Genomic DNA, 262469 nt, shown 5'->3' with positions numbered 1-262469 from the left:
TTATATTGTTACTTAAATGTTGTAATTTTCGTGTAGCTTCTTCAGCAAACGTAAACACAATGATATTTTCCATTTTTTAGTACATCACTCGTAAATCATCAATCAAGTTAATCCTTCCCGATCTGTTTTATTGTTTGTTAAATGTTGGATTTTGTTCCTTTCTTGTTATATATTTGTGACAACTGTGCCGCGTTTTTAATCTATATAGATTGCACCAATAGGGTTACACCAATTAAATTCTAATTAACAATCCGAAGAAAAATTATTAGATAGTTGTAACACATAACAGTTTGTAATTTCACAACATTTTCCACTGAGTTGACCTTCATTCTTCAAAATTTAAGTTTTGTTGAGTTGGAGCTGCAGCTAGTTTTAGACGCGTAACCGTTAACGGCTATTAATGTAAAGAGTTTACTCTTTGACATACCACTGTGTTGTGACTGTACTTTTGAGTTTGTAATAGTTCAAAGGACAAGAATTCAAAATTGGTCAGAGACCGTTAGACAGAGGACCGTAGTTTGAGGCCGACGTTATGCAGTAGATCTAATTCAGATTAACCCTAGTTGCTTAAAAAATAGAAACAAGAATTTCAAAACATCATAACCGGCGTATTCAGCCGGCTTCATGTCGCGGTGCTCAAAGCGATAGGACGGTCCTCCTACTGTTGCGATTGTCGTGGGCTTGATCCTGCTGGGGCATGAATGTTTACGATTGTAATCGTAAATATTTTTATAGGCAACACTGAAAAACCCGACAAGGAAAAAGCATGCCTGTCACGCCCGTAACCAGGCTGGGTAAGACCGGATGTTTTCTGGGATGGTCTGTAAGTTGGTCACTAGCCAGTTGGTAGGCTTAATGCCTAGCACCGTAGCTCAGTAGTTAAATAGTAGGTTCAGTCCAGATAAACCCTCGTTGGTAAATAGGACACTTTAAAATATAAAAAACGGCGTATTCTGAAATTAAACTGAAAAATAAAGTCGTTTTTCCAAAGATAAATCAGATTTTTTGCATATCCGGTTTCAGTAAATTACGTCTCACTTCTGTGAACTTATTACAAACAATTAATAAACGAAACAGCAGTACTGATGAGCAATACAAAACAAAGTATCAATAATATGTAATTTATTATTAATTATTTGTTTATTACAATCAATATTCAAAGAAGTATATGCTTACATTCTTAGTAACGATTGCCGTAAATAATAGTTCCAACAATTGGTGAATAAGTTCTTCTTAAATCTATTTCCATTCAATACAGATTGTTAGAATCTTATTATGTCATGTAATTAGAATATGAGACAATGTTTTATCAATAATACCACCGCTTTTATATAATTCCAATGAATTTTTTTAAATATAGTTTTAATTATTTTAGCACTGATAAGAGTGCGAAATTACTCATAATTACGTAAATATCCGTCCAAAATAAGTTTAAATTTAAATTGTATACAAAATTAGTATCAATAAAAGGAAATCGTGCGTGAATTACACAGGTCTACGAAAAAATACCTAAGAGTTGTTTAGGTTTTGTACCGCACTTTTTGTGTTTCGGGTGTGCTGAGTCCGAAAATAACTTCCTTTTTATTATAGAACGACACGTTTCTTTAAATATTTGTATAACTATGTTAAATGAGTTATTACATTAAAATAAAAGAGAATAAACTTGAAAAATAGTATACTATTTACAATATACTTTCACCAGTACATACTGGAGACTTCTTCTTCCTACATTTTTCTTTATTGGAAAAATCTGGAAGGTCTCTTTGATTCGTCCAACAGTCAATTTTCGTTAGTATCTTTCCTATATCTCTTTATTTTCCTAGTGAAATATTTCATCTCGCCCTTCATTCACATCTTTCCCAATTTTCTACAAAATAGTCAAAATAGAAATCAAGAAAATGTACTTTTAGATTAATTAAGCAACCCAAAGACTTAAGGTTGGCTGAAAATGTATCTATAGCCTCCTAAAACTACTAAACACTTCTTTCCTGATGCTGGTCTTTGCTGGTCAGGCATAAGCCATCAAATGTGTGGTCCGATGAAAACACCTACCAACACCTTTATTTCAGAGAGTCCTGGAAACTTTGAAACTATGTACTTAAGGCAATATCTAGCTTTATGAGCAATAGTGGTATCTAATCTAGATATTAATCACTTACATTTATCATAATACTACTTCATATATCTAAAAGCTATATTAGGAGGGCATTTTAGTGTAGAGGCTTGAATTGTATGTACTTTTTCAAGTAAAAACTCAAATTCATATAAAAAAAGAATATTTTTACCATCCATATTTTACTAGGTGTTTACTAATGTTTAAAGAATACATAAAGGGAAAAAATGTTACTAGTCGTTGCCGACTATGTGTATGTATTAATGCTGCTTTTTTCAATTAAATGCACCTCGCCACACTACACTACACAAGATCAAATGATTTGGTTTTGAGTATGTATACTATTTAGGTGATATTACTCTTTTTCTTTTTTTACATATTCCTTCCAAGTTTTGCATCAAGATTCATTCCAAGGTACTTATTGCGTTATTATGGAATGTTGGTATTATTGTTAACCCTTCTTTCCTGATGAATTGCTGGTCAGACATAAGCCGTCTAATGTGTGGTCCGATGAAAATACCTTCCACCACCTTTATTTTGGGGAGGCCTGGAAACTTTGAAACTATGTACTTAAAACAATATCTAGCTTTGCCGTCATTTGCTCAGTCTCTGCTATTTCTGTAATGTTTTTATATTAGTTTCATTTTTAGCATACCAAAATACATATAAATCAGTTGATATTAGTGTACAGATCTTTTATTGCAGACCTGTATAATTGGGTTGTACTACCTTCATGTTCATGTCTTCAGGAATTAAAAATATAACATTTCCATGCAGTTCCCGCACCGTTAACTGCGCATAGCTTAGTTCTTTCAGTCCCTTTACTGATGCCTGACCTATACTTAAAAGTCTTAAGTTAAGAATAACACTTCTATTTATATCCCAAGCGGATGTGCTTCCGGATTTCCAGGAGCATATCCTTCCGCAGATTCCACGCGTTATAACAAGTTATAATTCAAGGCCGCGTTTATCATTTTTATAAACTAGTACTTGTCACAGAAATATCGAAAAAGGCGGATTTTAGTATCGATTTTAATATTTCTTCCACTTACTCTAATCGGACCTCGAAATCGTATCGAGATTTATATGAGCAGATGATCCATCAGTTGTCAATACTTTGGCTTTGATATATAAAAACATAATGAAATAATGAAACAAAAATGTTATAAAATATAATTTATTTTAACATTATTGTATGTCTAATTCATATAAAATCGAAGGACTTATATTACAATCACTTATAAAGCCACAAACTATTGTAAAATACGGTTATTCGATTATGTTTACATTAAATTACTCTCCAAACTAACTATGGTACCTCCCGGAGGCCCAATCCATCTAATTAAAATTTTTATTTCCAAGTAATTTATGTTACTTTTATTAGAGAGCATTTTTGCCTTTTTATGTTTAGTTCTTGTTTCCTTTGTTGCCGTGTTTTCTTGTCAAGACATTTTGATACCACTCTATTTCTCTTTAGTTTCTACTTCTACTACCTGTGTACATTTTTCTCAATAAAATTAGATTTAATCAGTATATTCTCCCTAATGCATTAGCCATATCTGCAAAACAGTTCACGCCCGGTCTTGGTAATTGTTAGCATTGAATAATAATCCCACTTTTTTACTGAAATTTGATTTATGTTATGCAAGCAATATTTAATTATAGCCTTCGCCGATCTACTTGTTGGGATCTTTTCCACCAACGTGATCTGGTAACAACAATTATAACAATTTGTCCATAATAATAACAGATGGTTCCCCCTTGTTTTTTAACAGCTAATTTTCAAGCCAGAGTAAATATTCCATGGTAGTGGCTCTTGGACTTGGAAAAAAACAGTAAATCTACTCAAAGAATAAAACCATTCCTGCTTCTAGCACAACGAACAACATATCTGCAATGAATAATTAAAGTTTACCTAACTTTTACCAATTATCCATCAAATTTTGTTGTCTTTACACTCTTTTAATTAGCGCCTTACCAGGAGTGGCCTCATTTTCTTTTGTGAAATATCTATGTGTATACACGAACATTTTTTTTCAGCTTTGTATATCAAAATGTGTTTTTACGAGGATGACACTGACTCTGCTTCTTTATTGGTCAAGAGTAAGTCAATCCAATTTATAGCAAAATTCCAATATTTAGTTACAACCGCTAAACTACACATTTGATGGACTTTGATTTCAGATTAGCGGCTGAAGGTGACTAAAACAGAGGAGATTCCAACAAATCCAGGCTATCGTGACTATTAACATTCCGATAACCGCTATATCCTTTTGCGTCCATCAAATAGGTCGATAAAAAGCAGCTGTTTAAAAAACAAATTATGAATATTAATGATTTCACACTAACACATAATGCTCGAATTTCATACAAAACACATCGTCATAGTGATGACATATTTATAGAAAATGATGCGTTCTTACAATGCTCAAAATAATGGTAGTATGTGTCCTGTTGGAGTGTTATTCAAGAGTTGCGATACTTCGGTATTAACATGAGAGTGGATTCACGATTCTCCTGATTTTCTGGATGGGTATCTGAAGGTCACGGTATAAGTATAATCTTTTAGTACTTATACCTAGAGGACCTTGATGCATTTATGATACTTCTTCGGATATTATTCTCACAAATTGTAATTTATTTATGTAAATGGATTCCATAGTTTTATATGATTTACTTATTACTTATACAACAGCAGCATAACATATTATGTACAGGTAACTGAGATTTTGTTACAATTAACCAATGCATTTATAAAATATTTCAAGTCTACTTCTTTCCTTTTATTTTTAATGTGCATCTTTCAAGTTTTACATCCAGGTCCATGCCAAGGTACCCCAAGGTAAGCCATTGTTGCTTTATGACAGTGTTTTACATTGTTATTGTTGTACGTACAGTTTACATATAAGTAAATTCAATAAACACCGAATTGCTTTGATAAACTTTTATTCTCCAAATCGTGGAATCGTTATAGTTATTGATATTATTACGCGCGTAGTTAATGTTTGGGATGCTTCATTATTTCTGTAAAATTATTTCTTTAATAATATATCCAAATACTTAGAAGACATTTAAAGTAACAGTGAACTTACGTCATCACAGTGTTTAATGTAGTACCTATCGCAATTTATAAATTCTTTTTTGAATTAGACTATATTTTTCTTTTCATTTTATTCGAACAGGTAACACTATTCTTCAAAACATTAGATATAATATAACCTCATCAGATATACTGAAGAAGAAAACAACAAATATTACATATATTGAACAAATGTTAGATAGATTGAAAATTAATAGTTTAGTTATTGATTTGAATAACAATTCAAAAAGTGACAGTGATGGAATAAAATTAAAACATTGATGCGGCAACATTACGACGTTTCGATGTCACAAATTTTAATTGTTGATTGTATTACTGAACGAACTATATGTTGTCTTTATAAGGCTATTTAACCGAGACAAACTGTAGAATGTTTTTTTCATGTAGTATCAGAAAAACCGTTTTTTGCGTTGTAAGTTAGCTTTTATTCCAGAGTATTTGGCATCACTTAAAATAATCAAACAAAGTGCAAGTTTACATTCTACACTAATTAACTCCGAATAACAACAAATTGAGACGGATTTTATAGAGATAAGGCATGTTAGGCATATATCAGTTCACGTACCAATCAATATTGTTTTATTATACTGTTAATGCATCTTTAAGATATCTCGTTTATTTAATTCCTCGATTTTGCAATAAAAATAATTGCAATTTTAACAGATATATTTTTTAGGTTTTACTAATGATTTTTAAAATGCTACAGCGAGAGTGGGAGGTTTCTGGAGGAGTAGGTAGTTGCCTTAACCACTGTCGGCAGAAGTGGTAGAACTTCCGCGCAAAATTTCACAACAAATAATAATGAAACTATTTTTTCGTTGACTAGAATGAATGAATGATATCAGCAGATGCAGAATTTGGCGGATAGGTTTGCCTATACTAGCAAGAATTCAAGTTGGAGAGACCTGAAGTTTCGCCTGAATTATTAAAATTTACTGTGAAATTCAAATTGGAATATGCAATTCTCAATATTATAATAATACTCCGAATACTCTTGACAATTGAACAGAGGTAGCAAAGTTTTAAGGACTTCTGATTATAACCAATAGTATAGACATCGATAGAGCAATAAAATACTTTTTAAATTCTCTTTAAAAAAGTAGACGAATATAGTTTTAATAAAAGACAGCAGATAGGTATGTGTACCACTATTAAATGTTTGACAGGACTCAAATAGTCTCCAGGTAACAATTTTAATATATTTACATTTATATATTCTCATATATTTAGTCTTAAACAAGTGTCATTGTGCTTGATTGAAATCTTTCAAGTCTTCGAAAAGCAATCCCATCGATTCCATTTTTTTTTTCTAAAAATCAATCAGTTTTTATACACACTTATTGATACCGATAACGCGGAAGTATTTTCACTGATCTAATTACATAACATTTTAAAAATAAAATAATATAAATAATAATAAATCATTTGTTTGAACGAACTTCAACCGGTCAAATAAAATGCATTACACAATTTTTTAATTGTCCATCCACAATTCAATTAATCATCCGTGTGTTTACAAAATACGTCATTGATGTCACGAGTCATTTGATCATAATAATATCTACGTAAGCTCAAGAGAGCAATGCTTAATTTACGATTGTAAATTTTGGTTGGTTAAATTATGATACGGGGATATAACATATATCAGTATATCAAACCAGATATATTTTTATGCACGACAATCTGCATATATCAAAACGTTAGTGTGATTTTTTCATAACCCTACAGGTAGTAAAAAAAATAATATAAACATCCTGTAATATACACAACTTATTGCATATTGGCAACACTGCTTCCATGTATATAATGCGACGGTTTACATCCAATTTACATGCCAGGTGTTATTGGTTATATTTACATTATCCACGGTAATGACAGTTTACATAAAACATTGTAAAATATCATCAGCCAAGAGGCATAGGCTAAATCGAGGCTAAACTGTAACTAATGGATATCGATGTATATTAAAAGGTATTGTTACTAGACAACATAAACCGCGGCCAAGGCGGCAGCTGAATTCATCACTCACTTGAGTAATACTGTTTTGACATAAAAAAGTACGGCTGCCGCTCCATAAATCTAAAATTCTTCGGAGGGTTGCGATTACGAAACACTTTATAACGGCAGCCAACCCTAAGCTGCGAAAGAAGTAGTGAAACGATCGTTCCTGGACACTTGATGACTAGAAAAATGTTGTATTGTCCCATGAATCACCGTTTGCATTGTTTTCTACAAACGGCCGACTTTATTCATGGAACCCCAAGAGTCTACGGTCCGAACAGCTTGTTTCATACAGTCAATCATGGGGAACGTTCCGTTATAATTTGACCAGCGATACCGTAATATTCAGCTGGTTCTCTCATTCCCATCACTTGCAGATTTACTGTGAATGAATACATTGACATCCTAATGATGAATTTATTATTATGATTGCCAGACATTATTGCATTACAAATATTATTAATTTATTATTGCTGCCAAACACAGCAATATTTCAAGATGATAATGCACCCATACATACTGCCAAATCCTAGTTTAATATATGTAGCGACCTTGAGGCATGTCGAATTTTACATCGTGGAATAACTACAAAATACCCAAAAATATAATCCTAGATGTAGAACACGGGCGGGGTGCTCTATAGCATTCTCGCCAACTATGAAATGACAACGATTATCTGCCAACCCCGAGACGTTTATCTGGGATGATATTGAAGAGTATTTTCATTCATTCAGTAACCGACCAGTGTTCAGTTCAGACGTGTCACCATCGATTGCCCAAGACTCGTCACCAAGTAACACGGCTGCCAGCCTTTTTTTACCCCTTGTATTTTTACATTTTTATGTTACTTCGATAAATAACGGTCACATAATGTAAACACCACATATCATTTCGTTTTACCTCCATTCACCGAGCCATTTAACATACCCTAAAATATAATTGAATTTTTATGGGGCCTTTATAGCACAGAGTGGGGAGTAGATTTCCATATCGAACATCATCGAAGCAATTAGCGAATTTTATGGTACAAGAATTGGCCAAAATTCGGCAACACTATTTAGACATTCTACAGCTCAATTTCACGCAGAACTGCAGCTACTTTAAACGCAAACATCCATTATTATATAGTTTATTTTTGGTTTGCCAAGTCATCTATTTTTCGTCATGTACAAGAAAAAAGTTGCGTACGTTTCTGGCCCGATGGAAATGATAATTAACAAAATAGTTTGGAAGGATGGGTTGGAAAAATAAAAAGATCCCCTCAAATCGGTCGCTACAACTCTTTAGCTTAAGTACAAAAAATGTACTGGCTGTTGAGTAGATATTCAGCCTTGTCAGCATATAACAAGCCATTGCTTTACCAAAAAGTCTAGAAGCCAGTGTTTCTGGCATTTACTGTTGGCAATGTAACAGTAACAGCAATATAAATATTAAACGAAGATTCCTAAAGAACTACTGCGAAGTATTATTGATGCTCCAACAATAATCTGCATATGAACCTGAAGGTAGAAACTGTCGATTAAGTTATCAACCTAAACAATTGTAGCGACCTTGAGGCATGTCGAATTTTACAACGTGGAATAACGGTCTACAAAATACCCAGAAATAAAATCCCAGATGTTGAACACGGGCGGGATGCCAGCAGCGTCAACTAGAACCCGATAACGAATAGCTGGCGGCAACCCCGAAACTTTTTTCTGGGATGTTATTGAAGGGTATTTCGATTCATTCAGTACTCGACCATCATTTGGTTTAGACGTGCCACCATCGACTGCCCAAGCCTCGTCCCCAGGTAACACCGCTGCCATCCCTTCTATCTAATTGTATTTTTCACATTTTTTTTATATAGCCAATAAATAACGGTCACATAATGTAAACACCACTGTTTCATTTCGTTTTACCTCCATTCACCGAGCCACATCATTTACCCTAAACAATCATAGCTTAATCAGAAAATTAAATAACATAAAACCATTTAATTCTACTACTTCAGTGAAGTTATAAGCTAAACTCAGGGAACATTAAAAAGAGTAACATAGACGTTAAAGCCAAGGTGTATAGTTTAATCGTAGCAAATTAAGATAAAACAAATAGCTCAAACAACACTGGTAGATAATATCTAATAATAAGTTGATTTTTTCACTTTTTTATCACCAACTTCTGCTTTTAATAGTAATTTTAATAATTTTATAATTTTTTATCCCGCTCGATAACATCAATTATTATCACTTAGTCAGGCCAAACAATGTCTGATTGTGGCTTATATTTGAGCACACCATGTTTTTCATACGAACAATTATACGTTGCTTACTCTCGAGTGGGTAAACCGTCAAGTTTGTTTGTATTGGCTAAAGACGGGCTAACAAAAATATTGTTCACGCTGCAGCATTAAGAGATTAATATTATGTAATGATTTATATATATATATGGTTTTATTCTAAATTTTATTGGCCGTTAAAATGTGACGTCGTACCAAAGGAAACATCTGAACTAATTAGAAACGTATTAACAATAAAAATATGATTTAAGAAATAGTTTATTGACCATATATCACAAGTATAGTTATTCAGTCTTGTAATTAAGTATCTCCTTAAATTATTTTGATGCTATTTAATGAACACAGGGTCATGACAACCACACCTAGTATGATTGTTCGCTTGCATCAACGTTGTCTGGATAATATCGTTCTGTACGTAGTTAACTTTGAAATATACAGTTTCACTTTCTTCGGGTTGGCAACTCTTTTTGCCATCATTACAACAACCTGCACGTCCACATTGATGTAGAATAATATAAGCCGGGTGAAACTAAACATAAAATTTTACGTTAATATTAAGATCAAATCAATAAATTTAAAAAGAACTTCTTGTAAACTCACCAGATAATCTTGTTTGGAAATTTCGCGTACTGTAAACGCACGCGGTTGTGGCACCTGACAAGGAAAACCGTTAAATGTCGCCATTAGATAGTCATAAGTGACGGTACTCCCCAAAGGAGCTATTAAAAAAATAAACGAAAAAATAACACAGAAAACTTTGGATTCAGTGTACATTTTGATTGCTAAATAGAAATGATGAATATTGTTAAGACGACTATTCTTATATGGGTCTGTCGAAGGAATTAAGCGTAATTCTACTGATATCAAACACAGTGCGGTCTGGAATTTACCAATTTATGAGTGAAAGAATACGCGGTTTAATTATTTACGATATTTCTAATTAAATTCGGTTTTTTACAACCGAGATATTGGCTTCATGTGAAAAAGTTAAATGAATGAAATATAATATGGAGCGTATAAATAATTTTCAACCAAATATTGTCCAATGTTATCCAATATTGAATATAGCAGAGTCTGTTTAATAGAATCTTAATTATTCGTTAATTTATTACTACTTGCTGTGGCGCAAAAGTGTATTTGATATATATTAATTATTATCTTAATGATGAATGTGTTTATTTATACTAGTGATCACCGGGTGGTCGAAATTGGCAATACTTGTTTTACAAAACATAGAAATATATAATGGGAACTTAAACGGGCACACTCGTAATCATATTTCCCGTTACCTGAATATTATGTCACTATTTCAAAAGTTACAGTAGCAATAAACTTTACAACAAATACACAGCAGGCAGCACGGTACGAAATTCCTAACAGTGAAACATCTACTAGAAACAAACATACATATTTCATGTAAAATCCATGAAAAAATTATAAAAAGGGGGTTGCAAAAGAATTGGCAATAAGTAAAAACTGTCGAAAATAAAAGAAAATTCAATAAGGCAATAAAAAAGCTGAAAATGTTACATACAAAATGAACAAAATCAAAGAATTCAGCAATACTTGGAAAACAATTATTAACATAAAAATTTAAGTTTACCAAGGGCTGTTGGAATATTATTTTTCAATATGTTATTGTTCGAAACATATTTAAAAGTTGGACAAATACTAGAAATAGTAATTGAAGAAAGGTTAAAAATACAATAACGTCATATGTCACTAGATATGTCTCAAATGTGCTTGGTGGCAAGTTTTTTTTTAATATATATTTTAAAGTCTCCCTTTTACCAATGATGGTTTATCTGGACTGGACCTGTTTAATACTTAAGACTTCCTCGGTATTAAAGCTACCAACACGCCAGTGGCTAACTTAAAGACCACCCCAGAAGACATCCGGTGCATCTATGCCGCAGCAGTATTCGAACCCGCAACTATAGCAACAATAGGAGGACCGTCCTGTCCCCCTGGCCACTGCACCCACCAAACCGGCAATTTATTTTGGACTGTGGTTGTTTCATCCAAATCATCTTGTACTGGCCAGATTTTATTTTTTCATACCAGTTGGCCATTGTGGCTGAAATAAATTTATATATATATATATATATATATATATATATATATATATATATATATATATATATTGTATATTGTATTTTCTTCGAACGTTTACCTTAACCTATCAAAAAGGAAAATATTGCTACAAGATAATATTGGCATCAGCAGAAGTTTATAAAAGGTCCATATTACATACAACATAAAACACCGAAAAAGAATATAATCCCCTGTATATTTAAAGCAACCGTCAAACGAATAACAAAAATACCGTAAAAGCATTAATTGCACAATCCCATCAAAGACAATCAGGTACTAAATAACATAAAACAGATCCATTATTAATTATTTGTAACGTACAAGAAATATCATATCAGTAATGAAGTAAATAGTTACTCATCGGATATGAATGTCAATTTTTTTGGAGCCCATTTCGGAATCTGTACATGACTAACAAGAAATTCGTCAGCTACCTGTTATGTGTAAACATCAAATATCTTATCACATGGAAGTTGATGTGAACATTTTCTTCAGTATATTCATCATTCGTCATGTTCTTATATGTTTTATATATTTTTTTTGTAATTTAAGTCACTATTATGTTATTTACAGCGTGTTTTATAGTAAAAATATTACATACATTATCATTATATAGTATATATAGATAGTGTAAATGAGAGTATGTTATTGGCTATTTGATTAAAAAATGAGAGAAAATGGCAAGAAAAGAGAAAGCCGAATAATAAAAATAAAAAAAATATATTGAAACTGCTTTTTACTTTGTCTTCTGTCCCACATGTGAACTCACAACTCACTAAGTAACAGCATATGTGGAATTAATATTCAATATCAAAATTATAATTGTATTTTGAATAGCATTGTTGTCATTATCATTATGCATGATTATATGAAATATATAACATGTTTTTATTCACCGAACGTTTACTTTAACCTATCAAAAAAAGAAAATATTGCTATACGTTAATATTGCCATCAGCGGAAGTTTAGTTCATATTAGAATCTCCAAAAAGAATTAAAAGTAAGAAAAAGAATAGGAACGAAACTGTATAACACCAAAAAAAAAACAAGAACTAAATGTTTTTTGGGGTAATATTGCAAACGATAATTGTTTATATCTATTTATTATTCTGCTATTATTATGATGTTATCTCAATGTTATTCAACGAGCAATCTTTTGAGATCTGAGAACAGGAAATAGTCGCTGGGAGCCAGATCTGGAGAATACGGTGGATGAGGAAGCAATTTGAAGCCCAATTCATATATCTGCCATTGCCATCATTTTCACTGACTTGTGACACGGTTCATATTCTTGGTGAAGCAGCACTTTCTTTTTCTTTAAATGCGGCCGTCTTTCGGCGATTTCGTCCTACAAACGGTCCAATAACGCAATGTAATAGTCGCCGTTATTATTTTCTAGCCTAAATATTTGATTCCAGATCCGCAGCGAACGAGTTAATAAATATTTTAGTAGTATCAATTTTAATATATATTGTTTGTCTTATATATACGCATTTCTAATATATATACCATATAATAATACTCCCAAACAGCGTTTTAAACAATCTGAATCACTTTAAGGTGTAATTATCTGGTACTTCACTGAACATTCCTGTGGACCACAATTTTATTTGTTTATACTGAAGCAGTTTGTCATATATTGTTAATTTTAAATAGTAGTTTTTCAGATCTATGAGGTTTCATTTTCTGGTACTTCCCTGAAATTGCCTTGTACATTTATTGTGTTTATAAGGAAGCAGTTTGACGTGTATTGATAGTTATAAAATATAACAAAATGGTATTTTTCTGATTTTTTGAGGTTTCATTACTCATTTACCTTCGGATTTATGTTTACAGTTCATGGATTACTGTTGAATTACTTAAAATAACAAATTAATTAATTAATCATTTCGGCAGATTCATTGCTATATATAATACACTCAATTTAAATACAATAAGAAATAATTTAATACTATAAATAAAATAGTTTATCTTAAGTATATGCGAGCATTACTCCTTTATCGACTTTTTACAAAAATCATATGAAATATTCTATAGAGGTTTATGAAACGTTTCTTATACCTCAAGGAAAAATTCCCTTTATGTTAAATTCAAAGGAGAGGACAACACCAGGATATATTTGAAATTTTAGCAAATCATTTTAAATAAAAAAACGGAAATAACCAAAAAGACGAAAGTTATCAATTGCAAACTAAATCAATATATAGTCTACTCAAAACAGCAGTGAACCCACGTCATCAATATATGTCTGTAGAAAGTTGTAAATTCGTTTTACAGCCACACAATAGTTTCCTTCTCATTTTATTCTATTTTAAAAAAACATGTAACCGAATAACCTGCAAACGTCGCCCGTTTGTCAAACGTCCGCAAAATTCTATTTTGAGGAATTACTGGTAATAAACGTCGCAAAATGTCGTTAATGTCCTAAAAGTAATAATCCCTTTTTTGGAGGTATTTCAAGCATCTTTAAAAATGTCAAATATTTATAAAAATTAGCATAATAAAGCTGACAAGAATAAGTTGAAGCCCTGATCTCTATCTCCGACAAAGTCAGTATCCTATTATTCAGAGAGTTTTCGATGATCTTCATCCATGTCTTTTTTGTGAGCTATCCGCCGTGATTTCCATTCAAAAGGTCGAGTCAGAGAACTCTGAAGAATTCGTACACTTTGTGACGGAAAAAATACAGTTGCAGCAAAAACTAGAGTTGATGCCGAGTTTCTAGACACTGCCCCAGAAAAACAACCATCAAGGATTGATATACTAAGCTTAGACGTGGTGAAACGAGTACGCAAAACGGGGAACAAGTGGACGCCCAAAAGAGGTTATTGCCGACGAAAGCTTTTAAAAAATCCACAAAATGATTTTGAATGGCCGTAAATTGAAATTGAATGAAATAGCAGACACTCTAAAGATATATAACGAATAAATGAACTGAATGAACGAATGAAAAAAATAAATGAACGTATACATTATATCATTCACGAATATTTGTATATGAGAAAGCTCTGTGCAAAGTGAGTGGCGCGCGAGTTCACTTTTGACCAAATACAACGACGAGTTAATGATTCGGAGATTCGGAGATTCGAAGATGATCAATTGTAATAAACCCGAGTTTTCGCATCAATAGGTGACAATGGATGAGACATGACTCCATCACTTCACTCCGAAGTCCAATCGACAGTTATCCGAGTGGACTGCACAGAATGAACCCGCTCCAAACAGTCCGCTGGCAAGTTTATGGCATCTGTATTTTGGGATGCGCATGGAATAATTTTCATTGACTACCTCGAAAAAGGAATGACCATCAACATGATTATTACATAGCGTTATTGGACCGTTTGCAGGACGAAATCGCTGAAAAACGGCCGCATTTGAAGAAAAAAAAGTGCTGCTTCACCAAGACAATGCACCGTGCCACAAGTCAGTGTAAACGATGGCAAAAATCCATGAATTGGGCTTCGAATTTCTTTCTCAGCCACCGTATTCTCCAGATCTGTCCGCCAGCGACTATTTTCTGTTCTCGGATCTCAAAAGAATGCTCGCTGGGAAGATATTTTCGTCGAATGAAGAGGTGATCGCCGAAACTGAGGCCTATTTTGAAGCAAAGGACAAATCGTACTACAAAAATGGTATCGAAAAGTTGGAGGGTCGCTATAATCAGTGTATCACCCTCGAAGGAAATTATGTTGAATAAAAAAAATTGCCAAAAAAAAATTGTTTTACTATGGTAGGCCGGGGACTTTTCAATTAACCTATTACATATGTCAGACTGGGACACATTTCAATCAGAAGGTCAGCCTTGAGTGTAATACTTTTTATCCTCCATATGCACCATCTCAGGGAATCAAAAGCTACTACATCTTAGTCAATTCCACTTATTATTTAGGCGGTAGTAGCCACTTTTTTTACTGCCTTTACTGATCCCAAGTACTTGAAGACTTACCCTTGCTCATTGAGATTAACGAAAGTAGGTGATCTGCATTGAATTAAATATTACTAACTATATGCGACTATAAAGCAATAAATTGCTCTATTTTCGAAACTTTCACCCTGTATATTAGTTCCAACAGATTTATTTTATTCAAATTATTGTACATCCTTCATTTATGTATCTTCAGAAGTGATGAAACACCACCCAGGTCACGACCCATGTTTTATAACTCAGAAACTTTAGAAATCAGACAGAGCAAGGTATAGAGAATACAGCGGATGGAGTAGCACTTGATATTTAAATGTTTCTAGGTATGTTTTCGCCACTTTTGCAATATGTAGTCGAGCATGTTGTCATGCTGAAGAGTAACATTGTTGCGTTTTTGCTCATATTCTGACTTCTTGATCGGCTCAAACGCGTCGGTTGTAGTCGATAGCGATCCACATTGATAGTGTTATCAAGTAAAGGATTAAAATTATCTTCTTAACAGTGTTTGTGCAATTTTAACAATGCTTATCCTGAACGCTGTCTTTGTCTTCGATGGCGAAATCTGAGCTTTTAAAACGTCAAAACCTTTTCAATGCACTGAAAAAAAAATGTTTCCTCTTCGACGAAATGACACATACTGAAAAGTGAAGCTTCAACATGAACCAAAATATAAAAATAAATATACCCGATGTGATATAATAAACAGTAACATCATCTGTTGTAAAACCTTTAATATTAATTTAAAAAATATCATGCGCAAAAACATTTAAAATCCGTAAATATGTTAACTATCAACAATAGTTTTATAAGCTTCAGTTATTTATCGAGTATAAATAATGATTTATAAGATTTTGAAAGGGAAACTGATTCAGTTTATGAACCAATGCACTCTGATAAGTTCGATAAATAACAACAAAATATACGGCAATCTTTTAAAGCAAGACTTTATTTGGAGTGTAAACACAAATATTGTAATGTACAGATAAATAAATAAAATCGTTAAACTAATACAATGGCGCGGTGTTCAAAAACGTCATGTTTCAGTCTTATTAATTGTTTGGCCGTATTTTAGCTAGAAAATTAAAACACAATATTATCTTATTTAATATCTGTTTTTGTGTTACAATATGCTCATGTAGTATAATTTGATGCCTTAACGTCTGGTAACTATTCTGGTTTTATTCATATTATCTAGATCGACAACATTTATCAAACATCTTCTATATCATCAGGCTGACAAGACTCGTGGTCGTTCATACAGCATCCAGCTCGATCGCAACGATGAAGTAGAACAGAGGGTTGATCATACTGGAAAATAATTTATAAATATATTTAATTTATTTCGAGACATATTAAGTTATATTTGTTTGCTTCTTTTAGTATAATTTTAAGGACATTTATTGTTATGATGTTATTTTCATAGCATTTAGGATAAACGTTTTATGATCTACATGAAGTTTTCAAACAAGAAGCTGTATTATTTGCATTTCAGATTGGATAAGTCTTTCATTAAAATCTATACCGATAATTAGACTAAAACATATAATGTATGCATACTTACAGATCCAACAGAAATACCAAATAAATATACGGTAATATTAAAAAAAAACTTTATTTATACAGTAATTTGTAAAATAATTGTAAATACAAGTTTTGTAATGCATAATTAAATTAAATAAATTAAATCGTTAAATAAATACAGTGGCACATTATTAATCTGTAATAGCAACAGATTATCACAATCGTAACATTTCAGTCTTCATTAAATATTTGACCTAATATTAATACTATAGTTAAAATAAAATATTGTCTTATTTAATGGCAGATTTCGTGTCATAACATGCGCATTTAGTGTGATTTGATGCCTTAACTCGTCTGGTTCCTATATTATCTAGGTCAACAACATTTATCAAGAAATAAACGTCTTCTATATCATCAGGCTGACAAGATTCGTGGTCGTTCAGACAGCATCCAGCTCGATCGCAACGATGTAGTACAACAGAGGGTGGATCATACTGGGAAATACTTTATAAATATACTTATTTTATTTCGAGATAATTTAAAACTTACAGTGAATTCTTCTCCGGTAATTTCACGAAGGGTATAAACTTGAGGCTGTGGCTTTCCGCAGGGGAAGGTCTCTGCATAATTTAGTGAAATTGCGTCAATGACGTGGTCTATAACACCGGCAACTGCCATCGAAGCAGCAGCAAAGAAAAACATCACAAGAGTTGACTTCATATTAGACACTATAATATGTTTCTGTCTGTTCAGTCGCTATACAACCGCTCGACAAACGATAGGATAAACTGGATGAGCTTTGCTTGTACTTGCTGGCATTTTATACTGTGTGCAGATCATTTCCCAGAATATTATCTGGGTTAACCTGGGCGTAACCGCAGCGTATCGTTATGAATGATTTTTTCCGTTTTGGTATGGTTAAGTCGCATCAGTAAGTCAATTTGTGTTTTTTACACTCATTACTCAACAATAATTGGCCAATTACCACATTCTATCATAGGTATTATTCTTTAATAAGTAGTTATGCTTTTTTGTATAAGAGCCCATAGTCTTTTTTTGTATTAGGTAATTATTTTGCCATACTATTTTAAATAAATCTCTATGTAAAACGAATATACAAAAAAATATGGTTCCAGGAAATTTAGAATCCCTAGAATCGGTTATTAGAAAATTTACAGTACCTGCAAAATATCTAAAATGTCTTAAGGGCATTTTGATAGGATACTGTAAACTGAAGGTAATTTTAGTTTAACACATGCGCATTTTCATTTGTTGGAATTAATATTCTGAGTGAATATGCGCTATTCTGGCGAGCTCTACGCAAGCGCTTATACTTTTTTTTGTAACAGGTATTGAAAAAATTTAGTCTTATATATTTTTCTTTGTATATCGCTCTACGACGGGATAATTTGGCCCCACGAAATTAAAAAGCAATAATCAAACATATGTTATAATAGTAAAGGAAGTGCTGGAAGCTAATTGAAAGCCTAGCAAAGATAGTAATATGACAATTGTCATTATTTTTTATGAAATATTTTAAATTAAATTCTAATTAAAACATACATTTTAGTAATTAAAAGTGTTGTAATGTTGCTTACCAAGTAAATAAAAATTGCGAAACATTTGAAGATAAAAATTCATATTCTATTATAAAATTTTGTTCCATCTTTAAAAAAAACGCCGTGAAAAACACCATATTTATATAGAGTTTACATTAAAATATGATTACATCAATCGCATGCACCATATTTACATACATATATCATAATCAAACATTTTTAGAGGAAGTCTTGATATTGTCTAATTTTATTTACAAAAAGTCCAGAAATCTATATGAATCTGTCTTTCATCGATCTCAAAACAAAATCTTTATCTTGCTATCCGTCCTACTATTTTTACAAAACAATAATTTATTTACCTATGCTCTTTTATAAAAATATATTCTTTTTTCCTTGTTTGTTTCATTCATGGAGTAGTAGTCATTACATCATTAGGGGGTCATTGATGATTAATGTTATATGTTTTGTTTATTCGATTCAGGTCTACTCTTACTGGTAAATTTAATCTTTTCAAAGTATTGTTGTCCACAATACTTGCATCCTACAAAATCCTATCTATTTTAATCTATTTTTCTAATTCAACTTTCATCAGCTTTGCCTCAACAACTATTAGTAACACTTCACTTATAAAAATTAAATTAAATCGTTAGTAAAATAGATCATGGTTAAAATAAATGCGTAATTTTTATCAGTTACTGCAATTTTTGCTATTTTTAATTGAAAACCCCCAGTAATGAATCGACTACTGAACTGATTAGCTTTAATATTACCGCTAATACAATTCTATATTATTTCTCTAATGCCCTTTGCAACGTTTTTATTTGAACAAGAAGAATGATTTTTGATGTCCTTGAAAATGTTTTGTTACAAATTCGACGGTTAATATTCCCACTATAAATAAAAATTGATGCTTATTAGATAATTTTACTTCATAAAACTTAACGTTACTTTGCGTAGTTACCTTTGTTCTTCCATATTTTAAAATCAATGTTTGTTACAATACTAAGAATAACAGAACAATTAAACTATTTTTGTTATAAATTTTTTAATGCGTTACAAAATCTAAATGTTCTAGATTATTCGTTTTCATTCAAAGTTAATTTGGCCGATTATAAACTGTAGGTAGAGAAAGAGAGGGCGCAATATTCCATCAATCATCTTAACATATTCTCGTTTTGCTACTTTTTAATCTAGCTTTTTATTATGATCGATGAAAAACTAGCGGCGTTGCCACCTCTACACTTTTGTGGGATCTGCCACCCTAGCGGGCACCCAGCGACAGGAACAATTGCCTTGACTGACAACATGTTTGGTCATTTTTCCTCCGGCTGTATTTGGTAGATGTAATATCTTATCATGACCAATGGGCGTTAGAACTTAATAAGAGTTTATTTGTGAAGACGCGACTCCTGAAGTGACTACTTAAAATAATAAATACAATTTATTTTAACGTTATAATACATATAGATTAGAGTTATAACCTCTTATCACTATTGCTTTCAAGGGTTTTGCATACGTCTGACAACCGAACAACTTTGACAGGCTCAATCGTTTACGTGTTTGAACTTATCAGATATTCTCTCTCTTTTTAAGTAGAATAAATTGAGAAGGAAAATATTGTATGACTCTGAAATGAATTTACAAATTACGACAGGCAATACCTGAAACATCTTGATGACGTATATACAAAAAACTTTGAATATACTATAGTTATTCGTACGTTCATGTTATAAACGTAATTATGGAATATTAATTTCGTATTAATTACTCATTCCGTAAATCGGTCCGACCTGACGGACATTGTCCTGTTCAAACGTCATTTTTCCTACTGAACGATGTGTAATCAAGTGTATTAACGATTTTAATTCTTGTCTGAACACAAGTGCAATGATATCACGGCGGTGCAATGACGTCTAACCCGGCAACAACCAAATTTTAATTTCATGCCAAATTCATGGCGTCTTGAATATATTCCTGCATATGACAGGAGCTACCAGTATATGACGATGGAAGAATGTAGCGGTCACGATGTGGTCGATATCAGTCGTTCCACCTACGTTACTCGTGATAGTATCAGACAAATGTATGTAGTCCTCAGAACAAAGCTTCGATTGATTAAACTTAATGATTCTTAATCGCTCACCTTAAATTGTCACAGACATATCAATAATGAATTGATGAAATAAGTGGCGGCATCGGAGAATATTATTATCTTGAATGGAGTGCGCTTGAACTACAAAAAGATAAATAAGTTATGCAAAAAAAATACCTGTACAAATAAAAATAAAATAATATATATGTTGCACATGTCACTGGATGTCTTTGTTTGATATTAAAATGATATAGTCTATCCAAAGAAGTTCTGTACTCGTTTTACAATCAGACAATATTTTCCTTCTCATCTTATTTCAGTTAAAAAAAGTTACAAAGATATCTGATAGGTAAATTCGTCCGGTTGTCAGACGTTTGCACAATCCTTCAAAATATTAATTATAATAACTAGCATTGGGAACTATCGACTGAAAACAGTCGAAACAGTCGATAGTCGCAAAACAGTCGAAACAGTCGATGGTCAAAAAAATAGCGACTGAAAATAGTAATTACTATTTTCAGTCATATGCGCGGTTCGACTGTTTTTTTTTCTTGATGTCAGACAAAGATGTACGAATACTTGTCTGTATAAATTGTGACATATGAAAGGACGGAGATAATTGACTGGAGTAGTTAATTTTAAATGTGTTTATATTTTCCAAGGGTAATATAAGCGAGACAGAGATGTATATATATTCTTTCACGTGCTAATTTTAAAAAAGAAAAGGAAAAAAAATATTACTAATTTCTATTAACTTGTAATAAATAATATAATTTTAAAGGAAGTAGGATTACTTTTATACTGAATGTTCTGTGGATTTGTAAAAAGGAATGGAATAATAACACCACACATATTTTATCGTGTTTTAATATATTAATTACTACTTTTCAATAACATAATATAATAAACGTAAATAATACAATACAACTTAAACAAAACCTAAAAATTAAAGATGTTCAATAACCATAAATACTAAATAAAATGTAAACATATACCTAATTGAAAAATCTAATCCATGGCGAACCAAAAATAATCGTACAATAACTACCAGAATCTTTTTAAATAAAAGTTTTATTTATTTTTGAATGGAAATATGTTTAAGTTACTCAGGAATATTATCACGTTCAACTTCTTTCCTGTGAACCAATTTCTTCGATCGTTAACTATTTGCCCAGATTTTGAAAAAACTCTTTCCGAGAGGACAGATGTTGCAGGTATATAAGAATATTTTACATGTAACTGATATAATTCACGTAGTGTCATTTTATGGGCTTGCCAAAAATTCAATGGGTTTTCTAAACGCTCAATAAATGGCATTTCCAAATACTGATTAATCTGTAATGTTGCTGCAGTACATGGAGTAATTACTTCTTTCATTCTAGCCATTTTTTTATCAAAATATCTTCTTGGTCAGTAGTTGTGTCTTGAATTTCGAGTTGTGGAACTATATCTGTATTTTTTCAAGTTAGAATGGAAGACACCTCTATGTGATAACTTTTTGTATCGCCTCAGCATTATTTGCAATACCAAATCCTGCTTTTTTAAATGTAGGATCAAAAAATGTGGATTTCCCGTATATCGTGTTCATTTCTAAAATTGCCCCTCTTTTATGGATGACATCTAATAGACAATTTTGAAAAAATTTCCCCATTCACTTATTAAAATCCTGGATTTGATGGAATCCTGCAGTCCTCTTATTAACGGTATAATTAAAGACATCGTGGGGTATCTTTCACCAGATAACTCGGTGGTCATTATTTCAAGAGGCTTTAAAAGTTGAAAACATTCTGTTAAGATAGTCGATTCGTCAACAAATAAAAACTGTGGTGCTCTTCTTAATAGCCATCAAAATAAACAGTTGTTGAATATTATAGTAGAGTTTTCCTATCTGAATGTAATTATTACAAATATTTAATATACTTTATTCACCGTTAATATTTGTAAAAGAAATTTAACAACTGTTACTGTAAAAACTTCTTCAAATATTTTGGAATCGATGCAAGACCTTCACATGTGACCTAAACACTCTATTACACCATTGAAACCTGCAATTTTTCTACGATTATTCATATATTATTAGTAGTGCTTAAAAAGTAAACTGAATGGCTTTTACACTGAACTATTTCTGATTTTCTGTCACATCAGCTCAGCAATAACATTATACCCAAATGTCTGATTATTTCAGATGAAAAAATATGTGAAAACTTTGCACAAACCTTTGAAATTTGAGGTTTTCCTTCGATTTCCACCCCCTCCCCCATCTGATCATAACTTTGTTCCAATGGGCCCACTTCGGAAGTACACTCTTTCGAATAAAAAAAATTGAAAATCGGTCTATAATTGACGGAGAAATTGGCGAACATTAAGAAAATACTTACAGCCGAACATAGAACCTCCACTTTTTTGAAGTGGATTACGAATAAATCTAAAAATAGCACTTCACAGGAAATGTGTTATGCTGACAATAATTCAAATCAATGCATATTGGGGAACAATGATTATATTGTTATCTAATCTTTTTTGAGTAATTTAACATTTTGAGTTCATTGTTAGGTTTTGAAATAGATTATTTTTAGTTAATATAAAAATACTTCTATAAATCAATAAATAAATATGCCGGTATTGATTTCTTACAGCTTTTGATTACTATTTTTAGGACCTTAGTTATAACAATACTCAATAAACTTTATCACAACATGTAAAGCGACACAAAGGTTGCAAACTACAATTTGCTATACCAACAATTGCTTTGCTTTGCTTATATCGAATATAGTCTAATCTTTTAAATGTGGACTTACAATTCGAAAGACCTAAAAATATTAGTAATTCACTAGAAGAAAGTTTCATTGAACAAACAAAATATCGTGACAATAAAATATCGTAACCTAACTTAAAAATAATATATAATTCATTCAAAGTTATTTTGTACATACGTCATATAAATTTGTGACGTCAAAACGTCGCAATGTTGGCGCATCAACTTCTAATCTAAATAAAATAATTGAATTAAAATATTATTAAATATAATTTATTTTAACATTATATTACATTTCAAAACATCGTTAATTATTCAGCCACAATAGTTTATAGGTTAGAGTTTTAACCTCTTATCACTATTGCTTTCAAGAATTTTGCAAACATCTGACAACTGGACGACTTTGACAGGCTTAGTCTCTTACGCGTTCAAACTAATCAGACAGAACATTGTGTCTTTTTTAACTAGAATAAAATCAGAAGGAATATAATGTCTGATTCTAACACTAACTTACAAATTGAGGTAGGCAATACACCAAACATCTTAATGACGTATGTTCAAAAAAACTTTGAATATACTATATCTTAGAATTTTCAAGACGGTGTCAACAAAATACGGACGGTCACTTTAAACCAATGGCAATCCATATAGGTCGAATTTTCTTGTGATTTGTATTAGTCACATTATATAAAATATATATTTTGTTTATTAATATATAATTTTTTAATATATATATTTTAAAGTCTCCTTTTACCAACTATGGGTTTATCTGGAATGGGCCTAAAGTTTAACGTGGGCTCCGAACCACGGTCCTCAGCATTAAGCCTACCGACTGGCGACCAACTTTAGAAATCAACTCAGAAGACATCCGGTCTTACCCAGCCTGGTTACTGGCGTGACTGGGATTATTTTTCTTGTCGGATTTTACACTCTTGCCTAGGACAATCACAAATTTTAAACAATCACAGACATAAATTTACGACCATGCCCCAGCAGGATACGAACCCACGGCTATTGCAACAGTAGAAGAGCCTTCCCATCGCCTTTACCACTGCGCCACCAAGCCAGCTAATATATAATTTATTATTTAAGTAACTACGTTTATTGTAAGTGTGTTAATTAAACTTTAAGCACTATTAATGTATTGTCACTTATAAGCCTACCTTTTTTCAATGATAACAAGAGGTTACTCATTTGGTTAAACTGCCCCTAACTTTTTATAAAAAGCCCCATTTATAATCAAATTTGAATTCCATTATCCTAAGTTTTGTGGTTAGATAAATATGAAATAGGGAATGAACTGGGATTTATCAAAACAAATAAACTAAATTTGCCCAGAAGCAGTTCGCCAATGATGACTGTACTGTGTGACTGAAATAATGAATTTAAAAGAAGTATTCCATACACACTAACATGAAATGAGCTAGAATATTGAAGAACAAAGTACTCAAAAGAGAACCCAATAATTGTACCAGTTGGGAACTGTGAGAATAGTATTATTGAAATCAAACCCACAGGAACATTTTATGATGATAATTTTAAGATACAGATGCAAATACATTTGGCAATACTACAGAAATATTAATTTTAACATAGTTGATAGTAATTACAGTACAAAAAATCTGTATATTTTTATATATTTATATTAAGTATAACTCATCGAACTATTTGATATACAAGAAACCAAATATTTAATATTATCTTTTCGTAATATAACCTTTATTATTTGCAACGGTGGGATTTGACAATTATTGAAAGTTTCTACTTAATTAATACTTTTCTTTGTATTCTGAGAATATACGGTCTTTCAGTAGGATTGGAAGACCATTTTCTTCCATCTGGTTGACATACGAATATTGTAGGAAATATGTTGACTCCATATACATTCAACAGCTAAATCCGAATGTACTACTAAACCCATCACATCATATTAGATATAGTTTTCCATATTATTCGGTCACTAAAAAAAATAAGGCCTAACCTCACATTTTATCAACAGTGTTATTACCTCGATATTATATTTATGAGGCATTTGGACATAATTAAAGGTAGTTAAAATACTAAATACTTAGAATTAGAATGATATTCTCAGCGATACATTAAGCGTTTTCAAGCTAAACCTACTTTGCTCCTTGAGAAATTTAACTACACTTCTCCAAGTTATTTCTGCCTTGATTTTCCTTCGAATTCATTTTTTTTGCAAAAACGTTTTTTTGAAGAAAGTAAATACGTAGAGTTGCAATAAAATAGTTTTCAAAACTAGTCATCATTGTGCCTCACTAGGAATTTATAATATAAACCTCGTACTAGAGCGTGATTAATGAAAATTTGGGGATCAAATACATTTAGTTTTTATTCAATCTGGGTATCACCTCTCACGGCTGGTAAGGAATTACCTCTTCGGTTTATAACCCGTATGACTCATTCATTATTTCCACACGATTAAATCACCAAACAGAACTAAAAACTACAATTAGACTAATTATTACGATTACGCTTAATCATTTTATTTTACTAGACGCGCTCTGCTGAAATATACTACTAGAATTTAAACTTATTTTTTATCTACGTATATAAAAATGAATCGTTGTTCGTTAGTCTCGCTAAAACTCGATAACAGCTGGATCGATTTGGATACTTTTGGTCTTGAATTATTTGTGGAAGTCCAGGGAAGGTTTAAAAGGTGAATAAATATGAAAATACTAAAAATGAAATGAAAACAACGATTTTGTTTGTTCCTTGATGTCGAGGATGGAATTCGACAACCTACGTGCGCGAGAACTTTCTTAACTTCGGTGATCTGTTGTGATAGTGACACTTTACTGCTAAGTGCGCGAGAACTTTTCTCACTTTGATTAACTACTATTTACGATGCCGAGGAGAAGACGACCTGACTTAGGTCGTCGCAATCAATCAAATATGCGAAGAGCTACCTCACGTGCTAACCGCACTGATGATGAAGAAGGCGACAATTAAGTAGATAGGCTCATAATGCAACGAGTTCGTGCACATCAAACACAACAACAGCGAGAAAGACATAACGAAATTGAGCGATTCCGTAAACACAGTAATCCTGTGATCCTGGAACGAGCTGCATTCCACTATCGACAAATCGGTAACAATTGGGGAAATGACAATAATTTGTAAATATTGCAAGGCGTTAAAATAGAGTGGGTGAATCTACTGGATTATGTTGTGATGGAGGCAAAGTAAAATTGCCACAATTGGTCCCACCACCAGATCCTTTACGCTCTTTAGTTTCTGGGATTGGAAATGATTCTGAGCACTTCTTGGCCAACATTCAGAAATATAGCAGCTGTTTCCAGATGACATCATTTGGCGCTACATATATTATACAGGACAATTTCATGCCCACATTCCCACAGTCACAATAAATTTTGTACAGATATTCAGTTATTATAAAATAAAACATATATGTCACTATACACACATATGTATGTTTCAGACCGATTTTTTTTAGGAAATCAAACAATTTGGGTAGGTTCTGAGGTAGTTAATAAATGTCTACATTTCACCAAAACGTGGTGGACTGACATCGGTTCCTTATAATTGAGACACAGAGGTCTCTCAGTTCGATTCATTAGGATATTGGGCCTTCCTAGATCAATATCTAGCTTTAAGTTACTGTAGCTTAAGAAGCTTATTTTCCTTCCAGCAGGTCCCACTTAAGTTGCGCTAGGCTATCTACCTTACCGTCGATAAATAGTAATAAATGCTGGATTTCATTATTTAGACCGAGTAGGATAATTTATTTGATAAAATATAACAAATCACTTTGTAGAAGATGGATCTCTCCTGATCCTTTTCCAAAAGAAAGTTAACTTATTTTTCACTTTGTTACTAAGAAATAGATGATGGTTTTAAATATATTAGACATATAGTATAAAACCAAAGTGTGTTCAATAGGAACCGTTTCAAAATTATGGAAGTAAATATGACTACACTACAAAAAGATATTTATCGCAAAACTATTGAACAAGAAATGATAGAGAATATAATAGAATAAAACAAAAATATAGAACTCTAATAGATCCTATTAAATTAAAGGCGCCAAAGAAATGTAAAATGCAATCCTTAAACTACTAATGTAAGATTAACGAAGAAGACAAGACCTTGTAAAGAAAGATTGAGAAGTATGGTAGAAGAACGCTGCTAAAACAAATTTCTTCGGTTATTTACCGATTATTATAGCTACACGAGCTAAAGACCAGCACAAACACGCTTAAAATCAAATGCATTTACGAAGTTATTCGAATTTTTACCTTAAAACATAATATATAAACACCCTAGAACATCATGTAATGTTACTAAATCACAGCAACGTGATATACGAAGATTGATGTGAGCAAAACCACACAATCCTGTATAATCTATAAGTGTTATTTTAGCTCTAATTTAAATAATCTAATTAACATAAGTTAACAAATTGCAGAGAAACTGTCCCCTACGTTAAGAAATATAATAAAACTATTGTTCAAAATAAAAAGAACTAATTAGATTAATTCTCAACTAACAAATCAAAGCAATGAAATTCAAAAGATGAAACAGGTAATATGGAGACAAGAAAAAAGAACAGACAGCACCCATAAACTTTAGCAAACATGATAATATGAATGATAATATTTATGATATATTGTTGGATTAAAGAGATACTAGATAGGCAGTTTTACTTTATTCATGTCTCGGTAGTCCAAACCGGAAAATTTCTAATTACGATTTTTAAGTGATTAGGGAAAATATCACCGCACTGCGCCAATTGAGCCTGGTGCCTATTAAGCCTGTAAATTTAAAGAGATGATTCTGTCTAGCTTTTCTTGAAATATCGGCCAACTAACATAGTTTCATTAGTATACAGAGAGGGAGCTTAATATGCGATTTCAGAGAAAGATGAATCAACAATCAATAAATAATCGACGACTTTATTACATAAATATGTTTCCATAAATAAATAATTTATATAAGTATAATGGCAATTAGTCTTTGGTTAGTAACAACTTATTACAACAGAGAGATGCAATATACTTATAAACTATAATATAATTAAATAAACATTTTTATGTTTTATGCTATTAAATCTAAAGCATGATACCCAAGATTTTTTTTTCAGTCTCCTTTTGATAGTTTCCTTACAGATACATCCTGTATGGTTTGTCACACTTACGTTGACTACATCAAACTTGCTCTCGTTATCAAACTTGATCGACAATGTAACTTTTTCCCTGCTATTAGGTCGGCAACTTTGATTTTGGTCTTTACAACAGCCCGAACCTCTACATCTATACAAAACAATGAACGGTGGCGAATACTGGAAGTGAATAGCACAAACATTAGTTGGATAATAATAAAATTATTAAAATAGCCAGTGCTAAAAATATTTTAAAAATCAATATATTCATTATAATTAATAAATTCCCTATAATAAATAAATACGTACAGTAAAAATCTCCCCAGTTCGTAGCGCAAGCTACTATACATTTTAAACTGTACGTGTTGAAGATTCTGAATAAAATCTCTAATCAACAGTGGAACCGCCAATTTGTATAATATCAGGTAGTACTTAAACTCCCCATATAAAGGATTCATTAGAAAAATGTAGATGTTCATAACAGATCCAACAGCAACAATGATAGCGAATTAGGTCATTGATCAGTGACGGAAACAAAAAAAAGGGTACTTGATCTGGAAAATATATCTGTTTGTTGCAAACAACATTATTTTTGATACTTTTATATGAAATATTTGAAAGAACAACGAAGTTAGCATAAAAACAACATTATGACATAATTTGCCAATATATTTTGGTATTTAATACTTCCTCCTCTACCTCAAGATGTCTTTTCTCTTTATTATTACCCTTTGTGGTTCAGTAGTCTGGGTAATCAGTATTTTTTAATGACCCCTATTATATACATGGCATGTAGAAAACCATCTCAATAAATGATTTTCCATGTAAAGTACCTTTTAGTTTCATCAAAGTTTGGATTGCACGTAAATATGATAAACAGATCTGGTCAAACATATATATGCACAAAAATCAGCATAAGAAGATAGAGAATTGCCTATGACGCGGACTACTAATGATATCAGGAAAATGTACATAATGTTCAGAACGAAACTTGATTGATTATACCTATTCAGCAATAAGAATGGTATTTCCTATGGTATTCCTATGGTAGTTCCTGAAGAGTTTTTCCGGTTATTAGATCATATCCGGGATCTTTATTGCAAACAATCTATTTCATTGTTATTTAATCAACTTATCTGATAATAATTTTCTCCTGCTGTAGGTTCATTGGAAATGGAGAATTTTGGATGCAGATAATTTGTTTTCTTTATCTTTACATAACCCAAATGGAACAAATTTAAATACAATTTTTAAATGATTAGAGAAAATGTCACCTTTGTCTTTACAGTCATTATTTTTAACAGGTGTTGCTTTTTGAGTTTGTTGCCTGTAAATTTATAAAAAATATTCTGTCCCAAGTTTTTCTCCAAAGAGCAGTTAAATAGTTTTATTCTTATAAAAGAAAGAATGCTTGGGATATTATTTAATATTTTGTTCATTTAATAATACAAGTTATTGAATAAATATTGGTAAATTAAAACATTGGGAACAACCAATCAATAGCATATGTATTAGACGCCAGTATTATGGTTGAATATTTTTGCATTGGATTTTTCTCTCTTTTCTAAGATAAGAAATATACTCAAAAAAGGTTAAAAACAAGCGAGATTTTAATTTAGCCGCAAATATAATACAAAAATATAGTCGGCCTTATAACCAAAGTTGTCAAAACGACAGAGAGATCCTCCTAGTGCTCCGATAGTCGTGAGTTCCAGTCACTTCGAGACTGTAAATTTATGTTTGCGGTTGTCCTTAGCCAACCTTATAAAGTCCAACAATGAAAACCATCCCAGTAATGCCAGTAACCAGCCTGGGTACGACCGCATATCCTCTAGAATGATCTGTAAACTTAATGCTATTTTTTTAAATTAATTAATACATTGTTACTAGTCGTTTCCGTCCAACCTACAATTTGTCTTTATGCTAACTTAAATCTAGGTATATAACTAGGAGGACCCATCGGCCCTAATTCAGTCTCTGGTGAAATAATGTTTTTACATGTCACTGCTGATTTTTTTTAATATATGCACCTCACTACACAACACTACACAAGATCAGATGGTTTGATTCTTTTGAGTTTGTATCCTGTTGTGGTGTTATCCAAAAGTCGCAATATTTCAATATTAGTATGAGAATGGAGTCTTTCCTCATACCTCCTTGCAATTCTCTTGATTACTTGACTGACTGTGGGTATCTGAAGGTCTCGATGTAGATAATCAGTCCTATAGTATTTGGGTGCACCCACAATACGTCTCAGGACTTTGTTCTGAAAAATTTGTATTTTATTTATGTTACTCTTTGCAGAACATCCCCATAATTGAACTCCGTATGTCCATATAGGTTATTATGTACTGGTAATTGTGATTTTCTTCCAATTAGCCAGTACATTTTCCTATATTTCAATTCCAGTTCTTTTCTTTTCTTCTTTATATGTTCCTTCCAGCGAAGTTTAGCATCGAGATTCATTCCGATATATTTAGCGTTGTTGCTATATGGAATGATAGTGTTATTTAATGCTATTGGTGCTTGTACGGTCTGTTTATAGGTGAACTGTACATTTACAGATTTACTTTCATTAATTCTTATTTTCCAAGCTTGTGTCCAATTATTTATATTGTCACTTGAGTGTTGTAATTTTCGTGAGGCTTCTTCAATATTGTCTCCGACAGCTATAATCGCAGTATCATCAGCAAATGTAGCCATCGTAATATTTTCCGTTTGTGGTATATCCCAAGGGTAGAGTAAATAAAGCATTGATCCCAGTACACTTCCTTGTGGTACTTCTGCTTTAGATTATTTTATTGTAGAGTAAGCTTCTTCTTGTTTGACTCTAAACATTCTGGTTGTAATCTATGATTTTAATAGTTCAGTGTGTTGTTTTGGTAGCATTTTCTGTAGTTTATGAATAAGGTCTTCATGCCAAACCTTATCGAAAGTTTGTGCTACATCTAAAAATATAGCTGAGCATAATTTTTTACTTTCGTAGGCTTTTTTAATAACATCTGTTATTCTGTAGACCTGGTCAATTGTTGAGTGCTTGTTAATAAACCCAAACTGGTGTGTTGGTATTAGGTTTTTTCTCTCTATGACTTAATGCTAATGATAGAGGTAAAAAATAAATTATGAAATAAACAAACAAGACCGAAATAAATAAATAAAGTAATATTTATTAAAATTATTTAAGACAAAAAATAATACATTTATACTTAATTAATAAATAATTGGGACAAATATAAATATATTAAAATCGCACAAATAAATAAGTAATTTATTTACTCATGATGTTAAAAGACCTTTGGAACTAATACAAAATCTTTTTAAACAAATGAGCAAACAAAAAATATCTAAACTAATAATCATATCAGATTTTCATACCTCCACTCAAGGTCAATTTTCATTTGTTTTGTTTTGGGACGTACATACTGATGTATTTATGTTATCTAGCACTCGCCTTGCTTGTATATTAATGCAACAACAGAACAATGATAATAAATTAATTTTTAAATTCAGATCTTACTGATCAGATCTAGGCTAAGATGTAATAAAAAGTGTTTTTATTATATTGAAGCGACTACTATAAGTTGGCGTTATACTCTAGAATTAAACCTGAATCTATATTAGAGCAATGAATTGTGAGTATGTATAAAAGGAAGTAACGGTAACACTACTATAAGTTAGTATTTTTTAAATTATTTAATGAACAAATAATAATTTTTAATTTTCTGCTTGCACAATTTCAATTTCTACAAATTTTTGAAGGGGCAGTCAATGAAAAATATTATAAGTTTCCTATAATCTAACCTGAGTGTATGATTCTGTACATTAGTATTATTATGTTATTATTCTACATGAGGACGAATGAAAAATCAACACTGATTTCTTATGACTTTATTTTAACAACAAACATATATCAACAATTAGAATCACTATAAAAACTTAGCTTACCAATAAATAAATAACTTATATAAATATTATGATAATCAGCCTTTGGCTTAGCAACAATTCATTACAACAGAGAGAAACAGAGTCCCAAAAAGCACTAACAATGATAAAATTGTTGCATATAACAATAACAATAACAATATAAGTATAAATAAGTTAAAATATGAAGTCTTGCGATATTAAATCTAAAGCATGATAATCAAGGCCAATTTTTTCAGGTTACTTTATCGTATAAAACATTTGAAAGAACAACAAAGATAGTACAAAAATAGGTTTATAAAATATATTTAGCGCTATTGAGGATATAGCATGAGTAAAAAGTATCCAAGATACATTTTTCTTTATTATGATTGCCTTTAATGATTCAGCAGTATAGGCAATAAGTATTTCTTATGATAACTGTTCTTATGACTTTATTTTAACAACAAATATTTCAACAATAGCAATCACTAGTAAAATCTTACCAATAAATAAATAACTGATATAAATATTATGATAATCAGCCTTTGGCTTAGCAACAAATCATTACAACAGAGAGAAACAGAGTCCCAAAAAGCACTAACAATGATAAAATTGTTGGATATAACAATAACAATAACAATATAAGTATAAATAAGTTAAAATATGAAGTCTTGCGATTTTAAATCTAAAGCATGATAATCAAGGTCAATTTTTTCAGGTTACTTTATCGTATAAAACATTTGAAAGAACAACAAAGATAGTACAAAAATAAGTTTATAAAATATATTTAGCGCTATTGAGGATATAGCATGGGTAAAAAGTATCCAAGATACATTTTTCTTTATTATGATTGCCTTTAATGATATAACAGTATGGGCAATAACTATTTCTTATGATAACTGTTATGTACATGACATATGGATAATCATTTTATTAAGTGATTGTTCATGCAAGTTATCTTTTAATATCATCTCAGTTTAGTTTGTTGTTTGATTAATGAAATATCACCACTTATTTCTTATGACTTTATTTTAACAACAAATATTTTAACAATAGCAATCACTAGTGAAATTTTAATAATAAATAACCAATAAATAAATAACTTATATAAATATTATGATAATCAGCCTTTGGTCTAGCAACAACAGAGAGAGTCCCAATAAGCACTAACAATAATAAAATTGCCGCGTGTAACAATAACAATATAAATATAAATAAGTTAAAATGTTTCAAGTCTTGTGATATTAAATCTAAAGCATGATATTCAAGGTCAATTTTTTGAGCTCACTTTATCGTATTGATAGTTTCCAGGCAGATACATCTTGTGTGATTGGTGGCCTTTACGACGGTCCTATCTAACTCGCCATTATTATCAAACTTGATCGACAACGTCACATCTTCCGTCTCATCAGGTTGGCAGCTTTGATTCTGGTCTTCACAACATCCAGAACTCTCACATCTATGCAAAACAATGAACGGTGGAGAATACTGAAAGTGAATAAAACAGAAATTACAGTCAGATAAGTAAATAGTCAGTTATATTTAAAATATTTAAAAAATGAATACATTTATAATTAATCCCCATAATAAAACTTACGTACGGTAAAAATCTCTCCAGTTAATTCATGAACTGCAAACGCTCGAGGTTGTGGTAAATCACAAGGCAAACTATACACTTGATCGAACACCGCATTATTACTCAAATGCCTTCCCCACGCACTATTCGCCATTGAAGCACAGAGAACGAGGACCAAGCTACTATACATTTTAACCAGTACGCGTCGAAGGTTCCGAATAAAATCACACATTTATAGTAAAACCGCTAATTTTATAATATCGGGTACGACTTAGATTCCCGATATAGGTGATTCATTAGAAAAATGTAGATGTTCTCAAAAGAGCCAACAACATTTAGAGCAAATTAAGTCATTGTTCACTGACGGGATGCTCTAGAGTTGTCGGAAGTGATAAACAAAAAATAAAAAGATAATTATCTTGATAGTTGATACTTTTGTTTAAAACATTTGAAAGAACAACAAAGATACAAAATAAGTATACAAAATATATTTAGAGCTATTGAGGATATAGCATGAGTACAAAGTCTCCAAGATACATTTTTCTTTATTATTAGTACCCTTAATGGTTCAACACTCTGGGCAATAAATATGTCTTATAATAACTGTTATATACATGACATATGAAAAATCATTTCATTAAGTGATTGTTCCTGCAAGGTATCTTTTAATTTCATCTCACTTTGGTTTGCACTTAAATATGATGATCTGGTCGAACATATGCATGCACAAAAGGGATAGCGTCTTGCAAATTACGCGAACTACCAGTATATCATAAAAGAAGATTATACGCGGTATCGATATTCTTCATAGCAAATATAACATCTACGTTACTAATGATAACATCAGGAAAATGTATATAATCTTCATAACGAAACTTCGCTTGATTATACTTTCTTGGAAAAACTAAGAAAATAAGTCATTCGTAATATAGCGCTAAATATGAATGATACCTTTATATGATAGTTCCTGTAGAGCTTTTCCCGGTTATTAGATAATATCCGGAAGCGTTGTTACAAATAATCTCTCCCATTGCTGTCTGGTCAATTTATATGATAATAATTTTCTTGTGGGGTAAGTTCATTTGAAATTTGGAATTTTGGAAGCTGTCTTTTTTCTTTACCCTTAGATAGCCCAAACAGCGAAAGCTTAAATACAATTTTTAGTTGATTAAAGAAAATCTTAGCTTTTTCTTTATTATTATTATTATTTTAAATAGCTGGTACTTTTTAGGCCTGTAACTTGTATATAATTGATAGTAAAGAGTTTGAAGTTCAATAAGGAAATCCAACACAGTCATGCCAGAAATCAGACTAGCCAAGACCGGATGTCATCGGGAATGATCCCTAAGTTGATGACGCTAAATAATTTATTTACCTATGATGTTAAACAATTTATGATTCAATGCAAAAATTTTATAAAAACGTGAGTAAACAAAAAATATCAAAACTTACAATCGTATAATTACAATATAACTGCTATACTACAATAAAATGTAATACATATTCAAGGTCAGTCTTCATTTGTTTTATTTTGGTACATACTAATTGATGTAAGTAGGAGTATAACAGAACTATAGTAATAAATTACTTTTTAAATTCAGAATTTACTAACCATATCTAAGCAAAGATGTAATAAAAAGTGTTTTTATTATATCGAAGCCACATCTATAAGCGTTATTTAAATTATTTGATGTTAAAATGATGTTTTAAAGATCTTCGACAAGCACAATTTCAACATCTTACTATTTTTTTTACTAGAATCTTCAACTCTACATTCCCACCTGAATGTATTTTTTTATAATATACATGATTAATGAAAAATCAACACAGATTTCTTATGACTTTATTTTAACAACAAATATTTCAACAATCAGAATAACTATAAAAAGCTTACCAATAAATAAATAAGTTATATAAATATTACGATAATCAGCCTTGGGTTTAGCAACAATTCATTACAACAGAGAGAGTCCCAATAAGCACTAACAATAATAAAATTGCTGCATATAACAATAACAATATAAATATAATAAGTTAATATAAGTCTTGTGATATTAAAACTAAAGCATGATAATCAAGGTCGATTCTTTCAGCTTATTTTATCGTATTGATAGTTTCCAGACAAATACATCTTGTGTGATTTGTAGCCTCTACGATGGTCCTATCTAACTCGCCATTATTATCAAACTTGATGGACAACGTCACATCTTCCGTCTTATCAGGTTGGCAACTTTGATTTTGATCCTCACAACACCCCGAACTTTCACATCTATGCAAAACAATGAACGGCGGCGAATACTGCAAGTGAATAAAACAAAAATTACATTTAAATAATAACACATTTGTTGAAATAAATAGTCAGTGATATTAAAATATTTTAAAAATCAATACATTTATAATTATTCCTCATAATAAACTCATACGTACAGTAAATATCTGCCCAGTTAATTCATGAACTGCAAACGCTCGAGGCTGTGGTAAATCACAAGGAAAACTATACACTTGATCGAACACCGCATCATTACTAATAAAATTCGTATACCTTCCCCAGGTACCGCACGCCAGTAAAGCGCAGAGGACGAGGCACAAGCTACTATACATTTTAACCTGTACGTACCGACGGTTCCGATTAAAATCCTATATCAATACAACAACCGCGGATTTTTATAATATCGGGTACTACTTAAACTTCCCATATATGATTCATTAGAAAAATTTTAGATGTTGTTAAAAGTTGAGAAATTGTCTATTGACGTCAGACGTTCTTTGGTAGGCGACTCTAACCAACAACCTGCCAGTGATACAATATTTAGTAATATTAAAAAGAATTAATTATTTTAGTTTTTATATTTTGAAAGAGGTGCTTAATATATATTTTTTTATTATTTAATTGTTATATTGTTAATAGTCGTTTCCAGCTAACTTACAATTTGTCTTTATGATAACTTAAATCTAGGTATATAACTAGGAGGACCCATCGGCCCTATCTTAGTCTCTGGTGAAATAATGTTTATACATGTCACTGCTGTATTTTTTATTATATGCACCTCACTACACAACACTACACAAAATCAGATGGTTTGATTTTTTTGAGTTTGTCTCCTGCTCTGGTGGTATCCACAAGTTAGAATACTTCAATATGTTCGTGAGGATGGAGTCTTTCCTCATTTCTCCTTGCTATTATCGTGATTTCCTGACTGACTGTAGGTATCTGAAGGTGTCGATGTAGGCAGTTAGTCCTGTAGTATTTGGGTGCGCCCACAATAATTCTCGTGACTTTTTTTTTAATGTGTATTTTGTTTATATGACTATTTGCAGAACATCCCCATAATTGAACTCCGGATGTCCATTTAGGTTTCAGTATTTACTTATATTACAGCAATTAATTATGTACTGATAATTGTGATTTTCTCCCAATTAGCCAATACATTTTCCTATATTTCAATTTCAGTTCTATTCTTTTCTTTTTATATGTTCCTTCCAGTGAAGTTTTGCATCAAGATTCATTCCGAGATATTTAGCATTGTTGCTATATGTAATGATAGTATTATTTAATGTTATTGGTGCTTATAATTGTAGGTGAACTGCACATGCACAGACTTACTTTCGTTAATTTTTATTTTCAAACTTGTGCACAATTATTTATATTGTCACTTGCCTGTTGTAATTTTCGTGTGGCTTCTTCACTATTGTCTCCGACAGCTATAATCGCAGTATCATCAGAAAATATAGCCATCGTAATGTGGTATATCACAAGTGTAGAGTAGATAAAGCATTGACACCAGTACACTTCCTAGTGGTACACCTGTTTTAGCTTCTTTTATTGTAGAGTAAGCTTCTTCTTGTTTGATACTAATTATTGCGGTTGTAATGTACGATTTTAATAGTTCGGTGTGTTGTTTTGGTAATATTTTCCGTAGTTTATGAACAAGGCGTTAATGCCAAACCTTATCGAAAGCTTGTGCTACATCTAAGAATATGGCTGAGCATACATTTTTACTTTCGTAAGTAGGTGCTTAATATAAAACAGTAACAATTATGTAATATAGAGAATATTTGTTAAAATAACAAAAACATTTCCGTGCTTTTCTATATATTATCTCTTAGCATTTCTAAACCGTTTGTCACCCAAGCCATGCTGTATCGATCTGAACATGTGGTGAGCTGAAGATATGTCGAATACGCTGGATCTACGTCACGATAACTTCGGTAACTCTTGCAATATGTAGTGGTGAGTTGTCATGCAAGAGGATGACTTGGCGTTTGTTACTTGCTATTGTTGTTCTTTTGTACAACCGTACATCGTTGAGTTTGTTCAACTGACGTCGATAGATATCTGCAGTAAGAATTTCATTCGACTTTAGTAGCTCGTAACACACGTTGCTAATCGTACCATATGTACAGGATAGCCATAAATGTTCCGCTTTTGTGTCGACTACTATATTAAACTAGGAAATTCTTCTTTTTTACTTGTCAAGCAATGACACTGTAATGTTGTGCAATTAATTCATATACTAGCCAATTTTCCCATTCCGTACCTTTCCTATCGCATATAAACATCTGGACATAATTTATTCACAAACTGCTAGGTCATCTTAAATCTCCTGGAGAGTTTGAGCGAGGTTTTAGTCCAATAAGTATTGCAATTCATTAACATAAACTTTCTTGATTCTTCAGATCGTTCTTTGGCATTGACATCAAAATCACCACGTTTAAATACACGGTTGATATTAGAATCTGCAATTGGGATGACAGTCCCTACGATAAGAGTCATCTGTCTGTAAATTAACAGCCAGGGGTGTTTTCAACTCCTGTTAAAGTTTAACCTCAACCAAATAAAATCCCGTATTAATACAGCAACCGCGGATTTTTATGATATCGGGTAGTACACAAACTTCCCATATATGATTCATTAGAAGAATTTTAGATATTGTTAAAAGTTGAGAAATGATCTGTTGACGTCAAAAGATCTTTGTTATGTCACTATAACCAACAACCTGCCAGTGATATAATATTTACTAATAATAAAAGGAATTAATTATTTTATTTTTTTCATATTTTGATTGAGGTGTTTGATAATTCAAAAGGAATTAGATATTCTGTACATGTCAATTGAAAAGTCGCCAGCCTAACATAGTAAAACACATTTTTTGCTAAAATTAACTTTCTTTATTCAACATAATTCCCTTCAAGGGTGATACACTGATTATAGCGACCCTCCAAATTTTCGATGCCACGATTTGTCCTTTGGTTCTAAATAATTCTAAATTTCGGTGATCACGTCTTCATTCGACGAAAATTTCTTACCAGCGATCATTATTTTGAGACCTGAGAACAGGAAATAGTCGCTGGGGCCCAGATCTGGAGAACACGGTGGATAAGCCCAATTCATGGATTTTTGTCATCTTTTTCACTAACTTATGACACAGTGTATTGTCTTGGTGAAGCAGCACTTTTTTCAAATGCGGCCGTTTTTCGGCCATTTCATCCTTCAAACAGCCCAATAACGCTATGTAATCGTCGCTGTAAATCGTGTAAAAGTCGCTGTTGATGATCCTTCCTTCTTCGAGGTAGTCAATGAAAATTATTCCATGCACATTCCAAAATACAGACGTCATAGCATTGCCAGCCGACTGTTGCGTTACCGCACGCTTTGGAGCGAGTTCATCGTGTGCAGTCCACTCAGATGTCTGTCGATTGGAAATTCGGAGCGAAATTATGGAGCCATGTTTCATCCATTGTCACATATCGACCCAAAAACTCAGGTTTATTACGCTTGATCATCTTCAAACACTGCTCCGAATCATCAACTCGCCGTTGTCTTTGGTCAAAAGTGAGCTTGCGCGGCACCCACTTTGCACAGAGCTTTCTCATACCCAAATATTCGTGAATGATATGATGTACACCTTTAGTTGATATCTTTAGAGTGTCGGCTATTTCATTCAATTTCAATTTACGGTCACTCAAAATCAATTTGTGGATTTTTTAAATATTTTCGTCGGTAACAACCTTTTTTGGGCGTCCACTGCGTTCACCGCCTCGTTGCTCATTTCACTAGGTCTAAACTTAGCATACCAATCCTTGATAGTTGATTTTCTCGGAGCAGTGCCAGTCAGAAACTAGGCATCAATCCAATTTTTTGCTTCAACTGTATTTTTTCCCTTCAAATAGCAATATTTTATCAACAGGCGAAATTCCTTTTTATCCATTTTTTTCACATTAACAAAAGTTGATTCACTCAAAATGCTATAATTCATAAAGTAATGATCCGACAGCTGTCAAATTTATACACGGGTCTCTTGAGGATTAGGGCTAACTAAAAAACATATGGATTTAATTCTAGTAGTGCCATCTATGTGTCAGGCCGGGGACTTTTCAATTGACATTCAATGACTTCAACGTTTCTAAAACGACTGCCAACCAAGTCACGCTGTATTGAATACGCTGGATCTTCCTATTCGAGCTGCAAGCCGTATCCTTCGCAATAACTTCGGTTGCTCTTCGGTTCTCGAGTTCGTTCTTTGTCATTGACATCAAAATTATCACATTCAAATACTCGGTCGAAAATGAAATCTGCAATAGGGATGACAAACACTAAGATAAGAATCACACACTCAATATGTTAAGGAATGTTTTGAATAACTAAGAAAAACTGGGTCCTTGGTAGAAATGGAGATGCTTCTGGCTCCTTGATGGTGATTTTTATCAGAAACGATGACTGCTGGAATCTGTGAATTGAATTTGAAGAAAATTCTTGAAAAACCTAAGAACACAGGTGAAAAGTTAAATTCGATCAAAATATTTTTCGTCATTTTCTACAACGTTTTTCCCATCTTCCATATATCATTACGAAATCTCATTAAAAATATGCCGGTTTTTCTATTTACCCGGCGTTTTCACGCTTTATTTTCATTGCGAAAATATATTAGTCAATCTAGAACGCTTTATTTGTCATCAGTTCTGATTATTAGCGATATATTGTTACGAATTCGTTTGTTTTGTTGCAAATATATTAGTTTGGTTGCAATATAAATAATACAATGACTTTGAGTTTAAAATCCACTTTAAACGTAGGAAAATGATATATAGGGTATATTTATATTAAATGATATTAAAACAGAACTTCTTTGAAGATTATATCAAAGGTAAAAATAACAAATGGTCATATTTGTATATTTTATAATTTTCTGATTTTACAGATATTGGAAAGGATTAACAAAAAGTAGATGTTTAAATAAAATGTCATGCATTTTTAAGTAAATGAATAGTGTAAATATAAGATGATATTTTATAAGCTGTGGAATAAATTAATAAAATTTTTTAAAAGTTTTGTGATCTATTATTTGATTCAGTCTATATAACTCAGCAGATAAATGGTGCCGAAAAATTAAATAATATATTCTATATAATAATATTTATTACAATAAATGGAACAAAATTAACAAAAAAGTAATCTAAGTAACATGCATACACAAATAATATAAATAAAATATTAGAACAGAAACTAAAATAAACGTAATTTAATTTAATAGTATATTCTTACACATTATTTATATTTTATGCTAGTATTTTACTATAAATTTGCCTGAAAGATGAAAAACTGTATGCATTATATACTTATCTTTTGTGAATTCTATTTTGTTATGGGCCCCGATAATTATTGTCTTGATAGTTTGCATTTGGTATTTCTATAACCAAAATCATTTTCCACAATTTTCCATAATAAATTCAGTTTCGTATGTCTCACTAATAATTGTTCTCATTTCTTCTATCATTTGCACTCATAAAATCATTAGATTTCGTTAGATTTTTTATTTTCCTCTTGTCTGGAATTTTCTTTATAACACGCTATGAACATAGCAACATGTGTGGCCTGATTCACATAACCTTTATCTAGCTTAGACTATAATTTAACTAAAACATAACATTTTACATTTATTTTCGCTTTGTTTACTGTTAATTTCTCTATTATACAATAAAGAATTATAACATCTTAAACTATTGCAGAAATAAAATAAACCTAAACATTTCTTCCTAACCTCAAATCTCGTAAACAACAACGCGTAGTTAGGAAATCTGTCAAGTTGGTTTAAAGTAAATTCACATGAGCATACCATCCACATAGTAGACGCAGTGTATCACCTCTAGTGTTAAAATTCTTGAGATAACTTTTATAAAAGGCACCGCAGATAAAATTAACTGAATTTTTAAAACCCACAACATCCGAACAAACCCAGACAAAAAAGATTAGCGCGTTCCTACCGACCACAAAAGCTAATATAGAGATGGGAGACCAATTGACTCTGAAAAGGTCTAAACAGGCAAAACAGGGAACTAAACAAAAAAAAACAAACAGAAGGATAGGCGTACAAAAAGCAGAAACATGGCAATGTAGGAAATTAAAATACAAAAAAAAACGTTTCTTTCGTATCATCATTTTTCTTTCACACATGTGAGAATGACTTTACACATAATTGGTGTTGAAAAAGATCATAAGAGAAGCTATTAAGATCGAAAAACTTCCCAAGAATCTCAGCACTAGGGACGATACATTAATGTTACAAACAGGGTTGGGCTTAAACTTCTGTCTTGTTCTTGTCTCACTTGCTTTTGAATATTTTTTATTTCATGTTGTTTGCAATTATGGTATTGATATTTCCTGTACCTTTATTATATTGAATTATTTATATTATTATTGAATGTGGAATTATTATTATTATTGAATTATTTTTACCATTTTATTACTTACACCTATTTATTTTAATATAACCAATAATTTTTGTACGTAGATGTTGATGTACATGATGATGTTCGAACACGTAAAAGAATGAGCCTGTCAAAGTCGTCATGTTGTCAGACGTATGCAAAATTCTTTTAAAGCAATAATGATAAGAGTTTATAACTCTAACCTAAAAATTATTGTGGCTGTATAATTAACTATAGTTTCTACATATACTATAATGTTAAAATAAATTATTTTTATTAAATTATTCTACATTTTTGTTAAATTATTTTATTTATATTAAAATTTTATTGTATATCAAAACCCACGTGAACTAAAACTCAGAATTGATGCGGCAACATTGCGACGTTTCGACGTCGCAAATGTAGGTGGCGTATGTACAAAATAACTTTGAATAGACTATATATAGTTTTTTTTGGGTTGTACTTTTTCTACTATTTGTCTTATACGAGATATATTTAGCCAATCATCTATTCAGTCCTTGGACCTTTTTTTAAAAAAAAGGCATTATATAGTGATTGTTCAAGAAAAAAATACGCATAAAATATATTATTTATTACATTGTTACTAGTGGTTGCCGACTAACCTATAATTTGTCTTTAAAATAACTTAGCTTAGGTATATTTCTAGGAGATCCAATTGGCTCTATCTTTATCTCTAGTGCAATAATGCTTATGTATTAACACTGATGTATTTCTATTAAATGCACTTCATAAAACTACACCTCAAAATATCAAATGGTTTGATTATTGCAATTCTTTCGATTTATTTTGGTATCTGAAGGTCTCGGTGTAATCAGTTCTATAGTACCTCGGTGCACCTATTATACTTCTCAATAATACAGACTCTTACCGACATTTCTATTTTTGCCATATTTTTATACCCTATATATAATATATAATATTATAAACTTATAAACAGGGTTGAGCTTAAGCTCTCGCCTTGTAATTATCCTGCTTGGCTTTTGATTTCATGTTTCCTGCAATGACGACACTGGTATTTATCCTCTATAAACCTTGAGTAGCTTTTGCACCTCCTCGTTTTGATATAACCAAATAATCAATAACGACTAAACGTTTTTTTAAGCTTTTTTCAACAATTGTCTTATACTAAATATAGGTTCTTGTATTACTTCTTTCTTTTCATAATCTGCTCTGTGATTCTTTTAATGGCTTAGCTATTACTGATTTCAAATGATCTGGAAGTTACTCGTATATCTTCATGACTGCGCATAATAAAATAATCCATCTATAATTATTAGAGCCTCTCTTTTTTCATGTCTAAGAACAATAAGCACTATTTGCTAATCCTGTGAGATCGGTTCCTCTTTCCATACTCGATACCAAATTTCCAGTAATAGTTCAGTAATTCTTTTAGGAAAGAGGATTATAAGATGCGACTGATACGACTGGCGATCCTGGTTATTCAGGTAAAACCAATGGATTTGTGATAGAGTGAAAGATGTCGTAATTCAAGACCCAATTCTTTCTTTAAAATAGAGGACTATTAAAATAATTAATCTAAAATAATATAACCATTTTTATTTATGATAAATTAAATAAGTTAATTAATAAAGTAAGTTCAATCAAATCTGTTAACTATCAATAATATTGACAGGTTAATTGAAAAGTCCTCGATCTGACACATAGATGGCGCCACTAGAATTAAATGCAAATGTTTTTTAATTAGCCCTAACCCTCAAAAGATGCATGCATAAATTTGACAGCTGTCGGATCATTATTTTGTGAATTATAGCATTCTGAATGAAGCAACTTTTGTTCAAAAATTTCACGTGTTGATAAAATATTGCACAGTTAAAGTTAAAAGCAAAAATTTGGCTTGATGCCGAGTTTCCAGATACTGCTCCAGGAAAATCAACCATTAAGGGTTGGTATGCAAAGTTTAGACGTGACGAAATGAGCACCGAAGATGGTGAAAGCATTGGACGCGCAAAAGAGATTGTTACCGACGAAAACATTTAAAAAATAAACAAAATGATTTTAAATGACCGTAAATTAAAATTGAATGAAATATCAGACACTCTAAAGATATCAATTGAACGTGTACATCATATCATTCACGAATGTTTGGGTATGAGAAAGCTCTGTGCAAAGTGGGTGGCGCGCTCACTTTTGACCAAAATCAACGACGAGTTGACGATTCGGAGCAGTGTTTGAAGATGATCAAGCGTAATAAACCCGAGTTTTTGCGTCGATATGTGGCAATGGATCAAACATGACTCCACCATTTCACTCCGAAGTCCAACTGACAGTCATCCGAGTGGACTCCACACGATGAACCCGCTGCATGCTCCAAAGCGTGAGAAAACGCAACAACGCTTCCTCATCCACCATAGTCTCCAGATCTGACCCCAGCGACTATTTCCTGTTCTCAGATCTCAAAAGAATGTTCGCTGGGAAGAAAATTTCGTCGAATGAAGAGGTGATCGCCGAAACTGAGGCCTATTTTGAAGCAAAGGACAAATCGTACTACAAAAATGGCATCGAAGAGTTGGAGGATCGCTATAATCAGTGTATCACCCTTGAAGGGAATTATGTTGAATAAAAAAAAATTTGCCAGAAAAATGTGTTTTACTATGGTAGGCTGGGGATTTTTCATTTGACCTGTTGGATTTAAAATGGGAATTCTATTTGCATCATGAAATTGAAATAAAAAATAAAGATTTATATATGTTAATTATTTGTGATAAAGTTCAGAAACTCGTTTATATTATTATATTTTTCATTTAACAATATTATATTGTTTAACACTACAGTAACAATAAAAGTTGCGCTTTTCACGCCTGTATTTATTCCAATGTACGTACACTGTATAAACTGGGAATCCAATATGCATCTTAATTAATTCACAACACGAATGATTCCAAGAATTTAGGAAACGTCGGATATAAAACGATGACAAGTACTCTATTCCGTGTTATTTCAGTTCAGGCTCTGGCGAACAACATATGAAAATGGATTTCCTGAGTGTCGCTCTTAGCTTATCAGTCATCAGCGTTGTGGCCGGCAGATGTATCGATTACCGGGAAGTAAATGAAATATCCGAAGCGTTTCCATGTCGTATACCTCAACCACGAGCTATCTCCGTTCCAGAAATCACTGGCAAAGAATTAATCATGGTAAGAGTTAAACATATTGGTGTTGTGTGAATATTCACAGTGTTTTTGCAGTATAATCCCGCATATGTCGTTTTGCATCGCTGTGGAGGTTCAGGATGTTGTCCAAACAGCAACGAAACTTGTGAGCCAGAAGATACGGAGGTCGTGAATTTAACGGTGTCTTACGTGAATGATGACCTCATGGAGAATGTCACTATAGAAACAACCAACCATACCAGTTGCGCATGTGTGCAGAGCAACGGAACTATAAAATAGATGTAAAACAGCTTTAGTTTTGTCTATTATATAGACATTAGTCCGGTTGGTTATTAGGTTTGAGCGGTTGTCAAGGTAACAGGATGACCCTCTTATCGTTGTGCTAGCCGCGGAATCCTGCTGGGCATGGTGATTGTAACTATGTATTTACGATTGTTATATAACGAAATCGTCCCAGTCACGCCAATAACCAGGCTGAGTAAGACCGGATATCGTCTGGAATGATCTCCAAGTTGGTCATTATTATTGTTTATTATTTATTACATATTTATTTATTTATTTTTTGTAAGACTGAATGTTAAAAATTGTTTATTTATATTTTTTATTTATTTGTATTGTTGTATTAAAGTTAAATAGAAATATTTTTACCGAAATTGATTTTATCATTTTTTAACCTGTACCATCTGTGACTTAATAGGTCAATTGAAAAGTCCCCGGCCTACCATAGTAAAACACATTTTTTTGGCAAAATTTGTTTTTTTATTCAACATAATTCCCTTCAAGAGTGATACACTGATTATAGCGACCCTCCAACTTTTCGATACCATTTTTTGTGGTACAATTTGTCCTTTGCTTCAAAATAATTCTGAATTTCGGCGATCACCTCTTCATTCGACGAAAATTTCCTATCAGCGAGCATTCTTTTGAGATATGAGAACAGGAAATAGTCGCTGGGTGGCAGATCTGGATAATACAGTGGATGAGGAAGCAATTCGAAATCCAGTTCATGGATTTTTGCCATCGTTTTCACTAATTTGTGAGACGGTGCATTGTCTTGGTGAAGCAGCACTTTCTTTTTCTTCAAATGCGGCCGTTTTTCCGCCATTTTGTCCTTCAAACGGTCCAATAACGATTTGTAATAGTTGCTGTTGATGGTCCTTTCTTTTTCAAGGTAGTCAATGAAAATTATTGCATGCTTTGGAGCGGGTTCATCGTGTGCAGTCCACTTGAATGACTGTCGATTGGACTTCGGAGTGAAATGATGGAACCATGTTTCATCCATTGTCACATATCAACGCAAAAACTCGGGTTTATTACGCTTAATCATCTTCAAACACTGCTCCGAATCATCAACTCGTCGTTGTTTTTGGTTAAAACTGAGCGCGAGCGGCACCCACTTTGCACAGAGCTTTCTCATACCCGAATATTCATGAATAATATGATGTACACATTCAGTTGATATCTTTAGAATGTTTGCTATTTCATTCAATTTCAATTTACGGTCATTCAAAATCATTTTGTGGATTTTTTAAATATTTTCGCCGGTAACAACATCTTTTGGGCGTCCACTGCGTTCACCGTCTTCGGTGCTCATTTCATCACGTCTGAACTTAGCATACCAATCCTTGATGGTTGATTTTCCTCGGGCAGTGTCCGGAAACTCGGCATCAAGCCAAGTTTTTTCAACTGTATTTTTTCTCTTCAAAAAGCAATATTTTATCAACGGGCGAATTTCCTTTTTATCCATTTTTTTCACAATAACATTGTTGCTTCACTCAAAATGCTATAATTCACAAACTGATGATCCGACACCTGTCAATTTTATACAGGCATCTTTTGAGGGTAAGGACTAGCTAAAAAAAATATGGATTTAATTCTAGTAGAGCCATCTATGTGTCAGACCGAGGACTTTTCAATTGACCTGTTACTATAACTACGGTTAGATTACATTTAAGCAAAATGAAAAAGCAAAATACTTTTCCAATGTGTGTCATTTTGAATTAGCTGGAAATAGAATAATATACACTATATAGTATACTAATTAACTGGAAGAAAGTGCCTTTATAGTAAAATGTACACTATCTACGTACAATGTTGCACAGTTGGCGATATAAATATGGCGATATATATGGAAACGGCAACAATATTTACTTAAAATATGTCAGCGACAAAACTTTAGCACATTACATTTTTTATTACTCTTATTAAAAATAAATATGTAGCCGTTAGATTCTACGATTAAAGATAATAAGTCATGTAAACATTACAAAGAAAAAGTGCCATTCAAACAAGAATATAGCACAGCTAGTTAAAAAAAGAACTGATTAATTTTTATTTCAGTAATAAGTACTTCCTCCATTTTCTATAAGTTCAATCAGTTTCTTCGATAGTATCATCCACTCATCTTGGATAGCCTTTTTTGGTTTTTCAACGTTGCTAAATTGCTTACGACTAAGTACGCAGCGCGTGCTAGCTAACGTCAACAATTTTCAATAACGTTCAAATCATGTACTCGCTTCGGCTGTACATATACTAAAATTCGAACGATACAGAGAATATTAGAATGATCCCTGTGCAAGGATGACATCCAAAATTGGAAGAGTTCCACATTTTTTTTAACGATGCATCTTTTACAGCTAAAAAAATTACTCTAAGTGGCAGAGATATTAATAGTCTCCCATATTATATGGATCTGCATCCCATTATTATATTTCATTAAGCAATATTTTTCTGCTTCTTTAACATTGGCTACAAAAAGGTATAAACAGGCCCTATTAATTAATTTTTCCTCAATATTTTTTTTTCTATTTAGTGTTAGGTATTTACTCAATAAATTACACAGTTATTTTAGTTAATATTATAATGGGTAAAGGTGTAGCCAGTGTGAGAAAAAATTGGGATAAAAAAACAATGATTTTCTTGATAACATATTTATTAATATAGATACGCTTAGTACAATCTTAATCATAAATTAATTTATTACTACATTTCATTTGTACTTGGATTAATTCACAGACAAGACAAATGCGAAAAAATACATCAATATGTATTCGTCGATTATAAAATTATAATAACTTAGGCTATAGTTTACACTAATGGTATAGATGTATATAAGTTCTTATGGTTTGGTTCGCTTCATTCTTCTGATATCCTGCGCGTTGTCCAGTAGTTGTATTGCTTCCACGTTAGTATGACTTAATAACCTTCTTTCCTGTTTTACGACGAAATCTTGGATAATTTCGCAAAATCCATTTGATTTCCAGGTCTTCATGCAGTTCTTCATTGGTTATGTAATTGGTTACGGCATTGATAATTAATGAAATAATTTTGTTTTAGCAGCGTTGGATAACTAGTTGACTTGAATTTTTAAATTGGCTTCAATCAAATCAATCTCATTGATTTTAGAAGAAGTTGAGAATATCTTCCGACTAACCACTATAGTTGTTTTATTTTGGTTCTAATGTGTTTTGATTTTTGGCTAACATGATATTTCCAATTTAATCTACCGTCAAGATAGATGCCGAGATATATAGCTGATTCTGCTTGGGGAATTGGACGTCCATTGAGTGATATAATTAGGTTTTCATTATTTCGCCGCAATACAAAATTAATATGAACAGATTTGGAGCTATTAAGTTAAATTTTCCAATATTTCGTCCTTTTGTAGATTTTGTTGACTGCCGCTTGTGATTTTTCTACTGCTCTAGGCAGAGATATGTCATTTACCATAATAATTGTGTCGTTATCAAAGGTTATGCTATATATATATATAGATATATATATATATATATATATATATATATATATATATATATATATATATATATATATATATATATATATATATATATATATATATATATATATATATTATATATATATATATATATATAAATGCTTCATTTGTTGTTGAGATGTCATCAGTGTAGAGCAGATACAAGAGAAGTCCTAAGACGCCACCTTGTGGAAATCCAGCAGAAATAGTTTCAAATGTAGAGAACGCCATTTCAATAATACAGGTGAAATGTCATTTACTCCAAGTGCCTTTTTAAGATTGAGGTTATCAATTTCAATGGCAACTTCCAATGGAGAAATTAGGTTTAGATCTATATCGAGTTGATAAACAGGAGATGTATTCATTGTTTTTTATTTATTACTTCCTTATTTATTTTTTGAAGTCAGTTCATTTTTTTCTGTTAAAAAGATTTCATTTTTCTATTTTTAATGTTAGATATTTACTCAGTGTATTACGCAGTTATTTTATTAAATATTACAATGGATAGCCCAAGTAAAAGTACAGCCGCTATGAGGAAAAATAGGAATAAAGAAACAATGATTGAAAATAAGGAACGTTTCAGGACCTGAGATTCTCTACCTAGTCTAGGTGATTTGACAAATACTGCAATCAAACTAGAACCAAAAATGCTGCTGCCCTGTTGGGAATCGAACCATTACACCATAAAAATAGTTCGGTGCAATGTTTCTAAGACTTCTCATATGACATGATTTGTACTTAAAAAATCTCACTAAATGAAAAGATAAGAAAAACTTTAATCTATTTTTTAAATGAAAAGATAAGAAAAACTTTGATCTATTTCTTAAATGAAAAGATAAGAAAAACTTTGATCTATTTTATATCTCAAAAAATAGAGCTAATAAAACATTTTCTTTATCATATTAATTTTTCTTGATCCAAAATTAGTAAGGATTCTCTCATTTTTTTGTTGAGTAACATCATCGTTATCGCAGGTGGGCGACAAACTGATTGTATATGTCAACCACATTTACATGTGCATATTTAACAATCTGTGAAAACCTGACTGTAAATTAATGAACGGAAAGTCCTATTCTATGGGAAATCCAAGCTTTATTAACATTTGTATTATACATTTCAATTTCTTGCTATATTATTTTCAATTTCTAACAATGCTTTTTATTTATTTTTTTCTTTGGGTCTTCTTGTTACGAACTTGAGTTTATCTAGACTTGAGTACCGCTTAGCGTGGGCTTCGAACCAAAGTCCTCTCTATTAAGCCTACCGACTTGTAAGTGACCTAGTTAGAGGTTATTCCCAGAAAACATCCGGTCCTACCCGGCCTGGTTACTAGGATCACTTATGACGTTGCCTTGACCACTACGCTAATGAAGTGGACACACAGTGTGACGTTAAGGACAAAATTCGATGTCTTAAAAATAAAAGCGCCAATTTTAGTTCTGTAAACGGTTTTTAATGATTTAATGCATGACCTAACAATAGACTGAAAGATCTAATCATCGGTCAAACGAAAAACCTGGGAATTATTGGCAATTTGTCTAACGTTCGCTAGAGGGCGCAGAGGTCAAAAACATCTGTATTTACAAAGAATTTGCAAGAAAAAATTTTCTTAAATGTGTAATAAGTAAGGTTTGATATCAAGATATTAACTGAATATTGATACTGTAATATTGAATAAGATATTGCAGATTGAACGCGACTACTTCCTGCTACCATGTATGTAGTTTGCTGCAGCTCCTCTAGAGTTCTGTCCGCTAAGTCAGCTGCGACTCCTCTTTTGTTTTAATTGAAGCCTCTTCAAAAATAACCCGATGTCTTTCTCTTCAATTTAAACTGGAATTAGTTTGGCCCATATCCAAATATGGTGTAAATTACTAAAAGTCGCCTGCGAGAATGAGATACTTATTCATCTTTAGTGGCCAACAACTTTACTACAATCATTATTTTATCTCTCAAAGTTTTGATGGTTCATAAACAATAAGAAGAGGCAATATTTTTTCATAAACTGACTGTTTTCGTTTACACCAATTCGGCTAGATATTTCTAAACTATAAAAAACTTTTATCTTTAACAATATGAAGTACTTACCAACTTGTAAAGTCATTTCTATATTATTTTAAGATTACTTAAGTAAGAGTTACTTGATTTTTTGATCCTGATTCTTGGCTGATGCGGACACGTCAAAATTTAGAAGCGTTACTAAACAAAAGCTCGGCCAACCAAGATAAAGTGATGCTTTTATGTTATTTAGTCACAAATAACACAGTCTGCCCAACAGGAATTCGGGTTTAAATTAATTTTTTCCATGGTACATCATACTAAATTATGAATAAAAACTTATATTTATAATTATCAACTAGATAATTAAAAAAGTAATTTTTAAACAATTTTCTTCAATGTAAAATAAAATTAATTAAGCCATACAAACTTGATAAAAAAATGTGTATTATTACAAGCACTTGGAAACTTCTTAAAATATATGTTAACAACTTTATTCTGGTCAATAACTAAATAATTATTAAACAACATTAGAATATTAAATATAGATTATAATAATAAATAAAAATTAGAAATAGATTTGATTATTGTAATGTCAATACTTTTTTAACGCATTTTAATTTGTTCAGAAGTTGATCAAAGAATGATTCATTCGGGGATCCTCAGAGATGGATATATAAAGTGTGCTATAACTACCCAGGCTATTATTTTAGTTTGAAGTGTGACAGAGAGCACACGAAAATGCATTTCGTAGCTTGTCTCGTTATTACCGTTTCGGTTGTAAGCTTGGTCGCCAGCAGATATCTCAATTACGAAGAAGTTAATGAAATTTCCGATGCGTTTCCGTGTCATATACCTCAACCGCGAGCGATAGAAGTCGAAGAAATCGTTGGTAATAAAGCATTCGTGGTAAGATCTTAAAACATTCGTACAATGCGAAAACTTTAGTGTGTGTCTTTATAGTATTATCCCGCATATGTCGTCCTGCATCGTTGTGGAAATTCGGGATGTTGTCCGGATGGTACTGAAACTTGTGGGCCAGAACATGTCGATAGCGTAAAATTAACGGTGTCTTATGTAGATGGTTATTCTATGGACAAGATGGTTATAGAAGCAACGAACCATACCAGTTGCATATGCGTACCAAAAAACGCAAATATAAAATAGATATAAAAAAAATTTAGTTTTGTCTATCATATAGACATGAATTTTCATTGACATGTATTTATTCATTTATTTATTTATTTATTTACCACGTGTATTTCTTATAAGACTGAATAAGGAAATTAAGTATTATTTAACAAATGTACTTTTATTATTAGTCAAATAAATAATATATTCTAATGAAATGTATTTTATCGTTTTTAATTTAAACCAATTGTAACTTAAAATATAGGAAAATCAGGCATTATTTAACAAATGTACCTTTGTTACTAATTAAATAAATAATATATTCTACCGAAATGTATTTTATCTTTTTTAATTTAAATCAACGGTAAATTTTAAAAATTAAAGGAAATCTTTTCTAATATGTTAAATTTGACAATGCTTGTTCAATTACATAGGTTTTAAATTCAACATAAAAACCATAACAACGTAGCTGGGAACCCTTTAGTGAAAAATCCAGTTGGATGCCAAGTTCTTAATCCTTGCTAGGTAGTTTAGCTGAACAGCATTTGGCATTTCCTCAGGAGACATATTGCTTCTCTAATGCCAATTTCAAATATTTTATTAACACGCGAAATTCCTTTTTATCCATTTTTTTTTCACAATAACAAAAATTGTTTCACTCAAAATGTTATAATTCACAAACTAATGATCCGACAGCTGTCAAATGTATACACGCTTTTTTTGAGGGTTAGGGCTAACTAAAAAATATATGGATAGAATTAAATCCAGCGTAGCGCCATCTATGTTTCAGGCCGAGGACTTTTCAGTTGACATGTTAGAAGCTTGTAGAAAAAAACACCTAAAATCACACCACAAAATTAGACACAATGATCTGATTTCCTATATAAAATGAACATTTATTCCAAAATCCACAGCTCTAGAGTATGCCAATTTAAGAAAGGTTCAGATATGATGTACTAAAATCTCTAAAATTTAAGTATTCACTGTAGTGTTTTATATTTTCCCAAGAAACGTGTTAGTAATTCTGTAAACCACAATTATTTTAATTATTATTGTTTATACGGACGAATCAGCCTAAACTAAACTCACTATTGTTTCCAAATTAACGCATCACTTTTTAATTGACCATTATTTATCAAAACAATAGCACAAAGAATAAGCAAGACATAACAGTCCATCCAATGCAAACCCTTGAAGAACGATTCAGGTACAGCACAGACACTGTACATGAAAGGTGAAATCATCGTTAGTAATAAATAAGTAATTACTATAGGAACTATTTATATTATAACATAAAAATCTATAAAATAAAAAATAATTGGTCCAGGATAGTAGTTACATGTTAAAGTTTTGATTACGAAACCTCCTTTTCTTTTTATGTATTTTTATAGGTGCTTAATTGGACTCTATCCATAAGATATGTAGCCATTCAAAATTTTTTTATTTTTTCCTTTTACACAACAAGCAACAGCTAATGATTACTTTTCTTATTATATTTCCCTCTTCTGGAATTGTTGAACACAAGTAATGGTTTTAAAAAAGAATTTGCTGGCATAACATTTTATCAAGAATTTCCTTTAAACTTACTTTGGACAATACATAAAAAATTCTAAAGATGGCTGAAATTGAAGTTGAAAATAATGAAACATAGTTGAAATTTTACTAATACTACTAAATACAATGGGAATAAAACTGTAGGACTCGTAGGAAATTATGATTGTAGGAGGGTAATTTTATTGTTTTTATGGGTAGGGACAACAATTGTGATCAACCACAGAGATCAACAATGGAGAATTTATCGGCGTCATAAACGAAAAAAAAAACAAAATGTTTACAATCTTTGAATGCTATCCAAATATAAAAAATTTATTTATATTATAGAAAGATTGTTTTCTTTAGCTGATTTTCATGTTCCAACAAGACGCCTTTTGTCTGTTTTTTTATTAATCTACTGGCTGGATTGTACTGTAACACTTGATTGTATTTTTTATGTTATATTTTAAATAATTATTATAATAAATTAAATAATAAGTCTCCTTTTACCAACTATGGGTTTATCTGGACTGAACCTAAAGTTTAACGTGGACTCCGAACCACGGTCCTCAGCATTAAGCTTATTAACTGACTTTAGAAATCATCCCAGAAGACATCCGGTCTTACCCAGCCTGGTTACTGGCGTGACTGGGATCATTTTCCTTGTCGAATTTTACACTCTTGAACAATCACAAACATAAATTTACGACCATGCCCCAGCAGGATTCGAACCCGCGGCAATTGCAACAGTACAGAAGACCGTCTTATCGCCTTTATCACTGCGCCACCAAGCCGGCTTAATAGTAATTTTGTATTTTAAATATACTCTATTCGAAATAAAAGTGTTTAATTTATTATCCGCCGCAATTCTTACATAGATTTTAAAAACAGATAATATTTTCCTTCTCATTTTATTCTAGTTAAAAAGAGACACGATGCTGTCTGATAAGTTTGAACATGTAACCGAACCAGCCTGCAAAAATCAATTACAGTTTATAAACCATGAAACGATTTAACGCTTTGCTTGTTTTGCAAAAAAAAATGCCGATGCCAAACAGAACCGATTGTATCTCTAATCAATTACTTCGAATGGGAACGAAGAAAGATAATGGCAACAGGGGCAAGAGGGGCCAGTAAAATTCGTTAATAGCATTTTTGTTTAAAATTTATTTATTATAGTTATATTTGTTTTTTTCATTTAGATTAGAGTTCTGTTGTATATCAAAACCAAAATGAACAACACTCAAAGTTGATGCGGCAACATAGCGACGTTTTGACGTCATCAATTCAAATGACGTGAGTTCACTATTTTATTGAACGGACTCTGTCTATTATAGTTTAATTGAGTCAAAGCATTTATTCTGCCCAGCTTTGTACCTAGCCCACGAAACACAACCACAATAAATTAGGAAAAATTTGTTGAAAATGAAAAACGTTTTGAAAACATCAATTTATTTCACATATAAAAATACAACCAATGGAAGCAGGTAACTTTTCATTAATCAATATATAAATACAATATAAAACTTATAATTTACCTTATAATTAAAGATAATTATTACTAATATAAATAAAATGTTAAATTAGGTTGACTTAGAATTCAAATAAAATCACTATATCACTGATAGTAACTGGTCTTTAAATACTGGTAAATTTAACAAAATTAAGTAGCAACATCAAGGTAGGTTCCAAAATAAACGGAAGTTTTTAAAGTAATTACTTGAGACCATGTATTTGCTTTGATTTCCGTAAAAAGTATTTTGTAAGAGCAGTAAGACGGATCTTTTGAAGAAGTCTACGAAGTACCACCGTCAAAAATATTTTTGAGTTTAAAAAATTCCTGTTTCTTTGGAACATTGTGTTTGTTACCTTAAGGAGTTATTCTAGTCTAGGAGTTTGAAAAATTCGATATTTTTCATATTTCCAAAGCTTAACCTCTTAAGAATAAATATAAATCAAAGCATATTGATTTCACCGACAAAAGAATCGAGCGCAGGACAGTACATCTAAATCAACAAGTAGTTCCGTATGGAAAAAGAGCGAAATATCTAAGCATTAACCTTGATCTCAAAACACAGGTGGAAGCCATATTCAGTTCGGATAAAATGGGAGGGAATGGGTTTTACTTTACCAACAGGTCTTGAAACCAGTATAGTCTTGTGGTGTTTAACTTTGTAGTTGTACCAACCAAAGGTATAGAATTACACACTGATTCCAAAACAAAGTATTACACGACTCTACGAAAAGATTTTCGTTCTTTGTCCTAAAGTTGATTTTCCGCTTAGTTATGAACAAAAACGAAAAAAAATTACCGTTTTTTTTAATATAAAGTTTGCTTTTATAATATTTATAGTAATAATACTCATATTTGAATTTTTTATAAATGTTAATTATTTTTAATACATTTAAAAATACCGCGCGATCAGAGTAGTGTTCACACAGCGCTGATAGATGGCACTAGAGTGATAAACAACGATCAGGTGTTTTGTGCAAATCTAGAATACCTTAAAATATCGTCGCGAAAGTGTAAATATGATCCTGATGCATTTTGTTATATATGTGAGCAATTTATTAAAGTTACGAGATGTAAAATACGAATTAAATACATCTCAGGTTCTCTGTGAAGTATGTCGGAACATGTCCTGTTCGGAATCAAGTCAAGACATGGGCTCCGCATGTTGCTTGTAAAAGATGTTTGGAAGATAATCAGCAAATTTTAATTAAATGGTGAATTAAATATAATAGACATATTAAATTATATTTCTATATTTTAGGTTGGTATCGAGATGAGAAAAGGACAATGAAATGTGCAGCACCAAGAATCAGGCGAGAACCAAAAGATCACGTTAACGACTGCTACTTTTGCATTGTGAATCCGAATAAAAGACGTAGAGGTAAAAATGCAAAACCTATCGAATATCCTGATCTGGAATCCTCTTCTGCTCCAGTCGCACATGATGGTGTGACACGACCAGTACCTGAGCCACATCTCTTAGTTCTCATAAAAGTAATTCCGATAAGGAGATTTTACCTACACCAGAACAACCAAAACACCATCTTATTATTACAGAAGATTTTAATGACTTAGTTCGGGATTTAAATTTGCCAGAAAGTAAAACAAAGCTTTTAGGCTCTCGCTTGAAACAGTGGAATTTGCTTGATGATGTTATACATATATGAATAGAATGAAAACATTAAGGGGTATTATATTTTTTGGGGTTTATTAGGAGATAGTACCTATGAATATAAAAGAAAAAGTAAAAGCATACACTTTTAAAATATTTTCTACTTTTTTATAAGTTATTTTGATAGTAAAACTTAATAAAAATAATTAAAATTAACATCACATATTTTGAAAAATATCGTTCAAGGGGTTTCCTAAATAAAAAAGCAAACTTTTTCATGCCTTTTTTTTCGTCTAATTACGGTCTAAATAATTGGAATTTAATGCTTTAACGTCAAAGTCAAATTTTGTGTTGACCCGTGTTATCTTTAAATATTAATAAATCTAGTTAAAAAAAATATAGTAAACATATTGCTTAATTTTTCTCTTCCAATTCTAAACTAGAATATCATCTTAAGACCCGTCGAACGACGACGGGACTTGATTAAATAAAATCAGATCAACATAAGACCAATAATTTGTATCTTATGAGTATAAGCTAAAATTAAATTAAAAATTAATTCATTTTATTGGCGTATTCTCAGACAAACACGAACACTCCGTGTGGTTCGTGACTTTGACCTGTATAATTTTCACCTCGTCACCTTGGACCATTTTGATTTCTAAACGTAGTGGTTTCTTCTTGGACGCGCTACATTTTTCGGTATCTAATTTACAGCTTCCCGAGTGACCACATCGATGCAAAATGATGAACGGCGGTTCATACTGAAACAAAACAAAAGTTAAGTAATTGAGAAGGGAACTAAATTAAATCCACGTTATGTTTTGGTACATATGTTTGCATTTTTAAGAAGTTTTTAATCTCATTTCGTATTATAGGACAATGTTGGCCAGTATTTGAATTGGCTTGTAATAAAATATCAGGTGCAACATTTTCAGTATGAATTTGTAGCAATTTAATCGCATTTGTGGAAAGTTTTACTTATAACACCAACTTGAAGAGAAAATCTTAAAAAACAAATGCTGTGTGAACCTTATAACAATCATGCTCCATCGATTTCAACATGTTAATGGTCAAGTATAGCATTTCTTCTTTAGTTAAAATAAGGCTTCTGTGTTAAATACAATAATGAAATGTTACTAGGTTCTAGGGACTTGAAATTATGTAGTTGTTAGATATACTAACTAATAGATGGCGCTACTAGAATTAAATCCATATGTTTTTTAGTTTTTAGTTAGTCCTTACCCTCAAAAGATGCCTGTATAAAATTGATAGGTGTCGGATCATTAGTTTGTGAATTATAGAATTATAGCATTTTGAGTGAAGCAACTTTTGTTATTGTGAAAAAAATTTATAAAAAGGAATTTCGCGTGTTGATAAAATATTGCTTTTTAGAGGGAAAAAATACAGTTGAAGCAAAAACTTGGCTTGATGGCGAGTTTTCAGACACTGCCCCAGTAAAATCAACCATCAAGGATTGGTATGCTAAGTTTAGACGTGGTGAAATGAGCACCGAAAACGGTGAACGCAGTGGACACCCAAAAGAGGTTGTTACCGACGAAAACATTTAAAAATCCACAAAATGATTTTGAATGACCGTAAATTGAAATTGAATGAAATAGCAGACAATATAAAGATATCAAGTGAACGTGTATATCATATTGTACATCATATCGATATTTGTGTGATTGTTCAAAATTATACATGAGCATTAGATTAGAATGTATGAGGTGAGAATGAATATTGATTCTTTTGTAGAAATGGAGAGTGCATTAAGGAGAATGCAGTGAGGGAAATACAGAGGTATTAAAATAACTTCACAAGGAGACACTGCAACGAAGAAAATAAATAAATATATCCTCTAATGAAAGTAAAATAATTTTAATGGATTTAGAATTGTTAATTAAGCCTCCAGGATACAACTACATAAAACCTTCAGCTCTAACTCATGGGTGGTATGGAAAAGAATTCAATCAATATAATCAAACACAGCCCCAACCTATAAATATTATAACTGTGTACTTAACTGTAGTTTTAGATAGATATACTATAATGTTAAAATAAATTACATTTAATAACAGTATTTTTGTTTAATTATTTTATTTAGATTAGAATTTTGTTGTGAGTCAAAGCCAAACTGAACTAAAACTCAGAGTTGATACTGCAACATTGCGACGTTTTGACGTCACAAATTTAAATGACGTATGCACAAAATAACTTTGGATAGACTATACATTTTATAATATTTTTGTTTCATCATTTTTATTTAATTTAGAATATTTTTATATAACCATGTTAAAATCAACTAAAAGTCAAAGTTAAACGTAGCAACATTGCAACATTGCAACATTGAAGCCATAAATTGAGTTGACGTGAGTTCACTGCTGCTTAGGATGACTATGAAACTATTTATGATAAGCGATGAAAAATAATAAATTATAAAATATTTCAAAATAAAGAAAGTAAGAATAGAAAGATCCCCTAGAATTATACATATTAATTTAAAAAATACATATATTACACGTATTTTTCTATACTATTAAAAATTATTTATATGTTAACTCGAACAAGCGAAACAATAGGTTTCAATTGTTATTCACAAACTAGGCTATTATTAGATCATGATTATTTTAATGCATCAAACGGTCGTACCAAACTCATCATTTGATCGCATCGATTCAAGTGTTCGTATTTTTATGACACCATGATATGATATTATTGATTTTATGATAATTATTGCAATTTTTTGGTGTTACAATACAACAATATCATTATTTATACCAATTATTCAGTTATTTCTGAATATTTAAGACATATCTGAATATCCAAAAATAAAAAAGGTGACATCACTGTTGATAATACTTCAGTTTTACTCGTAACCTGCTAATGAGCCAATAATAATTGTTGCGAATATTGGGGATATTTTATATTTTTATGTCTTACATTCTTTTAGAACGTGGCATATGAAATACCTCAAAAAAATGTATGTTGATGAATTGTGTTTAAATAAAAGCAATGCATTTATTAATCATTATTAATTAACAATTATTATTGAAAATTAAAGTACAGTTTCATAGTATTATCAGATGAAAAAATAAAGGTATGTCAATAATATTTGATGTTACAGTACAATAACATCATTGTTTATACTAACTGTTCAGTTATTTTGAAATATTTAATACAACTGAATATCTAAAAATATTTGACACATAATTCCATAATAATTCGATCTATAACAAGGGTGGCACTACTGTTCATAATATTTCTGTTTTGCTCGTAACCTTCTAATGGGCCGATAATAACAGGCCAATTGAAAAGTCCCCGACCTACCATAGTAAAACACATTTTTTTGGCAAAATTAGTTCTTTTTATTCAACATAATTCCCTTCAAGGGTGATACACTGATTATAGCGACTTTTCGATACCATTTTTGTAGTACGATTTGTGCTTTGCTTCAAAATAGGCCTCAATTTCGGCGATCACCTTTTCATTCGACGAAAATTCTTCCCAGCGAGAGTTCTTTTGATGTCTGAGAACAGAAAATAGCCGCTGTGGGTCGGATGTGGAAAACACGGTGGATGAGGAAGCAATTCGAAGCCCAAAGTATGGATTTTTGCCATCGTTTTCACTGACTTGTGAAACGGTGCGTTGTTTTGGTGAAGCAGCACTTTCTTTTTCTTAAAATGCGGCCGTTTTCGGCGATATCGTACTTCAAACTGTCCAATAACGCTATGTAATATGCTATGTATGTATTTTCGTTGGAAGTAAAAAATATATTTTTTAACTATGAAATATAAGATAAATAGTCCATACAAAATCGAACGGCGCTAAAATGCTAAAACGTTGAAATTCGAAAATAATAGTTAAGAAACGAAAAATAACATCAATATATCGTTTCTGAATGGAGTTTGACGTACATGGCGAATTTTAAATTTTTATATCATTAATTCAGGTAAAATCTCAGTAACCTCAGTTTTAATTTTAAAATAACAATATTTTTTATATATACATATATTTTAAAGTCTCCGTTTACCAACTATGGGTTTATCTGGACTGAACCTAAAGTTTAACGTAGGCTCCGAACCACGGTCATCAGCATTAAGCTTGCATTTTTAAAATAAATGTTGGGTAAAACGGTGTCATTCAAAGGATACGATCAAACAATAACACAGTTAGGTAAACACTTATCAATATTCTTAATTTTTTCAATAATGAATACCTGTAATAAATAATCGTAAGCATTGTTCCTAATGTTTTTCGCTTAAAGGTGATTCTTGTAAAACTTTATTTCTTCTTGAATACCCAGCATCATATAGAAGAAGTTAAACATTTCTTGCAATTGCTTTTGCATGAGCTGCAGAAGCCATTTCGTTCGCCGTTAACGTAGAATTAAAAACAATTTGATAAATCTTGTTTATCTTTATCATTAATGACCCTTGAATGGATCGATTATTGTATATACAATAATTTTCCGGATCTTTTAAAAAATTCATTCAGTTCTCTAGATCCGTTTATTATATTTGCCCTTGTGGTCGAAATTCGACCACAATTTATTAGGTTAATAATGTTTATCTCATAAAATAGTAAATATAATTAATAACTTCATCAAAAATATGATAAAATGAGAAACATTGATGTATAACATTAATTACACTAACAAATATCTGTATATTAAATACATGTAAATTATCTGAAGAACTAACACGCACTAATCTTATTTACTATGAAATTTAATTAAGTATAATTGTTGAGTTGTTGTTAATAAAATATTATAACAAGATATCTTCTCTCTTCTTTACGTACATTAATACGCAAAGACGAGTTGTTTATTTCAATAAAAAATAAAAAATATATACATTTAAAGATGTTAAATCGGTACATTATGGTGGAAAGAATTATGAATTAGATGGAAGTGACTTACTAAATCGTATGCCTGGTTTTGGATGATACTGAATCATCGGACCCAACTGATTATTATACACGCGTTACAATTTCTACTATTTTTGCTTCATTCGGATCCTGAGTATACGTTTGTCTCTTGGCATTTCAAGAGTCTTTTTTCAAGCAATTTTCAAGTTTCATTTGTCTCTCAACGTTCAATTCTTACCACTTCTTTGCTGTTAACTTTTTCTTGTATTTTTTGCTTTCTCTTATCAATTATTTCTTGTCAACTTTAAATAATAAGTAATACAAATTTGTATATTGATGAAAACAATAACGAATACAATTACGCACTTGTATTAAAGTAATGTATTTATAATAATTTAATGAAATATTGACTCCTCAAAACTCAGGTCTATAAAGTAAATAACTAAAGTAATTAATAAAAGTTCAGAGAATAAATTGTCATATAGTTATATAATCTATTCCATTAATTGTAAAACATCTTAATATTCATCGACGGTTTAAAATATTTACCAAATTACTGTTAATAATTTATAATTTCTTCTAACTGTCCCATTTTTTTTACATATTTTCATTACATGTGTTATCATTTACGTGTTATTGTAATAATGATCATTTATACATTTAAGACATAGCGCATTAAAGCCAATGAATCAAAATCCACGCATATAACGTTTACCCTGCGTAGAAGAACATGTCCACCAGTAAATATCAATCATCGTCAACTCCCCCAAGCAGAGCATGTTAAAGATCTTGGTATGCATTTAGATCGACGCCTAACCTGGAAGAAGCACATACTCTCTAAACGGAAACAACTAGGACTAAAATTATATCAAATGTATTGGCTCATTGGGCGCAAATCCAAGTTATCATTAGATAACAAGGTATTGCTGTATGAGTCTATACTCAAGCCCATTTGGACATATGGAATTCAACTATGGGGTACCGCTAGCAAATCTAATATATCCATCATTCAACGGTTCCAAAATAAGGTGTTGCGTGCCATTGTTGATGCTCCGTACTATATTTCAAATAAAGTGATACAACGCGATATTCCTCTAGAACCTATAACGAGTGTAATCCAACGTGTTTGTGTGAAGTACTTCGAAAGAGTGTCAGTGCATCCCAATGTACTCGCTAATCAGCTAAATATGCGACGTGATAGTGAAGTGCGTAGACTAAAACGTTTAACACCACCTGATCTGAATACTGGACATGTGTAGAGTTTAGAATAAGCATTAGAATAAGACTAATTAATTAAGATAATATTTTATACAGAAGATTGCTTAATGAAGTGATTTTCTACATGCCATGTATATATAATATAAACAGAAGAAATACTTATTGCCAATAGGGCAGATTGTGGACTCACGAAGAGTAATAAAAAAAATTTATACATTTGTCGAAAATAAATAGTGAAAAACAATAAATCGATTAAAAAACCAGGCTAATTTGATAAAAGAATAGTTTCTTTATCTACATTTTTAAATAAAATTGTATCGTTCATTCCGTATTTATTCCACTATTCAATCTTTAAACTAGTAACTGTCATATTTTTTCCTATAAACAGTACATTAATTTATTTTAAACTATCATTTTATGTCATATTCTGGAATCCCACCATTGCAGACAGATCATATTTAATTTGTCTTCTATAGCTTTCGTTAATCTAGTGCTTTCTACTTTGTCTAGTGTTTCACACGAGGCCTTAAAACTCACTAACATGGTATTTTATAATAGCTAATAATTAGATTTGGGAACTATGAACTGAAATCGACTGTCGACTGTTTAGTAATTGACTACATTTTACTATCGACTGTTTCAGTCGCTATTTTTGGTTCGACTGATTTTACAACTTCTTACCAGTCACTGTTTCAGTCGACTATTTTCGATCCGACTGATTTTGTTACTATTTACTATGGACTGTTTGAGTCGTGTACTTTTAGTTACTATCTTTGGATCTACTAGTTTCATTCGACTGATTTTTAACGTTCTGACTCTGTCGTCCTAGTCGCGACCTTGACAAAAATGTACCCAATTTATGCTGACATAGATTTATATGTAATATATATAGTTTTATGATTTTTTTGGTAGTTGTTTGTAAATAATACATTGGATATTAATAGAGTAGCATTTTGGAACGATATTTTTCAAGATTGTTAATGTAAATGGGTAAAAAGATTAAAATTTTGAATGATGAACAGTAAAATACTTTTAACTCTTTTTATGGCAATAATAGGTAATATTTCGATTACTCCCTCGATTTTTGTTATTATTATTTATTATTTAAAAAAGCTCTAGTATTTATTGTGCGATCATTTTTAATAATGTCATGAATTAGTTTTTTTATGATTAGGTGTATGTTTAATTTTTATTTAGTATTTATGGTTAATCTACTTCTTTGGTTTTTAAGTTTTGTTTAAGTTCTATTGTATTATCTATATTTATTATAGTATATTATTTAAAAATTGTAATTAACATATTAAAATACAGCAGCAGCTTTTTTGCAGATCCACAGAACATACAGGAAGGGGTTCGTACATCTTCGTCTGACATCATGAATTGATAAAAACACTCGAACCGTGCATTTGATTGAAAATAGTAATTACTATTTTCAGTCTCTAGTTTTTTAACTATCGACTGTTTCGACTCTTCTGCGACTATCGATTGTTTCGACTCTTCTGTAATTATCGACTGTTTCGAATGTTTTCAGTCGATTGTTCCAAACGCTACTAATATTCTTTACAATATGCATTTTAACTCTTGATGCAAATATTAACATATTTATTACCTGCAATATTTGGTTATTGCATTGTTACGAAATGAATTTACTAATAAACTCTGAAATGTATTAAAACTTAATACCAATAAAATGTATAGAAAACTGTTAATAAATCTTAAAATTACCTCCAATACAATGATAACTTTATCTCCAGATCAAAAAGGTCTTTGACTTGATAGTGTTTGTTGATAGTTGATCATATTAATTGAAATTCTTTTTTTATTATTAATTTCTTGGAACGTCAACAATCTGCCCGTGGGATTGATTAATTGCTTATACGGATCTGAAAAAGCTGCTCTGTCGGCATTTTACGGTACAACTCAGCCCCATTTATCCCAAAATATTCCTATTTCTTACGTTTAAACATGACCAAACACTGCTTAGAATCATCAACACGTTCTTGTTTTTGGTAAACAGTGAGCATCGGAATCCACTTTGAACAGAGCATTCTCATACTCAAATGCTCATGCAATATAAAACCAACACGTTCTTTTAATATCCTTACAATGTTAGCCAACTCACGCAACTTCACTTTTTAATAATTCGAAACAATTTTGCGGATTTTTTTATGTTTTCTGGTGTTACCACCTCATTTGGACGTCCACTACATTCTACATCATCGATATCTCTACAACCACGTTTGAAGACGGCAAAACAACACTTTATTGTTGTTTCTGATGGAGCAGAGTCCTTATAACACTTTTCAAATCATTGTTTCGCTTGAACTGTATTTTTTCCCGCCAAGAAACAGTGTAAAATTAAAACACGAATTTTCTTTGATCCATTGTTTAGAAAATAATAAAAGTCAACTTATAAGTAGAATATGATGAAATTTTAACAAATTTCTTTTGAAGGCTACTACTAACTGAAAAAGCGGTGAATGCAATAAAACTAGCGCCATCTATGTGTTTTTTTTTCGGAACGGAACTTTTGAGCCCAAGTATTGCATAGATATTAATTTCAGCTGTACTGTGTGTAAGTTTTTTCGCGCGAATGTAAATATTAACTGATACTTTAAACGCGCAATTAAATTATAAATTACATCTCATTGAAATCGATTTTCTTTCATCTAAATATTACCGTCACTGCTGGTTTCATTGCACTTCAACATCGATCCGCCGTTATTGAAAAAAATTGCAATATGATATCCCAAATATCCGACGCAACCTATTTTTAGGACAACACCAGACCGCAACCACGACTTTCTAGATTTCTCTAGCATAGAAACATTCAATGTTATAGAATCATGACTTTGTCTTGACCTTAAATGCTAATTAATCAGATAACTGATGGCACAATTCGCGTTCTGTCTCGATCTATGCCAGGATTCCGAAAAATTACGACGGGACACGATCAACAAACATTAAATCCATTTGAAAAAAAAATCCGCATCAACAAGACAATTATACTTTATATAATTGTTACTGGCGCAAGCAATTAAGATAACGGGAATAAAGATTGCCGCTACGAGAGCCGAGACACTGAAATTGTTTTTTATAAATATTCTTTTAAGATATGACTATCGATTTAGTACTTGGATTATAAAAATATCAGGTGCAAAGACCGATATTTTCTCGTCATTCTTTTCAATTTGGTTTATACTAGACGTACCGGAAAATCGGTAATGTTTTTCTAACGGAAGTTACTAGGCTTAAGTATACACTGTTATGATTTGACACATTCGTCATTTTATTCTACTGACATCAAGCTTCAAAGCTGTACTACAAAGTTATTGGACAAAAACTCTACCCAAACATTAAACATAATTGGCAGAAGCGTTCAATGGGCCCGAGAAACAACTAGAATGCACCCGACGACGCGGTAAAATAATTGTAGAGCAATAACGCGTCGTCTCATAAAGCCAAACCGGTCAAGGAAGCATTGAAAGTACTTGTATGGGACATATTATCGCACCCGCCATAATCTCCACATCTTGCCCCGTCCGACTATCAACTTTTTGCATCAATGGGATAGGCGCTTGCAGAGTTTCAGCCAATGACTGATCGCATGACCAAGCAGAATTTACCAAAAAGTTATGGCCTGAAGATCTGTCGAAAATGTGTCTTAAATAACAGCTCCGCAAAAGACATGAACCGAAATCATAGAAAGCAATCAGGTGCGGCCGGCCGATCGCCAATTGTGGTAAGTAACATTTAGTGAAGAATGTTCGAAGAGCTACGGCAACAACGGCGGCCTATCGGTGAAGAAGTGGACACTTCTCTAAGCCTCTTGTTATGAATTAATGAGGACGACCAAAAAAAAATTGAACCGATTCTGATACCTGAAATATAGGGGAAATCATAGCTGACAATCATCAATATTTTCAATAATATGCATTGTATAAATTTATAGTAGATAAAGCTTCTAAGTTGCCAGAAAAACCTAAAAATTAGAAGATTTGGAACCAGGAGGCAAGTTTTACACTGTTAGACTATTGAACACATCTAAAATATCCATAACATCTTCATCCGAGATTGAACAACAGAATTAATAATTTTAAAATAATGGTTAAATAATAAAAAGACAAATAATTGACCTTGAAACTATCTAAAGAGAAGAAAAATTGTTACTACACAAAAAGGAATTTCACTACAACTGTATTATGACAATATAAAACGAAAAAATGCAATTACATCACAGTTAAAAATATAACAATCGCATGCCTTGTATAAAATATACAAGAAATGGTACACTACATGCAACAAAACCCAATGCCATACCACACCAATACCAAGATACCATAACTGATCAACCAATGTCGTGAAAAGAAATTTATAGGAAAACTGTTGAAAAATTCAATTCAAACCACCCTCTTACACAACAATACTTGACTACTGATTTGAAAAAGCAAATCCAATACTCACCAGACATGGTCTCTTCTGATTATCACTTGATCATACGCGCGACTGCGATGCCAAAATACCGAGAAAGTACAATGTTACAATATTATCTTAATTATTACATAAAATATGGGATAAACGACATAAGTGACATAAATTTATATATAACGTTATCGATATTCTATCAGATAAGCCAACTTACAGCTACTATAATAACTTACTAAATACTAAAATTTTTAAAAAATAAAATTCTAAAAACAACGTTAGATATATTCATAATTCATCAGTTTATTGAAAGATTCCTAAGCCTTATTATCAAAATGACAAATTATCTGCATTAATATTGTCTGGCAAACCCCCATCTTTGAACACTATACAAGAGACGATTTATTTTCAAATATAAAAAATGAATCATAAAAAATTCTGGCCATGAAACATAAATTCATCAAAAAAAGGTGACAAGACAAATATTCTGTCAACCTTTTTTCTATAGTAAGGTTGTAAAGTAGGTTAAACAACATGTTAATACATGTTCTATAATATACAATCAACAAAATATATACATATTTTAAAATAATTTCAATATTTTCATCTTCCTTATAGAATGTATCATATTGATTAACTATATAAACACTCCATGAAACACAAATTATTTTTATTAACACAGAACAAGTGATTATAATGTCTATTTTTAAGTCACTATTTTATATAACTAAAATATGTTTGATATGAACATGTAACAGAATAACAATAATATCATAATGGTGAAAGTTCTTATAACATTTATGATACATTACATATAAATATTATTAAATACAATACATAACAAAGTTAAACTTGTAAAACATATCAACCTAACATAAATAAAAAAAATATTTTCATTTACACTCCCAGAATTATCAATTTATACTTTTTATCATAAAAATCAACACTAAAAAAGTCTTTTAAATCTTTCTTTTCTTTTAAGTCTTCTGAAATAAGTCTGTTTTTTTTTGTATAAATTTTATTTTATAAAACAGATCATAAAATTGGGGATGATTTAAAGGCAAAAAATAAATAAGTATTGTTAATGGGTAACATTGAAAAAAAAGCGAAAGTACCAAATGAAATGGTAAAATATGCACCACACTGCAACACAACCTGTTTATATTTAATAAAATCTACTCACCGTATTGGCGTCTCCTTTAATCAATGTCTTCACTTTAACAGATCGAGGTTGCGGCTTTTCGCATGGACAGTTAATAAAGTCTGCATTCACTTTGCTTAAATCAACAACTGGACGTTTAGCACTAAAGCAGCTCTGCAACTGCAATAACAGAAGCGTAATAACAAAAATTAAAAGTCGTTCACACGCCATGCTGTTTGAAACTGACTATTGTTTAGGAACGGCAATAACCACTATGAGCCGCAGTAGCTTAATATGAAATGAATCTTTTGGCACAGACACTGCATAAGGTAGTGTGATTCCCAAAAGATATATTTACACATATGTCATTTAGATAAGATTATTAAAGTATATTTAGCCTAATATGAATCGATTTTTACATTGTTTTTACCGAATAGATTATTAAGTAACAATAACCTATAATTTTCACATAGAACAAAAAATTTACAATCTACAAACCTTATATGCGCGGTCATAACAAAACCTTGACAAACGATGTCTAAATTTTGAAGTTTTTCATCTACATAGTACGGCCCATCCTGTATCTTTGCCTGTATTATTTGCATTATTATTACCGGCTGACTTATTGAAGATTTATTGTCAACCGGCCTGATAATATTGTACAATTTCTATTCATAGAAAAATAATTGTAATCTTTAGAATTAATTATAATTAAGCTAAAACTACAATATCCCATAAACGCACATCCAAAAAAATATTTATCTTTATATATTTAACAATTTATTTTAGCACTATAATAACAAATTTAAACAAAAACTTAAATCAATATTTTAAAGATATAAACGATGATAAACTATAAATCTACACCCCTTATTTTAAAATAATATAACATCAGCCCTCTTTACACTTGTAGTATACCGATCACATCGCCATCTATTGGAAACTGGTGTAATATGCAGATCAAGGCAACTAGAATTCTAACCCTCATATAATAATTTAATTTTAAATATAAATAATAAAAAATATTAAATAAGGTAAGTTAAGATAAAGTATTATCGCATTAAAGAAAATATCTTTAAAAATGTTAACATAACTATAATTAAAAATATTATGTATTATTAAATATAACCATTATATTTTTGTATTAATATCAGTAACAACAACATGTTAATTGAATGTTGAAAATATAAAAAATTAAGGTTTTAAAAGTCAAATGTGGGATTTATCATATAATCATATTTATCAACGAAACCAACTACGTGTATTTATTCAGTGACTACTATCATAATATCAACAAGATTAAAAATTATTTTAAAAATATATTGCTAGTAGTTATAATAGTTACGAAAAAAATGTGTAATAGAAATATTCTGAAGTTGAAACTATTGCTTGAAAAAAATGTTTAATTAAAATAAGTATATGATGTCATATAAATAATTGATTTTTTAAAATAAAAATATATATTTTAACACTCTGCTCCATTCTTTGTTTAATTTGATCATTATTTTATGTATTTTAAGTTTGATATATAGGAATATTTATTTTACTAATTCAAATATGACAGTTATTATTTATCATGTAACCATTGGCCAATTTGACTAACGTACTAGTTTCCGTCTCCATTTTTGCCGCTACTTTGACGGCCATACTCAGACTTGTTAGCGGCTTAGTATTGTGTTTGTTTGAGCAAGTTGGTTTTTGTGGTGTGTTATTAACCACTCCTTGTTGGTTTATTATATTTAATACAAGTTTAAGCAAATTCATACAAAATGGGTGATGAAAAGAAGGTACGATTTTAAAAGTTTCTTGTAACCAAAAATATTAGGTTGTGCAAATTTTTATAAAGTAAACCTTGTTTTTTTACGTTTCAGGGAAATGAAGCTGAACACATTAATTTGAAAGTATTAGGTCAGGATAATGCTGTTGTTCAATTTAAAATTAAGAGGCACACACCTTTGAGAAAACTAATGACTGCCTATTGTGAACGAGCTGTAAGTACAAATTTTTCCTTTTATGATTGTTAACTTTAAGTATCAATTCCTATATGATATTTTTTTTGTAATTGCCATATTTCCTATATCCTTGTAGGGTATAAGTACACAAGTTGTACGATTTCGATTTGATGGCAACCCAATAAACGAAACTGATACCCCAACCACATTAGATATGGAAGAAGGTGATACAATTGAAGTTTACCAGCAACAAACAGGAGGATACTGTTAAGTTGTTTTTTAAATAATATTACTGTATGTATTCTTACAAATTTCATAACAACAAAACTATGTATTCAGTACATTTTCGTGAGTTTAGTTTAAGTACGTTTTTATTTTCTTACATTCACTATAAATACCTTGAAAGCCTGAGAAGTGATTTCTTAAGGATTATTTTGTAATAAGTTAGTACCCATAGAATAAATAATTTTTTCCTAAATTTTTACTTTTAATTTTTGTATCTTACTTTTTTTACTGTCCTTGAAAGTTAAATTTTACAGTTTTGATAGGATCTTCAAGATATATTCAAAAAAGTAATCACTGTTACAGTAGTATAATGACATACATTACATATACATGATAAACTTATTTTATTATTTATTTAAGAGTGTTAGGAGTGACAGTTCATAATTCTATAAAAACATGTGCTTTTTCTTTCAAAACAACTTCAATTTTTCTATAATAGTATTTAGGTGTCTAAATAATGTCAGTCTAATCCTTAATGTTTATTTTTGCTCACTTTGATTTCACCAAAATTTAGAAAACATACTATAAAGTTTGAATGTGAACCTTTGTAATAAAATAGATATTAATGTCATGCAAAATTATTATTACAATTGATGTAAGAAAACAATAAAATTATCTCTAAGTACTAAGATTATATGCTCTTAATCACAATTTTTTACCTTTATATAATTGGCATAAATGCTATTGGAAACCCACAAGTCACTTTATTATGCTGATAAAGCTTGATTTAGTTCGTACTTTCAATACAATCGTTAAACAGAGAATCATGATTCAATAGCCATTACGTTCACTTGATTATTTTCATTTAGTTAAACTCCAGTAATTCACTAGAGATTGTGACGGAATGTAGATATAATCAAAAAAGGAAATTGTATATTAACAAATAAGCTAACAGACTGGGAAATGTTTTCAAAAAACTTCACAGATCACAATGACATTCATCTATATGCACTCCTTTAAATAATCAATTCATTGTAGATGACAAGCTGAGATAAAGAAAACAACTAAAAATTGGCAACGAAATTAATCCATGTATATAACGTGGAGAATCTAAAGCTAGTATGTTTGCATATCCACCTGTAGAGACTTAGATGGAGAAAATTATGCTACAAATAGCTGTGCATTCCCCAACTATAATACATAGAACAAACAGTTAAATCGAAAGAAGGTGAACCTAATTTACTGATCAAACAGTACACCGAACTTTGATATACACAGGATAATGAACTATATTCACATTAATTATTTGTTGAGAAAATGAGTTATTGGATGGAAGAAAACGCATGTATCAGGTTTCTTAGCAATATTATCGCATTTATCACGTACCTAACTAAGGGTTCGAACCTGTAATATATCAGTTTAGTGAGGCGGAAACTCCTAATTGTGACGATAAGCAAGGAATAGTGTCCCAACCTTTGATAACTAAAATCGGGTAGAAAGTCGAGGATATAACACATAGAAGATAGGGGTTCATAGAAGGCGTTTGATCCAACTTTGTAGACCACCTCCAACGGTTACGTGATCGTCTAACTAGTATGAGTCTTTAGTAAAACCGCGTATCAGTCGAAACGCATAAGATCAAAAAACAAATACAAGTAGTTTACTATACATATGAATTTAAAAACCTACGTGGGCATATGGAATCCAATTATAAGAATATCCCACAAGAAGTCTACTTACGTATAGGTACACCCAAATATTTTTGAATTGCAGGCTTCACTCTCAATACCAAACTCTTAGCTAACTGCGAAAAGTTAATTTGTACATGAACGTTATTACTGTAACTGTGTTAAGTGAGCAAGTACCAATGAGAATATCCAAGAAATTTTACACAGGCTGTGTTGTCCCATGATGTTTTCATTGATCATTTCAGTGCTTCACGAACCAACTAATCTGTGCAAGATGAAACAAGCTGTATATAGAATAGTACTACAAATAAATTATAGAATCTATTAAAAAAATCAGGTTACATATTTTTATGAATTATCTAGACAGCTACTAAATGTCTAGATGTGCAGGCAATATAGGGAAAAAAATCCTTGTTATGATCTTCTACCAAACGGTTGACTTGGATATAACGCATGGATACCATAAGGTTTTTATTTCAATTATTAAATCAAGAGATATTACCAGGTTTCTATTTGGATATAACTATAATCGTCATGATAGAAACTTTTCAGGTTTCAGAGGAGGAGACAATCCACTTGTTTACCCACTAAGGCAGTGAAAGGACAAGTAGTAAAGAAATAAGTTTAAGTCTGATGAATATACCTTACATGGGTCCCCCTATTGGTGCACGAATGGCAATAAGCCATTCCAAAACACGCGAGCAACATAGTCCAATGTATAGATAGATGTATTATTATATTGATTCGTTTCACTACAAACAGTATTTTCTGACCAACTTTCTAGCTCAGCTCTGTTCATTTATTGCCTATCATGGTCATACATAATCAAGGATGTAAGATATTCAATTTTAAAATACGATAATTTTGCTACCTGTTGCCTACTAAAGCCACTGCAAGCAACTTTTCGTAACAGCCAATTGTTATCACCTCTAATAGCTGAAAATGCCAACAACCTCATAGTGGGAAATGTGCTTTTCTTTTAAGCTCCAAATATCAATGTTCTGTTAGTTAGGCCAAAAAGTAAGTTATTCATGTAATCTAGGATTACTAATTAATTTTTTTCCTGTAAATCATTTTATTGTTTTGAAAAAAAAATTAACTTATTTAATTTTGGATGCTCCTAATTTTTTAGTATAAACATATTTAATATTTTATCATAAAATTACCAATAAGTATATTTTAATAACACCAAAGATTTGACAATAAGTAAATATAATTATTTATCATTTTATATGCATAAAAATAGAAACATTGTTTAAACATTATGGCTCCTGCAGAATGGCCGTAATTATTTTTACGAAACGTCACGTTAACAATGTTACGTTGTCATTGTTTTCTATGGTCTTTGTCAATCGTTCAAGATTATGGTTGGGTATTATTGAATACGTGCTGCAAATCGGTGTTTTTATGGTTGTTGATGATTTATTAGAAACAGCGTATGTTGATCGATATTTATTTAGTAATTTACAATAATAAAGCTAGATCATGTTATAGGTATCGATATATTTTTTCTTTATTCAAAAATGCTGATATCGATATTTTAATGACTATCGATTTCTTTTAACATCTCTAAAATAAACCGGTTCGATTCCTTTAGTAAGTTTGCTTATATAATTGTTTTTAATAATGAGCAGTATAAACTTAATTACATAACACTATAACTTAATATCTATACTAAATAAATAAAATTTGACACTTAAAAACAATAAAAGATGCAGTTTATATAAGTTAAATTAAGACGGCATTCAAATTAGGGATGGCGATAAACCGACGCAAGGTTTTCGATATGTTCTTTGTAAAGGGCGATATTATTAATTATATTTTGTCGTAAGAGAAAAAGGAAAGTCTTTGATGCGATAAAAAATATCGATATATTTTTTAAAATATGGGTATTTTTGGCTCCCCTACTTTAAAAAACTATTTTTATTCAATGTGTTAAGTATAGTCATAGAGAATTAACTGTATACGCAATTTTGGAGAAATGTTTTGCAACGTCCAATATCTAGATGTCAATAGTTTGAATTTGTTACCTGTTTTAATCGCTATGCTAAAAAACCGCGAAGGCATTTCATTGGTTCATTTCGTTGCCATGGTATATTTATTAATTTTGGACGTCATTTTACAGTGTCCTTTATGAAAATTAATTAATTATGAAAATATTACCCTGAATAAGAGCTCAGAATATGTTCAAATGGAAGTGGATCAAAATCAAAATTTCGTAGAAGGTAAATTGAAGGAGTAAGTCACATTTCTGTTCATAATTGACCCCATTAATGTCTACACTATCTTATATATTTGTAGTGCCTATTCCCAACATTCTAGACTAACAACCAAGATGTTGGAAACAATTTCCATTTACATTTGAACGAATTCGAGAAGATAATGGTTAATTTATATTATATTTATAGTTATATTATATTTTTATTGAATCTTTTTAATTTTTTTTTCTGGAAATTAAATTGTTTTTAACTTAAATTTAATTGGTCGATGAAACGTGACATTAGGTATCAGTGTCAATCAAATCTTACAGGTACTTATAAGGGAAATTGAAACTGACCAATCAAATTACTTGAATGAGCGATTATAACCCCCATCTAGATATTGGATGTAGCGAAACTTTTCCAGAGAGACCCCTATAAAATGTTCTCTGTATTGCTCTATGAGTATAGTAGTTATGCTTTGAGATTGACAATAATTTACATTTAATGAAATGTATAACTCAATAACTTTATAACATACTTAATGTTCAAGTAATATAATCACAATATTATCTTAAAACTAGTAGAAAGTAAAATTAAATATTTTAATAATAGTTTTTTTATATGGGGATTATCAAGGGAAGGAAAAATAAAGATAAATATTTAACAAAAAAATAATTTATTCAATAAATTAAAACAATATAATTGTTACAGCTATTGCATGGATAATAACATATACACAGTATAAAAATAATAAACAATGTTTAAACATTTTTTGCAACACATTCACAGGCTGTGTGATTCGTCGCAACCAAATAGGTTTTCTTCATGTAATCTGGATCGGGCAAATAAGCGATTTCCAGATACAGTTTTTCATGCTTTGAATGTATGCACCTTTCATTTTTGTTGAGACAACATCCAGAACCACCACAACGGTGCAAAATGACACTTGGTGGATCATACTAAAAATAAATATTCGGTTACCAATAATATAATGACAAATAAATATGTACACTATACACCTTTCTAAAAATCAGATTCAAATATTGTAAAATGTTTTTAAACTCTTCAATTAATTGTGAAAACATGGCATTTGATAACCTTGAACGGAATCATATTAGTCAAAAATGAGACTAAAGGTATTTTTAAAACATTGCACACAATACTCTATTACTATTCACGTAAAATTTGTACATTTTTATTTTATAGAGCACTTTTCCTAAAATAGTATAAATATATATATATAGTGATATAAGATAATTTATTCATATGCATGGGATTTACTCAGACATCATGAATATTTACCTCCAACGCAAAACGTAGATCATCATTATTAGTTTTTGCCAAAAGATCAGTTATTGGGACAACCGTTGGCTTAGGCTTATCGCATAAGTGTTCATAAACTGTTTCGACAATTACTTCGTATGGTACGACTTTTCTAACACTTCTACCATCAACGAGTTTTATCATAAAAAACAGTATAATCATATTCATATATTGCATTTTCCCACTGATGTACATCACTCAAGCGTCGGTTAAATACAAAACCCGAAGCTTGTTTTACGCGGTATTTATAGGCTGCCGACTAAACCAGTCCGAACTTGTTAACGGGAATTCACTGGAAATTAAATAATCACAGAAAGATAAGAAACAATTACATAAAAATATGATTTCATTTATTACTTTAATAATCACCAATACATTGTAAAAAATTAAAAGACAAACAATTTCAGATGTGACAGCTACCACATTTTCTTTGTTATTTTTAGCAACGGTCATGTTATTTTACTAGTAAACAATACTTAAACTTTTCTTCCTTTATTGAGTGACATAGAGGAAGGAAAATACAAATATTCAATATAACCATAATTTAATACATGACCAAAAACAGTACAATTCTTGCACGTATTATATTTGTGTTCTATCAAGATTTATGCAAACATTTTTATATGTACTGATCTAGTGAAATAGGATTAAGGCATTTATAAACATGAATTTATTTTTATATCTAATCCGATATTGATAACATACTTGATAAAATATAATCAGAAAATGCATCATCAGAGCTAAATACGTCAATGTTCAGTGGCGGATGCAATAGGAAACGAAAAATATGGATATATGTTTATTTTCAATAAAATATATGTTTACTACTGCCATGCCAAAAATGGTATTTGTTTTGTTGAGGCTTTATTGAAAAAATATCATTATTTTTGATACTTTTTAAATTTTTTATTTGATAAACTTAGGATGCAATACTTTGGAATTCATAATAGAACACAATCTAAAGGATTTTTCCACTTTCCCACCCAACTCTCAATTTTTACTAACTGCTTAATGACGTCCTATGATACCGGGAATACTTTTGGCTCTAATTTGAATCTAGAATAGCAATACCATTTTTTACTCTATTTTAAAGAAATAGTAAGTTAGAATATTAAAGTATTAGTCATCAATTAAAATATGAATCAATTATTGAACACGTGATAAATCAACTGGAATATATTTAAGATCAACGTAATTATATAACTGTAAAATGTAGTATAACATCTATTATTGATACTTATTTTATCTAAGAGACTCGAAGTAGGGAGCAGTGAACACGCATATTTAATTACAATGGCGTGTAATTTATATCCATAATAAAATATTGAAGAATAACTCGTACTCGTATATTACATAATCCTAATAGCACCATCTACCGGAAGTTGCCTAATAAAACCATAACCTAAGACAATACGACCTTTACCTAAACCTTTAAATCAAAAACAATCGCGAAATAATATGTGGAATTTTTCATTATTTCGAGGCAGTGTGAAACAAGTCAGTCAGACGTTGTCCTTGATCCTTCTCCTTCGCAAGTCACAGTTGCCGTGGCTGTTTATCGTAAATCAGGCAAATTGTCATCAGTTTTCTAGTGAAAGTGATTCCGGACAGGCCGGCAAACAAGCTGTAAACATGGTAGATGATGGTACAAAACAAAATAATGGAAATGATTTGCTATTGTATTATAACCAATATTCCTTCTATTCGCAAAAGGTAGATTTCTAAGCCTGTTTCGTAATTATGACCTTAAACTTGAAAGTTTAGGTCACCAAATTTCAATTAATAAACATTAATGTGATTTAAAAAGCTTCTTATCTGTTGAGGTAGGTTAATGGGGAATGCATTTTAGGTTGTTATGGCTTTACATGAAAAAAACCTTCCTTTTGAATCTCACTTGATCGATCTAACTAGTAATGAACAATATAAACCTTGGTTTTTGCAAATAAATCCAAAAGGTGAAGTGCCAGTTCTGCAAGACAGTGGGAAAATTATACCAGATTCATCTAGAATAATAGATTATCTAGATGACAACTTTAGTAATGGTGAGTATTGGTATTTGATTAATTTGTTAAGCTTAACTTATAGAAAATTAATTTAATTCAGGTAATACTCCAAGACTAATTCCTATGGATCAGGGTGTACAAATAAAACAAAAGGTCGTACATTTTAGAAATCTTATTGAAACATTGAATGGAAATGTTTTAACGGTTGGTACATTATTGCACCCAGAAGTGGTAACAGGGAGTAGGAAAATACCTTTTATAGGTCCTGTTTGTAAGCAACTTGTAAGTAAGTACAAGTAAATGGAACTTTAGTATACAAATCTTTATAAATCTGTTCTAAGAGATTAAAACAACGCTGTTCTGTTACATTTTTTAGATGCTGAAAATAATAGTGCTGAAAATCTTAGAAAATACGCCGAATTAAATCCTGAATCAAAAACTATTTTGTTAGAAAAAGCAATGAATCAAGAGAAGAAGCATGAAAGGTTATTAGATAAGGAGGAATTCTTAAAAATACTGCAGGAAACTGATAATGTCCTCGATGAAGTGGAAAAAGAACTAACTCAACATACAGAAGGTAATTAAAACATGAAGTACGATACCGTAAATATAAAAATAACTTTTAGAGAAAAAGAATTGGTGGCTTTGTACAGATAAATTTACTGTTGCTGATATATCTTTAACAATTTTGCTAGTCCGATTAAATCAAATAGGAATGGATGAAAGATTTTGGGCTAATGGGAAAAGGCCTCATCTTGAAGAATACTTTACAAGAGTTCAAGAACGAGAATCTTACCAACAAACTATACCAACCACGTATATGTTTATTAAAACTGTTTTTATATCACAGGCACCTCTAATATTGGGTGTCGGTATTGCGGCTCTTGTAGCCGTCATAGTCGGGGGATATTTTGTTGTAAAAAAAATTATACACAAATAATTCCTATTTATAGATTGATATTATATGTTGTAAAGTGTAAAATCTTAAAAATTAAACTTATATAAACAATAAATATATGGCATTCTGTGTATGTTTATTTAATGTGTTTTTTTTTTGTTTGCCGAATTGAGTATTGGAAATGTATTCAGAACGTACTGTGATTTTGACAGCCGTGTGTGGCGGCGTGACCATCGGTTGACAGTCTATAAACAAAAATTTTTGAAGGATATGAGTGTTTAATATTGTGATTGTTGTTTACTATGTCTAGTTGTTATAGGCGGGTAAACTTTTACGATTTGTGTAGGTTATGCGCCCAAAGCTTTCAAGAGAACAAAGTGAAAATATTTGATCAAAAGGGGCAGGAAATTCAACTACAATCTAAAATTAAAAAATGCCTTTCAATGACGGTAATATGATTAAATAAATAAGGATCAAAACAATTTATACAAGCACTTTATAGATCACTGAAGACGATTTTCTACCCAAAGTTGTGTGTCCTAAATGTATAGATCAACTAGAAATTTGTAATGCTTTTAGAGAGGAATGTAGGAAATCTGAAAAAATGTTGTCAAGTTATTTTAAAAATTATCGGCATACAGAAGATTTCAAAAAATCGGGAGAAGTGAGTAATAAATTGTTTCTCTATAAGCTCTAATATTTCTATATTAAAGGTTTATATTAAAGATACAGTAAAAAATGAAACATCACATGACGTGGTCCATAATAATACTAAATTAAACACTCCAAATAAGGATTTATATAAGAGAAACGATACAGAGCTGTGTGGGAAACTATCAGGACCAATCATACATAACAGTAGCAAAAAAACCAAACTGGGAGATTTAAATCCAAATACGATTATATCATCTACTCAAAATATACAGATACCATATTCCTTAGATTTATTAAATGAAAGTTTAAAAAAGGCTGTTCAACAGTTGCCTAAAGACATTATAAGTAAAGTTGTAGTGAATTTTAATGGAGAAATTATTAATGTACCACAGTCAGAGGTAATAACAATTGATCCATTAAATGTATCCAATGTAATAATGGGATTAAGTAATGTCTCCAAAAATAAATGTATAAAGAATAGTTCAGAGAAGATTATTAAAGAATCTGTTACATTAGAACCTAACATTGTCAAGATGGGTTTCACTGAATCGGATAAATCTGAAGCAACGAACAAGATTAACATGGAGCCATTTAATAAGAGTCCTGAAACTAATATCCCCACTATACAGAACACTCCTGTAATATTCCCTGTTTCACAATATCAGGTAATCTTAATTTTCTTAATTGAGCTAATTGAAAGATGTATTAATTTTAGAACAATTTCTTATCAACTCAACCAAGTAGACCCTTTTCTCAACAACCTGCTATAAATATTACACCATCCATGATTAATACTAGCAGCGATAATAATGGGGATATAACTTCAACTGAAAACTTACCTACAAACCAAAGCCCACCATCTAGTATCAATTTGGATGATTTGCGTCCAACAACATATTTGTCAAATACCTCATCTAAGATTGTGGATGAATTTCCATCCAAAAAAGGGTTAGCAAAGGAGGAATCTTTGCAAAAGACTCATATATGTGAGGTATGTTCGAAAAGCTTCAAAAGAAGAGAACACTTGTATCAGCATTATAAGCTTCACAGCAGTTTAAGGCCCTATAGATGTGTGGAATGTAATAAATCATTTGTAAGGAAAGAACACCTCATCAGACATATGGTCTTACATTCAGGTGAGAGAAATTTTTCTTGCGAAATTTGTAAAAAAAGTTTCTCGAGGCACGACAACTTACTCAAGCATATTCGGACGCATAATAAAGAATCAAACTACACATGTGATGTTTGCCAAAGAATATTTGTGTTTAAACACTATCTAGACGTACACAGAAGTGTAGAAGGTAAATGCTATTTGCCGCCTCAGGTCAGAGCATGCTAATTTAATTTTCATGACTGGCTTGTGTTTGTTTTTGTTATAATTAATATATTTATTTAGTTGTGCATATTTATTTTATGTTTTATAATTTAGAAGTAATTTTAATTACCACAGGGGTCTTATTTTATTCATAGTAATCATATTTATCTCGAAAGATGTGTTGAAACTTTCAAATTGGAAGCGACTTTATCAAACTTAACCATAAACTGATTTTAATCCATCTAATTCCACGCTCAGTAAAATTAGCCCTAATAACAATTACTATCAACAGGATAAGTATAAATGCTTCAACATTTTATAAATTAAGTTCCTTATGTTTTTTAACTTCAAAATCTAGTCACCTCTGTTTTGATTAGTTTTGTTTTAACTGTCGTTAAAAGTATCTCCTAGAGTTATAAAAACTGGTAAGTGTCATATCAATGGGTCGATGTGTTCCAAATCAAAAATGTGCTCATGTTTTTAATCGTTAATGTATGTAAATTTGTTTACAATACCTTTTCACCCTATTAAACATTTTCACTATTTTCCCCATATTTATTTAATCTGTGTCTGTATAATAATTTTCAAAATATGACAAAATCGATAATACCTGATCTCTACTATATATGTAACTAACTTTTACATTCCATTTTAAGATTTGTTAAATTACCCATCTGCTATAAATAGATCTTTTTCCCTTACATCATTAAGGCTTTAATTTAAAATAAGATATATCTAAACTTTCAAATATACTTTTCTAGTCTTTATTAATATTTAGGATTAAGTATTTCGTGGTTATATGTAAAAATGACCATGCATATACTTAGGCGAACGTAATGTTAGCATTATGAGTGGAAATGTTCGGCTCTCTTTTCTAATCGCACATAAATATGTAAAAATAAAAGTTTAGTACTGTTAATGCAGTTTTATTTCATCGCATGTTTCGTTCATGTTTTTTCGCACTTTTATCTTTAACCTTAACGGTTAACTTAAAGTGTCAAATATTTTTGGACAAAGGAAAATTCTAAGCGTTTTAGTTTGCCTCATAATTCGTTACATTGCTATAATAACCGTTGCCAAGGAAGAACTTATAATTCTACATTAATTTTAGATTTTCTGTTCTCAGCACCTATCAAAATAAGTCTGTAAAAGGATTTGAAAGATTAAAAGTAATTCAATCAGATTAAAAACTAAATTATATCTAATACAAATGACTACATATTATGACATATTTCTCTTGCTATTTTTTCAAAGAATGTATTAATTGCAACATATTGTTGGTTAGGTCATAAAATCTTATGTATTTGTATGAATATTATTTGCATTGACTTCTGTTCATGTAACGCCCAAAGTATCATAAACAGAATTTTCTCTATTTGGTTTAATAAACCGTTTTTCCTGGCATCTATAGGAAATATATTGAGACATATATTCCAGGTTTCTGTAAAAATTATTTTTCAGCTCTATGCATTAAAAAAAGAATAAGTTTTCTTTATTCTATGTCTATATTACAGATAATTATATTGCATGCCCTCTAGGTACTGGTTATCATATTATTTCGTCATCTTTCTATTTCAATTTTAGTACTTTTACAGATTTCTGTAATAAATTTCCGTAAGTTTCTCAATATTTCCTGAGAGGGCACAACGTTTAATAAAGAAAAATTTATCAGTATGGTATAGATTTCTGTAATGTTGGTAGGAGGTAATCTGTTAGTTTAAGATTTTTATCAGAGATGGTACCCCACAGATATAAAATTGTTTTTTTTATATATATTAAACGGAATATTTGCATTAGTGTTGAATGATAAAGCAGTTAGTTTTAAACCATTTCTTTTGGTTCATTATGTTACGGGTCCATATACTGAAATTTATATATGTTGATGTCATTGGCCCTAACCCCAAAATCTAAAATTTGAATTTTCAAAACAAAAGCTTACTACAAAAATGTTTGTTGGGAGCGGTGTTAAATGCAATAGCCGGGGATATTTGTTGTTATGCTTGATATTTTTGATTGTCATTTATTATCATTTCATTAGCGATTTTAAAACAAATTCAAACAATACGATTGCATTATCATTGTTATTGCAAACGGCAATTTCAGCCGCAGAAACAGGTGGAAGACGCGTGATATTAGTTAGAGATAACCCGGAGATATTTTCAAAAGGGAAAACCAAAGAGGGTCTGGAAGATAGTGTTACGAATGCTGATTTTTTATCTCACTGTGCTATGAAACATGTGTTGACTAGCCAATTTCCCACAGTTAAATTTATATCTGAAGAAAAAGACTTGGGCTGTATGCATGATATACCAAAACAACAAATTACCACCCCTCACATTTTAGATGGATCAGTCAATACTAAAGATGTTACAATTTGGATTGATCCATTGGATGCAACTCATGAATATACAGGTACATAGTATTGCTTTGCAGTGAAATGCAGTAAACATTGTATAAAAAAATTTGTAGAAAAGCTCTTTCAATATGTGACAACAATGGTTTGTGTGGCAGTTGAAGGAAAACCAATTATAGGGGTGATACACAGTCCATTTGAAAATAAAACTTCATGGGCTGTTGTTGGAAAAGGTGTATCTAAAGATTTAAAACAGAAGGTATACCAAACTCAGTTGTATTTAAGATGAGAAGAATAAAATATGGTTTTGATGTTATAGAATGTTGACAGATCAGGTAATGATATTGAAATTATAGTATCAAGATCGCACAGGGGCACTGTAGAAGAAGCTCTGGCAAAAAGCTTCACTAACTACAAGGTGGTTATAGCAGCAGGGGCAGGATATAAGGCCCTTAAAGTTGCTCATAATCAAGTTGATGCCTATATTCACACAACAGCCATTAAAAAATGGGACATTTGTGCTGGTAATGCAATTTTAAATGCTTTAGGTGGTAAAATGACCACGAAGCATGGTCAAGTATTAAATTACCTCAGTGACAATGAATTTGTTAACACAGATGGTTTAATTGCTACACTGAGGAACCACGACTTTTTTGTAAATAAACTGTAAATATTTATTAATAATATATATATTATCCCCACGAGAAGTGTTAAATTAATTCCTAGAATATGTTTCACACAGTAGTATATATAAGTACAGTAGCAACTAAAGAATTTGATATAGGTTGGACAGCAGGAAAAATAATAACATAAGCCTTGTTTTAATTATTGTCAATATCAATTAATTGAATCAAAATATTAATTAGGATAAATTATTTAATTAGCGTTATGAATAGCACACCAAAGCCTACTTAGTGGATTAGTAAACTGAATAACTGAATTTCAAATATTTTATTATGTATTTACTTTTTAATTTGGGAAATAAAGTTATTTAAAAGCCCCTGAACAAAAATGTAAATTTTTGTGTGGATTTGACTAATATTCAATTCATTTCGCAACTCTAAAATTGTATCGTGTTGATATTGACAAAGTAGAGACCCCGTCCGCGCCGAAGTGGTAATAGTGATTTGGTCAGCGACACTTAACTCATTCATTATGCATTTTTACTATATTTTAATGTTTCCGTCTATTATCAGACACGGGAAAATCAGAGCAACCTCGTGTTCTACGCTCGTGACTCCCTAAGTGCGTTTATGTGGCTGACGAGTCTGGATCCTCCTAAGCTTGGTGCACATTATCATTCCCTTGGTAACAGGTCATTAGAGACTTTGATACGTTGAATGATATCGTCCGTTGCTTCGGAAATTTCTTGTTGATCACCTTGCGGCTCTCGACTGATAGATTATGAACGGACTAATATAGGCTGTCATTGGTGATAGTTCGATTTCACGCCCACAATTCGTTGAGGATTTCTGGTTAATATGTGGGTAGGCTCGTGGAGATCACCCGAATTGTATATTAACATGCCCAGCGTCACGACCTTCGACGCGGTAAAATCGTTCTTCTTGTTTATTCTCGATTTTTGGGCGATCATTTTTTTCACACAAGTTCAAATTAAAGTTTTAACGCCAGTTCCATTTTGACAGCGGTATGTGGCTGGTTTTTCGATGGAAATCAGTTTCCATTGTCAATTTGGCTTAAGACAGTTCGTTGTTTTGGTCTGCGCTAGCGTTGAAGCTTCTTAATGGGAGACAACATATACCAGCATATTTTTCAAAAAAGTGAGGCGAGTTTTTATCTCATATTTCTAATATATCAATTTTTAATGTTGTTTTATTTTTATTTTAGGACATCTCGCGTACGCAGCGTGAATGTTTACATTGACATTGAAATGTGATCCATCCATCGAGAGAACAAGGGCCCCGTCGAGCCCGATATGTTGTCAAGGGCATCTTAAATTTATATTGGGTAAGAACTGAAGCAAATAAGGCGAAATTATATGGGAAATCAGGTAAATCATTTGTTCGTGTTATTCATTCGTTTCTTGTATACATTTGTATTCAATTTTAATATATAACTTTGATTTGATACATATGGTACAAATAAAATCGTGTCGCGGTTCCACACCGATACCAAAACAACTTTCGATGAATAAACAGCCATGATTACCATCTACTCACTGTGCAACGTAAATTGTCTCATTGCTGACATCTTCGGAGGTCTTCCGTGGGATATTTGTTTCTTGGAATCGCGTTCAAGGATGTCTGCAAATGGTACTGGGTTTTACGTTATAAGTAAAATATTATCCACAAAATGTATTTTACAAAATTGAATGGAAAGGGTTTCTAGACCTCTTGAATTTAAAATTCTTCGACAATGTTTGTTAGTGTTAACTTTATGATGTTAATTTATCCACAATAAATTTCAGTGCTTAAATGATATCTTGGAAAGCGATTGTATAGAACGCTATGTATAATTTCATAATTAGCGTAACTAAATGTGAATCAAGTGGGTTACTGTTGAAGAACATAGAAAAAAGAATAAAATCACAGAAAGGTAAATACTATTTCAATAATTGCAATATTTGGTGTTACAGATGCCTTTAGATGATATTAAATACAGATTCCTATAACATTCCAGTATAGGTTCGGTCTCTTATGTTACAGATTTCTCTATTACTGTTTATTAAATTATAGATGTCTGTAGTGTATTTTAGTGTATCTAGAAGTTCCCTGAGAGGGCGCCAGGCAGAATTTTTAAAGATATTCAGTGTAATATAGATTTGTAGGGCGTTCGAATTTTATGTCCACAAAATACGAAAATACTACTTAATGTGTTTTTATCTCTTTGATCATAAAATAAGTGGTACATATATTTCCGTATTTAGCGTCAGTAATCATAACCCCAAAGTTTAAAAAATAGAAATTCTATATATTATTTTACATATATTTAGAAATGTTAAGATTTTTTTAGTTTTTTGTTATGCATTTTAATGAGGTTTTCTGCATCCCCAGAAAGATTAAGCTTTTGTCAAGTTTGCTCTTTATAATGTTTTATATGTAACTATATGTAACATTACTTAACAGGATTTTTTTGTTTTTCAGTCGTGATTAAAATCAAATAAGTAATAATGAGAGATAATAGTATGACTATTAGTAATTGAATATGTTTGTACAATATTTTTTTTCTTAAACTGGATCAGTTGGTAGTTGTTGCTGTGTTAGTTCCGCAAAGAAAAACTGATAAGCATGTGCTAATCTCATGTTTATTCAGGAATTATTTTTGCTATTTTGCTAGTAGTTTAACTACTGGGGCTGTTTTCAAAGTTCTGTGTTCAAGAACTTGTTTCAAAAAATGTTATTCATTACAGAATTCATATACATACAGATCAATAACTTAAATGATATATACAGCCTATTTACTGATAAGAAATGATATATGCTTTGTATGTACAATAATGCTTCCGACATTTTATATGTAACTCATGTAACATTTTTTTTAATTCGGATAATAAATTATGTTGTTATTAAATACTTTTGTTTATTTAGTCACTTAAAAGTAAGTAATACCAATTAATTTTAAATTAACCACACTGAAAATTGCCAACTGAAATTAAATTAAATATATAATATTAATAAAACACTAACATAGTATTAATAATTTTATTTGAATTTATTTAAATTACAATTTTGGATTTCCATTGTTAATTTTATTCTGAAACTTAAACCTATACATCTGCAGGGTAGTATACAATAAGACAACATAAGAAAATTTATCTTATATTAGAATCTATTTTTTGTATTAGTTTATTTACAAATTAGTAGGACCATTATAGTGTCAAACTATATGATGTATTCGAATAAAATTATAATACCTACTAAATGCCAATATATGTTTTTGGATCTATTCTAACAATTAAATGCGTTTTGTATTATCTAGACATTTTAAGCCATGGTATAAAAGGCTTTTTTTTCTATATAGAGCCAAAATATCTGTGTTTTTTTTAAACAGAGTCTATAGTAAATAATGTAGACACGACATCAACCTGTTCAAAATGGTCACATGATTTTTGAGGAATCTTTTCAATCGGAACTTTATTAAATATGCTTTGAAGATGAAGAAGTCGATCAGAATGCACGGACAATGTTAAACGGTATTTTAAACAGGTTTCGTCGCCAGTAGAAGAAACAATCCTAGATTTTAATACCCTGAAAAATAATATAATCCGAATATATCCAGTGTGCATGCAATTAAAAAGTATTTTTCTCTGTTTTCGAATAGAAAGTGAGATAGCAACTTTTACGAAGTTCCAAGGTTACGACGAATTACTCTGGTTGACTTGTTGTGATTATTGATTTAAACAGTTCCAAAAGAAAATGGTTGTTTGGATGCCCAACAAGTAAATCTTTAGGGGTTGTGTGTGAAATACTTTTTAATAGCAGGTTCCATGCGTCTTTTAATATTACCGCGACATTTTGGGTCTTGTTTTAGAAAATGAATGGTTCAATTTAACAATATTTTCTTATATTACTGATTGAGTTTTTAACAAAAATATGGTACGTTATAATTCTAATTCAAGACCAAAAATGACTAAATTGACATAAACATACCATACAGCCTCATCGCTGATTACACTGACAGAGGATTTCGTTTCGTTCACAGAGATGAAACTGCATGTAAACAGGAATTAGGTCTTAGGAATATAAATTGTACATTTTGAGACAATTTTCGCAATTTCCAAAATATAGTCATTATATCCGGACAGATTATTTTGAGAAATACCACCTCTTCACTCTCATATTTCTGCAAAACCAGGATATCGGTTGAAAGCCAGATCGTAGCGGTTTATTCCATTTAATTTGTTTTGTTAATGGAAGACATGTTTTGGTTTTTATAATGACAGTTAAATCCCTCGTCTCGAATCGGTGGTTGATTTTATCGTTTAGTCCCGTAAATTAGTCCCGTTTAGAAGATAAAACTTGTGTTCAAATTTCACTAGCCTTTTAAATGATTTACTCACAGCCAAAAACATAACATAGAATCCGTAGGCATATTTCTTTTGCGATTGTTAAAAATGCTGATGCGAGAAACAATACTTCGTACCATTTTATTGTTATATGTTTTGCTCGATCTAGTTTTGCAGTAATATTCCTCAAATACTTTCAACTCCCATGCGATATTTTCCAACTTGTTAGGTGAAGCTGAGATAATTCCGAATTTGACGAGAAGTTTATATAAGTTGTCGATAAACTTATATAAACAACGTAATAAGGTGCTATTGACGAAAAAGGGCATGTAACGTTGAAATTATCTTCAAATCGTTAAAATTTACCGTATATGACAGGATAATTATAGTTAGCCTTGATAATGAAATTCAATGTCAATCGACAGACGTCAATCTATTAATGGTTATCATGTTTTAGTGTTTTGTAGCGTAATATTTTTGTTACAAAAATAAATATAGACATGTTACTCTATAACTAGATGCTCGTTTGCTCTAAATCCTAATATTATCGTGAAATGGATTAATAGCTAAGCCCTTTTACAAATCTGGTTACCGCAACATTTTTGACATTTTATATGCACTCCACACTATAAGGATAATTTACACTCAGTACAACTAGAGGAACGTAAATATATTTATTTTTGTCAGGATCAAAATTATACTGACTTTTTATTAGCTATTGATCCTAATTTACTTATCTATTCGTTTATTCAAGGCACTAGATGTGCGTTCTTATTTTGTTTTCAACGCCAAGTACGAATGAAGTATGCGTCAAAAATGTATTATTTTTTTAAACCGTTCAATATACTAATTTTTTTTTAAAGATTCGTTGTCTTATGTTCTTATTAAATACAATTTTAACGGAATGTCCACCAATGCGGATTGTTTCTTTTTTGTAGTTATTAAACAAATTTGTTTCTTTTCGGATTATTATGATAAGAATGTTAGATGTGAGGTGGTGTCAAACATATTTCATTTGTACTAGAGTTGGTTTTGTCTATATTGTGCGTTTAGAACAATTCTTTTTCTTATTGATGTGTAGTATTAATGAAGAAACTTAAAGTGTCTTTCTCATCATACTACATTTTCTTATCAACTGCAAGTCTTGAAACTGATTTAAACTTTGAGCGAAAAAACTTCCGGCTTGCAGTACGTTTGTGCGCCTGATAAAGTAACCACTCAACTAATTGTGCGTTTATAAAAGCCAATCGGTAGTCTATTTCTCAATTAAGCCAATTAAATCAAGAACAATACAACATTATATATAAAACTACATGTAATTTAGGTTAATTTCCCATCTCTTTCCCCGTACTCCTCATTCGAATGCTCCAAAAATACACCAACTTGATTTTGTCCAAGAAATTTGGGGATTTTCGCTGAAATTAGAGTTGGTGATATTGAATATTGTTTGTTCCTTCGATTTTTTTCACCCTCAAATACATGCTGCATTATTGCTAATTGTCAGTCTTTTGTTTTTTTTTTCGTCTTCGACTTTCAACGCCTTTCAAACTCTCGTATATTCGAACTGAAACTGTTTTTAGACTAACTGATAAATCCTCAACTCTTATTCAAAGGTGAGGTAGCTTATAGGTACTAAGCCAAAAGATATATTTGCGTTTAAAAAGCTGGCCAAGCATATTTACAGAAAATCACGCAAGTATATCTTTTAGTTTACGGGTTCCTTATTCTAGCTTACTAACTAATATGGATCCATCCCGTCTTTTTTTTTATAAAAATCATTTTGAAAAAATAATCACAGATAATTGTTATCACAGCATTTCAAAAAGGGGGGGCGTTAAGAGGGCGAAAACGATAATTACATTTTGTTTTTTTTTGGTGTAGTTACTCTCTATGTAAGATAAAGACGAAAATGTTGAAAGCCGCTGAGAGTCATCGTTACGTTAGTAAGGTCGAATTTGAGTGCTCCATTTTTACTCGTAGCGTTTGTATTTGAGTGGGTTCCAGTTTATGAGGTAGACGTTGGTTTTGGATGCGTGTGAAGTCCGTTATGAATTTACAAGGACTGGTGTATTTTCTAGCATGTCCGCAACGAATAACGCTTGTCTATATACTAAAAATGATGGATGTTACCGTTTTTCCAAAATGGTGGCTTTGTTTTGTGCTTAATATTTTGACAGTAGATTCTGGCCGTAAAAAAAATTCCGTCAAAACGTCACTTTGGATGATTAAGTAGTAGTAAGTAGAAAATACTTTCCTTGTATTAGAATAAACTTAAATTTAAATGATAAAATCACAACGATTCGATTTTAAGCATTTAAAAAAAGTTTTCAGTACAAATTCAAACAGTACAATAATTTCAGTACAAATGTTAAAATTATAACTTGAAACAAAGACATACTTAGACAGTCTTACATTTTCAATTGTTTTCATAGCAGTCTCGATAATATTGACGAATATTGAAATTTTATTTTATAAATTTTTGTGTCAAATAAATAGTAATTGTTATTTTTCTGTATAATCTTGGACATGTGCCTACTAAAGTTTTCATTATTAATTTTAGTTCATATAAATAAGTGTTGTCTTTTGTATTCACTTCGTTTGCGAAATTGAATGAGATAAGTGTTACTGCTGTAAAACAGAATATTGTATTTCCACTATCTAGTTCAGTAAAAATATTCATTCCGTAAATGTAGGAAATAAATTAACTCATAAAACCAACTGTCACGATGTTGAGAATTCTGTTCCATCATTTTAATTTTGAATGAATTTTGTGACAAGTCGTATTTTTTGACATATGACAAAACATCTTCCGTTAGGTTCTCATTGTCAAGTCAGAATCCACTATAATTTTGCTGAATTGTTGTAAAACTATTAATTATAGTTAAACTAATTTAGTAAATAATTACATGTTTTTTTTTTGGCACAATTAATTGTGCGTTATAATTATTATTTTGTTAGCTTTAAAGAGACATTGTTCTAAAAGGAAAGGTTCTCTTTTAATTGCCGAACTGTATTTGACAAGAGAAAGGTTAAAAATCACTCTATGTTTTCGAATATCGACTATCACTAATTTTATACATATTTTCGTAAAACGTTTTATATATTGAGAAAGTGTGTTTCGTCGTTATCAGAATCTCAAGATACGAAACTCATCTTAGTGACATGTCATAAACTGATTTTGCATAATTTTGTTCAGTTTCTTTTCTTGGCTTGTCCAAACGGTATCAGTTTCGGACATCACTTTTAGGGTAGTTCGGCAAGTGTTTGGCGTAGATTTAGAATTCTGAACTCGAAATATACATATTATTAACCGGGTGCACCATTTTGGATCGTTATAACTTTTTCCAGGATGGTTCCCATTAATGAGGATGGCCATTAATGAAAACATAGCATGCATACAAATATTTTCGAAAAATTAGCGGTTGTAATATTAACTGGACGAATAATATTTTGAATTAAATATCGCCTCAATTTATTACCTTCTTTTGTTTATGAATTTTCTGTTATTTTTTAGGCAATATGATTAATACAAAAATGTCTGTATTGTTGGTTGCTCAAATACCGGCAATATTAATAATTCCCCCAACTAAGTAATAACTTCAAAATATTATTCTTTGTTATATTTCGATAATTGTTTTAAGTCTTTCATTTGGAAACGGCGTAGAATATTATCAGGACATTTTTAACAACTACTTTGCGTACATTTAAATGCAATTATTACGTCTGTCAGTGGAAATATATATGCAAAATAGATTTTTAGATTGTTTTTGTTCACTGTCATTACTTCTTGTCAACGTCATTATGTGTGCCATTTAAAAATATTTTCCATTAATTTGATGCCTTAGCCCAAGCGAGAGACTTGTTGGAAAAATGTCCTGAAAATTTCCGAGTTTATACAAATTCTCCCGAAACAATACTAATGAGGTATTGGGCATATACTTGTGCGTATTGGTAATTAGCTTTTGTGCTTTAGAATATCTTTACATACATTGTCTTTGTTTACTAGATATTCTATAAAAATTTTAATACATTATTTGCAAATATAATCTGAATATTAAATATAGTTTAGAATTAGTTATTTCAATGTTAGTAAATATACTGGTGACACTGTCAAAATGGACTACATTATTATATATATAATCTACACACAAAGTGGCATGCTTGAGTGTCTTCAGTAATGATTAACATATATTAGAATTAGTGGCTACCGGTCGTTTAATTTTCGGAAATTTAATCACATTTACACTACAGCATCAGATACATATAATTTCAGTCAACTTCTTTTTGTCGCTTGTATAAGTACTTTATACTAAGATTGCACATATAATACAAGAATGTGTCTGTACAACTACAATAACATAAATTACAATAGACACCGGATCTTCGATTTTTCTTTGCAAATATCTTTATATTAAAACTTTTAAGTATCATCCTTGGTAACTTATAACTTGGTATCTCAAGAAAATTTCATCGATTCAACATGCTATAAAGGTCAAATAATCTTTTTTTTTTTGTACAAGCTATCAAATTTAAATTGTATATTACAAGAACACGAATATTAGTTTCTATAATATTTACAGTAACTGCACAAAATATGATTCACTTTTCCATTAACTTATAGTCTAACTTATCTTATTTCTCAATATCAGCACACGTTCCCATTCACACATGAGAAATTAGAACTATGCAGAATATTTCCATAACTTATTTTTTGTTCTTGGTTTTTTCAATTTTTTTTTAATTTATTATAAAATTTCAACACTATTTTACACAAGTGAGTTTTAGCTTAAGATGAACCTAGTGAAAATGTTTTGTCCAGTTGTTCCATTAGTAGTACCATATAGATCTAAAAAACTGCTACTCTGAGTCTATTGCACTGACCTTAAATCTAATTTTGATTTTTATTTAAGGAAAAGTAGATCACATCAAATATCGGAAAAACACTTTTTTTTTGGTTTTCATCGTCTTTTTTTAAGTAATAGCCAACCAAGCTAAAGAGCTTGAGAAAGCACATAGAACACTAATTAAAAAATCGGTTTATGACCTTTTATAGCATTTGGTTCTGAACCCTGTTTATTTTAGTGTTAAGTGAAAGAGCCATGCCCCTGAGCAGTTCCTAATAACCCAGAGTTCTTTCTTCACATAGGTCTCTTGGGTATGCATCAAGCATTTTTATCTCTGGTCAGGCCCTGTGCAAATACCTGATTATTTCTAGATGAATAAAGGGGATGTTATTCTTATACTTATTTTCCTATTAACACACTTTAAGGAACATGTTTAAATGCCATTTAAACGTTTGGAACTCCGTTGATTCATTCACCGGATGAATGAGTTTTTTTTTGATGTTATGATTTTTTCACGAAAAACAAGTATTACTACATAAACAAAATAGTGGTTCATATGATCTATTAGAAAGTAGACAGTAGTAAAATATATATGACAAATTATTGTATATATATATGACCCAATAAACACATAGGATGTTTAATTTTCAAACATTTTTTAATTACCATATTTTTCAGCGGTGTCGTTCTTTGGTTTGTTCCGCACTAACAATTTTTAAAACTTTTATTTGGATCTCCCAAACTGTCATTCTTGTACCTGCTTTAAGGGTCTTACATTTTTTTTCCTGAAAATAATTATAATTAATGTGTTTAACATGGCGAATTTTTAGTCTAATGATATGTTTTCTGGTGCATATAAAAACTACCCTTTATTCACCTATGTTTGTACAATAATTAGTGAAAATTTATATATAAAGATCTCCCTTTTTATGTGGATTATTGTTTTTATAGTAAAAATCGACTGCACATACATATTATTTTTACACATCTAATTACTTGTACTTTTTTATTATTGATGCCTGATAGTGTTACATTTTATGTTAAAAGTTTTTGTTTCATTAAAAAATCTGTTAGTGTCAAGGAATACATTATTTATTCTCAATATTATTTTTGTAATTCTCATATTTTTTCGCTAACTATTTATATTTTCGATATTCCGTACTTTTAATTCTTTTTTGCATTCTAGAGGCTGTTATTGTCCAGAAATAAATTTTCCCTCGTTTCCTGAACTTATTTTCTCCTTAAATATTATTTCCTATAAAGAATTTATCATTTACAATATTCTTTTAAATCTTCTTTGGCAAATATGACAGTGAAGTCCGTATTGATGGTTGTCTATATTATGATTAAATAATAATTATTTAATTTAAAATAAGTTATAATTTAAATGTAATATATAAAAATATAATTATCAAAAGGGCATGTTTAGGGTTATGAGTTTCGCGCTCCCTCATATCCCTAATTAAAAATAATTATAATATGTATTTGAAATAGTTATACTTATATATGCAGTCGATTGATGATGATACACCAAAACATGACGATTCTGCATTTTTGTTTTCCACACACTACCGAAAATAGTTATTGTACATAGTTTATACAAGGCATACGACATTTTTACAGTTTGGATAAGATTTTAATAACATTTCAATGAATAATACTTCTCAAAATATTATCAAAATGTTCTCAGATCTTTTAATAATTTTTAACCTTTCTTAAAATTATAACATATATATTATGTAAATTGTTTTGTGCGTTAAAACAATTATAACTCGTTTCCGATGGTTTCGTTTAAGTTTTTTTCTTAAAAACGTCTCTTCTACATGTCTTTTTTCGTCAGATGCCCTAATTGTTACCATTTGTAGCTCGCATTCATTTTGATTCAAGTAATAATGAAAATAATTAACAAAAACTAAACTAAAACACCATAAAATTATTGTCGTAAAAATTATTGTCTAGCATGTAATTTAATGCGAGAATACATGAACAAAAAAAAACAAAATAAAAATAATTCAAGTCTCTTTTTATTTCTTTTGGTAATTACTGAAATATTTCAAGGTATTATTAAGAAACTAATTAAAAATAAATATATAAAACTATTTGTAACATAGGTCATAATAAAAGTGTGAATATATATATACAGATTCTTTAAAATATTATCATTTTTAAGTACATTTTCGCCAATATATCTCGATACGTTTCATTCATTATCAAGATGGAAAATTGCACATGCTCGTTCAATAGCTTCTATATCTATACACATAAAGATTTTAATAAAAATGACAACAAAAATATTTCGTTTGTGGTAATATATATCAGATCCGAATTTAGGAAAAACTTTATTTTGGCTTCAGTTATCTATCCTAAAGTATAATTTCTATACAGTAAAAAATAATTAGGATGCGATATATATTACCTGGTTTAAAATTTAAAAAAATCTAACATAAATTAAAAAACAAGCGATTTTTAAAGGATACGACTTAAGATCATAATATATACCACAAAATTTATTGTGATATCACACATTTTATTAGATATTGTGATGATGGTTCTATTTAGATTTTTAAAATTGAGATCATGTTTTCAGTGGCATGTCTAAATTATTATTTAGTGGCTAAATTGTAGAAAACACTTTTAGTCTTTCGTCTAAAAATTAGAAATATTTATATCTACATTTTCTTTTACAATTTGGATAGAACTAAAATAATATATCACAGAAAAGAAGACCAAAAATGATTTGTTTCGTATTACTATGGTGTTAGTTTTGGGAGTTGAAATTAGATTGTATAACGTTCGTTGTTCTTTTTTGGGGATAATTTGAAATTCGGTACGGTCATATCCTTTATAATCGACTTTAAATGGAACATCAAACAAGTTTACAATGGTTGAGCGGCTTGCACGAGACAAACCTTGAGGGCCTTCGCCGTAAACGAAATATTGGACACTGAATGAACCATTTCCTGAACGGCGTTCACTGAAGGGAATTGCAGAGCTGCCTGTTTGGTTTTATTGACGCTGCTGGCCAACGAATCGGACAAGGCGTTCGCGCATTGTAGGGCCCGTTCCTTGATGTCCTTCCTCGATATATTCCTGGCCACGGTGTCGCCGATCAGTACCAGTTTATGCGCGCTGAGTACCACAAACTTCCCGTACGCAAGAAATATTTTCGGCGGCTGATTGTGTTCGACCATTTTGAAGAACGAATCTATAGCGTCGGTCAAACTTTTGTGGTGCGTTACGATCTGTGTCGCGAAGAACGTCAATAACTTCTTGTCGTCCTGTCCCAGTTCCTTGTACTCGCCGTCGAAAGCCGCCGCGTCCGCGTTCTTCCGACACGTGTCGTAACCGTCTTGGAGTTCTTTCGGTAGTTCGTTCATAATCTGCGCGTGGTTTTTGTTAATGTTATCTTTGGAATCGAAACTGACATAGTCGTATTCTTCCGGATTATCTGACGTGGATACACGGGGTGATTCTTTCTTGAAGAGTAGGAGTCCGTTACCTTGAATGAACGACGCAATCTGTCGTACGTCTTCCGTTAACGCCCTGGCGCAAGCAATCAACTGTTCCAGCTCGTCCGGTTTGTAGGACTTATCCTCGATGCCGGGACGAGCTAGAACGTCGATCGACCAACGGCGTTCGTCCAGGTTATCCGAGGCGTTCCGTATCAAATTGTCCGACTTCCGTATCGCCGATACCAGCGGACTCAGTTTGATCACGAGGTTCTTGTCCGAAGCCTTGGACGCGTTCGCTAACGAACCCTCGCCGAACTCGGCAAGGTCGTGCAGCGAAGTCTTCAGTCTGGTCACCGTGAGCCTGATCTCCATCACGGTACTCTCCAGCTTCTCTCTGGTCCGCCAATTCGGACTGACGAAGCCGAGCAGTTTCGATACGGCGCTCGTCGTCTCGGTCTGCAGTCGGTCCAACGTCTCCAACGCGGAATTGAGCTGGAGCGGCAGCTCCCGGGGCGACGGCGGCACGTCGTAGGTCGCCTGATAGGCGGAGATGGGTGGCATCAGTTGCGGACTACGGTTCAGCGGTTTGGGGACGTCGTAGTCGGGCATGTTGATCAAACTGCTGCGGTTCGAGGAACTGAGCGAGTGCGAGTCGGCGGTCAGGGAGCTGGCGGAACTCGACGGCGTCAACTGGTTGGGGTTGTTTAGGAGAGATCGGGGTATGTCGTAGGCCTCGCCCGATTCTCGACTTATCGGCGAGGCGCAGGACGGCGCCGGGGAACATCGCAGGCAGTTCCTGAAGGGTTCGTTTCCGACGGGTATGGCTCGGGGGGGTACGTCGTAACAGTCGGCCGGGTCAACTGTGGGGGAGCATCGCGAAGGAGGCATGTCGTATAGGCAGACGTCATTGAATTTTTTTGGTGTGGTAATCTGGAATAAAAGTAAATATATTTAGTCATGACAACGCGTAGGCGCTTGTTAGGTTTACAGAAATCATAATAACTTAAGCTATAGTTTATACTAAAGGTATACACTTTATATAAGTTGGTATGGTTTGGTTCGTTTCAATTTTCCGATACCCTGCGCGTTGTCCAGTAGTTGTATTGCTTCCACGTTAGTATAATTTAGTAATCTTTTTTCGTGTTTTAAGGCGAAATCTTGAATAATTTCGCATTTGGTGTCCAGGTCATCGTGCAGTTCTTCATTGGTTACGTAGCGATAGGCCTTGGTAATTAATCGAAAAATTTTGTTTTGATAGCGTTGGATGACTAGTTGATTTGAATTTTTAATGCAACCCCATATTTGCAGCCCGTAGGTCCAAATTGGCTTTATGATTGTCTGATAAAGCAATCTCTTTGATTTCAGATCAAGTTGAGATTATCTTCCGACTAGCCAGTATAGTTGTAACGTGTTTGGCTTTTTGTTTAACATGATGTTTCCAACTTAATCTACCGTCAAGATGGATGCCGAGGTATTTAGCTGATTCTGCTTGAGGAATCGGCCATCCATTGAGTGATATAATTAAGTTTTTATTATTTAGCCGCAATCCGAAATTAACATGAACAGATTTGGAGCTATTAAGTTGAATTTTCCAATCTTTAATTTTTCTACTGCCCTAGGCAGATATATGTCGTATGCAATTTGCTCATCTCACAGATCCCAAATGCCAAACCCGATCAAAAGCTTGTGAGACATCCAGGAATATTGTAGGGCAGTATTTCTATTCCTCAAACCAATCAATAGATGTAATTGAAAAAGTCTATGAACGTAAAAAGGTATGTTCAGATCAATTCTTGGATGTAGCACAAGCCTTCGATAAAGTAAGGAAACATCACACTGAACTATATTAAAATCTTAGATTATAGCTAGAATGTTTAGAGTCAAACAAAAGGAAGCCTACTCTGCAATACAAGAAACTAAAGCAAGTGTACCACAAGAAAGTGTATTGGGGTCAATTCTTTACCTATTCTACACACGGAAAATATCACGATGGCTAATAATACTTCACTTTTTGCTGTCAGAGACAATAGCGACGAAGCCATACGAAAATTACAACAGGCAAGTGACAATATAAATAATTCGGCTCAAACCTGATAAATAAAATTAACATATAATCAGAGTTGAAATATTGGTTAATTGGAAGAAAATCGCAATTATCAATACATAATAAATTTTATAATAGTAATATAAGCAAGTATTAAAACCTATATGGACATACGGAATTCAATCATGGAGATGTACCGCGAAAAGAAATTTAAATACAAGTTTTCCAGGACTAAGTCCTGAGAAGTATCGATACAGGACAAATGACTTACACCGAGGCCTTCAGATAGTGACTGTTACTCAGGAAAGGAAAAGAATGGTAAGGAGATATGAGACATTCTATTCTCATGTCAATATTGAATTTATTACAACTCCTAGATAACACCAGAAAAAGACACAGACTAAAAAGAATCAAACTATTTAATGTTGTATATTGTAGTTTAAGTTATTACAAAGATAAACTGTAAATTAATCGGCAACGATTAGTAACAATGTAACAAATAAATAAAATTAAAATATAATAAAAATGGTTTTTAAAATGGCGAAGGTGCTACGTTCACTTCATATTGAATTAAAAATATAATATTAGCAAACATGTGTGAATTGATTCATCAAGTTCGGATAAAAGTATCACAACTAAAACTGTAAAGTCACACAAGTTGAATTGAAAGACCACTAATTATAAACTATTCTAATTAGAAAACATTCAAGCTTTGAAAAACATTCCTATTTTGTGGGTTTCCAGCATACACATCGAATTCGAAGTGTAAGCTCGGCAAAGGCGGATTGAAGTTACTGCGAACTAACATAGTGTACTGGAAGTTGGACAGAAGCTTGCACTTCTGGGTGAACGGCCACCAAAGACAGATTGTAGTAGATTAGTTTCTTAGACGCAGAAAATTGGAATCTATAGGAATATAATGGAAATTTGTATAGAAACAGTACCTTTTAAAAGTCCAACAATGGTAAACTGGCGGACGAAGGTACAGGCGATACTCAATGGGTTCTAAACCTTTTTAAATCATAACTTAATAATATAATTAATTTAATTTTTAATTTAATTTAATTAAAATAAAAACGCCTTAAATGGTTATATTCACTCATATTAATAGAATATCTTAAGGTGTATAAATCACCTTTCACATAATCAACGATCATTATTATTTTTAGATGTGGCTTTACAGTTTCACATTCCACATTTTTTAAAAATTATCTCTATAGGTTTGTTCATTGTTATCTGAATAGAAAAGGAATTAAAGAGGTTGATACATTTTGCAAGGTTGGGTAAAAAGCGTGACTAAGTTATGCAACGCTCTTTATTATATTATAATGTCTGCTTTAAAGTTCCAATTATAAATATTTGTGACATAATAACACCTTAAAAAACTCGCTGTGTTAATACCTTTACGTTAGTTTGTATTGGTAGAAATACGAAAGAAAATCAAACCGAAACAGTAACAGTAATTGTGATCGAGAAATGTTTTAACTCCAGGGCTCTCGGTTGCAGTAACGTGAGAATTATTTACGTAAACATAAAACAAGGACAATGTATGTTGTGCGTGTAATTTGGCCATATTTGTAAACTGATCGTCAAGTTATAAGCGGGCCTATCCTTATCCGTTGGTATAATAAGAACATGCGCCAACCGTATATAGAAATACCGATAAAGATGGACATGCATTTATGAGCAAGAATACGTAGACAATAATTATTGGGTTTTGTTTATTTTAATTTGCTCAGAGACTACCGCTAAAAAAACAAAGAACATGGAATATCTTTTTGAAAAACAGTTATTTTCTAAAAAAATTATTAGTTGAATAAAATTATATATATTTTGCTGGTTGCCTAACACTAAAAGATTTAAAAAACAAAATTGGTTTAATAAAATAAGAAAAAGTTTCTAATGCCTATTGTTAATAAATAGATAATTGAAAAAATAAAAGTGTTTATAATTATATATATAACCCTAACGGTTTAAAAGTTCATGGACGTTGTTCCAATATATTCAAACAACATTAATTAGTTGTGGGTTAATATAGTGCAATACTCTCAGTATTTTAATAATATATGGGCAATGACATAACACGGTGTTATTATTTTGTGATTATGTCAAAAACATAACTCTAATCTAGATTAAAGTTTAATATTGTTGACACTAATTGTGTTAATGTGCAATACCAAAACTCGTTTCAAAAGTCGAAAAAAATGGGGAATTATTCATTATGCAGTCGAGCAGTAAAAACGATCGGACAACTAATAATCCACCGATTAAAAAGGATAGTCGAACGAGGTTCAAGGCCGCATAGTAAGTAAATGCACGATCCTGGTGCAGTTTATGCTTATGTTCAAGCCAGGAAAAAATAATACGAGCTTAAATAACACTATTAAAACGATGCCGATGGTGGTTTAATGATACGGCCTGGCGCCACATACGCTTCTGGTCTTGACGCAGCCCGTGATAAGGCCACCGTTCTTTGATAGTCAAATCGGATGCAGCAACCGAACCAGGCGCTCTCTCGCCTTTCACATAAAAAAATCAACATACAGGGGTGACTCAAAAAGTATACATCGATACAGTTTAATTATTTAAAAAAATAATTGTAAATTATTTTGTAAAAGTGACATCGTCAAATAATTTTACCAGATAGGCAACCAGTAAAATATCAATCGACGAAATAATTGACGACTTATTGAAGACCGTTTACTTAAAAAAAAACTATAGCGAAATGTCTAATAAGGAACGATTGATATAAATTAATGTATATTTGTTTATATCTGTATTTAACAATTTCTATATATCTGTTATTTTGTAAAAATGACAACGTCAAAGAATCTAACCAATAAAACCATCGCGAAATTTCTAATAAAGAATTATTGATATAAATTAAAATATTTATTTATATATAGTATTTAATAAAAACATTCCATTTCACCCCCGTAGCCCGGAACTCCTCGCGCGACAACAAATCCGTCAGTGCATCGAAACTTATTTACGGCGATGTCCACTCTATACATTTTTACGTTTCTCGGTTGCTGGTGATGATTGTTTGATTGAACACTCTTTTAACGATCGGCAAGACTCGACTTTGAGGCCATCTGTCTTCTCTCGTACTTATCAGTTGACAGTTAATTGCTTGTCGAGAACCGTTTGCTTTAAAGGATGCGAAGGGGAGACCTCATGTGAATTTCTAATCAGTTAATGTGTTTGTAAAACGTATGTATATATAAATGCTTGCCATAAAATATCGCTGAAGTAGGGGAAACGAAAGAAATATTAAAAGTTGGCCTTGATATGACATATCAGTATTAAAAAACTGGAATTATTTAAGATCCGAATAATAGCTAACTAGTAAAATGTTCAAAAATATAGCGTGAAATTTGTTTGTTTTACTACGCCACCAGTGGTGCCACGAATGAATTTAAGTCCGTCTTATTTTGTTTAAATAGCGATGACAACTATTTATAGTCTATTCAAAGTTATCTTGTATATACGTCATCTAAATTTGTGACGTCAAAACGTCTCAATGTTGCCGCATCAACTCTCAGTTTTATTTGAGTTGGGTTTTGAAAAGCAACAAAAATGTGATCAAATATAATTTATTTTAACATTACAGTACATCTAAAAATTACAATTAATTATACAGCCACAATAGTTTCTAGGTTAGAACAGTAATACTAGGTAAAGAAGATGATGAGAAAAGGCACATCAGCCACGGACATCAAAAAATGGAGTTAGAGTTAGTCAGCGTTCTGAAGAATAAAAGCTTACCATCTTAGAACGTTATCTAAATATAAAAAAAGTTTTTGTTCATTACGACCTGTAGAATATTGTTTTCTTTAATAGGTTTTATTCATTCCCCAACAAAAGACTGTCTGTCTGATAGTATATTTAAAAATCTGGTGTAAATGAATGGACATTCTTCTTTTACCGATTAATACGCCGGGCCGGATTAGTTCTATCCCATTTAAATAACCTGATACCTAACGGTACTTTGTGTTTTGAATAAAAATAGTATCATACTGTATGTTGTATATTATATTTCAAATACAAAACTTAAAAAAATATTTTGTATTCGTATTTTAATTAAAGCAAAGTCTATATTTTGCCTAGCTCTGATTACTCTAATTACGGATAACCCTCTCGTTTAAGAGGTGATGACAAGTGATAATATTATAACCCTTCATTGATATCAGAATATGAATGGATTGTTGTGTTGATACATAACAGATCAATTGAAAAGTCCACAGCCTACCATAGTAAAACACATTTTTTTGGTAAAATTAATTTTTTTTACTCAACATAATTCCCTTCAAGGGTGATACACTGATTATACCGACCCTTCAACTTTTCGATATCATTTTTGTAGTACGATTTGTCCTTTGCTTCAAACTAGGCCTCAGGTTCACCTCTTCATTCGACGAAAATTTCTTCCCCGCGAGCATTCTTTTGAGATTTGAGAACAAGAAATAGTCGCTGGAGGCCAGATTTGGAGAATACGGTGAATGAAGAAGCAATTCGAAGCACAATTCATGGATTTTTGCCATAGCTTTCACTGATTTGTGACACGGTGTATAGTTTTGGTTGGCAGCACTTCAAATGTGGCCGTTTTTCGGCGATTTCGTGCTTCAAACGGTCCAATAACGCTATGTAATAGTCGTTGTTGATGGTCCTTCCTTTTTCAAGGTCGTCAATGAAAATTATTCCATGAGCATCCCAAAATACAGACGCCATAACTTTGCCAACCGACTATTGCGTTTTCTCACACTTTGGAGATGGTTCATCGTGTGTAGTCCACTTGGGTGACTGTCGATTGGACTTATGATGGAGCCATGTTATTACGCTTGATCATCTTCAAACACTGCTTCGAATCATCAACTAGTTGTTGTTTTTGGTTAAAAGTGCGCTCGCGCGGCACCCACTTTGCACCGAGCTTTCTCATACCCAAATATTCGTGACTGATAGGATGTACACGTTCAGTTGATATCTTTATAGTGTCTGCTGTTTCATTAAAATTCAATTTACGGTCGTTCAAAATCATTTTGTGGATTTTTTTAATGTTTTCGTCGGTAACAACCTCTTTTGACCATCCACTGTGTTCACCGTCTTCGGTGCTCATTTCACCACGTTTAAACTTAGCATACCAATCCTTGATGGTTGATTTTCCTAGGGCAGTGTCCGGCATCAAGCCAAGTTTTTGCTTCAACTGTATTTTTCCCTTCAAATAGCAATATTTTATCAAAACGTGAAATTCCTTTATATCCATTTTTTTCACAGTAACAAAAGTTGCCTCACTCAAAATGCTATAATTCACAAACTAATGATCCGACAGCTGTCAAATTTATATACGTATCTTTTGAGGGTTAGGTCTAACTAAAAAACATATGGATTTAATTCTAGTAGCGCCATCTATGTGTCAGGCCGGGGACTTTTCAATTGACCTGTTATTTAGTTAATATTAGGGCGAAAAAATAACCAAGAAGAAAGACTCATGCATTAGATTCGAACATTATCGGACATCTTCGATAATTACGATTTCTTTAACTAGTAAAAAAAGAAAAAACATAGTCTTCAAGTTTATATAATTAAACACGATCCGGATATATTTAAATGAACGATTATTGTGTCTTTGAAATGTCTATATGTGAGTGATAAATAGCTTGATTAAAAACGCATTGGTTCATTCGATCTCAGAGACGAATTTATGTTAATGGTTTATGAGTTTCTACCAGTTTTCTTCGGCGCTGAACAGTCGCGACCGCACATTACCGTCGAGGATATTCTCGGCTAGGAATTATTAGTTTCCGACTATTTTTAGCGTCATGTAAAAAGACACGTTAAATGGCTGGATGACGATAGCTCACCGATGTTTGTTCTTCGAACGCCGTCCTCGCAGGTTCGTGACTTATGCTCGTCGATAATGAAGAGGGAGGAGGTCTATCAGTTTAATTCTATTCTATTTTCAGTTGCGAACAGATCATCTTTGAATTTATGACTCGATCCTTGCGTTCACGACGACACAATAAGAATCGATCGCGTTTTTGGATCGGTTTACTTCGGACATGATATTTAGCTGCTACTAAAATTACTTAATTTATATTATAAGATTAATTTAAGAAGGAGTATTATTCTCCTCCTCAATGGATAAAGACAATAATTCTATACCCGGCCTACCGCAGTAAAACACATTTTTATTTGGCAAAATTTGTTTTTTTTTATTCAATATAATTCCCTTCAAGGGTGATACACTGATTATAGCGACCCTCCAACTTTTCGATACCATTCTTGTAGTACGATTTGTCCTTTGCTTCAAAATGGCCTCCGTTTCGGCGATCACCTCTTCATTCGACGAAAATTTCTTTCCAGTGAGCATTCTTTTGAGATCTGAGAACAGGAAATAGTCGCTGGGGGCCAGATCTGGAGAATACGGTGGATGAGGAAGCAATTCGAAGCCCAATTCATGGATTTTTGCCATGCTTTTCACTGACTTGTGACACAGTGCATTGTCTTGGTGAAGCAGCACTTTCTTTTTTCAAATGCGACCGTTTTTAGGCGATTTCGTCCTTCAAATGGTCCTATAACACTACGTACTAGTCGCAGTTGATGGTCTTTCCTTTTTCAAGGTAATTCATGAAAATTAATCCGTGCGCATCTCAAAATACAGACGCCATAACTTTGCCAACCGACGGTTGCGTTTTCCCACGCTTTAGAGCAGGTTCATTGTGAGTAGTCCACTTGGATGACTGTCCATTGGACTTCGGAGTGAAATGATGGAGCCATTTCATCCATTGTCACATATCGACGCAAAAACTCAGGTTTATTGCGCTTGATCATCTTCAAACACTGCTCCGAATCATCAACTCGTCGTTGATTTTGGCCAAAAGTCAGCTCGCGCGGCACCCACTTTGCAAGAGCTTTCTCATACCCAAATATTCGTGAATGATATGATGTACACGTTCAGTTGATATCTTTATAGTGTTTGCTGTTTCATTCAATTTCAATTTACGGTCCTTCAAAATCATTTTGTAGATTTTTAAAATGATTTCGTCGGTAACAATCTCTTTTGAGCGTCCATTGCGTTCACCGTATTCGGTCCTCATTTCACCACGTTTAAACTTAGCATACCAATCCTTGATGGTGGATTTTCCTGGGGTAGTGTCCGGAAACTCGGCATCAAGCCAAGTTTTTGCTTGAATTATATTTTTTCCCTTCAAAAAGCAATATTTTATCAACACGCGAAATTCCTTTTTATCCATTTTTTTCACAATAACAAAAGTTGCTTCACTAAAAATGCTATAATTCACAAACTAATGATCCGACCGCTGTCAAATTTATACACGCATCTTTTGAGGGTTAGGACTAAACATAAAAAACCTAAAAACATATGGATTTAATTCTAGTAGCGCCATCTACGTGTCAGGCTGGGGACTTTCTAATTGACCTGTTAAATTCACAAAGCGCTAATGTATCAAATATTAAGTTGAAATTAAGAAGTGAAGAAAGAATATTAGAGTTAATCTAGTTTCAATGCTCAATGTCCCTAGCATATTATATATTACGTGTATGTACCTGCGATTGATGATGACAAGAAATTATAGTTGTATATAGTTGGGTACTCTTGATGTTATGATCGCAGTTTTATAAGTCAGCGGCACTACTTTGAACGCATCATTGCCGCATTCAATTTTCATATCTCGGTTTTAACATAAAATATTTTTAACAAGGAATTCAAAAAAATAAATAAGGAACTCACTAAAAATTTAAAAATAATCAAATTTAGATATTTAACACAAAAAAACATTTTAAAATAAACATGTGCATGATAATCGTTGCAATAACTAAATAAAAATAATCAAAAACCTTGTTTACCCTATCTACTATACGTATTTTTTATTCTACTATATACACACAATTTAGCTTAATAGAGCTAAAAAGCTTTTAGCTACCTAAACCTATTTATCTATTTACAATATTATTTTAACTATTACCAACTGACTACTTTAAACTCGGTGCCCAACCCAAACAGTTATATTAAGTTAGATTTGTTTAGTTGGTAATTTAATTTTTGTATATGTCACAAAATTATTTTATTATTTTTGTATTGTTATTTTATAATTTTTAGTGAGTTCTATATTTATTTTTTGAAGTCTGTTCAATTTTTCTGTTAAAAATCTTTTATGTTTCTCTTTTTAGTGTTAGATATTTAATCATTAACTTACGCAGTTATTTTATTTCTTCTTATATTAGCTCTTCCCTACCGGGAAGAACCGAACCTGCGACCTCTGTTTGGGAGCTGAACGCTCTAACCATTACAGCATAGAAGCAGTTGTCAACAATATTTCTACGAGGTCTTATATGCTGGTTAGTGCTTAAAAAGCAAACTGAACGGCTTTTGCACTGAATGACTTCCGATTTTCCGTCACATCAACTCAGTAATAACATTATACACAAATCTCTAATTATTTTAGATAAAAAAATATACGAAACCTTTGTGCGAGCCTTTGAAATTTGAGAGTTTCCCTCGAACGTGCCAAAGAAGGCCTGATCACTGGCAAACATTGGACATAATAAGTAGCTTTTGGACATGTTTGATATTGATTCGAAGCAAATACGACTGCATTTGGCGAAGAAAAATAATGTTGTTCGATCAAGATAACGCATGGGTGCACAGGTGTGTAGTCACCATGGCAAAAATCCATAACTTGGGCTACGAACAGGTTGATTCGTCCGACATATTCTCCAGATTTAAGTACCTGCGATTATTTCCTGTTGCAACAATGGAAAAAGGCTGTACTAATTGCATAAGTTAAATGGAATTTGTCTTGAGAAATAAAACTCTTTTTTGTCGAAAAATATATTGTTCATTCGAAAAGCCACAGACTTATCAAAGTGGATCAACACATTTCCAAAATGAATAGCCTTAATGTAAGTAGAAGATGCTCTGGTTAATTTTAAAATCAATCAAATTCTGTTGATTTATAGGAATAAAATTTAACTTCCGTATGTTTCGATCTACAAAATTCCGAAGGCAGTTGATGGATTGACTAATGAACATTGTATTTTAACAGAACAGAGTTTTTATATAACATTTATTCCAAAGTTTAACAAAAACGGCAAATCTATGTTTGTTAGAATAATTTTATTTGTTCTTTTTACTAATTAATATCAGATGGGGCCAGGTTTGGATAATATTGAATATAAAACATATTATTTATCTCCAAAAAGTAAAAAAACTTTGAGGAAAAAAAATTTCATAAAAATCAGCACTAATGTAAAAAATTCAGATCTATTTGTTGTAATATTTACCGTAGTTTTCTAATAATTTGTCTTCTAAAAATTAATTTTTTTAGTTTATTCGCAATAGTATATTAATTTAAGTTTGATTCGCTTGCTGATCTATCGTATTCCCAGATTTGGTCCACAGCTATTATTATTTATTTGTAAACATTAAAAGCAGGAAAAAATGTTTAATCTGTGTACAAAGATTTGTTGAAGTTTAAGAAGCGTTACATCAATTGAATTTCTCTCTTATTGTTCTATCTCGCATATTATAGCCCGTATTTCTTGCTAAATGAATATTTAGTGTAAGGTATTTGACAATATCCCTCAAAAATAATATTTACCTTGTTGAAAAATTACTAGGTATACATCAGATGTGCACAATAAGTTTCTTGCATTTAACAAAAGGTGAAGATTCGAAGAATTGTGAACATTCATCATACTAGTTGAAAACTCATTGATTGTTTCCACAATTTTAACTTAAGAAAACAAGTTAACGAGAGCCCGTTTAACAACTAAAGGATCATCAATTTAGCGCCGTTGTGGAAGGTTGATATGAAGACGAAGTTCAAACCTAATACGCTATAACTTCAAATTGATACTTTTATATCAAGCACTGAATAAAAGTGATCAATGGAACTGCTTTGATATTGCTCCTTCGAACTCCCGTTGGCTTTTTGGTTGACGGTTGAATATATGATCTCTCTCTCTCTCTCTCTCTCTCTATATATATATATATATATATATATATATATATATATATATATATATATACTTATGTATATACGATGAACGAGATACGTTTCTAAACGTATCTCCATTATGAGACTACTGTTACATCAAACACCTGGTATAATAAATCTGAAACGAAAGAAGTGCGGTTTTACTACATCCTTAAATCATCTTGAATTACGGTCTGGCTGATGCTCAAGTTCCAATCTACACGGTATCTATATTCGTTTAGGAAAAATACGTTTAACAAACATTTACAGCGTTCTAAACCATCGAGACATTGCCATTCTGTTCGTTTGTTCTGTTATTACCGGGCTTTATTAATATTAGTGGTTTAATAAATATATTTTAAAATTCAAACTGTTGCGTTATATTGTACGACGTTTTACAACGTAACTGTACTTCCATATATATATATATATATATATATATATATATATATATATATATATATATATATATATATATATATATATATATATATATATATATTATATACATTAGATAGTGACCTATATATATATATATATATATATATATATATATATATATATATATATATATAGGTCACTATCTAATCAATAAATCCCAACTCCAAGGCGCCTGCGTGGATGCACTCAAAGCGCATTCTGGAACTTTCCATAATTAACGCTCCTCTATCGATTTAATTAATTTTATTGCGCAATTCTACGCAATAACTGACTGACGTTCAGTAAACGAATTGAAACATGCATAGTAACAACTAAAAAAATGTTAATAAAGGAGACTTACGGATCGAAATCTGGAACAATTTGGATCATCGGCTGTAACTTAAGGCACCACAAGTTTATCGGTTATTTTATCGCGAAAAAAAAAACCGCGACACGACATGGTTACTTCAGCGACATGATTTTGCTGTTTCGTAGCATTGTTCGACTATTTGTTTTTGGAACGTTACTGTTCGAAAAGGAATTTTGATAGTGCCATGGAGAGAGACGGGCCTGACGCGTACCAGCCGCTGAAGATGCTGGGATGAAAATGGAAAGCCCGACCGGGGGAGCACAAGGTCAGCACCGATGCAACTCCCGCTTCCTCCCGCCCGCCGCGCCGACGGAACTGGCGCGGAGGGGCAGGATCGAGCCCGGGCTGCATTTTCGAGGGGATGCTCCCGCCAGCCAGCCAATGGTGTTATGCATCGGATACAGGTCGCTCCCGCTGAGGCCGGGGAGCGGCTCAAAATAGAAATTATTCCCGGGGAATCGATGGGGAAGCGACCGGGAGATGATGTTGCCATGTGTGGGGTTGAGCGTGCGGAAAACGTAATAATGGATCGAGGTTATGCTTTTAATGGATATTCTGGAAAAAGAGCGTTGAAAATTTATTCTGTAAAATATTTATAGGAAAAAATTTTGAAAATTGGCAAAAGAATTGCACAAAAAACATATTCACTGACTTGCTCCTGAAATAACACGTAATTTCTTGGACTGACAAATGAGAAAAGTCAAAATTAAAGCGAATATTTCTATGATAAAAGATTAATTACGTAATAAAATTTAGTTTTGCAACCTTGTTTAGAACAATCAAAGAACAAAGTGACATTAACACATATAATGGATGTGCGCAACATTTCCTGATGTTTGGCAACAGATGGTATTTAATAGGAAAAAATGTTGAAACTTGGCAAAAAATTGTACCAAAAAACATATTGGTTGACTTGCTTTTATAATAAAACATAATTATTTGGACTGACAAATGACAAAAGTGGAATTTAAAAGGAATATTTGTACGACACAAGCCTAATGACCTAATAAGTATATTTTGCAACGTTTTTCAGGAAAACCAAAGAACAATATGTAATCAACAGATATAATGGATGTGCGCAAAATTTCCTGATGTTTGGCAACAGAGAGTTTAACAGGAAAAATGTTGAAATTTGGCAAACAATTGTACAAATAAACATATTGACTGACGTGTTTTTATAATAGAACGTAATTTTTTGAACTGAGAAATGATAAAAATGGAATTAAAAAGAATATTTGTACGACACAAGACTAATTACGTAATAAATATATTTTGCAACCTTGTTCAGAAAAATCACAGAACAACGCGATATCAACAGAAATAAAGGATGTATGCAAAATTTCCTGATGTTTAGCAACAGATGGTTCTATTTGTAATAGTTAATTTACAGTTATACAAAATGACTCCATACAAAATTTTTGATATAAAAACCAGAAATTTGAACTGCACTCTTTGAATGTTATTGTAGAAATGTATTTTGGAAATTTCAACGTCCTCAGCGAGCCATATTTAGATAGTATTGAATATAAAACATATTATTATTTATCTCGAAAAAGTTTAAAATACTATTAAAAATTACAATTGGAAATAATCGGAGCAAATGCAAAACCATCGTATTTCCCAGATTTAGTCCACAGCTATTATTATTTATTTGCGGGCATTAAAAGTGAGACTCCGAGCGGAAAACATTCTTATTTTGAAGACAAATATCTATTGTACGTTTAAGAATCGCTACATTAATTGTATTTCCCTCTTATTGTTCAATTTCGATATTGACCGAATAAGATTAATAAGATTGTTAATTTTCCATCGTGATAATCGTCTAACATCATGTTAGACAAAAATCAAAACACATTAGAACCAAAATAAAACAACTATACTGGTTAGTCGGAAGATACTTTCAACTTGACCTAAAATCAAAGAGGTTGATCTATAATACAATTATAAAGCCAATTTGGACCTGTGGGATGCAAATATGGGGTTGCACTAAAAATTCAAATCAACTAGTCATCCAACGCTGTCAAAAAAAGGTTCTTTGATTGATTACCAATGCTTATCGCTACATAACCAACGAAGAACTGCACGATGACCTAGACATCAAATGGATTTGCGAAGTGATCCAAGATTTCGCCTTGAAACACGAAAGAAGATTACTAAAAATCATACTAACGTGGAAGCAATACAACTGCTGGACAGCGCGTAGGATGTCAAGAGATTGAAGCGAACCAAACCATACGAACTTATATAAAGTGTGTACCTTTAGTGTAAACTATAGCTATAAGTTATTATAATTTTGTAATTGAGCAATACATATTGATGTATTCGCAATTGTCTTGGCAAAAATGGATTGGAAACATTTTTTGTTCACTCGATAGTCATATTTTCGACTATGTATTACTGCAGTTTTACAACGTATATGAATCTACGACTAACCTGGTCTTAATAATCTTTAAAATAGTTGTAAGAGATACTGAAAATGTTATTTCATCACAATTTTTGGTTTTGAGCATTTTCAGAGTGCATGGAACCTTTGTTTTGGATTTCTCCTTATCGGTATTCAAATGAATTTTGCGTGAATAGGTGGGACTAGAGCGGTAAAAACTTGATATATGTTGTATCAATATTTCACAGGACACTTTTCTTTAACAACGTGAAAGAAAGATAACGTCTTCTCTCACAGCAACAGGGAATGCTTTGCGATTTAGATATCTCTCACATGTAAAGCAGGAACAAATAGCGAATCGTATTCCTGCATCTAATAAATCGAGTCATCAATTACGCGGGGGACACCCACCGCGACTCCAAAGGTGAGAAAGCATTAGCCCCGACAATTGACGTTAAAATAGCGCTTTGCCCGTCGGACCATTTCTCAGATTAGAGGAAGTGGCGGCGGCTCTTGGCATTTCCATTCGCGAACCGACCGGACCCCGATGCCCCCCGGGACCGATATTAATTTCAATGATTTTGTCTCTAATTGTGCAACATTACGAGCTCTGATATACCGGCCTCGCCAACGGCCTACTACGAATTAAGTTATTACCTTCTTACTAATAATTAATTCAATCCGTTTCATTCATTTGTTCTGTCGTTTCGTTGTAAATAACAAATGAATGAACCAGCCGGTATGGCGATTGATAATTTTAATATCCGATTTTGCCAAGTTGATATTGTGTGTTGAGCACACCGTGTATATTTAGTCCGACATCACATAATGGCAGCTTGGACAGTAGTTTCCATGGATACGTGCCACACGAGCATCCTGCTGCGCCTGATTCATTGTTCCCTATTGATTTTGTGTGTTTGCAACAGGCTGGGGCCAGATACGAGCAGAGCTGGGGCAAATACATGCTTTGTTTTAGTTAAGATAATAATTACAAAATACTATCTCGCGTGAATTTAAAATATGAAATACAAAATATTTTTTAAGTCGCTTATTTGAAATATAAAATATAGATTACAGTATTTTAACAATGTGTATTTAAAATACAAAATACATAGAAAACACATGAAAACTATATTTTTGTATGTACTATCAGGCAAACAGCCTCTTGTGGGGGGAATGAACAACAAACCTGTTACAGAGAACAATCTTTTTACAGGTCTTGATGATCACAAACTTGTTCAGGATAGTAAACTTTTTGTTTAGGAAGCTCACTAAGTCCATTTCTGATGTCTGTGGCTGATCAATCTCCCTGGTCACAAAAATAATAGAATCGTCAGCTTCTTTACTAGTAGTGCTACTCCTAATACTCCCAGGGATTATACTCCCCCTTATATTATTTTATGTTTTTTGTAGTTTACCTTTCAGGCATTAATTACGAGATTATATAACTTTGGGCTCGCATCTGTTGTGATGCTTTCTGGCAAAAAACGCACTTTGTAACCGCCAGATAGCGCCACTATCGTAAGAGAGTTTACTATCGTGTAGTACATTCTCGTAGACGGCTACTGTTTAAATTTCAGCCGAATTGGACGGTAGTTTTGTTAACTCGTTTCGGACTCGTATCAAAGATCGCTTGGATGCTGAGACAGTAGACGTCTCGAGAGCCATATCCTGCATGAGACGTTAGACATGACGCTGGTTATGAGCAATCCGAAGGAGTTTCTGCGTCGTTTCGTGCCCGTCGACGAAACACGGATCCACTGATACCCACCAGAGAGCAAGAAACAGTAGAGACTGAGGACTCACGCAGCGAACGTGCTCAGAAGAAGGCGAAGACTGTCCTATCGGCTGGAAAGGCGATGGCCGCCGTTTTTGGGGATTCACAAGGTATGATCTACATCGAATATATGGACCTGGCAAAACGGTCACAGCGGCTGTACCCTGCTGAATTATCGTCGCGAAAAAGTCACGCGTTGTGCAGAAATTTTAATCGACTGAGGTTCGAGGACGTATTTTTCAGATGGGTTAAAGAAGTTGTAGCATCGCTGGGTCAAGTGTATCGAGCTAAAAGGAGACTATGTTGAGAAATAGGTCGCCACTTTTTCAACATTTTCGTTTCTATTTTGTAGGCTAAATACTTATTGGACTACCCACGTATATGGTGTAATATAGCTCCATTTCTTTCAGGTGGCAGTTTAAAAAATACGTTTAAAGGGACAAGATATAATTGATCAATGTTCAATACGTCTTTCAGATAAAATTAGTGCATATATCACAGCATCCATTTGATTTACTTAATCGTAGACGAAGACAAACGTAAGTAGACGCACATGTGGGATGAATTTTATCATCTATAGTTACATTCGTACTAATAAACTTAATTTATACACAGAAAATTCGTAAACATAATCGTTTAAGAATGAAATTGACAATTGACAAGATACATGGCAATTTTACGTATAATCAATATGTGCAGTGTTGCCAACCTTTAAGATAGACATATTTAGCGGTCACCATTTTGTTTACGAAAGCCAGAGAGCGCTATTTTCTGCAGAACGCATCCATTAATATGATCGCTACATGAATTTATGTCTAAATGTTTAAATTTTAAAAAACTACTGCTACTTAAAATAGCAATTACAATTTGCATTTTAACTGCAAGTACTTCAAATACTGGCCAATATTGCCGAAATATAAATATATAAAATAATATGGATAGAGATTTTGTTTGAAAATGTTAAAACAATGATAACTTCATAAACGGTCATATATTTTTTGATTATGATGTAGATTTAAAAAGAAAATACACCATACCTGATTTGTTTGCCAACTTCTTCGTTTTCCATCGCGTTGGACGTGACAGTTGTTATCGGAGGGGGTTTCATGGAATTGTGGAATTCCTAGCCTGGACGGACTGATATCTTCATAAACGCCCGGGATCAAGCGTAGCCTGTTTGCTGGACAGATACCCTGAAACAAGAACAAATATTAATAATGATTAATAGTATTTATAATGATTAAATTTTTATTAATAATGAATTACAATAAGTTGTTGGAATATTTTGACCCACAAATCCAAATTAGTCACTCTTAACAGACTTTCAATTGGATATTACAAGTTCACGTATTTTAATTCAACGTCAAGAAACCCTCTAATATACAAATATTCAGATTGTTTCCTTATATTAACAAAATAAAAGCTTAAATTATATGGGCTTTACGTGCAAAAGGAATTAAAAAAATTACGAGAATTTTGAAATTTCTTGGGCTTCAATGATCCTATTGGTTGTTTTTGGTCAGCTACTTTTAATATCTTACTGAATAATTAATTAAAAAATAATTATTGGAAATGTGAAATATTGTTTTTGATGCTTTGATATGTGTAAAACAAGTGTAGTATAAGCCTTTTCAAAATGGCTGTGAGGACATTGAAGACGTGAGCACGGGTTGGCTTAGTACATTAAAAACCTATGAAGACACAAAGAGGGGAAGAATTGATTATGAATGATGGCCGAATCAAGATAATGTTAATAATAGTTAAATTAATACCAATTAAACCATTTTAATAGTACGCCTTTTCAAAATGCAACGATTTTGTCCAGACCTAATAAAACTATCGTGATGTAAGTCCATGTAGAGAGCCAAAAGGTTCAGTCTTGGTTTGAGGAGAATCAGAATATCATGAAATATCTTCCCTGGTCAGCAAAATCTCCGGATCCGAACAATTATGGGGAGGTTTAGAGCAGAGAGTGAGTAGTAGATTTCCATGTCCAACATCATTGAAGCAAGTGGCGGATGTCTTAGTACAAGAATAAGACACTCTAGGAATATATTTCGCGACTAGCTAATTAATAAATATCGTGTATATATATTGGTCCATCTCCTGTATATATAATTCGACTAATTCGAATTCGTGTTTGAGTGGATACTGAGATGATTTACATTCACTATTGGGCCCTGTACATGGTGTGATAGGGATTCAGTTTTGTTTTAATTTTTAAAAATATGTTCATTATAAGAATATATAACAAAATTTCGCACCTTCACTTTCTCCCATTACTGTTCAAATTTGTTAAATGAAAAGAAGAACTACAGCATTGGTTTTTGTTACGCTTTGCCAGGAGAACAGGAAGAAAGAGATTTATTGGTTGGCCACCGAAAAAAATATCGAAATATTAGCTAAAAAAGATATAGATAAAGATATATTTTTTTAAAATTAAATATTGAAATTCACCAAACCTTTAAAATTAAATACTTTAGAATTAAGTAAAAAAGGTTTATTAGAAATTATATTTAATTTATTTTGAAAAAATATCGATTTTTTTTTAATAACATCTTTATTAAATACGCTTAGTACAATTTTAATTATAAATTAATTTATTACTACATTTCCTTTGTACTTATAGCTATAGTTTACACTAAAGGTATACACTTTATATAAGTTCGTATGGTTTTGTTCGTTTCAATATCCTGACATCCTGCGCGCTGTCCAGCAGTTGTATTGCTTCCACGTTAGTATGATTTAGTAATCGTCTTTTGTGTTTCAAGGCGAAATCTTGGAGAACTTCGCAAATCCATTTGATTTCCAGGTCATCGTGCGGTTCTTCGTTGGTTACGTAGCGATAGGCATTGGTAATCAATCGAAGAACCTTGTTTTGACAGCGTTGGATGACTAGTTGGTTTGAATTTTTAGTGCAACCTCATATTTGCACCCCATAGGTCCAAATTAGCTTTATAACTGTCTTATAAATCAACCTCTTTGATTTTAGATCAAGTCGAGAGTATCTTCCGACTAACCACTATAGTTGTTTTATTTTGGTTCTAATGTATTTTGCTTTTTGTCTAACATGATGTTATCGAAAAATGTCGACTACAAAAATATGTTGGACCAGTAAAATTATTAAGTTTATTAAAAATTATATTTAATTTATGTTGAAAAAATATCGATTTTTTTATAACTTCTTTATTAAATACGCTTAGTACAATTTTAATTATAAATTAATTTATTACCACATTTCCTTTGTACTTATAGCTATAGTTTACACTAAAGGTATACACTTTATATAAGTTCGTATGGTTTGGTTCGCTTCAATATCCTGACATCCTGCGCGCTGTCCAGCAGTTGTATTGCTTCCACGTTAGTATGATTTAGTAATCGTCTTTCGTGTTTCAAGGCGAAATCTTGTATAACTTCGCAAATCCATTTGATTTCCAGGTCATCGTGCAGTTCTTCGTTGGTTACGTAGCGATAAGCATTGGTAGTCAATCGAAGAACCTTGTTTTGACAGCGTTGGATGACTAGTTGATTTGAATCTTTAGTGCAATCCCATATTTGCACCCCATAGGTCCAAATTGGCTTTATAACTGTCTTATAAATCAACCTCTTTGATTTTAGATCAAGTCGAGAGTATCTTCCGACTAACCACTATAGTTGTTTTATTTTGGTTCTAATGTATTTTGCTTTTTGTCTAACATGATGTTATCGAAAAATGTCGGCTAAAAAATATGTTGGACCAGTAAAATTATTAAGTTTATTAAAAATTATATTTAATTTATTTTGAAAAAATATAGATATTTTTTTAATAACATCTTTATTAAATACGCTTAGTACAATTTTAATTATAAATTAATTTATTACTACATTTCCTTTGTACTTATAGCTATAGTTTACACTAAAGGTATACACTTTATATAAGTTCGTATGGTTTGGTTCGCTTCATTCTCCTGACATCCTGCGCGCTGTCGAGCAGTTGTATTGCTTCCACGTTAGTATGATTTAGTAATCGTCTTTCGTATTTCAAGGCGAAATCTTGTATAACTTCGCAAATCCATTTGATTTCCAGGTCATCGTGCAGTTCTTCGTTGGTTACGTAGCGATAAGCATTGGTAATCAATCGAAGAACCTTGTTTTGACAGCGTTGGATGACTAGTTGATTTGAATCTTTAGTGCAATCCCATATTTGCACCCCATAGGTCCAAATTGGCTTTATAACTGTCTTATAAATCAACCTCTTTGATTTTAGATCAAGTCGAGAGTATCTTCCGACTAACCACTATAGTTGTTTTATTTTGGTTCTAATGTATTTTGCTTTTTGTCTAACATGATGTTATCGAAAAATGTCGGCTAAAAAAATATGTTGGACCAGTAAAATTATTAAGTTTATTAAAAATTATATTTAATTGATTTTGAGAAAATATCGATATATCGGCCAAAAATATCGATATTTTTTCTGCATCCCTACCCGTTTATAAACACAATTAATACCTGGACATAACTCTTCTCAATGACAGCGTATATAGTTTCGCGCGGCCCAATCTCGCCGAGAGAGACCACATATAAATCGGAGCGTAAAAAAAAAGAAATAATCTACTTAAATTGCCTTATTACGGGGCCCAACAACAAACAACCATCCCGTGTGATCGATAGACTGATTCGGCTTAATAATATTGGGCGAAGCCAGGTAAGCAATAAATAATTTTTATCGGGACATTATACCATTTTCGGCTGTCAATTAATTTCGGCGAAAGCGTAAAAAATTGCCGCTGATTGCGCCGAATTTAAAAATGGGTTCGCGTTCCGATTTATACTTCAGCGGCACGAATAAAAATTAAAACGTTCTGGTTTGGTTAATTACTCGATTGGTACTTTAGACAAGACTCATCAGTGAGTTTGTATCACAATTAAAAATGAATTATGTTTCGAAAAACAAGATCATATAGCATTTGATGAGACTTTTAATCAGTTTCATTCTCAGCTACACAATTCGCTTTAAGAACTTAGAAAAGCAGTGAGTACTAATCAATAAGATTGTATCATAGAGCCTCCTAACATAGAACCTCCTCTTTTTCCGAAATCGGTTGAAAATTAATTATATTCCGAAAAAGAACTTTATGTAGTGTTTAATGACATGTCATTAATTTGAATATTTAACCAATCTCATAGCTACAGCACTCGCTTTATAAACTTACGAGAACAATGGCTACTCTGCAGTAAGTTTGTATCACAATAAAAATTAATATTTCGAAAAATATATTTATATATTATGTTTGAAGTCCTATAAAACTGACATTTTAATACTGAATCTCATATCTATAGAACTTGCTTATAAACTTATAAAAACGATGTATATTTAGAAAAAAGATGTTCATATAATGTTTGAAGTTCTATGAGGTTCTAAGGCTCAATATCACAGCTACAGCATTCGTTTTATACACTTATAGTCATCATATAAGATTGTATCATACAGCCTCCTAACATTGAACCTCCTTTTTCGAAATCGGTTGAAAATGAATTATATTCCGAAAAAGAACTTTATGTAGTGTTTAATGACATGTCATTAATTTGAATATTTAACCAATCTCATAGCTACAGCACTCGCTTTATAAACTTACGAGAACAATGGCTACTCTGCAGTAAGTTTGTATCACAATAAAAATTAATATTTCGAAAAATATATTTATATATTATGTTTGAAGTCCTATAAAACTGACATTTTAATACTGAATCTCATATCTATAGAACTTGCTTATAAACTTATAAAAACGATGTATATTTAGAAAAAAGATGTTCATATAGTGTTTGAAGTTCTATGAGGTTCTAAGGCTCAATATCACAGCTACAGCATTCGTTTTATACACTTATAGTCATCATATAAGATTGTATCATACAGCCTCCTAACATTGAACCTCCTTTTTCGAAATCGGTTGAAAATGAATTATATTCTGAAAAAGAACTTTATGTACTGTTTAATGTCATGTCATTAAACTGAACATTTAACCAATCTCATAGCTACAGCTCTCGCTTTATAAACTTACAAAAACAATGGCTACTCAGCAGTAAGTTTGTATCACAATAAAAAATGAATATTTCGAAAAAATGTTTATATATTATGTTTGAAGTCCTATAAAACTGACATTTTAATACTGAATCTCATATCCACAGAACTTGCTTATAAACTTATAAAAACGATGTATATTTAGAAAAAAGATGTTCATATAGTGTTTGAAGTTCTATGAGGTTCTAAGGCTCAATATCACACTACAGCATTCGTTTTATACACTTATAGTCATCATATAAGATTGTATCATACAGCCTCCTAACATAGAACCTCCTCCTTTTTCGAAATCGGTTGAAAATGAATTATATTCCGAAAAAGAACTTTATGTACTGTTTAATGACATGTCATAAAACTGAACATTTAACCAATCTCATAGCCACAGCACTCGCTTTATAAACTTACAAAACAATGGTTACTCAGCAGTAAGTTGGTATCACAATAAAAAATGAATGATACTTCGAAAAAATGTTTATATATTATGTTTGAAGTCCTATAAAACTGACATTTTAATACTGAATCTCATATCTACAGAACTTGCTTATAAACTTATAAAAACGATGTATATTTCGAAAAAGATGTTCATATAGTGTTTGAAGTTCTATGAGGTTCTAAGGCTCAATATCACAGTTACAGCATTCGTTTTATACACTTATACTCATCATATAAGATTGTATCATACAGCCTCCTAACATAGAACCTCCTCCTTTTTCGAAATCGGTTGAAAATGAATTATATTCCGAAAAAGAACTTTATGTACTGTTTAATGACATGTCATAAAACTGAACATTTAACCAATCTCATAGTTACAGCTCTCGCTTTATAAACTTATAAAAACAATGGCTACTCAGCAGTAAGTTGGTATCACAATAAAAAATGAATGATATTTCGGAAAAAATGTTTATATATTATGTTTGAAGTCCTATAAAACTGACATTTTAATACTGAATCTCATATCTATAGAACTCACTTATAAACTTACAAAAACAATGTATATTTAGAAAAACGATGTTCATATAGTGTTTGAAGTTCTATGAGGTTCTAAGGCTCAATATCACAGTTACAGCATTCGTTTTATACACTTATAGTCATCATATAAGATTGTATCATACAGCCTCCTAACATAGAACCTTCTCCTTTTTCGAAATCGGTTGAAAATGAATTATATTCCGAAAAAGAACTTTATGTACTGTTTAATGACATGTCATTAAACTGAACATTTAACCAATCTCATAGCTACAGCACTCGCTTTATAAACTTACGAAAACAATGGCTACTCTGCAGTAAGTTTGTATTACAATAAAAAATGAATATTTCGAAAAATATGTTTATATATTATGTTTAGAGTCCTATAAAACTGACATTTTAATACTGAATCTCATATCTATAGAACTCGCTTATAAACTTACAAAAACAATGTATATTTCGAAAAAGATGTTCATATAGTGTTTGAAGTTCTATGAAGTTCTAAGGCTCAATATCACAGCTACAGCATTCGTTTTATACACTTATAGTCATCAGTTATAAACATTCATCATGAAGTTTTTATCACAAATAAAACAAATATCAACAAATAAGATAAAATTATATCCCGACAAGAAGTTTATATGTATATCTTTACGCACTAAATGAATTCAAAAGATTTTTTAATTATTTAATTATCACATTATTACTAGTCGTTTGCGACTAACCTACAATTTGTGTTTATGATAATTAAATCTAGGTATATAACTAAGAGGACCCATCGGCCCTATCTCACTCTCTGGTGAAATAATGTTTATACATGTCACTGCTGTATTTTTTATTATATGCATCTCACTACACAACACTACACAAGATCAGATGACTTGATTCTTTTGGGTCTGTGTCCTGCTCTGGTGGTATCCAAAAGTTGCTTTGTATTTTGTTTATGTTACTCTTTGCAGAACATCCCCATAATTGAATTTCGTATGTCCATATAGGTTTCAGTATTTTCTTATATACTAGCAATTTATTATGTACCGATAATTGTGATTTTCTTCCAATTAGCCAATACAATCCTATATTTCAATTCCAATTCTTATCTTCTTTATATGTCCCTACCAGCGAAGTTTTATATCAAGATTTATTTCGAGATATTTAGCGTTGATGCTATATGGAATAATAGGATTATTTAATGTTATTGGTGCTTGTACGGTCTGATTGCGGACTTGCGGTTAATTTTTATTATCCAAGCTTGTATCCAATTATTTATATTAGCACTTGCTGGTTGTAATTTTTGTGTGCCTTCTTCACTATTGTCTCCGACACCTAAAATCGCAGTATCATCAGCAAATGTAGCCATCGTAATATTCTTCATATGTGGTATATCACAAGTGTAGAGTAGAGCTAAAGCATTGGCCCTAGTACACTTCTTTGTGGTACACCTGCTTTAGCTTCTTTTATTGTAGAGTAAGCTTCTTCTTGTTTAAGTCTAAACATTGTGGTAATAAGCATAATGTAAATTCAAAAGGTAACGAGAAGTTTGAAATTTCTCGAGCTCGACTCATCCTATTGGCACAATATATTGTTATTGTATTGGCAAGCGTGCCCAAAAAGTATCTATATATTTTCAACCATGTTGATTGTTTTTGGTCAGCGATTTTAAATATCTTATTAAACAATGAATAAAAAATCATTATTAGAAATGTTAAAATATTGTTTCAGTGCTTTGATATGTGTAAAACAAGTGTAGTGTATCCTAGTACATTAAAAACTGATTACACATCAGTAAGTTTGAATCATAATTAAAAATGAATTAATGAATTAAAACGAATTATCCATTAACATAATCAATCTATGGATTAGTTATCTTAAAATGCAGATCAATAACTTATATTGAGAAGTTATAAGACATAGTATGTATGACACATTTTACAGTATTCTGAATTTTACCAAGATTTTATCATGGTTGCCGATTTGAGCTCATTGAATATTTCTACATTACGTAACACGAGGTTTTCTTACGATTTTAATTTCAAATTATGTGTATAATATTTCAATGACTTGATTATCCATGAATACATTTATCTTATTTATACGGGAATGTAGCCGGCTCGTAGCATGGGTCCCATTACATTATATGTTGATGAAAACAAACAAACAACGAATCCTTTTCACTGTTAAACACTGTCTTAGGCTCGAAAAATCACTATTTCTCTATAGGAATCCGAATAAATTAGGAAATATTTACATAATCTGCCAGCGTCTGCAACATATATAAAGAGGTTTTGAAACAATGGACAAAAGCCTGTAAAATAACGTTAAAAATAGAAGATCAGCTTCTAAACTCTCCATATGGCTCGTTATAAAAATAATAGGCCTTTATGGTACCCAATACTCAATAGTCATTCAGTATTTTTTTTTGTTTAAGGGTCTTAATACGCAACAACAGAACATTATTTTTCATTTCCTATTAGGTACGCCAGTGATTGTCTGCATCCCTTCGATTGATCATAAAAAGAGACAGATGTGGTCCTATTCCACCCTATTAATGTAAAATTCAAAGCCACACGTGTCCCTGGTACGACAACAGATCGGCGGAGCTAATTTTGTTCTGTCAGCTGTCAAATGAAAGCAATAAACAAGACCCGTTGAAAATCACACTTCCACGGCATGATCACATAGTGACACATTATTGGCCATAATATTTTAATATATCTTTAAGAAACTAAATGTTCCAAGAGTTGTCAACTTCATACAAACGTAACTTTGTTTATTTTATATTTTTCATTATATCTAGTTGATCACTTTTAATATTAATGCTAATTAAATTATTTTGACTTTTGCATTCATGTTTTAAACATTCTAAACAAGTTTTAATGTAAACAAAACTATTCTATTTTTTATTACTCTTAGTAGCTTAGTAATCTGCCTATAATATCGCTCCCTTAACCGGATCAGTCGGTAATAAACGTTTTAGTCTACGCAGTTAACTGTTGTCAGTTACATTTAACTGATTAGAAAGTACATTGGGGTAAACTGATACTCTCTCGAACTACTTCGTAGTCTTTCGTACAAATTTTGAAAACGACATTTTTACTTTAACTTTCACTTCCCTGTCTTTATCAGAATAAAATGATATTTTTTATTTTTTTGGTTCTTTATTTAGGCGATCTGAATCATCTTCATAAGAATGTAGGGTGCCAGCATAGGAAATGGTTTCTTCTGTGATAGAGGACTGACTAGAGGATTTTTAAACACATTTATGTTTTTTTTTTAATTAAGTGGGTGTGATGAACAGCAAAGTATGTAGACTAAAACAAACATTACTATCATATAGATTACCAATAGATTTATTGGCTACAGCAGCAGTGTTTTTTAGTTTTGTATTTTTAGATTTGAATAAAATTTAATATTTAAAGATGTCAAGGTGAGTTCTTAGGAGTGAGTAATTAATCCAGATGAGTCTGTTCATTATGACTATTTCATTAAAAAAAAAACATTATTTACAATAAATTCGGTAGCACTGTGTCTTAAAAAAGTTCCTCGCTACCCATAATAAGGAAAAACATTGATCTAATGAATGGTTTTCTTAATAAATCAATTCAATAGGGTGTCAGTATTTAACCATGTGTATTAAATAAAATCGTGAAACCGTATCAAGGTTAATTCAAAACATGATATATATGTTTTTTTAGTTATTGATTTATAGTTCATGGTTACGTAAGTTGGAGGTATTTTTTGTCCTACCTATAAGTATTATTAATACATAAAACACGTAAAATTGCTGTTATATCTTATTATAACAATCTATTATGGTTTCTTTTTCCTGTGATGTTGATTTTGGGTCAGCGTCAGTTTCAGTCAGCGTTACAAAGTAATTTTTGATAGTTTTTTTCCAGTTTAAACTAAATTTTAACTAGTATCATTTTTATCGTTTTACTTTAATATGAGCTTTATATATGACGAATTGGTATTTGGGATGTTACTAATCTCATTTCCTATTTTTATATTTTAGGCTTATTTGGCTATCATTTAAAAATGGATAAATATTTGTACGAAAAAACAATGATTCATTACAACATTATAAAATATGACGATAATAATGTCTGTGGATGCTAAAGATTGAAAACCTACGTTGTGGAGTAGGTTTAGGTTAGACTAATCTTAATTTGTGATAGCTACTCACTGTATATCTCTAGATCTGGAAACTGTATACTTATGCACTACAATTGAAGAGGAACTTGTAATTCTTTAACAGTTATATATTAACGCAGTTATTGTCCATGATTTTTGCAATCTTTGTAATGATTTGATCATAATGATTACATTGATCGTTGTTAACGCCATCTTGTATAAAACATCCGATTCGTCATTTATCCGAGAAAAAATTACGTAAATATTTTATATAGTCCAAATAATAAATTCGTCCGTACACCTAATTTCAATTACCTCAATTTCTTGGTATTATCGTTTTTGTTTAAAAAAACGTGTATCGTATAAAGATTATTAACTTAATCGACTTAACTTTTTCTTCGACCTTGCATGATTGTTTTCTCTGTACATACTGTTGTTAGTGTTAACTTTCTTTTTTTGTATTCTGAGAAATATAATTATTTATTAGCGTGCGTTCATGAATTAGCGGTCATGGTCAGATTTGACTAGTTTTTAATTTTGCGGTTACCCATATCGTTCAGCTTCTGATATATGGATTTATTTCTGTAGAAAAACTGAATGCTATTTTTGTTATTATTAGGAAAAAAGGACAATTCCTGTGAAACATAAACAAAATGTTCCTCTATGTTTACGTTTAAAAATATGAAATGATATCATTATATAGATAAGAGAACAATTGTAAAGTTTAAAACTAAAAATTAATGTATTTGGTATGACTGTTGTCCTAATTACCTTTTTACTTTTCAGATTTTTGATAGTTACGTTAAAACACAATTATATTGAAATTGAAGTGCGGAAAAGTGTAATATTCAAAAATATAGTTACTATTTATACCCATAATTTATTCAAAGATTGTCTATTATATATCTCTGAAAATAACTATTGATCAACTGCATTATCACTCTTAAATAATTTTCTGCTTACAGTACTTGGATATTATTTAGCATTTGGACATTAATTATTATGATAGAAATGTGTTGATTATTCTTACGTACAATTAACGTGGACGGATTTAGCTTCATTTAAACAGATTCTTAATTCTCCAATCACTCGAATGATTAACCCTGAAGACTCTATCCGACAAACTGTCTGGGTATTTGCCTATTTTAAAATTAAGCTCTTTTATGCCATACCTTACTATATCAAAAGCCCGCGCCACATCTATGAAAATGGCATGACAATTCTTCTTTCATCACATAAAGTATGCATTTTATTTTGTCATAAAAAGACAAAAAATAGAACTTATCATAGGAAAAGATGTGAGACTTTCAGTTACAAATACTACAGGCCAACCCTCGTATATAATGGTTGATATATTTACGATTTACATTATATTATTGAAATAATATTTCAACCTGCCTCTATATATTGCTGACAGTCAACCTAAGTGGCCGTAATCGTTATGGCGATCCGCAGTGGGAACCTTGGCCTGAAATCACTCCAATTGTATCAGCGATATCGCGACAATTTATCCCGTCTTGACACATTGTCCCTTTTTTATATTACAGCGAACAGAGGCGGTTGAAAAACGACTATGTTTACGAGCTTTATATAGAATTTCATCGACACATCGTTTACAATAAACATATCAATCTTGTGGTCTCTCGAGTGCTGGTTTATTTTATAAATAAAAAACATGATAAAATATAATTTATTAATATAAAGCGTTAATAATGTTGTAAAGAACTTGTTGATATTGGATATATTTGCGCAACTCCATAGTTCAACACCATAGGTTCACACTGACTTCAAAATTTATTTATCTAATAATAATTTGTTATTTTACTAGGTTCACATAGGAGGTTACTCTAGAACCAATGACTGGCATATAGTTCATTTTTTTGTAGGCGAAATCCACATGTGTACTGCAGTATCATCAGCAAATTTGAGCATCTGGCTAGGTAACCATCTCAATTATCTCTACATAATAGCTTCCATTTTCATAAATAATTCAAAAAGGCCAAACAATTTGAGATAATGTAACGACGTGTAGCTAAAAAGAGCAGAGTAGAGTAGCAAGTAATAATTCAACAGTTCCTTCCATAAATTATTTAGATTTTTGGGGATTAAGCATAGCCAAGGATGATTTTTTATAATTTAATTAAGATCTTCTAATTTTGACCAATACACTACGAATACTTATTACTTTTAATATAAGTTAAATAATCGTATCTCAATTTAATCAATCACCAGTATATATACATTTTTATTAAACAACAAAATAGTTATTATATTACAGCGATATAGATGTATATCGATACCTGACGCATATCTGCTGTAATAAAATTTGTATTTACCCACGTACGATAAAAACTGATATCGCAATTTGTTTAGTCTAAATCGAACAAGTGATCACGAGCACATGGCTGTCGAAATCACGAACTTCATATCATTAAGTAGTAGAGAGACAAATCAATAGGGGTCTCTGGAGAAAAGGAGTTTTTTTAAATGTTAGTTCTAGTAAATTTCTAGTTAATACAGACATCTGAAAATAAAATACTTTGTTCATAAGGCATTTGATTAAGTTGTTCAGTCCTATTTATAATCTCCAAAAAAAAATGTTTCTCCAAAGATTCACAGATTTGAAATTAGGTAGCCCAAGAACCAGGCAATATGACACCAAATAAATCATGAACTCTATATGTGGTAATATTGCAAGCAAGAATTCTTGCTTCAAAGTATTCCATTGAATAGTTCTTGATACACTTTATTACTTACATATTCCTTCAATATTCTGCTACTGTTATTATGTTGTGTTATCTAAACGTGAACGGCGTCAGAAATGTGTTTTAAGTGTGTTGATTCGATATCTCGATTCTTTATTAAAATTGACAATGTTTCAGTTATGTGCATTTATTCTGAGTCATATTATAGGTCAACAAATTTCAGTATTTTATGATACAATTAATTGTCTTGAACATTTCCAGCTGGACGTTGCGATAAGGAAAGTAATAAGCGTTGTTTGACGTGGCTGATGAGAAAAGTTTTCAAAAGTTAATTTTACATATATTTTTGTGTTAAATTTTATTGTAGAAATTGATTTTTTTAATTAATAGTGAATTAAGGGTATATGATTTACATACATTATATTTAGCGACTTGCCTACATATATAAAACGTTCTTCTCAGAACAAAGTCCTGAGAAGTATTGTAGGAACAGCGAGATATAACAAGACGAATTACTTACACTGATACTTTCAAATACCGACTGTCACTCAGGAAATCAAGATAATTGCAAGGAGAAATGAGAACAGACTTCATTTTCATGTCAATATCGATGTAATACAACTCTTGGATAACACCAGAATAATCAAACCTTTTGATCTGGTGTAGTGTCGTATAGTTAGGTGCATTTAATAGAGAAGTAGCAGTATTAATACATAAACATTGCTACACCAGATACCAAGATATATACCTAGATTAGTAAGTTAGTCGCCAACGACTGATAACAATGTAGGAAATAAATTGAAAAAATATCTATTTAGTGACTTAAAGGTCTTATAAACATTTCAGTATATTGCTATTTAAAATGAATAATTTTGCATATTTGTTAAACAAAAACAGATTAACTGATTTTTAAATATATTTTTTTTAATTTTCGCGCAAAACCTGCTTTTATCATATGTGTCTTTATAGAGATTTATATTTTTATTTCGATATTTATTTGTCGAAATTTTTTAATATTTCTTCAAAATTAAATATAATTTTAAATACACCTTTAAAATGAGTACTTAATTTTAAATGTTCATTAAAAATATTACTACTTTTTAAAATATTTCGAAAATATCAATATTTTGTTGGGCCAATATTCCAATATTTTTATTTTTTCTTAAAAATATCTATATACGTTAAAAACTGAAAACGAAAATTAACTAAGTAACAGTCAATAATAAGGTTTTAGCATAACAATTCAAACAAATGGCGATCGCTGTGCCATCTAACGGGACTTACTGGAAGCCGCGAAACATTTCTCCGAAATCACTCATACGGTTAAATCTCTATTCGCTCTATGGTCGAAATCCGACGAACGTTTTGACACGGCCAACGGGCGATCAATCAATGTCAATCGCGATTGCGTTCTTGCGCGCACATCGAAATGGAAACGGCAGAAAAATCCGAGAGTGACCAGGCAATATTTTACGACGCCCTGTGCCACGGCTTCGATCGAACCGAAACGGCCGACACCGATGACAAGATAAAGATTCCCAATCTGGAAATTGCTCAAGTGAAATTTCACTTAACGCTGCCCGAGTTCGCGGGAGACGATGAAAAAATGACGCGACTGATGGCCAGCATAAAGGCCGACAATATGGCACCGTACTACGAGCTGGTCTGCGATGAGCTACGGATAACGACTGACAAATCCCTGTTGAAGGTTAGAATGTAATAACAATAAATATTTATTTATTATGTTTTTACACATATCTCGAGATTATAAATGATTTTAATTATTAGGTTTATTGCACAACAATCGGGTATACTATTTACTGTTATTCTACAAAAAATACTTTTCCACATATCTTATTTGTATCGACTGAAAATAATAGAAACAGTATAGTCGCAAAAGAGTCGAACTAGTCGATAGTAACAGATTCGAATTCAGGATAGAGAGGTTTTGCGGGCGGCAGAGGCCCTGGGTTACGACTGGGAATGTCGTAACAGGTCAGTTGAGAAGCCCCCGGCCTACCATAGTAAAACACATTTTTTTGGCAGACGCCATAATCTTGCCAGCCGAGTGTTGCGTTTTCCCACGCTTTGATGTGGGTTCATCGTGTGCAGTCCACTCGGATGACTCTCGATTGGATTTTGGAAATGATGGAGCCATGTTTCATCCATTCGACACATATCGACGCAAAAACTCGGGTTTATTATGCTTGATCATCTTCAAACACTGCTTCGAATCATCAACTTGTTATTGTTTTTGGTCAAATGTGAGCTCGCGCGGCACAGAGTCTTCTCATACCCAAATATTCGTGAATGACATGATGTACACGTTCAGTTGATATCTTTAGATTGTCTGCTATTTCATTCAATTTCAATTTATGGTCCTTCAAAATCATTTTGTGGATTTTTTAATGTTTTCGTCGGTAACAACCTCTTTTGGGCGTCCTCTGCGTTCACAGTCTTCGGTGCTCATTTCACCACGTCTAAACTTAGCATACCAATCCTTAATGGTTGATTTTCCTGGGGCAGTGTCCAGAAACTCGGCATCAAGCCAAGTTTTTACTTCAACTGTATTTTTTCTTTCCAAAAAGTAATATTTTATCAACACGTAAAGTTCCTTTTTATCCATTTTTTCACAATAACAAAAGTTGGTTCACTCAAAATGTTATAATTCACCAAGTAATGATCCGACAGCTGTCAAATTTATACACGCATCTTTGAGGGTTAGGGCTAACTAAAAAACATATGGATTTAATTCTAGTAGCGCCATCTGCTTGTCAGGCCGGAGAACTTTTCAATTGACCTGTTAAAACAACTAGCGACTAAAAATAAACTACTTCATTCGTGATAACAGACGGAGATGTACGAATTCCTTCCCGTGCCAATTTTGAGAGAGGAAAGGACGGAGATAATTGTTTGGTTCTCTATGCTGTATCGATCAAGTAATTCTGAATAATTTTAAATTGGTGTGAAAGTGTGAAAAAAGGAATGCAACAGTGATCCCAATTATGTTTAATCCAATTTTAATATTCAGAACAATGACATAATATAATAAAAGTAATTGGTCTATTTCAATTCCAATGTGCTTACTATTATTTTTTCAGCCGTGGCATAAGTCTGACGGAGATGTACATATTCCTTTTCGAACTGTCTTTGGGAATAGAAAGGAAAGAGAAAATTGGTGTGATTTATTACCTTCAAAATAAGTTTCGTTTTGAATGATGTTATTTTTATATTTGCATATATTTGACATTATTGTAAAGAGGAATAGAGTAGTGACCATCAGATATCTGTATCGTATTTTCTCAATCAATATTTATTAACTATTTAACCATCCACCCTTTTTTAAATACAATAATATTTTTATTTATCGTTAATAAATAATATTAATATTATTGTTCGTTGAAACTTGAATGAATGAAGTTTTTACGTTCAAAGGGCTTGAACAAACATCTCGAGACTTATTTTTTTTAATATCCAATAATTTCCAAGACAACATAAATACACTCAAATTTATTTTTCTATTTATTAATCAAAATTTATAAATAACCTTGAAAAATAGAGTCCAAAATGCTGGTATATTAATGTACATATTATTTAAATATTGCACATATGTATATATTCTTAACCAAACAGAACATAAAACTATATAGATTACATCTATATATGTAAGCATAAATTCGGTACATTATGTTTAAGGTCGTAGGTAGGACGGCAAAGCCATCCATAAAATCAGTCTAAAGAAACTTGTAGGTCCGAAAATAGTAACTAAAAGTACATGACTGAAACAGACGATAGTAAAAAGTAGTCAAATCAGGCGGACCGAAAATAGCGATAGTAAAAAGTAGTCAATTTTTAAATAGTCGATAGTCATTTTCAGTCAATAGTTCCCAAAGCTACTTACTACTTAAGATACTCTCACCTTATATATTATCTTATTTGCGTCATAGTTGTAAAGAAACAGGACAAAAACGGATTAAAAATTAATGAAAAAATAAACAATGTAAATCCAAAAATTAGAAAAGTGAATAGATTTAAACATGTAAGATTGTTCGTATATAATAAACAAAGCATTCAACACAAACAACGGATTATACTAGGTGATTGCATGTATATCTATATGATAAACGATATCTACTGATGAAAATGCGACGTAACAATGTAAACAACAGTTAGACAAGTTAACTTAACTGTTAAATTCCATAGTTCTGTCATTTCTCTATATAAAAGAACAACTTTCCATTTAGTATGATTTAAATTATTCAGTATACAGAGGCTAGTCTCCTTTTGGAGTACCCAAAAAATTCGAAGGCAACACTCGAATCGTCAAAGAACGTTCACATATCTTAGCAATCGATACATTCAATTATATTCATAAGGAAAATCGCTACTACATGGATTGAGTGTAAATATCATTTCTAACTTCTTATAAATTTTATCAGTTATCGATACAAGTGAATATACAATGACAATTCCAGGTCTTAAAAGTCTTGGGTTAGTTCAAAAGAAAATCCAAACTGACGCTGAAGCGGTATATTCATGGCTATAAAATTTTACTTTAATAAACTTTAAAAAATAAAATAAAATTACGCTAATAATGTACAATGCAAAGTGGAAGAAAGGGTAATATTAGGAACAATAATAATATCAAAATCAAATATAAATTAGAGAAAGAGGCGAGATATAGAAATAAAAGTCAAATGGATAGCTGTGTAGGAGATATTTTGATAATCGATCAAAAAGAAATTGTAAATATAACAGATTAGGTGCTAGAGGAGGAGCAAGATCAAGATTGTTGGACTTTTGACGGACTTAAAGATTAATAATAATTAGTGATGAGTTGTAGGATGCTGGCAAAGATGAAATAACGTAGAATGAAAATCTACAAAAAAGCACAGCATTTTACAAAAAATATACAGGGGAAGTTAATATCGATATAAGTATGTAACAACTTTGAATGAATCACATAAAAGTGTCTTAGAATCAGAGATATTTCCTTTCTAAACGCGAGAACAAGTATGGAGAAGAAGTGCTTTCATCATTACAAGCTATATCTGTATTTGGTTGAAAGTTTTCTCTCAAAACTGATTTAAAACTAGTAGTCAAACCAGTCGAAAAACAGCAGAGAAGTGCAGTAGTCAAGCCACTTTAAATTTAAATAAGAAAATAAAAGTCTTCTTTTTATTAAAATATTATGGATTAGTAAAAAATGAATGATTGCAATTCATATAGAGTTTAACACCGATTGCATCATCAAAACAGTACTATGTAAGAGCCACCATGGTTCTATAATGGCCATTAGAAACAAATTATAATTTAGAGAAACATTAGATAGTTCTTCGTTATTCGTTACAGCTTTACATATTTAGTCTTTGATCAAATAATTAATAAGTATTAATAATATTTAAACAAAAGCTTTAGTACGCTGTTACTGAAGAATAATTGAAGCAATGTTTTGTGATTTTATAATTAACTTCCCAGCTATTGTCCTATTGAACCATAACCAAGTGCATCCACTTATTGTCATTTAGGTTACCATCACCTATTCTCAACACGTCCCTATTTTCAAAAAAATCCCAAGGCAATAGAAACAACAAAGATTACGTCGTCGTCTGCGTTCTAAACTTACAGTGACCTTTAATCAATCTATACAATTAGTGAATCATTAAATCATGGAACATAACGAATATTTAATGACGAAAAATCTCAATCAACACCATAATTAACTGACAAAATAAACGTTAAACAAAACACAATCACCACGTATTCTTTTTGTTTTTTACGTTAAAATTGATTATTCTGGTTAAATTGTTAATACAGCGCCTATGTCTTTTTCGAATAACGAGCTGAATAACTTTACGAACTGCATTCGAGACCAAGATACATAATGCATTAAGTCATCACAGTGGTTACGATTTATTTTACTGTTGTAGAGTATGCAGGAAGCCAACAGGAAATCTATCGAATATCTCGACTCGGAAATTGATTACGCGCTGAAGAACCTGGGGACCGCTGACGTGAAGGAAACGTATTTAAACAAGGCGAATTATTTATCGAAAATAGGAAACAAAACGGAAGCAATAGCCGCCCTGGATCTGGCTTACAAGAACACGATCGCTCTGGGTTATAAGCTGGAAAATATTTTCCACTGTATACGATTGGGATTGTTCTTTCACGACTTGGAGCTGATGAAGCAAAACCTGTCGAGATGCGAGGAACTGATACAAGAGGGAGCAGACTGGCATTATAGGAACTGTTTTAAAATATATAAAGGTAAATTATACTAGAGTAACACCTACACCATTTAGTGGTATAAAACGAGTTTTGATTAATAGTTAAGATAAGTAAGAGTTAAATCGAACAGTCCTAGTTTGAGAAAAAACGGTTTGTTTGTCAGAGTGACTGAAAGATGTGTTGCATGTGATGCCTAGACCCAGGAATTTCGTTCATAATAGAACAGGATTGGTTCATTCCTTGGTATAGTTAAGTAGAGCTCGTGTAAGTTACAAAAGGTGTATTGAAGGTGCTCAAAGACGTCTACCAATAAACTAATCAAATTAGGAAACATCCAAGCTTTAAAAAACAACCCTAGTTCGTAGATTTCCGATATAAGCATCACAGTTCTGGGATGTAAGGTTACTAAAAGCAGACTGAAGTTGCTGTGAATTAACAAGTCTACTGGAAACGACCACCATAGGCGAATTTCACCAGTTCAGACAAACTGGTATACGAAGTACATGCGATATTCAAAAATAATATTATTAGCACTATAAAGTGTTCTTCAGATGTTTTTCTGTTTCAGACCGTTTCCTTAGGAGAGATGTTTTAGATCGCGCGACTATTACGGCACTGGCTAAGTGCTGTCGGACGTCGAGTGGGATTAAGTCTGTTTTCTAATAGCTAAAATCCTCAGTGTCGTTTTTGTATAGACGTTCAACAAGTCGCTTCCCCTTTGCTTAAAATAAAATAATATTTTCAAGTAAATTAATACCTTAATTGCGTTCGAGTAGAGTTAGTATCTTCAACCTCAGCTTTCTATTCATTGATTCATATGTAAATGTCATAACGGGAAGAATGATTCACGTAAATATAATATATCCCAGACTAAATCTGATTATTGTATCTTAGAGCATCAGATTATAGATACCGAAAGGAGAGTTCATTCAGTTTCCTTTGAACATATCATGGTTCATTTTTAGCGGTTGTTAACCATCAAAGGACCTTCAGAATGAATCCATTGACACAAAATTATGTTTTCTTATATTTTATAATTGGAGATTTCACCTATCTATGTAACCCGATAAAACTTATAGCGGTAAAGCCGTGTTCTATTACAATATCAAATAAAGCACACACAATAACGGAGGTTGGTGGTAATAAAGAAGAAAATCACGACACTGGCGCGACGTAAATAGAATATAGGCGAGCAGGCGCCTGTCGATCTCAAAGTGAAAACCAGGAAGGATGAAATTAGACGAATGGTGGTGAAAAAATGCAGAAATGATGTTTCGTGTTCAACAGTGACATTTGGCACTAATCCCGTTCAAATCTGGGTGAGTTAACACTCGATAATTCGATATATGTTCGATATTTGTTTCTAAATTGCCGGATTTAACTATTTTGAATTGATTTTTTTTTAATATGGAAAACTAGAGATGGTCGTAATAATAGACATATGTTTATAAGTTATGGAATGTAAAAGGGTTTAAAATTCAAAAATTGTTAATTTACTTTGAAGTATTAGTCCTACAAATTGGTTTTAAAGACTTTTTTTTATTTGAAACTTGTGAAAAATTCGTACATTGTATTTTACTCGAAATAAAGTTCATCTATAGCCGCTACTTGTCCCATCTTTCAGGAAATGTACGAATTCCACATCGAAATAACAACATAGCTTTAGAAGCTAACCACCAATCGACCCATTTTTCGTTATCTTGATAAGAAGCTCAGACAGGTCACGAATTATATGTCGGAATAAGTAGCAATCAGAAGGAGTAAGGTCTGGAGAATACGACGAGTGTTGTAGCACTGTCCATTTCAATGTTTCCAAGTATGTTTTCACTGGTTTTGCAACGTTCGACCAAATGAAAGTTGTCATGCTGAAGAATAACACGCTCTTTCTTTTTAGTGTCAAAATCACCACTTCTAGAACGTCGAAATCAGTATTCACGTATTGAAATCGATGGAGCATGGCTACCGTAAGCTTTACCAGTATTCGATGACGTTCTGCGGCTTTTTTTTCAAATTGATGTCGCATCGTATCCCTGTACGGAATGATTCCCTACGAGAAAGTGAACTACTATGTCAGTTCTATGTTAGATCAGCCTTTGGTGGCATCACTCCCTGAACTGTGACGAACTAGGGGTGTTTTTCAAATCATGGATGTTTCTTACTTGTAATTGCTAAGCCTAAGGTTTGTTAAGTACTTTGAATCCAGCTTCAGTTGCGATAGTTTTGCCCGAACTGCACTTAACTACACCAAGGAATGCTTCGAGTAAGAGCGGAACGATTGTCTTCGTTTCTTGAAAATGGTCTTGGTTCTGGTTAAATAAATTAATTCAAAAGAGAACGGCCTTCCCCGGAATCCTACCGACTGCGTCAATTATGGAATATGGATTTAGGACAGCTTAAGGAAAGAAGAAGGGAAAAAAGACTTGTAGAACGTTGATACAAAATGATATGGTTCTTATGTATTAAAGAATTTACCAAACTTCTATCTTGATGGCGCCTATACATATTTTCAAAGTTTAACCTATTCAGAATATATTTTAATAGGATTCTTCGAAATTTAAATTATATTTGGAGATATAGCTATTTATATAGCGTGTTTCTTGAAACTAAGAAACAGTTGATATTACTGAATTTCTTCTGAACCAATTTACTTGAAATTTAGCCTTTTCTATACATTTTTCTATCGTATCAAAGAATAGTTACTATAGTTTTGTAGCAAAAATTCGGATGTTTACCGTACTAAAATCATGTATAAGTGAGTCATCATATAATTTCTTCTTGTTAAAAATATTTGAGAACCAAAATTACGGGTTAAATAGGTTAGATTGGAAACTTTTCATCCGACTTGTTATAAATAAACGTTCGCGTCCTGCTGGGCACTTTGAAAATAGCACTTTAAGAGATCGTAAAATGCAATCTTCCATGCAGTTTCGGTTGCATGCCGAGGTAACACAAAAAGATTGTTAGAAGGATAATTGAAAAGCTGTCGTCGTAAACCATACTCGGACGAGGTATTCCGCAGATGTCGGAAGGACGGTTCGATGGTTCTTTGTCTGGTTTTAAAATTCGATTAGGCGATGATGTTATTCCGATCCGCGAATTTTCTTTCGAATTTCTTAGCAGAAATAATGTATATGTCCGTCTAAAGCCGGAGTTGTGCCATATATCTCTGTGGTTTCATCATTTCGAAATGATGCATATATAATTTTTTTTTATTACTCTTCGTGAGTCCACAATCTGCCCTATTGGCAATAAGTATTTCTTCTGTCTATATTATATATACATGTCATGTAGAAAATCACTTCATTAAGCAATCTTCTGTATAAAATATTATCTTAATTAATTAGTCTTATTCTAAAGTATCTAATGTCCAGTAATCAGATCAGGTGGTGTTAAACGTTTTAGTCTACGCACTTCACTATCACGTCGCATATTTAGCTGATTAGCGAGTACATTGGGATGCACTGACACTCTTTCGAAGTACTTCACACAAACACGTTGAATTACACTCGTTATAGGTTCTAGAGGAATATCGCGTTGTGTCACTTTATTTGAAATATAGTACGGAGCGTCAACAATGGCACGCAACACCTTATTTTGGAACCGTTGAATGATGGATATATTAGATTTGCTAGCGGTACCCCATAGTTGGATTCCATATGTCCAAATGGGCTTGAGTATAGACTCATACAGCAATACCTTGTTATCTAATGATAACTTGGATTTGCTTTGATATATAATATGACGATACGTGTAGAGATGTCTACTACGTCTGTCAAAATATATAAATATTGATATATTTTCAAAAAAACATCGGTACTAAAAAAAATTAAAGATATATTTTAAACATCTTAAAAATATCAATATTTTAATGAAGTTTTAAATTAAATTTTTAGTGTTTGATTTTAAAGATTTATTTATATTCAGGTACTTCATCTTAAAGGCTTTTATAGCTATTTTTTAAAATATATATTTGAAAAGAAATATCGATATTTTTAATTATCCGATAAATTGATATTTATAAAATTTTTCTCTATAATACGAAGTGCGATATGACACTTTTTACTTGATTTTTACGTACGACTTTACTAGACTATCTGCTATGAAAATATATCTAGTACACAACAGTTTTAAACCGTTAAAAATGTTAGCGTAACATTTCACTCCGGCTGTACACATTCTTGTAGAAATAAATAATACATATTTTACCGGTACTATTTTAATTGCTATGCTTAGTACTAACATTTTTCTGACTACAAGTTTTCGAGTTATTCATTATTAAAATGTTTCTTTAGTTGTATGGAACTTTACATCGGCAATACTGTTTTCAATGGAAATCTATTTTTACAGCCCTTAAGAAATAAAAGTCAATATTCTTCTATACATCACATTAGACAAAAAGCAGAACAGATTAGATTCAAAATCAAAGAACTGTATTGGTTTGTCGGAAGATATTTTCATTTATTTGGCCTAAGATCAGAGAGATTGCTTTGTCAGTCAATTATAAAGCTTATTTGGAAACATCCAACCGAGTAGTAATCCGACGTTACCAAAAACAAAATTCTTCAATTAATTACCAATGCTTATCACTACGAAATCAACGAAGAGCTGCACGATTACCTCGAAATCAAATGGGTCCAAAATTCTGTCTTAGTAAATCACAGCATATATCGTGCAGGAAATCAGAATATTGAAGCGAACCAAACCACAGGAACATGTAGAGTGCCTGAGTGCTACTCTAAACTTAAATAGCATAATTTAATTTAAATTTTGAATTCGTCTTGCTAGTGCATTGATGCAAGGACAACAGAACAATGATAGCTCTAACAAATTCAATGATTGGAAATTATTGACAAAATTAATATTTACTAAAAAAACACACTCTTCATTAGTCAGACCGAGGACTTAGAACCGATCAATTGTCGAAAGCTGCATCAATATTAATGAAATCTCCATTTGAAAGATCGATGCAATTTTACTTCGTCAAGTGCGACACAATGGGTGAGGTCAAGCAACAACAAGAAATTAATTATTCATTGGCATCAAGGTGATAAAGCTATAATAGAATAGCGGCCTCTTTGATCAGAATTAATTAAATTATGATACATATTCAATTTTCTTTATTGAGTCGTACCATTATTATAATAATAGATGGAATGAAGTGATATATTATACGTTGCATTATAAGGGTGTCTTATCAAGAAAATGTTTTAGAGGTTAAGGATGAGACATGCGGATTCCTGAACTTCCTCTCAAAAAGTGTCGGTTATATTGGACCACAGGACTTATTTTAGCTAAACAGTTTATTCAGTGTTAATCATTATCCTTAGGCATTCTTGTTAATGTTAATGAATAAATTATATATTTTCATAAACGTTATCATCATCTAATATACTTTTAAAAACTTCATTCTCAATCATAACTCTAATTTGATTAATACATTCTTTATCATTTAAATTAAAAGTAGATTTGTCTGAGCATTGCATTGCATCTCATGGAGTGAGTTTATGGTAAGCTTGTGAAACAAAATACAATTCACCAAATATTACCAAATATTGCAAAAATATTGATGAAAGTTCAAATTACAAATATTTAAAACCTCATATTTTATCTAGTATTCCAATCAATAATTTATATTGCTCAAACAAATATACAATATAGTTGAATACATTTTTTTTTAATTTAATTTCTGATATTAAGCACGGTCTGAGTTGATAGTAAGCTTGGTAAACAAAATACAATTTACATATTACCAAATATAGCAAAAATATTGATGAAACTTCAAATTACAAATAATAAATTACAAAAACCAAATATTTTATCTAATATTCTAATACATAAACACTTTATATTGTTCAAATAAATATACAATATAGTTGATAACATTTTAATTTATCTGATATTAAGCAATAAATATGAACCAATAAATAAATATGTAGAAAAGTAATATTCCTAGCACCAGCACAAAAAAAATGAAAAACAATTATAACTGTGAATAGTATTAACAGTAACTGTATTTATTTCAATTAGTGTTACAAGTTTCTGTTGCACACTTGTTGACTATTTTCTTTATTTAAATTCCAAAATTCTAATAATTATGACTAAATATATATGTGTGATATAAGAAAAGGTTGGCGAAACATTGAAACATATTAGAGAAAAGATATATTAAATTATTTTAATATTATTGATAATAAAACACATAACAGGGAATATTAAAAAACATTTACTGAACACTTAAATAATATTCCCAGCACCTTCTCGTTCTTTGAATCTAGAAAAAATAACACTTGTGTTCTGGTTAAATAATTAAGATAAGTTATATATTTTATGGCTATTGAAGTTTAGTGCTTTTACCGAGATAATCTTACCTAATAAGCCTGTAATATATATAAACAGAGATATGGTTTACTTGTTGTTCTAAAAAGTTTTTTTTCTTTAAAGACATTTAATAGCAATGAACAAGTAAGAGAAACAAAAATATCGCAATATATGTAGAACGTTTACAAAACGTTGAAAAAAGGATTAGATAAAATATTTATTGGGCAATTGTTATATTTAATCATACGTATATTTAATAAATAAATGACCACATAAGCCACACTTATTTTAAATTGATATATACATTGTTTTTATTTTAACTAGTGTTAGGAACTATCGAATGTTTAGTAATTGACTACTTTTTACTATCGACTATTTCAGTCGATATTTTTGGTTTGACTGATTTCACTACTTTTTATCAGTGACTGTTTCAGTCGCTATTTTCGTTCAGACTGATTTTGTTACTGTTTACTATCGATTGTTTCAGTCGTGTACTTTCAGTTACTATTTTTGGTTCTACTAGTTTCATTCGACTGATTTTTAACATTCTGGCATTCCGTCCTAGCCGCGACCTTGAAAGTAATACGCCGAATTTATGCTTAAATAGGTTTATATGTAATATATGTGGTTTTATGTATTTTTTTTGTAGTTTGCTTGTGAATAACTATATATTGTAAATTAATATAGCAGCATTTTGGAACGCTAGTTTTCGAGGGCAAAAAAATTAAATTGTAAATGATGAATAGCAAGATACTTTGGACTGGTATAATAGGTAATACTTCGGACTGGTATAATAGGTAATACTTTTTTGATAAACTTTCACGATTTTTGTTCAAGCGTCTTGTTTGTCGAAACTTTTTTTTTAAATCTTGAAAACTAAAATTAGGTTCCAAAGGTTTCAGAAATTGCATCGATCCAAAAGATTTGAAGAATTTCTTGCAGTAACAGTTGAAAAGAAAAGGTGTATTTATCATGGCTCCAAGATGGTACCGTAACCCCTTAACCGAAATTTGATACATTTTTAGACAAATTTTTAATAAAAATAGAAACATTCAACACTGAAATTTTGAACACAAGTTCACGGAATCTCGATTATTTTAATTAGTTTACAAGGTAATAAATATATGTCAATTTCCTCGCACTATTTTATAAGTGCTTGCGGTGTGCCATTCCACATTCGAAACCGTAAAATCACTCCGAAAGTATGTTAACGAGGACGCGGATTTCCGTTATTATTTTTGTCATTTTACTAAGCCTTTTTTTTTCCTCATTCATTCCGTCTGTCATATCACCACTCTAACAATGTTTCTTTCGTGTTAATAAATAAGATAATCTAGGCGCCTCGGATACCAAAACTATCGGCTAATGAAAAGAACATCGTGCTAGAGAGATTTTGGTTGTAAATTGACTTTTAACGCTGCAGATAACTGAAATTATTACTTCTTGGCTATCTGCGACCTAGTAGCAATTGATAAAAATGAATAGTTGTTTTTAAAACTACGGTTGAGCCTAAGAATTAGTAACAAGAAGTATAAAATAAGAATAGCAGATATATTTATCATTTGTTAAGATGAAAATAGCGTTAATAACGTAATAAGTTAAATTGTGTTAATTATTATTTCTCCAATTATCTCCTTCTTTGAAACTGTTTAACAAGATGTTTTTATCAACTGTTAATAAATACGTTTACAGTCAACAAAAGAGTATACTGGTAGCTTATAAGTATTACAAAATGGATATGTTTAAAGGATGAGGATACATATACAATACTTCCAATAAAATCCATGTATATTTGAATAACGAAAAGAAAGTCGAAATTATATTATTTAATGAAAATTTCTAGTAGAGTATTTTTAATTATTATTATTTAAGTATTATTAATTGTTGCACAATCTGTTTTAAGAGAAAAATAAGGCAACTATAACACAAATGACGCCATTCATATTCATATACAAAGATGAGCACATTTAAATTTAATTTTTAGATAACAATAATGCAAATAAGTACTTGCACGTACATTTGCCATGAAAACGCACTCTAAATTGACAAAGTAGTAAATATTTAAAGATTTTATTACTCTTAGTAGTTCCACAATATGCCCAATAGGCAATAAGTATTTGTTATGTTTATATTATATATATATATATATATATATATATATATATATATATATATATATATATATATATATATATGTATATATACATATATGTATATATATATATATATATATATATATATATGTATATATACATATATGTATATATATATATATATATATATATATATATATATATATGTATATATACATATATGTATATATATATATATATATATATATATATATATATATATATATATATATATATATACATGGCATGTAAAAAATCACTTCATTAAGTAATTTCCTGTATAAAATACTATTTTAATTAATTAGTCTTATTCTAAAGTCTATATCTAATAATCAGATTAAATGGTGTTAAACGTTTTAGTCTACGCACTTCACTATCAAGTCGCATATTTAGCTGATTGGCGAGTACATTGGGATGCATTGACACTCTCTCGAAGTACTTCACACAAAAACGTTGAATTACACTCGTTATAGCTTCTAGAGGAATATCGTGTTGTATCATTTCATTTGAAACATAGTATGGAGCATCAACAATGGCACGCAACACTTTATTTTAGAACCGTTGAATGATGGACATATTAGATTTACTAGCGGTACCCCATAGTTGGATTCCATATGACCAAATAGGCTTGAGTTTAGACTCATACAGGATTTGCGCGCGATGAGACAATAGATTTGATAAAATTTAAGTCCAAGTTTTTTCCGTTTAGAGCGTATGTGCTTCTTCCAGGTTAGGCGTCGATCTAAATGCATACCAAGATATTTAAGATCCTCTGCTTGGGGGGTTGATTGATATTCGCCTATGGACATGGAGTTCGGTATTCGGTATGTCCATCGCCTTGTTTACGGTAAAATGTCTATCAGTGAGATACGATTTTAGTAACTGATAGATGAGGGAGAAGATTTTTTAATATTTAAAGATAACGTTCCAAAATATTCATTTACTATAGCCAACAAACTATAAATTTCGATTGCATTAATTCAATTAAACATTGTTTTGTTTACAGTATTTCTGGAATAAAGTGGTTTAAACACTTTAAACTAAAATAATTGTTTAGTCTTTTAAAAATTAATATAATAAAATAACTCATATTACATAAAAGCGACCAAAGGGTTTCCCCTTTTGGTTTCTACTTAATAACCAATCCTAGATAATTTTTCGAGTATATCGATAAGATTATATAACAAAATAAATACCAAGAAGTGCCAATAATGATAATAACAACAAATATCGAACCTAAATGCTAAAACATATGAAGTGTTAAGTTTTTTTTGTTTTCAGGCTTGTACTCCTTGGCAATCCGAGACTTCAACACCAGCACTCAGGTATTCACCAGCGTCATCTCAACCTTCGTGTGTACCGAGTTAATTTCTTTAAACACCTTCATTAAATACACCGTGTTGTCCGCCATGCTGGTTTTGAAACGGGCCGACTTAAAAACGCAACTAATTACGAACCCAGATGTTCTGCAGGCGTTCAATCAGGACCACGCACTCGAAGAATTCGTCTTCTCTCTGTACCGCGGCGATTTCAGGGAATTTTTCAAGAGTCTGGCGCGGATGGAGACCGAAATGCGACGGGACATGCTGCTCCATGCCCATTACGGCTACTACGTCAAGGAAATGAAGATAAAGGCCTACGATCAGTTACTGTCGACGTACATCTCCCTGAACCTGTCGTATATGGCCGAACAGTTTGGCGTGACCGAGGAATACTTAGAAAATGACGTTTACAACATCATCTCTAGCAGACGGTTGAGTTATAAGATCGATAAAATAAGCGGGAAGATAGTGAACGTGCAGCCGAATCGAAGAAGTCACATGCTCGATGATATTTTCAAGCATGGCGACGTCCTGCTTAACAGGATCCAAAAACTCAGTCGTGTCATTAATATTTAAATAAATAATATTAACATATTAAAAAACTACATTTGGAGTCTCCTTTTACCTGTTAAGGTTTATCTGAGCTGCACCTACTGCTTTACATGGGTTTGGAACCATGCTCCTTTGTATCAAGCCTACCGACATAGGGGTACCATAGCGGGATTCGAACTCGCGACTGTCGCATCAGCAATAACAATCCCCAGTTTGACCAATATGCTATGATAATGAACATAATCCACCATCGAACATTTACCAGATCTGTTCATAATTCCTTTCTACTTTTCTTCGCTAAAGAAAAGACATTAATTACAAGGGATAGTAATTACAAGTATTGGTAATTTAATTCTATAGATTTTGTCCATCTCCCAACCAACTTATGACAACAGTATTTTCTTTGAGCTAAACCATTCATCTAGTCATTTTTAACTTCTTCGAAATAAGCGCTGCTCTGAGTCCTGGAAAAGTCTGGAAAGTACGGCGGTTGTACGAAACGGTGCGTTATGATGCTGCATGGTCAGTGCATAGTTTAGGTTGATCAATTGTTGTCGGTGGCGATCAGTATTAACTGTTTCTTCAGGCTTCCGTAGTTCATAAGATAAGAAGTGGTTCAGACAAAGAATATGGCCCTACGACCAAAGCGATTTGGTCTTGCAGTCTATGGATCGGCTTCCCCAGGTAATAATCTCTCATACCTTTGAAGCAGCATCTTACTGACGATTTTTTGATTTGCTAATTCCTTTTCATACAATTCATGTGACATCCATCTGCCCATGTTTTGGATCTTTCTATTCACATTTAACATTTTTGCTAATTGATTATGAGTCTGTGTGGGGCCTTAATCGAATAACTCCTGCAATTGCGCACTTTCAAACGTTTTCGACCTACCAGGAGTTCTTTGTATTGACCGTTGAAATCAAAAGCAGTAATGTATGTCGCAAATACACGTTTTCAGGTACAAAAGTCGACATTTTCAAACAAATGTAATTGAAAAAATATAATAATAAATCTATTTTGGCGAAACGACTTAAAATCAAATCGTAAGATTACTTATGGTTACAGAAACCGGAAAGTAGTGACCGAAACAACTAATACTTTCATGAATTCCACATTCGGGACTGCACACATAAGACTGTACTGGGTCCAAAACTGTATTTATTATATACTGGTGATCTATCGAATACAAAAATTACAGTGGTAGCAACCTGAGCATCTCACAAGGACTAAATGGAAACTCCAATCAAGGAAAATCGATTTTGATAAAATACTATGCAACAAAATCCACTCATGTCATTATAAATGAGAAAGAAGAGGATGCTAAATATCGTAACCGATAACTTACTGAAGTGATCTTTTACATGACATGTAAATAATTATTATCATAAGAGATACTTATTGACCACTGGACAGATTGCCAGACCACTAACGATAATAAAAAACGAACGTAATCAAAGTGAATAGTGACTAATGGATGATCAATGTATCCAATTATCGAAATTAAATCAAAAACTGAAGTATTTGTATAAACATTTGGAAGGACGAATACTGACAAGATATCAGGAATCCACTTAAATGTATCACCTAATTTTCATCAGCCAAGGTAAAGATAACAAGTTTATACGCACTAATAAGAGGTCAATGTTATACATATGCATCTTAAAATTGATTTAAAACATAATTAATATAAAAGCGTTATTAAGTGATGCAATTATAATCATTTGTCCTTATATATGTTTACTATTTGACAACATATTACACAACAGTGATATTTGTACTGATACTATGAAATTATACTACAAAGTTTGCTAAACTCATGGTAACTGATAAGTGATAGATAATGTAGATATCAGATCTTTTTAGTACATGAAAAATGAACGTTTTAAAAATGAGTCTTAATGGATGTTGACTTGATGATGTTGGTAGAATTACATCTATCATCTTCTTTCTTCAGGCTTTCTTGCTTTTATTATTAGAATTATTAATTGAAATCAAAATTGAGATATGACGGAGCCATATTACCATGTGTTTTAAAATGTTCCAAACGGGCATATTTGGCATGGCCAGCAGTAGATTTCTTAAAATCAAATAACACAACCAATAAATGTCGAAAATGTAATTGCAGGGGAGCAAATTTCTGTATTGATATTACCATCAATTCAAATTCTATTAGAAAACAATGAAGACAAATTATTTCCTGCTAATTAATTTAAGCATAATAACAAAAATTAGTAGCTTCACAAATTTTTTAATAATTTTTTATTTATTTAAAACCACATAAAAAATTTTGGTAGTTTTTGAAGAAACATTACAGTTTAGTTAATGATCAAGAATGTGGTTTTTCTTAGGGCCAGTTATTATAAACAAAGAACCGACGTTGCAAAAATTCGAGTTCACTTTGTTCTCGGTAAACTACTGAAACATTACTAATTTTAGCGAAGTTTTCCACGAAATGCCATCAGTTCTGAAGACAAACATCGACAGAAACACGATCTCGTTTAGGCAATACTTTTTTTAAGCATTAACATATCTCCAACGAACGTTACAGGAATATATAATTCATAATCTTATAAAACTACGGAGCTTTACTAAAAGCCGCACTAAAATTATTTATTCCCATATTAAGTAAAAGCAATCTAACTAGAACTATGAGATAATTACGTAATAAATTGAACTGAGGACCGTACGGCAACTTGATATAAATACATGTGACCGTAACAGTTGAAAAAAACTGGTTTTGTATTATATTACTGTTCTAGGGACTGTATGCTGATTTGCATACATTGTAAAGAATGTGATGTTAACAAGAAATATTAGATATTTAAATTACGAACATGAAAATAACAATAATATAAGTCAAAATATCCTTAGTAATAAGAATGAATTTTAAATGTAATGTAAAAACTGATCTCTTGGCATGGTGTTAACCCAAGCGAAATTGACATAACCCTTATTATGTTTAAGGGGGAGACGTTCTCTTTCACAAATTAGATGTTTCCCGTCAGTTCGGAAAAACAGGTGGTTTAATCATAGTTAACAGTCCTTCAGAATCTTCAACATTCCATGGATTTATACATTATACAGTATCTCTTTTTATATTTCTCATTTTATAGTATTTTTTATAGAAAATATATAGAATAAAAATTTTATAGAAAAAAATCTCGAAAATAAAGCAAAAATGGACATAAAAAAGCATAAATAATCAGAAATCAGAAGAAATGAAAGAATTTTTTGAACGTATTGACTTTATAGAAAACAAAACAGACACCAGGAAAGTGAAATAAATAACGCAAAAACTGTTGAATAACAAGACAAACGAGGGAAGCGAAACATAACTTGAATAATTTTATGAAGAAACATTGAAATTCTGTGGTTCTAGTGGTGTAAGTTCTCATATTCTCAAATCAGTTAAAAAATAATTTCGATGACAAATTGCATAAACTGATGCAATTGGTTTGCTTGTTCACTGTATTTGCTCATATATGATAATAATTATGTTGCATTAAATATTAAATAATATGTATTTCGTAATACGAAAAATAATTTAAAATAGAACAACGCATATCATTTGAAAGGGCTCTAATCTATGCTAAAAATATATGAGATATTTTGAAAATATAATATCAGCTCTTAAAAAATGAATCATTGCTAAAATTTCTTGAATGAACATTGATTTATAGTAGTTCTAGTAGTTCCATTTTTTAATTATTCAAATTAGTTGTATATAAGTTGTTATAAGAAAATAATTTTAATGCAATATATCTGATAACAATTATGTTATATATGACTTATAGTGATTCTAAAAGTGGCAAATTGAAGAAATGGTTTGTTTTTCCCTTTTATTGGCATCATGCTAAGCGTTACATTGGAAATTAACAGCTGAATTATTGAATTCAACAGTGACAGTCAGTGTATGAAATTTACTGGATGTGAGATTATGATTTGATGCTGATAATAGCAAGACAGGGCGATGCGAATTGAAACAACTAAAGGTGAATATATAATTAATATAGGATGACTCTATTGAAAATTGTATTGTAGAGTGTTAAAGATATATGTTCATAGATATCAATGTAATTATTCAGAATATATATGAGCATTTGGTTCAAATATACGATAAGAGAATGAATACTAACTGTTTTGCAGATATGACAAATGCATTAGAGAGAATGCAGTGATTACATCTAATTTTATCAAGAAAATACACAGGTGGTAACAGAAGAAACTAAGAAGAAATAAGATAAGAATAGAAAAGATTAAGGAAGGCTCCAGGGGATACCATAGTTGGTTTAAAAGAGTTAAATGTAAATATAATAAAATAACTCTAACCTACATACTATTGCGGCTGTTTCATAAACTGTTATAAAAGTTCTTCGATATTGTATTTATGTTAGAATGTTGTTATATATCGAAAGTAAAATAAACTAAAATGCGTAAAACGTCAACGTTAAATGCAACATTATATCGTTTTGAGATAATAAATTGAAATGACGTGAGTTCACCGCTACTTTGGATAAACTATATAAATACCTCTCAATATCGATATCCTCAGATCGATTTAATTAAACGACAATATATCAGTAAAATTAGCACCGAACCCGAAATATTCCAGCATTCCTGCGACGTGTCTTCGCCTATAACGAGGAAACCCGGCCGAATTAGTTCGGGAGTTGGACAGTGGCCAAACTATTCCACCGTAAACTGACGGCGAGAACAAGAGTATCGCTCCCAAATCTCGTTTTCGAAAATAAAAAGCGATCCTCTCGGTTTTATTGGGGGCACTTTTCAGGAATCCCGCGGCTGATTTACCGATCTTCCGTCGTTATCTTGGAGGCCGCGATAGCCGCGCACCGCCTTTGATCCGACGCCGACAAAAGTATATGGCTGCTTCAAATCAATGCGGAATCCGTTAACCGGACAAAATGAGAGGTATTTCGTGAAGAAGGGGCGGTATGTTCGCCGCGAATGGACTACGTTGTCGGTAGGGAGATTATTTCTGAAGCCGAAGAATTCGTGACAAATGATTACAAACAACGCGGTCTAGAAAGTGACTTATATTTTTAATGGCTACCATTTTTCATCGCGGCGAAAAGAAATCGGAACTGAAGACCCGTTGAGAGGCCGGTGAGGTACGAGGTAAGGCCGCATCATATATTAACTTTTGCATCAATATTTTCATGAAGCGAGAACATCGAATACATTTTTAAGACGAGGGCCTATCTAAACATTTCGGCTTGTTTTGATACACTTCATATCATTGCTTAATATTTGTGATTACTGTGAAAATGCCGAGGCCCATAAATAGTCGATCAAAAAAAGATTATGTCTCTAATGAATAACTTTGAACAGGAACGAGGTAATGTGGGCCCCATCTTACCAGTAAAATGCTTTAGAGAAGTAAGTATTCATATATTAAATTTTAATTTGGTGGGATTTACATTACATTTAATTTACATTTAATATACTTAGATACATAGATATTCAGTGCTTTGACATCCCGTAAGTCATCCCCTCATACACTGTTAGGAAACATAATATTTAAATGCTGTAAAGATATACATAAGAGGTCTAACTGGTATTCATTTGAAAATAATACAATTTTTAAACAAATTCAATAAAATCAAGGAAGATTTGTTATTTCAATATGTGTATTGAACATTAGGCCACCCTTGAAAAGAAGTTGATGATAAAAAACAGTTGATGGAAAAAGGTAAAAGTTAGAATAACATTTGATTAAGTTTTGTTAGTCATAATATTTTTTAATAATTTATTGCAGATATATTGTTCTTCATGCTAGAAACAGGCATGGTTTTATTCATCAAGCAGAGTTAGTGCTTTATTCCAAGTCCAAGGACGATTACCAGGGAGACCATAGATTTTTGCTCTAGTTTGACCAGCTGTTGACCATGCACCGTACCATAGTGAAGAAATCCCAACAGGTGTAAGCCATGCTAAAGAGTGAATTATTTCAAATTGTTACACGGCAAATATAAATGAAATATTTAATTGCAATTTATGTAATTTACTTTTTTAGAAATAGGCCTGAGAATAGATGCACAGTAGATCAAATGGCTGAACAATATAGTCACAGAGTATTACGTCTTTCTCCCTATCACTGCATATTCAATCTACTCGAATTGTTATAGGGTTTGGCAAATAATTACTATAATAGACATGTAGGTCGAGAAGGATATACAAACAAGAACTGTTTGGGTATGTGGAAAGGAGGATTGTCCACAATAACAGTCTCAGGTCTGATTGAGATTGACAAATGGTGGAATTGCGAACAAGTGTCTGATTGGAAATAAACAGCTTAGTTACTAGAGACTTATCTAGTGATTCAGAAAGTGAACACTCAACACTAAGTTTGACCATCTTCAGAACGTTTTGTGATTTGAACACAACATGTACCGTTTACAGTGACTTGAAAATGTTGTCTCACTGAAAAATGGAGTTACTTTGCATGACTTTCGACATGGATTAACAGACAAGATTGAATCGATCAACTTACTTCGATTTGTGACAATAAAATCTCGTTCTTCAACACTGTAAAACTTTGTTATAACGAATTTAATCGTTGCCGCAGTTCACTCAGGAACAAAAGTCGTGGAAAACAGTTGTTATACCAGAAAACATTGACGCTGGGTACGAAATTATGTTGCAAGATCGCCATGTGACTTACCGTGAGATAAAGTCATCCTTGGGCATTAGTATGATAAGCATGTGTAAGTTATAGCACGAACACTTTCACAGCTGTGAAAAATATTGTTACATAATAAAGGATGTGGCAATTCCAATGTTAAATCATCTTCATTAGTTTTAGTTACCTCTATGTTCCGTTTTTATTATATATTATTAGTAATATTTGTTAGTGTTGTTGGTGTGTGTCTGGCGCTGTATATATCATTAGATGTTCCTATATATAATATTTATTATATATAACAAATTCATAAAGAAATGCTGCACAATACACACGACGGGTTGGGTTTTTTAAATAGTTATATTTGATAATTGGTTGAGTCACCCAATTTATGCTATGTGTATTCGAATAGCTCAGACCCTATTCAAAACAAAAACGAATACTTAGAACAAAAGAAACAAGAAAAAAATCTGCCAATTCTCCTGTCATCTCGGTTCATTTTGATATAAAAGAATTCCTCATCGGTTATCTTCAAATAAATGTATTTGGTTTTATCCTCCATCGGATTTACATATGGTGAATTCAATTACGTCCAAGAACAACTGTGAAATAAATTAAACGCTTATCTCGTAATTCCCATCGAGAATTCTCCATTTTTTTCTCTCTCTCTAGTTCAACACCTTCGAGATTAAACAGCTGAGTCGGCAATAGAAAAGAATTTCTATGGGCAATGACGCCAAATAATAAAACAGATTAAGTAACGGATCAGAGAGAACCTGTTCACTTTTTTATGTGTTAACATTTTACAACTACGTGCTCGAAACGGGGAACAACGACAATTATTACGTCGCCTAGCAACATTTAAGTACGTATATAATCTCGTATACCGTAAAACGTTGAGAGAATTAGAAGTATATTTACCTGCTTCCCTCGTAGAGTACACAACCACCATCCTGTAATATTGGATGTGTTTTGTTCGAGGACAACCAGTGTATCACCTTTATGGAACTCTAACTCGTCTGGAGTGTCTGGAACGTTATCGTAAAGAGCTTTGGCCAAACAATAGGAAGTCTGAAAAAAAAACAATATTAATACATATATCACTAGTAAGGCCCCACCCATTTAACATAAAGTAGATAAGAGATTGAAATTTATTTGAGATCCGAGATCCAAGTCCAATCACCTTTATAAGTCGTTCTGTAAATATGTTTATTTATGCATACGTATTCCGGCCTTCCATCCGTGTTATGTTCTATTCCAAATAGAAGTAAGAAGAAGTAGAGCCAAAGTTTAACACGACCTGAAGATAGCAGAAGATATCTACTGAAACGTCGTCAAAATATTAAACGACTGAAACTCAAAATGTGTTTAAATGAAACAGTGTAAAAATTACATTGAAGGTAAATGCTACTACAATACATAAAGATTTTTAACACATAGCTAACAGGTCAATTAAAAAGTCCCCGGCCTGACACATAGATGGCGCTACTAGAACAAATCCATGTTTTTAGTTAGCCCTAACCCTCAAAAGATGCGTATATAAATTTGACAGCTGTCGGATGTGTTGTGTGAACAGCGACTATTACATAACCGTTTGAAGGACGAAATCGTGGAAAAACAGCCGCATTTGAAGAAAAAGAAAGTGCTGCTTTACCAAGACAATACACCGTATCACACATCGTCAAACGATGGCAAAAGTCAATGAATTGGGCTTCGAATTGCTTCCTCATCCACCGTATTCTCGAGATCTGGCCCTCAGCCACTATTTCCTCTTCTCAGATCTCAAAGGAATGCGCGCTGGAAGAAATTTTCGTCGAATGAAGAGGTGATCGCCGAAACTGCATGTCCTGGCCTATTCTGAAGCAAAGGACAAATCATACTACAAAAATGGTATCGAAAAATTGGAGGGTTGCTATAGTCGGTGTATCCCCTTTGAAGGGAAATATGTTGAAAAATAAAACTAATTTTACCAAAAAAATTTGTTTTACTATGGTAGGCCGGGGACTTTTCAATTGAGCTGTTATTCAATACTTAAGTACCATCTTAAAGGTTAACCAAGATAGTTTTTACACTTTTTATCAATATATTATACCTCATGAAATGAGATTCTTTCATATTTCTAGACTAGAACTCCTTAAAAGAAAAAATAACCATTGTGTATCAATTGAAATAACCTAAAAGGCTTCCCAAAAAGCTAATTAAAAATTTTATGTGAACAATCTGCCAAACGGCAACAATATTTCCTGTTAAACCAAATATGTCGTAAAACATATTCCGTATCCTGAACATAAATGTTTTAAGAAGAAAACGACCAAAATCGTGGTACCCATTTATCTCTTTAACTAAAGTAGCTTCCTAAAAAAATAAATATTCATTCACATGCCTCTGGAAGGAAAAAATAACAACGTAATCTGTACCCCAGAAACGTCACCCCTATCGAACCGGCCATAAAAACAACCGACAAAAAGCCTGGACGGGAAAAAGGTCCGTGTCTCTGAAACGTAATATCGCCGACATCTGGATCAGGGGCGGACCGGAGCAGATAACGGTCTTGTTTTTCAGAATACAGTCGCATCGATTAACGCCAATCGACCAGTATGGTTAGTTACAAAACGAAGGATGATATGACGTCAATACGATATGATTATGGTATCAGTTTTCATAGTATGCATAACGAGACTTATAGATCGTCTATTATCTAACTAGCGAGGCTTTTATGGAATGTGACAATTTATTATTATAGCGTGTAATTGGCGCGAAGGCAATCTTGTACTGCTTTATTATGTTTACTTAGTTGGTCAAAATTATTTTCGATATATAAACATGGATGGACAGCATTATTGTTATTATTGTATATTATATTCATTATTATTGTTATTTCATTATTGTTATTTTTATTTAGTATATTATTTTTAACACACGGTATACATTAAGTTCAAGTGGGGTACTGTAGATAACCCACACGGTCAGAAACGTAATTTTAGTAGCATGGTTTCAGAAAGGATAAAATCGCGCACTCAATGATATGACGTCAATATACAGTTGTATACTGATCGAGATAATTTATTTTGCGTCTTAATTCAATTTTAAAGTGTGTGTAGTATGTAGTCCTGTACAAAAGCAGATAAAACGTTCAAATGATAAAGCAATCCAAAAATTGTTGAAGTTTATTTATACCGAACAAAATAACGTTTGCATTCTAGCCTTGTTGAAAATCGATCGGTATATCTAGAGCTGCCATGTGCAAAAGTAATGTCTCGTTAGTGTCTATTCTATTTGTATAACTACAACTTCTCTTTTATTTTTTTTTACTTTCGTTAGTGATTAATTATCAAGAAAAAACTAACAAATAGCTAGTAATTCAATACCTTCGAATTTTACAAAAAGTATAAGCAAAATAGGATATAATAAAAAATAAATCCTATATAAAAACATAATATAATGCATGTGTGATTGAATAATGATATTATCTATCATATGATTAACATTATTTTAATTAATGAACCCTGATCTGTTGCCATTCGATTACCGCATATTTTTAAGTAAGATTAAAGTTCTTAAGTAATAGTACAAAATAACAAATTCCAAAAAGTTATCTCAAAGCTCATCTGATATAAAACACATCTGATAACTCTCATTTATACGTTTCTATTATCAATAATATCAATATATACATAACGATAAAGACAGAGTGTCTAGAAAATATGGTGATAAAAATTAATACAAACACATATATTTACATAGTTACACAGTAATGTATAATTTTCTTAAAATTGTGTCTCGTAATTTTTACCTTTTTGAGACGTTTCCATACCGCCTCCTTGATTCTTTCATTTTTGAAAGTTTGTGTGGGTATTGACTTAGTTCCGATCAACATATTATCCTGAAATATGAGGAGTCGATAGAAGGAAGATGACATGATCTACAGATCGCAAATTTTCAAAAATCACTTCCACCGATGTGTTCACTATCACGTATATACTATATTCTAAACGTTCCTAAGTATTACTGCTGATAAAATAATGATAACATGTCTACAATACTGATAGGGACGGTTATCATTTAATAATAATAATCTAAATTAATGCCAAAACAATAAAAAAACGTTGTATAGTACTTTGAACCATAGGCCATTTCATGCATTGGATAGAAAACGAACTGTTATATTGGTATACATTAAAAGGAGACAATGATGAATAGTCTATATGAATAGCGAGCAGTAAATCAAAACAAATGAAGTCTTAATCATGTATATACGGTTATATTAATAGGCGACACTTTATGCGTTCCAAGAGGACTGCATATTTTAATTGGATATTCGCTACGGACATAGAAAATATTTAATAAACATTTACGTATCACAAACAAGTCACTTAGTGGTACTTCAGCGTGTAATAGGTTATTAAAAACGTTCGAGAAGTACCATCTAATTTTCAATGGTGGTACCGAGCGCTCAAGACCATTTTCTATATTTCATTCTTTTGAATAAAATAACCAATATTTCATGATTAAATTAGTTATGTGGCACAACGAACGAAGACCAAGGTTCCTCCAAAATGAAACACCTGTTTTCACTGCTCATACCGCCATTACTAAAGTCATTGAACTAAAATACGAATTTTTTAATCGCCAGATTTAGAATCCTGTTCAATTTTTAAAAAAATTTAAAAACATATAATAAAATCAAAAATCCATTTGTGTATTTAGATGAGACATGGATATCTCAGAATGGGACTAAAAGCCAAACTGAACTAAAACTCAGAGTTGATACGACAACATTGCGACGTTTTGACGGATAGACTGTACTTTCTTATTTGAGAAACTTCTTTAAGTAAAAGGCAATTAGGCAACTACAAAACATTTCACCATTTAGAAACATAGTAATAATATAATGGTAAGTATAAACTACATATCTCCAAAAAATTATTTGTAACTGTATTACTATTATACTTGATATTATGATTATATTGATAATTTGACATGACATGTTTTTGTTAATTTATTGATTTATAACACTATGTTTATTAAATATCCATTTAGGTGATCATATCTAAAAATAGATTACATCTTGGTTGAATTGCAATAATCGGTAGATTTATGCTGGCTTATCAGATTAAGAGATAATTTTCTCCACATTACCATATATCACGGATACTGATTTGTTTTGTTAACTGAATCTGTCTTGATTATAAACTTATCCAATTAAAGGCAACTCGGGTCATGATAAGATCTTTCAGTAAATAATTCAGTAAATTCTTTCAAAATCTGCTATAATCAGAGGTCCATATCGAGATTAATTACTATATATGGCCTAACAACAATATAGGAGGTCAATTGAAAAGTCCCCGACCTGACACATAGGTGGCGCTACTAGAATTAAATCCATATATTTTTAGTTAACCATAACCCTCAGAAGATGCGTGTATACATTTAACAGCTGTTGCATCATTAGTTTGTGAATTATAGTATTTTGAGTGAAGCAACTTTAGTTAGTGTGAAAAAAAATGGAATAAAAAAAATATTTGCGTGTTGATAAAATATTGCTTTTTGAAGGGAAAAATACAGTTGAAGCAAGAAGTTTTCGGATGCTGCCCCAGGAAAATCAACCATCAAAGATTAGTATGCTAAGTTTAGACGTGGTGAAATGAGCACCGAAGACGGTGGACGCCCAAAAGAGGTTGTTACCGACGAAAACATGAACATGACAGATGATTTTGAATTACCGTAAAATGAAATTGCATGAAATAGCAGACACTCTAAAGATATCAACTGAACGTGTACATCATATCATTCACGAATATTTAGGTATGAGAAAGCTCTGGGCAAAGTGGGTGCCGCGCGAGCTCACTTTTGACCAAAAACAATGACGAGTTGATGATTCGGAGCAGTGTTGGAAGAAGATCAATCGTAATAAACCCGAGTTTTTGCGTAGATATGTGACAATGGATCAAACATGGTGATCAACTCTATTACTTCACTCCGACAGTCATCCGAGTGGACTGCACACGGTGAACCCGCTCCAAAGCGTGGGAAAAACGCAACAGTCGGCTGGCAAGGTTATGGCGTCTGTATTTTGGGATGCGCATGGAATAATTTTCATTAACTACCTTGAAAAAGGAAGGAGCATCAACAGCGACTATTGCATAGCGTTATTGGACCGTTTGAAGGACGAAATCGCCGAAAAATGGCCGCATTTGAAGAAGAAGTGCTGCTTCACCAAGACAATGCATCGTGTCACAAGTCAGTGAAAACGATGGCAAAAATCCATGAATTGGGCTTCGAATTGCTTCCTCATCCACCGTATTCTCCAGATCTGGCCCCCAGAGACTATTTCCTGTTCTCAGAGGTCAAAAGAATGCTCGCTGGGAAGAAATTTTCGTCGAATGAAGAAGGTGATCGCCGAAACTGAGGCCTATTTTGAGGCAAAGGACAAATCGTACTACAAAAATGGTATCGAAAAGTTGAAGGGTCGCTATAATCAGTGTATCACCCTTGAAGGGAATTATGTTGAATAAAAAAAAATGCCAAAAAAAATGTTTTACTATGGTAGGCCGGGGACTTTTCAATTGATCTGTTGGGGTTACAAAATATTCATATAATCAGCATAATCAATGTTGAACGTCTTTTAGTTAGAGTACCTCTGAGTCTGTACACAAAAGCAAATTACCTTCTTATCAACGTAGTATAAGAGTTCACATTCCCATCACGTATTGGTGGTTATTTCAAACTTCTAAGAACCCCTTACCTATTTAATATAAGGAATTTATTGACGTTTCTTTTACAGCACGACAGATATTATATAGCACTGATGCTTCATATGATAAAACGCGTCTTGATATGATCTGTTCCTGTAAATAACCTAAGATGCTTCCTTCTGAACGTTGGATATAATCTAGGTGTAACTATCAAAAAGAATATAAATGATCTAACCCTGATAAACTGGCGTGTATGATAGCCCGACCACCATGAAATATATAATTCTCTCATTTAAGAGGAATATCTTAATTTGTGTATGTTTAATAAATGTAATTTATATAAAAATGACAACTTTTTTAACGAGCCTTACATGTGTCACTGACTATAGCCAAAATGTGAATGAGATACTACTGAATTATATTTATAACAGACCCAAAAATATAAGATTACACAAATCCTAAACAGCTCTTATATTTTATTTCAGACATGTGTTATTCACCGATAAAACTATGGACCGATTACCATGAGACACTGCCCGTCAGCCTATTACAGAACTGAATTAGTTGATAGTACAAAAATCTACAGTTATCTTCGTTTGACCACAACGATGTCGGTACGCATCCAGCTTTCCACCGTTCGTTTTTTGCACCTATTAGTCTCGGATTAGAAACTCGACTAGGCAATTTAAATAACAAATTACGGGTGACGCCCAGGCCGTCGAAGATCAATGCAAATAAAAACACGCCAAATAGAAAATCGTCTCGCGTCTGCTTCTATCGCCTGGGATTAATATTTATGCTGATATATCGAAGAGGTTCGATTGTTCTCGCGTTTCGGGAACGAGGACTCTTATATCAATTACCATCACTAAGTGACGATAGATGGATAGTTAAGTCGTGATTATAATGATAATTAAGCGGTTGTTTAGATTTTTAAACCCGAACGGAATCCCGGAGAATATTAAGTTCTAATATGAACGTTTTTCATAATTAATTTATTGTGAATTATAATTTATTGAATGTACGATGTGTGTATATAAAAAGTAGCCGGGATAAGAAAAGACGTTTTTTCTATATAATTTCCCCAAGCCGACAATGTTAAATATCTTGGTATGCATCTGGACCGACACCTAACCTAGAAGAAGCACATATTCGCTAAGCGAAAACAATTTGGGCTTAAACTATATCAAAAACTTAACGACTATATATCAAATGTATTGGCTTAACGGATGCAAATACATATTATTATATATAGTTATATAGCAATCATACAACGGTTCCAAAACAAGGTATTGTCGATGCTCCATACTATGTCTCTAATGAAGTGATACAACCCGAGGTCCCTCTAGAAACAGTAGCGAGTGTAATTCAAAATATTTGTGTTAGGTACCTTAAAAGAGTATTAGTGCACATTATTGTTCTCGTTAATCAGCTAAATGTGCAACGTGATAGTGAAGACTTTAGAATAAGATTTACATATATTACAGATATATATATATATATATATATATATATATATATATATAATTATAAGAAATGCTTATTGGCCACTGGGTACCACAAGGATAATAAAAAAAAAACTTAATAATTATTTTAGTTCGACAAACAATCCATTAAGGTGCTTGTAGGTATTCTGATTTTTTCATCTTTACAGAAAACCTCTAAGAAAAATTGGTAATATATTTCCCACCTTGAGGAAATAATTATGTTGGCTTAGCAGCGATCCAATTATCGATCCATTTGCGCACTTCTTCAGCACTTCGAATCTTTAGCCTATCAATCCATGCTTTATCGATCTGAACAAGTGGTAATTTCTACGTCTCAAAGACTCTACATCTGAACTGATGATTCCAGACCAGGTATCCGTAACAGGATTCCCCTACCCGGTTCCAGGACAAAAAAAAACTCTACATCTGGTATATACGCTAGGTGTGACAGACCTTCCCTTACAAGTTGCAACAATGTACAATGAGTCCGGCCTAACGTTATATGACAAGAAGATGATTTTTTGTATTATTTCAATAATACCATCTAATTTCATTTTGCATTAAGTTGGGTTATTTAACAGTTATTCATATTGAATACTTTTCATTTTCATCAATAGATTTTGCTGATCACAATGAGACCATGAAAACTCCCAATATAAATACAATTCTTCCAATTTTGACCTCTTTGTTATATCTAACTTTTGTCTCACACAGTAAAATCCACACTACATAGTAAAATTTATCCTAATGAATTCAACAGTTGTGTGCAATAAAATAAAGTAATATTAGTTTGAAATTACATGCTGCACAATGCAATCAAGTCTTTTATTTTTGGTTTTTGGAAAAATCTCCATACGTTCATCTTTTAGTTCAGTTGAATACTTTACATTTGACACTTTTGTATCGAATACTGCATTGATGTTAAGAAAAATGGTCTCATCTCCCGTAACTAATGTAAAATCATAGAAGTTGTGTTTGTTTATATGGCAGTCATTCACATATTAAGCTAAGAAACGATTTGATATTTATTGCATTTAAAAATAACATTACGGTTTATTACGCAAGACTAAATACATTTTTAATATCCTATTTTGGAATATCTCAAGCTTTTAATACAAAGTATATAGTTATTATAGAAAATATTTTCTTAAAATTAACTGCTGAATATGTATTATACAATGATTTTACAATACAATGATAGAAAACCTTTAAATAAGAAAACTGTATTTGAATTCAGATTTATATCTACATGTACTATATTTCAATTGCCATTTAAAAAAAGAAAATGGGAAGTTATAAATTAAAAAAATCTACTTATATCGCCCGTATACCTTTAGAACATTCTAATTATAACAAAAATATCAATCACCAAAATCCACAAATAAATAAGTTGTTAATTTATACTGTAAAATAAAGATGTCGTCATTATACATTTTAATACGAACTGTTTAGCGTAACAACAGTAAAATAAAACAACTTTTGTATTAAACTGGTTTGTACGGAAGAAACTACTCTTTGATCGCTGTTACGCTAAGCAGATAAGATTTACCGATTAGCTAGAAGCAGGGGATAGAAAAAAATGGTCGGACTTGACTGAGAAACAAGGCGTTCTTGATCGATAAAGTTCACATCATTTATGGTCTTCAATATGGAATCAACAAGTGGGTTGCCTTTTGTATATCTACTTACAATTGGTACCATGTTTAATACGTATACTTTTGACAGGAACATTACGGATGCAGGGACAATCTGTAACTCGGATTGTTTTAGATTTTCCAATATTCAGAGAATCTGAAACATCATTATGGATGTTTGGAATCCTCCTTCAGTCACTCATTTCTCTTTCTCTTCCAAAATGGAAATTTCAATCGTCAATTGGGCAAAATCTTCTGATCTTGATAAATAGTCACCTAGTTTTTTTTTTATAACCACTTGAGTTATGAGGAATCTCAGAGGACATAATGGTATGAGTGCTGCTTAGTACCCACCTGACATTCGCAAAAACTTTGCAGTACTTCTATTGCATTTATTTTTAATATATGGTAACAAAATGTCCCCAAATACCACATCAGAATTATACAATAGTTGATCAAACTTGCTTGTTTTTCTTGCCAGTTTTCTTGAGTTTTGAGAACGATTGGTATCATTGTTACACTAAATGTTCAAATAATAACGAATACATTCGGACATTATTAAGACCTGTCAACTTTAATCTTACCATAGATTATATAATAATAACCGACCAAGATTTAGTTGAATAAGGACCAATTTTCGATAACCTCCCCAAAAAATCATCAAAAATGATCATCATTAAAGCAACAACAAGTCATCCTTAATAATGCTTCATAGCAAAAACTTAAATAAAACTCAACAACAATGTTGTAACAAATTCTAAATTCTATTTCATCTTTACTCGACATTAATCTATATTTTCCATGAACAACTGAAATCTTTAATACTTCACCAGAAAGGTTAAACTTTACAACAGAAACGTCAGTATTACCAGGTAATACTAGTTTAGAACAATCCTGAAACATAAAAGACAACCCTCTTATCCGTGTTAATCAATCAATAAAGTTGTTAAACGACATTATAATTTCATTACATTATTTAAATAAATAAGCTGCATCGCATTTTACTACTAATTAATTAGACAGTCTTCAGTATGATTATTACACCAATTATATATCTCGACAATGTAATTTTTCGTGCTATATAAACTGTGGTGTTTCTAACCAGATAATAACTGTTTTTAAGATTAAAATGTGCCTTATACCACATCAAATCGACTTTACCACATGTTTGAGCAATGAGAGACATAACTTCATCCTTTACATTATATAAATAAACGTTGATAAATGATGAATCATTGTATTCTAAGTTAATTTCCAGATTATTGTAGTTTTTTTAATGAAAAATCGGTGAAGTTACTTGAAAACATCGAGATATCAGTAATCCATGAACCCAATCAAGGTTCAGAGTTTCTAGAGGCTATAAAAATAATTGATAACATAAATTTCGATTATATATAGGTTCCGTAAATTGTAAGTCTCTAATTAATGAAATCAACTCGATTAAATTTCCTGAATAAATTTGTATTTATAATTAGAACAACGATAAAATATATATAGTGACTATCTCGATCTACCGACAGAAAAAACATAATGGATTCATTAACGTTTTCCTGTAAACGAAAGATACAACCTAAAGCAGTGACCTTTAACGGTAATCCGTCTCGGCAAGCTATCGTTCCGATGTCAGACATAAATTACACCCTCCCATACGTCGATAACCTACCACCGCATGAAACTTAACACCGCAGGCTTCAGACAATGTCACTGACTATTAGAAATATATATTGCTTTTGTCGGTGCCAAGATAAATCCCTTTGCTTTCGAACGAGACCTTTTTAACATCCGAAAACGGCGTGCGTGAGAGAGGGACGGAGTTCTTCAAGAACCAGACGTGTGACTAATGGCTTTTACTTTAAAAAGTTTTAACCGAAATAAATTGGCACCCAACTGAAGGAATCACATTTTTCTCTCGAGCTACTCCAAATTTTAAGTTGTTATCACTATCTAGTTCCTTAACACTGTATCAATTTCTTAAGAACGGACAGGCTGTTATCTTGATTGAAATGATACGTTATATCAAGTTAAATCAACTTTTTAATACTCTTTTTGATTAATGGCTATTCTCCATCTCCACGAGAGATATGATAATACTTGATTATACATACAACGAATGATGTTATCTAAACCTATGAATAATAGCTCCAATATTATTTTCCCCCAGTTTTAATTTAACACTCTTTTACTGTTTAGTATTTACATCATGACAGATAAAAAGCTTATCACCCGAATATAAAGCTTATTGGGACTTATAGGATTCAACTATGATATTGTACTAAAACATCAAACCAACTAGTAAACCAACGCTATCAAAACAAAGTTCCTCGATCAATTGCTAATGCTTGTCGGTACGTAACCAACAAAGAACTGTACGATGACCTCGAAATCAAATAGATTTATAAAATTATCCCAGCTTTCTCCCTATCATAGCAACGTAGAAACATTACAGTAAGGATAAAACGCAGGAAATCAAAAGATTGAAGCGAACCAAACCACATGACAGTTCATACACTATACCAGTGTATAGTGTATAATCGTTTACTTTTAACTTTATCTTAAGTATCCTAATTTCAATTTGTAAATCAAGATTCTAACCATATTTACCCAAACACTATAAAACACCCCAAGCACTAAAAACTCAAGATATAATTTTCAAAAAATTAATTACAGATCTTTTCATTTTACAAAATAATAAAAACTAAAATTGTTAGCCTACCCTGTTAGGCTATTAGGAAGTAAAGTAACTTCTGGTTTAAATAGAAATATATAACTTAATTGGTATAAAGTATAAATACTTAAACCAACATTGTAAATAAATATTAGACCTAATTGTTAAGTATAAGGGTTGTTTTAAATTGTTTCCTGCGTGGTTATGCAAACCTATTTTTTTTAATCTTATTGTTTGCATAGACTAGTCATACAGTATTATAAAATTATTTTGAAGGAAAAACACTCGATGAAAGCTATTGCGGCTTATTTTTAATATTTTTGAGTATTGTAATTCTTTTACAAATTTTTTAGATATAAATTAGTTATACTTTCTCAAAAACATATAGATCGCCATCTCAGTAAACGTACAGCAAGCAGTACCATAAGCTACGAAGGGCTTAGATAGCTCTCACGGCGATAGATCTGAGATATGCTGGTGGATGTCTTGGTGGTCTTGTTAAGAAGAAAAATAAACGCATGATATGAGATTTTGAAAGATAAGCCAGATTTATATATACAGCTATTCCATGCTCTTCAAAATATCTTCGAAAATCTAACAAAAAACTTCTGCTGGCAATGTTCTCTTGTTAAAAAATACATTTCAATTATGCAGCACCACTACAATATTTTTATATTAATTGTTAAAAAACATTTGTATTTACGTGAAGACAACATTTTTTAAATCCAATAAGTAAGTTTGGAGAAAAAAATTCCTAAATATGTTCATTCAATGTGGCGTTGTAATGCTTTAAAATGTATACAGTTCTTATGGTATTTTCCCATTTTCTATTGCCGATAACAACATTTACTGATATTAAGAAGTATCTTAGTTAAGATAACGAGTTGACGAGTTGATCAAGTTATTGATAAAACAAGTTATAGTGTTTGTTATAATTCTTTTTTAAGGATTTATCATTATTGAAGCTTGATGAATTTAACAAATCCTATTAGAATAATACTGAATATATATCCGTATAACTTTATTTACTGATCTAAATATTACGAAAAATCTATGAGATTGATTAATTTTTTTTCGGAAATTCCGATGTTAAACAGTGACCGGCCAATGACTACAGAAGCTATATATTTGGGTTCCACATGAATTAATAATGAATGAATCGAGTTTCCATTTATGAGTCGCTGCAAATCTCCCTTAATAGTGTAAAACTGGTTTCAAATGAAGTTTGGAAAATCACTTGGTTGAGTTCCACAGTGGCGGAATTATTATGAATAGATTAGCTTAAAAAAACAAGAATGCAAAAGAAAAACGAAATTACTTTGTCCCCAACCCATTATATTAATCATTTCAACAAAAACATCGATGACCATACCTCGTATAGAGGCGACGGATTCAGTTATCCCCAAACGTTTTTGATCAAAACGAAAAAGGAAAACAAAAACGGCCAGTAAAAAGAGTAGACGGCTCTATAACCGTTCCTCGTCAGCCACGAACCTAACGTAATAATAAAGCATCATTCTTATCTAGAAGTTGCTCAAATTAGGTAGAACTAGTCGAAAGAACCGGATAATAATTTTTTTGTGAGATGCGATGTCACCATAGCTGGCCATAGACAAAAAGGCCTTCATTCTAAGCCCATAAAACCTTAAACAGCGATAGGAATAATAAAAAATATATATACCTGGTGCACGGAAAGCATTCCACGTCGAGGCACACGGAATATCGGAACGATAATAATATGTGAGACTATTTTTAACCTCCATTAATTAATGACAAGGGCTCGATATCGGAATCTGTAATAGAATTCCAGCTCCGAAAGTGTCGAGACATATTTTAATTAACTGATTTCGGTAATTGGCTGCCACGTCACCAACGCCTTATTGGAATTTTTGTTTTTTTTTTGGGTTCGACAGTTCTCGATTCACTAAAAATAAATAATTGGTCCTAAAATGTATATCGATAAGAAATATTCATTCCATTTAACTTTTATTCAGCTAAAAACAGACGAAAAATATTTTTCCATGATGAAATTAAAGGTTATATACACCCATGATGTAACAAGTACTCTTTATAGTTTAGTAATCCCAGCTACGCAGACCAAAAGAAAAAACAATTTATAATGATCATATATCTCAAAAATTAAGAAATGTTGATATATGGAAATTAAATAATACATGTATACACGGCTTTCGACCTGAGCAACCAATAACTGTTTATAAGGTAAATTGAATCCAAATCTAACAGAAACAGAAAAAGGAATATAGTTTTTAAAATATTCAAAGTTCATTATTTTCTATTTTTGACGATAAACGACTTATTGAATTAAAAAATATAAAACAAAAAGAGTCTTTTATATTTTTTGTGGTATGGCGCAAACATGATTTCGTCTCAAAATCCTTGGTATGGCCTGTTGATTTTCACTATATCTTAGTGTAGCCACTCTCTTTACTAATTGCTCGAGTCGCTCAAGTTTTGTGAAAAATTCAAGATCTGAATGCAGGTAACATATTTTGAGACATTTGAACTTGTGGTAATTTTACAATAAATTGTCCATTACGTGCTTGTAATTCAGTAATTTGTGGTTAACGAGAAAGTTCTGAACAATACTTTGAAATGTTGCTGATATTTCTGCTTCATTAGGCCTTAAACATTTTGCGTCAGCCATTAGTTTTCGAATATCAGGTCCAACAAATATTTCTTAATAAATTAAATGTTTATCTTCCATAACGAAACCACTTTCATTGTTCGTTGGTGATGAAGAAGATATTCTTAAGGCATATTTTGCACTTGTACCTCAACAAATTGACATGAACAGGTTTCAACACTGATGGTACGTCAGGATATTTTTTGGATTTATGCCGACGACATTCATCGAGCAAAAGTAGCAATTATCTAAATTATTTTTCTAATGATTGCTTGTACAGCTTTGTTCTTCACGCGTTACCAAACAATTTTAGTACCCATATCTTGTCACTGTTTACTACAGCAAAACCAAAGTGTACCGAAAACATAACATCACAAACGTATAAAAAACATCTAAATCGACTTTGAAACGTTGTCTCTGCTTTTCACACTCCCGAAGCAAAATTGCAGCACAAAAACAAGTTCCAGTAGATGTCAATGCTTGGCAGATCGATTGAAGATCTGAGTTCAAAGTATCAAATAACGTTTCGCATCGTTCTCATCTGCTGGGGTCCAAAAGTTGACCCTTATGTAATCATAGTTCGTTTTATTAACTTTCAATTATTGTTACAATAATATTAAATTATTTAAATGTAATACGTTTTCTGTTTATTAAGTGCTAAGTTATTAAGTCATTGTCTTTTCTCTGTGGAGTTTTTTTACAAAGCTTTTTCTCTGGTAGGATAGATTTAGTTGTTGCCTAGGTAGTGATCGAAGTAATTATTCCTGCTATTATGTGTCCATATTTTTTATGTCCTGCTAAAACCGTTCCACTTGCTCTTCATTGATTTCACCAAATTTTCAGCAAAACGTCAAAATGGTGATACCAGAAATACATATTATAGTTCATCAGAATCCAAAACAAAGTGTTGCCTGGTATAGTCGATGCTCCATACTACGTTTCCAATGAAGTGATACAGAATGATATCCTTCTAGAATCCATAACGAGTATAAGTTGAATTATTAGTGTTAAGTATTTCGAAAAGGACACCCCAATGATGTTACGAAGTGTATAGTATCATTTTAGCTACGATAAATTTATAGCTAGTGTCTTCGACGAAGGAACAAGAAACAACTTCTCAACACAGTATCCAGTAAAATTATATTCAAATTTTCGCAAGTTTCATGTCCTAAATAAATAACAAGCAATGAAGCCCACTTAGAAAACCCGCCTTAAAATTGAATTTGATATTGAAATATTACATTTTTCTTAAAATGTTCGTATAATTTTTTTTTATTATTTAATTACTACATTGTTACTAGTCGTTTCTGTCTAACCTACAATTTGTCTTTATAACTTAAATCTAGGTATATAACTAGGAGCACCCATCGTCCCTATCTCAGTCTCTGGTGAAATAATGTTTATACATCTCACTGCTGTATTTTTTATTATATGCGCCTTACTACACAACACTACACAAGATCAGATGGTTTGATTCTTTTGAGCCCGTGTCCTGTTCTGGCTGTATCCAAAAGCTACAACATTTCAATATTCTCATGAGAAGTCTTTCATACAAAAATCAGGAAAATACATTTTTCTATATTTAAATTCCAGTTCTTTTCTTTTCTTTTTAATATGTTCCTTCCAGCGAAGTTTTGCATCTCGATTAATTCCGAGATATTTAGCATTGTTGCTATATGGAATGATAGTAGTATTTAATGTTATTGGTGCTTGTATGGTCTGTTTATAGGTGAACTGCACATGTGCAGATTTACTTTCATTAATTCTTATTTTCCAAGGTTTTGTCCAATTGTTTATATTGTCACTTGCCTGTTGTAATTTTCGTGAAGCTTCTTCACTATTGTCTCCGACAGCTATAATCGCAATATCGTCAGTAAAGGTAGCCATCGTAATACTCTCCATTTGTGGTACATCAGTATAGAGTAGATAAAGCATTGGTCCCAGTACACCTGCTTTAGCTTGTTTTATTGTAGAGTAAGCTTCTTCTTGTTTGACTCTAAACATTCTGGTTATAATGTATGATTTTAATAGTTCGGTGAGTTGTTTTGGTTGGATTTTCTGTAGTTTATGAACAAGGCCTTCATGCTAAACCTTATCGAAGGCTGGTGCTACATCTAAGAATGTAGCTGAGCATACTTTTTTACTTTCGTAGGCTTTTTCAATAACATCTGTTATTCTGTAGACCTGGTCAATTGTTGTGTGCTTGTTAATAAACCCAAACTGGTGTGTTGGTATTAGGTTTTTTCTCTCTATGATCGGTTTTATTCTTTTCAACAGAAGTTTTTCAAAAAACTTAGATATTACTGGCAGCAGTGATATAGATCTATAGGCTTTTATTTCGTCTGGTGACTTCCCAGGTTTTGGGATCATTATAATTTCCGCCATTTTCCAAATGCCTGGGTTCGCATAATTAAATGAGAACACCATGTACTAGTTAAAATTATAATGTTAAAAAATATTTAATTCATCATTGGTCTGTGCTATTAGATGTTGCAAAAATGACCATCTAAACTGTATATTAAAATATTGTTGACTAGCAGTTCTGAGGTTTGTTTTCACACTATAGCTACTGTTGCAGTACCACATTTTTTGAGGACAATAAAATTTTGTATTATCTAGCTATCTTCTGGAAAGCTTCAATGTATGGTTTGATAGGTAAAAGGACTTGTGACTTGATAATTTCTCTTTGTATTATTTTGAAGGATCGAAAAATATTGATTATTATCAAGATATCAACGAAATCAGCCATTAACAACGAAGCTGAATAACAAACAATGAAACACCTGGAGTTATTACTAATCAATAACAAGATAAAATACCCCAAATTATTCGTGATATCCGTAAGATATCTCATAAATTAGAAACGATATTCTATACAGCGACCTAAATAAGTACCGGCCCGCAATCTTGGAGTTACATAAGGAGCGATTTCCATTGAAATGGTATAATATAGCGTGATTTAACATTTTTATCACGAAAAAGTAAACGAGACCGCGCTACTTAGACTGCGAACCAATCGGAATAACGAAAACGTATCAGAAAAACCGGTTAGGTCATTGGCGGTTTGTCAAAGACGTCGCTTAAACCGTGAAAAAGTCACGATATGTCAGGAATTCCTTAAGCTCATACAGAAAAACTACCTTGAATAGACAGACGGCCAACTAACAGCAATTTCGCCAAATAGGAATCGATGAGTCAGAAACCTGTAACGATTTGTTGATTTTCAAACGTGTATTTCTTCATGCTCTTCATCGCTCGTCAACGTTATATGGCATTAACATGCAGATTACGCCATGATTATTACTGTATTCAATTTAGTTATATAAATATCATTTCCCTAATGTATAAGTTTTTTTAGAAAAGCTTGACATCCGTCTTGTTTTTGAACTATGATTTCACCGCTTATTAAAGGTCTTTCCTTCTATAACATCATCATCATTAATATTTTTCTCTCTAATAACCTTTATTGCTCTTAAACCTACAGTTTCTATCTTTATTGTTCAATATTAAAATGTAACGAAAATAAGTTTTATTCAAATTTAGAAAAATTAGTTTTAGAACAAACATTGGATTTGTTAAAAAACACAAAGTGATGATTTATCAATCCAATTTGCTATCCAATACGTAATCTATATCACTTTGTATGAAATTCCTCAACACTTAATCTAATCCCTCAAAAAATTATTCAATTTTTTTAAACAATGTTTTTGAAATCAGCAAGCAGCAACATTTTAGTTTTCTCACTTGGTCATTAAATTTTTTATTGCATTAGATACGTTTACTATAATCTTAATTTACAAATTAATTAAGATCATGCAATTCTTGTTGGTAACGTAGCGATAAGTAATGATAATCAATCGAAGAATAGTCATTATGATGGGTGACTCCATAAGTCCAAATATGTTTTGAAATCTTTTTGAACTTTATCTGATTATTTCATTAACAATTGCCATAACAATCGATATACAATATCAATTGACACATTGTTTTTGTATATCTTTTGGAAAATATTTTTCATAGTAAATTCCAAGAACCAATATAAGGCGTCAGAACATATTTGAAGCAAAATTTCTTATTTTCCCTTTTATTTAAAATAGCTAATCACAAATATTACACGTTATATTCGCCAAGACGCCAGTCAATCACCGTTAGTTCACCATTTTAGCAGTACGATATTCCTTTTTCTTGATAAAGACTTTTTAGACATATCAATCCGGTCAAACTGACCTGACTGCATCGAAAACGGCGGTGACCACGGTCTCGACCTTGTCAATAATTAACTTATGCTGAAAATGATACGTGGATATACACCGTTACCAGCCTGTGCCAAAACAGGATCCGGTGAGAGCACGAAACAGAACGAGAGAAAGAAGAGAATTAAAAAACCATCGATCAGACAAGGTCATTAGACGCAGAGTCGATCTAAATTTAGATAAGGAACAGTGTAGACCGAGTCCCGACTATTATGCGACGAAAGTACCACTTGAACGGGTTCCACGTAACGTCAGAGCGGTGATTACAAGGCCGTGGTTGTGTGAAAATTTGTGTTTACTTTTTAATTATACGTGGCGGGGCTCGAATCAATATTGGAGAAGGTCAAAGAGATCGAACAAGAACAGGTAGATTTAACCAGACTCACACAAAAAAATTCATATAATCAACGTCAATTGAAAACATCCAGTCTGATCTATATATGAGGCAATAGTGTTGATTTTGTGGGAAAATATACTGAATATGTACGGCACAGGAAAATATAAAGCAGAAAAAAAACCATGTACAAAACACTCAAATAACCAAAACTTTATCTTTACAAGTTTTTAAGAAAAAAATGGAACCAAATACGGATATGCATTATAAAATTTCGTATGGTTTGGTTTGCTTCAATCTTCTGCTTTCCAGCCTTCTACCACGTTACTGTAGTTTAGTAACCCTATTGTATGTTTTAAAACGAAATCTTGGATAATTTTGTTAATTACGTAATTATAAGGATTAGTAATTAATCTAAGAATTTTTTTTAGCAGCGTTAGTATCTTTGATGTTTCAGTCGCTTATTGTTTTAGTATAACCCCAAATTTGCACTCGATAATTCCAAATAGGTTTTATAAAAGACATATAAATCAATCTCTTAGATCTTAGGTAGGTAAAGGTAACTAAGAAAAAATATAATAATTAATCCAGATATGAATACATGCCCAATGATAGTAAATCAATGCATATTGAGTTCAAGTACACTTATTATGCAAAACCTCTTTGGAATTAGTATTTTAACAACTCTATTTGCTATATTATTATGCCACAGAAACGACTTTTAGATTCTGACCGTCATTTAAAAAAATCCAGAAATTTGAAACTACGTATTAAGGAATCAACTCTCATGTTAAAAGAATTAAAGTATTTGATCTTGTATCGTTGTGAAACGCATTTAATAGAAAAATCACAGCAAAATGTTGATTGATAAGTGAATATTATCACTGAAAACACTAAGTAATAACCTTTATTGCTCTTAAACCTACAGTATTTTGTCTTCAATATTAAGTTGTAACAAAAATAAGTTTTATTCAAATTTAGTAAAATTAGTTTTAGAACAAATATTGGATTTATTGAAAAACACAAAATGATGATTTTTCAATCCAATTTGCTATCCAGTACGTAATCTATATCACTTTCAATCAACGCATATTGAGTTCAAGTACACTTATTATGCAAAACCTCTTTAGAATTAGTATTTTAACAACTCTATTTGCTCAAATATATTTAAAAAAAAACAAATTGTAGACTGGTCGAGAACGACTAGAAAAACATTATTTCATAAATATTTTTAAAAAGTTTTATAGATATAAATATCTAAAAGTGACATACAAACTTGATGGAATAACTACTGATGTTTGTCCATAGATCGCTCTAATATTTGGCATATTATTATTATTATTGCGATCTTTTAAAATCATATCTAGCATTAGTTTTTAAATTACCATCACACTTTTATTCATTAATAACTAATCGAAATAATGAAAAATAATCATTATACCGTTATTTCTGAAATATCCGCACATATAATAAAATCGCGTCCGGTTTATATTTTCTGTAAACGTATGGAAATAGTAGCAAAAAATATTTGATGACTTGCAGCGATTTCAATCGATCAAGAAAATTTAAAAGCCCGCTGTGGCCGGCCTAGTTTACCGCAAGTGAATTATATTTGTTGATGGCGTGTCGTGAATAAGAATGCGATGGTAAAGCGGGGAAATAAGTAATGATTTTTACGTAAAATCGATAAAAAGGTGCGGATGTCGTCGAACGCCCTGTGTTAAATTGTATAAGCATTTATAAGAAATATTTTCGGTGAAAGTCCTCACATCGTCGTGTCTCAAAATACACTCTTGAAATACCTAACATAAGCGATATAAGATGTCTTATAAATATAAGCTATGAAATGTGAAGGATTTATTTATATCACGGAAAGAACTTGTGGCGATTTGTTGAAAGGAGATACAAAATGATTCTGAGGGTTTACATTTATTCTAACATTACCTTGAGGTCTTATTCGTCACACCATTTGGTCATAATATAAAAACATGGCCTAGTTCCTTCGAATACACCATCTTCGTAGCCTGAAACGTATTAGTCGCACAATATAACACCCCCATCCTAAAAAAAATTACCAAAGAAATGTACATAGTTATTGTCACGTCTCGACAGATTATAGTTGCTTCCAAATAGCACTGTTTTTAGCCACATTTTCATGGATACGGTTTACATGGTGACTCCAAATTCAATATTTTACGCAGTAAATACAGTAATAAACTATTTTATCGATATGAACATAATTTAATACAATTATTTTAGAGAAAATTGTCTGTCTGGAAAGTATACATAAAAGAATTAAGGACATGCAGCTTTTTGATGGATGTAAGATGTAATTCATATACTCTTACAGGGCACAGGGTTTAAATGGTGTAAAGATAACTCTCGGAGAGGTTTAATAGAACTTCCAAACATTACCTTAAAAAGAATTAAGCTTTTAAAGGCATAAAATAAGACCAAAAAAAAACTATTTGAATTTGTGTATCTTGATGAAACTTATTTGGCAAGACAGTAACAAAAAACACTCTTGGCAAGACAGTAACAAAAAAGTGTAAAGACAACAAAAATTGATGAAAAAAGGTAAAAATTACAATAGCATTCGATTAGGTTTTGTTGGTCATTATATTTACTGATAACTAATTGCAGATATATTGCTGGTTGAGAAGGGTTTTCCATCAAAAACTGTTTGGATATGTGGAAGGAAGCATTGTCAACCTTCGGTTTGGACGAACTGGATAAGACATACAGAGGAAGTAATTGATAAATGGTGGAATCGTGAACATGTTTTAGACAGATTAGAAATTAACAGTTTAGTGATTGAATTGGACAATTAGTGGGAAAGTGAAAGTGACTGAAGGAAACTTTCAGGATACGTGATAATGCTGTGCAATGCTGGAAATTCCTGAGACAGAGTGATGAGAGTGGAAACAATGGTATGCACATAATTAATTGAATATAAGTGTAGAAAATGGTATTGTAGTGCGTGAAAGATTTGTGTGCACAGATATGATTGTAATTATTCAAAATTAAACATGAGCATTAGGTTAGAATGCATGAGGAGAGAATGAATACTAACTGGTTTGTATATATGGTAAATGCATTAGCGAGATTTCAGTGATTAATTTTATGAAGAATGGAGTACACAGATAGTAGCAGAAGAAATAAAATATACAGTTATACCAAGATGATTTGACAAGTAAACACACCATTGAAGGAAACAAGAACTAAACGGAAAAAGTAACTATGCTCTCGAATGAAAGTAAAATACGTTTCGCAGATATACAATTGTTAATTAGGTGGATTAGGCCTCCAGGGGGATACCACTATATAAAAGAACGCGCCTAGAAACTTTACCTCATGGATGGTGTGGAAAAGAGATAAATGTAAACAAAACAAATCTAACCTACAAACTATTATGGCTGTGTCTTAATTGTAGTTTTAAGTCCTTCAATAATATATGTATTAGATGCACTATAATGTTAAAATAAATTATATTTCATAACATTGTTTTCTTAGATTAGAATTTTCTTATATGTCAAAGCCAAACTGAACTGAAACTCAGAGTTGATTATTGAACATTGTAATATTTCAACGTTACAAATATCCATTACGCATTAATAAAAATTATTGAATAGAGTATAGTAACACTTGTTTATAATCTTCATAAAATCCAAATCCAGACATCATATCCATTTATACCATCAAAGTTTATTGTTAACGTTTTGTTATAATATAATTTCGATATAGATTACGGAAACTTCAAAGTATAATTAATATCCATTCAACTTATGTCAAATATAAACATTAATTTTTCAGCAACCGCAGCTATCTATCTATAAACATTTCCTGTAGGTCCACTAAAAACATTGGTTCACCACTAGATTACAAGTTCAATTTAGATTATTTTGAACAAATTGTATAAACAAATGTATGAATTAAATCAATTTCACTCTTAACAATGAATGAAGTGGAGAACTACTGAACTTTGCAGTATTCAATCACAATACATCGATTAAACATGATTTAGATCTAAGTTGTTCAAAATTGGTTACAATCACAAAACAAAAAAAAATCTCAAAAAAAGAGAGGCACTTGCGAAAATCAACTAGTTCCTTCTTTTTCTGAAAATGTTTTCAACTATAAAACCAAACTGGAAAGCCAATTTTTTCGATCAAAAATCCGGAAATATAAAATGCCACCGCCCGTATAGAGATAATACAAAACCCAAGGAGATTTCGATTTTTTTCCTATTTTCAAGTCTATTTTGAAGATCGAAAACTTCCCACAGTTCACCAAAAACTGACAAACAGGAGATCCAAGAACAGATATCGGAGATTATTAATATCGTCGAGAGAAAAACTTAAGTTTAATACTAACTAAAATATAGGCCCGATATCAAAAAGATTAAAGCCATATCGTATCAAGAAGAATCTAAATCCATCGACCAGATAATAAATATCCAGCAAGTTCGATCCGAAAAAGAAAAATATTGACAGTTACTGGTCAAACATCCTCCAGCTATCTAAAAATAAATAATAATTATCATTTTCTCTTTATCCGTGTGTATGTGACTTCGTATTAGAAAATTTAAATTTAAGATGTTAAATATTTAATATAAGTGTTATTTTTACAAAGCAGGATTTGTATAGACCTACTGTTTAATGTAGACTTAATTAGCACCGTTTCCAAGGCTAAAAGAACAAATAAAGACACCTAGCAAATAATCTTATTATCAGTTGTCTCACAGTAGTCAAGAAGGTACTGTGTCAATTTCTAGAAATTCCGAAAAAAATCTGCGAATAAAAAACTTTAAACCGTATCAAAAATTACCAGAAGAATACCAACATCTCACTACCATACTATGCCCAAACACGATTTTATATTCGTAAAGCCATTTTCCCATACCGTTTTAACAGTGATATATGGAAAGTATCTTAATAACCAATCCTGCTGTGATGCTAACTGCTTTATATAATTTATACAGTATAGATATTGTCTTACAACACCAATTATAAAAGCAAAAAATAAATCAAAACGAACGAGTATCAATAGAATATAAGAAACATTGAAACCAATATAAAAATGTTGGTTTTTTAAATTTAAAAAGCACATGGCACGTTTTACAACTAGTATTTTTCTCTTGCTGTTTTTCCTTCGTTGACGATTGGTACTCTCAGATCCACTCTTCTTTGTGGATATCCCCTTTTTTAACATACCATGGGGCCTAAACAATGTTGCGAAGAAGTTTATTTTGATAAGTTTAAATTGATACTGATATTGGATGTCTGTGTGAAACCCCATCGGGTCGACACTGACTTCAATATTTGTTTGTTTAATAACAAATTATTGTTGAGTGTTGATTCTGATTGTCGTACAAGCAACCACGACATGATCCTAACAATGCTATTTATTTTAAAATTGAAACAACAATAACAATAAGAAATAATTGATTTTTCTAAACAAGTAAACAAACAAGAACTAGAAAAAATGTTTAAAACTGAATGAAATCAATTTCTTAATGATTTCTCTTCCCAGAATAATCATTACTTAATAAAATAAACAATTGTTTCACGTTCAAATTTTCGTGTAAAACAATTCCCTTGATTCATGATTATTTTTATTTTGGTAGTGACTCGTAAATTTCCACTCATTGATATAATGTAACCTATAAAATTAGTATAGTGTAAAATAAAATGCAACACGTAATAATTCGAGAAGTAGCAATCCCGATTCTACTAGTTAGTACTAAAATTTGAACCGAAAATCCGCATGATCTAGCAGATATGGTAGTTTTTAAAAAAATAAAAACTACATAAATCTTTAAATAAACATATTAGTATTGGAGTTTATTTTTTTTAAATTTATATTGAACATAGTCTAATATTTTAAATATGGGTTTACAATCTCAAAAACTACTAGTTTAGAGTTCAGTGTAATTTGTAGCGTTCATGTAATAGTTACAAAAAATTATAAGGGCATAAAATGAGAAATAGGAAACATAATCCTATTGAGAAGCCAAGTTCTATCTGCAGTTTGAACCGGAAAAGATATTTTAAGTCCTAAATTGCAGAAAAGGAATTACATAACAAGTCCCCGGCCTGGCAAGTAAAACACATTTCTTGGCAAAATTAGTTTTTTTTATTCAACATAATTCCTTTCAAGGGTGATTTGTAGTACTATTTCACCTTTGCTTCAAAATATGCCTCAGTTTCGGCGATCACCTCTTCATTCGACGAAAATTTCTTCCCAGGAAGCATTCTTTTGCGATCTAAGAACAGGAGATAGTCGCTGAGGGACAGATCTGGAGAATACGGTGGATGAGGAAGCAATTCGAAGCACAACTCGTGTATTTTTGCCATCGTGTTCACTGACTTGTGACACGGTCTTAGAAAGTCATTCAAAATCATTTTGTGGATTTTTTAAATGTTTTCGTCGGTAACAACCTCTTTTGGCCGTCCACTGCGTTCACCGTCTTCGGTGCTCATTTCACCACGTCTAAACTTAACATACCAATCCTTGATTTTCCTGGGGCAGTCTCCATAAATTCGGACTCAAGCCAAGTTTTTGCTTCAACTGTATTTTTTCCTTTCAAAAAGCAATATTCTATCAACACGCGAAATTCCTTTTTATCCATTTTTTTCACAATAAGAAAAGTTGCTTCACTTAAAATGATATAATTCACAAACAAATGATCCGACAGTTAACAGCTGTTACACGCATTGATCTGTTATAAAGGTGTACATTATAATAGTTTCACGTAAACGAGCTAGTGGAGAAAATAAAGACCGGAAGAAATCTAAAGAAGAAAAAAGAAAAGTATAATAACATAGAAATAAAAAATGTATAGTATTGCATCCTTGGATGTCCTATTCCCTAGATTTAGTTCTATTTTTTATTAAAACGAGAAAATCAGAATTAAACTAATGATATATCTTTTATTCAAATTTGTAGAAAAACAAAAATTAGTCAATTACAACATAACTTAACTAAACATTCGTATAATCCAATATCATATCTAATTGAAATGATTATTACAACAGCTACAGTCTAACCAGCATTCTCTATACTAAATTGCACCAAGACACTCCAAGAATGTAAAAAAGTGTACAGGATAATGACGCAAACATGTACGAATGTATAAAAATTAATCTCGATGAGCAATTTCTTCATTCTCCGACCTGAAAGTAAAAAAATAGTGTGCCTGGGGATAACAAGGACAGACAAGTGACGAACGCAGATCCTCGATGGGATAAAAGCATGACGACCGAATATAAATAAAAAGATTTTGTCGTTTTCAACAGCGGCAATTGCATCTACTATATATGCGCTGTATATTGTGCACTATGCAACGCCATATTCGGATGGCGTAATCTGATTTTTTCTGCTGTTGTCGTTTGACGAGGTTTTTGCTTGGGTGTGTAAGTAGCATTATGTCGGCTGTTTCGCCGCTGAAAAGCTCCAGTAAAACGTTTATGATATGATAATATTTATGGAGCGAGAATGTTAGATAACGCTATTAGTCAGAAGAGGTAGAAATGTTAAGGAGGTGGTCAGAAACCGAAATAAATATATTGTTTTGCGTCAAAACACAGAAAATACAGGTGTTTTAAAATCATGTTACGATTGATTTTTGAATCTTTACACAAAACTTATACATGTTTTGAATTAGAATCATTAGATTTCTAGAATGTGGGGTTTATCAATCAGTTGTTCCAAGAATTAGAGTCCGAATGTTAAGGTTAAATTCATGGTTATAAAGTTTTGTTAGCAAACCGAAGAATGTTATCTACCGACAACATTTACACAAAGTTAAGGGCATGTTGTTGTAAAAAAGACCAGCAATAACACACCCAAAGTCATCGTCTTACATGACAACGACTATATGTTGCAAGAGTTGTGAAACATAAACTGTTTCATCCCAAATGTAAAGTTCTGCCATATCCAGCGTTCTGGCCAACAGCCGTCTGATTACCACTTTGGGCATCAACAATATTAGCTAAAATCACGCTCTTAACCATCAATTATACGATTTGTCAATGATTTTTCTTTTTCAGTAACTGAACAACAATTATCGGCTTCTATAAAAAGGAAGTTGTTCTTTTAACACATTGACCAACCACGACAATAATGATTTTTCTATGATATGCCAAATAATTTCACCAAATGTACAATTCCATCACTAATAGTCTAACACAAAAAAGGAAGCTAGATATATGATGGCAAATATCAGGAGCAGAAATAAAAAAGGGCTAATAAATAGTTAAAGTGAAAAGTATAAAACACTTTAAAGAAAATTTAAAGATTAAGATTACGAAAGTAGTTTATAATGATGAACCGTCAACCTCTGAAGAAACACTCTCTAACCCTAGTTTACTGGTACTGGTTCTGAATTGGCTGTTCATAGTTTAAGGCTACTAAACGAGGACTACAGTTGTTTGAAATTTCCCTAGCTCTGAACCACTGAGGTTTCCAAACATCGAATTTACGAATTCTTAAATTGAGGCAACAACTCTTACCCTGGTATTATAAATTGGACAAAAGCTTGTCCTTCAATGTGCACAGCCACAAAAGACACGGACTTGAGTACTTTAGTTGCTCAACAATCTAGTAACTATTACAATTCCAGAATACTAAAGCTTAGAAAAGCACATCATAGTTTAAATACGATGGAAGTTTAAGAATCACAATTGCAGTTTGGGGGACCACGATCAGAGGGAACCTGGCGGACGAAGGTACTATCAATACTGACAAAGAATTTTGACACAGTTATATGCCACTATCATGAAAGACCCCTCAATCGTGTTCTTCAGGATGAAGGTGTTAGGTCGTGCAACTGATACTCTGTTACTATTAACAACATACAATCACAATACAGACAAATCGATTTGATCGGTATTAACACTTCAGTGAAATCAATATGTTACGACTTTATAATCTAATCAAAACATTGTTTAAGCAAACGAAAAGTATGTTTTCATCTCAACACAAAGTTATATTTTACCATAGAATTGCTATCACACATTGTTTTGTTTTTAATGGGATCTACAGTTGGTAACACTCTTTCCTTGTAAATAATGTGCATTGTATTGTTCAATTAACCTGCCAAGACTTGTAGGTTATATTTCAGTGCTTTGTTTTGTGACGGTTAAAACAACCCATTCGTGAAATGTGTGATCTCCCAAACTCAGATACGAACAATATTCACAGCAATGACAGCATATACAAAACTTGGTAAAACATCACCACCGAAGAAGACTAGCGGGCTAAACCCACAGATAACTGACAGCTGACATAACTGATGAACATTGAAACGGATTTTGGCCAGACAACATTAAAATTCTGCGACAAAAGTGACAGTAAAACTCAACACTCATTTGAGCAACACTGTTTCGATAAAAAAATATGGAGGGAGCTCCACAAAGCAAACATTCATAAAAGTGCTGCAAGTGCGAAACCCGTTATAACAGAAGTCAACGCTAAGCTACGAAGAAAATGGTGAAAGGATCATCAAATCTTGCACTTTGATAGTAGCGCAGAATGTACAGAATGGTCCGATGAATAATCGTTTATTTTGATTCCTACAAAAACATGCGTAAGGTTCCGTTATGCTTTGGGCGGCAATATCATGGTATTCAGCTGGTCCTACACTGGCCGGATTACTGGGAATAATCGCCATTCATAATGATGAAGTTCTTACTATGTTATTATCACATTGCTGCCAAACATTATCATATTATAAGATAATAAAACTCCCGCAGACACAGCCAAAAACTTTGCGTCTTGGTTTGTGGAGGGTTGGTGGAGGTTTGGGTAGGTCCAGTCTAGATAAACCGTCGTTGGTAAAAAGGAGACTATATATATTTAAAAAAAATTAAATCAATTGGCGGATCTTTTGATACAATGGGGCAACATTTCATTGGAAACTATTAAAACACCATTCCTGGAAGAATTTCAGCCATTTTAAAAGCCAAAACCGGCTCAATAATTTATTAATAAATAAATATTGTGTGTATATATAAGATATTATTTTGTCAATTCCTTGTATATCCTAGTCATAGGTTTAATTATTCGCAAAATCAATACCAATTAATTATAATAGGTTTAACAGCACCGTGAGTGTTACGAAATTCGACTTGGAATGACTCACGCGCACAGTATCAAATACATAAATAGTCATGTTATTGTTGATTGCGACTGAACGGAACCATCAAATATTTATTAGAATTTGTCATTACAATGACCGACGACCTCGGGCCCACCACACATCAATTGGAAACCGAACGGAATAAAAATTGCGCGGCGAATTTAAACAGAAAAAAAACCATCGCCGGGAAAGTTAAAATTTACGAGCGCTGGGTTGGCCGTAGAATGCTGATACCCGACTTCCATTAAATCTCTTATTTCTTAATCGACCTATCAACATTTGCGCTACGTACGATTCCGCTGCTCACCGGGTAAATATATTTTCAGAATGCGAAGAAATTAAATGGATGGAAATAGAAAGGGCTCTCTCGAGGTGGAACAAGCGCCTTTTTTATCGAGACGAAAGTGCAATCTCGTATATTCGCAGCTGAGATGGTAATATGTATGTTATGTCTCGCGGGTAACTGTATCTGAAAGAACGACTACCAGTAACTGCAGTTGAGTTCATTTACTTGGACGACGGATGGACGATTCCTCAATAGCTGCCTCAATCAATCGAAAACTGACGTTTCCTCTCTTCGATTCGTTCGTCTGATGCCGTATCTTCGTCACTGTAACTTAAATTAATGAATATGAATGAATATATTTAACACACCACTCCATACGTTTCTAGTCAGACATATAGAACTCATACCTGTTGACAAACATAGAATTATTGGACAGCTATAAAAAATTATGGGATCTCTTGATTTCAGATCAATAGAAAAAGGGGCCACACACTGTTAAAAAAAATGTAAACAATTTTTAAAGTTCATTTATTATCGCCTTCAAAATGTTAACTGAATATAATTCATTTCAAGTAGTCCAAGGAATTTTCCACTTTTAAAGATGTTAAAGAAGACAGCAGACTTCAAAATTATACTTTAGAGAAAAGGAGATGACTTGAACAACAAAAAGTCTATTAGGGGAGAAGGTGAAGGATAATAACCGGATTGTTAGTAAAGATTGATGATATTTTTCAATTAGGAATGTGAAATGGTGTGAATATAGCTGATGAACTAACAGTAGCAGCTGGTTATTCAGATAAAGAATAATCGAGAAGGATTTTTAAAAATAAATTTTAAAATATCCTCTAAATGAAAGATATTGGGTTGACATCATCCAAAGTATAAGTAAATAAAGATCGAAGAAGGTAGATAACAAAATAGTGAAGCTGAACACGTGAAAGTGTAGATAATAACTATAAATTATAATAAATTTATAACTGTTATCTCCCAGCTGACGCGGAAACTAGATCACTAGGTCGTTCAAAATTTCGATAAGAATTTCTTTGGTGGTGACTCTTGTTTTGAAACTTTTGAAACTCTGGGTTTTGAAACCCCCTTTATAACATATCCTCAAATATAATAAAATAATTATTAATAAATATAATTCAAAGAAATAATATTAATAAATATAAATCTTCGAAAAAGAATAACAAATACTACATAAAACTATTTATATAAGGATTTTCTTGATAACTGAGTTGACATATCCAGAAAAAGCTCTCAATGAAGAATTACATGCAATCGTAACTGAATCATTGTCACCGCAACTATTCGAAAAACGTCGATGACCAAGCGTTAACCGCATTAATGTTCTTCATTAATTGAAATGCTCGATTGTGTCGACTTCTAAGCGTGACACATCAAAAGCCTTAGGATTTTTTATCATTCCACGATTTTTTTTTATTATTTAATTAATACATTGTTACTAGTCGTTTCCGTCTAACCTACAATTTGTCTTTATAATAACTTAAATCTAGGTATATAACTAGGAGCACCCATCGACCCTAACTCAGTCTCTGAATTTTTTAATATATGCACCTCACTACACAACACTACACAAGATCAGATGGTTTGATTCTTTGGAGTCTGTGTCCTGTTCTGTGGTATCCAAAAGTGGCAATATTTCAATATTCGTGTATTTCCTCATGCCCCCTTGCAATTCTCTTGATTTCTTGACTGACTGTGGGTATCTGAAGGTCTCGATGTAGGTAATCAGTTCTATAGTATTTGGGTGCACCCACAATACCTCTCAGGACTTTGTTCTGAACAATTTGTATTTTATTTATGTTACTCTTTGCAGAACATCCCTATAATTGAACTCCGTGTGTCCATATAGGTTTCAATATTTGCTTATATAATAGCAATTTATTATGTACTGATAATTGTGATATTCTTCCAATTAGCCAGTACATTTTCCTATATTTCAATTCCAGTTCTTTTCTTTTCTTCTTTATATGTTCCTTCCAGCGAAGTTTTTGCATCGAGATTCATTCCGAGATATTTAGCGTTGTTGCTATATGGAATGATAGTGTTATTTAATGTTATTGGTGCTTGTACGGTCTGTTTATGGGTGAACTGCACATGTGCAGATTTACTTTCATTAATTCTTATTTTCCAAGCTTGTGTCCAATTATTTATATTGTCACTTGCCTGTTGCAAATTTCGTGAGGCTTCTTCACTATTGTCTCCGACAGCTATAATCGCAGTATCATCAGCAAATGTAGCCATCGTGATATTTTCCATTTGTGGTATATCACAAGTGTAAAGTAGATAAAGCATTGGTCCCAGTACACTTCCTTGTGGTACACCTGCTTTAGCTTCTTTTATTGTAGAGTAAGCTTCTTCTTGTTTGTCTAAACAATCTGGTTGTAATGTATGATTTTAATAGTTCGGTGTGTTGTTTTGGTAGCATTTTCTGTAGTTTATGAACAAGGCCTTCATGCTAAACCTTATCGAAGGCTTGTGCTACATCTAAGAATATACCTGAGCATACTTTTTGACTTTCGTAGGTTTTTTCAATAACATCTGTTATTCTGTGGACCTGGTCAATTGTCACATTTCGGTAAAAAATTAAGACTTTCGGTATTCTATCGAGTTATTCGGTATAAATTAAGGCATTTTCAACGCACTGAAAACAATGTTTGTTCACACTTCGACGAAATGTCCGTAAGACATTCAACATGAAGTTGGTTATAAATGTACCCGACGCGATTGATATACAGTAACACCATCTGCTGTAAATCCTTTAAAATTAATTTATAAGCCTAAGATCTATACCTCATACCATCATTATTAAAGCACTTAAGATTGAAGAGAAGATTAATTTAAACAATTAACATTGACAACTCATAAATCACATAAAAATAAAGTAATTTGCACACTAAAAACCGCGAATAATTCAGTCATATATTAGTAATAAATGTATTATTAAATACACTTTTATTATAATTCACCACCAACCTAATAACCTTCTGGTAATCAGCTTTGTTCTTCCATTGTATAAACCCAACTAATAAATGCGTGCCATCAACTATATTAAAATTAAAACACATGGGTCATCTAATAAGGTGCATAAATTGCAACCATGATTTGCAATATATTTTCCCAAACCAAAATTAAATATTAATTACTATCGATAACTAATTAAACCTAAATCGAAATAATATTGCCGATTTTATTTAGAATAACCTGAATACGAAAAAATTATGAAAAATTCATTGGCTGAATGAAAAACTTAGTAGCTGGTACTTTTCAATCAAGCCCTTTCAACGTATTAAGAATAGAAACATTTTTAATTTTAATAATCAGATAAAATTGTAGTAAACTGGTTGTTAGTTAATTTATTAGGTTTTAATAACCAACATTCGACGCCACTGGTCTTTTCCCCTCGACCCCAAAATATGACGCCATTGCGAGGGGAAATATCCTAGCAACAGGCTGGGGGATATGTATCATAAGTTATAATATGTGCTGTATGATATTACACAATATGTGCTGTGTTGTATGCGGTTGTATTAAATTTACACAAGAAATAAAAATATCCGCATCCCTAGTCGTATAAACACTGTATAGAGAAACAATATTTTGAATAAATTCGTTTTTAAGTATTTCTAGTCAATAAATGGGTATCTACAGAAAAGTGAATCAGGAACTTGTCCACCCTATAGTGTTTAACTTATATATGCATAATTGGTCTGAAACAAAAAGATCTAAGCGGAAGAAGATATTGCAATTGCATATCAGATCATCAACTTAGAAGGCGATGGAAAATAACTGTCATTGCCATAGTTTCCCCTATCGCGTTTTACTAACACAGCACCTCCAGACTTGAGGAAGAAGTAGACTTATTAAGCCATTAAAATTGTCAAAACCAGAAGAACAGTTCACTATTATCAGAAATATTAAAAAAGTTACAAGGTGTCAGAGTAAAAGTAATGAATGCGCCTTGGAAGAGTGCTAAAAAATTAAAAAAGTTTAATGGGCGATTAAGGAATTATAAGAATGGCACTGCCTAGATATATAGGTTCGAACTAGTACCATTACAAATATCGATTTTAAAATTAAGGTTCCAACAAAATAAAAAAGTACATATGTGTTAAGGGGTGCGCAATAATTTAAACCTTTTCTTTTGTGATTTTATAATTTTTAAGTTAAAATTGAATATAATACAAAGACTACATTAAAATAAAACATCAAGGTCTTGCAAAAAATATATTACAAACTAGTATTTTTATCACGAAGTTTGGAAAATGCGGCGACTAGAGATGGACAGTAATTTCAATAAAATATATTTACGGTTTTACGAAATAAAGCATTCATAATGTAGTGAGAACGCATTCATTCTTATAACTAACTTTTAACAAGCCTTTCAATGCTGTAGGAATGTGTATGAATGTTTTGCTAATAAAACGTAAACAAGTTGAGCCAAAGCCCATCAAACGCTTAGAATTCCATCATAGCCAAATTATCTGTTTCAACGATTTACAACTAACGATTTTGATCATAATGACAAACAACGCCCTGGATGACGAAAAAAGTTCGAAGACAACAAATTACAATACTTATTTGACGAAAACCCAACTCAAACTCTCAAGTTTACATACGACAGGACAGATCCAAAAGGAGAGAAAATGTTTTTATCTTGCCAGAAGATTCAGCAACGCGATTTTATGGTTTCACAGGCAAAAAGCACAGAGTTTTCTGTGTCGTGTTCTGACTGGAGATGAAAATTGGATCTAATATGCCAATCTAAACCATCAATAGCCAATCAATGCTCTCCACATCGATCCCAAAACGGAATATTCGTGTCCATTATAAGGAAGTCAAATATTAAGGAAGAAAAGTTTATTTATGTTAAATAATATGAAAACATGTATCAATATGACGTAGTCTCGGAAAGTGCACAAATGAAGAACATGTTTAAATTGATATAATTACCAGTGCTCTGAAAACAGCATCAAAGGTAAATTGTGCAAACACATTCATATTGTATTGTGTCATATTGCCTTTGATAAGAGAAGCAGCTGACTCGGCTGGTACACGGTTTCTAAATGCTGAAGAAGTTCGAAAATGAATCGATGATTGGAACTCAGCCAAATCAACATCGTTCTTTCGACATGGTGTCGCCATGATGCCAAAAAGTTGAAGAAAATATTTTAATTAAACTATATTGTACCAATTTTTCTCCAAAAATGTCTTTTAAAAGCGCAAATATACGGTCAAAAACAAACACTTAATAACCCGTTTTAATTTATAGAAACTTAATTACTTCCTAACAAAACCCAACAATAACGTACTTGTTAAACGATCTGAATTAATCAATCTATTTTTAGCAAATTTATTGTCGATAATTGTTATAAACAACGCCGAGCACGGTAGATAAAATTGTTCTGCAAATTGTCGTCATCCGTTTCCCCATAACCGTATCATCGATGCATTTTTGTTTCAATAAACGCCGCCAGAGAAAGTCATAACAACAGATAAATCATAATCGATATCGCGGTCGCACCATAAAGAACCGACACAGGCGTCGCCAGTCTGAAAAAAGAACCACTTTGATTGACAGATTAATTGCTCTATGAGTGGAGGTCACCCGTACACATAATAAAAGGTTATTCGTGAACGTCAAAATACTATAACTGACTATTATTAAACAATTCTATAAATAAATTTCTCGATAAACGTTCGGCATCCTCGTAACTCGAAGACGCGTACTGTTATTAACCAATAAATTGATAAATACACGTCAGTGTGTGTGTACGCGTGTAATCTTCGAGATGTAGGCGCAGCTATCGTCGCGGTATGACCCAATATTATGGCTGTGCGAAATTTACGTCCGTTTCTGTCGCGACAACGTTGGAATTTTACAAATATAAACAACCGAAACAAGGTTTTTTGTATTGGGTAATGGTATTAAAAATGGTCTTTATTATTTCACGCTTGTCCATCCTGTACTACTTTATTTACTCCTATATATAGAACTGAAAACAATTATTATGTATCCGCTTTCATAGCGTTTCAAAAAAAACATTACCTATTTCCGATTATTTTTTTAACACAAAAATACCCGACATATTTCATTTCATCACAGTATTCGGCATTAACCCTACCGACTGGCGAATGACCAAATTAAAGATCATCTGATTTTACCATCCTGAAACTGACATGACTATGATGATTTTTCTTGTCGGATTTAACGCACTTGCCTTATGAATAAACACAAACATAAATATACAACCATCACCCCGCAAGATCAGCAAGAAATCTGTATCGTTAACTCTAATCGTTCTAATCGTTAAGATGGCTCCTGGAACATTTTTATTTCTAGGAACCTATATGAATAAGTAACAACCAACTGTTAGCACAAATATTCATAATAAAATCAGAAAGATTGAAAGTAAATATTCAAAAAATAATAGGAATATATGGAAACACCCGAAATGTAAATAATTATTGAAAATGTCACGAGATACAATCAAATTTTAACAAAAGAGTCCCAACCTCAAAACCCGGATACAAAAAGGCAAAATACCCACCTACATTAATATTTAATTATAACTTATATAAGAATTGTGCATAGCATACTATTATAAACAATTGTATCATCCAAGGAACATCCGCCATTGCAAACAGTTGAAATATATCAGATATCTGCATAGCAACTTTCTCCTGATGTTGTTCGAAGAAGTGCACTGTTTAATAATAAACTTAATAATTTAATATATCAGAACGACCCAAAAAGTTATTCAACATGCCCGTCAGTTATCTTGTTCTATTAAATAATAAAATGGGATGAAAGTGGACATAGAAATCAAAAAACAATTCATCTATTGATGAATGTTCAAAGTGTTGACAATGAAGAACACGAAACAAGGCTAGTTATATCAAAATATCAAGTATTATAACAAAACAGTTTGTACACTATTATATCAAGTGGGGTTAGATAAGGCGTATATATAAAACCTATATATAATATATTCAGTAAAAAATATATTACAGAGCTCTGACTATAACAATTTACTTAATTTGAGACAATTTTAAGATTTTGCAACTACTTTAAAGAGTCATCATCTCATCTCCCGTTAACGGTTATTATTAATAAGGATTTGTCTTGCATTCGTCTTGTTTGTGTATTGATGCAAGTACAAAAGAACAATAGTAGTAAGCTAGTTTACAAATTAATTATATAGAAGGTAATAAAAAACTGTTCTATGCTTCGTTTCTTCAAATTGCTATCATGGATTGATTGAATCATTCAATCTCCAAAACAAATACGTTTATATAATCATTTTTTCTAGCAAATCGTGAAAACCTACATTTTTCATTGTTTCCGCTATAACAGTTTTTCTATATTCAGTATTTCAAAAAAACTTTGAAAACGTAAACGTTCACACATGATATTTAAATAAATGGTATTTGGTGTTCATTTTTTTAAACATGATATATTAATGAAATAAAACCATTGATAAAAAGGATCTCCACAAAAATAACACATATAATGTTAATTCATTTTTTATAGATTAATAAATAATAATACAGAAGCATGCCTATTCTTTTGAGGTTTACAATCACAAGGGGGCTTATATGAATTATATAGTGGGTAGCAAAGCAATTCAAAACGAAACTCGTTCAATTCTAGCATCGTTCAACTAAAGAAAATTGTTTAACTTGAATAAATAATAACATCATTACAAAATTTATTATTTGTAAAATTCATTTTAAAAATAATCATATCCATATTTGTGTAATCAACTGTACCTGGTACTACAATGGTTCATTAAAAGTTTCCCTAGCTGATAACATTCTCGGTACAACGAATATATTCACAAACAGAATAATAACCACTCATATTTTTAGCGGAAATCTTAGGTCACTGGTGCCAAGCCTGGCGTTATCTCGGATTTGTATAGTCAACAAATCAATAAAGGAGGTGTGAAAGGCGAAATTTAACAGTTCTCTTTCGAATTCTCCGAAACTGAGTGAAAATACCATTTTTTTCTTATGAAAAATTTGGTGTATCATATAATTACACAGTACGCGACAATAAATAACTATAACATACACTGCTCCATAAGAATTTTATACAAATACGTACTTGAATTAAACGTACAATATTCAAGGAATTCCCAGAACCAAAATCAATAACTATCGAACGTGTATTTACATCAACGTCAGAATAATTTTAAATAAATGTTTCTAGATAGTTAAAACAATTTCAATACCATTAGCTGATAGATCGGGTAAACAAGTGATGAAACTTCGAAAAAATTCGATTAGTTTTCATCGGAAAATTGTTATTCGGTCTTGTGTAATATATACTATACAATAACAAAAAATATATTGAACGTATTGAGAAAAAAAGTTGGAATGTTGGATAACAACAGAAAGGAAACCAATTTCGTTGGTATAAAAGCCCTTTACAGGGAGAAAGAATATCATACAAAACAACCACAACGCTATTCAACACCTACACCAGTATATTATTATATCCCACCCCTTGGGATACCTGAATTTTAATGGGTATATAAATGGTTTCGATTTTATCTACTAAAATATAGGTAGATGTATTAAGATTAAACTACCACCAATAATTTACTATCTATATCTAGTTAGGTTATAAACAATAATGAACTATTATCACATTATTCGTCTTTAATTTAATTTAACTAACAAATGGGAACTCAATATAGTCTTCTTTTTCGACAGGTTTAGGTTTTTACTGTTTAATAATGTTACAATGACCAATTTGAGAAGTATCTTTGTCTATTCTCTTACAATTCCTTTTATTAAGGCTTATAGCATTCAATTAACAAGGGCTCTGTTAGTGTAATTTTCACATGCATTTATTATTAATAAGCATTTTATTTTGTGAATTCAACTTCTTCGACTTCCTTCTCATTAACAGCATTGTTTTGATCTTCCTATTCGTCCCGATAATTTTTAAAGGACGATTTTGCCTGGATTGCATCTTCCATTGCAAAAAATAAAAAAATAAAAAATAGAATGTTGAATAAGATAGAAATAGAAAAGAAACTAATTCAGTTTGTATAAGAACCCTTTCCAGGGAGAGAGAATATCATACAAAACAACCACAACACTATTCAACACCTACATCAACGTATTATTATATTCCACCCTTTGGGATACATTGAAATTCAATGGGTACATAAATCGTCTCGATTTTATCTACAAAAATATAGATAGGTATAATAATATTAAACTAACATAGATAATTTAACATCTTATTTAATATACCTTGGGTTATAAACAATAATAAACTATTATGACACTGTCACATAAAAATTGTCTTTCATATAACGCAAAAAAAACAATACCACCCCTACTATCGATCAATTTTGCCTTACCTGGGAGGGGGGGACGTCGAAGGGCTGTACCATGGCCGGAGCAATCGATGTCCGCTCTATCTGACAGAAGATTTATAACAACTCAAACGAAACCGTACGAAAAACACATTATAGACTTGTAAAAATGAAAACAATCAAGTCAAACTCAAACGATAAACGAACACATCGATACCCTTCACAAAATACGACTTGAAACGAACTAAGCGTGTTTCGGAGTGTGATTCATTTCGCCTACTCCATGCAAGACCAGAAAGTCGACCAGCTTAGTCATCGAGGAGACCGGCCCGGCTCGGGTGTCTAGCATTCGCTCTGGTCGGATTCAGATCAGAATTCCCCCACCCAAAGCAATGGTCCAGTAGGAATTCTGGCGCAGAATCCGGGGTGAGGTGGTCTTTAACTTGACTGAGGATCGTATAAGGGCCCGACAAATGTGTAACCGTACCGGAAGTGGAAACAATTAGGATTTAAAGGTCATTTAGAAGGGTAGAAAATATGAATATTATCGTATTACATTTTCAGGGAATGAATGGGGGTTTTAAAATGATTATTGTAGAAGAAAAGAAAGTTTCTAAACATTAGATGTGTTTTAATAATGCTAATCCTTCTTAGGATGATAAATTTAAAATATTTGAGTACAGAACAAACATAAACAATATAAAAAGATGCCTTCTATTGGAAAATGAATTTTATGGTAGAATGCGTTATTCGTTATGATTTTTCTTATTATTATTAGTACTATTGGAGAAACTAACCCAGTGCCTTTGCTTAAATCTATTTAATAGTTACTTTTCTTATTGTTGTTGATTGTTCTCCTAATTTGTAGCGGCAAAGTAATACATTGTTTTTAGAATAATTAATTGTGTTTTATTATTTCGAATATTTCAATTTAAATATATATGTGACAGATCAAATTAAAAGTCTCCGGTCTGATAGATAGATGGCGCTTGCGTGTATAAATTTGACAGCTGTCGGGTCATTAGTTTGTGAATTATAGCATTTTGAGTGAAGCAACTTTTGTTATTATAAAAAAATGGAAAAAAGGAATTTCGCGTGTTGATAAAATATTGCTTTTTGAAGGAAAAAAATACAGTTGAAGCAAAAACTTGGCTTGATGCCGAGTTTCCGGACACTGTCCTAGGAAAATCAACCATTAAGGATTGGTATGCTAAGTTTAGACGTAGTGAAATGAGCACCGAAGACGGTGAACGTAATGGATTTTGAATGACCGTAAATTGAAATTGAATGACATAGCAGACACTCTAAAGATATCGGGTGAACGTGTACATCATATCATTCACGAATATTTGGGTATGAGAAAACTCTGTGCCAAGTGGGTGCCGCGCGAGTTCACTTTTGATCAAAAACAACAACCCGTTGATGATTTGGAGCAGTGTTTGAAGATGATCAAGCGTAATAAACCCGAGTTTTTGCGTCGATATGTGACCATGGATGAAATATGGCTCCATCATTTCACTCCGAAGACCAATCGACAGGCATCCGAGTGGACTGCACACGATAAACCCGCTCCAAAGCATGGGAAAATACAATAGTCGGCTGGCAAAGTTATGGCGTGTGTATTTTGGGATGCGCATGGAATAATTTTATTTGACTACCTTGAAAAAGCAAGCACCATCAACAGCGACTATTACATAGCGTTATTAGAACCTTTGAAGGACGAAATCGCCGAACAACGGCCGCATTTAAAGAAAAATAAAGTGCTGCTTCACCAAGACAATGCACAGTGTCACAAGTCAGTGAAATCGATGCAAAAATCCATGAACTGGGCTTCGAATTGCTTCCTCATCCACCGTATTCTCCAGATCTAGCCCCCAGCGACTATTTCCTGTTCTCAGATCTCAAAAAATGCTCGCTGGGAAGAAATTTTCGTCGAATGAAGAAGTGATCGCCGAAACTGAGGCCATTTTGAAGCAAAGAACAAATCGTACTACAAAAATGGTATTGAAAAGTTGGACTTTTCAATTGACCTGTTATGTTATGTTATTTCATTATGCATTTCGAAATAAATATTGTACTAATTATTTCTACTATGGTAAATTAAAAATATAGAAGTACAAAACAAATATAAATAATGTAAAAACATGCAATTTATTGAAAACAGAATTTTATGGTAGAAAGCGTTATTATTCGTTGTCAAATATTTGTTATTATTATTTTTAGTTATTATTGGAGAAAGTAACAGACTGCCTTTGTTCTATGCTTAATTTTATTTAATAGTTACGAGAAGTTTTGTATAAGCGCACGCACTAATATTACTATTAAATATCTTATCGTTATTGATTTTTTTCTAGTCTATAGTGGGAAGATAAATTTTGTCTTCCAAATATTTAATTATGATTTATATTATTTAAAATCATTTAATTTAATAATATAATAATAATGGTATAATACTATGGTAGAATGGGATGACTTAATTTACAAATTAATTTCTTAAAGTATGAGAGCCAGAAGGATTTTTTTTAAATTATTTAGTTATTACATTGTTACTAGTCATTTCCGACTAACCTACAATTTGTCTTTATGCTAACTTATATCTAAGTATATAACTAGGAGAACCCATAGGTGAGTCTTCTCAGTCTCTAGTGAAATAATGTTTATACATGTCACTGCTGTATTTTTTATTAAATCCACCTCACTAAACAAGATCAGATGGTTTGGTTCTTTTGAGTCTGTGTCCTGCTCTGGTGGTATCCAAAAGTTGCGATACTTCAATATTCTCATGAGAATGGAATCTTTCCTCATAATTTCTTGATTGACTCTGGGTATCTGAAGGTCTCGCTGTAGGCAATCAGTCCTATAGTATTTGGGTACGCCTACAATACTTCTCATACATTTTGCAGAACATTTTGCATAATTGAATTCCGTATGTCCATATAGGTTTCAGTGTTTGCTTGTATAATAGCAATTTATTATGTACTGATAATTCTGATTTTCTTCCAGTTAGCCTATACATTTACCTATATATCAATTCCAGTCCTTTTCTTGTCTTCTTTATATGTTCCTTCCAGCGAAGTTTTGCATCAACATTCATTTCGAGATATTTAACGTTGTGGCTATATAGAATGATAGTATTATTTAATGTTATGGGTGATTGTACGGTCTGTTTATAGATTAATTACACATGTACAGATTTACTATCATTAATTTTTATATTCCAAGTTTGTGTCCAATTATTTATGTTGTCACTTGCCTTTTGTAACTTTCGTTTGGCTTCTTCACTATTGTCTCCGACATAGTAGATAAAGCATTGGTCCCAGTACACTTTCTTGTGGTACACTTGCTTTAGCTTCTTTTATTGTAGAGTAAGCTTCTTCTTGTTTAACTCTAAACATTCTGGCTGTAATATACGATTTTAGTAGCTAGGTGTATTGTTTTGGTAACATTTTCTGTAGTTTATGAACAAGACCTTCATGCTAAACCTTATCGAAGGCCTGTACTACATCTAAGAATATAGCTGCGCATACTTTTTTACTTTCGTAGGCTTTTTCAATAACATCTGTTATTCTGTGAACCTAGTCAATTGTTGAATGCTTGTTAATAAACTTAAACTGGTATGTTGGTATTAGGTAAAAAAAGGTGACTGTTAGGACTGTTAGGAGATGATTTAAGTCCGATATTTTGGTCGGTTAAAAATTAATTCATAGTTTGTGCCGATGTGTGAGTGCTTGAATTGTCATGATGGGGAATTATTTGCTTCTTCTTCAACTTTTTCCGAAGACTTTTGGCAAACAAATAATCAAACAGAACCATACATAATTGACCGTCTTAAGTTGCTCTAACACCAATATCACTACGTGACGGAAAAAAAGGCAACAGTTTACTCCGATGGTGTTTTTTCGACGAATAACTTTTGTTGGGTTAGGCCCATCTTTCTGTGATCTATGATACAGAGGTTATGCGCACTTTCAATGTATATTTTCAATATTCTCTTATACCAATTGTCACGAACCATTTCTGAGCGCTTGTCAGATTATAAGGGATCCAACACTAATACATTTTTTATAGCTAAATGATCACGTAACATCTTATTGAAACGTGTCATAAAATATCTGTTCTAGTAATGTCCAAAAATGTGTCAATCACAGGTATGTGATATATCAATCCTGTTGTATAACATCGTGGGCAGCATGTCTTAATACCATAACCGATTTTAGAGAACATTCAAGTCATGGCAGTTTGTTCCAGTACTGCAAGATATAATATGCAATAAACAATCCCCTCAGCTATACCACTAAATAACTAAATAACTAATTATTTATTTCTTTCCTATATTTTTATTTTATATTCTTATATTCATCTATCTTTTCTAAAATCTATTTATTTAATAAATGATTAATATCGATCCTCATCGTTCTAAATGCACTTAATAAAATATACAAATAATTGTTTTTGTTTATTTGTTTCTGAAAAAATTGTTTCAAAAAAATGTTGTGTTAATTTCGAGTTTCTGGGCATTCTGTGGTAAATTAATTCGTTCTATTTTGGAAATAGCTCAATTGTACGTTTTCTAAAAGCAAAGTATAAATCAGAAAACGTATGCTTTGCGCATGAGAAATTATATTCGGCTTGCTCCAGAGTTATTTAATCACGTTAAAGATATTTAAAAATAAATAATAATAATAATAATATTTATTTTAGTTAAATTATTTTATAATTACTGTGAATTCATTTCACAGATCCTTTTATACATTAAAAAATTAATTGTAAAATTATTGTTTTCTGCTATATTACAACAATTAAACAACGCTAACTGTTCTTTTAACCCTTATTTCTCTGCAGATTGTTCCACATCGGAAACACAAGATTGTAGATTGTGATAAAAGTTGAAAATTCGTATATTTAGTGTTTGTTTCCATCAAATAAACATAAAAATGTGAAGACAACAAACACAAAACGAGGATCCGTTTCTCGAAAACATTAAATGAAAAGCACAGTCACACATTATGTGATTATGGTACGTATTTAGTTAAATTTATTTGCCATATTTAGATAACTCAAATTATTTCCGTGTATAGTCATAGGCCATATACATTAATACTGAGGTATTATAAAAATTACAACGATTCTTTACTTTTAAATTTAGGGATAGCACAGCTTACGATGATAACTGATAAGCGCTAATACTATAATATACTACGAATTCTAACAAGGAAACTATGTGTCAAATACGGGAATGAATTTGTAGTATTTTCGGTTCCGACGTTTTGTCTTATAATCCCGATTTATACAGTCATGAAATTTTGAAGAAAGACAATCTGCTGGGCAAAAACTCAACAAGAATGCAACAAAAGGTTACAGCTCAGCTAAGAGTTACACAAGCAGCTATTTCTCAGACCCAGGTGTTTGTATTTAATGTAAAAGTTCTAAGAACATGCCCTTCACTGACTACCCAACACAAAAAATTTCTTTTGGCGATAGTCAATAAGCGAACAATTCAAAAAAATTTTTGTTAAATACCAGTTAAAAATTCAATAGTTCCAGCCATTGTCTTCTAGTACATCTACGCATTTTTCCGAAATATTCTGGCAACAAATTTGCTTCAATGTGGTTCTTGGAAATAGTGACTATTTCTGGAGAATCCTAACCGTTATTCGGTAAACTCCTTCCTGATTTTTGAGATATAGAATCAAACTACAAAAGCCATTTTGGGTTTGACCTTGGTATTGACAGGAACTCTGTTTTGTAAGGTTGAGAATTTTGTTGTTTATAGGTTATTTCTACTTGTATTGTTCATATTTTGATTATAAATGGTAAGCAGTAATGGATATATCATCGATTTGTGAATATTGTCAAAAAAGCTATTATAACACAGCGGTTAGAGGTGAAAGTTATTAAAATCAATAAGCAATAAACATATTGAATGAAACTGGAGCTATTTAAGCAGTGACAATTTGAAAAGGCTACAGTTATTGACTTGAGGAAAGATGTTAATCATAACAAGTTGAAATTTTAAAAGTATATGGCCATGAATGTATAAGTGCATATTCTACACACAAGTCTAATGCATATCAATTTAAATTGCATTCCTTGCTTTTATTGAATGAATTGAGAGAGGGGTTTCTGTGCTGTTTGTTTTTATATATCGAAGAGATTCGATGAAGAAACAATGAAGGTATTTTTTATTGCCGTGCAATATATTCAATAGATGTTTGTGTTTTCAAACATTGACAAATATATTTATTACCTTACATATTGTTAAAAAAATAAAATCTGATCTGAAATATTTTTAGATGTTGCTCAAGCTTTCGATAGATTTTGGTGTGAGAGTTTAAAGCATAAGATTAAAATGCTTCTCCCTGACAAATATTCAAAAATTCGGAGTCATGTATTGGGACCAGTCCTTTATTTTATCTGCTATAATATGCACTCGGCGCTTGCCTATATTTAATAAAAATGTCGTTGCTACATTTGCAGATGCCACTGCACTCCTAGTCACTAGAGATAGCAAAACTGAAATGTTACAAATAATACAAAACGCTGGACAGAAAAATAGCTTTTCAACATGAATCAATATAAATCAGTGTATATTAATTTCACCAACAAAAAAAAACAAATGGAAATACAGCCAAATATCTTGATATGAACCACATATTAAGAAAGAATGTCAACTCAAGTTGAGGTACAACAAATGTACTGGTTATTGGGTAAATATACAGCCGTGTTAGTAAATAATAAGCTTTTACTTTGCCAATAAGTCTTGAAATCATTGCGGATTAATGTATAATAACATTTAAGTTTATTTTTTAGTAATAATAACATTTACTGTTAAGTTTGTATGCATTACTGAAATAAACGTTAACGAAAATCAAGATATTGATAAATGGGTTAGAAAGTGACAGGAAGCGATTCATTCAGCCAGCGATCGATACCGAAGGCGAGGTAATTCTCTTAAAAGGTCCAAATCTTTCCGGGCCATCTAGCACGAAAATAAAATCAACTACAATTACAAATTTGAAAGTGTCCAGATAGTTGAATGTTTCTAATTATATCTCAGGATGACTGACACCACAAAGCGCTAGATTACATGACCGGCGAAATTCAATTCTAAATATAGATACGGCGGGCTTACAATTAATATCCTGTTTTGATCATTTGCTTAGGAGCCGAACGTTATTTACCTTCTATAGGTTTTTACATTTGGACAGATGTTTGGGGAAGTGTGATATTTATTTTAAGTTGCACGTTTGTCTGAAGTCAGGTACAACTAGTTTTACCAGTTATTCATAAATGAATCAATAGTAACTATTAACATTTAAGATTAAAATAAAATATAATATGTGGCGACCGCCACGACCCTTTAGGCCACCACGAATTCACGACCAGCAAGTTCAAAAGGTTGGCAACGCCGGTGGATTGGTACCATGCAGTTACAGGCGATAAAAGACCATCACGACGACGTCTCGTTCTCTTTTCTTTTCTCCATCCCCTTGTAACAGTACCACTTCCACAACGCTACCGTACTTCCTCTACCTAACCTAATATCCTTTCAATTCTCCTGTCGACCACATGTACAATTTAATATTAAAAATAAACAGTATTTCTTCAACCAGTGTTTTCAGTTCTCGTGCAAATTCCTTCCAACAAATAGTAGTGAGTGTTCTGACAAATAATCGCAGCGGCAGCCACACATTTCGACCGACTGACCGACCCAAGACGAACATTCCTACAAATATAATTCCATAAATTCTCAATCACTCTATCAAATATTTTTACTGTTTCACAGTATACCTTTACCAAACCAAACTATAAAAACATACTACCTCTAATCTCAAAAATGCTTAAGAAACTGTATATCAAGAGATTTAATACAATAATTTAAAATCCCTCATCCACACTTTCAGCAACGCAAATCATTCAACAGTTCAAAAGCAAAGTGTTGTGTACTATAATGTATGCTGTAATACATCTCTATCGTGCTAATATTTCTTCGAAAGAATGTCCCGATGCACTTTTTACTCACTTATTTATATATTTGGTATTCGACCATTACAACAAAATATACAATTAATTCAAAATTATAAAAAATGTTATATTCCTCGACTTCTTTCTCCCTTTTTCTTTATTTCTCATAATTCTACAAAATTGTTAGTTTCTTTTTGACCTTTAAGGCAAAATTTTGTCGTTTTTGATAACTGTTCTCTTAGATAACTTCAATCTTCATGTCAAATCAAGAATCTTCTCTATACTCAACTTGGATTTTCGTTAGGCATTTTAGATCATGAGTAGCATAGAGTGCACAAGAAGGTTTTGAGCTTTTTTACAAATTTTAATTAGCTTTACTGAGATAAATTCGTATAAAATATTTGATTTAAATCACTATTCCCAACGCTGATTACGATTTTTTCCAATGCCTTAACATTTCAGTGTAGCAAATTAAGTGTTTGTCGGTGAAGCCATGAGTTATCGACAGTAACAAATGGAAATCAGAAGAAGTAATGTCTGATTAAATATGATGGATGGAATATCTTATTAAAATACGTCAGGTTTCCTTGGGTGGATTTTTCCACATGTGGCCAAGCGTTCTCATGCTGGCTGAGAAAGTCTATCTATATTCTAAAGTCGAATCTATATTTTGCTTCCAAATCAAAAATCCCTTTCCAGCAGAAAGTCGCAGTGGTATCTAGTAGTATGGAACCGAATTGTCTCTATATATATATATATATATATATATATATATATATATATATATATATATATATATATATATATATATATATCTAAAATGCTTTCCAAAAAATTGATATTTGAACACAAACTGGGGGGCTAAAATTATAAATAGTGTATATAAAATTTAAAAATGAACACAAATACAGGACTCTAAACACAACCATAACGAAGTAGAGGTTTTATCCAGACAGCACACATCAACACCCTTACCGAAGTGGTAATGGATGTTTGGTCAATAACACTAAACTTAGCATAGGCTAGATCTTATGGAGGAAATCGATTTCTCGTAGAAATCCGAGGAGTTTGTATTTTCTCCTGTTAAGGCATCTCTAAAGTTTTTCAGCCCATACTTAGTTCTAATCTGAGTGAGCTGTGAACAGTCGTTCAATATGTGGTAGAGTGAAATAGGAAGACGGTGGCAAAACTCACAGTGAGCAGGTGGGCTCAAAACAACGTTATTTGTGAAACAAGAAACGAAAGGGATAAGGTCAGTATGGATACAAACATCCGTGATGGGGAAGAGAGAGGAGGCTCATAACTGAGGTATAACGTGAGAAGAGATTCATAATAAACTTGTCCTGATCCCATTCAGATAGAGCGTACGGATGATTGACAGTCAGTCGGTGACCAGGGGCTGATTGAACTTCTGTTCCAGGAAACGTTCGAGAGAATTTCGACAATCGGTCAGGATTAGCCATTCTTTGGATTGTGTGTGTTGTGGTATAGAATAAAGCTTTGAATATTGCGGAGAGTTCAGAGGTCCCAGTTCAGGGAGCTTGAAACGGAATACCCGGTTGTCCACCACAAATGCACTGCCAAACCCACTGCGTGATTTGGAGCCATGGAGTATATATGTGCTTGCGGCCAAGGTAAGAGTGATGAAGTTCACAGAACTTGAACCGAATAAGGTAAGGACAATGTTCTCTTTTATAATATTGACATGAAAATATGCTTATAAAGGGGGTAGTGAAGAAGAAGAGTATGCTGAAAGCCAATTTCAGCCCTTGAAAGAAGATCAACAATTATATGAGAGGTACGAGTAGAGTAGCTAGGAATAAAACGGTCCAGGACGGATTTATCACTATTGTTCTGTTGTATTTCATAAATTAAAATGAAATTAGACTACTTAAGCTAAAGTTAAGAGAAACACTTATTCACTATACAAGTTGGTGTAGTTTGGTTCGCTTCAATCTGATTTCCTGCGTGTTATCCAGTTCCTTCCACATTGTTGTGATTTAGTTATGAATATTACTTCTTCCTATCCATGATTCCTAACCTTATCCACAAGCACTTCACTCATTACAAGGAAGCACAGAATCTAAGAGATTGGAAAAAATTGCTATCAGCGCTGGAAAATATTTTGAATTTATAAATTTTATTTTTTATTTCATCATTTATTTCATGTTTTAAGGCAAAATCTTGTATAACTTCGCAAATTTATTTGACTTAGATGTCATCTTGCAGTTCTTCGTAGTACCTAACGATAACCATTGGCTTATAATTAAGCTTTATAATTAACTGACAAACCAACCTCTTTCATTTTAAACCCTTAATTATCTTCAGAGTAACTTCCTACTAACCAGTACAATTCTTTCATTGATTTTAAGTCTGATCTTGCCTTTTGTCTAAGGTGATATTAATATTTAATTGCCCACATTATATTAACCATTTCAATTTTTAGAAAAATGTATTTTTTAAATTTATTTTTGAATACTTTACCCAAGTTTGTTTCCAAATAACAGGTCTTTAAAAAATACAATTACGTTATTAAACATTATTTAAACTAATTATTTTATTTTAATTATTATCAAACGCATAAAGCTAATCATGGATTTACCAGGATTAGAATATCGCCCTACTTAATTTTGGTACAGCTGGCGTCGTATAGAGGGGAATATATATTACAAATTAACACCCGCATTGACGTAATATCACAAAAACAGCCAGGCAGACTTGATTGAGAGATTACTTACGACAACCCCTCATCCCTTCCATCATTCTCTTACCCCGAGATGGGTTTCCCATGCTACGAAATTGTCATTGTCTGTTACACAGAAAATCTAAAATAATGAATACTAATTAACTAAGCGGTTGGCACAAAAGCCAGTGTCCCGTCAATTAACCTCCCGTCTAGTAACGTAATTGTACAAATTAAAAGTTTATTTTTCAATGGTTGTTTCCGTCAATCAAACGTCAGAACTGGCAAGTAACAAACAAACAACGATAAAGCAAAATAAGTTTCCATTTTTGGTTAACAGCGAGTAAAATTTTCGGTTACATTCTCTAGCTGTCTCACTAAGAAAATGACTTGATGTTTAATTATGCTTATGCAGACATAGATTATATAAAAAAATATTAATTGCCTACTAGAAATTGTCAAGGTAGCGAGATGCGGTAGTCAATGGTTCGATCCCGAGATCTGGATGTACTAACAGATAAATTGAAAAGTGCCCGGCCTACCATAGTAAAACACATTTTTTGTCAATTTTTAATGTCAGTTATTCAACATAATTCCCTTCAGGGGTGATGGTCCCCTGAAGGTCCTTCCTTTTCAAGGTAGTCAATAAAAATTATTCCATGCGCATCCCAAAATACAGACGCCATAACCTTGCCAGCCGATTGTTACGTTTTCCCACGCTTTGGAGCGGGTTCATCGTATGCAGTCCACTCGGATGACTGTCGATTGGACTTCAGAGTAAAATAATGGAGCCATGTTTCATCCATTATCACATATCGATGAAAAAACTCGGGTTTATTATGCTTGATCAACTTCAAACACTGCTCCGAATCATTAATTCGTCGTTGCTTTTGGTCAAAAGTGAGCTCGCGCGGCACCCACTTTATAAATACTCACTAAATATCTGCTATTTCATTCGATTTCAATATACGGTCATTCAAAATCATTTTGTGGGTTTTTTAATGTTTTCGTCGGTAACAACCTCTTTTGGGCGTCCACTGCGTTCACCGTCTTCGGTGATTATTTCACCACGTCTAAACTTAGCATACCACTCCTTGATTGTTGATTTTCCTGTGGCAGTGTCCGGAAACTCGGCGTCAAGCCAAGTTTTTGCTTCAACTGTATTTTTCCCTTCAAAAAGCAATATTTTATCAACACGCGAAATAACAAACGTTGCTTCACTCAAAATGCTATAATTCACAAACTAATTATCCGATAGCTGTGAAATTTATACACGCATCTTTTGAGGGTTAGAGCTAACCAAAAAAAACATATGGGTTTAGTAGCGCCATCTATATCAGGCCAGTGACTTTTCAAATGACATGTTATATCCGATAAATTGCACCATAATTGACCATAACAATGGTAGGTTTAGTGCACATAAATGCTGGTTGGCAAGAAGAAGACTGAAACATATAATCAAAAAATGAAAATGATGACCATGAAAATATAAAAATATTTGAATTTTAATTTTGAAATAATTTTGAGGGGCTTTTTTCTAAAATAAAGACTGTCTTTGAGAAAGATTTTTCAAAACTCTGAGTACTGGAATTCAAACCGAAAACAAGTTTGAAATAATTGAAAAGAGAAGGGATAACGTATCAGAATCTAATCCGAAATTTTAATTGTTTATAAAATAAGTTACATGACTCTCTTATGTGCATGTTATTTTCAGTTTCGATTAACATATTTTAATCAATTTTTGTTCTATTATATGCAATTCTAATTTAAACACGGTTGATAGAAAAGCAGTCAATCGATATGTTTGAGGGCAGTGTTGATAATGATGATAAATTAAACTTAGATTAAATTAAAGCTAATAAAAAAATGTTAATAACCAAAGACCGACAAAACCTACAAGAGTAGTCTGAAAAGTAACATACTCAATCAATGGCAATTTTGACATTCAAAATCACAAACAAATGATTATAAAATTAGTAAAAATGTACATGGAGACACTTAAGTAACAGATCTTAATCCATTGAATCATCAGATACTGTCTGATAAGAGGTTGGAAAAGACGATTGAAGATATTTTTAAGAAAACGCATATTTACTACTATAATATTATATAATAAATACTAATTAACTAAGCGGTTGGCACAAAAGCCAGTGTCATTGTCAGCCAGAGAGTATATAATCAATCGTTATTAGTATTCTTTCATTATATCAAAATTATTATTAAAAATAAATTAGATGCCGTATTATTTTAAAATCTTATAATCATATATAATTATACTCACAACTGTATATAAATATATTATAATAATAACTCATCGTCCTTTGCTATTAAATTATTACGAATAAAATTACTTGTATTCTTCCAATTACAAATTCCACAAAAATATATTTAAATGCCTGGGATCAAATCGACAAGGTATCTATTCAAACATTTTCCTATAAACGTGCTTAAGCTGACCTATTGACGTCATAAAGAGACCTGTGGCCCAAAAAGGTCGTTTCTTATACTAAGAAATGACAAGCTGAGGTTAACAGGTAATAACAGGCAGTTCAGTTAGTACGAAATGTATATGTTTAGTTAAATAACATGAATATATGAATGTTATATAATGAAATAAGGTTATATAACATGATTTTTTTCTGTTCTATATCTATTTTTATGTTGTCACCAAAATAATGATGGATTCCCATACTTTTAAATTGCCGATCGCCTTATTATTATCCTTATTATGGTAGTATTACTCCTTAATAATGGTTTAACTTCTAAGTATACCAAATTAAGTCACAAAAACCACATAATTTATACTTCTTTTCGAGCTAGCTAGAACAGGATTATATTAAAATTCTTGAATAATACTAAAAATACTTTAAAACTAATTTATAAGCCTAAAATAAATTAACACTGGTGTTTTTATATATTAAGTACATTTCACTACACTACAAGTTAAAATCGTAATAATAACAGTGGAGTCTCTTCTCATATCTCTTTGTTTTTCTCTTGACAGTAATAATCAATACCCATAGGTCCATATCGATTTTAGAATTTACTTATACAATAGCAACTTACTATGTACTTTGTAATTGAGATTTTCTTCCAATCAACGAGTATTTTTTAAACTATTATCTAGTTCTTCTAGATCTATTTTGTGAAACCTGTAAAAGTCAAATCTATTTTGTCTTAAGGAAGTATAAACACTAAAGCAATATGACCTGAATCCATTTCGGTTTCCGCATACACATATGCCTCCATCAAACTGCCCGCGTCGCAGCAACAATCCAAGCACTGATGAAAGGTCGAAAAACTCGAGCCCTCCTCTTAGATGTCTCCAAAGCTTTCGATCAAGTATGGCACCACGGTCTAATATTGAAAGCGAAACAGCTGGGTTTACCGAATGACCTAACATCCCTGATAGATTCATGCTTGGACGGTAGGTCCTTCCAAATGGGGATCGATGACGCAATCTCTTTTCATAAACAGATTTCCGCAAGAGTTCCGCAAGGTGCTCCACTAGCCCCAGCCCTATTCAAACTTTGTATGGCTGATTTCCCGCTCCACAAACTTTCCCATACAGCATTTTATGCAGATGATACCGCTTTCTTCACAACAGGTTACTGTCCCGACACTATTCGTAACAGATTCCAAGTACAGCTGTGGTACAAATTTTGGCGGCTACAGATAAACCCGAGTATAACTCAGGCTATTCTGTTCCACCGCAAGAAGGAGTTCCACAGGAACTCCAGAAAGTTTCATACCTCGGTCTCCAGTTCGACCGCAGATTCCAATGGTCAGCCCAAATACAGCACGCCATTTGCAAAGGAAATGGCATGTACAGCCTACTATTTCCACTACTCTGCAGAAAAAGTAAACCTTCAATCCCACAGAAAGCGCTGTATAAATTGCTAGTCCGTCCAGTCTGCCTCAACGGAGCACAGGTCTACAGGTACCTCTCTGAGAGACAACTTGAACTACTACAAGTGCGAAATCCAAAAAAGTCCGCGCGTTACTCAATGCCCCATGGTTTATGAGGAACGCCAATACACACCTCTATTCAGGCATCCTGTTTGTGAACAATTTCATAAACATGCTCAGTGTAAGGGTTCTCCATAGGAACCTTAGAACGCGACAACACCTTGATAAAATCCCTACCTATCCACAAACCTCGGTAGTAAACAAACTACGACAGTCCCAGTCGTAACCCAGGGTCTCTGTCACCCGCAAAACAATCATACCCCGAACCCGAAGCAACATCAGCCGAAGACCACTTGGTTCTAGCTGGTCAATTCTGGTAAAAGAAAAAGAAAACCTGAATCCATTAATAGATCTCGAAATTCGAAACAATCAATGCCATCTTTTGAAAACGTTTGGAACTAATTTGTATTAATAATAATAAAATTCTACAGTGTTTCATGTTGATATATTTAAATAATTCACAGTTGTATCGTTTATGTGATGAAGACTATTTTAATTTTTGAAACCGTACAGGTATATACCAAAACTCGTATTTACTCGCTTTGGATTAAGAAGTGAATTATTTTCCATGGTCTTATGGTCTTTAACCGTTATTTACAATAATATGGTAATTTATATTGTAGTAGCGCAAGATTGCCCGCATACTAACCGTTAATAAACCACAAAAATTTTGAAAGCATTTAACCCAGTGTGCCTTGACTTCGGATTTGATCGTTTCATTTATTTTATCTACAATTTATCACGGTTTATATGTGCGATAATCCCAGATTAATGCGTGATATCGGAAAGATAATCATTAAAGATATAATTTGAAGCATAAAAAATATCTTGGAATCCTAGTTTTATATAAATCTAGGATGATTTTGATCACTATACTATGACTGCGGATTAAAACTGCTAAATACTTAATATAGATGTGTAAAAAATTAAATTAAAAAAACCTATGATAAACCTTGTTTGCTTTAGATAATAATACATTTTTATCGCATAATTAAAAAAAAACAAATACAAAAATTAAAATTTAACGTATTAAATTATTGTTAATTAGTTTTATCCTGTGATGTACTGCGGCATCTGGAAAAATAAAAGAAAGAGAAATAGATGACTATGCAAACATTTTCTTACCGAATTAAATGCATTTTTAATTTTTATGCCTTAAAAATATTGCTCATAATATGCCAATCCTAGTATCTATACCAGAGACGGCAGTAAAAAGACTCCACAGGGTGTTGATCGGCCATAACTGCACATGCGCATTTATTCTAATCTAGTCTGACAGATTTCATAGCATCCTTTTCTATATGCGCCACAAAACAGTATTATATTTCGGGTCAAATCTGCGAGAATAAAATGAATATATCTGCAATAAAATTTCTTATATGATATAATATTTCTTCATTATTCATCTGCTCCGATGAGTTATATAAACCGAAGGAAATAATAAATCACAAAGCGCACACATAATAAATCTTATATTATCAATTTATTCCAGCCACTTTCTATTAAGTACATGTTATATTTATATTATCCTCAAAATTCATGGCACTTCAATTAAACATTTAGCTTTTATCATCTTTTGAAATATCTGTAAAAGCAGGAAGATGTGAGTAACTATAATAACAAATAAACATAAAACGTCTTCTTACCTTTATTATAATCTTCAAATAAGTTCTGTTTCCTATTATTTAACATAAAACTACACCCTTATAAAATGATAATATTTTACTGATAATTCATACCTTAACAGGTCAATTGAAAAGTCTCCGGCCTCACACAGAGATGGCGCTACTAGAATGAAATCCATATGTTTTTTAGTTAGCCCTAAGGCTTAAAAGATGCTTGTATAATTAATTAATTTGACAGCTGTGGGATAATTAGTTTGTGAATTATAGCATTTTGAGTGAAGCAACTTTTCTTATTGTGGAAAAATGGAAAAAAAGGAATTTCGCGTGTTGATAAAATATTGCTTTTTGAAAGGAAAAAATATAATTGAAGGAAAGACTTGACTTGATGCTGAGTTTCCGGATACTGCCGCAGGAAAATCAACCATCAAGGATTGGTATACTAAGTTTACACGTGGTGAAATAAGCACTGAAGACGCCCAAAAGAGAATACCGACGAAAATCTTTAAAAAATTCACAAAATGACTTTGAATGACCGTAAATTGAAATTGAATGAAATAGCAGACACACTAAAGATATCAGTTGAACGTGTACATCATATCATTTGGGTATGAGAAAACTCTGTGCAAAGTGGGTGCCGCGCGAGTTCACTTTTGATCAAAAACAACAACGAGTTGATGATTTGGAGCAGTGTTTGAAGATGATCAAGCGTAATAAACCCGAGTTTTTGCATCTATATGTGACAATGGATGAAACATGGCTCCATCATTTCACTCCGAAGACCAATCGACTGACATCCGAGTGGACTGCACACGATAAACCCGCTCCAAAGCGTGGGAAAACACAACAGTCGGCTGGCAAAGTTTTGGCGTGTGTATTTTGGGATGCGCATGGAATAATTTGAATTGACTACCTTGAAAAAGCAAGCACCATCAACAGCGACTATTACATAGCGTTATTGGACCGCTTGAAGGACGAAATCGCCGAACAACGGCCGCATTTGAAGAAATAGAAAGTGCTGCTTCACCAAGACAATGCACCCTGTCGAAAATCCATGAATTGGACTTCGAATTTCTTCCTCATCGACCGTATTCTCCAGATCTGGCCCCCAGCGACTATTTCCTGTTCTCAGATCTAAAAAGAATGCTCTCTGGGAAGAAATGTTCGTCGAATGAAGAGGTGAAAGGTGAAATCGTACTACAAAAATGGTATCGAAAAGTTGGAGGGTCGCTGTAATCAGTGTGTCACCCTTGAAAGGAATTATGTTGAATAAAAAAACTAATTTTGCCAAGAAATGTGTCTTACTTGCCAGGCCGGGGATGATCGACGAAACTGTACGTACTACAAAAATGGTATCGAAAAGTTGAAGGGTCGCTAGAATCAGTGTATCGTCCATCATATATCATATAATCAAATACTTATTGCCCATTGGGCAGATTGTGGAATTCTAAGAGAATAATAAAAATTGTTGAGTCAGACCACAGCCTTTGGTCTAAAATGATGTTTTCAATTTGTCATTAGCTTGAAAAATTGGAAATTATTTTTTCACGAATTTTTTTTATCCTAACATAACATATAATAATGATGGTTTATTGTTCTACCAGCTGGGATAGGAAGTCGCCCGGAATAAATATATTCAGCGAATTATTATTGAAAATAAAGCCATTCTTGCAAATATAAATTGACCCAGTATAACTAATTGCGATTCTAATTATTTTTTCCGAGAAATAATGACTTGAAATGTGCTATATACACTAACTCACTCATCAGTTTCTTCGTAATTAGAAAAAATGTATGTCAATACGTTGCATCAGTCGACCAAGCATCGTGGAAATCCTGTGGCGCCAGGTCTAGCGAATAAACTGTGTCGTTATACTATCTGAATTCTCATTTACATAGGCCCCACCGGCTAATCAGACATTATAGAAGCGTGAATGCTTAATTTATTACGGATTCGTGCATAAAAATAAGTCCGTTAGCGATAAATCTGGCCCGCGGGACAGGTGGGACGTTTTTACGATTTTTCCCATTGAGAAAAAGTGCATAGTTTCGTTTAATACGTTGGAAAGCCTGTGTTTCCTGAAAATTAATCGTGTTCTTCTGAAGCAGAATTTTCGTTTGTCGCGTGGACCTGTGAACTTTCCGAGCGCCATGTGGTTTGACATTTTAGTCAGACCGACAGTTCCCTGTCGTGAAATTTGTTTTATCTTTGATATATTTAAAGTTATGTAATAGGTATCTTGAGATTGCGTATCAGTATTCCTGTTCCAATGTATTTCAGTCATAATTATATTATGTGTCGGATATAATTCGTAAAAAAATGCGAGAGGACTTATTCAAAGTATGGGCAATTTGATTCTATACATCTTGCCCATCTTTCGGGCAATTTATGGATTCCATTCCAAAAAAAAACTGTTTGACCTTTGAGAAAAAACATTCATTGAGCCATTTTCCAACTTTCGCGAATTTTCGAAGTGCCGCTCTGCAAGCGCGTGTCCCATTGGTGCAGAACGTTGATAGTCGGACGGGGCAAGGTCTGGAAAGTACGGCGGGTGCGATAATATGTGCATCCCATCCAAGTGCTTTCAGTGCTTCCTTGACCGGTTTTGCTTTATGAGACGGCACGTTGTCATTCTATAAAGTCACATTACCGTGTTTTCGATCCCATTCTGGGCGTTTTTCGATCATTTATTGTCCGTAGCGATCATTATTAACTGTTTTATCAAGTTTCAGTAGTTCGTAATACACCACGCTACTCTGGTCTCATCAAACACAGAGCGATCTGGCCTTGAAGTCGATCGACCGATTTTGCCAGGTGAGCCATGATTTTTTGCGTTTAGACAGAGATAGCGTTAGATTTCACAGACGATTTTTCAATTTTCCATTTGCTTGTCATTCAATTCTTGTGACACCCATCTTCCCATCTTTTGGATTTTCCCCATTCATAGTCAGTCGCTAGTCATTCCTTGGGTCACATTTAACGCCAATTATTTTTGAGTTTGAGTAGAGTCTTCAAACTTTTGAGTCTACTAAAACGTTCCTTGTCTTGCACTTCGAAATAACCACTGTAAGTTTCAACCAGCAAACGATGATGACTTGACAAACGATAATATGAACAACATAAATTGATGACGAGCGCTTTCAGGGATTTTTCAAATATACTTGTTGAAGGATGTATATTTCTGACTCCGTGCACCCTAATAGATTTAGAAAATTCTCTAAACAATCTTGGTTAAGATTCTTTAAACGAATGAAATAAGTTGGAAACTCAGACAAAAATAGATTTCTTTACGAAAAGAAATCCCCTTAAAGTACGGCATATATTTTAATTATATAAATCGATCCTAATTAACAGGTCAATTGGTAAAATACATTTTTTGGCAAAATTAGTTTTTTTTATTCAACATAATTCCTTTCAAGGGTAATACACTGATTATAGCGACCCTCCAACTTTTCGATAACATTTTTATAGTACGATTTGTCCTTTGCTTCAAAATCGGCCTCAGTTTCGGCGATCACCTTTTCATTCGACGAACATTTCTTCCCAGCGAGCATTCTTTTGAGATCTGAGAATAGGAAATAGTCGCTGCGGGGCCAGATCTGGAGAATACGGTGGATGAGGAAGCAATTCGAAACTCAATATATGAATTTTTGCCATCGTTTTCACTGACTTGTGACACGGTGCATTGTCTTGGTGAAGCAGCACTTTCTTTTTCTTCAAATGCGGCCGTTTTTCGGCGATTTCGACCTTCAAATGGTCCAATAACGCTATGTTATAGTCGCTGTTGATGGTCCTTCGTTTTCCAAGGTAGTCGATGAAAATTATTCCATTCAAACCAATTCAATTATATCACCTAAATATTTTGAAAACTAGCGATATTTTTATTTTAATAAACCTTCAAAACTAAGTAAAACTGTATTAAAATAATCAAAAGATGTTTTAAATAATTAGGAAATATCTGTATTTTTTTAATATCTAAAAATATCGATGTGTTTCATTAAATGAAATTTGATTTGATTGAAATTTTATTGAAAAATATCATATTTACCAAATACCCCTCTATATTAGATGTTACTTTCTCATGTGTAGAAAAATGTATCATACAACAAGGGTTAAAATTAGGAGGGAGCTAAATGCGGCGAATAAGATGGAATAAGGAATCTTGAAAAAAGCATATCCTGTATTTTTGTGACAATTGCAGTTTTTGTACACCTTTCAAATGGATCAGGACTTCCATTTTCCATTTTTAAATAAATAATAACTTATCAGGTCTAAATAAAGTATTGGTTATGTTCTTATGACTAATAAAATGGGATAGTGAAAACAGTATTTTACATTTCTTGTCATAGAAAACTTATATTATTAAGAACTAATTTTGTATTTTTAAATTTTTTTTAGTTTACTCTAAATAAAGATGAATGGCATCCCAATAATGTTTTTATGACATTGTGCATTAGATATTCCTAATACAATCTTCATTTACAAATTAATTTATTACTATTTTTCCGTTGTGCTCTCTATTTTGAACAAAATAATGGAAATTTGTTAAATTACTGTTCTATTATTTTTAAATCCTAGTTTTTTATATAACTTATGTTGTAATAAGTTTATAAATAAATCCGTTTTCCCATCAGCAAATTAGATTTTGCCTTTTTCTCTTGTCTGGACGATTATCTTTCGATTCAGGAAACATTAGATTTCTTCGAGTGGCAAGATATCGTAATATCCTATTGAGATAAGTGTCTTTATCACCCTTTTATACTCCGAATTTTTGCATTTTGATTGATTCCAATATTGAAGCCTTCGAATTGAACAACCATGCGATTCCTCATACTATTTATATTAGCTGTTGAGGGCATATACGGTAAGTTATTTCATATTTTGTATAAAATAATTTTAACATTATCAACGCTGTAAATTTATTGTCAATAACGAATTTAATCAATTCTAAATCAAACAAAACTAGCATAAGAAGATTAGAAAAAGTACTTATTACTTAATTTATAAAATTATTGCCTTGTCATTCATCGGCTATTATTTCTCATGCTATTTACTTTTTGTTATAAATTATGTACTAAATTAATAGAGACGCAGTAAGATATTATATAATTGTGTCAACATTGCATTAAATAACTATTTTATTTATTTAAATTAACTATAAAATATGAAGAGTTTACTTTACAATGATAGATTAATTAAAAATCGAGGCAGTAAACACCTTAATTTCAATTAAAATTCCTGTAAATATTATCATAAGCTAAGAAAAAAGCATTAAATTCGTCAATTTATTAGTGAAACAATTAACGAACAGAGGATGACAGGAATAAATTTATTTATCATATACCCATTTGTATAGAATTTACAAAATACTAGCGCCTTCGCCATTACTAATACTTTCTTTAGCACTAGATTCTGAATAACGATACTCTATATGTAATTTTCTATGTTATATTATTTCTAAATTATTCTAAGGACTGTTACCTTGCAATTGCGCTATATCATGACTTCACTCAATATATATTATTAGAGAAATTCAAAATTCAAAAAACAATTAGAGAAATTAGAAAAATTTCAAGAATATAATATACATAAACATTGTTTTCTTAGATTCACAATTATTAATAAGCTCATTGGCCCCGTTAACTTTGACTTCTAATTTACAAGGTTTATTGGCTTGTAACCTCTAATTGTTATCACCAATGTTTTAAATAATGTAAAGAATTTTGCAGACATTTGACAACTGTGTCGGCCAGTACCAACACAAATCGAATTTTATAAACTGATTCTGTTACATGTTCATTTTATTTTCGTAGGTTCTATTTAATAAAGATATAAATTGACTATAAATCAATATATTTCTTGACCCTATTTATAAAAAGTACAAATAATTAATAATATCGGCTAATATTACGCTATATTTAAAATAACAATAAACTGAGATTAACAACAATACAGAAACTTAAGAATAGAAATAATTGCCTTATATCAGATATACACAAGCCAAAATGGCTTGTAAGCAGCAACGTCGCATAATTTTCCGAAAACTGCCGAACTTAACCGATCACTATCGATGCGTTACTGAAAGTAATCACTACTCCTTTAGCATGCCAGACTGTGTACATTATAACAAATTGATGAGTAAACTTTTTTTTTGGTCAACTATTCTTTCTATATTTATATGATCACGTATTCATTAAATCAAAACAGGTCGACAGGGCTTTGGACCAACGGATCAAGAATGGGGTTTCGCCCAGGTCAGAGAAGGAGCCCACATATTTTGGTGGTTGCATTACACCACGGCTACCACGGAACCAACCGAACGTCCTCTAATTATATGGTTGCAGGGTGGACCTGGTGGTTCATCGACCTCGTGAGTTATCGGCCACTATGGTTCTAACGGTTGCATACTCATCAGTTTTATTTCAGATATGGTAATTTCGCTGAACTTGGTCCACTGGATTTGGATCTGAATCCCCGGAACACCAGTTGGGTGCATCACGCGAACGTGTTGTTCGTGGACAACCCCGTTGGTACCGGCTTCAGTTACGTCGAGCAAAACTCTCAGTTCACTACGACCAACGCCCAGATAGCTGACGATTTCGTCGCTTTTCTCCAACAGTTTTATGCAGAACTACCATCGTTCAAACAGGTGCCACTTTACATCTTCTGTGAATCCTACGGAGGAAAGATGACAGCTCAAATTGCTCTACATTTAAATCAAGTAAAATTACACGACTCATTATATCAAGCAGATTGAAATCTGTTTCCTTCGCAGGCAATTGAAGCTGGAAAACTTGACATTAATTTTAAAGGTATTGGTCTGGGGGATTCCTGGATATCACCAGTTGATTCCTGCATTACCTGGGCACCATACTTGTATCAACTGGTAACGTCATCACCAGCTAACGTTTCCCTAATAATAATATACAAATAAATTATAGGGGGTAATCGACACCCAACAATACGTCAAGCTGGATAGTCAAGCGCAGACTCTCAAGGCACTGGTTGATGATGGGGAATGGCTCGAGGCTACCCAAGCCTGGGAAGCTCTGGAATCGAAGGTTACTTCTTATGGATTCTGCATTGACTTCTACAACATTCTTACAAAATGTGAAGACCTTTATTTTAGAGTCAGAAAACCCGGCGGTGAGTAAACACAAAATTCAAATTAAAAATTATCCGCTATGATTAGTTGAAAAGCATTCAGAGCGAGTTAGCTCACTTCTAGGTAAATTGATTCAAATAGAGATCTACGTCGTTTATAAGGCTTTCACTTGTTTCTGAATATCAATTGTTTAGTTTTGCGAACTTCTCTAATGTGTTCTTAAAATCAGACTTTTATTCACCAGAATTTAGAGGTATCAAAACTTCAATCTAAATATATTAGTAAATCCAAAACCTATAAAATTTTGAGAAGAATTTCTTCATGGACTTATATTGGAGTATATATTGCATAAATATGTTTATATATTGCTATATATTGTTATTAATATTAACAATAATAACTGTTAATATATAATGGTTTCTTTATTTTAGTTTAAACACGATTGAAATCTACGAATAGTGAACTTTACATTTTAGAATCCAAAATTGATGCTCAAAATAAATTAGTTTGATGCTTCTGATATTTACGATCTATTTACATAGATGTGACGTCACTTAACACCTGCTAATGTTTTAATGCAAATTTAAATCTTAAAGTAAAAAAAATCCAAAATTTTAGGAATACTACATATTAGGTGATTGTATGTATTTTGATCAGCGACATCTATTGGAAAAAATGCGAAATGTTAATTTAAATAGCTCTTAAACAACCTCACCTAAACTAATAATATTCTATTTCATAATTACAATTTATTTCATAAAATTGCGTCATCTATAGTCCTTCCAATTAAACAGCCAATACACGTGAACGATGATGTCGAATATACTGCCAAATGCAGTTTGTAAAAATGTAAAATTTGTTTTAAACTGGGAGATGTGTCCTTCTCATTTTGCCCTAGTTAAAAAGAGACAGGATAATCTTAAAATTGGATATATGCTGATTGTGGTCGACCCTGTTGCCAAATGTCTACAGAATTCTTCAAAACATTAGTGATAGTAATTAGAGGTTACAAAACCGTAAACGTTGTAAATTTAAAAAAATGTCCAATTTGTTGCGGCAACATTGCGATGTGCTGACGTCATATATATCCATGACAAGGAAGACTTACAAACATTCTCTTTAACGGGAATTTTGATCAGCGATATCTATTGATAAAAATACAAAGTATCAGTGTTAAGATTTGTTATAAAAACCTAACCTAACTATTAAAATCGATAGTTTTGACATTTCTCTACATAACATATCGATTTTCTATTTAATGCGTATTACAGACGCAAATCATGGAACGCTCAAAATTTCATTTTCGACAATCATTACTATATTCGTTTGGTTTGAAGAAATCTGCTTCAGAAGACCATCAAACACTTTTAGAAAATTATGGTGATACTGTTCCACCCCATACCCATATCCAATTGTCGGTCCAATTGTGAATGAATGACGAGTTTCTTTAATTAAACCTGCAACCCTCTGTGCTATATTTTAAAAAGCCTCATGTATGTTATGTCCAGGAATTATTTCTTTATTTTGTTTATAAGTCTATGCACCTATTCTATAGTCCCGAGCGTATTAGGAATCCCAAAGTGATGTCCTGGAATTCTTTTTTCAATTATATTATTAAGTGTCATCATGAATAATTTTTCAACAACTTTCGAGATTATCGGTAGCAAACTACAAGATAGGAGGAGATATCTTATGGTGTTTTTCCTAGTTTGAGAATCATTATTATGTTTGCTATTGTCCAAATACTAAGAAATTAATTCGTAGTATTCCGTTAAATAGAAATGTTAATAATTTTACACTCTTCTCTGATAGTTCTGGTTAAATTCCTCCGGTTATTAAATCATATCCTGGAACGTTTTTGAAATTTACGTCTCATTATTGTTTGTTTAGCTTGTCTAACTGTATTTTTTTCATGTGGCAGTTCCATTTGAAATGGCGAATATAGGAAGCTGATTTTCCTCGTCTTTAGTAAAGTCAAATGTCAGCAATGTCAGCCTTCTCTTTATAATATTCTACTGGGGCCTTAAAAAGCCAAAATAGTCTCAAAATGATAGGGAGCAATGATGTTTCCAGCAGGAATACCACACCATATAGTTGTTTTTAGTGGATGCAATGATGTTTCATTAATTAATTGAGAATTCTGTGTTCCCCAAAAACCGACTGTTCTGTTTATTGACGTGGCCACTGAGAAGAAAATGGGCTTAATCGCTCATTATCAATTTAGACAAAAAGTCTTCAATTTCACCAGACAACCTTAGGGTTTGTTTTACTGTACACAACTCGTTGATCAGGTCAGATTAGATCTTTCGGTAGCAATAGTTGGATTAAATGAATTTTTTACGGGAACATATTCAAATCAGTTTTCAACATTCGGCTTAAATTGAGTGAATAAATGTGTAACTGGGAACCACGTCTCCGAATGGATGTTTCTGGACACTCTGCAACTCTATCGCGCACCAGAGTCGCATTTTCAGCGCTACGAGACGTCCGTTGTCTTCCAGAACGAGGCCTGTCTGCTGTCGTACCGTACTGTCGAAAATTCGCAAGTAAACGATAAATAGTAGTTTTGTGAGGTACTGGACGATTAGGATATTTTTTACTCAATTTCCGCTGAGTGACGTATATCTATGATTCTTGTGGCGTATATCTATCCATAATAAAATTTGGACGTCTACACAATACAATGGTTAAAGCGAAACTAAGCTAAACGTCACATAACCAAAATGGCGAGCAATCAAAATGGTAGCGGGACTTTTGCCCCACCTGTTATAAGCTTCTAATAGACCAGTGATAGACAATATTATAGAACAGTTTTTCAAAATGAGTCAACATGCCTATAATATGTCTTCAGTTTCAGATGCTCTAAAGAGTTATGACGAAGATACCATCATGAACGAAATGGTAAGACCGGCCCTTAACATCTCACAATATTGGGGCACGCAAAGCTCCGAGGTTTTCCACTATCTTGAAACCGACTTCATGAAACCAGTGACCGATGTCGTTGAACAATTACTGAACGAAACCAGCATTAAAGTTGCCGTTTACAATGGTCAATTAGATTTAATAGTCGATACTGTCGGTAAAATAACTATTGTAATAGGATATCTCTAGGAAATAATTAACGAAAGTATTCTAGGAACTGTTAATTGGGTAGACAGGTTACGATTTAAGGAGGCAGAAGAATGGCAGAAGAATACCAGAACTATTTTTCTTATAAACAATTATTATGAAGGATACCAAAAGAAGGCGGGTAACCTGGTTTTCTACTGGGTTCTCAGAGCAGGTCATATGGTAAATATAAAATTTTAGTAGTAAATATAACAATACAAATAACACACATTAATATAAAGAATATATGACATATTTTCTATTTTAGGTACCTAGCGATAACCCAAATGGCATGCTCTACATTTTACAACAAGTAACTGACAATTTTTCAGTATAAATTATGTTATAAGTTATAATTATAATAAATATAAATAACAATATTTATTAAATTATATCATTCCATAAAAGAAATACGATTTTATAGTTTCATTTATTTATTTAATTGTTATATACATTAGTACCATATGTTTATACGATTATTTAAAAGTAGATATTTATATTGGACTCATTAGTCCTTACTCAAACTCTATAGAAATATTCTAGCATATATTAATAGTTGGTTGATAACCTTAATATCATTCAGTCAAGTTGATTAATTAAAATGTTAACTGACTTGATTCAATTTTTATGCAATTTATTATTTTTAATATAACTTGAAGTCCAAAATATAAACTTTTTGGATATATAAATACAATATATAGTATTAAAAAATATTGGTGACTGCGCCAGTACCTTCAATTATAAGGGTAACGACTAGTGCCATTCCATTTAATGCATTTAATAAAGTAACATAAACCAAAATCATTAGAAAGGCATTGAAATTTCATTATAAGTTAGAAAAAAAGATAAAATACCATAAAGATATGAGATTGAAAAGAAAGAAATTGTGTGTTGAAAGATATCCAGGGAAAACTCACAAATATTTTAAATTGGTATCTGTAAGAAGACAAATAATAAATTAAGAAAGATTATGTATGTGCTGAAATGGTTGAATAAAATGTAACAATAAAATATAACTTGAATTTTTTAAATAGGTATAAACCTGAACGAATAAAATTAAAATCGACTGTAGAGTGATTCACTCCAAGAAAGTTGTTGAAAAGTGTGTGTCAAAGAAAACTGTTGAAAGTTGTTTCAACAGCATAATTTTCATCCAAAAATATTTTTAAATCTGCCATCAATTGGAGTTTCTACCTATTTATTCCAGAACAAAATATTTCTGCCAAAAATCTGAAAGCCAAAAATCAAATGAAGCTAAATCTACCAAATAGTATGGGCGTTGAAAGAATTCATATATTAATTCAGTGATGAAAAAAATTAATTAATTTCCTCTGTAAAATAAGTCTTTAAGAATCTTTATATTCATAGTCTAACCAATAAAGCAGCTAATGCACGTCATTAAAACGTATGATGTCAGCAAATTGCAATGTTAACTCATAAAATGGACTTTTGGTTTACAAAACATTTTATCTCATGCATTTGGCATCCATAACGTGCTGTTTTATTGAATATACTAATATCCTAATAAATCTAACTGGATAATATATTAGCTAATGCACTGTTAGCCAGTATTATGTCTCGCTAGCATTCGAATGTGTTTTTATTCCATTAATAACGAGATTCATTTTACAAACACTATCCTGTATCTAAAGCTTCGACCAAAATATACGTCTCTGACCAAGTTCTTCGCTCAGTTCCACAATCACAGTCTGATTAATTTTCAACTCAGAATAATACACCATCTTCATATCTAAAAAGAAAAGACTTATTTCAGTAAATGTCGTTTTGTTGTCGATACGCTGTGTTAAGAGGAATCTGCCCACGACGTTTTACTCAAAACAATCCTTTTCATCGCCCGACACTACAAAAGGTTTTGGTACCAGGTAATCAGATAAAGGCATTGGTACCTCCGTTAACCAACCTTTTGTTATGCCCAATTATTCATACTTGTACCTGTGTACTTCTGTAGAAAGTCTGATGTTCGCGGAATACTGAACTGCTTGTTCTTATTCACGGAATGACGTCAACCCTCAACGCTATAAAGTTCCTAGTCGTCTTACATTTTTATTTTTTAACTTGTAAGCGGATATAATAACGAATATATATTCCCAATTCATTAAAAAATAATATTCTTAAATGTATAGATTACAACCTATATTTAATTGCAATAAATTATAATACCTCAAACTTCCCAAATTATTATCCTATTATCTAAGTCTTAATACGGGAATTAACAAATGACAATAATTTATACTTGTTTTAATTCAACGTCAGATAAGAAAATATTGACTCCTTAAAAGAAATAATTAGTTTTAATTACTTTTATTCAGCGAAAACAGTTCAAAATGATGTTACTAATCATTCTTGTTTGTTGCTTGTGTGGAGCCTCAGGTAAATTAATCAAAATTTATAAAGTGGTTGTAGTAAGAAGGTTTATATACCAACAGGCAAGACTGGGTTTGGTCCTACAGATCAAGATTGGGGTTTCGAGGAAATACGTAACGGATCTTACTTGTTCTGGTGGCTGCACTACACAACTGCTACTGCGAATTATTTGGAGAGGCCTTTGATAATATGGTTGCAAGGAGGTCCGGGCGGTTCCTCCACTGGGTAAACATAACTATTATAAATTAATACCCAATATGTAAACGTGGTCAACTTAGATATGGCAACTTCATTGAGATTGGTCCGTGGGATCAGAATCTTGAGGTCAGAAATACTAGCTGGGTCAATTATGCCAACATTCTCTTCGTGGATAATCCTGTAGGTACAGGATTCAGTTATACGGATACCTACGAGTATGCAACAACGAACGAACAGGTTGCTGAGGATTTCGTTGAATTCCTGAAAGGTTTTTATAACAGACTTCCAAAATTCGAAGACGTGCCTTTGTATATATTTTGTGAGTCCTACGGTGGTAAGATGACCGTAGAGATAGCTCTAAAATTAAGTCAGGTTGGTTAGTGTTTTATTTATATTATGTCAATTTAATGAATTATGGATTAAATATAGGAAATTAAAGCTGCTGGCATAAGAAGTAATTTTAAAGGTGTAGGGCTTGGGGACTCTTGGATTTCTCCTTTAGATTCCGTATTGTCTTGGGCCCCATATTTGTACAATTTGGTGAGAAGCACTATTCTGGTGCCCAATGCAATAATTAATATTTTTGTATTTCCCTATAGGGTTTTGTAGACACACAAGGTTATAACTATCTAACTGATTATTCTCAGAATGTTAAAAACGCTATTGAACTTGAAGACTGGGGAGAAGCTACCAATTCTTATCAAATTTATCAAACCCTCATAGAATCTTTTACTTTAGGTGTCGATTTCTATAACGTTTTGACAAAAGTTGAAGCTTATGCAGTTAAACGTCCTGTTAATGTTAAAGGTAATCGAATTTTGCGCTATTTTACTTTGTTTAACATTCGTATTAACGTTTCTAGTAACTGATCCTGGACCATCTATAACAGAATTGATGAATGGCCCAGTCAAGGAAGCGTTAAACATAAGCGGAGATTGGGGAATATACAGCAGCCTAGTGTTCTACTCTTTACAGGAAGATTTCATGAAACCTGTGACCGATGTACTTGAGCAACTTTTAAACGAAACCGATATCAAAGTTGGTATCTACAACGGCCAACTGGATTTAATAGTACCAACCCCAGGTAAGCAAATATCAAGTTGTTCAGTGACTGTAATTATTATATTAACTGCTTACTAGGTACGATTAACTGGATGGATAAGTTAAACTTTAAAGACGCAGAAAGTTGGAAAAATTCAATCAGTTATGGTCTAGTGGAAGATGAAATTTACGAAGGAATCCAAAGAGATGCCGGAAATTTATCGTTCTTTTGGGTTTTCAGATCGGGGCATATGGTATGGGTTTTGAAATTCTCAAATTCACCAATATTTATGTTACATAATTATTGCAGGTACCTAGTGACAATCCTAAAGCGATGTACCACATTTTAAAGGAAATTACTAACAACTTTACATAATTACCTTATAATACAAAAAATTTCAAGGTAATATTTCTTATTGTCAAAAACAGAAAGCCAATTATACACTAATTATCACCGTTTTGTATTTTTATTCTAAATTTAAATGCCACAAGATTACATGGAAAAGCAGCTTTATAACAGAATTTTGTCAACAAAATCATTACCGGCATAATTAATATATTTGATATATATACATTATGTACACTAATTTACAACAATTGGAATATTGTTTAATTTCCATTATTACATGAATAAAAATAGTGTTTTTTAATTCATGCAAGTATAATGAGGTCCTTTTAAACTCTTGCAGCTTTCATATATTAAGCCCTGGCAAAAGATATATTACTGAATAGCTCCATCCAGGGTATATCCTAGAATACAAATTATGTATTGGAAGGATAAGTAAAATTGTACGTATACGGTAGGAAAAACTCAACAAATTATGATCTTGTCGAGGATAGAAATCCAAGAATGATGATCTACCTATTGGCAATCCTCAAGTAATTCACAACCATGTTTAAAAGAAACTACCAACAATTTTACACAATAACTTCATAATACTCAAACTACTAATGATGTATTTCATCTTATTAAAAATATTAAGCTAGAAAATAATTAGAGACCGATAACCACCACTTTCTACCTTTATTTTTCATTTATACACTTTAATAATACATTTTTTCTGGAAAAGCAGCTTTACAATAGCATGTTGCTCACAAAGTCATGATACAACAAAAAAAATGGCATCACAATATAATTGCTCTATTTAATAAGTTATGAAAATCTTATATCAAGAAACATCACTTGAGAACTATGTTCACTTATTTATAGAACTTATAAACAAATGAATCATAATAATGACTTGTTATTTATTCGAGTTTTCAGACATAGAACTAAAATGGTGTTATGTAAGAATAATGAAATTATAGATAATAATTAGGAATGTTGCTATTAAATACATAAAAATAAATACTGTTATTTAGTCCATAGAAGTCTTATAATGTAGTGTTAAACCTTTTTGCCCTTTCAGTATTTCTTATATCTTTTTCGATTTCAAATCTTCGCAAGTCCGCTCTTTGTAAAAAGTCTTGTCTGTCTAAATACCTAAAGTAAAAAAAAAGTTAATAAATATGTCAGTGAAGAAGAAATAATATAAATACCCATCTTTTCCTTTATTATATGTCTGAAGTTCTTCTTCAATATTTTCTTCTTGTTTAAATTTGTCCCAATCTAATTTAGATTTTTCTAATGTACTAATTTTTTGTTTTTTTCCTAACTGACTAAGAACATTGCTTATTCCACTTAAACCACTACTGTTTTTGGCATTGCTTGATTTAGATGACTTGTTTGATAATAATCTAGCCTCAACAGAACTTTGATCCACCTTAAAAAGAGTAATTAAAAAAGAGTTGTTAAAAATTTTTAAAACCCTGCAATTACACACCTCTTTTTCAATTTTTACTTCCTCACCAGCAAATTCAAATATTTGTGTAATCTTTACTTTAGCTGGCTGAGAGTGTTCTTGCTTTTGTGGTTGTGGTTTTACAACATTTTGTGTTTTAGCTTGCGGCACGGATGTGGACTTATTAATTTTTGACTGAAATCCAGTATCTTTCATGAAATCAGCCCAAAGATCATCAGCTTTTTTCTTTTTGTCCTCCTCATTGCAAGGTTCCTTTTCTGTTTGTTTTTCTACAGAATCTACCAATTTAAGTTAAAACATATATCAACATTATAATATTTATAATTGTATATTCAAAAATCTTACCATATTTCTGTTCAATTTTGATTTTCTTTTTGTTGCGCTTTCCTTTCTTACTTCTTTTAAGACCACTACTTTTAGATTCCTCATCACAATCACTCAGAGGGTCTTCAGATTCTCCATCCGATTCAATTTCAGATAACACCTCATTTTTACCTTCTGGTACATAGTCTTCGTCACTGGAATCACTATCCTGAGGTAACTCTTCAATATTCATATTGATGTACAAATAATTCTTCACTCTTGCAAATTGATTTAACAAAATAAATAAATAAATCTACTAGATTAGCAGTACAATTAGCTGTTTTCAAATGAATTTTTCAATCAGACAATATTTAATATAACACCTACTGATATATTTACATAAATACCTAAATATTGGGCAGAAATTTATCACAAAAATATACTCTGAAAACGTACAAGCCTTCTCAGTGCTACCAATCAATGATAACCAAATTGACAAGGAAACATGTATATTATTTAAGGTATATTTTACATTAATGCAAATACTATTTATATGTTATTAAAAGAAACGTTAATTTTCAAACGGATTATTGATATATTTGCTAAACAAAATTATATTAAAAAATAATTTAACAATACCCTAAATAAAAAGATTGTCAGTACTGTTTGTCAAAAGTAATATTTTTTCTGTTTGTTTATTAGATATTGTAGATTAATAAAATTATATCTGAAATAATAAAAAATGTGAAGTAAGTTATTTGTACCGAATATTAGCGCAACACTTATGTCTAATATTAATTTTTAGTATGATGTTATTTTCTTTTGAACAGTTATAGTATTAGGCAATTATTTACAATGGAAAAATTTAAGAAAAATAACGTAAAAGAAAGTTAATTTTCGTCTTTAATATGGACCCAAAATTGTTTTTTTCTTTACAATGGGACCCTCTAAATACATTTTCCAAGATGTGGTACCATGTCTTCCTTTGGGCTTTGTTTTCATCAATACTAGTGCACATTGTAAGAGAAGATAATATAATGTATTCTTGCTAAATTAAATTGCATTATTTTATAGGTTGCGGCATTAATAGCATTTTTAACTTTGAGAAAACATAAGTTTGGAAAATATTTCCCAATAGCAATACTATTTATGGGTGTTTTAACACCAGCAGTAACGGGCATTGTAAGTAGTGCAGCGATTGCATTTGTGTATAGAGCTTCGAGTTATCCAATGAATCCTCTATATGCACTGTTTTGGGGCTGTGGTCAAACATTTATTATGGGTTGTATGGGATTTACTAGGATATTGGCAACTCTGTAATTTAACCTAATAAAGAAAAAATAAAAACATTATGGTGTTGTGGCCCAAAATATACAAATAGCACATGTGATTTTTCTAAATAAATACAATGCGAAAGGTTAGTAAAAATGTTTGTTATGTTTCTCATATTCATCTTATTTAATTTGTCAAAGAAATTTAACTTTTTACTGTAAATGTAATTTTATATTCATAATTTTTTATTTATTCATGATTTTATAATATTAGTTACAATTTACTTTAAATATAATTGTTTTAATAGAGCTTTTTAAACAAGTCAAACTAATATTTTTCAAATGTGCTATCTATAGTTGGGCAAATTAGAACATTTTTTACATACATGTTATTGGTGCTAAGCTTAGAATAGTAAATGAGCAAAACATTTTTATATTTTAATTTAATTGTATATTTTCTATGTAAGCCATTGTAAAAACACTTTTGTAGAGTAGCTATGTAAATATGCACTGTACAAAAGATAGTTTATAAGTTTTAGTATAGAGAACGCCTAAGTCAATAGATTATGTATTTTCTGTTATATTAATAAAATATTTATGAAAATATGTTCTTTAATTATGTACTCCTGATGTATTTTGTTCTATCATATGTGAAAAAATACGTTTAGGTACCATATATTTTGCGTAGGTATCAAATATAGTAGTTATATTATATATGATGTAAACATGAGATAGTTCAAATAAATCTTCCAAGTGTCAAAAGTCATAACACAATGTTTTGACAGGCTATTTGTTTTCACAAAAGGGAGACCAGAATCATTTCCATTTTGATCGTCCTGGGCATTTGGTCAACTATTGGTCTCAGTTTATAATCCGTGTACTTAAAGGTATTTTTATTTATTGCTATCTCTTCTCTTACCTTCATCGTATGTTGTTAATATGGAGAAATCTGTGAAAAAAGACATTACTTATTGCGAAATTGCCGAAAAATTGTTAGCGGACAAACTCCTATTAACTGCTTTAGAATTCCATACTGAGTGTATAGAAAACGGGAAAGACTTATGGATTTTACGAGATTTTTTTTCGAACCCCAAGAATTTTGAATCTCACACACAAGAAGCTACAAACCGCTTGTGTAAGTATATAACAACATATCAATACTGTGGATATAGTTCTGTTACTTTGGATGTATTTGTAGCCAGATCTGGTAGTCAGGTAACATTAGATAGCCTAGACCTTGCTAGGTATTCTGAAGATGGCGCTGGGGGTGATGAAAAAGTAGCAATATTAGAATTTGAACTTAGGAAGGCTAAAGAAACAATAAATGCACTAAGAAATAATCTTACACATGTTTGCGGTAACTATTTTCTTTTAAATTAAATTTAAATGTATTAAATTGCATTACTATTCTTAATTTGTAGAATCTGCTTCGAGTACTCCTGAAAAAGGCTCGAAAACAAACATTTCTTTTGCTTCTATAAAGCCACATGAGCAGAGGGCACTAAATTTCTTAATTAATGAGTACTTGTTAATACAAGGCTATAAACTAACATCAATTACATTTGCGGATGAGAACCAAAATCAGGTATAGTACATTGTTGTGTATAATCCCTTTTCAGAAATAAGTTGTATTTTTCAGGATTTTGATGATTGGGATGATGTTGGTTTAAATATTGCAAAGCCGCCCGAGTTACTCCATCTCTATAGGGAGGGAATGAAACAAACTGGCCAAAATCAGTTTACCACATGTACGCAGACAGACACTTTGTTATCACGCGACATTAATTATTCGAACATAGTGAAAGCTCAGGTAAGTTTCTTTATTTTTAATTTCGTAGTTATACAACCTTGTATATGGATGCGCCGCTTTATATACAGCGCAATATTCAATATTCTGTCATTTAATAAAAGTACTAAAGCTAGGTTATGTCAAAATGATAGATAAAAATGTAGAACTGACAAACGTTATTTTAAAACTCAATTTTTAAATATATTTATCATTATGTTTCGAAATCATTTAATAGCAAAGCATTTTGGACTTTGGAGTACATCCAGAGCGAATGTCTCTATTTGGTCGCCTTTAGCTGAAGCTTTTAATACGCTGCCTTTACCAAAATACCAAGTAAAAACTGAAAATGTAGGACTTTTCTCTGTACCTGAGCTCACGACTGCTAGGGGTTTTTACGATATTAAAGATGAGTGTATTTTGAAAACCAATAGTCTCATAAACGAAGCATTAAGTAGTTGGCGTTCTCGAAAAATGGTTGAAATTTTTGATGAGATCTCAGATACTCTGTGCCAGGTAGCTGACCTAGCGGAGTTTATTAGATTATCACATCCACAACAAGAGTTTAATTGTGCGGCGCAAATTGCTTGTGCAACCGTGAGTGGGATTGTTGAAAACTTGAACACCAATATAGAGTTATATAAGGTATTGAAAAATGCTGTTCGTAACAAAGATGTGATTGAGACAAGCAGTGTTGATAATCATGTGGGTGAACTTTTCTTATTTGACTTTGAACAGTGTGGTATTCATTTACCAGATGATAAAAGAAATAAAGTGGTACAACTAAATGATATTATTTTAAACTTAGGTAAGGAGTATTTGAATAGTTCTTTTGTGTGAGTAGCATGGTTTTTCAATTGTAGGACAGCAATTTGTTGCTGGAACATCAACACCTAGATTTGTAGTTAAAGATATGCTACCAGTTAATATTAGAAATATATTTGTGTCAGATAATGATAAAGTTATTATATCAGGTTTATATACAGATTCTAGTAGTTCTGTAGCTCGTGAAATGGCATATAGAATATTTCTCCATCCTGATCCGCACCAAGAAGACATATTAACTCATTTATTAGAGGCTAGGGATCAGCTGGCTAAAATTTGTGGCTTTAACTCCTATTCTGAAAGGGCGTTAAAAGGTTCTACTATTGATACCCCAGAAAGTGTTCTAATATTTTTGAATAATTTGAATTCTGATATATGGGATAAAGCACAAAATGATTTTCAATGTATGAGCAATATTAAACAAAAAGATTGTCAAGGTGATTTAGCATCATGGGATGTTCCATATTTTACACAAATGGCTAAAAGAGATTGGTTCAGGGTCTCTTCCAAAGAATATTCGCCATATTTTTCTCTTGGGGGATGTATGGATGGACTTAATATGCTCTTTCAGTCACTTTATGGAATCCAATTAATTAACTCTGAAGTACAACCAGGTGAATGTTGGTATTCTGATGTGTATAAATTATCTGTTGTTCATGAAACAGAAGGGTTATTGGGTAAGTTTCATGAAATAAATATTGCAGCTTTTGATGTGAAGAATTTTGAATTTTGTCATCTTAGGATACATATATTGCGACTTGTATGAGAGAACAGGAAAGCCTAATCAAGATTGTCATTTTACTATAAGGGGTGGGAAAATGTTAAAAGATGGATCTTACCAGTTACCTATAGTAGTACTGATGTTAAATTTACCTACACCACGATGGTCTAGTCCATCTCTTTTAACTCCAAACATGGTAGATAATCTTTTTCATGAAATGGGTCATGCGATGCACTCAATGTTGGGGAGAACTCAATATCAGCATGTTACAGGTATTATTTTAATTACTATCTGTGTATATAGTAACATCCAATGAGTGCGTTGCAGGTACAAGGTGCAGTACAGATTTTGCAGAGGTGCCATCAATTTTAATGGAATACTTTGCTTCTGATATCAGAGTACTTAAACAGTTCGCTCGACATTTTCAAACCAAGAAACCAATGACAGATGATATGCTGCATAGACTTTGTGCCTCAAAACATGTGTTTGTGTCAAGTGAAACACAATTGCAAATATTTTATGCTGCGTTAGATCAAGTTTATCATGGGAAACATCCATTGAAAGGATCTACCACAGATGTGTTAGCTGCGACTCAAAAAGAATATTATTGTTTACCCTATGTTCCTAATACCGCTTGGCAATTGAGATTTAGTCACTTGGTGGGATATGGAGCGAAATATTACTCATATCTAGTATCCAGGGCAGTAGCTTATTTGATATGGAAAACGTACTTTGAACAAGACCCCTTCAGCAGAGAAAATGGTGAAAGATACAGACGAGAATGCCTTGCTCATGGCGGTGGGAAAAACCCAAAGCAACTCGTGGAAAATTTTTTAAGAATTGATCCATCCGCAAGCATTTTTGCCAAAGCACTTTTCAACGAAATCGAACACCATCAAAGTCAAGTTGATTTAGTGACCAATAAGTGAAATAGTGTTTTTTGTTGTATATATACATATAAGTGCTTTCATAATAAAAATAAATGCATTTTTTATATTGTTTTTAGTCAATATTTATTACTTTAAGGATTTTTCATCCTAAATTTATTAATAATCGGAATGATTCTCTTGATTTAATTTATATTTCTCTTTTTTAGGAACTGGAAATTCAAAAATTAGAATCAAAACTGTCTTCTACTGAAGCTTATTTGGAGGAGCTAAAATCTGCAAATGAACAACTGCAAAAAGAAAAAAACCTATCTGAAGCCATGAATACTATAATTAGTACGGGAACTATCCAGGACACGAAGCCGTCAGACGTGTGTAACACTCCTGAGCGTTTTGAAATGATTGATACACCGATCAGCGTGTTTAAGAAAAATGATTCCGACTGTATGTCTAATAATAGTTCCAACCCAAACGATTGGACATCTCTAAACATGCCTGAAAAAGAAATCCCAGAAGAAGAATGTAAAGAAGCTGATTTTGGAAGTTTGAGGTAATTAGCTATGTTTTAAGTTTTCCTTCTCGTTTTTTAGTTATTTATTTTTGTATTTTGGTTTTTTTGCTGTTATTATCACTATATAATGTAGGGTTTTCGATAAAGGCAGGTCAATAATTGAAATAAATGCATTTTAAATGTTTGTTTATTGACACCTGACATCTGTTTAGTCGTTTTACGTTTGTTAAGTTGTTGAACAAATCAATCAAAATATCATGTCTATTTTTCCAGTAGGTATGAAGCTGATTACATTATTCGATGATGTTAGTATTCATTGTCAATTGTGTTTTCTTTTATTTATCCTTATACCATTTATCATTAAAGAAGTCTAGCCCTGTGTAATCGCGCGATGTTGTCCAATTTACGTTACTTCCGACACGCTGTATGGTCGTCTTGTTGAAACCACATGTCCTCCATCCATATTGTATAGTTCGGATCATCATTTTTCGGTTGACGAATTTAGGATCCAAACAGTAACTTTTCGTGGATCAATTGCCGTCTGGTGAACCTTATGTGGGTTGGCTTGGCTCTATGTAGTACAACTATGCTTGTCAAAATATAGAAACAACATTGATTGATGCTCTTCCCTTCTGACTATGACTTCTTCACCAAATCAATATTCTAACAATTTAATAATATAGTTTTATCACTTGAAATCAGCAAATAATCGATATCGATCCGTCTTGATTGAAAAATCTTATTTTTATTTAGTCATAAATATTCAAGATTACATTATTAATTTGTATTAAATTACATTTCAGATTAATTTAATTAGTTGTTAATATTACACTCTTATTTCTAGTTTGGATCCCTACTTAAAGGAAGTTTTTACGTCATGCTACGTAAACGTTAACGATGTTGATGAAAACATAGCAACGATTTTCAACCAAGAAATTAATCTGGATACTTTAGTTCAAATAATTTCAGAGATCTTACCCAAGATAATCCCTAATATAATCCTAAATAAACGCGAAGAAGTTATACCATTGTTGATGGTAGCCATTTTTGTAAACTCGAAAAATTCTGACAGGGACATCCTACTGCAACAACTTTTTAATTTGAAGAAGAAGCCCACAGAGAGTGAGAGACTGACAATTCTATCAGGTAATTAAAGTAGCTCAGACGGAAAAGTACTGTATAGTAGCTGATTTTGTGTTCAAATATGTTTCCATTTTATGCTTTGATTGGTTAACTCTGCGTGAACATTTCCGCTCACAACGCGTACCGTTTTAAAGAAGCGAAAGCCAAGTACAACTTTTGTGAATTTATTCTGTCTGGGTGCTATGATTTTGCAATAGCAGGTGATCGAAACTTTGGTCTTTCCCTCATCATTTCTGAGATCATATTAATTTACAATGCAAATTATATTGTGAAGAATACTCGAAGTTTCAACACCTCAGCGAATGTGTTGACAGTGGAGATACATTTTCTTGATCTTAGTGACAAAGGATCTATGTCCATTTAAAGCATTTGTATGCTTCCGAATTGGAAGGTTCGGATATCTTCGATATTGGGTCGACATTTTCGAATAACAGAAATTCTCTACCGTTTCCCAAAAAAACGCTCTTAAATGTATACCCAAATCTCCAATACTCATTGCGTCGCTTAGATTCGTTGCGTTTGTTGCATTTTTTTGGAATTCTTTCAGTCAGAACCATATCAAACTAGAAAAATGTTGTTTGCAAACTCAAAATAACTTTAACTCATATCATTAATTTTTTTGATTATATATATATTTTAGCCATCGCCGTAATAGCGCGGTATGCAGGAGAACAGATGGTAGAAAACGAAATTCTGCCATTATGCTGGCTACAACTGACAAACAAGCATTTGGAACGACGATTGTTAATAGCGGAGGCATGCACGGTTCTAATACCATATGTTTCAGTAAGAATTCATTTTCTTATATTACCTCTATGTACGCTAATATATATTTAACGTTTCCAGAGCTCTATTAGGAATTCCCTCATTTTGTCAATGCTTCAAGAAATGCTGGACGACAAAGAAGACCTTGTGCGGGAACGTATCTTAAAAGCTTTGGCCCTCTTATTTTCGATGTGCGACGACCATGACAAATATACACAATGCGAAGAAATAGCGTTGAACACGCTGAACGACTCTAGTAATTCGTTCATTCATTTAAGCATGCAAGTACTGTTTCCTGTTTTGGCTCGATGGGCTCTTCAAACTGGTAAGTGATGTTCATTATAAGCATTTGTTTTTAAGTCTTCTGGTCTAGAGGGTGTTTTTTCCGAATAAGGAAAAAAGAAAATTAAAGCATTTTTGCTATCTATTTTTTACAATGTGTTTTTTTGCAATTAATGTTTCAACAATACAAAAAATAATGGAAAATCCGGGGATACAGGCCACCTGACTAGGGGCAAAAAAAGGTGTGTAATGTTTCCATCTATATAAATTACAATTTTATAAAACATTCTTAATTGTTAAAGATATCGCTACAACTCGAACCTTAATCTTCGCAAAATTACGATTATTTGAAAAAATGCCCTGATTGTTTGGCCTGTCCAAATTTAAAAAAAAATAATAAAAAGCAATCGCTGCTCCCAGATACACTTGAAAAGAATCCAATTGAAAATAAATCATTGAAGTAGAACATGATATGTCTTTTTTCTGACAAAAATTTGGTTAACGTAATTCAAATGACGGTACTTAATACCCGTATTGTTAATTCATATCCATACACTTTGTCTTCTTTTATTAAGAGTTAACATGTTCTAAAGCTCCAATTTTCTTCGGAAGCAGCTCACAGTTCAGAACAGCCAATTCATTGTTAAGTTGCCTTTGATAACAAATGTATTTAATACCATTATTCGTAATGAATGATGCTCATGTCGTACATGATTTTCAAAAGTAGTACATAATTAGCCTTTTCAATTGCCCGTCCCGTATTGTTCTTTATTGTTGAGAGGACTCGTCTTCAGGTAGTTGACCTACCTCTACCAAAACTCGTAACTTTGAGAGAATGAAAAAAATCGTGTTTTTTTAAACTTCTAGACCAGAACATCGCCGTAAGTATTGTTATTATAATTTTTTAATTTTCAAGATCTCTTGACCACGAGCCTACTGAAGAAATTACTCCACATGTTGAATGGTCTAATTAAATTCCCAGGGTCTCAGACAAAAAATCAAATTACAGAGAAAATCCATAATGTAATTGCCGTTATAGACAATTTACTCATCTTTTTGTTAATCTCCGCTGTCTCAAATGAAAACATTCTGTCGAACATCGAGAAAGATATGACCATGGACATAAGTAAGTATTCACATAAGGAATTCGAGTTTAAATATATAACACCTACCAATTCTTCTAGGGCCCGATTTTCTAAAATTGTGCACTCCTTTAACTAATCCCGTGAAATTATTGCGGCCGGATTATAATTGCGGTGCAATATTGTACGAATTTGACAAATATATCGGCGATTATCCTATATCCGTTTGGCCTGAAATCGATTGGATCATAGACTTTATGTAAGTATAATAGGCATGATGACTAATTTTGGAAACTGTTCTGTAATATTCTGATTCTGATTATGTCGATAAGAAATTATGACTATTAAATTGTCGCTGTTTTAACATATTTTTTAAACATATTTCCATTGAAGCTTTGTAAAAATATTTCTAAATGCTAAGGCCTTGAGGCTAGAAACTATCTCAGGTAAACAACCTACCGCTTGGTAAAACTTTGGTCCACGTCAACCACGTTTTCTTTCAAGAAGTCCAAAAAAAAACAATTGTCGATATTAACATAGTGACGTAATTCAACTCGGTTGGTGTTTAAGTTACGGTGGATTGTGGTATTTCGTGGTTTACGGTATTTTTCTAACATTGTAACCTTTTTCATTAAATAATTACAGTACTGTCATCTTGCTTGATGTTTTTATTTCTCATTTATAGGGAAAAAACGGTGTAATTTTTAGAATTTTTTTTGCTGTTGCAGGTTGCCGGATTTAGTAAACAATGTCCAGCTGATAGATTTCTCTCAGCAAGCTATTTTGGAACACTTTTTGTCCTTATTTTCGCATATCTTTGTAGTGTTTGGTGAAAACTTTACCAAGTATAAGATCCGTCCAATTTTACAAAGACATATTGACAACTTGGAACAAGTTATAAGCAGTTTCAGTCAATATTGTCCAAGCTTAAGTGTTATTCCTATACATTTAGCTGCTCTTAGTTTTATTGAAGATTACAGCGAAATTTCGACTGTATTGAAGAAGTTTTTGTGTATTTTACCACTGTGTGGTACACCATTAGATTGTTTGGAGATAACAATTAAGAAGCTCTGCGAAAATCAGTTGCAGGTAAAGCTATTTTACTAAGTTAGGTTAGGTAATATTTTATCGTTATATATTGTTTAGGAATTGGTGGTAGACTGCCTCTGGGCTGCAGTGGTGCATCAGAGTCCATTAGTCAAATCAGCAGCAGCTAGTCTAATCTGCACCATTATAAGTAAATGTAATGAGGATTTGTTGAAATCAAAAGTTGTTGGAGCAATTGTTACATTAGCTAGCGATAACGATGCGTAAGTTTCAATATAAAACATTTAATTTTTAATAATTAACATTGATTTATTTTTAGTCTGGTAAAAACGGCAGCACTACCAGCCTTGGGTAGTCTAATTAAAAATTGCACTGTTAAAGAAGTTAGGGACAAAGCTTTTATGCAGATCCAAACCTTTATTTCCGAGACTGCCATAAAAGAGAATCATAGCCTTTTGAGACAGTTGATTGTTACTCTTGGTGACATAGTTAATAGCAGCAGCAGTTCATTCGCAAATGACGGTATGACGAATTATTTTCTTTAATAATAAGAATACAGTTTAACTTTGATTCCAGTAATACTTCCACAATTAGTAAATTATTCAAACCACATGTACCAGATGACCAATCAAACTAGAAAGGTTGATTTAGCGTTGGCTTTGTTGGAAGCATACACTCATGTGGTGTATAGCCCAGCGATCAAAAGAAGCATAAATGGTGTTGTAAAATCGGGATTGAAGTAAGTACATTTTTTTTAATTCTTATTTTTAACTTAATTTTAGTTACTTGATTTTATAAGCCTTATGCATTACTTTATGAGTTTAGCTATATTTATTTTTGATATTTTTATTAGGCAGATGAATTCTTTTTTAAAGACTTTCAGTAAAATTACTTGATGTAAACCGCGAACTTAATCTCGTAAGTTGTAAGAACTATGCATTGAAGAACAACTACCTTCAGTTCTGTCGGTATACCGGTATATATTTTGACAGCGATCTAAGTTACAGCTACTTTCTTTTTTGTAATTTCGAGTTTTTGTGGCGTCGTTTGTGTATTGCCTAAAGAAAGAGCGATGATAGCCAATACCGCTATAATGTATATAAATTATGAGGTGAGGCAAAAGTCCCGCCGCTATTGACGCAATTTCTGCCGAGTGGCAATAATGGCGATTATTTTCAGTCAATATTGTCGCTAGTTCTGCTCGTTCTTGTGGCGTATATTTATACATAATAAAATTTCGACATCTACACAACACAATGGTTAAAAAGAAACAGAGCGGAACATAACCAAGATGGCGCACAATCAAACTAGTATCGGGACTTTTGCCTCACCTTAGTGTCAAATTAAAATGGTAGCGGGGCTTTTACCCCACCTTATATATTACAGTTTTTTCATTGATATGATTGATATACAAAGATATCTATAGGAAGGAAGTTCTGTAGGATTAATTTGCATAAAATATTTAAAAAAAGTAACTTTAGAAGAATTACAGTGATTTAGAAAAATGCATTTTCAAATGTACTATAGCAAATAGAATGGTGTACTCCAGGCTATGGCCTATGAAGAAAGACCTATTTTGTTCTATTTAGCATGAATGAATGATTGGCTTCATAGCACCATCTTCACTTCTAAGGAAGTCTTATAGATCCTTTAAAGTGAATCAGTCACCATCTAATTCTTATTCTTGTATTATTATTATACTTTCCTCCATATCTTCCTATCATTGATTTTTTTTACTTGCTTATGTTCTAGTTTTTCTTTGAGCTTTGCCATTGTTATTGTTTATGTACTATACATTATTACTGGTCTTATTTGACTTTTATATATTCGTATTTTTGCTTTTTTTCGTACAAGATTACTTTTCAACAAACTTTTTTTAGAATATTTTTTTTATAATTATATATTTTGTTTAAATCTCTCTTCTTTTTCTTCCTCACTCGTTATTTTTGTTTTTCTTTGCCCATTACCAGTTTTGTCCGTCTGTTATTAATTCTTATAAGTTTATTGTTTATTATTGCCATGGTTTTCACAAAGTTAGCAAAGCACAATACCTTTTAACTGTTTGATGTGATATTTGTATCAGCACTCGAGATATAAATTTATATTGCACTTTGAACATATTTTTCTTATTTCTTCAACCTTTTTCACAGGAAAAAACACGTGTAGTACTCAATTATTTGTTTAGGTTGTGTTATTTTTCTTTTTTTTTTTTGTTTCGAATCGGGTTTTCGGCTTTCACCTTATTTTTTTGTTCCATATCTTTTCCTTATCTTATGTGTCAAGTCATAATTGGAACGTTATTTTGATTACACAATTAATTATTTTTTCAACAAAATACACTCATGCTATAAGTTTGATTATAGATTATAAAACGATAATTTGGAATTAAATATATTGGAATACTTACTTTTCTGACATTTTTACGACGATATATTATCGAATTGAGATAAAATATACCCGTGCCAGAAAATCAAAAAACCTCTTGAAACAGATGAATTAATTTGACATTTCTAGATATCTCGATATAATAATATCGGACAACCAGTCGCTATGTATTCATCATGAGACCGTGTTGGCCATGCTGAAGGAGTGTGACGCTAATTCTGTTCAGAGTTCACCAACTTCTCCGCCAGAAAAGAATTCGACTTTGAGCCAGAACGTCAACCAGGGAGTAGAGGAAATGCGTAGTAGAATGAGCAAAATTTTTACCAAATCTAGTATCACCAAACCGAACACTCTACCGAATCTCCAGAACATCTTTAAGAAGAAATAATTATTTTTGTAGGGATTGAGAGTGTTTTATAGCATAGTAGTTAATTTTCCTCGTCTATATTTTTATATTCGTAAATGGTAGAATTACAATTACAAGAGGTATCGAATTGAATGAAATTAAATTACAATTTATTCTATCGTTCGCTTTCTAAACAACTCAACGTCTGACGATTAGGTTAGAAGACTGATTAAAAAAAAATTATAAAACCCAATTTTCACTTCATATAATTTGTAATGATCCATTGGTGACACGAATTAACTGTCAATTTGACATGACATTTTTATTTGAGATCTGTGATATAATAATTGTTCTAATATGCTTATACATGCTTTTATACTTACCTCAAAACTAAATAATTTCACTCATATTCTAAAAAAAATCTCTCGCAATTTTCTAGGTTAAGTCTTATATTTTGTATGTATTGTGATTTATACTCATTTATTTTACCCTAATACTCCATGATGTTTTTGCTGTAATTTTGATCTGATAATCCAAAGCACGGACAAAATATTGCCTTAGACTTATTAGGTGTCGAAAATACTTAAGGGAGTATTATAGTGATGAAATTTGAGAAAATCTTTTTTTTTTTCATGTTTTCAAAGTCAAACCCTTTAACAATATTTTTATATAATTAATAAGATGCCCTTAAGAGAGAAAAAGTAGTTTAGAAAGATGGCGCTCCACTAACACAGCTATATATCCGAAAATAATTTAAATTTTTCAAAACACTCTCAAAAACATATTCTTAAAAGGGTTCAGCTTTGGAAGAATTAAAGAAAGATTTTTTCAAATTTCTAGACTAGAATACCCCCTTAACGTGCTTATTGTCTAAAACATTCGCGTTTAGGATTATCCTAGATCCCTGCATTTATTGTATGTATATGTATTGTGAATTTATACAGGGTGATTTTTTGGAAGTATTATGATTTTTTTAATATGTAGGATTGACGTATAATAAGGTAGCTACTTTTTTTTCATATTAAATAACCCCCTTTTTATCTTTCTTGCACAGGTTGAGAAATATTGAATCTCTATTACAGCCTTTTATCTCTTATTAAGTACTTAATAATTTGTATTAGCAGTATTAAATATATAATTTATAATATACAGATTGTTTTATTTAAAATAATGACGAAAATCTTTTGACTACTTCCTGATATTAATTACCATTATCATATATATATATATATATATATATATATATATATATATATATATATATATATAGAGAGAGAGAGAGAGAGGGAGAGAGAATGAGAATGTCCAAGCATCAAGGACCATTATCGATTTTTTCGGCCGTAATTGCAGCTCGTTAACATTTGCAGATAAGCATTTTTGATAACAAAAACCACTTGAGTGTCTACCAACGGAACTTATTACGAAGGCCCTAGAAATGTAGGACAAATATTTGAAACTGTATAGACTACTCCATAGACCACATTTTATAAAATTTGGAAAAGTTTGTATCTTGGACGTACATAGTCCTAGATGTTAAAACAAATACTGGTGGATTTGTTTGAAACTATTTTATTGAATAAGTACAGTATGGTTGGCAATACAACGTTATCTTGTCTTGTTGAAAAGTGCTATGAAAGCGGAAAATTAATATTTTTTATTTAGTCTTTCCTTCTTTATAGGACTTTACACTAAAAAGATCAAATTAAGTTTTTTTTATTACATTTTTATATGTCTATATTTATAAAGATTTAAAATAATTTATTACTACTATTCTGTTGTATTTGCAGTAATAGACAAACGGCGAGTACGGGATTAATACAGTATGTATATTTCCCAAATTAAAATAAAACTAAACTACTTAAGCTAATGTTAAGAATACATGTATTCTCTAAACAAGTTCCTGTTCTTTGGTTCGCTACAATATTCTGATTTCCTGTGTGTTGCCCAGTAGCTGTATTGCTTCCACGTTACTATAATTTAGCTACCTTATTTCAGGTGTTAAGGCCAAATCTTGGATCACTTCGTATATCCATTTAATTTCGATGTTTACGTAGCGATAAGCATTGATAATTAATCGTAGACCTTTGTTTTGAGTGCGTTGAATTAATGTTTTAGTGCAACTCCATAGGTCCAAATTGGCTTTATTATTAACTGTTAAATCAGTGTCTTAGATGTTTGGGCCACATTGAGAGTATCTTCCGAATAACCAGTATAATTGTTTGACTTTGAGTGTGCTCTGCTTTTTGTCTAACATGTTTCCAATTTAACCTACCATTGAGATGCATACGTGATATTGTGATATAATTAGGTTTTTGTCATTTCGCCGCAACGCGAAATTAACATGGACAGATTTGGAACTATTAAGCTGTATTTTGCAGTCTCTAATCAATTTGTAGATCTTGTTGACTGCTACTTGTACTTCTTCTACAGCCTTAAGCAGGGATGTATCTTTTGCCATGATAACTGTGTCAGCAAATGTTCTAGGTACTGTTTCTGTTGTTGTTGAGATATCAGCAGTACAGAGCAGATACAGGAGTGATCCTAAGACACTAGAATGTGGAACTCGATCCGAAATAGGTGTAAGTGTTCAGAATGTCCCTTCATGCGAGACTCTAAATTTTCTTTTTTTTTCAAGCAGTCGTCAGTAATTCCGCTGTAGCAATTTTGCTCATTTTGTATTAATCCTAAATACCATAACCGGTCTAAAGCTTGTGAGATGAAATTTAAGTGAGGTTTATGGCATGTGTTGGGTACTAATTAATTAAATAAACATGACTGAACAACTTCTATAGCCAGTTTGGACATTTCTTATGACGCTCATGTAAACGTTGAATCTCTTAGATTGCCAATGTGGACATAAAACTTACTTCGCTTTCGATAAACTTAATTATCCGTATTTTACTGAGTCAGCAGTTATAGTCCGTACGATAGTACTTATTATTAATATGTGTATCTTAGTTTATATTACTCTTATTGGTTTGAAACTGTTAGTGAATATATTTAAAAGACTTGAATTTCTTGACTTAACTAATTTGATCAAAATGTTTGCTATCAAAATGGATATTTGTATCAGCACTCGAGATATAAATTTATATTGCATTTTGAACATATTTTTCTTGTTTCTTCAACCTTTTTCACAGGAAAAAACACGTGTAGTACTCAATTATTTGTTTAGGTTGTGTTGTTTTTTCTTTTGTTTTGTTTCGAGTCGGGATTTCGGCTTTCCCCTTATTTTTTTATTCCATATCTTTTCCTTATCCTATGTGTCACGTCATAATTGGAACGTTATTTTGATTACACAATTAATTATTTTTTCAAAAAAATACACTCATGCTATAAGTTTGATTATAGATTACAAAACGATAATTTGGAATTAAATATATTGGAATACTTACTTTTCTGACATTTTTACGACAATATGTTATCGAACTGAGATAAAATACACCCGTGCCAGAAAATCAAAAAACCTCTTGAAACAATTGAATTAATTTGGCATTTCTAGATATCTCGATATAATAATATCGGACAACCAGTCGCTATGTATTCATCATGAGACCGTGTTGGCCATGCTGAAGGAGTGTGACGCTAATTCGGTTCAGACTTCACCAACTTCTCCGCCAGAAAAGAGTACGACTTTGAGCTAGAACGTCAACCAGGGAGTGGAGGAAATGCGTAGTAGAATGAACAAAATTTTTACCAAATCTAGTATCACCAAACCGAACACTCTACTGAATCTCCAGAACATCTTTAAGAAGAAATAATTATTTTTGTAGGGATTGAGAGTGTTTTATAGCATAGTAGTTAATTTTCCTCGTCTATATTTTTATATTCGTAAATGGTTACTGGGTGGGTAAAAACTTAATTATCCGTATTTTACTGAGTCAGCAGTTATACTCCCTACGATGGTACTTATTAATATGTGTATCTTAGTTTATATTACTCTTATTGGCTCGAAACTCTTAGTGAATATATTTAAAATACTTGAATTTTTTGACTTAACTAATTTGATCAAAATGTTTGCTATCAAAATGGATATACATAACTAACTAACTAACCTTACCTTTTTCATACATTTTAAGATAAAATGTAATTAAGCTCGATGCTTTTACATTGTGATAACAATTTGAAAAATGAACAGCAAGTAATCATAGAGAATAGTTACGAATGTTTTGTCAATTCAAGTTTTATTTATAAATACTCTATGGATATCGCTGATTAGAATCCCGCTCTGAGTTTTTTATAGGCAGGAATGTAAATTTCAATACGGTATAATCACATCATGTCAGGCTGGGTAAGATGGTCACTCGCTTGTTGATAGGCTTAATTAATTGCCATTGTCTAATATTATATAAGGTATTGAAAGGGTTGATATTAGTACAAATAACCTACATACACAAATAATGTATGCATTTTCGCTATTTAATTTTTAGAATCTTAGAAAATGAAATCATACACATGAACTTGAGGATTTTAGTCGAATTGATTCTTAGAATTATATGTTGTCGAAATATCAAGAATTTACACTTTGGTAATGTTTATTTAAGGAATAGTTTAGCTAGTAACAGTTACGTTTCGATAGAACGACATGAGAAACGCCAATAAAATAATTTGCAGTTTATTCCACAAGTACCCAAAAACAATTTAATTGGATAAAACAATTTAATCAAAGTCAACATGCGAAAATAAAAATAGCGGTGGCGAATTTATTTTTATCTCCCGGGTTATTATTTTAGAATGACCCAGTTGACTTCCAGGTATACGTGGGCACTACATTTCATTTGTTTCTCGTTGGCATGGTTTTGTAACAATATTAATTCGATATGAAACAAAGAGATGAACAATAAAAGTTTCTCGTTATAGGTAAATATTTAATTGGAATTAGTTAGATGCGAACAGTCACGTTGGCAACATCATTTAATTAAAACGATATTAGACGATTAATTGGAGTGGCATCGAGTTTTTTTTTTGCTCACGAATGTGGTGATCGATAAGATCTGAATAATTTTGCGTGCTTTTAAGCAGTTTGCCGGATGTATCGTCTGAATTTCAAGAATATTCCAATTTATTTGTGGGAGGTCGTGTCTAAAATAGATATTTTCGTAGTATACTGACAAATAACGAATGCGACTGGGAAAATAATACAACAATATACTTAATTAACTGATCAATAATAGAGCAACTAGGTGTACAAAAAGGCATATAATACTTATATATTTAATTAATCTAACATAATAGTTTTAAGAAAGTCTTTAAACAATTGAACAATGACATACATAAATATCAATCTTCTTTTTCGAGTTATATGGAATTTCAAGGTTTTACGCAAAGCATCAAGGCAAATATAAGCCTACTAGATCTCTTATCATTAAAAGTTTTTAGGCGATATTATATCTATAAGGTATTGTTCAATATATTGTTTAAGTAGATTTTATGGGTTAAATTCAATGTATGTTATTGATGAAATAACGGGACGACCTCAGAAACATCCGTTGAATGCTAAAGACAAAAGGAATTGAAAATACTTGATTAATCAGTACAAAAATATCCCTCAATTTTGTTCATGTATGATATTTTAAAACTGGGTACTGAAATAAAACTACTGACAATCAATTCATTGTATACTTTAGAGATTCAATGTACATTGTATATTTTTAATATAATTAATGTTTTTTTTTAATACAAATTTATTGATGTTGGTGCTCTAGTATGGAACTGATGAGTCGAATACGTAACTACAAACGTCATATATCTCATATACTTGGGCAGATGCTCGATCTACACATCCCCCCGGCTACGAATAATCTAGTGTTTAATTAATACATATATGTATACATATAGTCCGAACTGTTCAAAAATAGGAATATTGAATTGTCGTGTTACCCGAATCTCCCGAACCTATTGTTATTCGAGACAGTTTTAAAGCTTCAGTAGTTCCACTCAATACAAGAAATTCCCTTAACAAACAATAAAAATGTACAAAATAAATTATCAACAAAAATAAAATATACTCCTAAGGTTTATGATTTACAAAATACGACGGTAAATGCGTTTGTCTCAATCCCTATTTTTGTTCAGTTATTGATTGTTTCAACAGAGAAATAAATATGATAGTGTATAAATAAATTAAAGGCAGCCTAAGGGACAGTTATATTGTCTATTAACACATACATCACAATTTTCTTTTTCTATTACAAAGTCTATGTACATTAAATAAAGGCCCTGTGTAACCGGTATAAATGAAAAGTTGAAACAGTAAGGCTGTAATTAATTAATGCATTTGTATAAAGTAATGTGAAATGGCCTAAAATGCACTAATATTAATTTTCAATATAAGCAATTTTAAAATCAGTCACCTATAGAGAGAGCAAGGGCTCACTTATTCAACCATGGATGTTTTAAACATTCGGCAGCTGTTGCACGTTTGTCTGGGTCGAAATCCAGCATAGGCTTTAAAAATGCTGAAAAGTCCTTGGCGTCCTGTTCATTCCAATCGTACTTGTCTGTCAGAACATCCTCAAGGCCCCAAGGCTTCAAACCTGTAATGTGGCGAAGCTCATTTTTCTTGTTGAAGAACAATTTGGAATTGCTTCCACTTTGGGCGATTCTCTTGGGAATGTTCCCAAGCAACTCTATGATATGAGCTAAGTGATCTTCGTCCCGGCAGTAATCCTCGCCAGAATGCGGCTCAAAAAGATAATCACCAGTAGCCAATTCAAAGGCCATACAGGCTGTGCTCCAAATATCTGCAGATGTGTTATATCCAGCACCAAGCAGAACTTCAAGAGATCTGTATTGTCTGGTTTGGATATCTTCAGTGAAATGTTTGTCAACCCAGCAAGCATTACCCAAATCAGCAATTTTTACTTCAAAATCACACTCAACAAAGGCAGGATCAAGTTCCAATTTGCTTTCACTTTTTGATGTCAAAGAGGGGGAATCATCTTCAGACATTACTACAATTGGATCAGTTATGTTGTTTTCTTCACAATTTACAATTGTTTCTCCACCACCAAGTTCATCTACACCATTTACAAGCTTCTCCTGAATTTCTTCTGTTGCATTACTTCCATTGCAACCCAACTCACCATTGATATCACCATTTTCTTTGACTTTCTTTTTCTCTTCCATCTCAATGATTTGTTCCATTTGGCGCTTTAGTAGTTCATTTTGTCTTTTAGCCTTTTTTTTCAGCTTTTTCTTTTTATTTTTACTCATTTTTCCTGGTTGGGTGTCTTGTGGTGGTGCAGTGCTGACAAGAGATGTGGGAAGTTTCAACCCTAGTTGGTGCATTTCAGCTGCTTCACAAGCTAATCTTCTAATATATTCTTCAGATACACAAACAAGCACATTTTCTGGCTTTATGTCAGTATGAATGATCTTGCACTTTGTGTGTAAGTAGTCAAGACCCTCAAGTACTTGCCTCATAATAGTACGAACATTGGCTAGTGGGATTCCATGATAGTTTGATTTGATGATTAATTTTAATAAATGATGACCTAGGACTTCAAACACCATACAAACATGTACTCCATTGACACCACTTATTTTGAAGTCATTTAAGAGTTGAACAGTTTTATTTCTTTTAGGATCTGATGGATCTGAATCTCTGACAGCTTTAAGGATCTTTATTTCATCCAATGCTGTTTCAGTAAAATGTTCCGCCGACTTAACTATTTTCAAAGCTACAAACCGCTTATCCTCCAAATCCCAGCACAGCCATACAGTGGAGAAGTGACCCCAACCTAATTTTCGTGTAACATGGTACCTTCCAAGAAACAGGTCGCCGATCTTTACAGGGTGGTAACCTCCCTTTCGGTAATCAGTACTATCTTCCTGTTCTTCCTCCTCGCTTGTGTAGGGGTCGTCAGGATCCTCGATCGTCTCATTACTTGAACTATGAGAGGGTTCATGTTTTGAATGGATTCGATTTTCGCCGTGTCCATTCATTTCGTTTTTGCCTTTCTTTTTTCCAGGCTTGTGCCGCTTTTTCTTGGCCTGAATGGCCAACACACGTCTGTTTACGTCTAATTTAGCACTCATTTGTGAAACTTTTAAAAACAATCACCACCAAAAAAACTGTTAAAAAACGTCAAATATCCATCATTTAACGAAAAACACTTTTGTTTGATTATGGCCGACCAGCGAGGACTATAACGTTAAAAAGTGACACAGATGGCGCCAACAGTATTCGTCGCAGTTCCGTTGTTATAGTGATTTTAATATTATGTTTAGGGAGTTGGCTATTTCTCAGATAAATCATAATCTTTATTTTATACAGTATAACATGATTAAACTTAAATAACTTTAGCTAGAACAACAAATAATAATCTGTATAGTTCTTTGTAATAGTCATAAAAACAACTCAAATAATTATTTCCTGTTTACTAATTCATTTAGTAACATTTAATATTTGAAGTTGGTTTACTTTAAATTTGTGTCAAGATTTGGAGGGAATTTAACGTACATCGTCGACAGATCGTGTTGCGTGACATTTAATTCCCTTTAAATTTGTTTACAGTTATTAATTTATGTTTATAAAATGGCTCAGCCTTCAGTTGCATGTTTCTTCAACACTCGCAAACGAATTGCTGTCGAAGATACCAAACTTAATCAGGCAAGAAAAGTATTAGTATTAGATTCTAACGAAATTAAAGCTTCTCATATAGAGGGGCTAAAAGATAAAGGCATTATCTTATCCCACATTCCACAGGATATAAGCACGGGAAAGGAGGATGGTAAAGTTAAAAAATTACTGGAAGAGAAAGGCGGGGAGACTAAAATTGTGGTAGCATCTGTTCCTTTGAAATCCACCCCGAGGAAGATTCTTCGGCCAAAGACCAAGAAGCTCAAATGTGTGAACAACAATAAGGACATCCAAGTATATTTTAATAACATGAATAAAGCAGAAGTAGTTTCAAGTGAACCAGATGCATCTACAGAAATTGTTCCACAAATAGAAAAGACTCCAGAAGCCAAATTTCATGTAACACCACCATCAACTCCTACAAAAATGAATGCAATGGATAGGATTGCATTGGAAGGTCCATCTTTAAAAGAAATAAAAAATAAGATGACAAGGAGCGCTCGTTTGTCAGAACTTAGAGCATCCTTAAATAGATTTCAAGAAAAAGCAGATAAATTAAAAGAAATTGAAAAGAAGACATCCCAAATTCCAGAGTCACCAAGGCTGAAAGGATTTAGGACTATAGAGTTGGAAGTTCATACCAGGTAATAGTTTAAGTAAATAATTTTTAGCTTTACTAAAAGTTTATACTGAAATTGTTTTAGCCCTAAGAAAGTATTTTCACCTGAGCAGGCATATCTGAGCCCTAAAAAAGACAGTTCTGGAGTACGCAAAAATCTGTTGAATTTCTTAAGTCCCACAAAAAATGCTGTAGCTACTCCTATACAAAGTATTGCCAAAGAATTGTTACAAGAAACAACCAAACCTGGTCTGACCTTGCCCTATAAATATAGAATACTGGCTGAAATATTCCGGTCTATTGATACTGTGACTCAAATTTTATATAACAGGAAAGAAGTTATTACATTTAGAAAATTAAAGCCAGCAGTTGAAGAGATGCTTAAGAGAAATTTCATGGAGAAACATCTAGCTCAGATAAAATCAGTTTATTCAGATGCATTTACATACTCTCAAGAAAAATTGAAAGTATTTGGCATGGGGATGAAGTCAGAACAATGGGAGCTAGTTATCAAACCAAATATTAATGATAGTGCTAGTATGACATCTGAACATTTGTTGGAAAGGAAGAGGCAGTTATTTAATATATTGTTGGACAGAGTAAAGAAATATCATCATGAATTTTTAATGAAACTGGAAGTTCCTATTGATATACCAAAGAATAAAGTGACCAGGTGGCATCCAGAATTTGACATTGAAAGAGTAAGTATATATTTTTATTATACTTACCAGAATATAGGCCAAATATTTATAGCTATTTAAAAATAGCAACAATATTTGTGGGTCATTAACAATTTATTTTTATTTCACCATAATATGTTGTATCTAAGAATCTTGGTTTATATAATGTTGTATGTAAATATTATTGTTTTTGATTGCATCTACTATATTGACTGTGTCATCAAGGTTTAGAAATTGAATATCAATTTATTTTTTATAAATATTTAAATTATTAGTGATATATAACATTACTAACATTACACATTTTTTAATAGTATAATGTTCATAGACAATTGTCATAATACTCTTTTTGTCTGTCCAGGTTCCTGATATTGACTTAGCTGAAATACCTCAGCCACCATTAGAAGAAAAAATGACTAGTGGCAAGGAAGTATTAGAGAAAGCCAGAGTTCTTTTTAATTGCAATACTAGAATGGAGACAGCTCTTCAAAAGTTGAAAGCAGCAAAAGAATCCCAGACACCTGTACTTATTCCAGAGCCTACTAGAGCTTTACCTGAATCTGTTTTAAAAGGTAGATTAATTAAGTCTATTTTCCATTTATTATTTGTCTTGTTATGATTTAATTATATCTAATTATATATTATTTATTTATTTTTGAAGGTTTGCCCAAGGCTCTTCTAGAAAAAGTTCGCCAAAAGCAAGCAGCCAAAGCATTAGTGTCAATGACTAGGTCAGCAGATAAGGAAAAAGAAATACAAATGTATTCACGACTTCCTGAGATTGCTCGCCTTACCAGAAATCTATTTGTATCAGAAAAGAAAAGTGTATTATTATTAGAGGTGGTAGTAGATAAATTAGGTAATTGCTACAGAGAAAACCTGACAAAAACTGAACTAGAAGATCACTTGAAATTAATTGCCAAGGAAGCTCCTAGTTGGTTAGTTTTCCACAATGTTCGTGGTAGCGTTTATATAAAAATAAATAAAAATGCCGACTTAAGTCTAGTGACCAATAAATTAGAAATACTTTGCAAACAAAAAAACGAGACATAACATTATATAGTTTTAATGACATAGAGATTAAGAATAATTGTGTTCCAAGGAAGTATTAACAATTTTTTGTCTACTATATATATATACATATTTAATATAATAAAATAAGACTGCTTGACAAATTTATTTTTAAGAGCATTTTTTCATTTTTTCTTTCTACATTAAACATAAATTGATAATCACTATTAATAAGTAAAATTACAGTTTTATAAAGTATGCAGTTTGTTTCTAATTTTTGTACCTTCACCATTTCTTCTAATGAACAAATATTTTCATGTAGCTGTTAAACTAAAAATTTAATATCACCACTTAAAGGTAGACCCATTATCAGCAAAATTGTTGTCACATTACAATAAATAACAGATAAGTTATTTGTATGATAAATCAAATATATTCAAGAGCTATAGCTGATTTACTTGTTTACACAATTATATTCAACCTGGAAATTTATTTCTTTGTGTTTGAATCTTTTAGATATTTTCTATATCAGTGTAACAAATAACTATATTGAAAGATTGCTTTACCTTAAAGGACTAATTGTGTTTGATTAAAGTATCTACTGTGAGAAATTATTATGGTGTTTTATTTTTGATTATATAATAAACAGATTAAAATACACTTTTACTAAGTAACCGGGGTTGTGGTTTATTTATAATTTTATGATTATTTCACTCGCCAGACGGAAACACTTGAACATAAACTGTACCAAATGTATTGGCTTATCGGTACTAAATCAAAGTTATCATTAGATAACAAGATATTGTATAAATCTATATTCAAGCCTCTTTGGTCTTATGGAATTTAACTATGGGGAACCGCTAACAAGTCTAATATATCTATAGTTTCAAATGAAGTGATACAACGCGATATTTCTTTAGAAGATCTTTCTTTCTTATCAATAACGGGTGTGTGTTTTGATATTCTTTGAACAATTTATGTGATGAATTAAAAATGTGAAGTGCGTAAGACTAAAACGTCTAACATCATCCGATCTGATTATTGGAAATTTAGTGACTTTCTACATGTACATATAATATAAACATAACATAACAAATATTGCCCTGTGGGCAGATTGTGCAACTACTAAGAGTAATAAGAAAAGATTATTTTGTTATCCTTCATCATTCTGATGATTATATTTAACATTTTTCAATGCAATGTGAATACAACAGAAACAGCATATTAAATTATGTAGACATATTTTGTACTTTAGGATTCAATTAAGGTATGGGATATAAATGAATATATTAAATATTTATTTACCTTGTTGAACTAATTATATTTTAATTATGTATTTATTATTGGCAATTACTTGTCTACTATGTATGAAATACAATATAACCGGTTTTATATTTTATTTCGATTTAACATTAACTTATAATTGTTTTTATAAGGGTAGGTTTGTAATAAACAATAGATGAAAATACACACTAACCAGGGCTCCTACTAAGTAATTGCTCCTTCTCCGTTATGTGACTATCTTTACATTTACCATTTCTTGCCAAAATTCAAACCATTTCCTAGCGATATAAAGATAGGGTGTTAAAGTTATTAAGCCTAGAGTTTGGATCATAGAGCCATATTATAACCTGATTAAGGAATTTTTATATTTGTATTAAGTAATTATTCTTAATAATATCTTAATCTAATTAGGTAATTTAATCAAATTTAAAAATTGTGTACCAAAATGTGAGATATTTTGGTGCCATAAAATAATAATTGTTTGGTTACTTATTTGTATAAAAAATATATTTAATTTGGAGATATGCTTTTCTGTGTTTGGTTGAAACTTGAATCCCACTGGATATTGTTATTTAATATATTTTTTGTCTACACTAGAGGACAAATTTTGGTTAAATAAAGTATTTATGATGATAAACTATGTATTTATTATGTAGGTAATAAAATATAGCTGAAGTATTTTATCTTCTAAATAATTTATCTCTAATTTTCTTTATAATAAATAATAGCTAAAAATACTTTACCTTTTCAAACTTCCTTCACCATTCTGTCCGTAGTATTATAGAGATATCATTCATTACTTATAGAGTTTGGATCATGGAAGTGTTATCACCTTGTCGTGGAATTACTTATATTTTTAATTATTAAAATGTAACAACATTAATTACTTTAAAAGATCGTATGCCAAGGCGTAAGATAGGAAATAAATTAAACTAGATTGAATAAGAACTGTTAATGATTTAATCATTTAGACAAATATTCAACTTGTAGTTAGCATTTGTATATAATATTTTTCTGTGTTTGGTTAGGTCTTTCTAGCATTCTCTTGTACATTATACAAAATATCAAACAGATACAACAAATATTTGTTTATAGTAAAATAATAAATACAAACCATTTATTTAGAACAGTGTAGATGTTCATTTATTCTCACTAAAGAAAGAAATCACTATTAACAGATTGTTCGATCTCCGATAGTATAGTGTATAATCTTTTCTTCACTTCTTCGTCGGGCATTGTCCGTGCTTTCTTCGTTTCTCCCTTGGGATCAGCGCACTGTCTTAAAATTGAAGCTAAATCAGATGGCGTGTGTTGGGACATTAATAGTCCAGGCACTATAATGGTGTTCGACATTCTCCATCCTAGGAAAATCTTCTCGCAGACCACTTGCAAATTGTTGTTGCTCACTACATCACGGCAATGACCGGTACTCTTATCACAAGTCGATCTGCAGTCCATGTACTCGCAATCGTCGTCAGTCCTACACGTATCGATCTCTTTGAAGTAGTTGCTGATGATCGAACGCGGGTATACTTCGTCTAAATCAATGAATTTCAGTTTCTTCTTATCGCGAACGTAACCGAAATGACTGAGTTTAATGTCACAAAGATGGAAGGGTTCTCGAAAACTAGTTTCCAGACTGTCGATCAGATCCAGAATTTGAACGGCAAACCTTAACCTCTGACCCCACTGTTCTCGGTTATCGTCCATGGAGAAAAAGGAGGACATCGACGAGACCGGCTCTAGATATTCAACAGCAAAATAGGAACCGCAGGTTCCGATAAGTTGGGGGAAAATATCTTTATCGGTAAAGATCGTCGACAGCAAGTATTCGTTGTCTTGAAGCAGGTACCACAAGCTCTCTATCTCTTGGTGTCTCTTGCTAAGATCCTTTTCTTCGTATGATGGTTTCAATCGGGATAATCTCACCGCGGTGTCATAAGCCAAAGTCAGATTGAGTTTGCGTTTCACTATTGTACGGATGGTGGATAGGAATTCCTTCTCGGTGGGGTACCGGAGAACTCCATTCTCGTACCAGTGGATAGCTTGGATATCTCTTGATACGGATTTAAATACTACACGGATGCTGTGCCATTCAGCGCTGAATACGGCTTCTTTAGCTGCTTGGAACGAATGACACGTCAACGAGTGAATGTCCTTTGAAATACAGAGCGGTGCACAAAGAGATCCGATGGCCAGGCCTTGTTCATATAAGTTGCACTAAAAATAAAATACTATATTAATTTTTAATTCAGTTAATTTTTATCATTGTTTTTTTAATGTGGCGATAAGAATATAACTACGAAATACTAGTTTTGAATTGAAGCTAAACAGTGATACCAAATGTCAATGTCAAAAAGTTTTATAACCTCAAATACATATGAAAATTCATCTTTAGTATGTTTGTGCTGTCAAAACTCGGAAACTAGTCAACAAATTAATTTGACATTTTTATAGAGCATTTAGTAGAACACAATTTAGTAGAAGAGTGTTTCTACATACTTTTTTATCCTAAAATTCTAACGAAAACTAAAATACTTAAGGAGAAGGGATGCGGCGTTTAGCTAATTTTTATGAATATTTTGTTCTCCTTTCTGAAAATAAGTACTGTTGATAGCATATTTTAAATATTCATTTTTTCTTTTAAGACTAATCTTTTTAGGACTTTTAAGTCTGAATCAAAATATATTCGCTAAAAAAATCGGAACGCCAAAAACATTGTGGGAATTGTCAGTGTGTTACATTCGATGTAAGCGCCAGGTTAGCAAACCCAAAAATCGATACTTTTTATAATTACAAAAATTTATTGATTTATTTTGTCGACTTTGATGTTTGACTGAAGATCTTTAAGTTATTTTATTGACAACTAATCACTCTACTAATGTAGTTATGTCAAGTTTTCTAGGTTAAATAAAAAGCCAACCTAGAAAAAAATAGAAGGTTATTAAAAAATATAGAAAAATATTCTTACCATTCGTTTCACGTGTTGCCAAGCCTGAAGATTCACGCATAACACATTCCATTTGAACAAGAAATAAACGGCCGTGGAGAAGATAATTCCAGCTGAATAAACGCTATATCTGTAAGTGTACAGTAACCCTGGGAGACGCCTAGTTAACAACATTTCTAAACTTTATCTCCTATAGGAAATCTATCGGTTGGAATGTGGCGTAGTCTGGTCCATTGTGCATTCTTCTTCAATAGGGCTGATGTACAGATTATAAGGAAATAACATCGTAGGCTGAAAACAGGCAGAGCAAAAATATATTCGCGGCAAACGTATATAAAATAAATATATTGCAAGGCTTGACGTAATCTCTGTCGGCATCAGAAATATTACCGTAATAGGACTATTATGAGTCAGATCAGAAATGTTCTCATTTGTGTATCTTTATAAAAAGTTCCTTTAAATTTTTTTTATAGGATTTTATTTGATGACGTGGGTTCTTTCATAAAACTAATTAATGTTATTTATATTTGGTGCTTGCATGTATTCTGATCACTTTGTATACATATTTTAATAAAATTATATTGCATCATTTTCATCAACTTCTCTCCATCTTTTTGACAACATAGTGATACCGTGTCGAAAGAACGATGTTGGCTTGGCAGAGATCCAATCATCGATTCATTTTCGCATTTCTAAACCTTGTGCTAGCCAAGTGCTAGGCCTTGTAGTGCATCGATCTGAACAAATGGTAATCAGAACGAATATGGAAGCATGCAGGATGATTGCGTTTTTTTGGTATAATACGTTGTTTAATGTATTTAGTTGACATTAGCAGACATTTGAGGTAACTGCAGTGCTAAACTGTCTAAAAATTTTTTTGAAAGTTTAAACTGGGTTTCCATCAAAGCTTGGCATTTTATTGTTTTCAAACTGGACTATTTTTTGGTTCTCTAGGTATTTGGGCAGTGACATCACAATCACAATTTTTAAATTGTTAAAAAATCGACAATTGGGATATGACGGAGCAGTATCAGCGAGTTTCTGAAAGTTTTGATGGGCTTCGGTAGCTGATTTCTTCAAATCAAACCAAATTAATAAAAGTAGAAGCTGTAATCTTGAGGGTTTCAAGATTAGTGTCTATATACAATATAAGAGTCTGTATACTGATTAAAATATATGCCCTTAACAAGAGATTTTTATTTAACAAATTAATATTTATTTATTAAATATACAGATAGGTCTTTTTGATATTCTCATTTAAAATATAAACAATTTTAACTTTAATAATAAAAATTCGCTACGTAATACAACTTTTTTTGATTGAAAATATCAAAAACATTTAATATTTAAAAAAATATTACTTGGTCGATTTAACCCCATCTGGGTGTTGGACAAAGCAAAACCTTTCTCCAGAGCCCCCTATTGAGCTGTCTGTCTATTACTCTATGAATATCATATCCTATGAACTGTCAACAATATAACCTTGAAATATTAGTTTCTGAAATTCTTTTCTTTTATACCAGTTTTGAGATTTAGCTCAAGCGTCATTTTCTTTTATATTATTTAACTTGAAGAAATTAGTAAATAAGGCTCATGTACTATTTTTATAAGTACATAATGATGCTGGCTTAAATGAAATAAGTTGTTAAAAATGCTTCTTAGAGTTTAAGAATAGTTAATTTAGTAAAAAAATATAGTGGATGACCGGAAGTGCTTCAAGACGAATAATTGGAAATTCAAGTTGAACTAAATCATGGTGGGAGATCGCTGTAAATTGAAAACTGATGTGTTTGAGTCACATACTGAGTAAAAAGTGCCATTATAGAAGAAAATGTTGAAAAAAATCCGAGAAATCTACGTTGTGATGCTCGAATGGAAAGTAATACCCCATACGTCGTATTCACCAGACCTTCTTCTATCCGGGTACTAATTCTGAACGATAATTGGCCCTTCGATAACTAGTAATACTTCATTTCTTATGAGGAAATTAAAAGACAATGTTTTTTTTTAATCCGAATCAGTTTGATAGTTGGATAAAAGTCAAATAAGGCTTCAAAATTAGAAAATAAAAACATAACTTATTTGTACTTCACTACATAGTATAAAACAAAGTCGCCTTTTCTGTCCCTATATCCCTATGTGCGCTTAAATCTTTAAAACTACGCAACGGATCTTGATGCGGTTTTTTTCAATAGATAGAGTGATTCAAGAGGAAGGTTTATATGTATAATACATGCATAATATACTAAGGCAACATTGCTAATTTTAGAGGTTTCTAACGTGATGTCGTAAATTAACCTATTTTTTTAAGTTTATTTAGCGATTAGCAAAAACACTGCCTAACCCTACGAGTTAGATCAAATTAATGTACTACAGTATTGTACACCATAAAAAGGTCTACAAAAAAGTCCGCGATGGTATATGTTTATCTTTTAGGGATAACCCACATTAACCATTTTTATTGTTTACTTTTTACGTGAGAAAATGGCTTATTTACGAAGCTATTTTAAGCAATACGGCATTAATCCTTATCGAATTAAGTACCTTAAATACAGTGTGCAATTAATATAGATCAATATGGTTCCTTACAGCATGTAAATTAAACAAATATTTTCGGAGATATTACAAATTTAAAATTTGCGTTTAAAAATGTGTAATGTAATAAAAATTGTATGAATTTAGATATTCCAAAGATAGCAGGAAATCTTCATAGTAAGTATAGGGGAAGAGGAATTGTTTTACTCCAAATTTAATGCGTGCAGGCCAAGGGCAGTAATGAATGAACCAAAAATACTGGATCGATTTTAATCATGTTTTCATTGAGTGACATAGGCATATATATTTTATGCCCGTGCAAAGTCGGAGCGAGCCGCTATGTTTTTATATACAACGTTCATATTTTTTCTGTAGTGTATTTAATTTAGTATCAGCATTGCACCCGTGCGAAGCCGGGGCGGGTCGCTAGTGTTATATATTAAGACACATTCGTAAAAGCTAATTTATATTTATAAAGTGAACCGTGATTGTTCTTGTGAGCGTTGGAAACTATCAACTCAAAACAGTCGAAACAGTCGATAGTTAAAAAACTAGCGACTGAAAATAGTAATTACTATTTTTAGTCAAATGCAGGGTTCAACTGTATGTTTTTTTTCAATTCGTGGTATCAGACGAAGATGTGCGAATCCTCCTGTATAAATTGTGAGAGAGGAAAGGACGGAGATAATTTCTTGGGATAGTTAATTTTATATGTGGTTATGTTTTCTAACGGTAGTATAAGAGAGATAGATATGTATAAATTTCTTTACGAAATAACTTTAAAAAAGAAAAGGAAAAAAATAATTACTGAGTACTATTATAACAATAATACATAACATGCAATTTATAATTTAAATTTAAAGGAAGTAGAATTACTTTGATATTTGAATGTTCTCAGAATCTGTGAAAAGAAATGTAATTTTTCTATGGAATGGAATAATACCCCACAAATATTTTATTGTATTTTAATGTGTTAATTGTTATTTTTAAATAATATACTATAATAAAAATAGACAATACAATAGAAGTTGAACAAAATCTAAAATCTAAAGATGTACAATAACCATAAATACTACATAAAAATTAAACATATACCTAATCATACAAAAAAAAATCCATGACATAATTAAAAATCATATGAATGAAATGATATAAATGCTTTATTGATTATTGAACTGAAATATGTTTTAACAAAAATCGAGAGAGAAATGGAAACGTTATCTATTATTGTCATAAAAACAGTCAAAATATTTTACTATTCATCATTCCCAATTTTATTATTTTATATGATATATTGTTATTTACAAGCAAATGACCAAAAAATCATAAAACCACATATATTACATATAAATCTATGTAAGCCTAAATTGGGTTCATTTTTGCCAAGGTCGCGGTTAGGATGACAGAGACAGAACGTTAAAAATCAGTCAAATGAAACTAGTAGAACCAAAAAGAGTAGCTTAAAGTACGATTGAAAGAGTCGATAGTAGATAGTAAGAAAATCAGGGGGACCGAAAATAGCGATTGAAAACAGTCACTGGTAAAAAGTAGTAAAATCAATTGAACCAAAAATAGCGACAGAAACAGTCGATAGTAAAAAGTAGTTAATTACTAAACAGTTGATAGTTAATTTCAGTCGATAGTTCCCAACACACAATGACAGAACAAACAATGTGATATTTAAGTTTATAGATACAAACATTTTGAAGTTATTCATAAATATTACAAAGCATAATTACGATTCGTCACTTAATATGTATATGACAGTTTCGTTATTTAATTTGCAAAATTATAATGAATATAGTTGACAAGGCAGTATTATACAGCCAAAATTTGTTATTATTTTAAATGTTTACAATGTAAATTAACTATATAGAATTGGTTATATATAAAATATATATTTCGTATTTTTTCATTATAAAATAATAATAGATAATATAGTATTATTTTTTTGGCTTGAATAATTTTTAATTGAATATCTAGACAGAGACCTCAGGAAGCATATATTTTAATAGAGAATTTCTTAAAACGTTTCAAACAGAGTGAGTTGATAGGATTTTAAGCAATTGTTAAAATATCTCACATATATGTTATGAATCTTTCTTATATTAAATATTGATATTTGCTTACCTGTTAAAAATGATGACGTAAATTTAATGGAACAAGAGGGTTTCGAGAAAAACATTGCAGGTTCTGGGACTACAGCAGGCGCAGTGCTCTCGTATGCGCAATGGGGTTGACTGATGGAGGGGTGAGTATATTGGCGTTTTGCGTCGGCGTTCCGAGTCATAAAATGCCTTTAACTTGACTGGCATTGTGGAAAAATTCATTCGCAGACGTTGTTTAGCCAATTTGCTATACAGGGCTATTTCAGAAAGACCTCTATTTTATCGTCGCAGTATATTTGGGCACTCGATGGTTTCCAGCAATAGTTCTTTTTAAAGTACGCAGGACAGTTTCCAAACAAATGGTGTCTGGTTGCTCGATGTTATCGAAGCTGAAGGGAACCATAACCAGTCACCAAAATTAAATATAATCTAGTGAAATCGGCTTAATATATTTATAAAAATGCATTTTTTAAACATATAGGTCGGGATTGATAATTTATTTGTTAATTTTTTAAAATTAATCTCCTAAAACGTCAACAATGCTGCTTGGGCAATAAGTATTATTATATGATTTCAGTTATATAATATGACTATCCTGACTTGTAGTCTATACACAGTAGTACAGTAGATCACTTCAGTAAGTGATCTACTGTACAACTTATAATCTAAATCTTATTCTAGAGATTATTAAATCTCACTCTATGTGTCTATTAATTAGTTCGTATGACAGTTTGCCTTTGAGCCTACGCATTTCACTGTCATCGCACACATTTAACTGTTTGGTGAGTGCATTGGGATGCATTAATAGTATTTCAGACTACTTCGCACTAACATAATTATAATATAACATAATTATTCAATATTACTGACGGACATATTCTTCTAAAAAAGGTGAATGTCACATGGGTAGATTTTGTCTCATTTGCTTTGATACGCCACGTTTTCAACCACAATTCGACTTTGTTAAGATGAAGTTGGAAGTTTCTTGCGGCTGATATTGGATCCTCGCATATGTTGCAACAGCAGTGTTTCTTGAGGTCGGTAGGTTAGCTGTATGCAATAAGATATTTGATAAAATAAAACCAGAAAATATAGAGAATCTAATCAGATTAAATTACTTCAGTGTTCAGTAACTATAGATAGGGATGCTAGAAGGAGCAAACATATTTATATACTGTTATTAAAAAATATATATATATATTTTTTTTTATTACTCTTCGTGAGTCCACAATCTGCCCTATTGGCAATAAGTATTTCTTCTGTTTATGTTATATATACATGGCATGTAGAAAATCACTTCATTAAGCAATCTTCTGTATAAAATATTATCTTAATTAATTAGTCTTATTCTAATGCTTATTCTAAACTCTACATATGTCCAGTAATCAGATCAGGTGGTGTTAAACGTTTCAGTCTACGCACTCCACTATCACGTCGCATATTTAGCTGATTAGCGAGTACATTGGGATGCACTGACACTCTTTCGAAGTACTTCACACAAACACGTTGGACTACACTCGTTATTTGTTCTAGAGGAATATCGCGTTCTGCTACTTCATTTGAAACATAGTACGGAGCATCGACAATGGCATGAAACACTTTATTGATGGATATATTAGATTTGCTAGCGGTACCCCATAGTTGAATTCCATATGTCCAAATGGGCTTGAGTATAGACTCATACAGCAATACCTTGTTATCTAATGATAACTTGGATTTGCGCCCAATGAGCCAATACATTTGATATAATTTTAGTCCTAGTTGTTTCCGTTTAGAGAGTATGTGCTTCTTCCAGGTTAGGCGTCGATCTAAATGCATACCAAGATATTTAACATGCTCTGCTTGGGGGAGTTGACGATGATTGATATTTACTGGTGGACATGTTCTTCTACGCAGGGTAAACGTTATATGCGTGGATTTTGATTCATTGGCTTTAATGCGCCATGTCTTCAACCATAATTGTATTTGCTCCAGGTGGGTTTGTAGGTTTATTGATGCTGTGACTGGATCTTCATGGGATGCTAAGATTGCTGTATCGTCTCCATATGTTACCACAGTAGTTATTTTTGTGGTGGGCAGATCAGCCGTATACAGAAGATACAGTACTGGACCCAGTACACTACCTTGCGGAACTCCTGAATATATGGGATTTAGTTCGGTATATTCATCGCCTTGATTTACAATAAAATGTCTGTCAGTGAGATACGATTTTAGTAGCTGATAGTCCGGATGAGGGAGAAGTTTCTTTAGTTTAACCTGCAAGCCCGTATGCCATACTTTGTCAAAAGCCTGAGATATGTCTAGGAAAGCAGCCGAACAATATCTTTTGGCATTTAGGTCAGCGTTTATTTGGTTTACAAGTCTATGCACTTGTTCTATGGTCCCATGCTTATTGCGAAAGCCAAACTGATGTTCTGGAATAATTTTTCTTTTTTCTATTATATAGTTTAGTTTTTTTATGTATAATTTCTCGAAAACTTTCGAGATTATTGGTAAAAAATATATAAATTTAATATTCCTGCGAGCTAAAATAGTCCTTGGTCTGGTATATTTCTAGAAATATATTTATAAAAATAATAATATAGGATAATATAGGATAGACAAATTCTACATTTTTTAAAAATTACAAGTGATCAATAGTACTTTAATAGCAAAAAAGCAGACAATTTAAATTCGCCATATTAAGTCGAACTGATATCAGAAGCGTTACCAAACATTGACGTCACCTCCCGTTCAGTAGTGCTAGAAATCCACTTAATCCATTTTATCTGGTTAGTATTCTAATCTACAATACATGGTGACTTGATGACGAACGCTTGGATCCATCATATTACATTAAATATAATATTCCATATTATTTGGTATCTGAAAAAGAACAAAATTATTAAGATTTCATAGATACGATAAACAAAATGAATGAAACTTTATCAACAGTATTATTTACCTCGATATGACGTTTATACGACTGTAGATATACTTAAAGGTAGTTAAAATAGTGAATAGTGAACCACATTTCTCGAACAATTTATATTATCGACACACATTAGAATGTCTAATTATAACGCAACATTATTAAAGTAATATAACCTAACAAAAATAACACTTCATAATAATATGTACAAATAAATGATTTTGATTCTTTTGCGTCTAACCTTATAGTGTACCAACTGTATAATGACGTCATATTATATTGGATAATGGTTTTAGCACGAATTTAAATTTTAAAACAGAAAAAAAGGTTTTTTTGACGAAAACCTTCATTTCTTGGAGAAATAATAATTTTTAGAAAACTCATTTTGGAAGAAAAATGGTTTTCAGATTTTGTTAAATGATCATAAAGTATAGGGCAAGAAAACTATGTTCTATATTTGAAAATACATATAATGAAAAGTAAAGGGTATTAAAACAGTTTTGTCAAGAAGTTTGTTATGAACGTGTCCAGTTCACCATATCATAAATTACCTCGCCGGCTTGGTGGCGCAGTGGTAAAGGCGATGGGACGGTCCTCCTACTGTTGCGATAGCCGCGGGTTCGAATCCTGCTGGGGCATGGTCGTAAATTTATGCTTGTGATTGTTTAAAATTTGTGAATGTTGTAGGCAAGTAGTAAAGTGTAAGTACGTAGTGTAAAAGTAGTAGAGTGTAAAATCCGACAAGGAAAATGATCCCAGTCACGCCAGTAACGAGGCTGGGTAAGACCGGATGTCTTCTGGGATGATTTCTAAAGTTCACTCGCCAGTCGGTAGGCTTAATGCTGAGGACCGTGGTTCGGACTGGCCCACGTTAAACTTTAGGCCCAGTCCAGATAAACCCATAGTTGGTAAAAGGAGACTTTAAAATAAATAAAAAAAATTACCCCATCTATTAGAAATTTTTTTAATTAATATTTTTTCGAAATTTCATTGAAATCAGATTTGTTTGAGGTTGATATAATTCAATTTGAAATATCGCGAATGGCAAATATGTATTGAAGTCATTTGTATATCACCAGATCAACAGTTTAAGGAATTGGCTGATGTGGGTGAGGGAGATAAATATTTATCTCGTAAACGGGCTTTCAATAATAAATTATAGCGTCGAAAATTGGAAATAATCGTTTTTTTTCCGTGGTGAGCAATAAAATTTGGTTTAATTATCCAGTTCTACAAAATGTATAGGTTGTATTTTTTTATAATGATAGATGCGATATTATATAGATAGAATATATTATTCGATAAGGTTTACTACTATTTGATGGAAGACGAAAGCTAGCATGTTTTGATATTACAAAAAATATTTTCAACAAAAAAATTGAACCGACTTCAAAAAATAAATTAGAAACTCACTAAAAATTAAAAAATAACCACATTTAGATTTTTAACACAAAAAACATTTTAAAATAAAACATATGTACATAATAATCGTTGTATTAACCACATATAAGTAAACAAAAACCTTATAAATACAACACGTATTTTATATTCTACTATATACACACAATTTAGCTTAATACCTACCTAAACCTATTTACAATATTATTTTAACTACTACGAAGTCGTTTTTCGATCATATCTGCTCAGCAATAACGTCATAAACACATATTTCATTATTTTAGATAGAAAATATATGAAAACTTAGTACTTTTCTTTGAAATTTGAGGTTTTCCCTCGATACCCCCTATCAGAGCCTAACTTGGTTCCAATGCGACCACCTCGGAAGTGCACTCTTTCGAATAAAAAAATAATTTTGAAAACCGGTCCATAATTGACGGAGAAATCGAACATAGAACCTCCTCCTTTTTGAAGTCGGTTAAAAAGGTGCTTGTCCATACGTCTCAAAACGAAGAAATTTTTTTTGGCATTGGAAAAAATATTCGATTAATTGATAATATTAATAGTTATCGATAGATAACTTTAATACATTTTTTGATTTAATTTTAAATAAACAGATATGTAAAAGCGAGTTTTATTTGTTTATATTTTCAGACATGTATGTTTTCAGGAATGTTGTTAAAGACATGTAGCATTCAATTAAATCAAATCGTTCCGTTATTTGTAGTACTTACGATTTCATCTGATAATTCCAACTTTAGAAATCATCCTGGTTACTGGAGTGACTGGGATCATTTTCCTGTCGGATTTTGCACTCTTGCCTAGAAAATTCACAAATATTAAACAATCACCACCATAAATTTACGGCCATGCCCCCGCAGGATTCGAACCCGCGACTATCGCAATAGTAGGTGGACTGTCCTGTCGCTTTTGCCACTGCGCCAACCAAGCCGGCATTTGTCGTTTTTGCGGATGACTCAACAACAGAAACAATGAGCATGAATGGCGACGTTTTTTTTAATTATTTTTTTAAATATATTTCTCCGTTTACTATGCTATGGGTTTATCTGGACTGGGCCTAAAGTTTAACGTGTGCTCCGAACCACGGTCCTCAGCATTAAGCCTGCCGACTGGCGAGTGACCAACTTTAAAAATCATACCAGAAGACATTCGGTCTTACCCAGCCTGGTTACTGACGTGACTGGGATCATTTTCCTTGCCGGATTTTACACTCTTGCCTAGAGCATTCACAAATTTTAAACAATCACAAACAAATTTACGGCCATGCCCCAGCAGGATTCGAACCCGCGGCTATCGCAACAGTAATAGGACCGTCCCATCGCCTTTACCACTGCACCACCAAGCCGGCTGAATGGCGATGTTGTTGATACTTTTTGTGGACAGTTATTGTCAGATGTAAAATCTTAACATGTTCAAGGGACGCCAGAACTTCATATGAATTCATTTGTGAAGACGCGACGTTCAGCTACCTTTTTTTTATTTGGGTTATGCAGTTTTGTGCTGTCCAACCAGAGTTTTCCTCAAATGGTTTACAGATTATTCCAGTTTTATTTTAATATGATTCAATTTTATTTATTTATTCATCTATTTATCCACTTATCTTTGTCTATTTTATTTTCCTCTTTTTTATAATTTATTCGTATCTTTCGTATATACAACTATTTTATAAGCCAGAAAGTGTTTAAAGTAACTGATTTGTGGTTATAGATTATTAATAATTTGAAGTATACATAAACGCCACTGAGTTTTTTCCGGCATTGCTTTTGACTACCATTGTTATTGTCTGATATTAATGTTATCAATACCATCATTACTTGTCGATATAATTATTAGTAAGTACTATGATCCAACGGTACAATTAGTCACCCATACTATTAGCTGCCAGTGTCATAATATTTTATTATTACTTAACATTAGAATTATCTGTTGTGATAATTACCAATTCTTGTTATATTTCATATGTATTTTTAATCTTACCTTTGTCAGTCAGTCAGTTTATTTTATATCATTTATTTTGACTGTGTTTTTATTTTGTTTAAGATGTTAAATTGTTTTAGATTGCTTTATTTAAATATAATTTTTATTTTACACTCTTGGTTTAAAATTAGTCCTATAAATATTGTATCAAAGAAACGAGGACATGAATGAAATTATCTCGCTAGATATCATGTAGCAACTAAATTGCGATAATATGCAATTTTAAGTAAATTTGTTATTTTGGCGTTATTTTTGTAGAATTTAAGGTAAATATTAAGGGTGTAAATGCAAAAATATAATAACAATGTTGCTTTCCAGGTTGTGAAGGTTTAAATAAAAATGAATTATTTTTCGAAGGGTTCTGCTCTACAGCAGAAACAAAAAGTAAACAATGATAAACTTCAGGAAACTTATTATGATCTCTTACATCAGGCTTCCGAACCGGAAGGTTTCTTCTTTGCATTTCAGACCAGTCAGATGGTTATGGAACTTTTTAAAGGAAAATATGTCTATAAGGTAAATATTATATTCAGCAGTTGCTCAGTCCATGTTAGATCTTCAAAAATAATTAGAAGTAAGTACAAATCTAATATTATTTTCAAA

At 31.9% G+C, this 262469-nt stretch overlaps 21 protein-coding genes, 1 long non-coding RNA gene, 1 other non-coding gene and 1 pseudogene across 30 annotated transcripts; 14 read left to right on the top strand and 10 right to left on the bottom strand.

The window, feature by feature from the left end:
- Positions 1–9732: 9732 nt before the first annotated feature.
- On the bottom strand, positions 9733–10295 carry LOC143199019 (uncharacterized). The gene is made up of 2 exons (XM_076408733.1): positions 10093–10295; positions 9733–10021 (listed from the first exon to the last, which is right to left on the bottom strand). The coding sequence occupies exons 1-2, from the start codon at positions 10264–10266 to the stop codon at positions 9821–9823; spliced, it is 375 nt and encodes a 124-aa protein (XP_076264848.1). The 5' UTR covers positions 10267–10295; the 3' UTR covers positions 9733–9820.
- A 6808-nt stretch (positions 10296–17103) lies between these two features.
- Positions 17104–17806, bottom strand: LOC143199004 (uncharacterized). The gene is made up of 2 exons (XM_076408715.1): positions 17579–17806; positions 17104–17523 (listed from the first exon to the last, which is right to left on the bottom strand). Exons 1-2 carry the CDS (start codon positions 17747–17749, stop codon positions 17320–17322), a joined length of 375 nt encoding a protein of 124 aa, XP_076264830.1. The 5' UTR covers positions 17750–17806; the 3' UTR covers positions 17104–17319.
- A 15689-nt stretch (positions 17807–33495) lies between these two features.
- On the bottom strand, positions 33496–34265 carry LOC143198243 (vascular endothelial growth factor A-A-like). The gene is made up of 2 exons (XM_076407373.1): positions 34086–34265; positions 33496–33972 (listed from the first exon to the last, which is right to left on the bottom strand). The coding sequence occupies exons 1-2, from the start codon at positions 34248–34250 to the stop codon at positions 33769–33771; spliced, it is 369 nt and encodes a 122-aa protein (XP_076263488.1). The 5' UTR covers positions 34251–34265; the 3' UTR covers positions 33496–33768.
- A 1739-nt stretch (positions 34266–36004) lies between these two features.
- Positions 36005–36688, bottom strand: LOC143198242 (uncharacterized). Its single transcript, XM_076407372.1, has 2 exons — positions 36488–36688; positions 36005–36358 (listed from the first exon to the last, which is right to left on the bottom strand). Exons 1-2 carry the CDS (start codon positions 36659–36661, stop codon positions 36155–36157), a joined length of 378 nt encoding a protein of 125 aa, XP_076263487.1. The 5' UTR covers positions 36662–36688; the 3' UTR covers positions 36005–36154.
- A 9070-nt stretch (positions 36689–45758) lies between these two features.
- Positions 45759–46344, top strand: LOC143199195 (uncharacterized). Its single transcript, XM_076409018.1, has 2 exons — positions 45759–45942; positions 45994–46344. Exons 1-2 carry the CDS (start codon positions 45772–45774, stop codon positions 46195–46197), a joined length of 375 nt encoding a protein of 124 aa, XP_076265133.1. The 5' UTR covers positions 45759–45771; the 3' UTR covers positions 46198–46344.
- A 2082-nt stretch (positions 46345–48426) lies between these two features.
- On the top strand, positions 48427–48533 carry LOC143199224 (U6 spliceosomal RNA). Its single transcript, XR_013006396.1, has one exon. It is a non-coding gene; the product is annotated as a U6 spliceosomal RNA (small nuclear RNA).
- A 3885-nt stretch (positions 48534–52418) lies between these two features.
- LOC143198212 (snake venom vascular endothelial growth factor toxin-like) lies at positions 52419–53030 on the top strand. Its single transcript, XM_076407323.1, has 2 exons — positions 52419–52600; positions 52655–53030. Exons 1-2 carry the CDS (start codon positions 52433–52435, stop codon positions 52856–52858), a joined length of 372 nt encoding a protein of 123 aa, XP_076263438.1. The 5' UTR covers positions 52419–52432; the 3' UTR covers positions 52859–53030.
- A 2760-nt stretch (positions 53031–55790) lies between these two features.
- LOC143199098 (uncharacterized) lies at positions 55791–69505 on the bottom strand. Its single transcript, XM_076408847.1, has 2 exons — positions 69176–69505; positions 55791–58244 (listed from the first exon to the last, which is right to left on the bottom strand). The coding sequence occupies exons 1-2, from the start codon at positions 69362–69364 to the stop codon at positions 58041–58043; spliced, it is 393 nt and encodes a 130-aa protein (XP_076264962.1). The 5' UTR covers positions 69365–69505; the 3' UTR covers positions 55791–58040.
- A 1244-nt stretch (positions 69506–70749) lies between these two features.
- On the top strand, positions 70750–71563 carry Sumo (Small ubiquitin like modifier). Its single transcript, XM_076408010.1, has 3 exons — positions 70750–70920; positions 71005–71124; positions 71222–71563. Exons 1-3 carry the CDS (start codon positions 70903–70905, stop codon positions 71354–71356), a joined length of 273 nt encoding a protein of 90 aa, XP_076264125.1. The 5' UTR covers positions 70750–70902; the 3' UTR covers positions 71357–71563.
- Positions 71564–75136: 3573 nt separating this feature from the next.
- On the top strand, positions 75137–75429 carry LOC143198663 (uncharacterized). Its single transcript, XR_013006271.1, has 2 exons — positions 75137–75236; positions 75300–75429. It is a non-coding gene; the product is annotated as an uncharacterized LOC143198663 (long non-coding RNA).
- A 429-nt stretch (positions 75430–75858) lies between these two features.
- On the bottom strand, positions 75859–77020 carry LOC143198661 (uncharacterized). 4 transcript variants are annotated; one of them, XM_076408008.1, is made up of 3 exons: positions 76880–77020; positions 76502–76814; positions 75859–76158 (listed from the first exon to the last, which is right to left on the bottom strand). In XM_076408008.1, the coding sequence occupies exons 2-3, from the start codon at positions 76715–76717 to the stop codon at positions 75961–75963; spliced, it is 414 nt and encodes a 137-aa protein (XP_076264123.1). In that variant the 5' UTR covers positions 76718–76814; positions 76880–77020; the 3' UTR covers positions 75859–75960. The 4 variants fall into 4 exon arrangements, 2 of the variants coding, with proteins under 2 accessions (XP_076264123.1, XP_076264124.1); XM_076408009.1 differs by lacking the exon at positions 76880–77020 and having other exon boundaries at positions 76502–76832; XR_013006270.1 differs by lacking the exons at positions 76502–76814; positions 76880–77020 and adding an exon at positions 76219–76360 and having other exon boundaries at positions 76022–76158.
- Positions 77021–77896: 876 nt separating this feature from the next.
- On the top strand, positions 77897–79562 carry Gdap1 (ganglioside induced differentiation associated protein 1). Its single transcript, XM_076408007.1, has 5 exons — positions 77897–78235; positions 78372–78564; positions 78626–78811; positions 78902–79102; positions 79152–79562. Exons 1-5 carry the CDS (start codon positions 77981–77983, stop codon positions 79463–79465), a joined length of 1149 nt encoding a protein of 382 aa, XP_076264122.1. The 5' UTR covers positions 77897–77980; the 3' UTR covers positions 79466–79562.
- Positions 79563–79642: 80 nt separating this feature from the next.
- LOC143198659 (uncharacterized) lies at positions 79643–82311 on the top strand. The gene is made up of 4 exons (XM_076408006.1): positions 79643–79872; positions 79926–80087; positions 80137–80742; positions 80793–82311. Exons 1-4 carry the CDS (start codon positions 79726–79728, stop codon positions 81414–81416), a joined length of 1539 nt encoding a protein of 512 aa, XP_076264121.1. The 5' UTR covers positions 79643–79725; the 3' UTR covers positions 81417–82311.
- Positions 82312–83200: 889 nt separating this feature from the next.
- Positions 83201–84452, top strand: LOC143199114 (putative inositol monophosphatase 3). The gene is made up of 3 exons (XM_076408862.1): positions 83201–83804; positions 83862–84004; positions 84065–84452. The coding sequence occupies exons 1-3, from the start codon at positions 83339–83341 to the stop codon at positions 84413–84415; spliced, it is 960 nt and encodes a 319-aa protein (XP_076264977.1). The 5' UTR covers positions 83201–83338; the 3' UTR covers positions 84416–84452.
- An 11109-nt stretch (positions 84453–95561) lies between these two features.
- Positions 95562–190878, bottom strand: p130CAS (Serine_rich_CAS and FAT-like_CAS_C domain-containing protein p130CAS). Of its 2 annotated transcripts, none has more exons than XM_076408829.1 (4): positions 190601–190878; positions 151979–152128; positions 115037–115192; positions 95562–97937 (listed from the first exon to the last, which is right to left on the bottom strand). In XM_076408829.1, the coding sequence occupies exons 1-4, from the start codon at positions 190631–190633 to the stop codon at positions 96432–96434; spliced, it is 1845 nt and encodes a 614-aa protein (XP_076264944.1). In that variant the 5' UTR covers positions 190634–190878; the 3' UTR covers positions 95562–96431. The 2 variants fall into 2 exon arrangements, with proteins under 2 accessions (XP_076264944.1, XP_076264943.1); XM_076408828.1 differs by lacking the exon at positions 190601–190878 and adding an exon at positions 154851–155050.
- LOC143198276 (26S proteasome non-ATPase regulatory subunit 6 pseudogene) lies at positions 129248–144438 on the top strand (annotated as a pseudogene). Its single transcript, XR_013006189.1, has 3 exons — positions 129248–129567; positions 133790–134129; positions 143822–144438. The product of XR_013006189.1 is annotated as a 26S proteasome non-ATPase regulatory subunit 6 pseudogene (transcript).
- Positions 190879–211536: 20658 nt separating the features above from the next.
- Positions 211537–217421, top strand: LOC143199089 (retinoid-inducible serine carboxypeptidase). 2 transcript variants are annotated; one of them, XM_076408838.1, is made up of 8 exons: positions 211537–211659; positions 213003–213165; positions 213222–213516; positions 213571–213681; positions 213737–213941; positions 216758–216979; positions 217037–217191; positions 217277–217421. In XM_076408838.1, the coding sequence occupies exons 1-8, from the start codon at positions 211614–211616 to the stop codon at positions 217343–217345; spliced, it is 1266 nt and encodes a 421-aa protein (XP_076264953.1). In that variant the 5' UTR covers positions 211537–211613; the 3' UTR covers positions 217346–217421. The 2 variants fall into 2 exon arrangements, with proteins under 2 accessions (XP_076264953.1, XP_076264952.1); XM_076408837.1 differs by having other exon boundaries at positions 216752–216979.
- A 1839-nt stretch (positions 217422–219260) lies between these two features.
- Positions 219261–221084, top strand: LOC143199091 (retinoid-inducible serine carboxypeptidase-like). Its single transcript, XM_076408839.1, has 8 exons — positions 219261–219399; positions 219456–219618; positions 219672–219963; positions 220021–220131; positions 220191–220398; positions 220454–220675; positions 220732–220886; positions 220943–221084. The coding sequence occupies exons 1-8, from the start codon at positions 219354–219356 to the stop codon at positions 221006–221008; spliced, it is 1263 nt and encodes a 420-aa protein (XP_076264954.1). The 5' UTR covers positions 219261–219353; the 3' UTR covers positions 221009–221084.
- A 779-nt stretch (positions 221085–221863) lies between these two features.
- Yeti (yeti) lies at positions 221864–223256 on the bottom strand. The gene is made up of 5 exons (XM_076408848.1): positions 223145–223256; positions 222780–223015; positions 222456–222712; positions 222172–222395; positions 221864–222115 (listed from the first exon to the last, which is right to left on the bottom strand). Exons 2-5 carry the CDS (start codon positions 222988–222990, stop codon positions 222007–222009), a joined length of 801 nt encoding a protein of 266 aa, XP_076264963.1. The 5' UTR covers positions 222991–223015; positions 223145–223256; the 3' UTR covers positions 221864–222006.
- Positions 223257–224746: 1490 nt separating this feature from the next.
- LOC143199076 (RAB11-binding protein RELCH homolog) lies at positions 224747–236937 on the top strand. Its single transcript, XM_076408819.1, has 15 exons — positions 224747–225143; positions 225207–225365; positions 225430–225593; positions 225648–225818; positions 228437–228777; positions 229583–229884; positions 230522–230667; positions 230728–230971; positions 231845–232054; positions 232113–232269; positions 232739–233099; positions 233157–233320; positions 233377–233579; positions 233634–233796; positions 235572–236937. The coding sequence occupies exons 1-15, from the start codon at positions 224948–224950 to the stop codon at positions 235828–235830; spliced, it is 3240 nt and encodes a 1079-aa protein (XP_076264934.1). The 5' UTR covers positions 224747–224947; the 3' UTR covers positions 235831–236937.
- Positions 225910–228332, top strand: LOC143199077 (mitochondrial intermediate peptidase). Its single transcript, XM_076408820.1, has 4 exons — positions 225910–226602; positions 226658–227296; positions 227361–227612; positions 227668–228332. The coding sequence occupies exons 1-4, from the start codon at positions 226011–226013 to the stop codon at positions 228267–228269; spliced, it is 2085 nt and encodes a 694-aa protein (XP_076264935.1). The 5' UTR covers positions 225910–226010; the 3' UTR covers positions 228270–228332.
- Positions 236938–241393: 4456 nt separating the features above from the next.
- Positions 241394–243953, bottom strand: SRPK (SR splicing factor protein kinase). The gene is made up of 2 exons (XM_076408835.1): positions 242142–243953; positions 241394–242089 (listed from the first exon to the last, which is right to left on the bottom strand). The coding sequence occupies exon 1, from the start codon at positions 243826–243828 to the stop codon at positions 242161–242163; it is 1668 nt and encodes a 555-aa protein (XP_076264950.1). The 5' UTR covers positions 243829–243953; the 3' UTR covers positions 241394–242089; positions 242142–242160.
- A 264-nt stretch (positions 243954–244217) lies between these two features.
- dup (chromatin licensing and DNA replication factor double parked) lies at positions 244218–247296 on the top strand. Of its 2 annotated transcripts, XM_076408832.1 has the most exons (5): positions 244219–244402; positions 244499–245016; positions 245077–245692; positions 246033–246243; positions 246333–247296. In XM_076408832.1, the coding sequence occupies exons 1-5, from the start codon at positions 244328–244330 to the stop codon at positions 246722–246724; spliced, it is 1812 nt and encodes a 603-aa protein (XP_076264947.1). In that variant the 5' UTR covers positions 244219–244327; the 3' UTR covers positions 246725–247296. The 2 variants fall into 2 exon arrangements, with proteins under 2 accessions (XP_076264946.1, XP_076264947.1); XM_076408831.1 differs by having other exon boundaries at positions 244218–245016.
- Positions 247297–248903: 1607 nt separating this feature from the next.
- Positions 248904–255721, bottom strand: LOC143199092 (divergent protein kinase domain 1C). The gene is made up of 3 exons (XM_076408840.1): positions 255582–255721; positions 250938–251207; positions 248904–250186 (listed from the first exon to the last, which is right to left on the bottom strand). The coding sequence occupies exons 2-3, from the start codon at positions 251088–251090 to the stop codon at positions 249119–249121; spliced, it is 1221 nt and encodes a 406-aa protein (XP_076264955.1). The 5' UTR covers positions 251091–251207; positions 255582–255721; the 3' UTR covers positions 248904–249118.
- Positions 255722–262469: the final 6748 nt, after the last annotated feature.

Source organism: Rhynchophorus ferrugineus, unplaced genomic scaffold (genome assembly GCF_030347505.1).
Source record: "Rhynchophorus ferrugineus isolate W39M unplaced genomic scaffold, kcgeb_rfMv2 rfM6, whole genome shotgun sequence".
Classification (NCBI taxonomy): Eukaryota; Metazoa; Arthropoda; class Insecta; order Coleoptera; family Curculionidae; genus Rhynchophorus; species Rhynchophorus ferrugineus.
Note: the sequence above shows the minus strand (reverse complement) of the source record. Positions and strands in the feature narration are given on the sequence as shown.

Bases quoted from the DNA above. Each gene is read 5' to 3' on its own strand.
- LOC143199077 (XM_076408820.1), top strand. From the start codon at position 226,011: ATGTTTCGAAATCATTTAATAGCAAAGCATTTTGGACTTTGGAGTACA. The intron at 227,297-227,360 runs GTAAGTTTCATG...TTGTCATCTTAG, and splicing joins TGAAACAGAAGGGTTATTGG to GATACATATATTGCGACTTG. The intron at 227,613-227,667 runs GTATTATTTTAA...AGTGCGTTGCAG, and splicing joins TCAATATCAGCATGTTACAG to GTACAAGGTGCAGTACAGAT.
- LOC143198242 (XM_076407372.1), bottom strand. From the start codon at position 36,661: ATGTATAGTAGCTTGTGCCTCGTCCTCTGCGCTTTACTGGCGTGCGGT. The intron at 36,359-36,487 runs GTACGTATGAGT...ATTCACTTGCAG, and splicing joins TAACTGGGCAGATATTTACT to TATTCGCCGCCGTTCATTGT.
- Yeti (XM_076408848.1), bottom strand. From the start codon at position 222,990: ATGAATATTGAAGAGTTACCTCAGGATAGTGATTCCAGTGACGAAGAC. The intron at 222,396-222,455 runs GTGTGTAATTGC...ACTCTTTTTAAG, and splicing joins AAGTAAAAATTGAAAAAGAG to GTGGATCAAAGTTCTGTTGA. The intron at 222,116-222,171 runs GTATTTATATTA...TTTTTACTTTAG, and splicing joins TATAATAAAGGAAAAGATGG to GTATTTAGACAGACAAGACT.
- LOC143199092 (XM_076408840.1), bottom strand. From the start codon at position 251,090: ATGTTGTTAACTAGGCGTCTCCCAGGGTTACTGTACACTTACAGATAT. The intron at 250,187-250,937 runs GTAAGAATATTT...TTTTATTTTTAG, and splicing joins GGCAACACGTGAAACGAATG to TGCAACTTATATGAACAAGG.
- LOC143198243 (XM_076407373.1), bottom strand. From the start codon at position 34,250: ATGTATAGTAGCTTGGTCCTCGTTCTCTGTGCTTCAATGGCGAATAGT. The intron at 33,973-34,085 runs GTACGTAAGTTT...ATTCACTTTCAG, and splicing joins TAACTGGAGAGATTTTTACC to TATTCTCCACCGTTCATTGT.
- LOC143198212 (XM_076407323.1), top strand. From the start codon at position 52,433: ATGCATTTCGTAGCTTGTCTCGTTATTACCGTTTCGGTTGTAAGCTTG. The intron at 52,601-52,654 runs GTAAGATCTTAA...GTGTCTTTATAG, and splicing joins TTGGTAATAAAGCATTCGTG to TATTATCCCGCATATGTCGT.
- Sumo (XM_076408010.1), top strand. The intron at 71,125-71,221 runs GTAAGTACAAAT...ATATCCTTGTAG, and splicing joins CTGCCTATTGTGAACGAGCT to GGTATAAGTACACAAGTTGT.
- p130CAS (XM_076408828.1), bottom strand. From the start codon at position 154,976: ATGTCATCTTCCTTCTATCGACTCCTCATATTTCAGGATAATATGTTG. The intron at 152,129-154,850 runs GTAAAAATTACG...TTTTTTTTTCAG, and splicing joins TATGGAAACGTCTCAAAAAG to ACTTCCTATTGTTTGGCCAA. The intron at 97,938-115,036 runs GTATGGTGTATT...CTTTTATTCCAG, and splicing joins GAAGTTGGCAAACAAATCAG to ATTACCACACCAAAAAAATT.
- LOC143199114 (XM_076408862.1), top strand. From the start codon at position 83,339: ATGTTTGTTGGGAGCGGTGTTAAATGCAATAGCCGGGGATATTTGTTG. The intron at 83,805-83,861 runs GTACATAGTATT...AAAAATTTGTAG, and splicing joins TGCAACTCATGAATATACAG to AAAAGCTCTTTCAATATGTG. The intron at 84,005-84,064 runs GTATACCAAACT...TTGATGTTATAG, and splicing joins CTAAAGATTTAAAACAGAAG to AATGTTGACAGATCAGGTAA.
- SRPK (XM_076408835.1), bottom strand. From the start codon at position 243,828: ATGAGTGCTAAATTAGACGTAAACAGACGTGTGTTGGCCATTCAGGCC.
- LOC143199195 (XM_076409018.1), top strand. From the start codon at position 45,772: ATGAAAATGGATTTCCTGAGTGTCGCTCTTAGCTTATCAGTCATCAGC. The intron at 45,943-45,993 runs GTAAGAGTTAAA...GTGTTTTTGCAG, and splicing joins CTGGCAAAGAATTAATCATG to TATAATCCCGCATATGTCGT.
- LOC143199091 (XM_076408839.1), top strand. From the start codon at position 219,354: ATGATGTTACTAATCATTCTTGTTTGTTGCTTGTGTGGAGCCTCAG. The intron at 219,400-219,455 runs GTAAATTAATCA...ATATACCAACAG, and splicing joins TTGCTTGTGTGGAGCCTCAG to GCAAGACTGGGTTTGGTCCT. The intron at 220,676-220,731 runs GTAAGCAAATAT...ACTGCTTACTAG, and splicing joins TTTAATAGTACCAACCCCAG to GTACGATTAACTGGATGGAT.
- LOC143199098 (XM_076408847.1), bottom strand. From the start codon at position 69,364: ATGGCGTGTGAACGACTTTTAATTTTTGTTATTACGCTTCTGTTATTG. The intron at 58,245-69,175 runs GTGAGTAGATTT...GTTTTGTTTCAG, and splicing joins TTAAAGGAGACGCCAATACG to TATGAACCGCCGTTCATCAT.
- dup (XM_076408831.1), top strand. From the start codon at position 244,328: ATGGCTCAGCCTTCAGTTGCATGTTTCTTCAACACTCGCAAACGAATT. The intron at 245,017-245,076 runs GTAATAGTTTAA...AAATTGTTTTAG, and splicing joins GAGTTGGAAGTTCATACCAG to CCCTAAGAAAGTATTTTCAC. The intron at 245,693-246,032 runs GTAAGTATATAT...TTGTCTGTCCAG, and splicing joins CAGAATTTGACATTGAAAGA to GTTCCTGATATTGACTTAGC.
- LOC143198661 (XM_076408008.1), bottom strand. From the start codon at position 76,717: ATGTACATCAGTGGGAAAATGCAATATATGAATATGATTATACTGTTT. The intron at 76,159-76,501 runs GTAAATATTCAT...ATTTATTTTTAG, and splicing joins ATCTACGTTTTGCGTTGGAG to TATGATCCACCAAGTGTCAT.
- LOC143199004 (XM_076408715.1), bottom strand. From the start codon at position 17,749: ATGAAGTCAACTCTTGTGATGTTTTTCTTTGCTGCTGCTTCGATGGCA. The intron at 17,524-17,578 runs GTAAGTTTTAAA...AGTATTTCCCAG, and splicing joins TTACCGGAGAAGAATTCACT to TATGATCCACCCTCTGTTGT.
- LOC143199089 (XM_076408837.1), top strand. From the start codon at position 211,614: ATGCGATTCCTCATACTATTTATATTAGCTGTTGAGGGCATATACG. The intron at 213,166-213,221 runs GTGAGTTATCGG...GTTTTATTTCAG, and splicing joins CCTGGTGGTTCATCGACCTC to ATATGGTAATTTCGCTGAAC. The intron at 217,192-217,276 runs GTAAATATAAAA...TTTCTATTTTAG, and splicing joins TTCTCAGAGCAGGTCATATG to GTACCTAGCGATAACCCAAA.
- Gdap1 (XM_076408007.1), top strand. From the start codon at position 77,981: ATGTGGAATTTTTCATTATTTCGAGGCAGTGTGAAACAAGTCAGTCAG. The intron at 78,236-78,371 runs GTAGATTTCTAA...AATGCATTTTAG, and splicing joins ATTCCTTCTATTCGCAAAAG to GTTGTTATGGCTTTACATGA. The intron at 78,565-78,625 runs GTGAGTATTGGT...AATTTAATTCAG, and splicing joins AGATGACAACTTTAGTAATG to GTAATACTCCAAGACTAATT.
- LOC143199076 (XM_076408819.1), top strand. From the start codon at position 224,948: ATGGAGAAATCTGTGAAAAAAGACATTACTTATTGCGAAATTGCCGAA. The intron at 225,594-225,647 runs GTATAGTACATT...TGTATTTTTCAG, and splicing joins CGGATGAGAACCAAAATCAG to GATTTTGATGATTGGGATGA. The intron at 225,819-228,436 runs GTAAGTTTCTTT...TCTCTTTTTTAG, and splicing joins CGAACATAGTGAAAGCTCAG to GAACTGGAAATTCAAAAATT.
- LOC143199019 (XM_076408733.1), bottom strand. From the start codon at position 10,266: ATGTACACTGAATCCAAAGTTTTCTGTGTTATTTTTTCGTTTATTTTT. The intron at 10,022-10,092 runs GTGAGTTTACAA...TTTTATGTTTAG, and splicing joins TTTCCAAACAAGATTATCTG to TTTCACCCGGCTTATATTAT.
- LOC143198659 (XM_076408006.1), top strand. From the start codon at position 79,726: ATGTCTAGTTGTTATAGGCGGGTAAACTTTTACGATTTGTGTAGGTTA. The intron at 79,873-79,925 runs GTAATATGATTA...AGCACTTTATAG, and splicing joins AAAAATGCCTTTCAATGACG to ATCACTGAAGACGATTTTCT. The intron at 80,743-80,792 runs GTAATCTTAATT...TATTAATTTTAG, and splicing joins TCCCTGTTTCACAATATCAG to AACAATTTCTTATCAACTCA.